Below are 268481 nucleotides of genomic sequence, written 5' to 3'. Positions count from 1 at the left end.
TCCTACACTCCTGCCTCATTCTCTTACCTGATCCTATTATATTCCTACACTCCTACCTCATTCTCTTACTTGACCTTATTTTAGTCCTACACTCCTACCTCATTCTCTTACATGATCATATTATATTCCTGCACTCCTACCTCATTCTCTTACCTGATCATATTATATTCCTAAACTCCTACCTCATTCTCTTACCTGACCTTATTATAGTCCTACACTCCTATCTCATTCTCTTACCTGATCATATTATATTCCTACTCTCCTGCCTCATTCTCTTACCTGACCTTTTTATAGTCCTACACTCCTGCCTCATTCTCTTACCTGACATTATTATAGTCCTGCACTCCTGCCTCATTCTCTTACCTGATCATATTATAGTCCTACACTCCTGCCTTATTCTCTTACCTGATCATATTATTATCCTACACTCCTACCTCTTTCTCTTACCTGATCATATAATAGTCCTACACTCCTGCCTCATTCTCTTACCTGACATATTATAGTCCTTCACTCCTGCCTCATTCTCTTACCTGATCATATTATAGTCCTACACTCCAGCCTCATTCTCTTACCTGATCATATTATATTCCTACTCTCCTCCCTCATTCTCTTACCTGACCTTATTTTATTCCTACACTCCTATCTCATTCTCTTACCTGACCTTATTATAGTCCTACACTCCTGCCTCATTCTCTTACCTGATACTATTATAGTCCTACACTCCTGCCTCATTCTCTTACCTGATCATATTATTATTATCCTACACTCCTACCTCATTCTCTTACCTGACATAATATAATCCTACACTCCTGCCTCATTCTCTTACCTGATCAAATTATAGTACTACACTCCAGCCTCATTCTCTTACCTGATCATATTATAGTCCTACACTCCTGCCTCATTCTCTTACCTGATCCTATTATAGTCCTACACTCCTGCCTCATTCTCTTACCTGATCCTATTATAGTCCTACACTCCTGCCTCTTTCTCTTACCTGACATTATTATAGTCCTACACTCCTACGTCATTCTCTTACCTGACCTTATTATAGTCCTACACTCTTACCTCATTCTCTTACCTGACCTTATTATATTCCTACACTCCTACCTCATTCCCTTACCTGACCTTATTATAGTCCTATACTCCTTCCTCATTCCCTTACCTGATCATTTTATATTCCTACACTCCTGCCTCATTCTCTTACCTGACATTATTATAGTCCTGCACTCCTGCCTCTTTCTCTTACCTGATCATATTATAGTCCTACACTCCTGCCTTATTCTCTTACCTGATCATATTATAATCCTACACTCCTGCCTCATTCTCTTACCTGACATTATTATAGTCCTGCACTCCTGCCTCATTCTCTTACCTGATCATATTATAGTCCTACACTCCTGCCTTATTCTCTTACCTGATCATATTATAATCCTACACTCCCGCCTCATTCTCTTACCTGATCCTATTATATTCCTACACTCCTACCTCCATCTCTTAAATGATCATATTATATTCCTACACTCCTACCCTTTCTCTTACCTGATCATATTATATTCCTACACTCCTACATCATTCTCTTACCTGACCTTATTATAGTCCTACACTCCTGCCTCATTCTCTCACCTGATCATATTATATTCCTACACTCCTGCCTCATTCTCTTACCTGATCCTATTATATTCCTACACTCCTACCTCATTCTCTTACTTGACCTTATTTTAGTCCTACACTCCTACCTCATTCTCTTACATGATCATATTATATTCCTGCACTCCTACCTCATTCTCTTACCTGATCATATTATATTCCTAAACTCCTACCTCATTCTCTTACCTGACCTTATTATAGTCCTACACTCCTATCTCATTCTCTTACCTGATCATATTATATTCCTACTCTCCTGCCTCATTCTCTTACCTGACCTTTTTATAGTCCTACACTCCTGCCTCATTCTCTTACCTGACATTATTATAGTCCTGCACTCCTGCCTCATTCTCTTACCTGATCATATTATAGTCCTACACTCCTGCCTTATTCTCTTACCTGATCATATTATTATCCTACACTCCTACCTCTTTCTCTTACCTGATCATATAATAGTCCTACACTCCTGCCTCATTCTCTTACCTGACATATTATAGTCCTTCACTCCTGCCTCATTCTCTTACCTGATCATATTATAGTCCTACACTCCAGCCTCATTCTCTTACCTGATCATATTATATTCCTACTCTCCTCCCTCATTCTCTTACCTGACCTTATTATATTCCTACACTCCTACCTCATTCTCTTACCTGACCTTATTATAGTCCTACACTCCTGCCTCATTCTCTTACCTGATACTATTATAGTCCTACACTCCTGCCTCATTCTCTTACCTGATCATATTATTATTATCCTACACTCCTACCTCATTCTCTTACCTGACATAATATAATCCTACACTCCTGCCTCATTCTCTTACCTGATCAAATTATAGTACTACACTCCAGCCTCATTCTCTTACCTGATCATATTATAGTCCTACACTCCTGCCTCATTCTCTTACCTGATCCTATTATAGTCCTACACTCCTGCCTCATTCTCTTACCTGATCCTATTATAGTCCTACACTCCTGCCTCTTTCTCTTACCTGACATTATTATAGTCCTACACTCCTACGTCATTCTCTTACCTGACCTTATTATAGTCCTACACTCTTACCTCATTCTCTTACCTGACCTTATTATATTCCTACACTCCTACCTCATTCCCTTACCTGACCTTATTATAGTCCTACACTCTTACCTCTTTCTCTTACCTGACATTATTATAGTCCTACACTCCTACCTCATTCTCTTGCCTGATCCTATTATAGTCCTACACTCCTGCTTCATTCTCTTACCTGATCATATTATTATCCTACACTCCTGCCTCTTTCTCTTACCTGATCATATAATAGTCCTACACTCCTGCCTCATTCTCTTACCTGACATATTATAGTCCTTCACTCCTGCCTCATTCTCTTACCTGATCATATTATATTCCTACTCTCCTACCTCATTCTCTTACCTGACCTTATTATATTCCTACACTCCTACCTCATTCTCTTACCTGACCTTATTATAGTCCTACACTCATGCCTCATTCTCTTACCTGATCCTATTATAGTCCTACACTCCTGCCTCATTCTCTTACCTGATCATATTATTATCCTACACTCCTACCTCATTCTCTTACCTGACATATTATAATCCTACACTCCTGCCTCATTCTCTTACCTGATCAAATTATAGTCCTACACTCCTACCTCATTCTCTTACCTCATCGTATTATAGTCCTACACTCCAGCCTCATTCTCTTACCTGATCGTATTATAGTCCTACACTCCTGCCTCATTCTCTTACCTGATCCTATTATAGTCCTACACTCCTGCCTCATTCTCTTACCTGATCATATTATTATCCTACACTCCTACCTTATTCTCTTACCTGACATATTATAGTCCTACACTCCTGCCTCTTTCTCTTACCTGATCAAATTATAGTACTACACTCCAGCCTCATTCTCTTACCTGATCATATTATAGTCCTACACTCCAGCCTCATTCTCTTACCTGATCATATTATAGTCCTACACTCCTGCCTCTTTCTCTTACCTGACATTATTATAGTCCTACACTGCTGCCTCATTCTCTTAGTATACCTTACTGTAGTCTTACATTCCTGCGTAATTCTCTTAGATTACCTATTAGTATTCTTACATGCTTATATCTTGTGTAGTACCCTATGGGGTCTTTATCTGCTACTGCATAAGGATTGCACTGTCTGACAGCAAAAGTGCTTTGTGTGATTTCATCTGTTTGCTGTACTGGCAAATAAAATGGATATGTTTATTGATCCAGTGGTGAAGGCCATTCCTCCCATACGAGGGGTAAGGCGAGGGGGGGGAGCAGTCCTCCTTAACAACAAGGCAAAAGGTTCTGTAACCCATAGAAACAAGGCAATCACTTTTGTTTTCTTTCCTGTACAATAAAACCATTTGCCTTGTTGCTATTGGTTACAACATACCACCTTGTCTGTTCTTTTCATTGTCTCTTCATTATAGTGTCCATACCCCCAGCCCCAAGATGGCTGCTTTCACCCATCCCCCACTCTAAAGCCCACCACCTCTTATCTATATCCTTCCCTGCCTTATCTCCCCCCCCATCATTCACTCTGTATCTGAAAGTTTAAATAACAAACATCCTCGGCTGATAGCAACTGTATGTTTATTGTTGTAGGGACATTTAATTACATTTTCAGCTGCATCGTATCACATTTTCAAGCAGAACACTTCAATTAAAAACCATTACATCAAGAGATGTCATTTTAATATTTTTTATATTGATATTTTACATGTTTACCAAGATATGCAATTGCTAGTTTATTAAATAGAATTTCATTTTTAATTAACTTGCTATTGTGCGATGAATTAAACACTAGCTATAAATTGACACTTTCCACTTCAAATGTAGCCGCTATCTTTATACACAAATGACAGCGGCAAATGTACTTTACCTCGGTCGTTTGTAACTGTGACATATTTATGTTACCAAATATTAGGCATGGAAGTTGAACTTTGACTTCTGTACAGTTATAATTGAATCTTGTATTGTCATAAACTCTTCCTGTCTATACACAACTAGTGGCTCATACTGGGGGCCCCATTTAACAACAAACCTAAACACTAGTGGCATATTTCGTTTAGTATCACAGGGATACAAATGAATATGCCAGAGGTATTCATCATTACTTATCTCACCGGCGAGGTCCAGCGTCATCCTCCTCGTCGGTGGAGTTCTCCGCTCAGTTGATGGCAGCCTGTCGCTGCCAGCGACGGGCTACTCTGTCATGCGCAACGGTCAGTGGGCCTGATTCAGACCCACTCACGAGCGCACAGCGCTCGCAAGCGGGTCGATGGTCCCCGGCCAGCGACGGGCGCTCCGTCGTTATGGGTCTCGCACCAAAGCGGGCAGCTGTCGATTGTGATTGACAGCTTGCCCTATTTTGGAGGCGGGGGGTGGCTGGCCAAACGGAGGTGTTCCCGAGTGATGTCAGTGGGTGAGCTTCCAGCTCTATTAGAGCCGGAAGCTCACTGGGGCTTGCGGGAACGAGACCCTACCACAAGGGTCTCGTTGCAAGCCCGTTGCAAGCCCCGATGGTCGCGATGGTCGTGACCATCGCGACCATCACCTGGCCGCTCGCGTCCGGCTCTGAATCAGGCCCAGTGTGCGCATGTGCGTGGACTGATTAACCTGGCGGGGATCTGGCAGTGCCTGTAAAGCTTTCCTGGAGTCAGAAAGGCTGCTGCTGGGTCCCCACTGCCGGCAATGGGAACCGCATCTAAAAATGGCGAGAGCCCTGCTTTGACAAACAGTGCTAATCTTAGATTACTGATGTTTGTTAAATACAGAAAGGATGACATAACCCCTGAGGCGAGTGCTAAAGTGGCTATGCATCGTTGTTAAATGGGGCCCTGAGTCGGACAGATCTCTGTGTAAGATCAAATAGGGAGTTTTAGCAAACAGCGCAAAAGCAGATGCAGGTTTATATGTTTTTGTGTATGTGTCTGTCCTATTCTGAATTGGATGGAACTTGGGGCCTGATTCAGACACGATCGCTATATGCGGCCGCTGGCTCCTAAGCGTATGCAAATCCGGCTAAGTGACGGCATGGAAGGCGCACACCCACTATGTCTTGGCGTGCGATCACTTTGTGTATGTAGACGCCCATCAGCCTGTCTTAAGACGCCCACTAGCGCACATCATCTCCAGGAAGTGTTTGCCCCCATCGGTACATTGAGGACCATCGGAAGCGATCGCAGCATTTGTGGTTGCCTCTACCCTCCCGCAAGCACTGCGAGCACTTCAGTGTAAAATACCAACCAAGTGCCGTGTACACTGACGCCTCCATGATAATTATGCAAACCCATAAAACGCAGTTAAGACCCCAGACACGCCTGCGTTCGCAGCACTACTCCCCCGTTCACAAGCCCCTTCCCCTGTTACCACCCACAAACGGCTCATTCTGTCACTCAAAGTTTCTGTGTACTATGAGCGCAGTGACTGGCTTGCGCACGCGCATTGCGACTTATACGCATGCGCAGACGGGTGACTATCGGCCACAGCGAGCGTCTGCAGCTTAGCGACCGGGTCTGAATCAGGCCCTTGGCCAGATTTGTCTTTCTGCGAAATTGCCCGTTTCGGGGCTCGAACTGGATGGCGACAATGTGAGCGGAAACAACTGTGGGAGTGTTGTGGGCGTGTATCTAAATCCCGTACAATTCTGATACGTGCATATGGGGAAGGGGAGCCTGTTTCCCTTGGATCTCTTGCACGTAGGATGGGGCTGGTGCAGACACTAATTATGACCATTGCGACAGTTAAGCTGGTTACACACTGACAGATATATATCGGCCGATCAATTGGGTGCCCATCGGCCAGTGTGTACCAGCGATATGGCTGTGGACGACGTCATTCACAGACATATAACGTCGGCTCTGCTGCCCAGCCGATGGACAGATATATCTGCAGAAACACTTGCAGCAGAGGTCGCGTGGAGGGGCACGGGACACTCCCCTGGCCAGCGGGACCCGCGGGCAGCGACGGATGATGATCGTTCAGTGTGTATGAGCGACCATCATCTGCAGATATATCTGTTCAGTGTGTACCCAGCTTTAGCGTGTAATAAGCGGGCAACGCGCCTTCCCGCTTGCAGACGCACGGGTCCTGGCATTGGCTGAACAGAATCTCACATTAGCTTAAAGTCGTTAATCTGGCTTCAGCGGCTACCCATAAATACAGCCCCTTTGTGCCCTATTCACAATCAGCCCCTTAGATTCTTCATTTCTGGATTAATAATTAGCTACTATTTATGCTGTTTATTCTCTCAAATATTTAGCAAATACTATATCGCATGCTTAGACATAGGTGACTTTGGAAAATATTATAAAACCTATGCATTATATAGGTAATACAATATACAGGTTATTTGCTCTACAGTGTAAATGCTGCTTTAACACAGGGCACTATGGGTCTCATTCAGACCCGGACGCTAAGCCGCGAATGCACGCTATGGCCAATAGTCGCCCGTCTGCGCATGCGCACGCGTCAATATGCACAAGCGCGAGACATTCACCGCGGAATTATGCGCTCGTAGTACACAGACTGGATGCTAATTTGAGTGACAGTGCAGTTTTTTGTGGGTGGTAACAGGGGAAGGTGGTTGTGAACAGGGGAGTGGTGGTGCGAACGCAGACGTGTCTGGGCGTCAAAATGGCGTTTTATGGGTGTGCATAATTAGCATGGAGGCATCATTGTACACGTCACTTGGTTGTATTTCAGCCTGCAATGATCGCAGTGCTTGCAGTGGGGTAGGGTTGACCTCAAGGGCTGCGAGCAGCTCCGATGGTTCTCGATGGTTCTGATTAATCATACACTTCCTGGAGATTACGTGTGTTAAGAAAAAGAAGTGGGCGTCTTTAGACCGGCGTGCGTTCGCTCTGCCCTCGCTCTCTAAGACATAGAGGGCGTCCTTAAGCTTTGCCGTGCGATCGTGGAATTTGCATACCCTGCCCCTGATGGCAACGAAAGTGCACTGCTTAGCGTCCGGGTCTGAATCGCCCCCTATGCTCTAACATCACTTCAAAAATCCTTACAGTCTCCACTTGGAAATATTAACTAAAATATTCAAATGTCCTTAACCATCCCTGAAATGATGACATCACCCAGCAGGAAGTGAAAGTGATGACATCATCCAACACAAATTATAAGGTATTACATCATCCAGCATAAATTACAAATGATGACATCACTGTTCACTCATTCTGGGAATGTCACTTATAAAAGCGTATTAAGCAAATACAAAAGCTGTACAGTGTAATAATGATATTAGGAATAAATGCAATTCGATATAATTTGGTTGAGGAAATACAGGTATCTATTTATTCAGTACATTTAGCAGCAGGGATGATAATTATCTGTTGTGGTGTAAAGTCTTCTTTATCTCCCGTCTTCTAAATGAGGCTGGGGGAGGTCAGAATCCTGCTCTCCCACAAAGTCATTATCTCCTCATTTATTTTCCTTGCTTTTCAAGCTGTTAGTTTAATCATTGCTAGTGTGAGAAGGGGAAGAGACCCTCAGCACTGGTCATTTACACTTGAAATAACCTGAATGGGGGCTGGGGAGAAGAAGAGGAGGGTCTGTGTTATCTGGGGAATTCTAGTGATAAACTGCTGAACCCCAGGCCCTGGAACATTAACATTATTCCTTTATTTTGCCACAGTTGTATTTGTGATTCCTGGGTGCATTAGAATATTAAAAAGTCATATTTTCTTCTAGATAAAGGACTGAAAATCTGGGTAAAGTATGCGGCGTAGGGCCTGGGATAGTCAGATAGAGGAGGCTTTGTGGAAACAGAGAATGGGAGAAAGTGATAAGAAGGGGAATTTGTATGCGAGAGTACAGGATATCACAATATATCTCTGCATTGCAAATGGCAATCTGTGTCAGCATTTGGTTGCATCCTAAATACAAAATGAAATATAAATAAACAGAAATACAAATTACAATAATGCGCTATATACTGTATGACGAAAAAATATTGTTACATCTTATTGTTATATCATATCAATATGTTCTGCAGATATATATATATATATATATATATATATATATATATATAGTACCAATATAAGCCTTTCTATACATTAGTGGGCCCAGGGCAAAGGTAATATCAGTGGAAGTCCAAGGCACATACTTACCTACACTCCTGGAAAGTCTCAGAGACTCATGATGCTCGGGGAGCTCTGCCGTACTCCAGAGAATTGGGTGTGGGGTATATGTTTAGGATGCCGGCGGCCGCAACATCGACCGCCGGCTTCCCGACTCCTCAATCCTGGCTAGGGTTAAATGACAGGTGCCTAAAATGTAGACGCCTGTCATTACCCCTACCCCGGGAGACTGGCACCCGGCATCCCAATCGAAGGGATGCCTGGCGCCGCGAGCGGCAGCCGCGCGGGGCGGAGGGTTAGGTTTAGGGCTCCCGGGGGGGGGCTTAGGGTTAGGTACCCCCCCGGGAGGGTTAGGGTTAGGCTAGGGGAAGGGAGGGGTTAGGGTTAGGCCCCCCCGGGGGGAGGTTAGGGTTAGGCAGCGGGGAAAGGGGGGGTTAGGTTTAGGCACTTAGAAGGGGGATTAGGGTTAGGCACTTGGGGGGAGGTTAGGGTTAGGCACCCCTAAGGGAGGGTTAGGGGGGTAGGTTAGGTTAGTTAGTACTTACCTGGGGACGATCGGGATTTCCAGCGCTGTCGGCCTGTCGCTGCCGGGATCTCTTCCTCTGTCGGCCTGACGCTGCGGGGATTGGAACTGCCGGCCATGCGGCCGGCGGTAATACATACCGATTCCTTGGCGGGGGTCTAGCGACTCTTAAGTGATTTGCGGTATATCACGTAATTGTGGGCCTACTGCGCAATGCCTCAAATTGCCTCTTTGTACAGCAGAGCTATGGGCAGGGGCGCCGAGAGGGGGAGCAGATATGGATCACCCGGGCCCTAGAGTGCAATGGAGGCGTGAGTGTGCCATAGGTAAGTACTGATCAAGAGGCCATAGCCACACCCCCTCCTGTGGCAATGTGCCCCACCCAGGCCTGTCAAAAGTCTCAGCGCCCCTGGTGATCGCAGTTGACTGTGTCACTCTACCAGCACCTTCCACGCAGTGGCGTCACTAGGGAGGTGCGGGCCACAGAGGGTGTCAACCTCCGAGGAGAGGACACCAAAATGCCAGCTCCTCCACAGTGACAGGGAGCTAAGGAGGAGCCAGCAGGGCATGGAGAGTCTCTAGGGGCAGCCTGGCATGGAGAGTCTCTAGGGGCAGCCTGGCATCTCCGGGAGTGCTGTACACAACCTCAGAGTGATGAAACAGGGGGTGTGCCGTGATGCCACGCCCCCTCATAGAAAGGATACACCCCTTTTTTTAGCTGCGCTGGCCTTCGGTGTGTGCAGGGAATTTTACTTGCCACACTCTGGGTGTCACCGACCCCAGTGCCGACACTGCTTTCACCTGGGACTCCCCACTCCGGCACGTCCAGAGAGGCCTGGATAAATAGTTGGCAGGTATGCAGTAACCATCTGCATACAAAACAAACTTGAGTGGCAAATTGCATTATAACCAAATAGTAGAACAAATTTTTTAAGAGAAGACGACGGTAAACAGTTCAAGGATAAATTCCAATGATCCCATTATACCTTCTCGCTTCTGTAGTAGGGGATGTTCGCGATGCAGAGAGTCATTCTATAGTGAAAAACATCCAGGAAAGCCGACATATAGTTAAAACCAGAGTTAGGCAGGCAGGTGCTCACCAGTTGTTGTGGAACTACAAGTCCAAGAAAGCCCAGCTGCAACTTATAGTTCTACAATAACGTTGGAGAATCAAAAAGTCTAGACTTCAAGCTTGCTTCATATTATTTTTACAATGGCATAAACACTTATTTATAGTGACGGTTTTTATTTTATTCCCTTCTGACCAATTAGATTGTAAGATCTTTGACTCAGGTCAGTTATTTTGATTGTTTTATATTTATATATTCTCGTTTTATAAAAGAAAGCCCTTGTGGAAGTATATCATGTCAACAGCCCTTTATGCTACACAAATGTATTTATTGTACGTGCAAAACACATAAAACAAAAACATACTAGGTGCGCTGTAAAGCTCTGTAATATGTTGGCGCTGATGTTTAATCAAAGGTTAAAAATAATATAAATAGATTGCAGTGGCCAGTATGATCATTCCGCAATGGCTCGGTAAGGCGGTGTGTGGCGAAAAATTTTATTTTTGTAAATTGTTTTACATTCTCTTTAACCTTAACCCAGAGGTTCCCAAATGCGGTCCTCAAGGCTCCCCCACAGTTCAGGTTTACAGATATCGATTGGTGAGAACATTAAGTCAGCTGTGTTCAACCATGGATATCTCTAAAACATGAACTGATGGGGAGCCTTGAGCAGAGCTGTAACTAGACTTTTTGGTGCCCTGTGCCAGAAAGAGCATTGGTGCCCCCCTAATTTTTCAAAGGGACGTAATGAACCCAAAAAAGGGCCATGGCTTCATGGGGAAGGGCCAGGGTAGAGAAAGGAGAGGCCAGGAGATGCTGGGGATGAAATAAGAGGAAGCTACAAGCAAGAATGATAATAAACAGAAATTTGAGAGGCCCAAACAGTGCCCCCTGACCTGTGGTGCCCTGTGCGATGGCACCGGCCGCACTACCCTAGCTACGGACCGCGTTTGGCAACCTCTGCCTTAACCTGTCAAGGAACAAGAGCTAAAAATCATACAGGAATGGTTGATGATCTGATGAGCTCTCTCTCAAAGACTGGGGTCTATGTACTAAGCCTTGAAGAGAGATAAAGTGGACAGAGATAAAGTACCAACCAATCAGCTCCTAACTGTCACTTACAGGCTGTGTTTGAAAAATGACAGTTGGTTGGCACTTTATCTCTCTCCAAGGCTTTTAATGCATAGACCCCATATATATCCACAAACTCATTTTATATGCAGAACTTGATGATTGTAAAGAAAGGAACGATATCGAACATTTATGAATTCAGTAAGCTGTTTAATTTATCCTGATTTTACTGCAAAAAATATTTTCTTGTCTCTAACCAGATCCAGGTCATCCAGTAGACAGCCAAGTCTACCGCCTAGGGCCCAGCAGACACTGAGGGGCCCAGGTTACAACAAATTTTTATGTGTCTTTTTTTTTTTTTTACAAATGTAGGTTGGCACAAACCAGTATCTTACAGTTCTTAAGGTCCCATCCAGTCAGCCTGTGTCCACCATCGTGGCATAGTTTTAAACAACACTATGGGCCTGGATGGCCAGCGTAGGGGTGGGGATATGGCACTCACAATGTCTATTGGTGATGGGAACTTTTTTTTATCATGTCCTCATTGCCAGGAGAAGAGCTGACATAACGGTCGATTCAATTAGCTGCAATGGGTGTGAGTTGCCACTACAATGGCACGGAAATGCCAGCAATGGCACCTCAACTCTCCACCCTCATGGCCCGATGTCCTCACGATACGATTTTATGGCCAATTTCCTCATGAACTTTCACGGGAGCTCCCTTGCCCTCGTGATCACGATTTGGAGTTAAAAATGTCCAATCTGACTAAAGATCTATCTTGCAGCCAATGCATTGTATCCCAGATTGGCTAATCTGCCCTACAGCACGGCAGATCAGAAGATGCGATGTACGACGAGCGGGGACACGCATCGGCATCGTGCTCGTGAGTATAAACTCACGATTTGTACTTTTTTTACCCGATTCGTCGTCACGATTCGTCGAAATTGGCCAAATCGTTTAAAATGTCGCTATGTGTGTGGGCACCTTCATCCTGCTGTGGACAAAAATCAGTGAGTCTGGAGCTATCGCATGTGAGGTATATACAGTAGCTGCTACACTTCATCTTGCCGTAAGCCGACACACAGATAATTGAATCCCCCCATAAAGGTATAGTTACATATATATATATATCACAGATGAGGTGTATAAATGAACAACAAATAAGACAGATGTATGTGTCATTTTGTGCATTTGAAGACTCTTCCCCAATCCCAGTCAGATTCCCCAAAGGAGTGGGGGAGGGGGGAGGGGTATATTATACAAAGAGGTAATGAGAAGGGGAGGTGTTAGAAGCCAGATTTAATATGGATAAGGGGATAGGAGGAACATAGTGGGGGGGCTGGAATGACAAAGAGTAATGTATGGGGGATAGAGAGAAGGATAAGGAGAGAAAGAATACATCAGGGTCAGAGTGATAGCCACATAAGCACTGCTCCCTTGTTCAAACTTCCATTAAACATAAATTTATAGAAATAGAACATTGCTTTACTTAACTCCTTCCTGCCCGAGCTACTGCTCTATTGAGCAGGTCACGTGATGTTACCATGGGGTCTATTCATTATGATAATTATCCCTCTTCACAACCCGGGACTCCTTCCCATAGGGAAAAAGCAGGGTTAGACACCATATGAAGATGGTGAATGTTTGCTCCCGCAGTCAACCTTCGAAACTATTGTATTTTCGGAGCTTGATGAATTCTGCCCCCATACTAGTGTGTGGGGACAGCAGGCCTTTCTGGGAGAGAAAGGTAAGCAGGAGATATCTGTGATACTAGTGTATGGGGACAGCGGATCATTCCGGGAGAGAAAGGTAAGTAGGAGATATCTGTGATACTAGTGTATGGGGACAGCGGGCCATTCCGGGAGAGAAAGGTAGGCAGGAGATATCTGTGATACTAGTGTATGGGGGCAGCGGGCCATTCCGGGAGAGAAAGGTAAGCAGGAGATATCTGTGATACTAGTGTATGGGGACAGCAGGCCATTCCGGGAGAGGAAGGTAAGTAGGAGATATCTGTGATACTAGTGTATGGGGGCAGTAGGCCATTCCGGGAGAGAAAGGTAAGCAGGAGATATCTGTGATACTAGTGTATGGGGACAGCAGGCCATTCCGAGAGAGGAAGGTAAGTAGGAGATATCTGTGATACTAGTGTATGGGGACAGCGGGACATTCTGGGAGAGAAAGGTAAGTAGGAGATATCTGTGATACTAGTGTATGGGGGCAGCGGGCCATTCCGGGAGAGAAAGGTAAGCAGGAGATATATGTGATACTAGTGTATTTGGACAGTGGGCCATTCCGGGAGAGAAAGGTAAGCAGGAGATATATGTGATACTAGTGTATGGGGACAGTGGGCCATTCCGGGAGAGAAAGGTAAGCAGGAGATATCTGTGATACTAGTGTATGAGGACAGAGGGCCATTCCGGGAGAGGAAGGTAAGCAGGAGATATATGTGATACTAGTGTATGGGGACAGCGGGCCATTCCGGGAGAGGAAGGTAAGCAGGAGATATATGTGATACTAGTGTGTGGGGACAGCGGGCCATTCCGGGAGAGGAAGGTAAGCAGGAGATATATGTGATACTAGTGTATGGGGACAGCAGGCCATTCCGAGAGAGGAAGATAAGTAGGAGATATCTGTGATACTAGTGTATGGGGACAGCGGGACATTCCGGGAGAGAAAGGTAAGTAGGAGATATCTGTGATACTAGTGTATGGGGACAGCGGGACATTCCGGGAGAGAAAGGTAAGCAGGAGATATCTGTGATACTAGTGTATGGGGACAGCGGGCCATTCCAGGAGAGGAAGGTAAGTAGGAGATATCTGTGATACTTGGTTATGGGGACAGCGGGCCATTCAGGGAGAGGAAGGTAAGCAGGAGATATCTGTGATACTAGTGTATGGGGACAGTGGGCCATTCCGGGAGAGGAAGGTAAGCAGGAGATATCTGTGATACTAGTGTATGGGGACAGCGGGCCATTCCGGGAGAGAAAGGTAAGTAGGAGATATACAGTCAGGTCCATAAATATTGGGACATTGACAGAGTTTTCATATTTTGGCCTCTTTTCACCACCACAATGGCTTTGAAATGAAACAAACAAGATGTGCTTTAACTGCAGACTTTCAGATTAAATTTGAGGGTAATTACATCCAAATCGGGTGAACGGTGTAGGAATTACAACAGTTTCAATATGTGCCTCCCACTTTTTTAGGGACCAAAAGTAATGGGGCTATCAACTCAAAAGCTATTTCATGGACAGGTGTAGGCTATTCCCTCGTTATTTCATTATCAATTAAGCAGGTAAAAGGTCTGGAGTTGATTCTAGATGTGACATTTGCATTTGGAATCAGTTGCTGTCGACTCTCAATATGAGATCCAAAGAGCTGTCACTATCAGTGAAGCAAGCCATCATTAGGCTGAAACATCAAAACAAACCCATCAGAGATATGGCAAAAACATTAGGTGTGGCCAAATCAACGGTTTGGAACATTCTTAAAAAGAAAGAACGCACCGGAGAGCTCAGCAACACCAAAAGACCCGGAAGACCACAGAAAACAACTTTGGTGGGTGACAGAAGAATTATTTCCCTGGTGAAGAAAAACCCCTTCACAACAGTTGGCCAAATCAAGAACACTCTCCAGGAGGTAGGTTTATATGTGTCAAAGTCAACAATCAAGAGAAGACTTCACAAGAGTGAATATAGAGGGTTCACCACAAGATGTAAACCATTGGTGAGCCACAAAAACAGGAAGACCAGATTAGTGTTTGCCAAACAACGTCTAAAAAAGCCATTACAGTTCTGGAATAACATCCTATGGACAGATGAGACAAAGATCAACTTGTACCAGAGTGATGGGAAGAGAAGAGAAGTAAAGGAACTGCTCATGATCCAAAACATACCACCTCCTCAGTGAAGCATGGTGGTGGTAGTGTCATGGCGTGGGCATGTATGGCTGCCAATGAAACTGGTTCCCTTGTATTTATTGATGATGTGACTACTGACAAAAGCAGCAGAATGAATTCTGAAGTGTTTCGGGCAATATTTTATGCTCATATTCAGTCAAATGCTTCAGAACTCATTGGACGGCGCTTCACAGTGCAGATGGAAAATGAGCCGAAGCATACTGCATAAGCAACCAAGGAGCTTTTTAAGGCTAAAAAGTGGAATGTTATGCAATGGCCAAGTCAATCCCCTGACCTGAATCCGATTGAGCATGCATTTCACTTGATGAAGACAAAACTGAAGGGAAAATGCCCCAAGAACAAGCAGGAACTGAAGACATTTGCAGTAGAGGCCTGGCAGAGCATCACCAGGGATGAAACCCAGCGTCTGGTGATGTCTATGCATTCCAGACTTCAGGCTGTAATTGTCTGCAAAGGATTTGCAACAAAGTATTAAAAAGTGAAAGTTAGATTTAGGATTGTTTAGTTTGTCCCATTACTTTTGACCACTTAAAAAGTGGGAGGCACATATAGAAACCGTTGTAATTCCTACACCGTTCACCTGATTTGAATGTAATTACCCTCAAATTAAATCTGAAAGTCTGCAGGTAAAGCACATATTGGCTGTTTCATTTCAAAGCCATTGTGGTGGTGAATAGAGGCCAAAATATGAAAATTCTGTCAATGTCCCAATATTTATGGACCTGACTGTATGTGATACTAGTGTATGGGGACAGCGGGCCATTCCGGGAGAGAAAGGTAAGCAGGAGATATCTGTGATACTAGTTTATGGGGACAGCGGGCCAATCCGGGAGAGGAAGGTAAGCAGGAGATATCTGTGATACTAGTGTATGGGGACAGCGGGCCATTGTAAGCAGGATATATCTCTGATATCCCCTGCTTTACCTCCTTGATTAATGGCCCGGACACTTAATTTCTACAATTGCAGGGGAAAATGTAAATTTTTAAGTGATGATGAATAGACCCCCATATCCCTTGCCATCATGAAGCTTCTAAACTATTCCCCCTTCCCTGCCAAGGAGTTCTTACAGTCTGTTGCTTGATGAACCCTATTCCGCAGCTTCCATCAGCCCTCTGCCTACCAGGCACTCACTGCAGTGCACTGCCCCATTAACGTCTTGCCTGCCGGAGATTATGCAGCTCTGCTTCATTAACCCCTTCCTTCTTTTCCCCACACTCACACTTCATTAGCTTGGTTGTTAAAGCATGGATATTAATTAGCAGATGAGGTGTGGGGGGGGGCGACTCCATCTCTGCGTCTCTAATTAAACGGAGCAGGCGGGCAATTAGGAACTAATTATCCAAAGATAAATTGAGACAATCCTTTTCTCTATCACTCCATCCAGAGCTGGCTCTGTGTCTGACTCCTGTATCACTTCCTCTGCCCGTTTCATTTCCTTCCTCTGCTCTTTCTTCTCTTTTCATTGTTCTTTTTGCTTTCTCACGATTTGACACTTTTGTTCTCTATTTCCTACTGTTACTTTCCTTCTCTCTGTAGGTAATCTTGTTTGTTCTCTGGCCCTGATTCAGAGCCGGACGCTCTGACAGAGCGCTCGCTCTGAATCAGGGCCGTCCCTGCTCCTCTTTGGAGCGGCCCCCTGGCCGCTCGCATAGCTGTGGGTGACCACCCACAGCTATAGCAAGCGGCCAAAATGATGGTCGCGATGGTCAAGACAATCGCGACCATCAGGCTTGTGACGAGACCCTTGCGGTAGGGTCTCGTTGCCGCAAGCTCTGGAGTGCTTTTGGCTCTATTGGAGCCAAAAGCACTCCCACTGACATCACTAGTGATGTCAGTGGGGCCGGCCCCAGACGGTAGGCGTTCCCATGGGAATGCCTCTGTCTGGGCAGCTAGGCCCCCGGCCCACCCACCAAAGGGGGTGTGCTGTCAATCACCATCGTTATTCGGGTCTCGCGCATGTGCACGACGGAGCCGGCTCCCTCGTGCGCATGTGCACTTGGGCAACATCGACCCGCTCGTGAGCGGGTCTGAATCAGGCCCTCTGTCTCCTTCATTTATAAAGGCACCAGCTTATCTAGAAATTTTTTGCCCCCATGAAAAGAGAAGGTTTCTAGAGAGGGAAACCCACACCTGCCTACTCCCCCCGGAATGTCCAAGAGACTCACAATTTTTGGGGAGCTTTCCCGGTCTCCCAAGATAAAATGCCAGCCTCCCAGATTCACCCTGTATCCGAGAGAAGTGGGCGGTCCTGGGGCTCAATGACATGATTCGCAGAGAATCGTGTCATTGTGCCTCTCCTTCCACAACACAATTCTGAATCATTGTACATGTGTTTCAGCCAAAAGATCGTTAGCTGCATACACACGGTACAATCTGTACCACCAACGACTTCAAAGATATCTTTCAGTGAAGTCATCCTGCCACATCTCTGAACAGGCAAAGTTGACAATATCGTGCAAGTTGGCCTGCATGTACGGACGATCATAGATATCGTTATCGTTCATACGGGAACGTGGATTGTTGGTCACTCACTGCATAAAAATTAATGACCCACAGCTATACGAGCGTCCAGGAGGACGCTCCATTTTTATGGAGGGCGGCCCTCATTCAGAGCGTGCGCTCTGCTCAGAGCGTACGGCTCTGAATGAGGGCCATAGTCACCACCAAATAATGCAGTGATGTATATAATACAGATATTATGTATTATAATATGTATGTATATATGATTATAATTAATAAACATATATATATACACACACACACAGTATATAGCAAGTGGATAGGATATATATATATATATAATATATATATATATATATTCAGACAGGCAGACATTTTAAATATAGATAAATCAGCTTACTTACTGACTGTTACACAGACTATTGTGCCGTCTTGTACTGTGTGTGTGCCTGCTGCTTGTTGTCCCGGAGCCGGAGCTGTCAGTGGTGCACTCAGGGCCGGTGCTAGGCTTCTAGGATCCCTAGGCAAAGCTTCACTCAAAAGCCCCTGCTTTCCCCAGCGCATGTGCTATAGTCACGCGCATCCCACAAGCATAAAACAGTTAGTATATGCCACACATCCCTTGTGCATAGCTATGGATGCAGGGGCATATCTATATTGTGTGCAGGGTGTGCGGTGCACACGGACCCCTGGGGGGCCCAAACTGCACACATTTAGGGGGTCATTCAGACCCGCTCGCGAGCAAAGTTCGCTCGCAAGCGGGTCAATGTTGTGAGAATGCGCATGCGCACGATGGAGGGAGCCCCGTTGTGTGCATGCGCGAGTCCCGGCTAGCGACGAGAAATACGTCACTCGGGGTCTCGCACCAAAGGGGGCGTGCTGTCGATGGTGACTGACAGCACACCCCCTTTGGTGGGCGTGCCGGGGGTGTGGCGGCCAGACGGAGGCGTTCCCATTGGATGGTGCCACCGTGACATGGAGAGAGGAAGGGGAGAGATTGTGGGCTGCCCCAGCGGCTGCAGGAGCGCTGGGGAAGCCCACTGTGTGCCGAGAATGGGAGGCATCAACGCCTCCCGGATCGGCACACATAGGGGGCGTTGTTTTCCAGGCAAAGCCATGCCCCCTTTCGAGCGCGCGCTCCAACAGCGCGCAAAGCAATTCAGTCCTGCCTCACCGGATGTCACAGAGGTAAGTGATGCCTCTGGCTACTACCCCACTTTTAATTCAATTCCCCGGAGTCTGTGTTTGAGGCTGTCTCATGCTGCAGCCAAATCACATTTAACAAAATGCTGGATGCGAAAAGACCGCACACTCGAGCGAGGGCGACGCCAGGCGCAGGCAGAGTCATGCAACTTGTTGCAGTTTACTCCATTATTTTTAATTTCTGTTTAACTTTAACATAACTTACTGTTATGCTGTCACCTTTCTTTTAACACGCCCTTTTATACCTCTGATTTCAGCTTCTCATTGGATGTTATATTTCCGCTAATTGTACACCCTGCCAGATGTCACCCTATGGAGTGCGCCCCAGATGGCTGCCTCAGATGGTTCTTTCTTGGGCAGGATGAACAATACGTGAATCTATTCATTTAGTGCGTACCATATTGCAAACATTTCAGTCAGCCGCATATGTCATTGTTTTTTTTGTACGGCTTATCCCACACTTTGTAACTTCTGTAGTGCGCCCAAGATGGCTGCCGCGACTGATACGTGTGTGGGTGGGATGAAAACTACTTGGAACTGATGGTCATGTAAGGGCTCTGCTTCTACCTTTTGTACACTGCAACTTCCCCATTTTGTGTCATCTCTTCTAGGCATTGCTAATATACCGCACCCAAAATGGCTGCCTGACCTGGTACCTTTCGTGGGTGGGTTATGTCACCTGTGGAAGTTATTAACCAAAATGGCTGCACTAACCCTGCATTAAGTTAATTGTCCTCGTTCACTATGTTTATTGGTATTTTTGGTTCGTTTTCTTCTTGCTGTAATACTAAACCTCTGTGCCAGTGGTGGGCTGGGCCGGGGGGCAGGGTGCCATGTGCCCCCCGGGCCGCAGCGTCATGCGGGCCGCAGGCAGTGTTCGGTCAGTGCTACACAAGTGACAAACACACAGCCGCTGGCACCAGCAACTGTGTGTTTGTTTTGATCAGCAGCCAATGAGAGTCTGTCAGACTCTCATTAGCTGCTGCTGCGCCCATTGCGGGATCCGCTCCATCTTCCGGCTCCCGCAGTGGGCAATGGGAGAGGCGTCATATCATCATATGACGTCTCTCCCATAATGCAGAGCAGCACGTTCCGGGAAGGACAGACGGAGGAGCGGAAGGCGACGGCGGGAGCGGGGATTGAGGCAAGTGTTTATTTTTTTTTTACTACGTGTGTCTACTGGGGGGGGGGGAGGCTGGCACTACAAGGGGAGACCACTACTACTATGGGCGCTACAAGGGGAGGGGACAACTACTAGAGGTACTGCATAGGGGGAGGGGACTACTACTAGGGGCACTACATAGGGGGGAGGGGACTACCACTGGGGGCACTGCATCGAGGGACCACAGCTTGGGGCTCTATAAAAAGGGAAATACTGGGGGAACTGCATAAGGGGGAGACTACAACTGGGGCCACTATTTAAGGGGTACTGCATAAGGGTTACCACTATTGGGGGCACTGCATGGGGTATGGACTGCTACTGGGGGCACTATATAAGGAGCACTGCATAGGGGGTACCACTACTGGGGGCACTATATAAGGGGCTTACTACTGGGGGCACAAGGGGCATTGCACAGGGGGGACCACTACTGGGGGCACTGTATAAGGGGCACTGCATAGGGGGGATCACTACTGGAGGCCTGCATAAGCGGGTCCTCTCCTGGGGCACTGCATATGGGCACCACGACGGGGCTGTCCTTAATCTTTATTTTTACTTTACATTAATCCCATATGGACCTGCCTCCTCCCTGGAACACTTGAGGGGGTGGGCGCCGTAGCACGCACGTTCTTCGGGCACCCTGGCTACACACTACTCCTCTGCCAGGGCCGCCTGCATGCATTTGCCCCCCAGGCTAAAAGTTGCCAGCCAGCCCCTGCTCTGTGCTATGTATTGGATGCTTGTAAAGCGACTTGGGGTCTTGCTGGAGAAAAGCGCTATATAAATAAAATGTATTCATTGTGAGCAGACTGCCCAAGTGTCACAGAAAGTAAAGTGACGTGACTATATTAATTAGGTATTTTCCTATAACAGAACTTACTACAGTGGAGATCCACCCACTCTTCCAGGGCTCCGGAGGACTACACGAAAATTCATGAGTCTCCTGCACCCTCAGGGAGAGTAGGCAAGTACCCTGCAGCAATATACATTTACTACTACTGTATACATACGCAGATTGGCCGATTGTTCAGTATAGCGCATGCACCGCACTGAGCTACAATCGCACTGCGATTACGGACCCACATAGGAACCCATTGCAGAATGAGTGACAGGCCGTAAGCGTTTGGGGGTGGTGACAGGGGGTGTGGTAGGAGAAACGCAGGTGTTATCTGTCAGTTTGAACGCCGTTCCAAGGGCGTGCATAAATTAGCCACTGCGATTGCATATGCAGCTTGAGAGCCCTCTGCGTGCAACGAGACTTGCGGATTCTGCGACGGGTCAGAGCTGCCGTAATTGTGCGCGCTGGACCGATGTGCTTCGATGGTACCGATGTGTACGCAGGACTGCGAGGTATTACGGATGTGAGAAAGCGGCAGTGGGCGTCTCTATGCTGGCTGAGCTGTGTCGCCGGCATTAGCATATTTTCGCAGCTGCATTGCGTGCGATTACGCGGCAATGGTCGCAATTGCGATCCATACTGAATCAGGCCCACTGTTAGGTGGATGTAGCTAACTCCACTGGGGGTAAAGGGCCTGATAATGAATCAGATGCAAGTGCAGCCGCTCTTCCAATTGTCAGCGGCATCCTACTTACTACCATATGCTAATGCGACTATCCGCCCGTCTATGCTGATTATCCGTCTGTCTCCATGCGGAAGGCCGTGCCTCCCACTGTCCGGAGCCGCAGCCGTCATTATTAGTATTGTGACTCTGTATTATTAGTTTAGAACACTGCTGTTTCCTGGTCAGAGAAAATGATGGCCCAGCTCACACTGCCCGAAAGGAGATGCAGGTAATTAAACAATAGGAACATCTGCTAGTTCAGTGCCGGAAATATATCAAGTGCTCAATGGGAGGGGTTCATCCAGCTAATCTCTGTGCAGGCACCTAAATAGGGGAGTCAGCTATGGGTGGGCAGAAGAACAGTAAAAGGGTGCGATGCGGGTAAGGTAGTCATGATGTTAGGGTTTAAGGTGGTGGTTACAGCTGCGACATTGGGGAACTAATATTTACTTTTTATGTTACATATTTACATTATTTTCATTGAAAGATAGCAACAGACAGAGGTGTAACGAGGGGTGCACATTCGGGGCAGGCTCTCCATGGAGAAGAGGAGACATGTTGGAGGGGGCGTGCTATAAAAAGAAAAAACAAAAAAGGTGGAAGAGGGGATAGAATAAAAATTTGGAAAAAAAATAATTTAATAATTGAAACCTGACTGTGCAGCGCAGCTGAAAATGGCAATCTGATCCGAGCAGTGCGGCTGACCAATGAGCTGGCAATCTGATCCGAGCAGTGCGGCTGACCAATGAGCTGGTAATCTGATCCGAGCAGTGCGGCTGACCAATGAGCTGGCAATCTGATCCGAGCAGTGCGACTGACCAATGAGCTGGCAATCTGATCCGAGCAGTGCGGCTGACCAATGAGCTGGCAATCTGATCCGAGCAGTGCGGCTGACCAATGAGCTGGCAATCTGATCCGAGCAGTGCGGCTGGCCAATGAGATGACAATCTGATCCGAGCAGTGCGGCTGACCAATGAGCTGACAATCTGATCCTAGCAGTGCGGATGACCAATGAGCTGACAATCTGATCTGTGCAGTGCGGATGACCAATGAGCTGACAATCTGATCTGTGCAGTGTAGCTGACCAATGAGCTGGCAATCTGATCTGTGCAGTGCGGCTGTCCAATGAGCTGGCAATCTGATCTGTGCAGTGCGGCTGACCAATGAGCTGGCAATATGATCTGTGCAGTGCGGCTGACCAATGAACTGGCAATCTGATCCGAGCAGTGCGGCTGACCAATGAGTGGCAATCTGATCTGTGCAGTTCGGCTGACCAATGAGTGGCAATCTGATCTGTGCAGTGCGGATGACCAATGAGCTGACAATCTGATCTGTGCAGTGTGGATGACCAATGAGCTGGCAATCTGAACTGTGCAGTGCGGATGACCAATGAACTGATAATCTGATCTGTGCAGTGCCGCTGACCAATGAGCTGACAATCTGATCTGTGGAGTGCTGCTGACCAATGAGCTGACAATCTGATCTGTGCAGTGCGGCTGACCAATGAGTGGCAATCTGATCTGTGCAGTGTGTCTGACCAATGAGTGGCAATCTGATCTGTGCAGTGCGGCTGACCAATGAGCTGACAATCTGATCTGTGCAGTGTGGATGACCAATGAGCTGACAATCTGATCTGTGCAGTGCGGCTGACGAATGAGCTGACAATCTGATCTGTGCAGTGTGGCTGACCAATGAGCTGACAATCTGATCTGTGCAGTGCGGATGACCAATGAGCTGACAATCTGATCTGTGCAGTGTGGATGACCAATGAGCTGGCAATCTGATCTGTGCAGTGCGGATGACCAATGAACTGATAATCTGATCTGTGCAGTGCCGCTGACCAATGAGCTGACAATCTGATCTGTGGAGTGCTGCTGACCAATGAGCTGACAATCTGATCTGTGCAGTGCGGCTGACCAATGAGTGGCAATCTGATCTGTGCAGTGTGCCTGACCAATGAACTGATAATCTGATCTGTGCAGTGCCGCTGACCAATGAGCTGACAATCTGATCTGTGGAGTGCTGCTGACCAATGAGCTGGCAATCTGATCTGTGCAGTGCAGTTGACGATGAAAACATTTGCCATGGGGGTGTGCCAGGTTCATGGCATGAAAACATGCCAGTGATCATGTAGGGAAGATTGATGATTTGTGGAGCATACTTATTAAAGTGATAATGATGACAATGATTTAGTTTAGTTTGTTCTTTACATACAATTTATGTTGGGGAACATGTGTCTGTGACTGACTTTTTAGTGTCAGAAAATCTATTTGGGCAAATTGATTCCTATTAATTACAATAGAATGTCCCTTAGAGGGAGGGGGTCCCCTTGTTAAGAGCTTCCTGTGGGATACAATTTGGGGACAGCGCTGCTAAACCACCTCTGTTCTGATTCCTATAAAGACGTCCTTCTGGAAGCGTAGACTCAGTGGAAATGACTCTATAGATGATTTGCCCGTACAGGCAGATATTTGTTCAAACTTGGAGAGTGGATTATTTCCGGTCCTAAAACCCCAAACTGAGGCCACTCAGAAGGGAGGTAAAACCTTGATTCTTATTGATTTGAAGTTATTATGTGGGCAATATATTTAATAGGTGCATTCCCAGGGCTGTGTTTTTGTTTGTTTGTTTTTCATTTATTACAAAAGTCTTTGACATGGGAACAGCTATACCAGTGCCTTAGTATTGTTACGTATATTACAGGGCCCAATTGCCAGACACAGTGCAAATACCATATTGCCAACTGCATTATAGACACTCAATGCATAAAGTTGAGCCAATTCCACTGCACAGCGATATCTGATGCCAATCATACAAAGCTGAGCCTTATCTGATGCCAAGCATACAAAGCTGATCCATATCTGAGGCCAAGCATACAAAGCTGTGCCATATCTGTTGCCAAACAAAGTTGTGCCATATCTGATGACAAGCATACAAAGCTGATCCATATCTGATGCCAAGCATACAAAGCTGATCCATATCTGAGGCCAAGCATACAAAGCTGTGCCATATCTGTTGCCAAACAAAGTTGTGCCATATCTGATGACAAGCATACAAAGCTGTGCCATATCTGATGCCAAGCATATAAAGCTCATCCATATCTGATGCCAAGCATACAAAGTTGTGCCATATCTGATGACAAGCATACAAAGCTGTGCCATATCTGATGGCAAGCATACAAAGCTGATCCATATCTGATGCCAAGCATACAAAGCTGTGCCATATCTGATGCCAAGCATACAAAGCTGTGCCATATCTGATGCCAAGCATACAAAGCTGTGCCATATCTGATGCCAAGCATACAAAGCTGAGCCATATCTGATGCCAAGCATACAAAGCTGTGCCATATCTGATGCCAAGCATATAAAGCTCATCCATATCTGATGCCAAGCATACAAAGTTGTGCCATATCTGATGACAAGCATACAAAGCTGTGCCATATCTGATGGCAAGCATACAAAGCTGATCCATATCTGATGCCAAGCATACAAAGCTGTGCCATATCTGATGCCAAGCATACAAAGCTGATCCATATCTGATGCCAAGCATACAAAGCTGAGCCATATCTGATGCCAAGCATACAAAGCTGTGCCATATCTGATGCCAAGCATACAAAGCTGATCCATATCTGATGCCAAGCATACAAAGCTGTGCCATATCTGATGCCAAGCATACAAAGCTGATCCATATCTGATGCCAAGCATACAAAGCTGATCCATATCTGATGCCAAGCATACAAAGCTGGGCCATATATGATGCCAAGCATACAAAGCTGAGCTATATCTGATGCCAAGCATACAAAGCTGAGCTATATCTGATGCCAAGCATACAAAGCTGTGCCATATCTGATGCCAAGCATACAAAGCTGTGCCATATCTGATGCCAAGCATACAAAGCTGTGCCATATCTGATGCCAAGCATACAAAGCTGTGCCATATCTGATGACAAGCATACAAAGCTGATCCATATCTGATGCCAAGCATACAAAGCTGTGCCATATCTGATGCCAAGCATATAAAGCTGTGCCATATCTGATGCCAAGCATACAAAGCTGTGCCATATCTGTGGCAAACATACAAAGCTGAGCCATATCTGATGCCAAGCATACAAACCTGTGCCATATCTGATGCCAAGCATACAAAGCTGAGCTATATCTGATGCCAAGCACACAAAGCTGAGCTATATCTGATGCCAAGCACACAAAGCTGTGCCATGTCTGATGCCAAGCATACAAAGCTGAGCCTTATCTGATGCCAAGCATACAAAGCTGTGCCATATCTGATGGCAAGCATACAAAGCTGATCCATATCTGATGCCAAGCATACAAAGCTGTGCCATATCTGATGCCAAGCATACAAAGCTGTGCCATATCTGATGCCAAGCATACAAAGCTGTGCCATATCTGATGCCAAGCATACAAAACTGTGCCATATCTGATGACAAGCATACAAAGCTGAGCCATATCTGATGCCATGCATACAAAGCTGTGCCATATCTGATGCCAAGCATACAAAGCTGTGCCATATCTGATGCCAAGCATACAAAGCTGTGCCATATCTGATGCCAAGCATACAAAGCTGTGCCATATCTGATGCCAAGCATACAAAACTGTGCCATATCTGATGACAAGCATACAAAGCTGAGCCATATCTGATGCCAAGCATACAAAGCTGTGCCATATCTGATGCCATGCATACAAAGCTGTGCCATATCTGATGCCAAGCATACAAAGCTGTGCCATATCTGATGCCAAGCATACAAAGCTGAGCCATATCTGATGCCAAGCATACAAAGCTGTGCCATATCTGATGCCAAGCATACAAAGCTGTGCCATATCTGATGCCAAGCATACAAAGCTGTGCCATATCTGATGCCAATCATACAAAGCTGATCCATATCTGATGCCAAGCATACAAATCTGTGCCATAAATGATGCCAAGCATACAAAGCTGATCCATATCTGATGCCAAGCATACAAAGCTGTGCCATATCTGATGCCAAACATACAAAGCTGAGCTGTGTCTGATGCCAAGCATAAAAAGCTGAGCCTTTCTGATGCCAAGCATACAAAGCTGTGCCTTATCTGATGGCAAGCATACAAAGTTGTGCCATATCTGATGCCAAGCGTACAAAGCTGAGCTGTGTCTGATGCCAAGCATAAAAAGCTGTGCCATATCTGATGCCAAGCATACAAAGCTGATCCATATCTGATGCCAAGCATACAAAGCTGTGCCATATCTGATGCCAAGCATACAAAGCTGAGCCATATCTGATGCCAAACATACAAAGCTGTGCCATATCTGATGCCAACATACAAAGCTGTGCCATATCTGATGGCAAGCATACAAAGCTGATCCATATCTGATGCCAAGGATACAAAGCTGTGCCATATCTGATGCCAAGCATACAAGCTGATCCATATCTGATGCCAAGCATACAAAGCTGAGCCATATCTGATACCAAGCATACAAAGCTGTGCCATATCTGATACCAAGCATACAAAGCTGTGCCATATCTGATGCCAAGCATACAAAGCTGTGCCATATCTGATGCCAAGCATACAAAGCTGTGCCATATCTGATGGCAAGCATACAAAGCTGATCCATATCTGATGCCAAGCATACAAAGTTGTGCCATATCTGTTGCCAAACATACAAAGTTGTGCCATATCTGATGCAAAGCATTCAAAGCTGTGCCATATCTGATGCCAAGCGTACAAAGCTGAGCTGTGTCTGATGCCAAGCATACAAAGCTGTGCCTTATCTGATACCAAACATACAAAGCTGATCCATATCTGATGCCAAGCATACAAAGCTGTGCCATATCTGATGCCAAGCATACAAAGCTGAGCTGTGTCTGATGCCAAGCATACAAAGCTGAGCCTTTCTGATGCCAAGCATACAAAGCTGTGCCATATCTGATGCCAACATACAAAGTTGTGCCATATCTGATGGCAAGCATACAAAGCTGATCCATATCTGATGCCAAGGATACAAAGCTGTGCCATATCTGATGCCAAGCATACAAAGCTGAGCCATATCTGATGCCAAACATACAAAGCTGTGCCATATCTGATGCCAAGCATACAAGCTGATCCATATCTGATACCAAGCATACAAAGCTGAGCCATATTTGATACCAAGCATACAAAGCTGTGCCATATCTGATGCCAAGCATACAAAGCTGTGCCTTATCTGATGCCAAACATACAAAGCTGTGCCATATCTGATGGCAAGCATACAAAGCTGTGCCATATCTGATGGCAAGCATACAAAGCTGTGCCATATCTGTTGCCAAACATACAAAGTTGTGCCATATCTGCTGACAAGCATAGAAAGCTGTGCCATATCTGATGGCAAGCATACAAAGCTGATCCATATCTGATGCCAAGCATTCAAAGCTGTGCCATATCTGATGCCAAGCGTACAAAGCTGAGCTGTGTCTGATGCCAAGCATAAAAAGCTGTGCCATATCTGATGGCAAGCATACAAAGCTGATCCATATCTGATGCCAAGGATACAAAGCTGTGCCATATCTGATGCCAAGCATACAAATCTGAGCCATATCTGATGCCAAACATACAAAGCTGTGCCATATCTGATGCCAAGCATACAAGCTGATCCATATCTGATGCCAAGCATACAAAGCTGAGCCATATCTGATACCAAGCATACAAAGCTGTGCCATATCTGATACCAAGCATACAAAGCTGTGCCATATCTGATGGCAAGCATACAAAGCTGTGCCTTATCTGATACCAAACATACAAAGCTGATCCATATCTGATGCCAAGCATACAAAGCTGTGCCATATCTGTTGCCAAACATACAAAGCTGTGCCATATCTGTTGACAAGCATACAAAGCTGTGCCATATCTGATGGCAAGCATACAAAGCTGATCCATATCTGATGCCAAGCATACAAAGCTGTGCCATATCTGTTGACAAGCATACAAAGCTGTGCCATATCTGATGGCAAGCATACAAAGCTGATCCATATCTGATGCCAAGCATACAAAGTTGTGCCATATCTGTTGCCAAACATACAAAGTTGTGCCATATCTGATGCAAAGCATTCAAAGCTGTGCCATATCTGATGCCAAGCGTACAAAGCTGAGCTGTGTCTGATGCCAAGCTTAAAAAGCTGATCCTTATCTGATGCCAAGCATACAAAGCTGTGCCATATCTGATGGCAAGCATACAAAGCTGTGCCTTATCTGATACCAAACATACAAAGCTGATCCATATCTGATGCCAAGCATACAAAGCTGTGCCATATCTGATGGCAAGCATGCAAAGCTGATCCATATCTGATGCCAAGCATACAAAGCTGTGCCATATCTGTTGACAAGCATACAAAGCTGTGCCATATCTGATGGCAAGCATACAAAGCTGATCCATATCTGATGCCAAGCATACAAAGTTGTGCCATATCTGTTGCCAAACATACAAAGTTGTGCCATATCTGATGCAAAGCATTCAAAGCTGTGCCATATCTGATGCCAAGCGTACAAAGCTGAGCTGTGTCTGATGCCAAGCTTAAAAAGCTGATCCTTATCTGATGGCAAGCATACAAAGCTGTGCCATATCTGATGGCAAGCATACAAAGCTGTGCCTTATCTGATACCAAACATACAAAGCTGATCCATATCTGATGCCAAGCATACAAAGCTGTGCCATATCTGATGGCAAGCATACAAAGCTGTGCCATATCTGTTGCCAAACATACAAAGTTGTGCCATATCTGTTGACAAGCATACAAAGCTGTGCCATATCTGATGGCAAGCATACAAAGCTGATCCATATCTGATGCCAAGCATACAAAGCTGTGCCATATCTGTTGACAAGCATACAAAGCTGTGCCATATCTGATGGCAAGCATACAAAGCTGATCCATATCTGATGCCAAGCATACAAAGTTGTGCCATATCTGTTGCCAAACATACAAAGTTGTGCCATATCTGATGCAAAGCATTCAAAGCTGTGCCATATCTGATGCCAAGCGTACAAAGCTGAGCTGTGTCTGATGCCAAGCTTAAAAAGCTGATCCTTATCTGATGCCAAGCATACAAAGCTGTGCCATATCTGATGGCAAGCATACAAAGCTGTGCCTTATCTGATACCAAACATACAAAGCTGATCCATATCTGATGCCAAGCATACAAAGCTGTGCCATATCTGTTGCCAAACATACAAAGTTGTGCCATATCTGTTGACAAGCATACAAAGCTGTGCCATATCTGATGGCGAGCATACAAAGCTGATCCATATCTGATGCCAAGCATACAAAGCTGATCCATATCTGATGCCAAGCATACAAAGTTGTGCTATATCTGTTGACAAGCATACAAAGCTGTGCCATATCTGATGGCAAGCATACAAAGCTGATCCATATCTGATGCCAAGCATACAAAGCTGTGCCATATCTGTTGCCAAACATACAAAGTTGTGCCATATCTGTTGACAAGCATACAAAGCTGTGCCATATCTGATGGCAAGCATACAAAGCTGATCCATATCTGATGGCAAGCATACAAAGTTGTGCCATATCTGTTGCCAAACATACAAAGTTGTGCCATATCTGATGCCAAGCGTACAAAGCTGAGCTGTGTCTGATGCCAAGCGTACAAAGCTGAGCCTTATCTGATGCCAAACATACAAAGCTGTGCCATATCTGTTGACAAGCATACAAAGCTGTGCCATATCTGATGGCAAGCATACAAAGCTGTGCCATATCTGTTGCCAAACATACAAAGTTGTGCCATATCTGTTGACAAGCATACAAAGCTGTGCCATATCTGATGGCAAGCATACAAAGCTGATCCATATCTGATGCCAAGCATACAAAGTTGTGCCATATCTGTTGCCAAACATACAAAGTTGTGCCATATCTGATGCCAAGCGTACAAAGCTGAGCTGTGTCTGATGCCAAGCATACAAAGCTGATCCTTATCTGATGCCAAGCATACAAAGCTGTGCCATATCTGTTGACAAGCATACAAAGCTGTGCCATATCTGATGGCAAGCATACAAAGCTGATCCATATCTGATGCCAAGCATACAAAGTTGTGCCATATCTGTTGCCAAACATACAAAGTTGTGCCATATCTGATGCCAAGCGTACAAAGCTGAGCTGTGTCTGATGCCAAGCATACAAAGCTGAGCCTTATCTGATGCCAAACATACAAAGCTGTGCCATATCTGTTGCCAAGCATACAAAGCTGTGCCATATCTGTTGACAAGCATACAAAGCTGTGCCATATCTGATGGCAAGCATACAAAGCTGATCCATATCTGATGCCAAGCATACAAAGTTGTGCCATATCTGTTGCCAAACATACAAAGTTGTGCCATATCTGATGCCAAGCGTACAAAGCTGAGCTGTGTCTGATGCCAAACATACAAAGCTGTGCCATATCTGATGGCAAGCATACAAAGCTGTGCCATATCTGTTGCCAAACATACAAAGTTGTACCATATCTGTTGACAAGCATACAAAGCTGTGCCATATCTGATGCCAAGCGTACAAAGCTGAGCTGTGTCTGATGCCAAGCATACAAAGCTGAGCCTTATCTGATGCCAAACATACAAAGCTGTGCCATATCTGTTGACAAGCATACAAAGCTGTGCCATATCTGATGGCAAGCATACAAAGCTGTGCCATATCTGATACCAAGCATACAAAGTTGTGCCATATCTGTTGCCAAACATACAAAGTTGTGCCATATCTGATGCCAAGCGTACAAAGCTGAGCTGTGTCTGATGCCAAGCTTAAAAAGCTGATCCTTATCTGATGCCAAGCATACAAAGCTGTGCCATATCTGTTGCCAAACATACAAAGTTGTGCCATATCTGATGCCAAGCATACAAAGCTGAGCTGTGTCTGATGCCAAGCTTAAAAAGCTGATCCTTATCTGATGCCAAGCATACAAAGCTGTGCCATATCTGTTGCCAAACATACAAAGTTGTGCCATATCTGATGCCAAGCGTACAAAGCTGAGCTGTGTCTGATGCCAAGCTTAAAAAGCTGATCCTTATCTGATGCCAAGCATACAAAGCTGTGCCATATCTGTTGCCAAACATACAAAGTTGTGCCATATCTGATGCCAAGCGTACAAAGCTGAGCTGTGTCTGATGCCAAGCTTAAAAAGCTGATCCTTATCTGATGCCAAGCATACAAAGCTGTGCCATATCTGTTGCCAAACATACAAAGTTGTGCCATATCTGCTGCCAAGCGTACAAAGCTGAGCTGTGTCTGATGCCAAGCTTAAAAAGCTGATCCTTATCTGATGCCAAGCATACAAAGCTGTGCCATATCTGTTGCCAAACATACAAAGTTGTGCCATATCTGATGCCAAGCGTACAAAGCTGAGCTGTGTCTGATGCCAAGCTTAAAAAGCTGATCCTTATCTGATGCCAAGCATACAAAGCTGTGCCATATCTGTTGCCAAACATACAAAGTTGTGCCATATCTGATGCCAAGCGTACAAAGCTGAGCTGTGTCTGATGCCAAGCTTAAAAAGCTGATCCTTATCTGATGGCAAGCATACAAAGCTGATCCATATCTGATGCCAAGCATACAAAGTTGTGCCATATCTGTTGCCAAACATACAAAGTTGTGCCATATCTGATGCCAAGCGTACAAAGCTGAGCTGTGTCTGATGCCAAGCATACAAAGCTGATCCTTATCTGATGCCAAGCATACAAAGCTGTGCCATATCTGTTGACAAGCATACAAAGCTGTGCCATATCTGATGGCAAGCATACAAAGCTGATCCATATCTGATGCCAAGCATACAAAGTTGTGCCATATCTGTTGCCAAACATACAAAGTTGTGCCATATCTGATGCCAAGCGTACAAAGCTGAGCTGTGTCTGATGCCAAGCATACAAAGCTGAGCCTTATCTGATGCCAAACATACAAAGCTGTGCCATATCTGTTGCCAAGCATACAAAGCTGTGCCATATCTGTTGACAAGCATACAAAGCTGTGCCATATCTGATGGCAAGCATACAAAGCTGATCCATATCTGATGCCAAGCATACAAAGTTGTGCCATATCTGTTGCCAAACATACAAAGTTGTACCATATCTGTTGCCAAGCATACAAAGCTGTGCCATATCTGTTGACAAGCATACAAAGCTGTGCCATATCTGATGGCAAGCATACAAAGCTGATCCATATCTGATGCCAAGCATACAAAGTTGTGCCATATCTGTTGCCAAACATACAAAGTTGTGCCATATCTGATGCCAAGCGTACAAAGCTGAGCTGTGTCTGATGCCAAACATACAAAGCTGTGCCATATCTGATGGCAAGCATACAAAGCTGTGCCATATCTGTTGCCAAACATACAAAGTTGTACCATATCTGTTGACAAGCATACAAAGCTGTGCCATATCTGATGCCAAGCGTACAAAGCTGAGCTGTGTCTGATGCCAAGCATACAAAGCTGAGCCATATCTGTTGACAAGCATACAAAGCTGTGCCATATCTGATGGCAAGCATACAAAGCTGTGCCATATCTGATGCCAAGCATACAAAGTTGTGCCATATCTGTTGCCAAACATACAAAGTTGTGCCATATCTGATGCCAAGCGTACAAAGCTGAGCTGTGTCTGATGCCAAGCTTAAAAAGCTGATCCTTATCTGATGCCAAGCATACAAAGCTGTGCCATATCTGTTGCCAAACATACAAAGTTGTGCCATATCTGATGCCAAGCATACAAAGCTGAGCTGTGTCTGATGCCAAGCTTAAAAAGCTGATCCTTATCTGATGCCAAGCATACAAAGCTGTGCCATATCTGTTGCCAAACATACAAAGTTGTGCCATATCTGATGCCAAGCGTACAAAGCTGAGCTGTGTCTGATGCCAAGCTTAAAACGCTGATCCTTATCTGATGCCAAGCATACAAAGCTGTGCCATATCTGTTGCCAAACATACAAAGTTGTGCCATATCTGATGCCAAGCGTACAAAGCTGAGCTGTGTCTGATGCCAAGCTTAAAAAGCTGATCCTTATCTGATGCCAAGCATACAAAGCTGTGCCATATCTGTTGCCAAACATACAAAGTTGTGCCATATCTGTTGCCAAACATACAAAGTTGTGCCATATCTGATGCCAAGCGTACAAAGCTGAGCTGTGTCTGATGCCAAGCATACAAAGCTGATCCTTATCTGATGCCAAACATACAAAGTTGTGCCATATCTGCTGCCAAGCGTACAAAGCTGAGCTGTGTCTGATGCCAAGCTTAAAAAGCTGATCCTTATCTGATGCCAAGCATACAAAGCTGTGCCATATCTGTTGCCAAACATACAAAGTTGTGCCATATCTGCTGCCAAGCGTACAAAGCTGAGCTGTGTCTGATGCCAAGCTTAAAAAGCTGATCCTTATCTGATGCCAAGCATACAAAGCTGTGCCATATCTGTTGCCAAACATACAAAGTTGTGCCATATCTGATGCCAAGCGTACAAAGCTGAGCTGTGTCTGATGCCAAGCTTAAAAAGCTGATCCTTATCTGATGCCAAGCATACAAAGCTGTGCCATATCTGTTGCCAAACATACAAAGTTGTGCCATATCTGATGCCAAGCGTACAAAGCTGAGCTGTGTCTGATGCCAAGCTTAAAAAGCTGATCCTTATCTGATGGCAAGCATACAAAGCTGATCCATATCTGATGCCAAGCATACAAAGTTGTGCCATATCTGTTGCCAAACATACAAAGTTGTGCCATATCTGATGCCAAGCGTACAAAGCTGAGCTGTGTCTGATGCCAAGCATACAAAGCTGATCCTTATCTGATGCCAAGCATACAAAGCTGTGCCATATCTGTTGACAAGCATACAAAGCTGTGCCATATCTGATGGCAAGCATACAAAGCTGATCCATATCTGATGCCAAGCATACAAAGTTGTGCCATATCTGTTGCCAAACATACAAAGTTGTGCCATATCTGATGCCAAGCGTACAAAGCTGAGCTGTGTCTGATGCCAAGCATACAAAGCTGAGCCTTATCTGATGCCAAACATACAAAGCTGTGCCATATCTGTTGCCAAGCATACAAAGCTGTGCCATATCTGTTGACAAGCATACAAAGCTGTGCCATATCTGATGGCAAGCATACAAAGCTGATCCATATCTGATGCCAAGCATACAAAGTTGTGCCATATCTGTTGCCAAACATACAAAGTTGTACCATATCTGTTGCCAAGCATACAAAGCTGTGCCATATCTGTTGACAAGCATACAAAGCTGTGCCATATCTGATGGCAAGCATACAAAGCTGATCCATATCTGATGCCAAGCATACAAAGTTGTGCCATATCTGTTGCCAAACATACAAAGTTGTGCCATATCTGATGCCAAGCGTACAAAGCTGAGCTGTGTCTGATGCCAAACATACAAAGCTGTGCCATATCTGATGGCAAGCATACAAAGCTGTGCCATATCTGTTGCCAAACATACAAAGTTGTACCATATCTGTTGACAAGCATACAAAGCTGTGCCATATCTGATGCCAAGCGTACAAAGCTGAGCTGTGTCTGATGCCAAGCATACAAAGCTGAGCCATATCTGTTGACAAGCATACAAAGCTGTGCCATATCTGATGGCAAGCATACAAAGCTGTGCCATATCTGATGCCAAGCATACAAAGTTGTGCCATATCTGTTGCCAAACATACAAAGTTGTGCCATATCTGATGCCAAGCGTACAAAGCTGAGCTGTGTCTGATGCCAAGCTTAAAAAGCTGATCCTTATCTGATGCCAAGCATACAAAGCTGTGCCATATCTGTTGCCAAACATACAAAGTTGTGCCATATCTGATGCCAAGCATACAAAGCTGAGCTGTGTCTGATGCCAAGCTTAAAAAGCTGATCCTTATCTGATGCCAAGCATACAAAGCTGTGCCATATCTGTTGCCAAACATACAAAGTTGTGCCATATCTGATGCCAAGCGTACAAAGCTGAGCTGTGTCTGATGCCAAGCTTAAAAAGCTGATCCTTATCTGATGCCAAGCATACAAAGCTGTGCCATATCTGTTGCCAAACATACAAAGTTGTGCCATATCTGATGCCAAGCGTACAAAGCTGAGCTGTGTCTGATGCCAAGCTTAAAAAGCTGATCCTTATCTGATGCCAAGCATACAAAGCTGTGCCATATCTGTTGCCAAACATACAAAGTTGTGCCATATCTGTTGCCAAACATACAAAGTTGTGCCATATCTGATGCCAAGCGTACAAAGCTGAGCTGTGTCTGATGCCAAGCATACAAAGCTGATCCTTATCTGATGCCAAACATACAAAGTTGTGCCATATCTGCTGCCAAGCGTACAAAGCTGAGCTGTGTCTGATGCCAAGCTTAAAAAGCTGATCCTTATCTGATGCCAAGCATACAAAGCTGTGCCATATCTGTTGCCAAACATACAAAGTTGTGCCATATCTGATGCCAAGCGTACAAAGCTGAGCTGTGTCTGATGCCAAGCTTAAAAAGCTGATCCTTATCTGATGCCAAGCATACAAAGCTGTGCCATATCTGTTGCCAAACATACAAAGTTGTGCCATATCTGATGCCAAGCGTACAAAGCTGAGCTGTGTCTGATGCCAAGCTTAAAAAGCTGATCCTTATCTGATGCCAAGTATACAAAGCTGAGCCATATTGGATACCACACTTGCACATGCCTCTCATAAGTACTGACCAATCTCTTGGCAGCCCTGGTGGGACTAATGGTGAATTGTACTTTTCTATTAAAGGGACAGATCCATTAATTTCTACTGCTGTCTTCTCAGAGTGTTGGCAATGGCTATTGTCATTTTATTTTTCGTTCATTTCATTTGACTTAATGTTAAGTATTTTATTTAACTTTACTTTTACTTAACCTTTTATAGATAATGAGATATACATTTTATTAAAAATCAGTTCACTTCTATGAGCACTAGGACTGCTTATAAAGGTTACAGCTACTCTCCCCTTTAGAATGTAAGCTCTCACGAGCAGGGCCCTCTTCCCTTATGTGCTTCTCCTTCCCTCACTCATACAATCATCTACTCCAAACTCTCCATAAGGGCACAAAATACTTAGTTGCTGACGCCCTGCTGCTTATTTTGGGTGTTGCTATTGCAGCAATGTTTATAAACTATGGGCCTGATTCAGAGCTGAACACTCTGACCAGAGCGCTCGCTCTGATTCAGGGCCCTCCTACCTTTTTTTGGAGCGTCCTCATGGACGCTCGCATAGCTGTGGGTTACCACCCACAGCTATAGCGAGCGTCCATGATGATGGTCGCGATGGTCTTGACCATCGCGACCATCGGGCTTGCAACGGAGACCCTGCGGTAGGGTCTCGCTGCCGCAAGCCCTGGAGTGATGTCAGTGGGGCCGGCTTCAGACGGTAGGCGTTCCCATGGGAACGCTTCCATCTGGCAGGCACGGCCCCGGCACGCCCACCAAAGGGGGCGTGCTGTCAATCACCATCGACAGCACGCCCCCTTTGGTGCGAGACCCGGAGCGACAGTTTGGCTGTCGCAGTCCGTGTCTCGCGCATGCGCACGACGGAACTCCCTCCATCGTGCGCATGCGCAGTGGGGCAACATCGACCCGTTTGCGAGCGTCCTTTGCTCGCGAACGGGTCTGAATGACCCCCTATGTTCTTATCGTGTATTGTTTTGTACTGTAAGTTGCTGTTTTCGTGTTTGCTCATTTGTTTATGTACTTTGTGAGGCGCTGCGGAACTCTTGCGCTGCCATATAAATATAGGATAATAATAATAATAATAATACTCTATCATGCAGGCTGTATTCTTAATATTTACTCACTGTATTATATTGGTGGCACCTACTAGAAGGAACTGATATTAAAACATCTCAGCTCTTCCTATAGAGGGACTTGACCAGCGCTGTCAGTAAACACAATAAATAAACAATTAACAAAACAACACTGGGTGTAGCTTTGGCCTTTTCGTTTACTGCTTATTAGTTGCCTATTGTTCCCCACTGACAAATCTAATGTAACTCTAAGCTAAACTAAACCGGCTGGATTTATTCTAATTGTTTTACAGCAGCCCTAAGTGAGACCTTGCTCCAGGGACTAGGAGATGGAAAGTGCGGTCAGGGAGACAGACATGACCTGCTATATAACATGTAACAATGCATACAAGGAATAACTCAGTAAACGAAACACAGACATATCGCAGGCAGGCATGGTGCACAGAATAGAAGACAGGGGAAAGTTAACAAAGCTTGGAGAGAGATAAAGTACCAACCAATCAACTCCTAACTGTCATTTTTGAAACACAGGAGGAGATGTATGAAGCGGCCGGCTGTGTTGGCGTTATTTGTCTGGACACGCTTCACCGCCGGATCACGGTGATACGTATCCAGCTGCCGGGCGCATGTATTTATCCCTATGTTTGTTGAAGAGGGAGAATGTTAAATCACCTGTCTGGCGAAGTCCACTCTCCCTCTTGCAGCTGTACTGACTGACGCTTGGACCATTCAGCACATGCACCGATCATCTACTCCCGGCGGCACCCGAGGCTTTGTTTAAAAAAAAAAATTAAAAATACACGTTGTTTTTTGTATGCACAGTCACAGCCAGGAACAGTGCTGTGTGGTGCGACAACGACTGTTTGGAAATAAATGTGTTGAGAGTTGACCATTTAGGAGCATTAGGAGCAGGGTCTGTCTGGTTGTGCTCCTTGTAGGGCTCATCTGTCTGGGTTTTCCGCGAGTGCCTGTCCAGCACCGTTCGTGTGATATGCAGGCACCGTGGCGAGTCAATCAGGCTCAGTGGCAAACACAGGATTTCTAGAGTGGGGTTTCCAACTGCTTGATACTAGAGTGTTTGTGGCTAGTCCATGAAGAGGGCATAATTAGCACTTATCCAGCTTTAATATGTTACATACAAAGTATATTGTGTTGCATAACCCCAGCATATATAGGACCAGCGATCACAGTAACCCATTAGAAGTGGCAGAAGGTCCATCCTGTCTGAGCAGAATGTTTTTTTCAGAAGTGGGACCATTATTCCTGAGCGTTGGAGCAAGTCCGGGAGTCTGGGGGAGCAGCAGAAGAACTTAGCACTGCCCTGGACTTTTATGTACATATCGGTCTCCTTATGTACTAGATAGTGTATTATTATTATACTGTAATAGTTATTAACCCTATTGATGGTCTATATCAGTGCACCCCTAACAGTGCATGTTTTCCACATCTCCTAGTTGGTGCATAGGTATATTTATTACTGTCTGTCACATTTTAAAAGATCCACAGGTGGTGCTAATCATTTCATTTGTGATACTGAGAAGAACATGCAGCACTAGTAACATTCTATTATATTACTATTTCTATTGTGGTCATGATGTGTGCTGGGGAGGGGGGTTTCCAGGCAGACGGAAACCCCCCCTGCGTTTGCCTATGAGGCTCACCACATCATCAATCAACCTGCATGTGGCACAAAACTATTCAGTTGATGCTAAATCCAAATGGGCTGAAGAACCTCTGACTTCAGCGGCAGGGTGGTGGCAAGGCCAGTGAGCTAGCAGATTTACTATCCACGTGGACATCGATTGGGAATAGTAACCTGTGGAAATCAAAGCGAGTCACCGTGCTCGAAGCATGGTGAGCGAAGCGAGCCCATGAGGGTACACTTTGGGTCCCATGTTCTGAACCTTGCTCCTCCCCCTGCCATCATGGGTCACATGGTTGTGATGTCAGTGGTCCTTCAGTCCACTTCAATTTAGACCTAGCTGAACCTGCTCAGTCGGCAGAAGAAGGTGGAAGAGAACGCGTTCAGGAAAATCGGCCATTGTAGATGACCAGAAGCGCTGGCAAACTTGCGGTCCACCAGGATGATCCCTGGGTCAAGAAAGAAGATGTCAGGTGAACTGGGGAAGGGCCTGAAGGAGTTCTGAGATGAAGACATCAGGTCAACAGGGGAAGAGCCTGAAGCAGTAATGAGAGGCGAGCCGAGTAGTCAGCACTACCCCATTCCAAATTTGAGGAATTTCTTGCAGCTAAAGGTAACTTCTCTATCTCAATTTGGGCATGGAGTGGCTCTGAGTCTCAGTGAAGGCCATAGAGGCATAGGCAATTGGCTTGTTATACTGCATAGACACAGCATCCAAATCGTGCCGAGAGGCACTCGGAGAGATGAGAACTCAGTGAAGGACAGCAAAGTACTGAAGCACAGGTCTAGTGGTTAGCCATGGTAACAGCAGCATTGTGGCTTTCCACCCAATGCCAATTAGTGCCAATGTGCAGGAGCTGGCAGAGTGGAGCAGTTACTACACTGTAATGCATCAGGAATTTGGAGAGGTAGTTGGTTATACCTAGCAAGCGCTGCAGGCTAAGCTTGTCTGTGGGAGTGGGCATCTGTTGGATTGCCAGGGTCTGTCTGGGAGGTCAAAAGGTGACCCATATACGGAACTTCTGAAACTCTGAAGTGGCATTTGCCCCGGAGTAGATTCATGTTGATCTCATGGAATCTTTGCAGGTTTAATGAAGCGCTTGTCGCGTACCTCCATAGTGCGGCCCCAAATCAGGATGTCATCTACAATGATCTCATAGGGGTATCCCTCAAAGAGATCCTCCGTGCACCTCTGGAATACTTCACTGCCAGTGCATACACCAAAGGGCAGGGCCAGCTGGAGGCATGTTTGACCAGTGCGGTCAAACAGGGACGCCACCCATAGAGGGCGCACCCCTCCCAAACATCCCAATTTTCAGTGGGCGTCACGTTTTCGGGCACTGCCCTGCTGTTCCACCCATGGGCCAAAGTGTCCCGCCAGTGGTCAGGAGATTGGGCATCCCCACCACCGCAGCTGTGTGGCGGTGCCGGCCCCGGAGAAGAGGAATGGATGTCATGCGGCATCCATTGAGTGCAGGGAGAGGGCTGGTGGCAACCCAGCTACTGAAGGAGTGGTGGGCTCGCCCCCAGCCTGACTTTAAATGGGAGGCTTGCCATATGGGCACGCCCTCAATTAGTGTCAATTAGGGGGCGTGGTCTATGGTAATTAGGCCTCACTCCCTTTTATTCTAAATAAAGCATACCAGCCCACATGTGTCATGAACGTTGTGAGCATGAAGAGAGAGATGTGAATACTTTTTCAGTGGGCATATCAGCAATCACTTGCTCCACAGTTTTAAAAGGGTGATGGTATCTCATGAGAGCCTTGTTTAGTTGCACAGGGTTGACGTAAATGTGCACAGAGCCGTCCTTATTCACTACAACTACCATGGCCATGAACATTGAGTTCTGTAAATATGTTGTCCTTCATGGCAAGAGGTACATGACCTCTTGGAGAGATATAGGGGTCTATTTACTAAGCAGTGTTAGGAGACAGAGTGAAAAGTGATAAGGTGCCAGCCAATCAGCTCCCAACTGTCATCTCACAGGCTGTGTTTGAAAAAATGACAGTTGGGAGCTGATTGGCTGGCACCTTATCACTTTCTTATCACTTTTCACTCTGTCTCCTAACACTGCTTAGTAAATAGACCCCCATAAAGTGGAGAGAGATAAAGTAGCAACCAATCAGCTCCTAACTATCACTTTACAGAGGGTTGGGTATGAGTTCCCCTAACCCTCCCCTTAACCCCAGGACTTACTGTCGGGATGCCCGCGCCGGGATTCTGAAAGGTGTCGGGATTCCAGCGCCGGCAATCGAAGTGCCCGAATCCCTGCTGTCAGTATTATGACCCCATCCCCTTTACAGGCTGTGTTTGAAAAATGACAGGAGCTGATTGGTTGGTACTTTATCTCTCTCCAAGTTTTGATCCATCTCCCCCCAATATGCCCTTGATTATGACCAGCCCCTATACGTGCGTACTCGCAGTTGCTATTACAATAGCGATCTTTACTGAATCAGGTCCATCGTTTCTGATACTTTTATATAATATCAGCGATACAACATTGCTATTTGAGTCCTAGCTGTGTATAAACTATTGAGGGGCCTAACGTGCCCACACAGGCTCAGATGTGACCCGGCATACCAGCATTCATTTCATTTAGGGACACAGTTATCAACGAGTTTTATCATAAGTCATGAGTTTTAAAACTCGTTGCGTATGATAATGGTCCAGCCAATCTGCTCCTATCATCTGTTTGAAAAATGACAGTTGGAAGCTGATTGGCTGGAGCACCATTTATCATACGCAATGAGTTTTAAAACTCATGACGTATGATAAAACTCGTTGATAAATGGGCATTTTAGAGTCTTCATCAAATTCATAGTGATGTGGACATTAGTATTTGGGTGCAAGGACCCTCCATTACTTAAAGGTATTGATATAACTTATTGGGTGGTATTGATATAATTTATTGGGTGAGACCTGGGTGGTCACAATGGGTGTCAAGCAGAATGGAGAAAGTGGATGTTAGGCCACACAGATGACCTTAAGCAGGTTTGCAGGTTTATTGGTAACAGCAGTATACAGCAGTAATGTAGGAGGTAACAGTGGTAACTGCGGTAACACAGTGATGTCTAATACTCAGGGTAACAGCGGTATTTACCTGAGAGGCGGTAAGTACTGTGCATCTGCATAGTACTCTGACACCCAACACCAGGGGTGGGGAACCTTTTTTCTGTTGAGGGCCATTATGATATATTGAACATTATTTGCGGGCCTGGTACAGGCCACGCCCCCTCTGTGTGACATCACACGGGGCGGGACCACAATCGCCGGTGATTACAGCGATGCCTGGAGCATCCTCAGGATGCTCCAGGGAGCTGTAAGGGCAGCGGTGTAACCGTCTGAAGCATCCTAAGGACGCTCCAGACGGCACTGCTGCATAGATTCTGGCGGCAGTGTGCAATTCTAGGCACCCTACTAGCCAGATGAGGTCAGCAGGAAGAAGCTCCGAGGGCCAAGACATTATGATTCTGGGGGCCTTATACGGCCCCCGGGCAGGAGGTTCCACATCCCTGCCCTACACAGTAGTGTGCATCAGCTCGCGCACGTGCTGGATTGGAGGTCGCACCTTCCGCAGGCTCCAAGTCCTAGTACCCCAAGTACCATATATAACAGAGCACAGTACTCTCCAACAAAAAAGGACCTTCATAGACTGCTAGCAAATAGCAGAAAGCATATGTTAGGTTTATGTGAATATCCAGTTTCTGTTTATTTTGTGTATATAGAATTTGAAACATTCAGTAGCTTTATAGTGATTAATTCATTAGTGGTAAACGGCCTGATTCAGAGGTGGACTTAATACCGATATTTGCGCAGCTTTTAGATTTTTTTATAAACTGCGCATAAGTTGCAATGTGCATGAGCAAAGTTTCATGACCAATGGTGGTCGCAGTGAGGACTTGAAAGCAGAGCGATTGACAGACAGTGTTTGTGGGATGTAATGGGGTGATGGCGTCTGAAATGCAATCATGTCGCTTCCGTTTTGGGGGCGTGTCTTAGCCTGTGTCTGCAAATTCGTACACAGTGGTTAAGGCTCCGGGGCGGCTTACTTCCCATGGACATTCGTAGTGACCATAGGGTTTTTCAGAAGATGGCGACGCTAGTGGACAACTTAATGCAAATCCTGGCAGCTGTGAGAGTAGAATATATTTTCACACAATCGCCGCATATGGGATTACAACCACGGCTGCATTTTGTTATTTTGAGATTGCATTTAATTCATTGTGCGCTTAATGTACACGTAAATCTCATGTCATTTATTACAACCCTTGCTGTCCCATTCCATTTTTCACCTGCAGTCAGTTAAATTAAAATATTCCAGTCTTCTGCATGCTAGCCTGGTTGTGCATTTACTGTGTCTGGGGGAGGAACCCTTGCCTCTCTGCTGGGGCGTGGTCTGACTTGTAAGCTGCTGTAGAACTAAAAAGCCAGAATGTCGATCTATCAAAGCGGTAACTCCAACTTGCACCCACTCCACACCATCCATATCATCACCTTATGTGGGGAATCACAGATGTATCAAGCCTTGGAGGAGATAAAGTGGAGAAGTGGCCCAAAGCAGCCAATCTATAATTTTACAGACTGTTCTGGATAGATGATTACTTAACGTTGATTGATTACTATGGGCAACTTCTCCACTTTATCTCACTCGAAGGTTTGACACATCTCCCCTATTGTTAGATGCAAATTCCACATCATATGCAGGTCGTATTGTTGGTCCAATGCCTCATTAAGTAACTTTATATTGGAGTGCCCATTTTATTATCCACTACCTGTAGCTACATGTGCATGCACACAGTACTGACTCACTTTTTTAGCACACACAATCCTCCAGCGCCACCACCTGGCCATAACTTTTAGTACACCTAACCTTACTGTGCATCTACCTCAAACCAGGCTCATGCTATGAATAAACTCACTCCCTTACAGTCTGTAAAGATGTATTTATTGTGTTAAGCCAAACAGCAGTGCAGCAATGGAGACAGAGTTTAAAGTAATAAGAAACAGACAGAAGTATCTGTACTCACATTGCAGCTTGCAGTATACGATAGAAAGCCCACTGGTGTGTTGGCTTCGACCTGTACTAGTTGCATCCAGTGTTCCGCTCTAAACAGTTGCCACACAGACACTAATGTGCACAGTGACATGCTCCTAATAATTCAAAAACCGTGCCGGATCGGCACAATATAGGTGCTATATCGTGCCTTGTATGGGCACGATATCGTACCTGATATTGTTCTGCACGCTCCCCAGGTCTTCCTGCATGTTCATTTGATCTGGGATGCGATGTACGATCCCATTCAGATGAAGGAGGGGGGAGCCGAAATATTGTGCGGTCTGCGGGGACCGCACGATTGCTGGCGGTGACAGCACGATAGACGGATCGGCAGTCGCCCTACACGGTGCATGGGCACCTAATGCTGGCCATACACCTGCGTGACCGGCATACGTTCCGATTCAGCGTCCGACTCCCTGGAGCTCCCTGGCAGTCCCGGCAGCATGTTCTTTGTATTTCTTAGCACAGGATCTGTCGTATGATCGATCCTGTGTCTCACAGGCTCATTAGGGAAACAGTCATTGAAATGACTTGAATTGCTGCACGATGGATTCGCATGAACAAAATAAACGGCACGATCTGCACACGATACAATGGAACATATGGGCTGCACATCTGATCATAAGATCCGATTATAGGAGCTGCGGGAGCGCACATCGGATCTTGTCTTACTAAAATAATACACGATTTTCACAAGATCCATCTTATGACTCATCGAAAATCGGGCAATCGGCCCGAAATCTTGCAGGTGTGTGGCCAGCATAAGTCATTACATCATTGTGTGAGGGTAAACACACAGACATGTTCACACACCTATTGTGTATAGTGCTGTGCACAGGCGATGCAGGAAGTGGCTGATGCCGTGTACATGAAAGACCTTTAGAAAGCCTCAGCGGCAGAGACAGCCTTGACAGGCGGCTTCAAGAGACCGCTCAGACACAGTGAGTGACAGACCGCACAATCAGAGGAGAGGGAGAGCACAGGGTCCCCAACAACTGATGGAGTTTATGCATTTGTTGAGAAGAGATTGGGAGATGTCAGAATTGTTGGGGGGGGGACACATTAAAGGGGGGGTATGTATTTTGGGGTCCGCAGAGATGCAACGGTGGCATATATACCGTGCTTCCCCGATTTTTGTTAAAAAAAAACACCATAGGGCTTATTTTCGGGGTAGGTCTTATATTAATTATCATTGACTGCAGTGCCCCTTATGCAGGCCCCCTTGTAGAAGTGCCCCTTATGCAGGCCCCCTTGTAGAAGTGCCCCTTATGCAGGGCACCCCCTTGCAGGCCCCCTTGTAGAAGTGCCCCTTATGCAGGGCACCCCCTTGCAGGCCCCCTTGTAGAAGTGCCCCTTATGCAGGCCACCCCCTTGCAGGCCCCCTTGTTGAAGTGCTCCTTATGCAGGCCCCCCCCTTGCAGGCCCCCTTGTAGAAGTGCCCCTTATGCAGCCCCCCCCTTGCAGGCCCCCTTGTAGAAGTGCCCCTTATGCAGGCCATCCCCTTGCAGGCCCCCTTGTAGAAGTGCCCCTTATGCAGCCCCCCCCTTGCAGGCCCCCTTGTAGAAGTGACCCTTATGCAGGCTCCCCCCTTGCAGGCCCCCTTGTAGAAGTGCCCCTTATGCAGGCCCCCCCCTTGCAGGCCCCCCTGTAGCAGTGTCCCTTATTGCAGTGCACTTACCTGACTCGCCGCCGTCCGGGATGTCGCTCTCACTTGCGCGCTGACTGGATCTAACATGATCCAGCAGGCGCGGCCGCACAGGATACTCAGCGCGCTGGTGACATCATGACGTCACCCGCGCACTACATGACTGGGAACGCTGGTCTCTGCAACGTTCCCAGTTCAAAATGAGATTCAGGTAGGTCTTATTTTCGGGGTAGGGATTAATTTGGACCGGGTTACAAAATTAAGGGTAGGGCTTATTTTCGGGGTAGGTCTTATTATCGGGGAAACACGGTATATACAGGAGCGGTCGATGGATGAATGTCGGGGAGAGGGGAGACTAATGACAGATATGGGGGGGGAAGAGAATCAGAGAGAGAGGAAGAGAGGAAGAAAAGAGGAAGAGAATGAACGGAAGAAGAGGCGTTGAGGGGAAGTGACAGCTTAGTAAGTAAAAGAGACAGAGAGGGAGACTGCTCCTAGCCAGGGCGATGCAGAAAAGGAGGTGAGCTAACTATATCTGTACAATGCTGTTTGCTATGAGACAACAGAGAGCTACGCTGCACTGCCCGATACTAGAGCAGCTATCAGTGTGCAGTGTCCTTATCGGTGCATGGAACTGCAGGATCACATACTGTGACTGCAGGGGTCAGGCAGATATCCTGCCATGTATCCCACCCCTATAGTTACTGAGTGCATGTCAGTCAGGCATACATTACAGGCTATGGTCTACATGGAAAGATCCTAGCAGAAGGGACAGTGGGTCACAGTCTCAGGGAGGGGAACACAGGCGGGAACGTATCCTCCATTCTAAGACAGGGCAATGTGATTTCTTTGCGTTTAGAACTTGTTTGCTATTTATTAGTATCAATGGGCCGGAATCAGGGACGGACGCCAAGGACATCGCAGCTGAGAATTTGTACGCAGCTGCTATACGAATATATGCAAATGTCGCAGTCGCCGGGGGATGTATTGAGACTCCCAACTGCGTATTTGGGAAATCCAAGCATCTGCGTAAAATTCTGCAGCATCTGCATACAAAGACGCAGCACCTGTCGCAGATCATTCCATTGTTGCAGCACTGAGTGAGTCTATGGTGCTGCAAAATGGCCGGTGGGAATTGAGAAACTAGAGCCATATTCCTTGCGTACGGGATCGCAGTTGCAGGGTGACATGCCCCAGAAACGGGCGTGAGTTGTGACACGCCTGCGTTCTGTGCTGTCACTCCCCGTTACGTCCTCCAAATGCTTCCTGACTGCCAATCACACTGCGAGTAAAAAGGTCACTGCGAGCAACTACGGTAATGTACCTTGACGCCTGCACATCGCTACTCAGACGCAATCGCTCCATTGCCTGTAAACTGCTTTAAAATAAACAAGCTGGATGGTAAAGAAGGATAATGCAGGGGTTCTCAAACTAGTATGCTCTAGGGCAGGGGCGTTTCTAGAGAGGAGGGGGCCTGTGTGAACCGCACACCCTGCACCCATTATAAATACGCCCCTGCACTGGGGGGTAAGTTTGCTGAAGTGCGAGGTGTTAGACATGGAGATGTTGCTTTGTACTGTAAGTCACTGGTCACATATTGGTTTATGTACTGTGTAAGGCGCTCCGGAACACTTGTGGCGCCATATAAATAAATGATAATAATAATAATGTTGCCCATAGGAACCAATCAGATTGTACTTAACATTTATCTAGCACCTTCTAGCAGATAATAGCAGATAATAGCTAGAATCTGATTGGTTGCTATGGGCAACATCTCCACTTTTCTAAAAACTCTCACTTTAGAAAATGTACCCCCCTGGGACCCTACCTGACAATAAAACATTTTTTTTACAGTACCCCAGCAAGTTACGGCAGAGCAGTGCCCCTGTATATTTAAGTATCACACTTTTTTATGATTTTATATTTATGTATATTTTATGACCATCACACCTATATACAGTATTGTATACCCATCACCCCTATATGCAGCATTATATGCCATACATGCTGACATTTCACTCCCTCCTTCCGGGAGGGAGCTGTCGGGCTTTCTCAGCGGAGGGCGGGTCTCGCCAAAAAGGGGGCGTGGCCCACCGGTGACAAGCATTTTGGGGCGGAGCATGGGGACGTGGCATCATGATTGCGGCGGGCCACGATGTCGCAATTCAGCGCAAATTGCGTCAACGGCCCATCCGCTGCCGGGACTTTTATAGTAAGTGCAGGGGGGTGCGGACGGGTCGCTGGTGCTCGGGAGGCTTGCCTGCCTTCCCGGGAAGTCTGGAGCGGCACCCGATTTTCGGGAGGCTCCCGACCAAATTGGGAGGGTAGGCAAGTATGTTATATGCCCATCATCCCACTTATATTTTTTATGGCAATCACACCTTTCCACATCATCTTCCTTACATATTTTCTTATTTTTTTATGCCCATCACCCACTTACCCACCATTCCACTTATATTATTTGCCCATCACCTACCTCCCAAGTATTTAGAAGACATGAAAGGGACTTTTGCGTGCTCTGAAGGCGTGCCCCCAATAAAGGGGGAGTTGTTTCACTTCCTGATTTCGTCACGCTTGGGGCATGCTAGGTATGACCCAGTCCCTCTCTTGTGAATAGATGCAGGTCGGTCACTGCTGGGTGCACTGCTGGCTGTGGCTTGGGGTGGCAGGCCAGTCCCCACTGGGTGCACTAATTAGGTGGCAAGTCCAGGAACAGTGGGCCTGATTCAGAGCCGGTCGCTATTTGCGCTCGCTCGTCCAGAAAAAGGGGCTGGCTATTTAAATTGACCGTTCGCTCTTTGCGGTCTGTTGACGCCTCTATGTCTGAACGAACGAACAAAACATGCGGTTGTTTTTTTGTAAAAAACGCCCCCTGGCCGCTCGCATCATACGTCATCTCCGCTATTTATTAGATTAATCGAGTACATCGAAAGGCGAATGAACTGCTCGCTATTCTTGTGGTTGCATTTTCCTACCGCAATCATGCGAGCAGTTCTGGCTAAAAGACACCCAACTGACGTGGTCGATGACGCTGCTTTGTTAATTATGCACACCCATAAAACGCCCTTTTTGACCGTTTGGCACGCCTGCGTTTGGATCTCCACTCCCCGTTTTCAAGCACCTTCCCCTGTTACCACCCACAAATGCCTCCCTCTGTCACTCAAATTAGCAGGCATTCGCTATTTTGTGAGCACACGAATTTCAACCGCACTGACTGGTTCGCGCATGCGTACTAAAACCCATACGCATGCGGAGATGTGCGAACATCGCTCGGAGCGAACGAGCGGCCGCTTACGAGCGGCTCTGAATCAGGCCCAGAGTATCTTGTATCAGGTGGAAGGGGTCATGTTGGAGGGTAGGTTGCTGTGGCTGGGGGTGGCAAGTCAGTCTCCACTGGGTGTACTGCTGTCTGTGGCTGGGGGCGCCAGGGCGGGCAGGTTGGTCCCCAATGGGTTCACTGCTGGCTGCTGCTGGGGTCGCCGGCTTGATCCCCACTGAGTGCACCGCTCTCTGTGGCTGGTCGGTCCCCGCTGGGTGCACTGCTGGCTGTGGCTGGGGGTGGCTGGTCGGTCCCCGCTGGGTTTACCACTGGCTGTGGTTGGGGCAGCAGGTCAGTCCCCGCTGGGTTCACCACTGGCTGGGGGTGGCTGGTTGGTTCCCGCTGGGTGCACTGCTGGCTGTGGCTGGGGCAGCAGGTCGGTCCCCGCTGGGTGCACTGCTGGCTGTGGTGCAGTGTCGCAGGCTCTTAACCAGGTAGAAATAGGAAAAGGACAACACAGAGTTAACAGCAGGTACAGGTTGATAGTATTCCCAGTTGCAACCAGGAGCTTTAAGGTTATGCTGGTCATTGTGGTGCGTCAGGTGTATCCAGGGGCGCCGAGAGGGGGGGGAGCGGGTACAGGCTACCGGGGCCCGGGATTCCTGAGGGGCACGGCGGGGGCCCGGGTCCGGTGCCGCTCCCCCTCCCTCACAGCAGCTCAGCACACAGCGTATGCTGAGCTGCAGTGGAGACTGCTCATGGTTGCTGAGCAGCAGCCACAGCAGTCCCTATGCCTGTGGGGTGGAGCGATCACACTGTTCGCGCCCCCCCTGGCTTTGAGCAGGGCTGAGGGGGCCCAGAGCGCCCCCCTCCCCAGCGCGCAGTGGCGCTGCAAATATTTTTTTTCCCGGGAAGGGGGCGTGGCCATGCCTCCCACGATTAGGCCACGCCCCCTATTACCCGGGCCCGCCGCAGCTCTCAGCGGGCCTGTGTGTATCACACTGTATCATACCTCCCAACTGTCCTGCTTCCAGCAGGACAGTCCCATTTTTCTGGGACTGTCCCGCCCGCAGGCCGCAGTGTCCCGTGGTGGGGGGGAAGTTGGGAAAGCACAAACCGCAGCTCTGCATAGGGTGTGCAGGAGGAGAACAGATGCCGTGTGCCCCTTTTTTCTTAAGCCATACCCCCTTTTCGGATGCGCGCACCTTCGTCACGTGACCTGTCCCTCTTTCCCAACTTTAAATGTTGGGAGGTATGCTGTGTGCTGGCTTATGCCATACTTTCCTACTTTTGAAAAATCATGTCAGGGAGAGTGTGAAAGCATTCAATATGTTTGCAGCGTTAAAGTGGGCGTGTCCTGCTACATCTGAGAGGTGCCATAAAACTGACTTACATCAAATGTAAATGAGCCCCAAAGCAGTCAGTACGATCTATTTGTCGATGAAAACACACTAATACCTTACAAAAAATGCATGTAGCCATAGGGATCATTGTGCCTTATAACCAATGCAGGGAAATTATACAAATGATCCCATTCAAATGTATATATCTCTGTTTTTTTTTTTATTGCAACAGCCTCACAATGGGGGTAAGGTGCAATCAGGGAGATTGGTAGACTTTCAGGGAGACAGGGAGATTGCTGCTATTTCAGGGAGTCTCCGTGACAATAAGGGAGAGTTGGCAAGTATGGCTTATGCAAAGTGGTGCCAGTCAGATCTCCAATATAGTATGTGGTGGTGATATAGTGGGACTGAGGGTCTATTCACTGCAGCACAGCTGGAGTTACTCAGGGGCACATTCGTAGTGAACGGAGAAGGTAAGATGCGGCAGGGAGCAGAAGGCACATGTTGGAGGTTGCGTCTCCATGGAGAGTCGCTGGGTCCTAGTGCCTGGCACCTATCTGCCGATAAACAGGCATACCGCTAGTGATTCCTGCATTGCTGCGACCTACACTTTGAGAACCGCCAGGCAGGATAATGAAAACTGTAATGATGTTCCTGGCTATAATATCTTCACAACGCCTGTACGCCGGTGTTTATGTTGCTGTGTCCAATGTAGCTGCTTCAAACCCCTTAAGTGTTTGTTTTGTCAAATTCATATATAGAATATTATAGTAACCCCCGACTTCTGGCAGGTCTGTCTTTAGTCTTTCATTGTACCCAACGCTCCTGTGACTAGGGGGGGGTATTCATGAAAGCTTGGAGAGAGATAAAGTGGATGGATGTGAAATACAAACCAATCAGCTCCTAACTGTCAATTTTCAAACACAGGGGTCTATTTACTAAGCCTTGGATGGAGATAAAGTGAACAGAGATAAAGTACCAGCCAACAAGCTCCTAACTGTCATTTTTCAAAGGCAGCCTGTGACATGGCACTTAGGAGCTGATTGGCTGGTACTTTATCTCTCACAATTTTATCTCTATCCAAGTTTTCATGAATACCCCCTAGTTCTTTTGTCGATGTCCCTTTTTTGAGTTTATTTTATACATTCTATAAAAACACCCATTCACCTTCTGGCTCCTACATACATAATAACGTCACTCTGCCAGACTCAAGGCGGGCTGGTTATCCAGTCAAAACGCCAAGTAAATGTATTATGAACAGTGAGGCCACACACTAGCACTGCCATTTTGGGCTGGTCCAATTATTTAGGGCCACACCGAAAAAATGAATAAGATTGCATGCAGTCCGGCATGTAGGTTCAATTTCAAGCATAGCAGGAAAGCTGGTTTTACCACCATGACTGATCCAATCTGACAGATAGAGTCTGGTAAGTTCACTCATGATACAATGGTTAGCAACAACCCATGATCACTGTGTGCTGCCAGTATTATAGGTGTGTCTTGCTTTACATTGTTCTCTGTGTTTGTGCCCTATGACCTATATACATGTATGTAAATGGCAAACGGGTGATTCTGTGCACACTTACACCATCATTCCCTTTTTACTTCTTGAAATGTAGTTAGGTGCGTGGAATCTTCTTTTACCACTACCCAGCTGAATATTTGTCACTATGGCTCACACGCCCATTATACACTTGAGCCAACCAGCTGTCACTCACCCACACACAACTGTCAGTGTGACGAAGGCCTCCATCTGGCTGAGTGGAGCACGCGATCATCAGATATTGTACACTCCAGTCCCATTAACCCCTTCAGATATTGCATAACTTAGAGAAGTGCAGCATACTTGCCTACTTTTGAACAAGCATTTCAGGGAGAGTGTGAAAACAGCACCTATGAGTGCGGCGGTAAAGTGGGCGTGTACTGCTACATCCGAGAGGCGTGTCATAAAATGTACTTCCATCCAAATGTAAACGAGCCCCAAAGCAGTTAGTAAGATCTATTTGTTGATGAACACACACTGATACCTTTCAGAAAATGCATAAGGTTCATTGGAGCGGCTTCAGAGCCGCTCGCTAGGATGCGATCGCTCATAGCTGGCTGATTTTCGCAAACTGCACATGCGTCTACGTCACAGTGCGCGTGCACGAAGCAGTGCGAGAGATCGGGAAGTGTTTGCTCGCCCAGCATAGACAGCCCAGCAGAGTGAGTGACAGGAGAAGCCATATGTGGGTGGTGAGAGGGGCTGGCCGCTAGAGGCGGGGGAGTGGAGGTGCGAATGCAGGTGTACCTGAGTGTCTCAACGCCGTTTAAGAGGCGTGCATAATTAACAGACAGCGTCATTGTACACGTCACCTGGTTGTGTTTCACACTGAAGTGATCGCAGTGCTTGCGGAAGGGTATGTTCAACCTCAAGCGCTGCGATTGCATCCGATGCTGCTCGATCTACCAGTGGTTTCATGCACTTCCTGGAGATGACGTGCGCAAGTGGGCGTCTTATAACAGGCTGGTGGGCGTCAGCATACTCAAAGTAATCGCACGCCAAGACATAGTGGGCGTGCTTATGCCTTGCTGTGCGATCGCCTGCCTTGCTGGGTGTGTGCCGGATTTGCATACGCTGGGTGCAAAAGAACGCATCTAGCGAGCGGGTCTGAATGAGCTCCATTGTGCCTTATGTAACCCCCGTATAACCTCTAAAGGGGATACTAACTGCAATGTAAGCTATTGTACACTCCCTTACACTACTGCTAAGTATTGTACCTCCTATTATTGTTCCAGAGCCTCCACCCAAGATGAACAGATAGGGGAAGCTATATTCCCTGGAGGCTTGCTTGGGTAAACCTCTTAAACCTTAAGGTGAATTCCACTGTAATTTTAAAGTGTAGGGTGTGGTTGAATAATCTCAATAAAGATGGAGTAGTTCTAATAATATACTGTACCTGTTCTCTATCCTTTGCTAATTCCACCACCTTTGGACACCTTACATTTCTCCCCAGGTAAGTAATACAACCTCACATGCCGTTCAACCTTTCCCTTATCTGAATTAATAGGCAAAGCTGTATACAGTTTCACCTCGCTATATTTAAACACTTACATCCAGGTTACAATGGACAAGTTTAACTGAACAAAGTGCCACTATAACTCATACAAGACATTACTATATATAGACATATATGTATCTGTTAGTACATAGCATACACCCAGGGTCACCGAGGGGAGGGGGGGCAAATTACCTTGGCCTGGGCTTGCTGGAGGGGCCCAGGTCCGGTACCGCTCCCCCCCCCTCTCTTTCATCACAGTAACCCAGCACACGCCATTTTCAGGTGTTCTATGCATGAGCAGTAGCCTCTGGGCACTAGAGTGTGCCCCGAGTCTACTAATGCTCTGGTGGCTGGCCAGCCGCGTCAGTCGGCTGCCAGCCACCAGGGAGAGAGATGGGGGCCCTGCACGAGGAGTGAACACGGGCCCCCTCCTCTCTTAAAACGCCCCAGGCTAGTCCCCAACTGTCGCTGGGCCTGTGGTTTAGGGGACACTGAGAGCGATCTGGCAGTATAAGATCAGTAACATGCGCAGATCTCTGAATCAGACCAGTAGCCCGCACACGCTGCACAGCTTTATTATTGCACTGCGATTTAGATGTCAGGGTGGACACGCCCCTCCCAAATCTACATCTCTCTGCACATGTTACATCTACCCCCCCTGCAGTACAGCATAGTCTTACCAAGGTGCACAGTTACTGGCTCTTTCTGTTTTACTCCCAGCTCACAATCAGCCCCATAACTGTCATTTTTCAAACACAGCCTGTTACATAACAGTTAGGAGCTGATTGCCTGGTACTTTATCTCCGTTCACTTTATCTCTATCCAAGGCTTAGTAAATAGACCCCATAGTCTGTAAGGGAAGCAATCGGGAAGCCGATTGCCTATATACCGGCAGCCGGCTTCCCGACTGTCCTATCCCGGCATGGGTGAAATGCCGGGCGTCTAGATGTAGACGCCCGCATTTCCCCGACGCCGGGAGACCGGCGCCCGGCATCACGATCGTAGTGATGCCGGGCGTCGCGTGCGGACAGCTGCGGGGGGGGGAGGGTTAGGTTTAGGGCTCCCGGGGGGGACTTAGGGTTAGGCACCCCCCCGGAAGGGTTAGGGTTAGGCTAGGGGGAGGGAGGGTTAGGGTTAGGCACCCTCGGGGGGGGACTTAGGGTTAGGCACCCCCCCGAGGGACTTAGGTTTAGGGTAGCGGGGAAGGGGGTATTTAGGGTTAGGCACTTAGAGGGGGGATTAGGGTTAGGCACTTAGGGGGGAAGTTAGGGTTAGGCACCCCTAAGGAGGGTTAGGGGGGTTAGGTTAGTGGATACTTACCTATCCACGATCGGGATTTCCAGCGCTGTCGGGCTTCCGCTGCGTCGCACTCTGCTCCTGTCGGGCTGCCGCTGACGGGAATCGAACCGCCGCCCATGCGGCCGGCGGTATTTCATACCCATTCCATCTGTAACACGGCTGTTATGAGCTGATTGGTTGGTACTGTATCTCCGTCCACTTTATTATAGACCCCATAACTGGAAAATGGCACCGACATACATATAGAAGAATCATACTTACCGACTTTTGTGAAATCCTTTCCGGGAGCAGCCAGAGAGGAGCATCGGGGTACGGGGACAGACTATAGCCGTCGTTAGGCCCTGCCCCCTTTATAGGAAAAACCCACAATTTTCCGTGGGGAAGGGGCGTTGCTAAATGACGCCATTCACGTAATTTAGCCCCACCCCCTTCCTACGGACCCACAAATTTCTCTGAAAATCTCCCCATCCTGCCCTTTTCACTAGGAAGTGGGCGGTATGCGGGAGATCTGCTGCATAACAGTGGGTTTCGTTCTGATTGAAATGAAATAGTTATACCACATAACCAAATGAGTGAGTACAAATTAACACACTTTATTTACAAACAACAAACAAACAACATACAAAGTATACAGTATACTCAACTTTTGTCTATATATTCAGATGACAACACCGGTGATTCTTTATCTTCAACATATGATGTAGTTCATGTTCATCTGGGGAGCCCTCGTTTCACAATGCCCAGGTCTTCCACTTTACATTGCAGGCACCCTACTGCAGTCTCAGGTCCATGCACAAGCCAAAGAGCCTTTGTCTAGGTCTTGATTTATATACCAAGGTCTGGGTATTGGCTTTCCGAATATTAAGCCCATATTAGTTACATACTGGGTATCAAGCACTGATTGGTTACAGCATAGCATGGACCATTCTTATCTCTTGCACATGCTCTGTAAGCACTAAGATATACTCAGACAAAGAAATACAGTTATGAAGTATAATCCTAAAATGTCTGGAATTATACTTTGTTTCAAAGCCCCTTTGTGTAGAATCTGGACATCACTATCAGTAACCCATAATGCTTAGCATCTCTGCACATCTTACAATGTTCATTCTATTGGAACGTGGCTCACTGTCTACTGATAACACCATATAAAGTATGAATGGCTCATTATACATCTCTATTAGTGACATGTACAAGTTGGCCCCTCAATATATGTCTTGTGTGACCCTAAAGGTGATCTGACCAGTTTATGCATAGACTGCATGAATACAATCTCTTTTCAAACCTTAATAGGGCCCAGCGAGGGCATATTTGTTACAATGTATATGCCTATGTACAAATTAATTATTTAACCCACTGGTTACTTCTGCTTACTCTTTTGGGGTGCGGGGGTTACCCAAAAAATCGGGAGCCTCCCATGACTCTTGAGAGAGTAGGCAAGTATGAGAAGAATACAGGTACAGGAAACATGGCATACTGTTTACTGCATAAACACATTGAAATTCAATGTAACAGTCAGTGGCATTACTACGGTTGGTGTCACCCAGTGCTGTGGCTCATGGTGTCACCCCCTATGGACCTCCTCCCATATCAGACCATGCAGAATCCTTAGTAATACTTTCTGTATTGATGTTACTGGTAATTCATGATTACTGTGTATCACTGAATGTAATAGCAACAGTAGTATCATAAACACCTGGCAAACGTAAAATTATAACTTTTCTATTTATATTTCCATGTGGTTAAAGTGAAAATTCAGTAAGAAAACATTAGAATTTGAAGTAAAAATGTTTAAGAACTACATCAAAATGATATTCATCCTAACATTAAGCTTTACCGTTACATGAGATACAGTAATGGATTAAGGGCTTGATTCAGACCCGGTCGCGAGCGCTGAGCGCTCGCAACCAGGTCGATGGTGGCCCTGTCGTGCGCGAGACCCTGCTAGCGACGGGCACTCCATCGCTCTGGGTCTCGCAACAAAGGGGGCGAGCTGTTGATGTTGAGTGACAGTTCGCCCCCTTTGGTGGGCGGACTGGGGGGTGACTGCCCAAATGGAGGCGTTCCCATGAGAACGCCTGTCGTTTGGGGGCGGCCCCACTGACATCACAAGTGCTGTCAGTGGAGAGCTTCCGCCTCTGTTAGAGCCGAAAGCTCTCTGGGGCTTGCGTCCACGAGACCCTACCCCAACTGTCTCGTCGCAAGCCCGATGGTCGCGATGGCCTTGACCATCGCGACCATCATCATGGCCGCTCGCTGTAGCTGTGGGTGGTAACCCACAGCTATGCGAGCGGCCAGAGGGCCGTTCTAAAAAAAAAAAGCCCGGCCCAGATTCAGAGCGAGCGGTCTGTCAGAGCGAGCGGCTCTGAATCAGGCCCTAGGTTTGTATTATCAATAACGGCAAAAAAACATTGTAGAAGTTGTAGACAAATGCATATCTCAAACTTCCCCTCCCCTCTCCTCTCCTACCTCCCCTCCCCTTCCTCCTTCCCCTCCCGTCTCCTCCCTCCCCTCCCCTCTCCTCCCTCCCTCCCCTCCCCTTCCTGCTTCCACTCCCCTCTCCTCACTCCCTCCCCTCTCCTCTCCTCTCCTACCTCCCCTCTCCTCCCATCTCCTCTCCTCCACTCCCTTCTCCTACCTCCCCTCTCCTCTCCTCCACTCCCCTCTCCTACCTCCCCTCTCCTCCCCCTCCCCTCTCCTCCACTCCCCTCTCCTACCTCTCCTCCCCCATCCCCTCTCCTCTCCTCCCTCCCCTTCCCTCTCTTCTCCTCTCCTATCCTCCCCTCCCCTCACCTACTTCCTCTCTCCTCCCGACCTCTCCTCTCCTCCACTCCCCTCTCATATCTCCCCTCTCCTCCCCCCCCTCCCCTCTCCTCTACTCTCCTATCCTCCCCTCCCCTCTCCTCTCCTACCTCCCCTCTCCTCCCCACCTCTCCTCTCCTTCCTCCCCTCACCTCCCCTCTCCCCCCTCCTCTCTCCTCTCCCCTCCTCCCTCCCCTCTCCCCTCCTCCACTCCCCTCTCCTACCTCCCCTCTCCTCCCCTCTCCTCCCCCCCTCTCCACTCCTCTCCTCCCTCCCCTCCCCTCTCCTCTCCTCCCCCCTCTCCTCTACTCTCCTCCCCTCCCCTCTCCTACCTCCTCTCCTACCTCCCCTCCCCTTTCCTCCCCCCCTCTCCTCTCCTCCACTCCCCTCTCCTACCTCCCCTCTCCTCCCTCCCCCCCCCCTCCCCTCTCCTCTCCTCCCCTCTCCTTCCTCCTTCCCCTCCCCTCTCCTCCCTCCCTCCCCTCCCCTCTCCTCCATTCCCCTCTCCTCTCCTACCTCCCCTCTCCTCTCCTCCCCTCTCTTACCTCCCCTCTCCTACCTCCCCTCTCCTCCCCCCTCTCCTCCCTCCCCTTTCCTCCCTTCCCTCCCCTCTCCTACCCCCTCTCCTCCCCCCCTCCCCTCTCCTCTCCTTCCTCCCCTCTCCTCCCCCCCCTCCCCTATCCTCTCCTCCCCCTCCCCTCTCCTCCCTCCCCTCCCCTCTACTCTCATCCATTCCCCTTTCCTCTGCTCTCCTACCTCCCCTCTCCTCTCCTCCCCTCTCCTACCTCCCCTCTCCTCCCCCCTCTTCTCTCCCCCCTCTCCTCTCCTACCTCCCCTCTCCTACCTCCCCTCTCCTCTCCTCTCCTCCCTCCCCTGTCCTCCCCCCCTCCCCTCTCCTATCCTATCTTCCCCCTCCCCTCTCCTCCCTCCCTCCCCTCCCCTCTCCGCTCATCCATTCCCCTCTCCTCTCCTACCTCCCCTCTCCTCCCCTCTCCTCCCCTCTCCTCCCCCCTCTCCTCTCCTACCTACCCCCTCCTACCTCCCCTCTCCTCCCCTCTCCTCTCCTCCCTCCCTCCCAAGGAGCTTGTATACACACAGTGGGCTTATGCCCAGTCACAGAGTTTGTATACACACACAGTGGGCCCAGTAAAGTCACAGAGTCTGAGTTATATGCCCAGTCACGGAGCTTGTATGTAGCCCAGTCACGGAGCACACACAGTGAAGAAGTGACGGAGGTTTATAATATATGTATCACAGAGGGCTAATGCCAGCGGCAAGAAGTTTGAACTACTACTAGTACATTAGTACTACTAACTCGTCCTCTCCTCTCAGCGAAATGGCACCAAGTCCCGGGCGAACATCACCTGGGTCTCGCGAGACTCTGAGTCTCGTGAGAATCCGACGTTCAGCCTCGAGGTGGAATCCAAGTCAGACGGGAACACCCGAACTAGCGTTCGGGTGGACTTGGATTCCACCTGTTCGGAACAGTTCGGAGCGGTTCGTATTCCTCGGAAACCGAACCGCTCATCTCTACTCTTCACATGAGGCCCAGACACTTCCCACAGCGATTTTCATATCATATACAGATATTGTTATTGCTTTCATGGCGACTAACAAAGGCGGCTCCAGATAGGGGAGACACACCAACTGTCCTTCCAAATACTGCCAAGCATCGCCGTCCGGGACTCACTGGCAGTTGTGTGGCTCCCCTATCTGAATTTTGTACTGTGCTGCAGCCTCACCTCTGGAGCCTGCACTGGTGACTAAACTTTCCCACATTTCATTTTATGCACATTTGTAAATGCAATGTAATCTAAAAGGGGTTTTGCAAGACACATTGGGGTAAGGGAGGAACCTGTGATCTTACAATCTAAAATATGCAGATATAGCTTTAAATGTGCATTAATCAACTGACACAGCCTCAGCCTGTAGCTTTCATGCATGTGAATGAGCCCTTGCTTTATCACCTCTTTCTCCTCCTTTCTGTGGTTGGCAATTGTATATGTGCAATGTAGCTGCTCTTTGGAGTTGTGCAGTGTGGTTTGTGGAAGCTGAAAAATGGTCTCTATACAGCAGGATTAGGAATGTTGTCTGTACAATGTGATTGGCAATGCTGTCTGAACAATGTGATTGGCAATGCTGTCTGTGCTATGTGATTGGCAATGCTATCTGTACAATGTGATTGGCAATGCTATTTGTACAATGCGATTGGCAATGCTGTCTGTACAATGTGATTGGCAATGCTGTCTGTACAATGTGTTTGGCAATGCTGTCTGTGCAATGTGATTGGCATTGCTGTCTGTGTTTTGCATTGTTGTTTAAATAACATGGCTGGCAACAGTGAATGCGCAAACTGTCCTGTGCAATGTTCTCTGTGCTTTGTACATTAAAGTATGGACAATGGGCTTCTTTCACTTTGACAGTACAGTATGTACAATGGGTTTGTGTAGTCTGGCTGACAACTGGATCTGTGCAATCAAACATGGAACAATTTCAAAGTGAGTCATGTGACACAGACGGTCTTGGTGACTGAGTATACAGAAATTACAGACTAATGAGGATAGCAACATAATTAACGTTATCAAAACAGGCTACAAATTACAACTTGCTGAGAAATATGGAGGTTTGAGGTACAGTAAGCTGGAACCACAGACTTCAGATGTCACATCCAGTCTGACAGCTGCAGCACAAACCTTTCACTTCTTTCTCTGTAGATAGGCCGTTTCTGCCTGAGAGAGAAGAAGACAGGAAGGAAGAGGAACAAAGGGACGAAGATCAGCACCTGCAGAAAAAAATTGAGGACTAAGGAGAAAACATATGTAGATAAGAGAAGATACAGGACGTGAGTGTGAGTATGAGTGCTACCGGGGAACTAGAAGACCCCCAGCTAGGAGAAACTGACCAGAGAGATGGTGGCTCTCAAACCCAGGTGAGTACTGAAAGCTCTTCTACAAGGTCAGGAGAACATAATTGAGTAGGACTCCAGTCATCTGAGGCTGGTCTCATTTGTGCTGTCTTCTCTGGCCAGGACCGGTTTTCTCGACGATCCTCAGAACCTGAAGAATTAGAGAGTGTTTTTTTGGATAATGCCAGTGCATCTACAGGTGTCGTGTCGGAAAGACCAAGGGCTTGGAGATCTGCCCCTCCGTCTCCGTCCTGTGAAAGGAGAGGTGATATGGTCCCACAAAAATTGTACTTTTTACCTAAAACTCCTTCCTTACCTGCTTTATTATTATTATTATTATTAATCATTATTACTAGCTGGGATCCCTGGCGTTGCCCGGGTTGAAGACTGGACCCTGAAGTACACCTGCAGCCTTTATTTGTTTAAATTGTCCTCGCCTATAGTCCCATTCAGTTGATCCTGAAAAGGACCCCACTGTTTGCTAACATGCATGCAAACAGTGGCATAACTACCATGGGTGCAAGGGGTGCGGCTGCTATGGTGCTCGAGCTGCCTCTGTGGCCCACCACTCCCCCCTGCACCAAGTCATGCGCACAAGGTGGGCCGGTCCACTCAGGACCGTCGAGGGGGGCTCGGGTTCCAGCGATGTTGATTTGGTGCCGGCACACCAGCTGATTACAACTGGCGCATTGGCAGGCAGTCATGAAGAGACAGCACCGCCGGTTGCAAGGCAATCGGAGCTCGTGGACCAGCACTAGATTCAAATTATGCCGATCCTGTCTGTCCATGTCTGCTGCTGCCTGCCGGTGTGCCTGGTGTAGTTAGTTGGTGGCCCGGCCTCAAATACACACCTGCTGGCTGCTGATGGCACACGGGGGAGACGAGAGGCTGCTGGAAGGACACGGGGACGTGAGTTGCTGGGGGTCATAATGTGGAGGGGGCACTACCATTGTGTGGATTAATGTGTTATAATCTGTAAAGGGCAATACTGTGTGGTATAATGTGTAAGAGGCACTACTGCTGCGTGACATAATGTATAAAAGGGGTACTACTGTGTGGCATATTATTATTATTAATATTATTAATAATAATAAATTTATTCCCAATGGTGACAATTCTCCAAGGTGTCTTCCATCCTGGTCAATACAGTGCATTTTGTGGATCTCCTTGCAGGAACACAGATGGATATATGCCATTTGTCAAATGCCATATTGTTGGAACACTGGTGTTTCTGTGAGGAGATGCACAAACCATGCACGATTGTTGCCTACTCTCTGGCAATGTCCGGGAGACTCCTGACTTAGGTAGAGACCACATCACTTCGGAGATAGCAGGCAATTCTTCCAAGACCTGTTGACTACCACGTGGAGGGCCGCCATAAAATGCTAACCATCTAACGCTTTTTAATGTGATTGCCCCAACCACTATCATACACAAAAGTCGAGTCTATCCACCCTCTTTTTTCTGACCTTGGTTCCAGATCCCCAGGAAGCAAGGTAGAAAGAGAGGGCAAGCATGTTGAAGGTTTGAGAGCCAAATAAATGAGGCCACCTTTCAAGAGTACTCTCTATTCTAGCGGTTGGGATTCTAGCACTCAGAATACCGAGCGCTTGCAGGGTTAGGATCAGGCTACAGGAGAATAGGGTTAGGCTGTGGGAAAGTTGGGTTAGGAGTAGGGAAAGATTAGTGGTTAGGGTTAGGCTACTTAATTTCAGAAATCAGGATTCTGACCGCCGGCGTCCCTGTACTCAACCCGTTTCAAACATATAGTTTGCATGTGAATATTATAATGTGATAGCATGCAGACTATGAAATCAAAAGGCACTAATGATATCACTGAGGCATGAGGCACCTTGTGCCTCATGGCTCAGGGATGTCACTTGTTTTATTGGTCCACACCCAAAATTTGCTGCCTCAGTTTAGCAACAGTTACACTTTAGGACAGGGGGTGGCCAAACTCGGTCCTCGAGATCTACCAAAAGTTCACGGTTTCCAGGTCTCCTCACAGAATCGCAAGTGAAAATAATTAGCTCCGCCTGTGGATCTTTCAAAATGTGCCAGTGAGTAATGACTAAACCTGTGCACCTGCTGGGTGACCTGGAATGTGAACTGTTGGGAGATCTCGAGGACTGAGTTTGGCCATACCTGCTTTAGGAGAATAAAAACTGTTCCAAGTATTTTAGATAACAGGTTTAACTCAGCAATACACAGGCTTTATATAAAATCATGTTCTGTCCTCTGATTGCTTCCTCTTTCCAACAAGCCATGGAACTTATCTACAGTCTAATAAGGTTCTGATTTGGAAACCACAGCTAAAGGAATGTTATCACACATTAACAGCAAACAGCAATAAACTAATAGTTCCCATGATGATACAACACTGAACGAGCCATCTGTTACAGAAAGTGCTTGCTATGTATAGCATGTCTATACAGTATATATTAATGCTGAGTATAAACCTTCACCATTGTCCATGGTCCTTTCACTTGTCCCTAGGAAATCAGCTTAGACATCTTCCTCTCATACGTACTAAATATGACAAATCTGAGCTGCTATTTACAGTGCTCCTCAAATACAACTTTGTCATAAAAGTAATTCTGCATATTTACGTAACTGAAATATAATTTTATTTACGGTACATTTATTTTCAAATTCTGTTTCTGATGTTCATTAATGATTTATGAGGGTATATTATTATGTTTGTGATGTAACAGTGCCATCTTGTGGCCCATCTAGCCTATTGCATGATGTGACCATATAAGGGAGAGTCAGCATTGGGTGAGAGCTGTGGATGGTGGGATTTCTGGAGGCCTGTAGATAGAGGAGGGGTAGTGGTAAACCTTCTCGGCGGCTGTGCAATAACATGCTAAAGCTGCAGTAGGCATCTTGTGTAAATACACGCCTCCTGGCGGCTTCTCCGATCTCCTGCTGCGCCTGAAAGACACAGCATCGGATCACCTGCGTGATCAGGTTACTCCGCATGACCGCTGTTCTCACGCAGCATAGTCCGTGAAGCTATGTAGGATGCAGCCACTCGCTTCAGCGCACACAGTAAATGGGGCCGTCACATCCTTGTTTTACGGGATGCTGCCCAATGCCTCCTCCGCTCTGCCCCCAAACGGCTGACTGACAGGCTGCGGCGTCTGGGCACTGGCAGCGAGCGAGCTCACAGAAGTACATCGGCACATGCAGCAGTACAGATCCTGTGCATTATGCAGATCTTCAAACATCGGCCCATAGATAATGGTTATTTTACAGAGACCATTTCATAGAGCTGGAAGTGTTTAACTAAATTGTACACTTGAGAAAGCCAGAGCCTATTGCAACAAATCAAAGGCCTGATTCAGCCCCGCTCGCAAGCGCATTTCGCTCACAAGCGGGTCGATGGTGGCCCAGTGCGCACACGCGCGGCGTGCACAACGCGCGTACGCGACTGAGACCTTCACTCGCTCCGGGACTCGCAGCAAAATGGGGCGGCTGTCGATGTTGATCGACAACTCACCCTGTTTTGTAGGCGGGTAGGGGGGGTGGCTGAACAAAAGGAGGCGTTCTTGCCGTTTGTGGGCGTCCCTACTGACATCACTCGTGACGTCAGTAGTGGACTTCCGGCTCTATTAGAGCTGGAAGTCCATTCGGTATTGCAAGTGCTGAGACCCTTCCTTAGTGCCTCCTCGCAATGCCGATGGTCGCAATAATTTCGACCATCTCCTGTCTGCTCGCACTAGCTGTGGGTGGGCACTCACAGCTTAGCGAGAGGACAGGAAAAAAATAAATAAAATACTCTCCGCCCTGATTCAGAGCGTGCGCTGGCAAATAGCGAGCGGCTCTGAATCAGGCCCCAAGGCCACTTTTCATTTGACTGTACAGTGTGAACTAGTCCTCAAGGAGACATGAAGCCCATCCATAATGTTTCATGCCTCAATGGTGTCACTAGCTTTGAATGAATTGTTAGGCTTACATGAATACTGGTTAATCCCACAATGCGAGGCCTCCACTGCATGTCTGTGAAGAGTGCATTGTAATGAGCTCGCTTTCTTCCCCCAGATCTCTCGGGCTCCGTCCTTTCACTTCACACTGAAGAGTTTCTTGAGCTTCTCTCCACGGCTCAGACCAGGCGCCTGGAAGAGCAGAGGGCGCAGCTGCCTGAGCTGGTTATCCCGCCCAAACGTCACTTTTCAGTGCCTTCTTACCGCCAGTTTTCTCTCCCATCTGATGAAAGAGGAATTGTCACAGAATTACAGCGTCGCAGGGGGGGCTCTTGGGCCAGCCGGAGCCGCAGGAGGAAGCCCCCCACAATAAAGGTTCCAGCCCAGGAGGAACTGTATAGCACCATCTTAGGGCATCAGGTAAGGGCATCCTCATCCCAGGTGTGTCATAGACGACAAAGTAATTTTGCCAAGGCATGGCGACCTATAGTTATGGACCTTATTTATGAAGCGCCTTGCTTGTGCAATGGTGGGTCTCGATGGTCCACCCAACACACATCAAGGTGGACATCTTCTTAGTGCTAGAAGTGCCCCTATGTGCGTGGAGAAATCCAATCTCCTGTCACTTTAGACTCCTTTCTTTCATAAACCTTTTCTTTCCCTCTTCAAAAATTTGTTGGCTTAATTAAACCATGACGGGGAGATCAGAACGGTGCAGAGCACTTGACACTATTGGGCGCAAAGCTTTAATTAGATTGCTGGGCGCGCACCTGGAAATGCGACTCTCTGCTGAAGTCTAATAGGTGTCCTTTCTGAAATCTCAAGTATGTGCACTGAGTGGCCACTCCGTATTGTGTAAGAAACCTTCTCCCTCCACCCAATTCCCTCCCACGACCTATGAAGCCTTCTAATACTTCAGACGTGCCATCATCTGGTTCGGCAAGTGCTTTGACTGACTCATGTACATTGAGGTGCCTGGTGATACCAAGGCTAGTTTTGCTCCAGGCAATGGTTGATCTCCCCATGGTAGCTGCGGCCAAGTCTACATCCACCAAGTGAATCAGGCCCCTTATCTGATATCAGTAATATTGTCTGTGAATCATTATAAATTGTTACATTTGGTAAATGAGTGCATACTTTGGAAATAAACAATACAGTGTAATGTACTTTTGTTGATGCTAACTACTATTCATTTCCAGGCTGAACGAATGGATGACCAGCGCAGTTCACCTCCAATTCCTCAGGCCGCAGCTGATCTATTTGAGATCTTATTCCGTCTCCAGGGAAATCGTCTGGATGAACAAAGAGTGGAATTTCCTACCCCGCTTGGGGGCACCTGTTCTTAGGAAAAGGTGGGGGGGGAAGAGTTTGGTCCACCCTTTTGTAACAATGATAACCATGAGTCCTGCTGTCTCCTACCTATCTACTGTGAAGGTGCCACCACAAATGAAGGACAGAAAGCATTTTCCATTAGTCTACCTATAAGTTTACTCAGAAGAAGATAGTGGACCATACATGAAAGCCGGGAGAGAGGTGGACTTTTTTGTTTTTATTGTTTGCTTTTAGAAGACAAGGTGGGGAGAATATATATATTTTTTTAACGATGAGGGTAAAACAAAAAGTTTATTTTACCATAACTGCTCCCTCTTGGCAAATTGTCGGTGGAGTTGAGATGTTCTTCACTTTAAACTTTCACAGTACATTTGTGAGAAGGTTTCATCTTCTGGAACTCATCTCTTACAGAAGACCTACTGTAGGGTGAAGAGATGAGATAGACTATTTTATTTTATCTCAAAGCAGTTGCCAAAAGACAACATGGCACACACCTGTAAGTGACCTTCATTTTCTTTTTATCACAGCTAAGCCTTCAATAGAGCCGTCCCTCACTTGAAAAAGCATTCCCACCCTTGGCCTGTTGGACAGCTCTGTGCGATATTGGGAGGTGGATTGTCATGATGATGTAGTATATCCCAATATGTGTAGTTTTGATGTCATTGTCTCATTTTTGCATATTTTTAGCAATAAGTGGCCTGGCTTAGGCAGGATACAGCACCCAACGCTGCAACCAGCTGTGTGAATCGCCAACTCTGCCTGTTTGCACGATGCCCAGTTTACAATACATTACTCACCTGGTGAAAATAATGAAAATTGTTTATTAGGAAAGGCTAGTGAACAGAGTGGTAATAAATTCTGCATTCTTACATAAGATAATGATCTTCTGATGCTTATGTACTGGGATTTGACCTATATAAGTTTTGTATTATTGAAACGCTTTTGTGTTCATGGCAGATACTGTATGTGTCCGGAAAACATTGCCCGACCAAGATTTTTCAATTAGTGTCATGAATGTTTAAGTTGAATCAGACTATGGTTAAGAGGGCCTGATTCAGAGATGGACGCAATGACGATTTTTACGCAGATCGAGCGATTGTTTGCCATTGCGCAGGCGTATAAGCAGCACTGCAAATACGGCGGAATTGCATTGCGGGTTTAAGCGAACAGAGGATCTATTCGCAAAGTAAGTGACAGGTTTTCAGCGTTTGGGGGAGGTGACGCGGGGTGGTTAGAATAGTGCAAGCGTGTCTGAGCGTTTAAACGCTGTTTCATAGGCATGCAAAAATCACCACTTGTGGCTCCCTACGCAACATGAGATCCTTCTGCGTGTCAGGAGAGCTGCAGTGTTTGTGGCTGGTCAGACCTGCCGCGAGGGCAGCTCGATGTGCGTCGATGTTACCGATATTTACGCAGGTAAGCGACGCAGATGAGAAGGCAGCAGTGGGCGTCCCTATGCTCAGGTGATATTTGGAACTATTAGCATATTTTTGCAACTGTGTTTCGTACGAAATCGCAGTTGCAATCGCATTAGCGTCCAGCTGTGAATCAGGCCAGTCAGTCAGAGGACAGTGTCTCTTGTGTGTCCAGGTAGCTACAGCATAGATAGATAGAACAACCCATAATATATCTCTATCAGATCATTATACTGGCAGCACATATTAATGACCGCTGGCTGTTGTCGATCTGATGCGGGAAGATTGTGGTAGCGCACACACCTTTATATAGAATAGAGGCCCTGATTCAGAGTCGGACACTCTGACAGAGCGCTCGCTCTGAATCAGGGCCGTCCTTCTTGATTTTTAGAGCGGCCTCCTGGCCGCTTGCATAGCTGTGGGTGACCACCCACAGCTATAGCGAGCGGCCAGGAAGATGGTCGCGGTGGTCAAAACCATCGTGACCATCGGGCTTGCGATGAGACCCTTGTGGTAGGGTCTCATTGCTGCAAGCCCTATAGTGCTTTCGGCTCAAACAGAGCCGAAAGCACTCCCACTGACATCACTTGTGATGTCAGTGGGGCCGGCCCCAGACGGTAGGCGTTCCCATGGGAACGCCTCCGTCTGGGCAGCCACGCCCCCGGCATGCCCACCAAAGGGGGCGTGCTGTCAGTCAACATCGACAGCACGCCCCCTTTGGTACGAGACCCGGAGCGACGGTTTGCCCGTTGCTATCCGGGTCTCGCCCGGCTCCGTCGTGCGCATGTGCACTGGGCCACCATCGACCCGCTTGCGAGCGCTCAGCATAACTTGTCAGTGCTCCACGAATAATTGAACTAATTTCTGCCATTGTAATTTTTTTTTAATTTGAGTTTAGTTATGTTACAGCTCGACCCCTAATATTTTATTCTCTTCTCTTGGGTATCTAAGTAGAATGGGGCTTGGAAGCCCTACACATGATGCAATATTACATAACGGTTATTAATGACACATCGAGATATGAGGAAGAACGTTTCAGCAACGCCTTTATGAAATCATTGCATTGGGTCAGTGTTTCAGGCTGTAAAACGTCTTACTGTGTTTATTCTATCACAGACAGGAGAGCCATTAACAAACTCCCTATGTCATGTCAATTGTTCCAACGCCCCAGAGTTCTGAACACAAGAGAGGTTGTATGTAATCGTCACAAAGAGCTGAAGACTGGTGTCCATTTCCCTGCAGAGGTTTAATAACTATTTTAGTAGTAATTAAGATAAGAGGAAAGTGTTTCAGTATATGTTGTAGGTCCCACACATCCTGGTTTGTGACATGGGTCATTTTATACTTCTCCAAATGGAAGCTCTAAAGATGGGTCTTTAAGTACATACAACTGAGATAGTTATAGAAGGTCACACTGACTGCAGATTGTGTGCTGTCTGCAACCATATAACAGTGAGTAATTATGCATTCTATTTTATTTCATTCCCTACTGTTTTTACTTTCTACTAAATGCCACTAATTAGGATAACTTGGACTATGCTAATAATTTAACAATTCAAAACGATTGCCTCTCAAAAATGATATTTTGCATCTGCTATGAAAATCTAATAAATAAATACAGACATTTTTTACTGTTACATGTCTTGCATTTTGTGCCCATTTACTGTTGTTTTATCCTGTAAACACCCTTTATAGTTTATACTATACTGCATTATACCTGTGATGCATTTATCTCAGAGAGAACAAGGTAAAAAAAATCATTGTTAGTCCGGCTTTGCGTCTATATTTCAGTCAAAGGTTGAGCACGGGGCTTGGTAAGGAATTTGCACAGGCCGAGGGGAGGAATTGGATGAAGTGAGCAGGTTCCTTGCACAGTATAGAGTAGTTTAGTTTTATGGTGTAGTATAGAGTAGTTTAGTTTTATGGTATAGTATAAAGTAGTTTAGTTTTTCTGGTATAGTATAGAGTAGTTTAGTTTTATGGTGTAGTATAGAGTAGTTTAGTTTTATGGTATAGACTGAGTAGTTTAGTTTTCTGGTATAGTATAAAGTAGTTTAGTTATTGTGGTATAGTATAGAGTAGTTTAGTTTTATGGTATAGTATAGAGTAGTTTAGTTATTGTAGTATAGTATAGAGTAGTTTAGTTTTATGGTATAGTATAGAGAAGTTTAGCTTTATGGTAAAGTATAGAGTAGTTTCGTTTTTGTGGTATAGTATAGAGTAGTTTAGTTTTATGGTGTAGAATAGAGTAGTTTAGTTTTATGGTGTAGTATAGAGTAGTTTAGCTTTTGTGGTATAGTATAGAGTAGTTTAGTTTTATGGTGTAGTATAGAGTAGTTTAGTTTTATGGTATAGTATAGAGTAGTTTAGCTTTATGGTAAAGTATAGAGTAGTTTCGTTTTTGTGGTACAGTATAGAGTAGTTTAGTTTTGTGGTATAGTATAGAGTAGTTTAGTTTTATGGTGTAGTATAGAGTAGTTTAGCTTTATAGCATACTATACAGTATTTTAGTTTTATGGTGTAGTATAGAGTATTTTAGTTTTATGGTATAGTATAGAGTAGTTTAGTTTTATGGTGTAGTATAGAGTATTTTAGTTTTATGGTATAGTATAGAGTAGTTTCGTTTTATGGTATAGGGCGAAGATAACTTTTCATCTTGAGGAACGTGAATTATTGTAATGAGATAAAGAGAAAGCTAGGCATATTTTAGGGCAATTTTTGTGGTTATTTTCCATCTGCAAAAGGAATTTAGTTTAGCACCACCTCAGAGCTAGGCCTCATAGTATGCTTTTAATGGAACCCATCTTGCAGCTTCATGTTGCAGAGAAGCGCAATTCTAGGTGCCCGCTGAGCAATGTGACAAAACAATTCCATATATTCTTTTCCGATATACTTTATAAGCGAGCAGCATTTTTAGGACAACAAAATGAAAATGATGAAGTGAAAGGGTGGATCTTAATGAACGTTACAGTTTTGCTGCATGTTTTGTCAACTTTCAACTATCACTCAGAGAGTCCACCTAAAATGGGCAAAGCTGGGGAGTATCAATGCAATTCGCAACAAACCTAGTTACCATGATATAATCCCCAGCCCCCCCTTCCCCCCTCCACGCAGCACAATGCTTCTGTTTGTTGCAGGGTTCATGATAACCCAAATCACGTCGCCATACCCCACACACTTGTTAGTTTGATCCTCTGTCTGGGATGTGTGCATTGGACACCACCATTTTGTAGGCTGAAATTGATCCAATCAAAAAACTCGACAAAGAGGCTGATCACATGCACACCACCTGTTTTATACCCCCAATCGCAGACACACCCACAATTCACACCATTGGTCACCTAACAACCACCTGACCCCTTAAACCCACTTAATCGGCCTAGTAACAAGGCTGTCAAGACAGCCGATCAGCAAAAACCCCAGGATTCTTATTTAAGCTCAAGTTTATGAAACTTTCGCTTTCTATAGCAAGTGACATCAGTAAATTGATAGGCAGCATGGTAAAAATCCTACAAAATGTCCGCCCCTGAGTGTCAGTGTTGTTAATCAATCCTCTCAGCTTTCTAAGTTGGGCAGTCAGGACAAATGTGCTTGGTCACTTGTCATGGTTGGTGCATACACACATCCGGCTAGAGAAAAGCAACCCCCATCCATTACCCCTCCTCTAAAATAACTTTTTTTATGTTTTCCCAATTGGAACACAGAGACAGAACACCCCCAAAGCGAGATTGTCCCAGCTAAGTTAGGATGGTCGGGAGGTTAATGCTTTTATGGCAGTACCAAGTCATAGGAAAATCAGCCCCCATGACCTATTATGGAGTTTTGTTTTATTTTTACTTTTGTCATTTTAATCTGCTCTCTGTAGAGAAGGAGGTAAAAGGAAACTCCCCTCGGAATATTCAGGAGGTTGAAGACGTGACAGTTGGTTAAAATGATGGGCTCTGACCTGGGAAGAGCCTATTGGGAGGATTTGGTAATGTATTTTCCTTCTGCAGGTGTCATCGGTCGTGGTCGTGGGTACCTCATATCTTGAGACGTTATAGACAACTGTTGATTATTTGAATATTCTCCACGTAATCACAGTCTTTATCCTGCCACAGCTATCTAATATCTGTCATGTCCATTGATGGTCACATAACTGGCAATAAGGGGCAATGCCAATCAATAATTCAATGCCTGACAACGCTACGCAGAATAATCGCACAAGGCGTCTGCTGGGAAGATATGTAGATATTGATTGTCTGGGAATCGCTTAGAATTGGGCGCACAGTTGTTTATTTTTGCATGAGAGACGCATTTCTGTACTGATTGGCTGCGTGAGTTCATATATATTTTCTTTGTGTATCTATGACTTGCATCTTCTTACTCCTGGAGAGGCAGAATTGGCGCGGTCAGGTGAGGGGGGGGGGGAGGCAAGCGTTGGCTGAGCACAGGGCCTGATTCAGATTTCCAGTGTTCAGTCGCTTGACCCGTTCATGTGCAGTATGGGTCCTGCATGTTCGCACACAGAGCGGCAGCAGACTGTCAGTGATTAACAGTCTGCTGCCATTTGTGGCTTTAGGGGGCGGCAATGGCCTCTGTTGTCCGAAACAAAGACTTGTTGCCACCGTTGGGGGAAAGGGAAGAGGCTTGGATCTCCATCAGCTTACGTAGATTTCCTAGCCTCTTTCTCTAATCTGTGGTGACCCACAGTGTGCAGGTACGCAGTTACAGCTGAGCACTACTTCCAGGTGCTGGACGGCTGATGCACCAGCTAGCAGCTTCCACTTGTAATTCATTAGCATCACACCTAGAATCATATTGCATCCCTGACATTGGCATTTGGAGAGGAAATACAGGGCCTGATTCACAGCCGCTCGCAAAAAGCGAGCGCTTGCTCTGAATCAGGGCGGCACCTTTTTTTTTAAAACCGGCCTCCCGGCCGCTCGCTAAACTGTGGGTGACCACCCACAGCTTTTGCGAGCGGCCAGCTGTTGGTCGCGATGGTTGCGACCATTGCGACCATCGGGCTTGCGACGAGACCATAGTGGTAGGGTCTAATAGAGCCAGAAGCTCACTACTGACATCACATGTAATGTCAGTAGGGCCACCTTCAAACGGCTGGCGTTCCTTCGGGAACACCTCAGTTTGGACAGCCAGCCCCCCTCCCCGCCTACAAAACGGGGCGAGCTGTCGATCAACATCGACAGCCGCCCCGTTTTGTTGCGAGCCCATTAGCGAGTGATTTCTCGCTCGCTCCGGGGCTCGTGTGCGCACGGCCCGGCCATCGACTCGCTTGCCAGTGGGTCTGAATCAGACCCACAGTACAAATTACAATTTGGTCTTTAAAGGGACAGACGACACATGCCTGCTTTTCATTTCATTTGTTGTTTGCATATGTTTTGCTTTTATATTCAGTTACATTTTTTTATTGAAAATAAATCAATATATTAATAACACTGACAGACACTATTCTCTCATGTATATTCCCTTGTATGGCACTACAGAACCCCTTTGGCTCCTTAGAAATAAAACTTAATAATAATAATAATAATAATAATAATAATAATAATAATAATAATAATAATAATAATGTGTATGACACTTGATTATATAACTATATTTGGCCTGATTCGGAGTTGGCCGCAAGTGTATATGGCTTCAAGTGTATTGTGGCGCAGCCCAGTGTTTCCGCGTCCGCAGTCATCATCATTACTATCCACACTTACACCAGCCGCGTGCTGCGTGCAAAAGTTCCATCAGAAACAGGCGTTTCTGTCATACGTGCACCTCAGAATAGCGTAGAAATCTGGCCACATGCTAATGACACTCCCGTGGAATGGAACTCTTATGAGTGTTCGCAAGGGAGTCGGCCAGTTGACATCCAGAGTCGCCAATTTCATGGACAGTGAGAACCGGCCGCGTACAAACAATCCATGCACAGTCTCTTACTGCTACTATTACCAGGGCCGTTGAGAGTCTTCCTGGGCCTGGGTACTGGCAAGGGGGCAAGGTCTAATGTAAGGAGGCATGGACAAAGGTACAATTAAACCCTGGTAAATGCGGCATCACAAAGCAACGCCGCATGCTCCACAAGGGAGCGCCATTGTGCCCCTCAGCCAGGGGCAAATCAAGGGGGCGAGGGCAGCAGTCTCCTTGTACTGACTGTCAGCGTCTTCAGCAGTCTCCCCGTACTCACTGCAGCCCAGCAAAGAGCAGTGTGTGCTGGGCGCTGCTACCACTGTCAGGAGGGGATGGAGAGTGGCAGACCGAGGCCCCCCACTGAGCCCCTCCAGCAAGCCCGGGTAATCAGACCCTGCCCCCCCTCCCAACGCCCCTGTCTATCACTGCTAAGCAGCCTCTCTACGCAATCTCTGTGCATAGGGTGTAAGGATACACGCTTGTTACACCAAGCTTATTGCTACTGTTTTGGAGCTGCGTGAATCCTGAGAAGCGCATAAATACAATACATCTGCGTTGTCCGCTAAATGTGATAAAATATGACATGTGTACGTGTTGTGTTAGAAACTGAGGAAATGCTATCCGTGAAAAATTGTTAAAACAAGATCCATAACTGCAAACAGCACGTGAAGCGTGCGAGCCACGGGGATATCAGACTAAACAGTGCAGGCGGTGCCTTAGTAATGCCGATCCCGGCATCATAGGCGCAGTGGCAAAACTATGGGAGACAATGGAGGCGCCTGCTGCCGGGCTCCAGGTCTGAAGGGGGCACCTCCTCCATTGTCCACAACATATTCACCCCACTTAGGGCTGTAACTATGTACCCGGAGTGTACCGCCACTGCCGCCCAATACATGGCACCCCTTCCCGGCACCTCAGAAGCCACCATACATTAGTGGAGAGCTCCATGTCAGACCATCAGCTGCCACCTCCGTCTATCTATAGCCTCTCTGCATGCGAATTGCTACATTACACAGTCAGCAGCTGTGACGGGCGGGGGGGCACCAAATTATAACTTGCCTCCAGGCGTCTGGGATTATTTATGCCACTGCATAGGCGCACTGCATGGGGACTGTCTGACATCAATATAATAGATGTATTTGGCTTGGTCTCAGGGCCTGATTCAGAGCGCTCGCTCTGAATCAGGGCCGGTCTTTTTTTTTTTTTTAGAATGGCCTCCTGGCCGCTCGCATAGCTGTGGGTGACCACCCACAGCTATAGCGAGCGGCCATGATGATGGTCGCGATGGTCTTGACCATCGGGCTTGCGACGAAACCCTTGTGGTAGGGTCTCGTTGCCGCAAGCCCCAGAGAGATTTCGGCTCTAACAGAGCCGGAATGTCTCCACTGACATCACCTGTGATGTCAGTGGGACCGGCCCCAAACGGTAGGCGTTCTCATGGGAACACCTCCGTTTGGGCAGCCACCCCCCCGGCCCACCCACCAAAGGGGGCGTGCTGTCACTCAACATAGACAGCACGCCCCCTTTGGTGCGAGACCCTGAGCGACGGATTGCCCGACGCTATCCGGGTCTCGCACATGCGCACGACGGAGCCGGCTCCGACGTGCGCATGCGCTCTGGGCCACCATCGACCCGGTTGCGAGCGCTCAGTGCTTGCGACCAGGTCAGAATCAGACCCTGAGGGTGATGGGTATATGTGTATTAAATACCTTCCAGCATATGTTTGTTAGAGAACAATATAGGCAGAATACCACTGTATTTTTAAAGCAGACAGCACGGAGTGTCTTACTAATGCGGACATATCAATTCCGTCTTTGGACAGTATTAAAAACTGTATAATTGATAATTAAACTGTGACTGTTAATAGCCTGACACTGGCCCTGATTCAGACCCGGACGCAAGTGGCCGTTCGCACGTTCGGCGTACGTGCCGAAAAATGTAAATTCAAGCGCTCGCTCGTAATTTCGTACGCAGCTAATCTTCCGCCCCATAGTCTCCCAACCCCTCCTCTAGCTAACGAGCGAGCCAAATTGCGACCGTACATCTCCAATTTTGCATACAGGGAACGCTCGCACAAGTCCAAACCGGAAGTGGGCCTGTCAGATTTCGATTACCTGCTCGTTCATTCTGCATACCTACTTCAATCGTATCATGCCAATCAAGATATCAATTAGCTTAATTGCTCTTCACATGTTTGCAATTCATTTTTTTTCATTCTCAATAAACTTTACTCTTGTCCGTGTTTGTTTTTTCACGCAGAATACGTACGGTTTAAACAATGGTTTCCTTTATCCAAAATACATGTTTTTGTCATTTTTCCTATTGTTTTCCGTGTTTTGTCTGACGCATATTTTACTTGTTTCATTTTTTTATTTAAATTAGCTAACGCATGTCACTGCATTAAGCCAATCGTAACTCACATTAGATTTTTTAGCCTGTCGAACACATGACTCATACACTAACCAATAGAATGGTTCCTGTTAATTTTCCAAATACATTAGCCAATCAAAATTATTATCTGGTCTTTATTAAAACTGTTTTTTCCAAAATCCACCATTGCCATCATGAGAGCCTCTGCGTTCACCAGGCGGGAGCTTCTTGTACTGACGGAGGTAATGGACCGGCGGATAACCAGCCAGCCTCCCCCCATCAGCAACAGAGAGAAGCGTTCTGCCTATGCGGAGGTTCGCCGCCGCCTGCGCTCCTTCGGCTCACGCTGACAGATCGGCCAGCTGGAGCGCAGGTGGTCGGATCTGCAACGCCACACGCCACGCTTGCTGGCATGTTTTAGACAGCGTATAGCTGAAAGTAAGTCTATTTTTTTTTGCTTTCTTTTTTTTTTTTGCGGCCCTATCTGCGTGTGCATGTTTGCATTCTTGGCCTGTTTGTTTATTTACTACATATCTGCGTGTGCATGTTTTCATTCTTGCCCTGTTTGTTTATTTACTACATATCTGGGTGTGCATGTTTTCATTCTTGCCCTGTTTGTTTATTTACTACATATCTGCGTGTGCATGTTTTCATTCTTGCCCTGTTTATTTTTTTTAGTCCATATCTGCGTGTGCATGTTTTCCGTTTTTTTTTTATATTTGTAAATAATTTTTTAGGATGTTTTCAAGGTAATAAAGTAAACAAAATTTTAATTTTTATCCATCATTTAGGGGCAGAGCGCAGACTACGCCATCATCGGCAGCGACGACGTTGGCCTCGTCCCCTATCCCCAACTCCCAGCCAATCCTCCTCTCCCCAACCTACCCCTAATTCACCCTCCAACCCAGCCTGGCCAGACCCGGACGCCCCTCCCTCTAGGATACTTCCCATCCCTCAAAATTCCCCCTCCCCTCAACCCCCCTCTCTCTTTTCATCACCCTCCCCTCCAACCACCCCTCTCTTTTACACCCCCTCACCACCTTCAGAAATCACCCCTCCTACAACAGACCTGCATTGACCTACCTCCGAGGAGGACGATGGTGGGGCTACAGGTCCAGGCGTCATTGTCAACGGTATGTTTCCCTTTTACCTTTTTTTTTATTTTTATTGCTTTTTGGTGGATGTTAGCCTTTGCCTATGCATTTTTCAAATTTTAGTTATTTTGAATGTTTGTTATATATATCTTTTAAAAATGTCTATGATGTTTTCCCCTTACACATATCACACATGTCCAAACACTCATACTTGTATCTCTTGTTTACGGTACCCACAAATGTAGTTTTTGTGCGTACTTCTCCATTTTTACATTTTTTAGTTTTCTGAGTCATTTTTGGGAATTTACTTGGGCCAAGAATGTTGGCTTTGAATTGTAATGTTTGTCCAAATTGTCACTTTTTGTAAAGTTGAATTTCCTTTTGAAGTTGTTTGTCAAACAAAATTACGTTTTTTTTTTATTAAGCACCTCAATTTTTTAACCAACAGAGGACCAGAGGCAGCTGACGGAGGCAGCAGCGTGTGTGCAGAGGCTGAGGGGCCATGTTATAGGCATGCTGGTGGTCCTCGATCACATGGCGGGGATCCTGCGCCATTAATTTTTTGTTTTGTCTAAAATTTGGACATGTCTGTTAAAAATAAAAAAACAAGTTTGGTTTAAAGTCTCATTCCTTCTCTGTAAATATTATATTGTTTAACCTTACATAAGTCGACTATTGCAGCAAGTTTTTTAAAGTAATGTAACTTACATTGTAGAAAGCTGAATTATGTAAGCTGGCACATTCAACACCTAACAATACCAATAGGTTTGTAGAATTATCTGCTTTTTTTTTTGGGGGGGGGTAAGGTAAATATTAAATGAAACCTGCTTAGGCCGAGATTAGAAAACATACTGATTCACCATAATACCTTTGGGTGTTTGTTTTGAGCCACTAAGCATGGTAAAATACTGCAAAATTGTATTCATTACAGGAATAGCCCTTAAGCAAGTTTTCATTTTTTGAACCAGGTTACACTTGCATGTAATTTAGAAAGGAAATGTTTTTTTAAACATAACAAAAAATGTTTTAATCGAAAATAAGAAACACAAAGTGATTTTTGACAATCAATACACACAGTGAAAACACTCTCCAAAAATCAGCCTACACCCAAAAAAAATAATCAAGAACTGTTTGATGAAGTAGCATGCCAACATGATTCCACAAATGAGTTGCCGCCAAATTTGGTCCAGAAGTTAAATCCAATGTGTCCACATGAAGTAAATTTTTAGGATCAGGTTAGTAGTCATTGTTTTCCCAAAAAATATTATGGAATAAAACACAAAAAGATAAAAAAAATGTAAAATTGTTAATTACATTATTACATGTCTACATTGTGTCATCTAACTTCATTTGGGACAATAATTACGTAAAAAATCGGGCCACCACATCATCGCGTATGGCCCCCCCACATACTGACCTCCAACCAACCTCGGGGGGGCCATCCTCAGGCAAGGCATCCTCTGACTGCATAGGGACACCACTCCTTATGGCGATGTTGTGAAATATCCCACACAGGACCACAATTTTTGAATACATGAGCTCGCCACCAGAGCGGTGGAGGCATCTGAATCGGCCTTTTAAAAGGCCGATACAGCGCTCCACCACTTGCCTGGTGGCTGTAAGTGCGGAATTATACTCACTTTGTGGCCCTGGTGTGGGAGCCAAATAAGGAGTGAGCAGTCAGGGCGTGCAAGGGTAGCCACTGTCTCCTGTGAAAAAGAAGTTACAAAATCAGGATCACTGTGTATCAAGCTTTGCATTGGTATCTAAAAAAGGTCTCCACTTACCCAGAAGCCACGCATCACCAGCTTGTAGGTTGTTTAATTTATGCCAAATCCCTGATTGCCGGATGATGAATGAGTCATGTGCACTCCCGTGTAATTTTGCATTCAGGGACAGGATCTGGAGGGAGGCATCACATACCACCATTACATTCAGTGAGTGATAGTGTTTTCGGTTCCGAAAAATGGCCTCCAGCTGTGCTGGAGGCTGAGGTGGTATGTGAGTACCATCCACAACCCCTATGATGTGTGGGATGCCAGCTATTTGGTAAAAATTGGCCTTCGCCACACTAAGGGAACCCATATCCAAAGGCATTTGAATAAAATGATGGAGGTGCTTGAAAAGGGCCTCCATCACTGCCCTCAGGATCCTTGAAAAGGGGGATTGGGAGATTCCCACAACTATTCCCACCGTGGTTTGAAAGGATCCTGAGGCACAGAAATGTAGCACCACCATAAATTGCGTAAGTGGTGGTATTGCTGTAGGACTGTCAATTTGCCGCTCAAGATCACTCTCTATTAATGAGAGAGTGTCTATGATGATTTGGGGCGGAAGACGGTAGCGCCTTAACACCTCATCATCGGGCATTCCAAAAAGGGTGACACGTGTTCTATATATCTGGGGCCTTGCACGCCTACGATGCCTATGCCTGGGACGAGATTGAGGTTGGTCGGCTTCCGGCAGCATGGCCACAATAATACGACCAACATCAACCTGAAATGGTAAGTAATGTAGTTAAGTTATGTTGCCCCAAAAAATGCCAAAAAAATACTTATCTTTTTGTTAAAATCCAAAGATGCTTACATGCCGGGGTATTGTCATGATTTCAAAAACCTACATTTCAAAATCCAAAAAAAAGTTTAGAATTTTGGGTGGCCATTTTGTAATCTTGTGATTTTAGAAAATTGGCCAAAATAAAGGGTGGGAGCACACATTTCGAACAATAGAAAAACTACATTGAGAGGACTTCCACTATTTGCCCAAAAAAAAGCACCCAAAAATTTGAACGCTAAATGGTTCGCATTTTTACAAGGGGAATGAAGCCTACAAAAGTGCGCTAAATGGTTTGCATTTTTACAAGGGGAATGAAACCTACAAAAGTGCGCTAAATGGTTCGCATTTTTACAAGGGGAATGAAGCCTACAAAAGTGCTCTAAATGGTTTGCATTTTTACAAGGGGAATGAAGCCTACAAAAGTGCGCTAAATGGTTTGCATTTTTACAAGGGGAATGAAGCCTACAAAAGTGCGCTAAATGGTTCGCATTTTTAACATCCCCAAAAACCCTAAAAAAAACCTTAATGAGGCCAAAATATGCGAAGAACAATACATGAACATTTAAAAATCAAGTTAAAATCAAAACTTACCAATACACGATAAATAAGTCACAGAACAAAAACGTCATTGGGGCACAGCCAAAAAAACCCTACAACCAAAAAAAATACATATTATTTTTTGACCCCAAAAAACAATTTTGAAGATCCATAATTTACACAAGGATGACGGGAAAAAACTTACACAAAAAATACACCACAAATAAAATAACCACACCAAAAAATGCGAACGGAAAGTTGTTAAAAAAAAAACGCCTCGAACACACTCCAAAAAACCTCCTTCAAACACTACTCCCTCCAACAATACACTCCGAACCACGCAACCTCCAACAAACAACACCCGCCACCTCGACTCAGGTCGCCAAAAGCCATAAATAGTGTTTTGTTTCCCGCTCAAATTAATACGGATCATAGGAACGCACAATCAATGATGCGGTCGAATAATAAGGACGCATGTATAAATACGTCACGGAAAAAAACAAACGGTCTGGTGTAGTTCAAGTTTTTTCATGAAAAATGGCTACAGACCAGCCAAACAATGGCCAAGAGGCGGCCGGTAAGTATTTCTCTCATTTCTATTCAAGGATTATTTTGAACCAGAATATAGTGAAAGATTGACATCTAAATTTTAATTAATTTAATGTAAATAGGTGTTGAGGATGACATGGAAGAGGCTGCTGGGCCCAATATTCCGGCCAAAGCTGGGAAAAAGAAAAGGCAGCCACAATTCATAAGAAAGGAGATGGAGGTTTTGATTCAGAAGTGTGTGGACATCCTGCCACAGGCAGACAGGAATATGGGTGTAAGCCAGAAGTGGAGAATGTGGGAGGAGATAGCCAGTGCTGTCAATAGGGTGGGTGATTATGTCCGTCTAGCCCGGGATGTCAAACGCCGGTAAGTTAAAAATAAAAAATAAAAATGTGGATACAGGGCCAAATAATGCAGGAATAATGCCAACTTTTTCACCCACAGATGGCAAGACTTCGAATATCGCATGAAGCAAAAACTGGCTGACAGGGCTAGGCATGCAAGGGGGACAGGTGGGGGTCCCACCCCTGTGTCATTGGAGCTGACTGATTTGGAAGAGCTGGCACAGGGGTGTGTGCAGGATGTGGAGGTGTTTGGCGTGTCCAACATGGATACGGACATGCCAGACTTTGCGGCTCCTCATGTTGTCCCAGGTAAATGTTGTGATGTAACCAACTCTGAAATGTTATTGTGACAATATGTAGATTCTAATGTGACTCTTTTCTCTTTTTTCTCACAGAGACACAGGCGGATGAGTCTGCTCCAGAGGGGAGCCTTGGCCGCAGAATTTCTGCTGGCTCTGCAGGGGAGGAACCAGTACATTCGGCTGAGGACCCTGCAGAAGCCAGTCCAGGGCAATCCCCCTCGCAGGCAGTGGCACTCCTCACAGAACTCAATTTTAAATCGGATTACCATATGGAGATTCTGCAGAGGATGGACGCCAGTCTGCTACGGGTGGCTGAGGCCCTGGAGCAAAATGCTGCGGCCAACATGACCATTGGTCTGGCCCTGGCTGAAAATACCAGGGCCAACATCCGAATCGCCAATGCCCTGGAGCAGCTCGTTTGCCAGCACATGGTGGAGCCGACCTCCCTTCCTGCCGGAACATCAGGATCCTCCACCTCTGGCACAACAACAGCCATTCCTCCAAATGTGCCTAGCCCTGTGCCTAGTCCAGAGGCCACAACATCTGCCTCTGGACAGGCCAGCCAGAGGACATCCCGGACCCGGTCTGGCGCCCACCCTACCCCAGCCAAACGGGGAAAAAAACGATTTACAGCATTGGCTACTTTTCCCACACTCCTACTGTGCTTGCCCCATATTCCTTTAGGGCCAAAACTTCCCTCTCCTTTCTTGTGAATTGTTTTTAATGTGTTTGTTTAAGCTTGCCAACACTGGTAATATATTTGTCATAATTATTTCAGTTATTATTGCCTAACACTGCCCAAAAACTGTATTTGCTAAATGCACATGAAATCTTTAAAAATGTGTGTATGAAATTAAAAAATTGACAAATGTTCTCCATTGTATTGTGACATTATTTTAAAAATGGTTTAGAGTTAATCCTGGCCCACAAGCCAAAAACGAAATCCCCCCCCCCCCAAAAAAAAATGGGTTTAAAAAAAATGGTTTCTTTAAGGAACACTTTGAAATTAAAAAAAGGATGCAAATTCTCCAGGCCAAAGCAAAATGGTAAAATACACACAAACATGATGACATTATTGTTACAGTATCACAAAACCCCCCAAAAATTGTAAAGAACATTCCTACAAATGTACACTAATTGATTGTGTAATCCTGAAATTAGCAGCTGAGATTTTCACCTGCGTACGGTTTTGTGCTAACCAAAAAAACTCTTTTCAAAACACATTACAAGCTGGTTTGCAATTCAAAGTTGATTGTTTTTCTGACAAGCCGTGATAAATCGATGAAACATCGAGGAGGCCCGGACCGGAGGACAAGCCCATTGACATTGTGGTCGAGTAATCCACACCCCAAGCTGTGCGAGCAATTTGAACGGAAAGAGGATCAGCCAGTGACGTATGACTTGGTACGAACACATTTGACGTTCGCATCAGATAATTTATGTACGCCCCAAAAACGCCTCGCCACGCCTGCATTTTTCCATCTCCACCCCCGTCAACGCCCAAAAACGGCCTGTTCTGTCAATCACATTTGACATGTCACTTCCTGTTCGCAATTTGACAAACGAGACAAACAAAGCTCGCAATCTGCCGTACGCACATGCGCAGTGTAACACCGGCGCATGCGTGGTTTCACAACATCGGAACGCAACGAGCGTACTGATGCTAACGAACGGCTCTGAATGAGGGCCACTGTTTCATAATATATAGCCGCAATATCGATTATATAATTTAAAGACTGAATTCCAGTTAGGATTATCATTCAAGAAAATTGATAACACAGTGGTGAACCCAGGAAATACATTTCTAAATACTGTATATAGCAGCTTTAAGCTGCTGCATTAAATGGTCAGATCATTGTCCCTGAGATAGAAATAACTAGCTTTCATCTCAGATGTGGAATACTCGCAACATTTGTACCTTTCTTGGACCAACAGATGATATAATGGATATTGGGCCTGATTCAGACCCACTCGCAAGCGGCTGTCCGCTCGCAAGTGGGTCGATGGTGTGCACTGCGCATGCGCACGACGGCGGGAGCTCCGTCGTGCGCATGCGCCAGACGCAACAAGCGAAGGACTTTCCTTCGCTCGTTGTGTCTGATCAAAAGGGGCGTGCTGTCGATGTTGATTGACAGCACGCCCCCTTTGGTGGGCGTGCCGGGGGCGTGCCTCCCAGACGGAGGCGTTCCCAAGGGAACGCCTACCGTCAGAAGCCGGCCCACTGACATCACTAGTGATGTCAGTGGGAGTGATTTTGGCTCTGATAGAGCCAAAATCACTCCGGGCTTTGCGGTTGAGAAACTCAACCGCAGGCTCCGGCTCGCAGTGGCGATGGTCGCGATGGTCAAGACCATCGCGGCCATCAACCTACACGCTCGTATAGGCTGTGGGTGGTGACCCACAGCTATACGAGCGTCCGGGAGGACGCTCCATAATTATGGAGGACGGCCCTCATTCAGAGCGTGCGCTCTGCTCAGAGTGTCCGGCTCTGAATGAGGGCCTTTATGTGTACTAATAAGTAACAGTTGATCAAAACAGTTATTATTAATCTCAGCAAACAGCCAAAATACATTTAGGCTCTCCATTAGGAATAATATATGACTAACATACGGTATATAACTGCTGGACTGAGGAGCTCATTCAAAGCCGCTCGCAAAATTCGAGTGCTCGCTCTGAATGAGGGCGCCCGCATCTAAAAAATGATCCTGCCTCCTGGCCGCTCGCTAGGCCTTAACGAGCGGCCAGGATGATGGTCGCGATGGTCAAGACCATCGCGACCATCGGGGCTTGCACCGAGACCCTTGTGGTAGGGTCTCGTCTGCCGCAAGCCCCAGAGAGCTTTCGGCTCTAATAGTCCACAAACGGCAAGTGTTCGCTTGGGAATGCCTCCGTTTGTGAAATCACCCCCCCCCCCCCGCCACACCTGCAAAACGGGGTGAGCTGTCGATCAACATCGACAGCGGCCCTTTTGTAGTGAGTCCCGGAGCGAGAGAAATTCTCCCTCGCTCTGGGGCTTGCGCACGCGCAGTGCGGCTTCTGCGCATTCGCGCAAAGCAATACATTGACCCGCTTGCGAGCGGGTCTGAATGAGACCCTGAGTCACCATTACCTGAGATATTTAGTTTGCATGAACAACAACACACACAGGGCTTCATTCAGAGGTGGCCGTACGGTCTACGACCGCACGGCCTCCTCGATGTTTGTCCTGTGCGCATGCACACAAGGGAGCCGGCTCCTTCGTGCGCATGCGTGAGACCCGCTACGACCGACAGCGCCGGTCGTAGCGGGTCTCTTTCCAAAGGGGGCGAGCTGTCGATGTTGATTGACAGCTCGCCCCATTTGGAAGGCGGGCGGGGAGGGTGGCAGCCCAAACGGAGGCGTTCCCATGGGAATGCCTGCCGTTTGGGGGAGGCCCCACTTACATCACTAGTGATGTCAGTGGAGAGCTTCCGGCTCTGACAGAGCCAGAAGCTCTCCGGGGCTTACGACAAGTGAGACCCTACCCTAGGGTCTCGTCGTAAGCCTCGATGGTCGCGATGGTCTATGACCATCGCGACCATCACCCTAGCAGTCATTAGAGCTGTGGGTGTAAACCCACAGCCTAACGACCGAAACAGAGGCGGGCGGTCAGGATGCAATGAGGGCCACAATTCCAAACAATATCATATATTCACAAATAAAGACAACACACAAATTTGTTTTTAAACATATTTTATTTTCTGCACAAATTCTTTGTTTTCTTATCACTCTATGGGTCTCATTCAGACCCGGTCGCAAGTACCGATGTGCTTGCAACCGGGTCAATGGGCAGCCCTGCGCACGCGCAGTGGCCGCACTGCACGTGCGCAAGCCCCGGGGCAAGAGAGAATCTCTCTCTCTCCGGAGCTCGCTACAAAAGGGGCTCGCCCCGTTTTGTAGGCGGGCCGGGGGGGTGGTTTCCAAAACGTTTTTGGAAACCTTTTTGTGGGCGGCCGCACTGACATCATCAGTGATGTCAGTGGGGAGCTTCCTGCTCGATCAGAGCAGGAAGCTCCCTGCGGCTTGCGAGTGCCCAGACCCAACCTTAGGGTCTGGTCGCAAGCCCCGATGGTGATCACCATCGTGACCATCACCCTGGTCGGTCGCTAAGCTGTGGGTGGTAACCCACAGCTTAGCTTACGACCAGGAGGCCGCACAAAAAAAACAAGCGCCTGCCCTCATTCAGAGAGAGCGATCGCTTCTTGCCTATATCTTTTCATTATCTATTTATTTTATACTTCGCTTAATGAGGCCCTATTTTACGGCACATTGATAATAATGTCTATTATGATTGTTATTTAACAAGCCCGAACAATTTTAAAGTATATCCAATAAAGTTTAAGTATTTTAGTCATTAGGAGGGATTGATTGCACCCGTATTAAAACTGATTCTTCTTTTTTCTCTTATATATATATATATATATAAGCTTACTATTTTGAATCAGTGGGTAGCACCTGCTGTACATAGCACCTATAGTCTAATAAAATAAAAGTATTGAAATCTATAGTGATAGCTGTAGGATTACCCTTCGTGTACTTTCAGTAACCTAGTGCGGGTTTCTTCACATTCTTTACTAATGCAGGGTGGGCAGATTTTTGTCCCCTCCCTGCTACCAATGCAGTCCCCAGAAGCCGCTGTTATGCACATATGTCGGTCCCGGCGCCTGCCAGATTCATTGCTCAGGCGCCGAAACCCGGACAGCCGCAGCCAGGCCAGCAGCAGCGGTGGCAGCCCCTTTCAGGTAAGAGGGTAGGAACCGCTGCTGCCAGTCTGGGGTTGCAGTCTGGGATAACCATCACTACCAGTGCCGGGCCACCAGCCAGCTGAATAAGCCTCAGCTTACTCAGGCTGGCTGGCTGGCGAGGCCAGGAAACTGCGGCTGTCGAAACAGTCCCTGGCCTTGCCACTATGCCAGCCGCCCCCGCACTGCCTCTTAAATTCCTCTGCCTGTTAATCAGGCAGAGGCATAGGCGGGTCTGCGTGCGATTACGCAGGACCCATTCTGCACACTCCTAGAATGGGTCCTACACAGGCACAGATTCCCAATAATCGTGAATCTGCGTTTAGCTATACACTTGCGTGCAATGCTGAATCAGCCCCAATGTGCGATTAGCAATACATGAATATAACACCATAGTAAAATGTAAAGTGACTAACAGGATACCCATTGCATAAATGAAATAGTTCTGTAGCTTACAAAATGAGGAATATGGTCATACTCCGGTGGTTCCCATATTTTTTGAATCACGGCGCCCTGGAGTATCAGTATTGTTTTTACGGCACCCCTAGGCCAAAAGTTGGTTATTGAGAAATTCTGAAATTTTTTTAGTAAAGTAGTAAAGTGAGGTAAATAGTGCTGACCTGTCATCCTTAGGGTCAGTTATGTGGTGGGGGACAGGTTTGCGCTTCTGTTTGTCCACATATTTACATTACATTGACCATAAATAATTTTATTTGGTACTTGGCCACCAACCTGAGGCACCCCTGCAAGTGTCCCTAGGCACCCCAGGGTGCCTCGGCGCACAGATTTTGAACCACTGTCATACTCTATAATTGCTTTTATCCATTTTTTTCCTTTACAAAAATATTTACATGGACTGAGGGGAAAATACCAAGAGGGGCCTGTAACATGCAATAATGTACAAAAAGTCTGACTAAAAAATAAGAAATAAACATAAATTTGAAAAAAAGTTATATTAATCCTGTGACACTGTTTTAAATTTATATTCTGAATTGCATAAAATATCGTATGAAGCCCACATGGATTACTGATACCTCAGGAGTGACACAGACTTTGTTTTGGTGCAGTATAGACAAATGCAAGCACTATGAGAAAACCTAAACATATATTAATAACATTATAAACAAGAGTGGAGTTAATATCATACAGTTTTAATCTACCGTTAACATAAAAACCAATATCAATAAACTAACACAATAAAACATGTGGTGGTATATTGGCATAAGCACTGTAACTACAATGTATATAATGGACACTGTGTACAAAACTCAAGTATATTGTGCTTGTAAAAAAAAATCATGCATGGTGCATGAACAAATGGCAGCGGATGCAACTATTAGGTGTAGGCAGCCAGTACTGTCCATGGTGGATAACCACAGAATTGTATGGTCCGAGACGATGGGTGATATCCTGGAGGATGGAAAGCTCTGTGAGGATGGTCCGGTGATGTAGTCCGTACCAGTATCCGAATAAGAGCAGGCCAGTGTGAGAGTTCCAGCTACTGATGGTCTGGTGGAATAGTCCGCGCTAGTATCCAAATGGGAGTAGGTCAGTGTGAGAGTTCCTGCTACTGATGGTCCAGTGGAGTAATCCGCACTAGTATCCAAGTGGGAGCAGTTCAGTGTGAGAGTTCCAGCTACTGATGGTCCAGTGGAGTAGTCCGCACTAGTATCCAAGTGGGAGCAGGTCAGTGTGAGAGTTACAGCTACTGATAGCCCAGTGGAGTAGTCCGCACTAGTATCCGAATGGGAGCAGGTCAGTGTGAGAGTTACAGCTACAGATGTCCGGTGGAGTAGTCTGCACTAGTATCCGAGAGGTAGCAGGTCAGTGTGAGAGTTCCAGCTACTGATGGCCCAGTGGAGTTGTCTGCACTAGTATCCAGAGGGGAGCAGGTCAGTGTGAGAGTTCCAGCTACTGATGGTCCGGTGGATTAGTCCGCGCTAGTATCCAAATGGGAGTAGGTCAGTGTGAGAGTTCCAGCTATTGATGGTCCGGTGGCGGAAGTCTGCACTAGTATCCGGATGGGAGCAGGTCAGTGTGAGAGTTACAGCTACTGATGGTATGGTGGAGTAGTCTGCACTAGTATCTGGATGGGAGCAGGTTAGTGTGAGAGTTACAGCTACTGATGGTATGGTGGAGTAGTCTGTACTAGTATCCGGATGGGAGCAGGTCAGGGTGAGAGTTACAGCTACTGATGTCCGGTGCTGTAGTCCGCACTAGTATCTGGATGGGAGCAGGTCAGTGTGAGAGTTACAGCTACTGATGTCCGGTGGAGTAGTCTGCACTAGTATCCGGATGGGAGCAGGTCAGTGTGAGAGTTACAGCTACTGATGTCCGGTGGTGTAGTCTGCACTAGTCTCCGGATGGGAGCAGGTCAGTGTGAGAGTTACAGCAACAGATGTCCAGTGGAGTAGTCCGCACTAGTATCCGAATGGGAGCAGGTCAGTGTGAGAGTTACAGCTACAGATGTCCGGTGGAGTAGTCTGCACTAGTATCCGGATGGGAGCAGGTCAGTGTGAGAGTTACAGCTACTGATGTCCGGTGGTGTAGTCTGCACTAGTCTCCGGATGGGAGCAGGTCAGTGTGAGAGTTACAGCTACAGATGTCCGGAGGTGTAGTCCGCACTAGTATCTGGATGGGAGAAGGTCAGTGTGAGAGTTACAGCTACTGATGTCCGGTGGTGTAGTCCGCACTAGTATCTGGATGGGAGTAGGTCAGTGTGAGAGTTACAGCTACAGACGTCCGGTGGTGTAGTCCGCACTAGTATCCGGATGGGAGCAGGTCAGTGTGAGAGTTACAGCTACTGATGTCCGGTGGTGTAGTCTGCACTAGTATCCGGATGGGATCAGGTCAGTGTGAGAGTTACAGCTACAGATGTCCGGTGGAGTAGTCCGCACTAGTATCCGGATGGGAGCAGGTCAGTGTGAGAGTTACAGCTACTGATGTCCGGTGGTGTAGTCTGTACTAGTATCCGGATGGGAGCAGGTCAGTGTGAGAGTTACAGCTACTGATGTCCGGTGGTGTAGTCCGCACTAGTATCCGGATGGGAGCAGGTCAGTGTGAGAGTTACAGCTACAGATGTCCGGTGGAGTAGTCCGCACTAGTATCCGGATGGGAGCAGGTCAGTGTGAGAGTTACAGCTACTGATGTTAGGTGGAGTAGTCTGCACTAGTATCCGTATGGGAGCAGGTCAGTGTGAGAGTTACAGCTACTGATGTTAGGTGGAGTAGTCTGCACTAGTATCCGTATGGGAGCAGGTCAGTGTGAGAGTTACAGCTACTGATGTTAGGTGGAGTAGTCTGCACTAGTATCCGTATGGGAGCAGGTCAGTGTGAGAGTTACAGCTACTGATGTCCGGTGGTGTAGTCAGCACTAGTCTCCGGATGGGAGCAGGTCAGTGTGAGAGTTACAGCTACAGATGTCCAGTGGAGTAGTCCGCACTAGTATCCGAATGGGAGCAGGTCAGTGTGAGAGTTACAGCTACAGATGTCCGGTGGAGTAGTCTGCACTAGTATCCGAGAGGGAGCAGGTCAGTGTGAGAGTTCCAGCTACTGATGGCCCAGTGGAGTTGTCTGCACTAGTATCCAGAGGGGAGCAGGTCAGTGGGAGAGTTTCAGCTACTGATTGTCCGGTGGATTAGTCCGCGCTAGTATCCAAATGGGAGTAGGTCAGTGTGAGAGTTCCAGCTACTGATGGTCCGGTGGCGTAGTCTGCACTAGTATCCGGATGGGAGCAGGTCAGTGTGAGAGTTACAGCTACTGATGGTATGGTGGAGTAGTCTGCACTAGTATCTGGATGGGAGCAGGTTAGTGTGAGAGTTACAGCTACTGATGGTATGGTGGAGTAGTCTGTACTAGTATCCGGATGGGAGCAGGTCAGTGTGAGAGTTACAGCTACTGATGTCCGGTGGAGTAGTCTGCACTAGTATCCGGATGGGATCAGGTCAGTGTGAGAGTTACAGCTACTGATGTCCGGTGGTGTAGTCCGCACTAGTATCTGGATGGGAGCAGGTCAGTGTGAGAGTTACAGCTACTGATGTCCGTTGGTGGAGTCTGCACTAGTATCCGGATGGGAGCAGGTCAGTGTGAGAGTTACAGCTACTGATGGTCCGCTGGAGTAGTCTGCACTAGTATCCAGATGGGAGCAGATCAGTGTGAGAGTTACAGCTACTGATGTTAGGTGGAGTAGTCTGCACTAGTATCCGTATGGGAGCAGGTCAGTGTGAGAGTTACAGCTACTGATGGTCCGCTGGAGTAGTCTGTACTAGTATCCAGATGGGAGCAGATCAGTGTGAGAGTTACAGCTACTGATGTTAGGTGGAGTAGTCTGCACTAGTATCCGTATGGGAGCAGGTCAGTGTGAGAGTTACAGCTACTGATGTCCGGTGGTGTAGTCCGCACTAGTATCTGGATGGGAGTAGGTCAGTGTGAGAGTTACAGCTACAGATGTCCGGTGGTGTAGTCCGCACTAGTATCCGGATGGGAGCAGGTCAGTGTGAGAGTTACAGCTACAGATGTCCGGTGGAGTAGTCGGCACTAGTATCCGGATGGGAGCAGGTCAGTGTGAGAGTTACAGCTACTGATGTTAGGTGGAGTAGTCTGCACTAGTATCCGTATGGGAGCAGGTCAGTGTGAGAGTTACAGCTACTGATGTTAGGTGGAGTAGTCTGCACTAGTATCCGTATGGGAGCAGGTCAGTGTGAGAGTTACAGCTACAGATGTCTGGTGGTGTAGTCTGCACTAGTATCCGTATGGGAGCAGGTCAGTGTGAGAGTTACAGCTACTGATGTCCGGTGGTGTAGTCTGCACTAGTCTCCAGATGGGAGCAGGTCAGTGTGAGAGTTACAGCTACAGATGTCCGGTGGTGTAGTCAGCACTAGTATCTGGATGGGAGTAGGTCAGTGTGAGAGTTACAGCTACTGTTGTCCGGTGGTGTAGTCCGCACTAGTATCTGGATGGGAGTAGGTCAGTGTGAGAGTTACAGCTACTGATGTCTGGTGGTGTAGTCTGCACTAGTCTCCAGATGGGAGCAGGTCAGTGTGAGAGTTACAGCTACAGATGTCCGGTGGTGTAGTCAGCACTAGTATCTGGATGGGAGTAGGTCAGTGTGAGAGTTCCAGCTACTGATGGTCCGGTGGATTAGTCCGCGCTAGTATCCAAATGGGAGTAGGTCAGTGTGAGAGTTCCAGCTACTGATGGTCTGGTGGCGTAGTCTGCACTAGTATCCGGATGGGAGCAGGTCAGTGTGAGAGTTACAGCTACTGATGGTATGGTGGAGTAGTCTGCACTAGTATCTGGATGGGAGCAGGTTAGTGTGAGAGTTACAGCTACTGATGGTATGGTGGAGTAGTCTGTACTAGTATCCGGATGGGAGCAGGTCAGTGTGAGAGTTACAGCTACTGATGTCCGGTGCTGTAGTCCGCACTAGTATCTGGATGGGAGCAGGTCAGTGTGAGAGTTACAGCTACTGATGTCCGGTGGAGTAGTCTGCACTAGTATCCGGATGGGAGCAGGTCAGTGTGAGAGTTACAGCTACTGATGTCCGGTGGAGTAGTCTGCACTAGTATCCGGATGGGATCAGGTCAGTGTGAGAGTTACAGCTACTGATGTCCGGTGGTGTAGTCCGCACTAGTATCTGGATGGGAGCAGGTCAGTGTGAGAGTTACAGCTACTGATGTCCGGTGGCATAGTCTGTACTAGTATCCGGATGGGAGCAGGTCAGTGTGAGAGTTACAGCTACTGATGTCCGGTGGTGTAGTCTGCACTAGTATCCGGATGGGAGCAGGTCAGTGTAAGAGTTACAGCTACAGATGTCCGGTGGTGGAGTCTGCACTAGTATCCGGAAGGGAGCAGGTCAGTGTGAGAGTTACAGCTACTGATGGTCCGCTGGAGTAGTCTGCACTAGTATCCAGATGGGAGCAGATCAGTGTGAGAGTTACAGCTACTGATGTTAGGTGGAGTAGTCTGCACTAGTATCCGTATGGGAGCAGGTCAGTGTGAGAGTTACAGCTACTGATGGTCCGCTGGAGTAGTCTGTACTAGTATCCAGATGGGAGCAGATCAGTGTGAGAGTTACAGCTACTGATGTTAGGTGGAGTAGTCTGCACTAGTATCCGTATGGGAGCAGGTCAGTGTGAGAGTTACAGCTACTGATGTCCGGTGGTGTAGTCCGCACTAGTATCTGGATGGGAGTAGGTCAGTGTGAGAGTTACAGCTACAGATGTCCGGTGGTGTAGTCCGCACTAGTATCCGGATGGGAGCAGGTCAGTGTGAGAGTTACAGCTACAGATGTCCGGTGGAGTAGTCGGCACTAGTATCCGGATGGGAGCAGGTCAGTGTGAGAGTTACAGCTACTGATGTTAGGTGGAGTAGTCTGCACTAGTATCCGTATGGGAGCAGGTCAGTGTGAGAGTTACAGCTACTGATGTTAGGTGGAGTAGTCTGCACTAGTATCCGTATGGGAGCAGGTCAGTGTGAGAGTTACAGCTACAGATGTCTGGTGGTGTAGTCTGCACTAGTATCCGTATGGGAGCAGGTCAGTGTGAGAGTTACAGCTACTGATGTCCGGTGGTGTAGTCTGCACTAGTCTCCAGATGGGAGCAGGTCAGTGTGAGAGTTACATCTACAGATGTCCGGTGGTCTAGTCAGCACTAGTATCTGGATGGGAGTAGGTCAGTGTGAGAGTTACAGGTACTGATGTCCGGTGGTGTAGTCCGCACTAGTATCTGGATGGGAGTAGGTCAGTGTGAGAGTTACAGCTACAGATGTCCGGTGGTGTAGTCCGCACTAGTATCCGTATGGGAGCATGTCAGTGTGAGAGTTACAGCTACTGATGTCCGGTGGTGTAGTCTGCACTAGTCTCTGGATGGGATCAGGTCAGTGTGAGAGTTACAGCTACAGATGTCCGGTGGTGTAGTCCGCACTAGTATCTGGATGGGAGAAGGTCAGTGTGAGAGTTACAGCTACTGATGTCCGGTGGTGTAGTCCGCACTAGTATCTGGATGGGAGTAGGTCAGTGTGAGAGTTACAGCTACAGATGTCCGGTGGTGTAGTCCGCACTAGTATCCGGATGGGAGCAGGTCAGTGTGAGAGTTACAGCTACTGATGTCCGGTGCTGTAGTCTGCACTAGTATCTGGATGGGATCAGGTCAGTGTGAGAGTTACAGCTACTGATGTCAGGTGGCTTAGTCTGCACTAGCATCCAGAAGGGATCAGGTCAGTGTGAGAGTTACAGCTACTGATGTTAGGTGGAGTAGTCTGCACTAGAATCCGTATGGGAGCAGGTCAGTGTGAGAGTTACAGCTACTGATGTCCGGTGGTGTAGTCTGCACTAGTATCCGGATGGGAGTAGGTCAGTGTGAGAGTTACAGCTACTGATGTCCGGTGGTGTAGTCCGCACTAGTATCCGGATGGGAGCAGGTCAGTGTGAGAGTTACAGCTACTGATGGTCCGGTGGCGTAGTCTGCACTAGTATCCGGATGGGAGCAGGTCAGTGTGAGAGTTACAGCTACTGATGTCCGGTGGTGTAGTCTGCACTAGTATCCGGATGGGAGCAGGTCAGTGTGAGAGTAACAGCTACTGATGTCCGGGGGTGTAGTCTGCACTAGTATCCGGATGGGAGCTGGTCAGTGTGAGAGTTACAGCTACTGATGTCCGGTGGTGTAGTCTGCACTAGTATCCGGATGGGAGCAGGTCAGTTTGAGAGTTACAGCTAATGATGTCCGGTGGCGTAGTCTGCACTAGTATCCGGATGGGATCAGGTCAGTGTGAGAGTTACAGGTACTGATGTCCGGTGGTGTAGTCCGCACTAGTATCTGGATGGGAGTAGGTCAGTGTGAGAGTTACAGCTACAGATGTCCGGTGGTGTAGTCCGCACTAGTATCCGTATGGGAGCATGTCAGTGTGAGAGTTACAGCTACTGATGTCCGGTGGTGTAGTCTGCACTAGTCTCTGGATGGGATCAGGTCAGTGTGAGAGTTACAGCTACAGATGTCCGGTGGTGTAGTCCGCACTAGTATCTGGATGGGAGAAGGTCAGTGTGAGAGTTACAGCTACTGATGTCCGGTGGTGTAGTCCGCACTAGTATCTGGATGGGAGTAGGTCAGTGTGAGAGTTACAGCTACAGATGTCCGGTGGTGTAGTCCGCACTAGTATCCGGATGGGAGCAGGTCAGTGTGAGAGTTACAGCTACTGATGTCCGGTGCTGTAGTCTGCACTAGTATCTGGATGGGATCAGGTCAGTGTGAGAGTTACAGCTACTGATGTCAGGTGGCTTAGTCTGCACTAGCATCCAGAAGGGATCAGGTCAGTGTGAGAGTTACAGCTACTGATGTTAGGTGGAGTAGTCTGCACTAGAATCCGTATGGGAGCAGGTCAGTGTGAGAGTTACAGCTACTGATGTCCGGTGGTGTAGTCTGCACTAGTATCCGGATGGGAGTAGGTCAGTGTGAGAGTTACAGCTACTGATGTCCGGTGGTGTAGTCCGCACTAGTATCCGGATGGGAGCAGGTCAGTGTGAGAGTTACAGCTACTGATGGTCCGGTGGCGTAGTCTGCACTAGTATCCGGATGGGAGCAGGTCAGTGTGAGAGTTACAGCTACTGATGTCCGGTGGTGTAGTCTGCACTAGTATCCGGATGGGAGCAAGTCAGTGTGAGAGTAACAGCTACTGATGTCCGGGGGTGTAGTCTGCACTAGTATCCGGATGGGAGCTGGTCAGTGTGAGAGTTACAGCTACTGATGTCCGGTGGTGTAGTCTGCACTAGTATCCGGATGGGAGCAGGTCAGTTTGAGAGTTACAGCTAATGATGTCCGGTGGCGTAGTCTGCACTAGTATCCGGATGGGATCAGGTCAGTGTGAGAGTTACAGCTACTGATGTCCGGTGGAGTAGTCTGCACTAGTATTCGGATGGGAGCAGGTCAGTGTGAGAGTTACAGCTACTGATGTCCGGTGGCGTAGTCCGCACTAGTATCCGGATGGGATCAGGTCAGTGTGAGAGTTACAGCTACTGATGTCCGGTGGTGTAGTCTGCACTAGTATCAGGATGGGATCAGGTCAGTGTGAGAGTTACAGCTACAGATGTCCGGTGGGGTAGTCCGCACTAGTATCCGGATGGGAGCAGGTCAGTGTGAGAGTTACAGCTACTGATGTCCGGTGGCGTAGTCTGCGCTAGTATCCGGATGGGATCAGGTCAGTGTGAGAGTTACAGCTACTGATGTCAGGTGGCATTGTCTGCGCTACTATCCGGATGGGAGAGGGTCAGTGTGAGAGTTACAGCTACTGATGTCCGGTGGCGTAGTCTGCACTAGTATCCGGATGGGAGCAGGTCAGTGTGAGAGTTACAGCTACTGATGTCCGGTGCTGTAGTCTGCACTAGTATCCGGATGGGAGCAGATCAGTGTGAGAGTTACAGCTACTGATGTTAGGTGGAGTAGTCTGCACTAGAATCCGTATGGGAGCAGGTCAGTGTGAGAGTTACAGCTACTGATGTCCGTTGGTGTTGTCTGCACTAGTATCCGGTTGGGAGCAGGTCAGTGTGAGAGTTACAGCTACTGATGTCAGGTGGCGTAGTCTGCACTAGTATCCGTATGGGAGCAGGTCAGTGTGAGAGTTACAGCTATTGATGGTCCGCTGGAGTAGTCTGTACTAGTATCCAGATGGGAGCAGATCAGTGTGAGAGTTACAGCTACTGATGTTAGGTGGAGTAGTCTGCACTAGTATCCGGATGGGATCAGGTCAGTGTGAGAGTTACAGCTACTGATGTCCGGTGGTGTAGTCTGTACTAGTATCCAGATGGGAGCAGATCAGTGTGAGAGTTACAGCTACTGATGTTAGGTGGAGTAGTCTGCACTAGTATCCGTATGGGAGCAGGTCAGTGTGAGAGTTACAGCTACTGATGGTCCGCTGGAGTAATCTGTACTAGTATCCAGATGGGAGCAGATCAGTGTGAGAGTTACAGCTACTGATGTTAGGTGGAGTAGTCTGCACTAGTATCCGTATGGGAGCAGGTCAGTGTGAGAGTTACAGCTACTGATGTCCGGTGGTGTAGTCCGCACTGGTATCTGGATGGGAGTAGGTCAGTGTGAGAGTTACAGCTACTGATGTCCGGTGGTGTAGTCCGCACTAGTATCCGGAAGGGAGCAGGTCAGTGTGAGATTTACAGCTACAGATGTCCGGTGGAGTAGTCCGCACTAGTATCCGGATGGGAGCAGGTCAGTGTGAGAGATACAGCTACTGATGTCCGGTGGTGTAGTCCGCACTAGTATCCGGATGGGAGCAGGTCAGTGTGAGAGTTACAGCTACTGATGGTCCGGTGGCGTAGTCTGCACTAGTATCCGGATGGGAGCAGGTCAGTGTGAGAGTTACAGCTACTGATGTCCGGTGGCATAGTCTGTACTAGTATCCGGATGGGAGCAGGTCAGTGTGAGAGTTACAGCTACTGATGTCCGGTGGTGTAGTCTGCACTAGTATCCGGATGGGAGCAGATCAGTGTAAGAGTTACAGCTACAGATGTCCGGTGGTGGAGTCTGCACTAGTATCCGGAAGGGAGCAGGTCAGTGTGAGAGTTACAGCTACTGATGGTCCGCTGGAGTAGTCTGCACTAGTATCCAGATGGGAGCAGATCAGTGTGAGAGTTACAGCTACTGATGTTAGGTGGAGTAGTCTGCACTAGTATCCGTATGGGAGCAGGTCAGTGTGAGAGTTACAGCTACTGATGGTCCGCTGGAGTAGTCTGTACTAGTATCCAGATGGGAGCAGATCAGTGTGAGAGTTACAGCTACTGATGTTAGGTGGAGTAGTCTGCACTAGTATCCGTATGGGAGCAGGTCAGTGTGAGAGTTACAGCTACTGATGTCCGGTGGTGTAGTCCGCACTAGTATCTGGATGGGAGTAGGTCAGTGTGAGAGTTACAGCTACAGATGTCCGGTGGTGTAGTCCGCACTAGTATCCGGATGGGAGCAGGTCAGTGTGAGAGTTACAGCTACAGATGTCCGGTGGAGTAGTCGGCACTAGTATCCGGATGGGAGCAGGTCAGTGTGAGAGTTACAGCTACTGATGTTAGGTGGAGTAGTCTGCACTAGTATCCGTATGGGAGCAGGTCAGTGTGAGAGTTACAGCTACTGATGTTAGGTGGAGTAGTCTGCACTAGTATCCGTATGGGAGCAGGTCAGTGTGAGAGTTACAGCTACAGATGTCTGGTGGTGTAGTCTGCACTAGTATCCGTATGGGAGCCGGTCAATGTGAGAGTTACAGCTACTGATGTCCGGTGGTGTAGTCTGCACTAGTCTCCAGATGGGAGCAGGTCAGTGTGAGAGTTACATCTACAGATGTCCGGTGGTCTAGTCAGCACTAGTATCTGGATGGGAGAAGGTCAGTGTGAGAGTTACAGGTACTGATGTCCGGTGGTGTAGTCCGCACTAGTATCTGGATGGGAGTAGGTCAGTGTGAGAGTTACAGCTACAGATGTCCGGTGGTGTAGTCCGCACTAGTATCCGTATGGGAGCATGTCAGTGTGAGAGTTACAGCTACTGATGTCCGGTGGTGTAGTCTGCACTAGTCTCTGGATGGGATCAGGTCAGTGTGAGAGTTACAGCTACAGATGTCCGGTGGTGTAGTCCGCACTAGTATCTGGATGGGAGAAGGTCAGTGTGAGAGTTACAGCTACTGATGTCCGGTGGTGTAGTCCGCACTAGTATCTGAATGGGAGTAGGTCAGTGTGAGAGTTACAGCTACAGATGTCCGGTGGTGTAGTCCGCACTAGTATCCGGATGGGAGCAGGTCAGTGTGAGAGTTACAGCTACTGATGTCCGGTGGTGTAGTCCGCACTAGTATCCGGATGGGATCAGGTCAGTTTGAGAGTTACAGCTACAGATGTCCGGTGGAGTAGTCCACACTAGTATCCGGATGGGAGCAGGTCAGTGTGAGAGTTACAGCTACTGATGTCTGGTGGTGTAGTCTGTACTAGTATCCAGATGGGAGCAGGTCAGTGTGAGAGTTACAGCTACTGATGTCCGGTGGTGTAGTCTGTACTAGTATCCGGATGGGAGCAGGTCAGTGTGAGAGTTACAGCTACTGATGTCCGGTGCTGTAGTCTGCACTAGTATCTGGATGGGATCAGGTCAGTGTGAGAGTTACAGCTACTGATGTCAGGTGGCTTAGTCTGCACTAGCATCCAGAAGGGATCAGGTCAGTGTGAGAGTTACAGCTACTGATGTTAGGTGGAGTAGTCTGCACTAGAATCCGTATGGGAGCAGGTCAGTGTGAGAGTTACAGCTACTGATGTCCGGTGGTGTAGTCTGCACTAGTATCCGGATGGGAGTAGGTCAGTGTGAGAGTTACAGCTACTGATGTCCGGTGGTGTAGTCCGCACTAGTATCCGGATGGGAGCAGGTCAGTGTGAGAGTTACAGCTACTGATGGTCCGGTGGCGTAGTCTGCACTAGTATCCGGATGGGAGCAGGTCAGTGTGAGAGTTACAGCTACTGATGTCCGGTGGTGTAGTCTGCACTAGTATCCGGATGGGAGCAGGTCAGTGTGAGAGTAACAGCTACTGATGTCCGGGGGTGTAGTCTGCACTAGTATCCGGATGGGAGCTGGTCAGTGTGAGAGTTACAGCTACTGATGTCCGGTGGTGTAGTCTGCACTAGTATCTGGATGGGAGCAGGTCAGTTTGAGAGTTACAGCTAATGATGTCCGGTGGCGTAGTCTGCACTGGTATCCGGATGGGATCAGGTCAGTGTGAGAGTTACAGCTACTGATGTCCGGTGGTGTAGTCTGCACTAGTATCCGGATGGGATCAGGTCAGTGTGAGAGTTACAGCTACTGATGTCCGGTGGTGTAGTCTGCACTAGTATCCGGATGGGATCAGGTCAGTGTGAGAGTTACAGCTACAGATGTCCGGTGGGGTAGTCCGCACTAGTTTCCGGATGGGAGCAGGTCAGTGTGAGAGTTACAGCTACTGATGTCCGGTGGCGTAGTCTGCGCTAGTATCCGGATGGGATCAGGTCAGTGTGAGAGTTACAGCTACTGATGTCAGGTGGCGTAGTCTGCGCTACTATCCGGATGGGAGAGGGTCAGTGTGAGAGTTACAGCTACTGATGTCCGGTGGCGTAGTCTGCACTAGTATCCGGATGGGTGCAGGTCAGTGTGAGAGTTACAGCTACTGATGTCCGGTGCTGTAGTCTGCACTAGTATCCGGATGGGAGCAGATCAGTGTGAGAGTTACAGCTACTGATGTTAGGTGGAGTAGTCTGCACTAGAATCCGTATGGGAGCAGGTCAGTGTGAGAGTTACAGCTACTGATGTCCGTTGGTGTTGTCTGCACTAGTATCCGGTTGGGAGCAGGTCAGTGTGAGAGTTACAGCTACTGATGTCAGGTGGCGTAGTCTGCACTAGTATCCGTATGGGAGCAGGTCAGTGTGAGAGTTACAGCTACTGATGGTCCGCTGGAGTAGTCTGTACTAGTATCCAGATGGGAGCAGATCAGTGTGAGAGTTACAGCTACTGATGTTAGGTGGAGTAGTCTGCACTAGTATCCGGATGGGATCAGGTCAGTGTGAGAGTTACAGCTACTGATGTCCGGTGGTGTAGTCTGTACTAGTATCCAGATGGGAGCAGATCAGTGTGAGAGTTACAGCTACTGATGTTAGGTGGAGTAGTCTGCACTAGTATCCGTATGGGAGCAGGTCAGTGTGAGAGTTACAGCTACTGATGGTCCGCTGGAGTAATCTGTACTAGTATCCAGATGGGAGCAGATCAGTGTGAGAGTTACAGCTACTGATGTTAGGTGGAGTAGTCTGCACTAGTATCCGTATGGGAGCAGGTCAGTGTGAGAGTTACAGCTACTGATGTCCGGTGGTGTAGTCCGCACTGGTATCTGGATGGGAGTAGGTCAGTGTGAGAGTTACAGCTACTGATGTCCGGTGGTGAAGTCCGCACTAGTATCCGGAAGGGAGCAGGTCAGTGTGAGAGTTACAGCTACTGATGTCCGGTGGTGTAGTCTGCACTAGTATCCGTATGGGAGCAGGTCAGTGTGAGAGTTACAGCTACTGATGGTCCGCTGGAGTAGTCTGTACTAGTATCCAGATGGGAGCAGATCAGTGTGAGAGTTACAGCTACTGATGTTAGGTGGAGTAGTCTGCACTAGTATCCGTATGGGAGCAGGTCAGTGTGAGAGTTACAGCTACTGATGTCCGGTGGTGTAGTCCGCACTAGTATCTGGATGGGAGTATGTTAGTGTGAGAGTTACAGCTACAGATGTCCGGTGGTGTAGTCCGCACTAGTATCCGGATGGGAGCAGGTCAGTGTGAGAGTTACAGCTACAGATGTCCGGTGGAGTAGTCGGCACTAGTATCCGGATGGGAGCAGGTCAGTGTGAGAGTTACAGCTACTGATGTTAGGTGGAGTAGTCTGCACTAGTATCCGTATGGGAGCAGGTCAGTGTGAGAGTTACAGCTACAGATGTCTGGTGGTGTAGTCTGCACTAGTATCCGTATGGGAGCAGGTCAGTGTGAGAGTTACAGCTACTGATGTCCGGTGGTGTAGTCTGCACTAGTCTCCAGATGGGAGCAGGTCAGTGTGAGAGTTACATCTACAGATGTCCGGTGGTCTAGTCAGCACTAGTATCTGGATGGGAGTAGGTCAGTGTGAGAGTTACAGGTACTGATGTCCGGTGGTGTAGTCCGCACTAGTATCTGGATGGGAGTAGGTCAGTGTGAGAGTTACAGCTACAGATGTCCGGTGGTGTAGTCCGCACTAGTATCCATATGGGAGCATGTCAGTGTGAGAGTTACAGCTACTGATGTCCGGTGGTGTAGTCTGCACTAGTCTCTGGATGGGATCAGGTCAGTGTGAGAGTTACAGCTACAGATGTCCGGTGGTGTAGTCCGCACTAGTATCTGGATGGGAGAAGGTCAGTGTGAGAGTTACATCTACTGATGTCCGGTGGTGTAGTCCGCACTAGTATCTGGATGGGAGTAGGTCAGTGTGAGAGTTACAGCTACAGATGTCCGGTGGTGTAGTCCGCACTAGTATCCGGATGGGAGCAGGTCAGTGTGAGAGTTACAGCTACTGATGTCTGGTGGTGTAGTCCGCACTAGTATCCGGATGGGATCAGGTCAGTGTGAGAGTTACAGCTACAGATGTCCGGTGGAGTAGTCCACACTAGTATCCGGATGGGAGCAGGTCAGTGTGAGAGTTACAGCTACTGATGTCTGGTGGTGTAGTCTGTACTAGTATCCAGATGGGAGCAGGTCAGTGTGAGAGTTACAGCTACTGATGTCCGGTGGTGTAGTCTGTACTAGTATCCGGATGGGAGCAGGTCAGTGTGAGAGTTACAGCTACTGATGTCCGGTGCTGTAGTCTGCACTAGTATCTGGATGGGATCAGGTCAGTGTGAGAGTTACAGCTACTGATGTCAGGTGGCTTAGTCTGCACTAGCATCCAGAAGGGATCAGGTCAGTGTGAGAGTTACAGCTACTGATGTTAGGTGGAGTAGTCTGCACTAGAATCCGTATGGGAGCAGGTCAGTGTGAGAGTTACAGCTACTGATGTCCGGTGGTGTAGTCTGCACTAGTATCCGGATGGGAGTAGGTCAGTGTGAGAGTTACAGCTACTGATGTCCGGTGGTGTAGTCCGCACTAGTATCCGGATGGGAGCAGGTCAGTGTGAGAGTTACAGCTACTGATGGTCCGGTGGCGTAGTCTGCACTAGTATCCGGATGGGAGCAGGTCAGTGTGAGAGTTACAGCTACTGATGTCCGGTGGTGTAGTCTGCACTAGTATCCGGATGGGAGCAGGTCAGTGTGAGAGTAACAGCTACTGATGTTCGGGGGTGTAGTCTGCACTAGTATCCGGATGGGAGCTGGTCAGTGTGAGAGTTACAGCTACTGATGTCCGGTGGTGTAGTCTGCACTAGTATCCGGATGGGAGCAGGTCAGTTTGAGAGTTACAGCTAATGATGTCCGGTGGCGTAGTCTGCACTAGTATCCGGATGGGATCAGGTCAGTGTGAGAGTTACAGCTACTGATGTCCGGTGGAGTAGTCTGCACTAGTATTCGGATGGGAGCAGGTCAGTGTGAGAGTTACAGCTACTGATGTCCGGTGGCGTAGTCCGCACTAGTATCCTGATGGGAGCAGGTCAGTGTGAGAGTTACAGCTACTGATGTCCGGTGGTGTAGTCTGCACTAGTATCCGGATGGGATCAGGTCAGTGTGAGAGTTACAGCTACTGATGTCCGGTGGTGTAGTCTGCACTAGTCTCTGGATGGGATCAGGTCAGTGTGAGAGTTACAGCTACAGATGTCCGGTGGTGTAGTCCGCACTAGTATCTGGATGGGAGAAGGTCAGTGTGAGAGTTACATCTACTGATGTCCGGTGGTGTAGTCCGCACTAGTATCTGGATGGGAGTAGGTCAGTGTGAGAGTTACAGCTACAGATGTCCGGTGGTGTAGTCCGCACTAGTATCCGGATGGGAGCAGGTCAGTGTGAGAGTTACAGCTACTGATGTCTGGTGGTGTAGTCCGCACTAGTATCCGGATGGGATCAGGTCAGTGTGAGAGTTACAGCTACAGATGTCCGGTGGAGTAGTCCACACTAGTATCCGGATGGGAGCAGGTCAGTGTGAGAGTTACAGCTACTGATGTCTGGTGGTGTAGTCTGTACTAGTATCCAGATGGGAGCAGGTCAGTGTGAGAGTTACAGCTACTGATGTCCGGTGGTGTAGTCTGTACTAGTATCCGGATGGGAGCAGGTCAGTGTGATAGTTACAGCTACTGATGTCCGGTGCTGTAGTCTGCACTAGTATCTGGATGGGATCAGGTCAGTGTGAGAGTTACAGCTACTGATGTCAGGTGGCTTAGTCTGCACTAGCATCCAGAAGGGATCAGGTCAGTGTGAGAGTTACAGCTACTGATGTTAGGTGGAGTAGTCTGCACTAGAATCCGTATGGGAGCAGGTCAGTGTGAGAGTTACAGCTACTGATGTCCGGTGGTGTAGTCTGCACTAGTATCCGGATGGGAGTAGGTCAGTGTGAGAGTTACAGCTACTGATGTCCGGTGGTGTAGTCCGCACTAGTATCCGGATGGGAGCAGGTCAGTGTGAGAGTTACAGCTACTGATGGTCCGGTGGCGTAGTCTGCACTAGTATCCGGATGGGAGCAGGTCAGTGTGAGAGTTACAGCTACTGATGTCCGGTGGTGTAGTCTGCACTAGTATCCGGATGGGAGCAGGTCAGTGTGAGAGTAACAGCTACTGATGTCCGGGGGTGTAGTCTGCACTAGTATCCGGATGGGAGCTGGTCAGTGTGAGAGTTACAGCTACTGATGTCCGGTGGTGTAGTCTGCACTAGTATCCGGATGGGAGCAGGTCAGTTTGAGAGTTACAGCTAATGATGTCCGGTGGCGTAGTCTGCACTAGTATCCGGATGGGATCAGGTCAGTGTGAGAGTTACAGCTACTGATGTCCGGTGGAGTAGTCTGCACTAGTATTCGGATGGGAGCAGGTCAGTGTGAGAGTTACAGCTACTGATGTCCGGTGGCGTAGTCCGCACTAGTATCCTGATGGGAGCAGGTCAGTGTGAGAGTTACAGCTACTGATGTCCGGTGGTGTAGTCTGCACTAGTATCCGGATGGGATCAGGTCAGTGTGAGAGTTACAGCTACTGATGTCCGGTGGTGTAGTCTGCACTAGTATCCGGATGGGATCAGGTCAGTGTGAGAGTTACAGCTACAGATGTCCGGTGGGGTAGTCCGCACTAGTATCCGGATGGGAGCAGGTCAGTGTGAGAGTTACAGCTACTGATGTCCGGTGGCGTAGTCTGCGCTAGTATCCGGATGGGATCAGGTCAGTGTGAGAGTTACAGCTACTGATGTCAGGTGGCGTAGTCTGCGCTACTATCCGGATGGGAGAGGGTCAGTGTGAGAGTTACAGCTACTGATGTCCGGTGGCGTAGTCTGCACTAGTATCCGGATGGGAGCAGGTCATTGTGAGAGTTACAGCTACTGATGTCCGGTGCTGTAGTCTGCACTAGTATCCGGATGGGAGCAGATCAGTGTGAGAGTTACAGCTACTGATGTTAGGTGGAGTAGTCTGCACTAGAATCCGTATGGGAGCAGGTCAGTGTGAGAGTTACAGCTACTGATGTCCGTTGGTGTTGTCTGCACTAGTATCCGGTTGGGAGCAGGTCAGTGTGAGAGTTACAGCTACTGATGTCAGGTGGCGTAGTCTGCACTAGTATCCGTATGGGAGCAGGTCAGTGTGAGAGTTACAGCTACTGATGGTCCACTGGAGTAGTCTGTACTAGTATCCAGATGGGAGCAGATCAGTGTGAGAGTTACAGCTACTGATGTTAGGTGGAGTAGTCTGCACTAGTATCCGGATGGGATCAGGTCAGTGTGAGAGTTACAGCTACTGATGTCCGGTGGTGTAGTCTGTACTAGTATCCAGATGGGAGCAGATCAGTGTGAGAGTTACAGCTACTGATGTTAGGTGGAGTAGTCTGCACTAGTATCTGTATGGGAGCAGGTCAGTGTGAGAGTTACAGCTACTGATGGTCCGCTGGAGTAATCTGTACTAGTATCCAGATGGGAGCAGATCAGTGTGAGAGTTACAGCTACTGATGTTAGGTGGAGTAGTCTGCACTAGTATCCGTATGGGAGCAGGTCAGTGTGAGAGTTACAGCTACTGATGTCCGGTGGTGTAGTCCGCACTGGTATCTGGATGGGAGTAGGTCAGTGTGAGAGTTACAGCTACTGATGTCCGGTGGTGTAGTCCGCACTAGTATCCGGAAGGGAGCAGGTCAGTGTGAGATTTACAGCTACAGATGTCCGGTGGAGTAGTCCGCACTAGTATCCGGATGGGAGCAGGTCAGTGTGAGAGATACAGCTACTGATGTCTGGTGGTGTAGTCCGCACTAGTATCCGGATGGGAGCAGGTCAGTGTGAGAGTTACAGCTACTGATGGTCCGGTGGCGTAGTCTGCACTAGTATCCGGATGGGAGCAGGTCAGTGTGAGAGTTACAGCTACTGATGTCCGGTGGTGTAGTCTGCACTAGTATCCGGATGGGAGCAGGTCAGTGTGAGAATTACAGCTACTGATGTCCGGTGGTGTAGTCTGCACTAGTATCCGGATGGGAGCAGGTCAGTGTGAGAGTTACAGCTAATGATGTCCGGTGGTGGAGTCTGCACTAGTATCCGGATGGGAGTAGGTCAGTGTGAGAGTTACAGCTACTGATGTCCGTTGGTGTAGTCTGCACTAGTATCCGGATGGGAGCAGGTCAGTGTGAGAGTTACAGCTAATGATGTTCGGTGGTGGAGTCTGCACTAGTATCCGGATGGGATCAGGTCAGTGTGAGAGTTACAGCTACTGATGTCCGGTGGAGTAGTCTGCACTAGTATCCGGATGGGATCAGGTCAGTGTGAGAGTTACAGCTACAGATGTCCGGTGGTGTAGTCTGCACTAGTATCCGGATGGGAGCAGGTCAGTGTGAGAGTTACAGCTACTGATGTCCGGTGGTGTATTCTGCACTAGTATCCGGATGGGAGCAGGTCAGTGTGAGAGTTACAGCTACTGATGTCCGGTGGCGTAGTCCGCACTAGTATCCTAGATGGGAGCAGGTCAGTGTGAGAGTTACAGCTACTGATGTCCGGTGGTGTAGTCTGCACTAGTATCCGGATGGGATCAGGTCAGTGTGAGAGTTAAAGCTACTGATGTCCGGTGGTGTAGTCTGCACTAGTATCCGGATGGGATCAGGTCAGTGTGAGAGTTACAGCTACAGATGTCCGGTGGAGTAGTCCGCACTAGTATCCGGATGGGAGCAGGTCAGTGTGAGAGTTACAGCTACTGATGTCCGGTGGCGTAGTCTGCACTAGTATCCGGATGGGATCAGGTCAGTGTGAGAGTTACAGCTACTGATATCAGGTGGCGTAGTCTGCGCTACTATCCGGATGGGAGAGGGTCAGTGTGAGAGTTACAGCTACTGATGTCCGGTGGCGTAGTCTGCACTAGTATCCGGATGGGAGCAGGTCATTGTGAGAGTTACAGCTACTGATGTCCGGTGCTGTAGTCTGCACTAGTATCCGGATGGGAGCAGATCAGTGTGAGAGTTACAGCTACTGATGTTAGGTGGAGTAGTCTGCACTAGAATCCGTATGGGAGCAGGTCAGTGTGAGAGTTACAGCTACTGATGTCCGTTGGTGTTGTCTGCACTAGTATCCGGTTGGGAGCAGGTCAGTGTGAGAGTTACAGCTACTGATGTCAGGTGGCGTAGTCTGCACTAGTATCCGTATGGGAGCAGGTCAGTGTGAGAGTTACAGCTACTGATGGTCCACTGGAGTAGTCTGTACTAGTATCCAGATGGGAGCAGATCAGTGTGAGAGTTACAGCTACTGATGTTAGGTGGAGTAGTCTGCACTAGTATCCGGATGGGATCAGGTCAGTGTGAGAGTTACAGCTACTGATGTCCGGTGGTGTAGTCTGTACTAGTATCCAGATGGGAGCAGATCAGTGTGAGAGTTACAGCTACTGATGTTAGGTGGAGTAGTCTGCACTAGTATCCGTATGGGAGCAGGTCAGTGTGAGAGTTACAGCTACTGATGGTCCGCTGGAGTAATCTGTACTAGTATCCAGATGGGAGCAGATCAGTGTGAGAGTTACAGCTACTGATGTTAGGTGGAGTAGTCTGCACTAGTATCCGTATGGGAGCAGGTCAGTGTGAGAGTTACAGCTACTGATGTCCGGTGGTGTAGTCCGCACTGGTATCTGGATGGGAGTAGGTCAGTGTGAGAGTTACAGCTACTGATGTCCGGTGGTGTAGTCCGCACTAGTATCCGGAAGGGAGCAGGTCAGTGTGAGATTTACAGCTACAGATGTCCGGTGGAGTAGTCCGCACTAGTATCCGGATGGGAGCAGGTCAGTGTGAGAGATACAGCTACTGATGTCTGGTGGTGTAGTCCGCACTAGTATCCGGATGGGAGCAGGTCAGTGTGAGAGTTACAGCTACTGATGGTCCGGTGGCGTAGTCTGCACTAGTATCCGGATGGGAGCAGGTCAGTGTGAGAGTTACAGCTACTGATGTCCGGTGGTGTAGTCTGCACTAGTATCCGGATGGGAGCAGGTCAGTGTGAGAATTACAGCTACTGATGTCCGGTGGTGTAGTCTGCACTAGTATCCGGATGGGAGCAGGTCAGTGTGAGAGTTACAGCTAATGATGTCCGGTGGTGGAGTCTGCACTAGTATCCGGATGGGAGTAGGTCAGTGTGAGAGTTACAGCTACTGATGTCCGTTGGTGTAGTCTGCACTAGTATCCGGATGGGAGCAGGTCAGTGTGAGAGTTACAGCTAATGATGTTCGGTGGTGGAGTCTGCACTAGTATCCGGATGGGATCAGGTCAGTGTGAGAGTTACAGCTACTGATGTCCGGTGGAGTAGTCTGCACTAGTATCCGGATGGGATCAGGTCAGTGTGAGAGTTACAGCTACAGATGTCCGGTGGTGTAGTCTGCACTAGTATCCGGATGGGAGCAGGTCAGTGTGAGAGTTACAGCTACTGATGTCCGGTGGTGTATTCTGCACTAGTATCCGGATGGGAGCAGGTCAGTGTGAGAGTTACAGCTACTGATGTCCGGTGGCGTAGTCCGCACTAGTATCCTAGATGGGAGCAGGTCAGTGTGAGAGTTACAGCTACTGATGTCCGGTGGTGTAGTCTGCACTAGTATCCGGATGGGATCAGGTCAGTGTGAGAGTTAAAGCTACTGATGTCCGGTGGTGTAGTCTGCACTAGTATCCGGATGGGATCAGGTCAGTGTGAGAGTTACAGCTACAGATGTCCGGTGGAGTAGTCCGCACTAGTATCCGGATGGGAGCAGGTCAGTGTGAGAGTTACAGCTACTGATGTCCGGTGGCGTAGTCTGCACTAGTATCCGGATGGGATCAGGTCAGTGTGAGAGTTACAGCTACTGATATCAGGTGGCGTAGTCTGCGCTACTATCCGGATGGGAGAGGGTCAGTGTGAGAGTTACAGCTACTGATGTCCGGTGGTGTAGTCTGCACTAGTATCCGGATGGGAGCAGGTCAGTGTGAGAGTTACAGCTACTGATGTCCGGTGGTGTAGTCTGCACTAGTATCCGGATGGGAGCAGGTCAATGTAAGAGTTACAGCTACAGATGTCCGGTGGTGGAGTCTGCACTAGTATCCGGATGGGAGCAGGTCAGTGTGAGAGATACAGCTACTGATGATCCGCAGGAGTAGTCTGTACTAGTATCTGGATGGGAGCAGGTCAGTGTGAGAGTTACAGCTACTGATGTCCGGTGGTGTAGTCTGTACTAGTATCCAGATGGGAGCAGATCAGTGTGAGAGTTACAGCTACTGATGTTAGGTGGAGTAGTCTGCACTAGTATCCGTATGGGAGCAGGTCAGTGTGAGAGTTACAGCTACTGATGGTCCGCTGGAGTAGTCTGTACTAGTATCCAGATGGGAGCAGATCAGTGTGAGAGTTACAGCTACTGATGTCCGGTGGAGTAGTCTGCACTAGTATCAGGATGGGATCAGGTCAGTGTGAGAGTTACAGCTACTGATGTCCGGTGGTGTAGTCTGTACTAGTATCCAGATGGGAGCAGATCAGTGTGAGAGTTACAGCTACTGATGTTAGGTGGAGTAGTCTGCACGAGTATCCGTATGGGAGCAGGTCAGTGTGAGAGTTACAGCTACTGATGGTCCGCTGGAGTAGTCTGTACTAGTATCCAGATGGGAGCAGATCAGTGTGAGAGTTACAGCTACTGATGTTAGGTGGAGTAGTCTGCACTAGTATCTGTATGGGAGCAGGTCAGAGTGAGAGTTACAGCTACTGATGTCCGGTGGTGTAGTCCGCACTAGTATCCGGATGGGAGCAGGTCAGTGTGAGAGTTACAGCTACTGATGTCCGGTGGTGTAGTCCGCACTAGTATCCGGATGGGAGCAGGTCAGTGTGAGAGTTACAGCTACTGATGGACCGGTGGCGTACTGATGTCCGGTGGTGTAGTCTGCACTAGTATCCGGATGGGAGCAGGTCAGTGTGAGAGTTACAGCTACTGATGTCCGGTGGTGGAGTCTGCACTAGTATCCGGATGGGAGCAGGTCAGTGTGAGAGTTACAGCTAATGATGTCCGGTGGTGGAGTCTGCACTAGTATCCGGATGGGATCAGGTCAGTGTGAGAGTTACAGCTACTGATGTCCGGTGGTGGAGTCTGCACTAGTATCCGGATGGGATCAGGTCAGTGTGAGAGTTACAGCTACTGATGTCCGGTGGAGTAGTCTGCACTAGTATCCGGATGGGATCAGGTCAGTGTGAGAGTTACAGCTACAGATGTCCGGTGGTGTAGTCTGCACTAGTATCCGGATGGGAGCAGGTCAGTGTGAGAGTTACAGCTACTGATGTCCGGTGGTGTAGTCTGCACTAGTATCCGGATGGGAGCAGGTCAGTGTGAGAGTTACAGCTACTGATGTCCGGTGGCGTAGTCCGCACTAGTATCCGGATGGGAGCAGGTCAGTGTGAGAGTTACAGCTACTGATGTCCGGTGGTGTAGTCTGCACTAGTATCCGGATGGGATCAGGTCAGTGTGAGAGTTAAAGCTACTGATGTCCGGTGGTGTAGTCTGCACTAGTATCCGGATGGGATCAGGTCAGTGGGAGAGTTACAGCTACAGATGTCCGGTGGAGTAGTCCGCACTAGTATCCGGATGGGAGCAGGTCAGTGTGAGAGTTACAGCTACTGATGTCCGGTGGCGTAGTCTGCACTAGTATCCGGATGGGATCAGGTCAGTGTGAGAGTTACAGCTACTGATGTCAGGTGGCGTAGTCTGCGCTACTATCCGGATGGGAGAGGGTCAGTGTGAGAGTTACAGCTACTGATGTCCGGTGGTGTAGTCTGTAGTAGTATCTGGATGGGAGCAGGTCAGTGTGAGAGTTACAGCTACTGATGTCCGGTGGTGTAGTCTGCACTAGTATCCGGATGGGAGCAGGTCAGTGTAAGAGTTACAGCTACAGATGTGCGGTGGTGGAGTCTGCACTAGTATCCGGATGGGAGCAGGTCAGTGTGAGAGTTACAGCTACTGATGGTCTGCTGGAGTAGTCTGCACTAGTATCTGGATGGGAGCAGGTCAGTGTGAGAGTTACAGCTACTGATGTCCGGTGGTGTAGTCTGTACTAGTATCCAGATGGGAGCAGATCAGTGTGAGAGTTACAGCTACTGATGTTAGGTGGAGTAGTCTGCACTAGTATCCGTATGGGAGCAGGTCAGTGTGAGAGTTACAGCTACTGATGTCCGGTGGTGTAGTCTGCACTAGTATCCGGATGGAAGCAGTTCAGTGTGAGAGTTACAGCTACTGATGTCCGGTGGTGTAGTCCGCACTAGTATCGGGATGGGAGCAGGTCAGTGTGAGAGTTACAGCTACTGATGTCCGGTGGCGTAGTCTGCACTAGTATCCGGATGGGATCAGGTCAGTGTGAGAGTTACAGCTACTGATGTCAGGTGGCGTAGTCTGCGCTACTATCCGGATGGGAGAGGGTCAGTGTGAGAGTTACAGCTACTGATGTCTGGTGGTGTAGTCTGTAGTAGTATCTGGATGGGAGCAGGTCAGTGTGAGAGTTACAGCTACTGATGTCCGGTGGTGTAGTCTGCACTAGTATCCGGATGGGAGCAGGTCAGTGTAAGAGTTACAGCTACAGATGTGCGGTGGTGGAGTCTGCACTAGTATCCGGATGGGAGCAGGTCAGTGTGAGAGTTACAGCTACTGATGGTCTGCTGGAGTAGTCTGCACTAGTATCTGGATGGGAGCAGGTCAGTGTGAGAGTTACAGCTACTGATGTCCGGTGGTGTAGTCTGTACTAGTATCCAGATGGGAGCAGATCAGTGTGAGAGTTACAGCTACTGATGTTAGGTGGAGTAGTCTGCACTAGTATCCGTATGGGAGCAGGTCAGTGTGAGAGTTACAGCTACTGATGTCCGGTGGTGTAGTCTGCACTAGTATCCGGATGGAAGCAGTTCAGTGTGAGAGTTACAGCTACTGATGTCCGGTGGTGTAGTCCGCACTAGTATCCGGATGGGAGCAGGTCAGTGTGAGAGTTACAGCTACAGATGTCCGGTGGAGTAGTCCGCACTAGTATCCGGATGGGAGCAGGTCAGTGTGAGAGTTACAGCTACTGATGTTAGGTGGAGTATTCTGCACTAGTATCCGTATGGGAGCAGGTCAGTGTGAGAGTTACAGCTACTGATGTTAGGTGGAGTAGTCTGCACTAGTATCCGTATGGGAGCAGGTCAGTGTGAGAGTTACAGCTACAGATGTCCGGTGGTGTAGTCCGCACTAGTATCTGGATGGGAGTAGGTCAGTGTGAGAGTTACAGCTACTGATGTCCGGTGGTGTAGTCCGCAATAGTATCCGGATGGGAGCAGGTCAGTGTGAGAGTTACAGCTACAGATGTTAGGTGGAGTAGTCTGTACTAGTATCCGGATGGGATCAGGTCAGTGTGAGAGTTACAGCTACTGATGTCTGGTGGCGTCGTCTGCACTAGTATCCGGATGGGAGCAGGTCAGTGTGAGAGTTACAGCTACAGATGTCCGGTGGTGTAGTCCGCACTAGTATCTGGATGGGAGCAGATCAGTGTGAGAGTTACAGCTACTGATGTCCGGTGGCGTAGTCCACACTAGTATCTGGATGGGAGCAGATCAGTGTGAGAGTTACAGCTACTGATGTCCGGTGGTGTAGTCCGCACTAGTATCTGGATGGGAGCAGGTCAGTGTGAGAGTTACAGCTACTGATGTCCGGTGGCGTAGTCTGCACTAGTATCCGGATGGGAGCTGGTCAGTGTGAGAGTTACAGCTACTGATGGTATGGTGGAGTAGTCTGCACTAGTATCTGGATGGGAGCAGGTTAGTGTGAGAGTTACAGGTACTGATGGTATGGTGGAGTAGTCTGCACTAGTATCCGGATGGGAGCAGGTCAGTGTGAGAGATACAGCTACTGATGTCCAGTGGTGTAGTCTGCACTAGTATCCGGAGGGAGCAGGTCAGTGTGTGAGTTACAGCTACTGATGTTAGGTGGAGTAGTCTGCACTAGAATCCGTATGGGAGCAGGTCAGTGTGAGAGTTACAGCTACTGATGTTAGGTGGTGTAGTCTGCACTAGTATCCGTATGGGAGCAGGTCAGTGTGAGAGTTACAGCTACTGATGTCCGGTGGTGTAGTCTGCACTAGTCTCCGGATGGGAGCAGGTCAGTGTGAGAGTTACAGCTACAGATGTCCGGTGGTGTAGTCCGCACTAGTATCTGGATGGGAGTAGGTCAGTGTGAGAGTTACAGCTACTGATGTCCGGTGGTGTAGTCCGCACTAGTATCTGGATGGGAGTAGGTCAGTGTGAGAGTTACAGCTACAGATGTCCGGTGGTGTAGTCCGCACTAGTATCTGGATGGGAGCAGGTCAGTGTGAGAGTTACAGCTAGTGATGTCCGGTGGTGTAGTCTGCACTAGTATCCGGATGGGATCAGGTCAGTGTGAGAGTTACAGCTACAGATGTCCGGTGGGGTAGGCCACACTAGTATCCGGATGGGAGCAGGTCAGTGTGAGAGTTACAGCTACAGATGTCCGGTGGTGTAGTCTGCACTAGTATCCGGATGGGATCATGTCAGTGTGAGTGTTACAGCTACTGATGTCAGGTGGAGTAGTCTGCACTAGTATCGGGATGGGGCAGGTCAGTGTGAGAGTTACAGCTACTGATGTCCGGTGGTGTAGTCTGCACTAGTATCAGGATGGGATCAGGTCAGTGTGAGAGTTACAGCTACTGATGTCCGGTGGTGTAGTCCGCACTAGTATCCAGATGGGAGCAGGTCAGTGTGAGAGTTACAGCTACTGATGGTCCGGTGGCGTAGTCTGCACTAGTATCCGGATGGGAGCAGGTCAGTGTGAGAGTTACAGCTACTGATGTCCGGTGGTGTAGTCTGCACTAGTATCCGGATGGGAGCAGGTCAGTGTGAGAGTTACAGCTACTGATGTCCGGTGGTGTAGTCTGCACTAGTATCCGGATGGGAGCAGGTCAGTGTGAGAGTTACAGCTACTGATGTCCGGTGGTGGAGTCTGCACTAGTATCCGGATGGGAGCAGGTCAGTGTGAGAGTTACAGCTAATGATGTCCGGTGGTGGAGTCTGCACTAGTATCCGGATGGGATCAGGTCAGTGTGAGAGTTACAGCTACTGATGTCCGGTGGAGTAGTCTGCACTAGTATCCGGATGGGATCAGGTCAGTGTGAGAGTTACAGCTACAGATGTCCGGTGGTGTAGTCTGCACTAGTATCCGGATGGGAGCAGGTCAGTGTGAGAGTTACAGCTACTGATGTCCGGTGGTGTAGTCTGCACTAGTATCCGGATGGGAGCAGGTCAGTGTGAGAGTTACAGCTACTGATGTCCGGTGGCGTAGTACGCACTAGTATCCGGATGGGAGCAGGTCAGTGTGAGAGTTACAGCTACTGATGTCCGGTGGTGTAGTCTGCACTAGTATCCGGATGGGATCAGGTCAGTGTGAGAGTTAAAGCTACTGATGTCCGGTGGTGTAGTCTGCACTAGTATCCGGATGGGATCAGGTCAGTGTGAGAGTTACAGCTACAGATGTCCGGTGGAGTAGTCCGCACTAGTATCCGGATGGGAGCAGGTCAGTGTGAGAGTTACAGCTACTGATTTCCGGTGGCGTAGTCTGCACTAGTATCCGGATGGGATCAGGTCAGTGTGAGAGTTACAGCTACTGATGTCAGGTGGCGTAGTCTGCACTACTATCCGGATGGGAGAGGGTCAGTGTGAGAGTTACAGCTACTGATGTCCGGTGGTGTAGTCTGTAGTAGTATCTGGATGGGAGCAGGTCAGTGTGAGAGTTACAGCTACTGATGTCCGGTGGTGTAGTCTGCACTAGTATCCGGATGGGAGCAGGTCAGTGTAAGAGTTACAGCTACAGATGTGCGGTGGTGGAGTCTGCACTAGTATCCGGATGGGTGCAGGTCAGTGTGAGAGTTACAGCTACTGATGGTCCGCTGGAGTAGTCTGCACTAGTATCTGGATGGGAGCAGGTCAGTGTGAGAGTTACAGCTACTGATGTCCGGTGGTGTAGTCTGTACTAGCATCCAGATGGGAGCAGATCAGTGTGAGAGTTACAGCTACTGATGTTAGGTGGAGTAGTCTGCACTAGTATCCGTATGGGAGCAGGTCAGTGTGAGAGTTACAGCTACTGATGTCCGGTGGTGTAGTCCGCACTAGTATCTGGATGGGAGCAGGTCAGTGTGAGAGTTACAGCTACTGATGTTAGGTGGAGTAGTCTGCACTAGTATCCGGATGGGAGCAGTTCAGTGTGAGAGTTACAGCTACTGATGTCCGGTGGTGTAGTCCGCACTAGTATCCGGATGGGAGCAGGTCAGTGTGAGAGTTACAGCTACAGATGTCCGGTGGAGTAGTCCGCACTAGTATCCGGATGGGAGCAGGTCAGTGTGAGAGTTACAGCTACTGATGTTAGGTGGAGTAGTCTGCACTAGTATCCGTATGGGAGCAGGTCAGTGTGAGAGTTACAGCTACTGATGTTAGGTGAAGTAGTCTGCACTAGTATCCGTATGGGAGCAGGTCAGTGTGAGAGTTACAGCTACAGATGTCCGGTGGTGTAGTCCGCACTAGTATCTGGATGGGAGTAGGTCAGTGTGAGAGTTACAGCTACTGATGTCCGGTGGTGTAGTCCGCAATAGTATCCGGATGGGAGCAGGTCAGTGTGAGAGTTACAGCTACAGATGTTAGGTGGAGTAGTCTGTACTAGTATCCGGATGGGATCAGGTCAGTGTGAGAGTTACAGCTACTGATGTCTGGTGGCGTCGTCTGCACTAGTATCCGGATGGGAGCAGGTCAGTGTGACAGTTACAGCTACAGATGTCCGGTTGTGTAGTCCGCACTAGTATCTGGATGGGAGCAGATCAGTGTGAGAGTTACAGCTACTGATGTCCGGTGGCGTAGTCCACACTAGTATCTGGATGGGAGCAGATCAGTGTGAGAGTTACAGCTACTGATGTCCGGTGGAGTAGTCCGCACTAGTATCTGGATGGGAGCAGGTCAGTGTGAGAGTTACAGCAACTGATGTCCGGTGGCGTAGTCTGCACTAGTATCCGGATGGGAGCTGGTCAGTGTGAGAGTTACAGCTACTGATGGTATGGTGGAGTAGTCTGCACTAGTATCTGGATGGGAGCAGGTTAGTGTGAGAGTTACAGCTACTGATGGTATGGTGGAGTAGTCTGCACTAGTATCCGGATGGGAGCAGGTCAGTGTGAGAGATACAGCTACTGATGTCCGGTGGTGTAGTCTGCACTAGTATCCGGAGGGAGCAGGTCAGTGTGAGAGTTACAGCTACTGATGTTAGGTGGAGTAGTCTGCACTAGAATCCGTATGGGAGCAGGTCAGTGTGAGAGTTACAGCTACTGATGTTAGGTGGTGTAGTCTGCACTAGTATCCGTATGGGAGCAGGTCAGTGTGAGAGTTACAGCTACTGATGTCCGGTGGTGTAGTCTGCACTAGTCTCCGGATGGGAGCAGGTCAGTGTGAGAGTTACAGCTACAGATGTCCGGTGGTGTAGTCCGCACTAGTATCTGGATGGGAGTAGGTCAGTGTGAGAGTTACAGCTACAGATGTCAGGTGGTGTAGTCCGCACTAGTATCTGGATGGGAGCAGGTCAGTGTGAGAGTTACAACTAGTGATGTCCGGTGGTGTAGTCTGCACTAGTATCCGGAAGGGATCAGGTCAGTGTGAGAGTTACAGCTACAGATGTCCGGTGGGGTAGGCCACACTAGTATCCGGATGGGAGCAGGTCAGTGTGAGAGTTACAGCTACAGATGTCCGGTGGTGTAGTCTGCACTAGTATCCGGATGGGATCATGTCAGTGTGAGAGTTACAGCTACTGATGTCAGGTGGAGTAGTCTGCACTAGTATCGGGATGGGGCAGGTCAGTGTGAGAGTTACAGCTACTGATGTCCGGTGGTGTAGTCTGCACTAGTATCAGGATGGGATCAGGTCAGTGTGAGAGTTACAGCTACTGATGTCAGGTGGTGTTGTCTGTACTAGTATCCGGATGGGAGCAGGTCAGTGTGAGAGTTACAGCTACTGATGTCCGGTGGTGTAGTCTGTACTAGTATCCGGATGGGAGCAGGTCAGTGTGAGAGTTACAGCTACTGATGTCCGGTGCTGTAGTCTGCACTAGTATCCGGATGGGAGCAGGTCAGTGTGAGAGTTACAGCTACTGATGTCCGGTGGTGTAGTCTGCACTAGTATCTGGATGGGATCAGGTCAGTGTGAGAGTTACAGCTACTGATGTCAGGTGGCTTAGTCTGCACTAGTATCTGGATGGGATCAGGTCAGTGTGAGAGTTACAGCTTCTGATGTCCGGTGCTGTAGTCTGCACTAGTATCCGGATGGGAGCAGGTCAGTGTGAGAGTTACAGCTACTGATGTTAGGTGGAGTAGTCTGCACTAGAATCCGTATGGGAGCAGGTCAGTGTGAGAGTTACAGCTACTGATGTCCGGTGGTGTAGTCTGCACTAGTATCCGGATGGGAGTATGTCAGTGTGAGAGTTACAGCTACTGATGTCCGGTGGTGTAGTCCGCACTAGTATCCGGATGGGAGCAGGTCAGTGTGAGTTACAGCTACTGATGGTCCGGTGGCGTAGTCTGCACTAGTATCCAGATGGGAGCAGGTCAGTTTGAGAGTTACAGCTACTGATGTCCGGTGGTGTAGTCTGCACTAGTATCCGGATGGGAGCAGGTCAGTGTGAGAGTTACAGCTAATGATGTCCGGTGGTGGAGTCTGCACTAGTATCCGGATGGGATCAGGTCAGTGTGAGAGTTACAGCTACTGATGTCCGGTGGAGTAGTCTGCACTAGTATTCGATTGGGAGCAGGTCAGTGTGAGAGTTACAGCTACTGATGTCCGGTGGCGTAGTCCGCACTAGTATCCGGATGGGAGCAGGTCAGTGTGAGAATTACAGCTACTGATGTCCGGTGGTGTAGTCTGCACTAGTATCCGGATGGGATCAGGTCAGTGTGAGAGTTACAGCTACTGATGTCCGGTGGTGTAGTCTGCACTAGTATCCGGATGGGATCAGGTCAGTGTGAGAGTTACAGCTACAGATGTCCGGTGGAGTAGTCCGCACTAGTATCTGGATGGGAGCAGGTCAGTGTAAGAGTTACAGCTACTGATGTCCGGTGGCGTAGTCTGCACTAGTATCCGGATGGGATCAGGTCAGTGTGAGAGTTACAGCTACTGATGTCAGGTGGCGTAGTCTGCGCTACTATCCGGATGGGAGAGGGTCAGTGTGAGAGTTACAGCTACTGATGTCCGGTGGCGTAGTCTGCACTAGTATCGGGATGGGGCAGGTCAGTGTGAGAGTTACAGCTACTGATGTCCGGTGGTGTAGTCCGCACTAGTATCCGGATGGGAGCAGATCAGTGTGAGAGTTACAGCTACTGATGTTAGGTGGAGTAGTCTGCACTAGAATCCGTATGGGAGCAGGTCAGTGTTAGAGTTACAGCTACTGATGTCAGGTGGTGTAGTCTGCACTAGTATCCGGATGGGAGCAGGTCAGTGTGAGAGTTACAGCTACTGATGTCCGGTGGTGTAGTCTGCACTAGTATCCGGATGGGAGCAGGTCAGTGTGAGAGTTACAGTTACAGATGTCCAGTGGTGTAGTCTGCACTAGTATCCGGATGGGATCAGGTCAGTGTGAGAGTTACAGCTACTGATGTCAGGTGGTGTAGTCTGCACTAGTATCCGGATGGGAGCTGGTCAGTGTGAGAGTTACAGCTACTGATGTCCGGTGGTGTAGTCTGCACTAGTATCCGGATGGGAGCAGATCAGTGTGTGAGTTACAGCTACTGATGTTAGGTGGAGTAGTCTGCACTAGTATCCGGATGGGAGCAGGTCAGTGTGAGAGTTACAGCTACTGATGTCAGGTGGCGTAGTCTGCACTAGTCTCCGGATGGGAGCAGGTCAGTGTGAGAGTTACAGCTACTGATGTCCGGTGGTGTAGTCTGCACTAGTATCCGGATGGGAGCAGGTCAGTGTGAGAGTTACAGCTAATGATGTCCGGTGGTGGAGTCTGCACTAGTATCCGGATGGGAGCAGGTCAGTGTGAGAGTTACAGCTACTGATGTCCGGTGGCGTAGTCTGCACTAGTATCCGGATGGGATCAGGTCAGTGTGAGAGTTACAGCTACTGATGTCCGGTGGTGTAGTCTGCACTAGTCTCCGGATGGGAGCAGGTCAGTGTGAGAGTTACAGCTACTGATGTCCGGTGGTGTAGTCTGCACTAGTATCCGGATGGGAGCAGGTCAGTGTGAGAGTTACAGCTAATGATGTCCGGTGGTGGAGTCTGCACTAGTATCCGGATGGGAGCAGGTCAGTGTGAGAGTTACAGCTACTGATGTCCGGTGGCGTAGTCTGCACTAGTATTCGGATGGGATCAGGTCAGTGTGAGAGTTACAGCTACTGATGTCCGGTGGTGTAGTCCGCACTAGTATCCGGATGGGAGCAGGTCAGTGTGAGAGTTACAGCTACTGATTGTCTGGTGGCGTAGTCTGCACTAGTATCCGTATGGGAGTAGGTCAGTGTGAGAGTTACAGCTACTGATGTCCGTTGGTGTAGTCTGCACTAGTATCCGGATGGGAGCAGGTCAGTGTCAGAGTTACAGCTACTGATGTCCGGTGGTGTAGTCTGCACTAGTATCCGGATGGGAGCAGGTCAGTGTGAGAGTTACAGCTAATGATGTCCGGTGGTGGAGTCTGCACTAGTATCCGGATGGGAGCAGGTCAGTGTGAGAGTTACAGCTACTGATGTCCGGTGGCGTAGTCTGCACTAGTATCCGGATGGGATCAGGTCAGTGTGAGAGTTACAGCTACTGATGTCCGGTGTTGTAGTCCGCACTAGTATCCGGATGGTAGCAGGTCAGTGTGAGAGTTACAGCTACTGATTGTCTGGTGGTGTAGTCTGCACTAGTATCCGGATGGGAGCAGGTCAGTGTGAGAGTTACAGCTACAGATGTCTGGTGGTGGAGTCTGCACTAGTATCCGGATGGGAGCAGATCAGTGTGAGAGTTACAGCTACTGATGTCCGGTGGTGTAGTCTGCACTAGTATCTGGATGGGATCAGGTCAGTGTGAGAGTGACAGCTACTGATGGTCCGGTGGCGTAGTCTGCGCTAGTATCCGGATGGGAGTTGGTCAGTGTGAGCGTTAGAGATTTGGCTGACCCTGGTGCTCACCATGTGATCTGTGTGCGGGAAATGAGTTGGTTGCAGCTGCCCACAAAGAAAATGTGTGTATTATTCTTCATAGACATTTGTTTAATAAAGGGCTTGAATTATTGCCCAACAATTTGTTACTGTATAAGCAATTCAATGTTTATTACAACACTTATCACATAATAAATAAAAAGGTATGATCAGCATATGCTGTAAAAACATTTCATTCATAAAATTCACCCATAAATACAATGTAGAACATTGAAATTAGCTAACACCTATGAGTAAATATGTTGCTATATATTTGTTGTGTCTGGCATCACAGTAATAAGAAATGCTCTCCAATAGCTTTAAAAATCAAATGTAAACAAAGTCAAGGGCCCTGATTCAGAGCCGGAGGCTCTGACCAGAGCTCTCGCTCTGAATCAGGGCCCTCCTCCATTAAAATGGAGAGTCCTCCTGGACGCTCGTATAGCTGTGGGTCACCACCCGCAGCATATACGAGCGTCCAAAAAGATGGTCGCGATGGTGTTGACCATCGCGACCATCGGACTTGCGAAGGAAACCCTGCGGTCGGGTTTCCCAGCCACAAGCCCTGGAGTGATTTTGGCTCTATCAGAGCCAAAATCACTCCCACTGACATCACTAGAGATGTCAGTGGGGCCGGCTTCAGACGGTAGGCGTTCCCATGGGAATGCCTCCGTCTGGCAGGCATGCCCCCGGCACGCCCACCAAAGGGGCTTGCTGTCAGTCACCATCGACAGCACGCCCCCTTTGGTGCGAGACCCCGAGTGACGGATTCCCCGTCGCTCGCCGAGTCTCGCGCATGTGCACGACGGAGCTCCATCCACATAGATGTGGCAGTAGGGCCATCCGGCCTGAGCTGAATGTTTTTATTTCAGATATGGGCACCATTCCAGGGGGTCTGGGAAAGCAGCAGAAGAACCTAGCACTGCCCTGGACATATATGTACACATTGGTCTTCTTATGCACTGAATAGTGTATTATACAGTATTAATAATTAACCCTATTGATGGTCTATAGCATTGCACTCCTAACAGTGCATGTTTTCCATATCTCCTAGTTGGTGCACAGGTGTATTTAATACTGGCTGACATATGTTAAAAGATCAACAGGGGGTGCTAATTATTTCATGTGTGATACTGAGAAGAACATGCAGCACTAGTAAAATTCTATTATAGTACAATTTCTATTGTGGTTATGACCTGGGGAGGGGGGTTTCCAGGCAACCGGAAACCCCCCTGCGTTTGCCTATGAGTTGCAGCCAATGGTCCGGTGGCATAGCTCGCACTAGTATCCGGATGGGAGCAGGCTAATGTGAAAGCTGCGGCCGTTGCAGTAGTAAAGGCATTGTTCTGATGTATACGTAATGTTGATAACGATTTGCAGGTGACCCAAAGGGGTGTAGAAGTGAAACAAACAGTGAGTGGTCACCACAATTAACCCTTTCCCTTGTTTCTATGCAACTAGGGTCAGCAATGTATTTTTTCCTGTTGGGTTTGGATTAATATATGAGTGATTAATTTATTAGTGTTAATAATTAACTATAAAAAAACATTCAAAATCCTAATGAGGTTGATTGATTAATTGATTGATTGGATTGATTCGTGTTAATAATTTAACTATAAAAAAGCAAATCAGAAATGGAAATCATTTTTACAAAACAAGCATCCAGAATTCCAATGAGGTTGATTGACTAATTAGATTGATTGATTAATTGATTAGTGTTAACAATTTAACTATGAAAAAGCAAATCAGAGAAATGGAAACCCTAGTCAAATTAAATAATGAATTGTTAATTATATGATTTCATGATACTATACTGTATCTGCTGAGAAGTTGCAGGAAACATGCCTATATGACTGGATGAGAAGCCAGCAATGGATGGCATTGCATGATACAAAAGAACATAAATGCATAGTAAAGTACAGCAAACTGCCTGTCAAACACAAACAATCTTGGCAAAGTCCATAATGAAAAGTAGTGCATGATGGAATTGTCTGGATTTGTCTGGAATTGAATGGGTTTATGTTGTATATTAAAAAGGACATGCACAGTTTAACAAACCAAGCACTTCAGCGACAGGGACTGCCACTTTTGTGGTTGAAGTGCTTGGTTTATTTCGGCCCCACAAAACAAGCTGCCAATGGGCTTAAGGTGGCCTTCAGGGTTTTTATCATCATCATCACCACACAATATTAGCTCATCCCCACTGTAGTGCACTGTTACAGAAGTCTCTACACTTTGTTGTAATTGACAGCAAAGGTCTTCCTCATGGAATTTGTAGTTCATTTTTATGAACATCAGTTTTTCCACTCATAGAATTTGTAGTTCATTTTTATGAACATCAGTTTTTCTACATTTTTAAGAAGTAGCCTCCTATGCCGATTGCTCACTAGATTCCCTGCTGTGCTAAACAGTATTTCTGAGTACACACTGGATGGTGGGCATCTTAAGTAAAGTAAAGCTAGTGCATACAAGGGGCTCCAAATTCCCTTTTTTTTCCTCTCAGTCTCTAAGGTACTGTGTGGCATTCTAATTTGAACATTGTCATTAAAATAATCCTCCACCATTCTATTGATGCTTTCTGTATCAGATTGAGTCATTGAGGTGTCAGTAATTTTGGGCAATTCTTTTAAGCCTGACCAGATGTCAGAATGATGTTTCACGCTGGCGTGCTGAGTTGACCCATCCTCCTCACCAGTGGGACTCTTAGGAAAGGTAATTTTTCTCCCCAGCAGCAGCATTTGCAGGAGAAACTGAAGCAGGAGACGTTGTCGTGTTCTCTATGTAAGAATTGTTTTGGGGTGCAGATGATGGGGGAGACACCACTGCACACACTGTTGCTTACACTGTAAGCATAACACACTATGAAAATTTTGTGCACTAATGGCTTTGGGTTTTACACAAAAACAACACTGGCAATTGTTTGCACACATTTGGAGGAATAATTCTTTGTGAGAATTGTTTTGAGGTGCAGATTAAGGGTGGGACACCACTGTATACACCCTAGCTTACACTTGAAGACTAAAGGTGAGTACACACCTTACAGATATATCTGTAGATCTACTGAGGTATTCCTGACTTTATATCAAACCAAAGAGACTGGTGATCCTGAGTTTCTCTCGCATGTACATGTATAACATTGAGATCTCCATATGTAAATAATATTTCCCATGGCATGAGATACACTATGTAACAGATATAAGATGATCCTGTTTCCAAGTGTAGACGTGTCGGTCGTATTACTTAACTCCCAACGTTTGTAGAATCAAGACAGAGTATAGAAACCATAGAAAATTCTACTGCACTGGAGTCTAAATATTCTAATCCATTGTTTTTCCTCCCATCAGACACATCAAAAGTATAACAGTGAATAATATTGTTAATGGAGTCCAATAGAGAGGGGTGCTACCAAAGATTAAGCATAGATGCAAATTTATTGAACAGGGAATGGGAAAATGGGAAAAGAATCTTATGACTAGGTGCACACAAACAATGTATTACATATAAAATATAACTTTTAATAGATCATATAAAATGTTTGATAGTAATATGCACATGTGAAGCTAGCGAAATAAAAACAAGACATAGAGAAGAATGTGAAGAAAAGTAAATACAAGTGTTTAAAATGTAATTCCGCTGACATGTAAATGACTTGGCATCCAAAATATGTCTGTGCTTTTCACCTTAATATGATAATAGAAAATGGTGCTGTTCTTAATATCTAGTATGCACTAGTTCTAGACCACAAATAAATTGTGCAGAGATTCCTCCTGTAATTATAACCCAGTAATATTGCAATATTCATTCAGGCTATCAACAATATTTTTATATGTTGATTGTATCCAAAAGCCGATATTTATAGCAACATGCTGTGATGTCAGTTGTAAATATATAACCACAGTTGCAATTAAATGAGTGTGTATATAACTCAGTGATGATTGTATGACACGGCTCCTAAAGTCACTGCCGTCAGGGACCTGACATCCAGCAGAGTCAGTGTATCACTGGAACGAAGTATCGTAATGTAGATACACAGTAACAGGGTCTCAGGGAGATAGTTTCCTATTAACCTATATTGGAAAAGCAGTGTTCGCGTCCAACATACACATGTATACTGTGTCTCCCGTGGATCTACAAACACATGAACTGCATAACACTAGTTTAAGAGCTCCTTGTACGGAGTCACATAATAACAAATAGCACAGTAATAGATATGCACTGGTGCGCTCTGTCAGCGGAACTGCCGCCGATGTGCGTTTCGCTATACGAATAGCTTTATCACAGGCTATTCGTATAGCGAAACGCGCGTCGGCGGCGAACATTACGATACTTCGTTCCAGTGATACACTGACTCTGCTGGATGTCAGGTCCCTGACGACAGTGACTTTAGGAGCCGTGTCATACAATCATCACTGAGTTATATACACACTCATTTAATTGCAACTGTGGTTATATATTTACAACTGATATCACAGCATGTTGCTATAAATATCGGCTTTTGGATACAATCAACATATAAAAATATTGTTGATCGCCTGAATGAATATTGCAATATTACTGGGTTATAATTACAGGAGGAATCTCTGCACAATTTACTTGTGGTCTGAACTACTGCATACTAGATATTAAGAACAGCACCATTTTCTATTATCATATTAAGGTGAAAAGCACAGACATATTTTGGATGCCAAGTCATTTACATGTCAGCGGAATTACATTTTAAACACTTGTATTTACCTTTCTTCACATTCTTCTCTATGTCTTGTTTTTATTTCGCTAGCTTCACATGTGCATATTACTATCAAACATTTTATATGATCTATTAAAAGTTATATTTTATATGTAATACATTGTTTGTGTGCACCTAGTCATAAGATTCTTTTCCCATTTTCCCATTCCCTGTTCAATAATTTTTGCATCAAGACAGAGTAAGCCAGACCCACAATCCCACCAAACTACATGCCAATACTTCTATGCCGTGACCATTACCCAAGAGGTCACAATCCGTTGTTGGCACACCACTCCCCTTATCGCCGCCAGATATCAGGGCTGGTGCCAGGCCTGGCGCACACATGGTTACATGCTGAAATCATAATATTCTTCTTTGTAATTCATCTATCAGTAATCTATTGTATATTTCTCATAAGTTTATTTCCAGTGGCTCCACATTACAGTACTCCCCAATCATGAAGATGTCACTATAGTTGGGTACACACTAGACGATTTTGTTAATGATTTGGCCGATTCCAACGCATTGGAACAACAAATCGTTAAAATCGTCCAGCGTGTATGCACTATATCATGGCATTGTGCACTCCCGTGGGGTTGTCATCCGCATCCTGATCTTTTGTACATACAGTAATATTAGGCAATGTGGCTGATGATCCCATGCACCGGATCCCCCAGTGTGTATGGACCGCCCGATATGTCGGCCCGTAGACAGGGGGTCGTGGGTCGCTTCGCTGGGTACACATAGTTTAGTATGTACCCCGCTTTAGAGTTAGTTCCAGAAAATGCATCAACTCTCACATTTCCATTGTATTTCTAAGAACAATTTGCTGTTGGGAAGGCATATGTAATCATATATAGTCTAGGTCGCCCTTAGCCCACTACAATTCCCAATGAGATCTTACACACTGACCATGATTCTAATCTATTTATTGTCTCTAAATTCTCATTCTTTAATAAATATGGTGAAAAAAAAATAACTCATAAAGGCAAGGGACCAAAAAAAAAAAAATTGTGAGAATTTCATCTTATATGTAACATATGAGAAATTACCATAATATACAGCTGGTCAATAATGAAAAATAGGGACATTGGTAGGGACAATCTGGCATGAACCCTGACATCTTGTGTTTGCCATGGCAGTGGTAAGCTGACTCCTGCTAGCAGTGTGTTGTCCTTCTTAATGCTGCCTGGATGAAAAAGGAAACAAATTCTGCCTAGTGCTATCATGGCTGCTTTCAATCATGGCTATATAAGGCCCAAGCCTTGTCTGGGCTAACTCCTTTGATGGAGTTATGACGTACAGCAGCAGATGTCTGCTTTCCTGAACCGGTGGCTACTATTGTAATTCTGCTGGACTCTGTAGATGGAGTTCAGATGAGCTGAGGTCCATCTTCACTCTTCCTATTTTCAGGTCTAGAAGTGGCTAGCACAAACGACAATCATCTGGTCAAGCACTCTTTATGATAAAATGGTTTTACTCCAGGAAAGTTCTGAGGCCTAGTTTCTCCATAAACAGTCATCTCCCAGTGTGGCTTATCAGTGTTGTTTGCTCTTCCTCTTCTAGACGTTAGGCCTTCCTCTTCTGGATGTTAGACCTTCCTCTTCTGGACATTAGACCTTCCTCTTCTGGATGTTAGACCTCCCTCTTCTAGACGTTAGACCTTCCTCTTCTGGACATTAGACCTTCGTCTTCTGGACTTTAGATCTTCCCCTTCTGGATGTTAGACCTGAAGATAGAAGACAAGGAGCAGGACCACAGTTCTGCAACTGCAAGAGGCCTATAGAGATACACCATGAGTTGCACGATAATAATAGCAGCTGCACTTTTCCATCAGGTATTTTCCATGGATGATAGAAGTCACTTCAGATTTTGTCACCCCTAACTATATGATGACTTCTTTGGTGACATCTAACATCCACTGGATTTATAATAGGTAGTACATTATCCCATAAATAATTTCATATATTTATTCTGTAATATAAAATTTACATCACAAAGACAAAGTGATTTACATAAATGGAGATCTCTCCCCGAATCAGAGACAAGTAATTAGTTCTAAGTGCTTCACATACTGTTTGTACAATTATTACAAGGGCAGTCCCAGTGACTAACATTCCTCTCAGTCGATATTTACAGCCGTAATCACAAACATGGTGTAATACAGGGGTGGGCAACCTATGGCACTCCAGTTGCTGTGGAACTACTCATCCCAGCATGCCCTGCCACAGTTTTGCTGTTAGGATGTGCTAAAACTGTGTCAGGGCATGCTGGGATGTGTAGTTCCATAGCAGCTAGCGTGACACAGGTTGCCTACCCCTGGTGTTACGCATGTCAGCAAAATTAAAAATTGATGCCACAATATATTGATGATCAAATTTATAAGATCTTCTAAGTCTACTTTTTTAAACAACATTGTTTTGTTTAGGGAAAAGTCATTTAGTTCTTGTGCCTGTTAGGAAAAAATGCTAAGTGTATTTGGGAAAACTACAGAACTATTACTTTCGTACTTTCGGGATTTAGTAGAATAGCCTGGTGATGTGTGATGTTTAGGATTGTCCTCAAACCTCTTCATACATTAACCTGTGAGTGTGTCATCGATCGCCAAATGACAGACTTTCCTGATCCTCATTCCCAAGGGAAAAATTGCCCACTCTCGAGTTCTAGATACAATCCAGTGTTAGAAATGACACAGGATTCTTTTTACAGAACAGATATGTTTCTTGTTAGTCATCGTGTGCTAAAACATGGTGCCCATGGACATTCTCCTTCTTCTCTTGGTAGAAACATTTACTCATGCAATTGAAATTATATCATGGTGAAGCAATACCCCAAGGGTTTCGGGACTCGGGGGAGGGTGTAAGAAATGGATGGTGGTGCATGCATGTGTTTTGGGTTAATTGTGTGTCTTCAGGGCTAGCAGGAGAGGGGTAACCATACTGTGATGACGGAGGGGTCAGATAGATATTGTGCCCCAACTGGTCAGTCGGAGTGCAGGATACATCTTTGGTAGGTAGAGGCTCCAAGGCTGGAGTTGAGCAGTAGCTGGATACTGGGTTTTGGCAGTTTGGAGACTTGGGATGATGAGATTCTGGAAGCCAATGGGCATGAGGAGACAATTGCTGTCCTCCCCCCGCATATGAAGCATCAGGCACAGTACATCCTGTGGGGCAAAAATGAACCCTCCACCCTCTATGACCCCACTGGCATCCTGCCACACCTGAAGTGAATGAGCCGCTTCGCGGATAGGGAGGACAGTTTCCTCCATAGTTGACCATAGCAAGATGTGACTGGCAACAGTTGGTCTCTGGTTGGGTTCCTGGAAGATAGGGTGGTGCTGAAACAGGAGGAGCATTGTGATAACAGGAGCTGCTCAGGTCTATGTGGGGCAAAGGCGGAGGCTTCACAGGTTCCTTGGTTCGAGGTCGTGGGGTCTTTTTTAGCTGTGGACCTCCAGGGGGAGGGCCAGTAGCAGTTGTACTGCTCCGGTTGATTAATTGGCTACTCTCTTCCAGAAGACGTTGGATGTCTCTATGGCCACGTTCTCTGGCTGCATGTCGAGGCTGGTGGCCTATATGGTCACAGAGGTCACGATCTGCTTGGTGCTCTAGGAGTAGGCGAACAGCTTCATAACTCCCTTCCCGGGCAGCGAGGAAGAGAGCGGTCTGATCCTGTTTTATAGTTTGTGAGAAATAGAAGCAACGTTAAAAGTTGTTCTGAGTTGTGCTATTGATATTTTTTTCAGTTTTTGAGACTGTACATGATAGTTTCATTTTTAGCTTACAGTATCAATGGCTTTCTTGCTAAGCGGAGAATTTATCAAAGCTTGGAGAGAGAGGGTGGAGAGCTTTAAAGCACCAACCAATCAGCTACTAACTGTCATTTTTCAATCACAGGGATCTATTTACTAAGCCTTGGATTGAGATAAAGTTAACAGAGATACTGGGGTCTCTGTACTAAGCTTTGGGTGGAGATAAAGTGGACGGAAGTACCAATCAATCAGTTCCTGTCATTTTTCAAACAAGCTTGTAACATGACAGATAGGAGCTGGTTGGCTGGTAGTTTATCACTCTCCAATTTATCACTTTCCAGAGATTAGTACATCTCCCCCACAGCCTGTAAAGTGACAGTTAGGAGCTGACTGATTGGTACTTTATCTCTGTCCACGTTATCTCTCTCCATAGCTTAGTACATAGACACCTAAGTATCAGCCAACTAGTTCCATGTCACAGGCTGTTAGAAAAATGACAGTTAGGAGCTGGTTGGTTGGTACTTTATCTCCGTCAACTTTATCTCCATCCAAGGCTTAGTAAATAGACCCCACAGTCTGTAAAATGACAGTTAGGAGCTGACTGGTTGGTACTTTATCAAATGCGTCTCTAACAATGTACATTGACATGTGACATTTTGTGCTCGGGCAGGTCCTACTCATGTCCTACTCATGTTAGGATTTATGATTTTGACCGGACCATAACCCTTGCTACAAAATAAACATGGAACCAGGATAGAAATGAGAAGAACCAAGATAGAAATGAGAAGGAAAGGAACGTTGAAGCCATGAAAGAACAAGAGTGGACAAACACCAGTCTAAGCTTGGCTGTACTGGAATATCGTTCTTACCCTCTTATCCTGAAGGTCCTTGTTCGCCCCGTTACACATAAGGATCCTCATCGCTGGCACATTATTTACAGCCGCAGCCCAATGCAGTGCAGATTTACCTACAGAATGAGCAGGAACAGCAGCGATTGGAGGAGAGGAACAGAGGGCCGTGATAGTACATGGCTACCGCTATCAGAAAGTGGTGAGACACATGAGAGAAGCTGCATGGAGCAGAAGAAACTACCCCCATGCAATAAGAGAAGTCACTCTAGTAATGAGAAGCCTAAATTATTAGAGGCTATAAGGGTAGAAATACAGCAGAACAGACCCCTGTTATCTGTCGCTCCGATGTCAGCTCCACATGACACAAGCTCTTCCACCATATTCTGTACAGGGAGACGGGAGGCCAAGATTAAGGGTGTAGATCCATCGTGCATACGGGCGTCTATGTCTGTCTGACGGCATCGTAAGAGGGTCTTGTGCAAGAAGAAAGGACAAGGGACAGTTGTATAGTTTTGCATTATATAATTCTAGACCTTTGTCTTTTGCTATCCTCATGGAAAAGCTGCCAAGTTATCCTCCGGTACCTAATTCCCTCTCAATGTTATATGCTTCAGAGGATCAACATCTTTGTATTTCTGTGGTTTAGCAATTATATTTATTTTACAGATTTATATAAATAAATAATAATAATAAACCATCCTCCCTGACCTTGATGCATCTCTTTCACTTCAGATATTCAGGTTATATTTGCCGACTCTCCCTGGATGTCAGGGAGACTACTTGACATAGTGGTGATCTCACTGACTCCCCGCAAAGCCTACCCGGGTGGACGCAACACAGTGATAACCTGATCACCTTCCAGAACATACCTTTACCTGTCAATTTAAAGCATCACGGAAATCCCTCCCATCCAATAACTCATCTCTCCTATCCTATTTCTCTAATATGAGCAAGTCACCTGGAAAACCCCCAGAGCATCAGCGGCGATAGCGGTATGTAACGGGGTTCTCCCCAGCCTGTCCTGGACATTGGTATCGGCTCCCGCATCCAACATGCATTTGATGGCATCTGGTCTAGAGAACCGGGCCGCTAGGTGAAGAGCGGTCTCTCCTGTGGAGTCGATCTGGGCATTGAGACTGGCGCCCTGGACAATTAGGTCTGAGATGACACTTGCTGAGCTTTCCACTGCTGGTGGGTCCCCACCGCCTCCTGTAGGCTCCAGACCTCCGCCCGCACAGATGGCCGACATCAGTGGAGTCACTCCATCTACGATGTAAGGAAGACCCCAGTTACCAACTTTTCATTAGATCACCAGAAAAGTAAATCATTATTACCTATTGTGGAAAGCTATGTTACATGACTTAGACAAAAACATATCATTGTGATTAATTTTGCTACAATTGTCTCTTCACGTAAAAACCCCACTTAGCGGCACCTAAGACACAGGCAGCAAAAATCTCATTGGTGATATTCGCGAGATCTGTGAGAGGGCTGCAATAAGTAGAGGTGAAGGGGACAGTATTATAAATAAGTGACTTATAGTAGTATAAATCATATTGAGCTTGATTTAGAGACATAAATCCTTGGACATCCAAATTTGCCGGAGACCTCCCAGGAGAGCAGGTCACCCTCCCTCATCTTGCCCGCTTCCCAAGTGAAATGGGCGGGGTGGGGTGGGTTGTGATGACGCGGTTCGCCACAAATAGCTTCATTCCTTTGCACCTCTATACGTTGCTGCAACTTGTGGCATTGCACGGTGGGGGGGCGGGGCGGGGCCTTGAAGATGCAAATCATGTAGTCACCCATCCCCCGCACTTGCCACTTGCCTTCTCCTCCCAGAGGGGAGGTAAAATAAAAAAAGTAGGCAAGTATCCACAAGTCTGTTTATGCCACATAAAATATGTGAGTTGCGCTGTTCATACACACAACTCACAGCGTATTACATGCTTGCGCCCAAGTACGCTTGGACAGGTAGGACTGGGGCACCTATTTATAATTACAGCAGTGGCATGTAAATGCAACTAAACCACACCCCTTTAAAATACATTGTTTGCCCCTCCCATAGGCCTGGTGCATGTTTCCGAGTTGATGAGAACTTCATCTATACGTTAAACTTACAGGTGAATGTATTTTACCATACCGGCAACTCAAAAAACGCAGGCACTAAACTCACACACCTGGACCTCTCACGTCAATGTCTTTGCCGTCCGGTTCCTCCTGGGGCGGTGTCAGAGCGATGCATTGTGGGAAACGAACCCCAGCATCAATGTGCTGTTGGCTCCACTGCCGATGATCCAGGATGGAAGGGTCAGTATTGAGCTGGAATGATGAAGAGAATGCGGTGAGGTGCGGACTAGGGAGGCAAAGGACTGAGCAAGATAGGAGGCAAGGGAATGATAAAGATGGGGAGATGAGCAGATTACTATCTTACTTTCATCCTTCTAGATTTTGCCTGCACAATTCCTTCCTCGGGGCCTGAATCATCATAACCAGAATCATGTTTCAAGGGTCTAAAAGAGAGGTAGAAATAAGCCATATACTAAAAATAGTCATTAGGGAAAGATCATTAAAGTCTAAAATAAATATTACTATATATATATGAGCAGTGTGAGCAGTGTCTCTGTGAGAGATGTTAATGTTTACACTTGTGGAGTAATACAGCTGTGGCTTAGTGATGAGGTTCAGATAAAAGTAGGAAGCAGATCAGGCGTTGGGTGTACGGCCATTGGGAAATAATGCACAGTCATGTGACCTAATGTGTATATATATATACAATTGTGAGCTTATGCACTATCCTTATATATTCATCCTGGGTGTGCTCTTTCATGGAAGTATCCGCAATTGATACCTCTACAAACAAGTCCACAAAGTGAAGGCACTACTCCTTGTTTCAATAGTCTTACCACAAAACGTTTTTTATTCACCACCCAGTAAACACAACACCATCACTGAAGCATATTATCCATCCATTGAAGAAATGCATGTAAAGCAGTTCATGTAACAGTCAAGATACTTATGATATCAATGTCTGTCGACTTCGGTCCACTTCAGGGCCGTTCTAGACTCAAAAAGGCATATCAACAATCCAGTGTGGTATACAGGTAAGGCGCATCAAACCCCCATTTTAGCAGGACTTTTTAAACCCTACCCTTAATCTAATCTTCATCTCACCTGTGTGTCCCGGCTGGCGTGCGTTCCAGCCGTCTGTGCATGCGCATGTTTGGCTCAGTCTCCACTGACTGCTCCGTGTACTCGCGAGACAACAAACTTCCAGCCCTCCTTGATGACGCACACTTTCATGTGACCATCAAAACATACGGAGAGCTTCTTGTTAGTTCACATTCAATGCGGTGATATGTGAATATAATAGATTGGTGTATGTAGTAATTAATTATGGTTCCTAAAGTGAAGATGGGTCTATATGATTCAAGCATACATTATTTGTATAATTAAGGTAATATAAAGAGATTGGTGATAGGTTTGCACGAATATATCTTTTTAATATTTAATATATGTTTTTTAATATATGTTCATTGATAGCATTAATGTAATGTATAAGGTGAGATATTTTACATTGTAGAGTGATATAATTATAATGTCTAGAGTTTGGACTATAGGTGAGGCATACAACCCCCCATTAGTAAGGATTAGCGATAATAGAACTTAGGGATTGATTAACAGATTTCCCTTACTTAATAATATGAATAAGTGCGGTAGTGCATGGGTTAACAAATTGAGTTGCCATGATAGCGCAGTGACGCCTGCCAGCTCTCCGTATGTTTTGATGGTCACATGAAAGTGTGCGTCATCAAGGAGGGCTGGAAGCTTGTTGTCTCGCGAGTACACGGAGCAGTCAGTGGAGACTGAGCCAAACATGCGCATGCGCAGACGGCTGGAACGCACGCCAGCCGGGACACACAGGTGAGATGAAGATTAGATTAAGGGTAAGGTTTCAAAAGTCCTGCTAAAATGGGGGTTTGATGCGCCTTACCTGTATACCACGCTGGATTGTTGATATGCCTTTTTGAGTCTAGAACGGCCCTGAAGTGGACCGAAGTCGACAGACATTGATATCATAAGTATCTTGACTGTTACATGAACTGCTTTACATGCATTTCTTCAATGGATGGATAATATGCTTCAGTGATGGTGTTATGTTTACTGGGTGGTGAATAAAAAACGTTTTGTGATAAGAATATTGAAACAAGGAGTAGTGCCTTCACTTTGTGGACTTATATATATATATATATATATATATATATATATATATATATAAAATCTATATCCATCCCCCAACAGTGAACTCCTGAGCTAGTTAGTCATGCTGGATTTGGATTTTGGTTTCCCATGTGGCCAAGCTGATTGCTGAAATCTGGAGATTGACAGAAACCCAGCAGCCAGTTTTGGCAGTATAACGGTAGTCCTGATGCAGAATATGCTTCTTGCTGCAGTGTCGACACTCATGGAAAGATTGTGGGATAAACTTTAGTGAGACCAGTACAGGTAATCTTCTTAGCATGGAGGATTAGCAAGAAGATTCTAGAAGAGAGTGCACTATCAAAGCAAAGAAAATCGACACAGTGACATCTTAAGGTGTAGCGCCTCCTAATGTCCCTCCAGTACAGTTTCTCAAGTGATACTTAGCGGGTTGTAATAGTTGCCGATTCCCGGCATTTAAAAGGGAAAACCTTTTACATGCCGCTTCTTAGTAAATAGATCCCTAAGACTGTAACTGTTGTTAAATGCCAACAAGATCTTGGTCTCCAGTGGTTTTACGAAATGGCATAAGGACTAAAACCTTCTGCATGTTCAGATTTAAGGTCACAAAACAAGGAGGGTAGGATAATGGATTTGAACAGCAAATGCTGTCTACTGACATTGCGGGCCTGATTCAGAGTCACACACTATGCCGATGTATACGGAATAACAAGAGATATGGTAAGAACTTACCTTTGTTTTCTCTGTTTCTACGAAGTCCATAGGGTCCACAGGGTGACCTTGGGGTATAGCTGGATCCTGGATCCTCGGGCACCACGGAGTTAAAGCTTTCAGCTGCTCCCAGGATGCACTTGGGTCCAACCTCCCCTATACCCCGCCCCCGAGCCACAGGCACCTCAGTTGGTAAGCAGCCCAGGCCGGAGGAGGAGACGAAACAGAGAGAAGGAAGACTGGAACACACAAGAACCATACTCACAGAAATGGGAGACGGAAAACCGGTGACCAGTCACAGAGCCCATATGAAGCCAGGTGCGTCAGGGCGGGTGCCCTGTGGACCCTATGGACTTCGTAGAAACAGAGATAACAAAGGTAAGTTCTTACCATATCTCTTGTTTTCTACTTCAGGGTCCATAGGGGTCCACAGGGTGACCTTGGGGATGTCCCAAAGCAGTCCAACTAAGGGCGGGGATGCTCCTGTGCTGATAGGAGAACCCAGCGCCCAAAGGATGCATCCTGAGAGGCAAAGATGTCAAACGCATAGAACCTCAAAAAGGTCTGAATGGAAGACCAGGTGGCCGCCTTACACAGCTGAACAGCAGAGGCGCCACGGCTATCAGCCCAAGAAGGGCCCACAGACCGAGTGGAATGAGCCTTAACAGAGGCTGGAACAGGTAAACCCTTCTGCATATAAGCCTCAATAATAACAGAACGAAGCCAACAGGCTAGAGTCTGTTTGTTGGCAATACCTCTTGTGAAAACCAAAGAGGATAAACAAAGAATCCGACTTCCTCACAGAACTAGCCCGGTCCACATCAACCTGGAGTGCACGGACAACGTCTAAGGAAGCCTCCCCAGCCGAAAGATCAGGCGACTGAAAGGCTGGTACAACAATTTCCTGATTAATGTGGAACCTGGAAACCACCTTAGGCAGGAACTCAGGACGAGTGCGAAGCACCGGTCTGTCCTGATGAAAAATCAGAAAAGGCAGACGACAAGAAAGCGCCCCCAAATCTGAAACCCTCCTGGCAGAAGCAATTGCCAAGAGGAAAACAGTTTTAAAAGTTAGCCACTTGAGCTCCACTGACTCCAAGGGCTCAAAAGGCGGACCCTGTAAGGCCCGAAGAACCACCGCCAAATCCCACGGGGCCACAGGTGCACAAAGGGAGGCTGGATTCTCAAAACTCCCTGGAAAAAGGTGTGTACGTCCGGCATAGCAGCGATCCTGCGCTGGAACCACACCGACAGAGCAGACACACGTGCACCTTCAACGAAGAAAGACGTAATCCTAAGTCCAAACCCGACTGAAGGAAAGCCAGAATACGCGAAACCCGGAACACCTGGGGATCATAGTTTCTGGCCTCGCACCACTGAAAGAAAGTGTGCCACACTCTGTGATAGATCCTCGCGGAAGCAGGCTTGCGCGCCCTCAGCATGGTGGTAATAACGGAGCTAGAAAAGCCCCGAGACCTCAGGACGGCTGTCTCAAGAGCCACGCCGTCAAATATAGTCGACCCAGATCCGGGTGAAGACAGGGCCCCTGAGACAACAGGTCCCGCCGTTGAGGTAGGAGGTACGGAGCGTCGATGGACAGGCTCCGCAGATCGGAGTACCACGGCCTTCTGGGCCACGCTGGGGCCACCAGGATCAGTGTGCCTCCGTCCTGTCCGAGGCAGCAGAGATATCGGAGGGAACAAGTAAGCCAGTTGAAACAGCCATTTCACCGACAGCGCGTCTATCAGACTTGCGCCTGCGTCCCTTGTCCTTGACCCGTACACAGGCAGCTTGTGATTGTGACGGGACGCCATCAGGTCCAGCTCTGGCAGCCCCCACTTGTCCACGAGTAGTTGGAATACCTCTGGATGAAGCGACCATTCCCCGGGATGCACGTCGTAATGGCTGAGGAAGTCTGCCTCCCAATTGAGGACTCCTGGGATGAAAACTGCAGAGAGAGCTGGAAGATAGCACTCCGCCCAAGCCAGGACGCGGGACACCTCCGACATCGCAGATCGACTGCGAGTCCCTCCCTGGTGATTGATGTATGCCACCGTGGTGGCGTTGTCTGACTGCACCTGAACGGCCCTTCCGTGAAGAGCGGTGCCGGACAACTGCAGGGCTCTGTATACTGCCCGCAGTTCCAGGATGTTGATGGGAAGAAGCGCTTCCTCCGCCGACCAACGACCCTGAAGTGACAAGGAGCCTGTCACCGCCCCCCAACCCCGAAGACTGGCATCTGTTGTGAGCAGAACCCATTCCGGGATCCAAAAGGGGCGCCCCTCTAGGAGATGAGCCGTCTGCAGCCACCAGGCTAGGGACAGACGCACCTCCGAGGACAACACCAGCATCTGAGAGCGGATCCTGTGTGGCAATCCGTTCCATTCCGAAAGAATCAGCCCCTGCAGGGGCCTGGAATGGAACTGGGCAAACTCCACCATGTCGAATGCCGACACCATGGACCCCAAAACTCTCATCGCTGAGTGCACCGACACTCTGCCACTGCTCAGACAACTGTGAATCCGCAGCTGTAAGGAGGAGACCTTCTCTGGAGTCAGAAAAATCCGTTGCTGACGAGAGTCCAGCAGGGCCCCCAAATGAACCATCCCTGCTGTGATGGGATGAGGGAGGACTACTTCCAGTTGATCAACCAGCCGTGCGCCTGTAGACAAGCGACCGTCAGGTGGAGATGCTGGATCAGTACCTCCGGGGAGCTTGCCAGCAAGAGGAGGTCGTCTAGATACGGTAGCAACCGTATTCCCTGGCTCCGAAGATGAGCCGCCATGACCGCCATCACCTTGGTAAATACCCTTGGTGCCGTGGAGAGACCAAAGGGTAGAGCCCTGAATTGGTAGTGGTTGTGGAGAATAGCAAACCGCAGAAACCGTTGGTGCGATGTTGCTATAGGCACATGGAGGTAGGCGTCCTGGATATCCAGGGAGACCATATAGTCCCCTGGTTCCATCGCCATAATGATGGAACGCAAAGTTTCCATCCTGAATTTGGGAACCCTGAGAAACCTGTTCAGGGACTTCAAATTGAGGATGGGGCGATGAGAGCCATTGGGTTTCTGCACCAGAAACAGCGTAGAGTAATACCCCATCCCACGTTGAGACTGTGGTACGGGTATAATGACCCCCGCCGTCAGCAAGGCCTCTATGGCTTCCTGAACCTGCAAGGCCTTGGTTTTGTGCTGAGAAGGACTTGTGCAAAAAAACTGGCCAGGCGGCCTGTGCCGAAAAGACAGGGCGTACCCCTGGGAGACCACTTCTCGCACCCAGGCATCCGTGGTGGTATTGTGCCAGCACTGGGCGAATTGAAGAAGTCGGCCTCCCACTCTGGGGTCCCCCAGAGGGAGGCCCGTCCCATCACGCAGAAGGCTTATCTTCTTGCTTGGAAGGGCGCCGAGCACTCCAGGCTTGCTTCTTTGGCTTTGAGGCGGTGTTGGGTACGGACTGCCTCGGGAAGGACTGACCCTTTGCCTTGCCCTGAACCCGAAAGGAACGAAAGGCCGAGCTCCGGACCTTAGCAGGTGTAGTAGCTGAAGGGAGGAAGGCTGACTTGGATTTTGCCAGGGTATCTACTATTTTGTCCAGGTCCGGACCAAATAGTAATTCTCCATTAAAAGGTAAGGCCTCCAAGCCTTTCTTTGAATCCGCGTCTGCTCTCCAAGACCGCAACCACAAGGATCTACGAGCAGACACTGCTGCCGCCGAAACCCTAGAGGTCAACAGGCTAGCATCCAACGATGCTTCTCCAATGTAGGAGGCGGCATCTCTCATCTGTCCTAACAACGCCCTCTGGACGTCCGGAGCTTCATCCGTAAACGTGTCCTCCAAGGCGTTGGCCCACCCCTCAATGGCCTTGGCCACCCAGGAGATGGCCATGGACGGCCGGGCTACAGTCCCTGAGAGAGAATAAATAGACTTTAGACAAGTCTCCACCTTCCTATCCGTAGGATCCTTCAGCGAGGATATAGACGGCAATGGCAAAGTAGCACTCCTGATGAGGCGTGTTACATGGGAGTCGACTGCAGGCGGAGTTTCCGATTTCTTACAATGCGCTTCCGGGAATGGATAATTGGACGCCAAGCGTTTTTGTGGCAGGAAACGCTTACTGGGTGTCTGCCAGGCCACCGCCATGTGATCAGTCAACTGATCAGACAAGGGGAACGCTGCAGAAGTAACCTTAGCTTTTTTAAAACTAGGATACCTCGACTTGGGAGCGGGTGCCTCATCCTCAATCAGAAGAATGGCCCGCACCGCCTTAACCAGAGCCCGCACATTGATGGAAGACTTAGTGTCTACCTCCTGGACTGAGGCATCTGAGGCTGAGTCATCCTGCACCTCACCATCATCCGAGGACCCCTCAGAATCCGAAAGATGCGCAGCCTGCGCCATGACTGAGCGTTTAGACACCCTGAAGGGCACGTCACTGCGCAACATCGAATGAAAAGCCGAAGATGCTGCCGCCGAATCTTGGACAGTGTGGGAAAGCGCATCCACCCAGGGTGGAGGAGCTGCCACAGGAGCCTGAAACGGCACCACAGCCTGCTGTGCCACAGGGGTGGACTGAATATACATTGGTAACCCCGCATAGGGACCAACAGGCTGAGACCCCTGGGGAGTCTGCAATAATTATGGGACACCCGGGGAATGGGGGATGGCAGGCAGGGGCAACGTCCTAGTAGGGGCGGCAGTCGGGACCGACAGACGGTCCGCGATGGACACCAGCACCTGGGAAAACATCGCCCATGGTGGCTCCTGCGACATGGGAGGTTTAGACATACCAGGGAGCGCCTGGCACCGTCCGCACAGGCCGTCCTGTGACAAATCCTCCCTATCCACTCCTGCAGAACAGAGCCTGCAGGAGAACAATACCGGAGCCCCGGAGTGCTCAATCTCCTCCTCAGACATGACTTAGGAAGAAAACGTGCGCACTCACCAGTGTGCTGAACAATAGCCCACAATATGGTACTGTGTAGCACACAACTGTATGTGACGGACCTCACAAATACGTGATTTATATAGGCGAGGTCTGTAGAAACACCCTTCCCCCGCACACCTGTAGGGCTTGTAGGAGAAGGAAAGGGATAGGTATAGGCTGACAGTAAGTAGAAAAAAGACACAGACAGGCAGCACTAGCAAAAGTCACATACCATGCAGGAAGATATACTCACTGCACCTTTCCACTACAATCAACCTCCCAGATTCAGTGTCTGGGAGGGCTATAGTGCTGTGTACACTGTCCTTGTCGGGGGAGAGGTACACAGGGGGACCGGTCCGTGTGCTCCCCGAAGATCTGCGCTGCCAGTAAGAAAATGGCCGCTGGAGACCTCAGAGGAGGAGTGGCCGTGTAACTGCAGCTCAGCGACGCCAGACTCCGTGCTGAAAGGCGCGCTGAGCTGAGGGGAGGAGCCGCTAGACAGGGAAGGCTTCCTCCCCTGGCTAGCATATTTAACCCCCGGGTTGCCGGCATCCCGCTTGCTGCATAATTTACCCTGGTGGTCTAGTGGTCTGGCGGGGTATGCCTCCGCTGGAGGGGGGCCCGCCGCCACCGCTAGCGCCCCCGGTCTGTCCCCTAGACCGGGGGCATGGGACTGCATTTACAAGGAACCCGTGCACCGCCGCTAATCAGCGGTGCGCGGCTTACCTTAATCTCCCCCGCGTCTTCCGGCAGCAGTCCCGGGGGAAGCCAGAGTCCGGCTAGTACAGACTCTGGCTTCCCCCGCCGCGATCCCCAGTTCAGTGCTGGCGTCGCGGCGCCAGCAGGGAGAAGGAGCGGCAGCGTGGGCGTCTGTACAGACAGCCCATCGCTGCCGCTCTGGAGAAAAAAACTATAGTAAAAAAAATTAAACTAAGTTAAAACAAAAAGCTTTAGGGGGCTGCTCCTGCAGCCCCCCCCCGCAGGGTGACCCGACTCCGGCCGGGCACCATCTTAAACTGAGGTGCCTGTGGCTCGGGGGCGGGGTATAGGGGAGGTTGGACCCAAGTGCATCCTGGGAGCAGCTGAAAGCTTTAACTCCGTGGTGCCCGAGGATCCAGGATCCAGCTATACCCTGTGGACCCCTATGGACCCTGAAGTAGAAGAGCGATTTTCACTATTACGCATGCGCAATAATCCTCCCAAAAAACTCTATGGCGCAGGCGTTACTACACGTACAAAGGCGCTGCTGCAATTGAAAACCATGGTCCCTGAAATGTCTTGAAAAACGTGTGTTCCTAGGCAGCGACTGGGAGGTGGCCAAAAAGATGTGCTGAGATGGTCCGTTTTACTGGCATGTTATGGCAGTGTCGCAGGCAGGGTGGGATTAAGGGCCATCAGGGCTTGGGGCTGAAAATGTTCAAGGGCCTATACTGAGAAGGAGAACAGCTGTGATCAGTGCCTGCCGTGTGGGTGTGGCTATTGCCACGTGGGTGTGGCTAGTGCCACATGGGTGTGACCAATGCCGTGTGGGTGTGGCCAGTGCCACGTGGGTGTGTACATCCCCTACACTGTCAGAGCCACTATCTCTCTAAATACATATTAAATAGTTCTTATAGGAGGCCATACATAGATGGAGAGTTTCTATGGTGCCAGCGATGGTGGCGTCCTAAGACTCACCATTAATTGTTACAGCACCTACAGACGCTCAAAGTGGTCCTCTCAGCCTTTGCACAGTCATATGTACGTATGTACACCAGGGCCGCAACAATACTCAGCCGCATCTGCCCTAACCTCTGGGTCAGGACCTGTGTTTTATATAATATTCCATAAATTCCCCTTGTTATCCATCTCCAGGACATTTTGTTTGAAGAAATCCTGGCAGGTTTCCCGACTTACTTAAGACGGACCGAATCTTCTCCCACCGGTTCCCTCCTTCTGCTTCCCTCCTGTGCTCTGTGACGGCTGAAGCCGGACGGTAACCACAGGGTCCCGTGCTGACGTTTTCTGCTCAGCTGCACCCCAAAGAAGACCCCAAAGATGATCAGCACGGCTCCCCCAACAGCCACCCACACCGGCCACTGGAACTGTTTCTCTTGCGTTTCGGAGCCTGGGGTGGGAAGAAAAACATTGTGTGAAATATTTGGCAGAGATGGTGGAGAAGATGAAGGATGAAATTGAACGTCTGATAAATATGAAGATTCCACACTGATAAATGATAATATGATAAAGATATGTAGAAAAGAGGATAAAAACCTCTAAACCAACGTTACGGTCAATCATACAATATTTATTTATTCGATGACCCTCTGTTGGTGGTGCACCCAAAGAGTTTGTGTAATACACATTCAAAAACCGTCGCAAAGGGCAACAAAAGACAAAAACGATCTTTTTCAAGAGTGCCCCAAAAAGATAGTTTTTGTCTTTTGTTGCCCTTTGCGACGGTTTTTGAATGAATGTGAACGTACCTGGTTCTGCGTCCTTATGACTCACTGCCAGAAATTTATACGGCAGATCGACCTTTCCCTTATCATTCAGAGCCACCAAGAATCGCGCGGCCACGTCGGAGGTGTGAATGCAGGAGGAGAGGGGGCAGTGGGCACCAAAGATCTCCAGGTACAGGACACAGCTGAGAGAGACAGAAATCAGTCACATCGTATGTAACAGATCAATGGGTCACACAAATCCTGAACACTTTGTAGCCATTGCTATCCCTCCACTAGATAGAGACAGGGCGTAACTTCCGGTTTATTTGTCCATAATGGGCCCATTCTCCTGAACACACAAATTTGGAGTAATTACTAAAACATGATTAATCCCCATTAATGAATGTGAAATAAACTTCTTTTTATTATCCCCAACAAGTGATGGTGACAAGATATAGAATAATAAGGTATCAAATAAAGGTAAAACATATAAAATATCTCAACAGGTATTTTATATGTTTTAGGTTTAATAAATAACTTATTTTATATCGTGTCACTACCATGTCTTTGGTTTCATACTAAAGGATGACAAGTACAGTGGTTTAAGCTCTTTATATCATACAGTATCGCTCTTATGAGATTATGGCCCAGATTTATTAACGAATGAGATTCTAGTTATCACTCATTACTAATCTTAAATGGTGCTCCGACCAATCAGCTCCTAACTGTAGTTTTTCAAACATATGACAGTTAGGAGCTGATTGGTTGGATCACCATTTAAGATTAGTAACGAGTGATAAAGGAATATCACCCGTTGATAAATCTAGCCCTACATCTTTATGTTTGCCTGAACTATATACTGAAGCCGAGCTACACACTACCTAAGAGAAGTAATTTCCTTATTTTCATTTGTATTATTAACTTCAGATAGTATTACATTAGAGTATACTGTGTGTGTTTTTATGGACGGAATGTACAAAGGTTAAAAAATGGGGTAAAACCTCAGCAAAAGTTTGTTTGTATTTTTTCCGCATATCTCATATGTACCAAACTCAGGAATGCGATTCGTTACAGAGTTTGTACCCGGTGGGATGGCGTTATCCAATAGAAGCCTATGGGCTTCTATTCGCGACGCCCACTGAGAGGGATCCAATCACACAGCTGTTACCGGGAGAATTGTCTAGGTACATACCAGCAATATTATTGGCCATTTCTATTTCTGTGAGTGATCACCAGTGACCATTGCACCTACTCTACTCTACTAAAATATCTTCACCCCGAGTCAAGTTGATGAACGATTCTTAGATATTCGTCTTACCCTACGGTCTCTTTCCCACCGCTTTCCTCCCACTTCTTGCTGTTATTGGCTGTTTCATACTTCCACCTCTCCAGCTTATCCGGAGACAGGTCCTGAGGATTGTCCCCCTCGCAGTATCGGAACAACAAGTCTCCATCGTTGTCTCTTGCCAGCCGTATCCCGGTGTGGAGCTGAACGGACAAAAAGCGTAGAAGTGAAATGATATATCCGCGTTGGAGCACTGGAGAACGGTAACTCAGCAGCAGGATCAGCGTCCCCCCGGGGCTCTCGTTTCTAAAGCAGTCTCCTCCGTCCCAGCCGCACCCTGCAGTATCACATCCCTTCTCACAGTGAGAGTTGGCGAAGTGGTCCAGGCAGTACTGATCATAGAGAGGACTATGGAGAGATAGAGAAGACCAAGCGAGAGGAAGTTTAGCTCCAACAGCGGAATAGGATCACAGGATTTACATGGGCACTATTCAACAAATGTCACATCACTTATTGGGGCTGATTCTGAGCTGGGAGACAAAGAAATAAAACAACAAGTATCTTTGCACCTCACACTCACAAACTTTCAAGCCCAAAGAGGTTATGCAGATGACCACTCTGGGGGCGGGGCTGGGCTCATCACGTCATTAGGCTCAGTTGTGGCAAAATGCTGTGAATCGTGGGTCCAGGGGGAGGGGACAGGGCTAAAGTGATGCAAAGCATGTCATATTAGTCCCGCTCCCTCCCTATTGATCCACAATCCCTGGCATTAACTCTCCATCCAGCACACCAGGAATTGGGCAGGATTTGGGAGATCTACCCACTCTTCCGGGGCTCCAGGGTACTACTTGAAAAATCGATATTCTCCCGCACCTTCAGGGAGAGTAGGTAAGCATGGTGCAGAGAGATTTAGATTGGAAAAGGACGTGTCCAAACTGAAATTTACTGGCTTTGTTTTATTTGCTACCAGCTCAGATGCAGCCCCATTATACTGGCCAAGATTGAATAAGTCCTAATGGATTCGTTCAGTGGCGTCCCTCCCCGCTGTGTCACCCGGTGCGGGGCGGGATTCTGTGCGCGTGGCGGAGCCGTGTGCTGCCAAAAAGGGGTGTGGCCTCCTGAACAGGGGTGTGGCCACTCGGGGAGGGGCTCAGTTTCGCGGCCAAACCCCCGTGGTCCCATCACCGTGCTTATTAATGGGGGGCAGGGGGGTGCCGGAGGTGCGGACTGTCCTGTGTGCCAGCTCCCTCACAGTGTCAGGAGCCATGTGCTGCACTTAATGCTACAGTGCAGCACCCGGCTCCTGTCACTGAGGGGGAATCTGCACCTTGGTGTCACCCCTCAGCGCGTGACACCCGGGTGCGACATGCAACCCCCTTGTGATGCTACTGGATTAGTTTGTCATTTTGTACAGTCACATGTTTCCAGTTTACTAATATATGCTAAATTGATAATTTACAACAAAAAACATTTCTGTGTATTTATAGGCAGGGCCGGCCCTAGCCCAAATTTTTAGGTAAGCGAGTAAATTTTTTGGCGCCCCCCCTATGCAGTGCCCCTTTTACAGTGCCCCCGGTGGTGGTCCCCCCTGTGCAGTGCCCCTTGTACCCCAGTAGTACTAATACTCCCCCCCATGCAGTGCCCCAAGTAGTGGTACCCCCTATGCAGTGCCCTTTATATAGTGCCCCCAGTAGTGGTGTCCTCCCCCTTGTAGTGCCCCTAGTAGTAGTCCCCCCTCTTGTAGTGCCCCCAGTAGTATCCCCCCTTGTAGTGCCCCCAGTAGTAGCCCCCCCTGTAGTGCTCCCAGTAGTAGCCCCCCTTGTGGTGCCCCCAGTAGTAATCCCCCCTTGTAGTGCCCCCAGTAGTAATCCACTCCCCCCCACCACCCAGTAGACACGTAATAAAAATAAAAAAAAAACACCTGAAACCCGCTCCTGGTCCCGCCGCCGATATCAGCTCCTCCGTCCGCCGCTTTGCATTATGGGAGTGACGTCACATCATGACGTCACTCCCATTACCCACTGCGGGAGCCGGAAGATGTCCGGCTCTGGCAGTGGGAGCAGCAGCCGATGAGAGTCTGTCTGACTCATCAGCTGCTAAAACAAACACACAGCTGCCGGCTCCGGCGGCTGTGTGTTTGTGCCGTGTAGCGCTGAATGAACTCCGTCCGGTCAGCGCTACACACGCGGTGCAGCTGTGTCACAGAGACACAGTCTGCCCGCGGCCCGCATGGTACGCAGCTGAGGCGCCCTTCACTATGTGGCGCCTTACGCAGCTGCGTACCATGCGTAACGGGAGAACCGGCCCTGTTTATAGGACATGTTAACGCATACAGTATCAGTGTTTGTGTACATGTGCATTACCCTTCTACATGCATGTGCGTTTGTATGCATCAACCTGTTGCTATTAGTGTGTATGTATATATCTGTTCCTCAAATTTTCCCTGTATTAACCTGCACAGTAAGCATGTGTTTTCTTCTCCATGTGTGTGTTTTTGTGTATTGATGTGTTTGTATGGCTGTGTATGTATGTTACTTACTATTGTATTGCTTGAGTGTAATTTTCTATATGCTCAGCACAATGCACACAATATATACAGACATGTAGACCCAGAACATACAGACAGAGAGCCTGCTTCGGAGATGGACGGAATAGTGGTGGTGCACAGAAGCTTGCAATTCTTCAACAGCTGTAGCAACAGAGGTATCTGGTCTATACATTCAGGGCCTGATTCAGAGCCGGACGCTCTGACAAGAGCGCTCGCTCTGAATCAGGGCCGTCCTAGCTAAAATTGGAGCGGTCTCCTGGCCGCTCGCATAGCTGTGGGTGACCACCCACAGCTTATGCGAGCGGCCAAAAAGATGGTCGCGATGGTCAAGACCTTGTGGAAGGGTCTCGTTGTCCGCAAGTCCGGAGTGCTTTTGGCTCTATCAGAGCCAAAAACACTCCCACTGACATCACTTGTGATGTCAGTGGGGCTGGACGCAGACGGTCACTCACCAGACGGTCACTCACCATCGACAGCACGCCCCCTTTGGTGCGAGACCCGGAGCGACGGGTCTCGCGCATGCGCACGACGGATCAGTCTCCGTCGTGCGCATGCGCACTCGGGCAACATCGACCCGCTTGCGAGTGCTCAGCGCTTGCGAGCAGGTCTGAATTAGGCTCTCAGTTCCTTTACAAAAATAAAACACCTAATGGCACCACTGAATGGATTATGGCCCTGATTCACAGCCGGCCGCTCTTTCAGAGCGCTCGCTCTGAATCAGGGCATTTTTTTGAGCCGGCCTCCTGGCTGCTCGCTAAACTGTGGGTGACCACCCACAGCTTTAGTGAGCGCCCAGCTGATGGTCGCGATGGTCGCGACCATTGGGCTTGCGACGAGACCCTTGCGGTAGGGTCTCGTTGCCACAAGCCCCAGGGAGCTTCCTGCTCTATTAGAGCAGGAAGTCCACCTGCTGACATCACGAGTGATGTCATGAGAGATGTCAGTAGGGCCACCCACAAACGGCAGGCGCTCCTGCAGGAACATCGACAGCCCCGGAGAGAACCCCGGAGCGTGAAAATTTCTCTCTTACTCAGGGGTGTTCGTGCAGCACGCGTGCAGTACCCCGCCATCGACCCACTTGCGAGCGCTATGCGCTTGCGAGCGGGTCTGAATCATGCCCTATGTCACTGATGACTCTCCTTCATTTATCTCTGTGATATAAGGCCATTCGCAGCAGCTCAGATGGCAGGAAAAGTGCGGACATCTCCTGACGCTGGATATTACACTGCAGGCCTTTCATCTTCCTCCTGTACCACAAGAAATTGGTTTTGGAACTTACACTATAAAATTGTGGTTGTGTTGGAGAAACAATAGCAAATGCTAGGAAAAAAATAATTATCGTCATTTGTTTATTTAGAGCAGCAGGTGCTTGGAAAATTAATATAAAGATGACCTAACATAAGGGAATATACATTTTGTGTCTCACACCTTCAGGCCCCTATTCAATTTGAAGCGAAAAGCCGGAATCGGCGAAAAAGTTTTGCCTATGACGTCATTTCGCCAAGTGGAAAAGTATCGCCGTATTCAATTTGAAAGACTTTCCCCCTATGCGGAAAGTCAATGCAATGTAATAGGTGGAAAAGTTTGGCCTATGAATAGCAGGCGGAAAAAAGTGGTAAAATGCGGCAAAAAAATTTGAAAAAACACTTAACACCCCCCAAAAAAAATTTCATTTTGGGGGCGAAAAAAAAAAAATGTGGGTGGACAAAGTTAAAAACTAGCGTACTAGACTCCAAGGGGGTCCCCAAGTATGCCCCAGGTGGTTTTTTTTCATTGCAGGTGCTTGTAGTAGGTGGATTTTTCAAGATTTTTTTCACTTAAATTTAGCAACTTTAAAATATGCTGGCCCCCGTTTTCATGTACCCCAAACTTGCTGGGATAAGTTATTTTCTGCAAAAAAACCTCCAGAATACTATTCTTCACCACTTATAGAAAAACGCTATTGAGCCCGTTTAAAAACACCAAATACCTTCAGCAAGCCAAATCAGGGGGGTACCATAGTGAACCCCCATGTCAGAGCATCTTTTCGGGGGCGTCAGGCTGATTTCCCCAAATCTGACAGTACTTTCCGCTTGTTTAAGTTTCGCCGGGACCCTTTTTCGCCTACTTTCAAATTGAATACGGGAAAATGCGGGCACGCGCAGGGCCGGATTACTAATGGGGCTGATGGAGCTACAGCTCCAGGCCCACAATCAGAATAGGCCCACACAGAAGGATCTGTGCTGTGCCTGTGTGCACTGCTGTAGACAGACAGGTTTTTTTTACCCTTCTACAGCAGCCTGCAGTGCTTATCCGAGGCCCCGCCCCCTGGCTGCGCACCCCACCCGCGGCACCTGTGGCTCAAAGTTGAAAGCAACAACATGATTGCGGCCCCCGGAGGGCTTTAGTAGCCCTCAAGCACCACTAACTCGCAGTCAATCGGCAGTGCCGCCTCCGCACCACGCGACGCACTGCGTGTGACGTCACATGCTTGCCGTCCGCCACCACCGCACCAAGAGCCTGAAGCAGCCCAGCCAGCCCCGCCCCCAGCTATATCCACCAGTATGGCCATGGGCAGACCCAGCAGGCACACACAGCAGCTCAGTGTGAAGGTGGTCCGGCAGTCCTGAGGTAAGGTACATGTCAGTCCTGCTGGCCAGGCTGCCTGGCTGCTGCTGTGTATACTGTAGTAGTATACATTGTACACATAATGCAGGGAGAGCAGAATTAGTGTACTCAAAATATTTATAATATATACACACATTTATACTAATTAATATATATATATATATATATGTATATATATAATGTGTGTGTGTGTGTATATATATATACATTTTATATATGCTGTGCAGATATATATATATATCTATATTAGTACATATGTATATATATATTTATATATACATAAAAATACATATCTATATATAATAAAAAAAGTATGTTAATAAAAATATATAGAAATATATACATATATATATATATATATATATATATATATATATATATATATATATATATATGAATATATATAGAGAGCATGTTTGATTTTTGCATGTCTGGGACAACGGCAAATAAAAGTTTAATATTTGAGATAGGAAGGGAGGTGAAAGATTAACATTTTTATCAGGTTGCATACAAACACTGGGCCTGGTTCATTACCGATTGCAATTGCGATTACGCACACAATCGGGCGATTGTTGCATTTTGCGCATGAGTACGCATCACAGGGCGCGAACCGGCCATTGCGAAGGCTACGCAGACCCATCGCAGAGTGATTGACAGGAAGTGCTGTTTGTGGGTGGTGACGGTGGGGTGGTTGGGGAAATGCAGGCATGCCACTGCGTTCGCACGCCGTTTCAGGGTGGTGCATAAATTAGTCACTGCGAAGCCATACTCAGCGTGAGGTCTCAGCGTGCGTGGCTGTTAGCATTACTGAGTAAGGTCAGGACTTGTCCTACTGTGCGTGAGGCCGCGATGGTACCTGATTGTACCGATGGCTTCGCTATTCTGCTAAGTATTACAGATGTGCTTATGGTAAAGTGGGCGTCCTTATGTAGTGCTGAGGATGCATTGCGATCGCAGTGGTTTGGCTTGCTATCGTAGTTGAACTGCATGCGTACGCAATATTGCGATGCGTAGTGAATCAGGTCCATAATAATTACCAAACTAAGGGCCTGATTCAGACCCACTCGCGAGCGGCTGTCCGCTCGCAAGTGGGTCGATGTTATGCACTGAGCATGCGCACAACGGAAGGAGCTCCGTCGTGCGCATGCGCCAGACGCGACGAGCGAAGGAAAGTCCTTCGCTCGTTGTGTCTGATCAAAGGAGGCGTGCTGTCGATGTTGATTGACAGCACGCCCCCTTTGGTGGGCGTGCCGGGGGCGTGCCTCCCTGACGGGGGCGTTCCCACAGGAACGCCTCCCGTCAGAAGCCGGCCCACTGACATCACTAGTGATGTCAGTGGGAGTGATTTTGGCTCTGATAGAGCCAAAATCACTCCGGAGCTTGCGGTAGAAAACCTCAACCGCAGGCTCCGGCTCGCAGTTTCGATGGTCGCGATGGTCACGACCATCGCGGCCATCAAAATGCACGCTCGTATAGGCTGTGGGTGGTGACCCACAGCCTATACGAGCGTCCACGAGGACGCTCCATTTTTATGGAGGCCGGCCCTCATTCAGAGCGTGCGCTCTGCTCAGAGCGTACGGCTCTGAATGAGGGCCTAAAATACTGACACTGGGCCAACAATGGTGCAGCAGGATCCCGATCACACTCTTTGTGGAGACTGCGGTCTGACCCCTATGTACCAAATTCCAAACAGTGTACCTTTTTACAGTTTGGCCCTATACTTATGGAGCCATTTTTGCAGTCACACTTCACATATTTCATATTTATTTAATATTTAATAATGTGCATATTATTTTAGCTTTATTTAATATTTATTTAGTATTATTTATTATGTCTTCATGTTCTGCACCTTTTACTTTGTAAATATTGTATAATTGTAAATATTAATGGTGGATATTGGAAACTAGCAATTCTCAGATATGTTTCTGTTAAAACACTTTCTTAGTAAAATTTGTTGTATTTTATTAATAAACCAGGTGGTATATGGTTCATATAATCAAAGAGGGTAGGGAGATTGAGACAGTTGAATGTAGGTGGGTAGCTATACTTCATGGTGTTAGCCACGCCCCAGACCACACCCCCACACCACTAGTCACACCCCCATATCAGTAATCACACCCCCTGCAGCAGCACGCAATAGGCCCTTTGTAAATTTCAGCTCCAGGCCCATGAGGGCCTTAATCTGGCACTGGGCACGCGCGTGATACTTTTCCGCCTGCAAAACACGCGATGTAGGCGAAAAGTCCGGGAGGCGGAAAGTATCGCGGGTCCGCTCAAATTGTATACGGCTCTTAGTGAATTGAAAGGCTGCACCCACTAATGGACCATGGCACGGTGTATAGGTGACACAGGTACACTATTAGCACAGGCACACTGACTCACTTGCAGGTGCGTGTGACATTACAGTCGAAGCCGTCATACAGACAGGGTCTGTTGTTGCACTGTTTGTCGCACACTCCGTCTCGGAACTTCCTCCTGCACGCCAGGTCAGGGCAGTGTTCCCAGGGTCCCTGGGGAGGAGAGGAGGTGGAGAACCCCACATGCTCTAGACACTGTGGTCCTGTGTAATCAGGGAGACAAGTACAGCTGGGGAGCCCTTCCATACCCAGATTGCACACTCCATCATTATAGCAAGGGAAGGAACTGCAAGATAATACGTGGTCACTGCAGGTGGAGCCAGAATACCCCTAAACAAAGACAAAAATGATAGAGGAGATCACATACAGTATACAAGGTAAGCAGGCACCGACAGTCCATGCAGATAGCATAACTCTAGACCAGTGGTTCCCAAACTCGACCCTCAAGGCTCCCTAACGGTTCATGTTTTAAGGATATCTATGGTTGAGCCAGGGGCCGGCTGGCAACTTTTAGTCTGGGGGGCAAATGCATGCAGGCGGCCCTAGCAGAGGAGTAGCGTGTAGCCAGGGTGCCCGAAGAACGTGAGTGCTACGGCGCCCCCCCCTACAAGTGTTCCAGGGAGGAGGCGGGTCCATATGGGATTAATGTAAAGTAAAAATAAAGGGCAGCCCCCTGTCGTGGTGCCCATATGCAGTGCCCCCCTGTCCCCTAGGAGAGGACCCCCTTATGCAGGCCTCCAGTAGTGCCCCCAGTAGTGATCCCCCTATTGCAGTGCCCCTTATACAGTGCCCCCAGTAGTGGTCCCCCCTATGCAGTGCCCCTTATACAGTGCCCCCAGTAGTGGTCCCCCCTGTGCAGTGCCCCTTGTACCCCCAGTAGTAAGCCACTTAAACAGTGCCCCCAATAGTGGTACCCCCTATGCGGTGCCCCTTATATAGTGCCCCCAGTAGCAGTCCACCCCCCATGCAGTTCCTCCAATAGTGATAACCCTTATGCAGTGTCCCTTAAATAGTGGCCCCAGTTGTAGTCTTCCCCTTATGCAGTACCAGCAGTATTGCCCTTTATATAGAGCCCCCAGAAGTGGTCCCTCGATGCAGTGCCCCCAGTGGTAGTCCTCTCCCCCCTATGTAGTGCCCCTAGTAGTAGTCCCCTCCCCCCTATGCAGTGCCCCTAGTAGTAGTCCCCTCCCCTTGTAGTGCCCCTAGTAGTAGTCCCCCCCTTGTAGTGCCCCCAGTAGTAGTAGTCCCCCTCCTTGTAGTGCCTCCAGTAGTAGTAGTCCCCCCCTTGTAGTGCCCCCAGTAGTAGTAGTCCCCAGTAGTAGTAGTCCCCCCCTTGTAGTGCCCCCAGTAGTAGTAGTCCCCCCTTGTAGTGCCCCCAGTAGTAGTAGTCCCCCCCTTGTAGTGCCCCCAGTAGTAGTAGTCCCCCCTTGTAGTGCCCCTAGTAGTAGTCCCCCCCTTGTAGTGCCCCCAGTAGTAGTAGTCCCCCTCCTTGTAGTGCCTCCAGTAGTAGTAGTCCCCCCCTTGTAGTGCCCCCAGTAGTAGTAGTCCCCAGTAGTAGTAGTCTCCCCCTTGTAGTGCCCCCAGTAGTAGTAGTCCCCCCCCTTGTAGTGCCCCCAGTAGTAGTAGTCCCCCCCTTGTAGTGCCCCCAGTAGTAGTAGTCCCCCCCTTGTAGTGCCCCCCTTGTAGTAGTCCCCAGTAGTAGTATTCCCCCCTTGTAGTGCCCCCAGTAGTAGTATTCCCCCCTTGTAGTGCCCCCAGTAGTAGTAGTCCCCCCTTGCAGTGCCCCCAGTAGTGGTCTCCCCCTTGTTGTGCCAGCCCCCCCCCCAGTAGACACACGTAATAAAAAAAATACTTACCTGAATCCCCGCTCCCGCCGCCGCCATCTGCTCCTCCGTCTGACCTCCCGGGCCGGGCCGCTCTGCATTATGGGAGAAACGTCATGCCGCCTCTCCCATTACCCACTGCGGGAACCGGAAGATGGATCGGCTCCTGCAGTGGGTGCAGCAGCAGCTAATGAGAGTCTGTCAGACTCTCATTGGCTGCTGATCAAAACAAACACAGCTGCCGGAGCCGGCGACTGTGTGTTAGTCAGTGTAGCGCTGACCGAACTCCGTCCGGTCAGCGCTACACACGCGGTGCAGCCTGTGTCACAGAGACACAGTCTGCCCGCGGCCCGCATGGCGCCTTTGGCCCGGGGGGCACATGGCACCCTGCCCCCCGGCCCAGCCCGCCACTGGCTTGAGCACAGATGGTTAAATCAAAAGACTGAGGTAATTAATAAGTCACCTGTGCCTTGGCATGGCTATCCTTAAAACCTGGACCATTGGGAGGTATAATAAATAGCACTCATTGGGATTAGTAGGAGAGCGTGCTGCCAGCAGACTATATATACTGTAGTATATGTTTATTATAGGTGTTCTGCAGATGGAGCAGTTTATTGCTGTGAATGGTGCATTAGGAGACATTCATGGCACTCATTGCAAGTCATCCCTCTCCAGCTTTATATTGGAGACCTGTGTACCTGGGGCTTTCCAGCTGTTGTGGAGGTACATGATCCATCTGCATGATAGGATTTGTACTTTCCACAATAATTGTAGTGCCACCGTTATCTGCTATTATGTATATATAGGAACAAGAAGCAGGCAAACTTCTTGCCTCTAAGTGCAGAGCCCCTTGTCAAATGAAAAATAATTCATCAGCATAATGTAATTACTCTAAGATGAACTGCAGCAATAACGGGTAATGGCAGTAATTTTCCTACTGATGACTAATTAGAGATAATTACCTGTGGACAGCTGCAGGTGAATCCATGTGGGGTGTTCCCAGCAACTGCACAGAGTCCTCCATGAGCGCACGGATTATTATCACACAAATTAATTGTCTGCTCACATCTCTGACCTGCGGAGACAGCGATAAAAGACTCAGATCCTGATTCAGCAAAGAACGCACATCCTAATATGCACGCACAAAATCGGTCGATGTTTGTGCTCTGCGCATGCATATGTATCACAGTGCCCGTGCGCGAACTAGCAATTGCGATGGGAACTGCGAATGCTGAGGCTACGCAGACCCAGAGCACAGTGATTGACAGGAAGTGCCGTTTGTGGGTGGTGGACGCGCGAACGCAGGCGTGTCAGTGTGTTGCAACGCCGTTGCAGGGGCGTGCATAAATTAGCCACTGTGTGGCCATAAGCAGCCATAGCACTGATAGCATGCGTGCCTGGTAGCAATTTCTGAGTACGGTCAGGGCGTGTGCAAGCGTGCATATGGGTCCGATGTTACCGATGGTTTCGCTATGTTCCCCTAGTATACGGATGTGTGTAAGGGGAAGTGGGCGTCCTTATGTCTGACTGCGATCGCAATGTGAATGCAAACATTTAAATAGCACCGCTGATATTACCAACTGCGCTGCGTGCCTGTAAGCAGAATAGCACTCCGTAGTGAATCAGGCCCTCAGATACAAAACTGCACAAACACAGACTAGTGAGAGTCAGTGCAATATAATAGATGGAGAAATAAAAACATATCCCATCAGTTGTTACTTTCATGTCATCATTGCAGCCCCAAAGATATAGGGCCTCATTCAGAGGCGGTCGTAGGATGCAAGCGGTCGCTCAGAAACAGGGCGGCCGCTTGCATCCTGAACGGCCGCCTCCATGTCGGTCGTTAGGCTGTGGGTTAACACCCACAGCTCTAATGACCGCTAAGGGAGATGGTCGCGATGGTCAAGTGCGGCCGCTGCGTGTGCGCAGGTCAAACCATTGAGTCGGTTACGAGCGCATCGTGACCGACTCTGAATGAAGTCCTTAGTCCAAAATGTTGAAAGCTACTTCTGCCCATTAAACTGATACTGATGGTCTGCTGGCTACTACGTATAATACCGGATCACAAGTATGTTAGGTCGACTCGCATGTCCTCCAACGTCACCCCCTCCACCTGATCTGAAACACTGTGCTCCACTCTTGCCAATTATTTAGCTATTGTAGATCTTTATGCTGACTTCAGGACAGTAGAGTTTCCATGTGCTGCCATGTTGCATGACTGCAGTGGCTTCTTATTTTTGTATCATACATGCATACATTGCCGTGAATGCAGACTAACACTATATACAGTACATGACATAGAAATGGGCTTAGCATATACTATCCCTTTAAACTGGGGAAACTCAAGAATTAAGGCCCCCATACATCTGCCATCCGTTTCACTGATACCCCAATCAGATCGGAAACGCGATCCACCGGCCGGCCATCGATTAACACCGATTCATCGGGGAAATGGTGAAATCCAACACCCTATCGGGGAATTTGGCCCAATACATTGTGGATGTATGGGGGCCTTCACACGGGTTCTGTGGGTGATTAATACTAGGTGAAATGCAGGTGAAGTGAGCCAGCCACAGAACCTGTGTAATTCATGAGTGTCCCGGTATAAAGGGATACCATGGTAAGCCTACCAGAAAGCAATGGTCAAACAGTTAGAGAAAGAGGCTGGGAAGCTGTACCGGTGTAATGCTGGTGACATAGGCACTGGTAGCTGTTGTCGAGCTGCACACAGGTGAGGGTCCCTCGTGGGTCACAGGGGTTGAACAGACACTCATTCACGTCACCTTCACAGCGGTCTCCCACATACCCTCGGGGACAAAGGCATGTGTAGTGCCCCACCTCATCCTTGCACGTACCCCCATGAAAACAGCGGGGTTCAGTAGTTGCACACTCATCAATGTTGATTTCACACTGGGCTCCTGATACAGAGAAATGGGAATAAACCTCAGCCTGCAGAGCTGACACTTCTTTTCTTAGTAACCCTAGTGTCCTTTGTTTTCAAAATGTAAAGAAGAATATTTTACTTTGCTGCAATGCTCCAGTTTCTAATACAGTCTCTATACGTTCCATATCTATAACCCCAAATTATACATCAAACATTGTCTTGTCATTAACCTGAACTCACAGCCTTAATACAAACTTACTATTACTTCTTACCTTCTTACAACATAACTGTGACCTCCTTTTTACTATATAACTGTAACCTCCTACCTTCTTACTAACTGTGACCTCCTAGCTTCTTACTACAAACTTACTATTACTAATTAAATGTGTCCTTCTTATTATCTAACTATGACGTCCTACCTTCTTACTATCTAGCTATGACCTCCTACCTTCTTACTATCTAAGAGTGACCTCCTACCTTCTTACTATCTAAGTGTGACCTCCTACCTTCTTACTATCTAACTATGACCTCCTACCTTCTTACTAAGTGTCACCTCCTCCCTACTTACTATCTAAGTGTGACCTCCTACCTTCTTACTATCTAACTATGACCTCCTACCTTCTTACTACCTAACTGCAACCTTCTCACTACCGATGACCTCCTTCCATCTGTGACCTCCTAACTTCTTACTACACAAGTGTGACCTCCTACGTTCTTACTACCTGTGACCTACTACCTTCTAATTACCTTACTAATGACATACTACTTTCTTACTTTCTAAATGTGACCTCCTACCTTCTTATTACCTTTTGTAACCTTCTACATTCTTACTACCATAACCTTCTACCTTCTTACTACCTAACTGTAACCTCCTACCATCTTTCTACTTACGCTCTCCTAACTTCTTACCCTCTAACTATGACATCCTACATTCTTACTATCTATGACCTCCTCCTTTTTACTATGACCTCCTACCTTCTTACTACATACGACTTCCTACCTTCTTGCTACCTATGACCTCCTTAAAATGATCTCCTATCTTCCTACTACCCAACTGTGACCTCCTTCCTTGTCACACCTATGACCTCCTACCTTCTTACTACCTAACTGTGCCCTCTTATTTTCTTCCTATATGTATCCTCGAATATTCTTCCAACCTGTGTCATCTTATCTTCTTCCTACCTGTCATGTTATATTCTTCTGACTTGTTTCATATTATCTTCTTCCTATCTGTGCCCTCTTATCTCTTTCCTACCTGTGCCCTCTTATCTTCTTCCTACCTGTGCCCTCTTATTATCTTACAATACTCACCTTGCGTTCCTGAAGGACATACACAATGATAGCTCCCACCTTGTGGCACACAGACCCCATTGTGGTAACAAGGCTGGGATAGACATGGGTCTTTCTCTGCACAGGTCATTCCGTGGTAACCATGGGGACACTATAAAAAAAGGAATATAATTAAATCTGACAGATTTATGCATAAAGGTGTTTTCACAGGTAGGGTTATCCTTTTCGTGGGCAGGGTTATCCTTTTCACGGGCAGGATTATCCTTTTCCTGGGCAAGGTTATCCTTTTCATGGGCAGGGTTATCCTTTTCATGGGCAGGGTTATCCTTTTCATGGGCAGCATTATCCTTTTCATGGGCAGCATTATCCTTTTCATGGGCAAGGTTATCCTTTTCATGGGCAGGATTATCCTTTTCATGGGCAGGGTTATCCTTTTCATGGGCAAGGTTATCCTTTTCATGGGCAGGGTTATCCTTTTCATGGGCAGGGTTATCCTTTTCACAGGCAGGATTATCCTTTTCACGGGCAGGGTTATCCTTTTCATGGGCAAGGTTATCCTTTTCATGGGCAGGGTTATCCTTTTCATGGGCAGGGTTATCCTTTTCACGGGCAGGGTTATCCTTTTCACAGGCAGGATTATCCTTTTCACGGGCAGGATTATCCTTTACACTGGCAGGCTTATCCTTTACACAGGCAGGATTATCCTATTCACAAGCAGGATTAGCCTTTTATAAGAGTTGTAAAATCACCCCAAATAAATAAAATAGTTTTGGGTGTAATTTGATTAAATTAAATGAAAAACAAATGGTGTTTACTTATCCTCGATACAATGTCTGTCATGGGTCACACAGTTCCAAGCTCTACTCCATAGTGCAGATAGAAAGGAGGGAGGACAGGACAGAGTGGGGGGGGGGGGGGGGGGGGCTGGATGGTGCAGAACAGCGGGCAGACCTAGATGGACCGGCATATGCTGGTCAGTAATAATTACATGACTTACTGCCTACATTAATACAATGCTCCAGCTCCACCACATCTAAAGTAGTAAAACAAGTGAACTAGTTAAATTGATTTTTAGATTGCAGAATTACATCCATTGGTGTGCACAATATCTCTGAATTCCATTCTAGAGCATCTCTTAATTGAAGTCTAAGGGGTATATTTACTAAGCAGCTGGTTTGAAATCCTGGTGGTTTTCTTCAGTTTACAGGCAGGATTGCAGTCCGTAGATTTACTAAGATTAAACCCGGTGAAGAAAAATACTTTAGATTTACTATGCCGGGTTTAGAACCAGCTGCAAGCCAAAAACAATTAGGTGGTTGTAAAAGGAGAGGTAGTTCAAACAGCGTGCTAGCAAGGAGAGAAATGACATTAGAATGTGGGACAGCACAGTTTGTGTAATGGTTAGCATTACTGCCTCACTGAGGTCTTGGGTTCGATTCCCACCACAGCCCTAATTGTTTGGAGCTTGTATATTTCTCCCGTGCTTGCGTGGGTTTTCTCTGGGTGCTCTGATTTCCTTTCACAATCCAAAAATATACCGGTAGGTTAATTGGCTCTCGATTAAATCACCATAAAAATGCTGAATTGTAAACTTATTGGTTTGGTGCTTCAATCTGTCATTGATGTACAGCAAAACAACCGCATAACCACAAATGTACCCCTAAGTCTGGGGGGCATCCACTAGACGATTTTAGCAGGCGATTGAACGATAACGATATCGTTATCGTTCAATCGTTTAAAAATCGTTTGCAAATCGTGCAGTAATTGTTTCTAACGATGTACGATGTGCGCTCTCGCTGGTCTTTTGATCGTCTCCTCCATCGACTGAACATGCAGGTCAATTTCACTTGATTGCTTACAAATCGTTTACACATCGTTTACACATCGTTCACGCTGACCGATCAAACGATGAACCACTATCTGCCCACTATAGCTGAAAGCTGTCAATCACAGATTAAAACAACATAGTTTATCGTTAGATCGTTTGCAAATCTTTTGCAAATTGTTCAGAGTGGAAGATCAAATTTCAAGGGAAACTTCAAGGGAAAATCGTTAAGAGGTTGGACAGGGATAAAATCGTCTAGTGGATGCCCTCCATAATATCGTTGATGGAAACCACCCGTGTTTCCAAATATTGTTGATGTGTGATTCACTCTTCTATCATATCAAAGCTACATGTTTTTTTACCTGACACGAGGGCGACCCAGAAACTTCCCGGCAGCGGCCACCATTATTACATGGGTTTGGTTGGCAAGGATCAATCTTCTCCTGGCAGAGAGCACCGCTGTAACCAGGGAGACAACGGCACACATAAGATGTACCGGAATCCACACAGTTTCCGTGTCCATTACACAGTGTGTCTGGGTCTATCCCTGTGAGTGGGGAACCAATGAAGCAGAACACTAGTTAGCAACTATCACAAAATCAATAGTGCTTTTTGTTTTATCATAAGTTATTTCATGGGACCAGAAAAAGACTTTCAAAGACTGGAAATGGACAATGCAAGGAGGAGAAGAATATGCAGAGGGGAAATGTCCCGTGGTCGGGGAAAGCTGGACATTGTATACGGTACCTCTGGAAGCTGTGGCCTTGCAGGTCAGAAGAGGGGTCTCACAGTGACTCCCAACCCATCCGAGAGCACACAGGCACCGGTACCTGGTCTCCGTCTGAGAGCATGAGCCTCCATTTTGGCACGGTCTACGAGCACAGAAGTCTATGATGTTCTGTGAGGACAGTAAAAAAGCAGCAAGATATCGTATTGTGTGAGAGCATTCAGATGCTTCCTAATCTCATACATTACAGGCCGTGGTGGTTTATACAAATAAGAAGATGGACCACGATAACAATTCAGATTAGCGATGAGCCTAGAGATGACCCTTGTTACTTAAGTACAACTGCGGGAACTTTGATCATTTAAGAGAAAATTATAATCTTTATTTGCTGGGTCTTCTAACGAACATCTGTGAGGGACATTTGCTGTATATCCTAATGACGGTGGGGTAATAACTTAACGGACAATTTAGTGAACATAGGTAAGGGACTTGCTCTATGTTCTATGGGGCTTTTGGTGAGGAACTTGTGGTGATGCTGTGCGTGATAATAAAAGTTGGTGTGAAACTTGTATTATACTGATTTGGTGGCGAGGACTTTCTCTGTGATGTAATGATGAAATTATTTTAGAATAAGATACCTGGAACATATAATGAATGCATGACCTGATAACCTTAACCCGGTGCATCATCTCATCAGCTAGGACAGATCTGTGCAATTCTCTGTACCCTCAGCACAGGCTTCCTCACCTCACAGTGGTTCCCTGTGTACACCTCAGTGCAGGAGCAGACGTAGCCCCCCGGGGCCTCCTGGCAGGCTCCCCCGTTCTTGCAGGGATCAGACGTGCAGTAGGTCAGCTGTTCCTGACAATGGTTACCCGTGAATCTATCTGGGCACAGACAGGAGAAGGAGGCGATACCGTCCAGACAGGAGCCCCCATTAAGGCAGGAGCTGAGGGGAAATGCAAAACAGGGATGGATGGGTCATCTACAGTGTTTTATTTATTAATAGCTATTTATATAGCACACGCATATTCCGCAGCGCATAACAGAGAATATTTCAGTCATTCACATCAGTCCCTGCCCGAGTGGAGCTTACAATCTATATTCCATACCAAATGTACACATACACTAGGGTTAATTTATGTTTTTGGAGTGTGGGGAGAAACTGGAGCACCCACTCCAACAGGGAGAACATACAAACTCCACACATATAGGGCCTTGGTGGAAAATAAACCCAGGACCTTAGTGCTAATCGTTGTGCCATTGTGCTGCGCCATCCATACCACATACATATGCAACCAACTATTTCTATTCTGGAGGAACAACTGGAAGCTGTTCCTTGCATGCCCTATTTTGATTAACTATATTGATGTATAAGGAACTATTTATTTCTCTCTTCCTAAATCCTAAGTAAGCATAAAATACCTATAGAAATAAGTTAGGGGTCTATTTACTAAGCTGAGTTAGGAGATAAAGTGAACGGTGATAAGGTACCAGCCAACCAGCTCCTAGCTGCCATGTCACAGGCTGTGTTTGAAAAATGGCAGGTAGGAGCTGATTGGCTGGCACCTTATCACCGTTCGCTTTATCTCCTAACACAGCATAGTGTAGTTTGGTGGGTCAGCTCTTGCTGTCCCGTCACCCTCTATGTCCTTCTTCTGTGCAGGCCTGAGCCGTCTTACCTGTTGGTACAGTCTTGAGTGTTGACCTCGCACTTTGTACCCTCATAGCCTCTGGCACAATCACACGTGTAAGAGTAGGCTTGGTCCCTGCAGGAACCCCCGTTTTGGCAGGGTGAGCTGGCACACCTATCCACTCTCTCCTGACACATCTGCCCCATGTACCCAGGGGGACATGTGCACACCAACGAGTCATTTAGACTGATGCATATTTCACCTTTCTGGCAACTGTCTAATGGGAAGAAAAGGGGAACAGATGAGGGAATCATCAAAAGGACCAACAAGGAGATAAGAGAGAATATGGAACTGAGCAGATGATTACTAAAACTAGAGGACGCTAAAGGAAAAGTGTACTGTGGGGTGTTAGAGAATATTATCTCTCATAAACAGGCAATTCAGACACAAACTATATTGTATACACTGTGTTATGGAAAGCTGGCTAAATACATTGATATTAAATATATAAATACCCACGAACGTAGGTAGCCAAATTGGACAGATCTGGTTTGTCATGTGCAATTGTATAAGTCAGGTTTGCTGGTTCCAAGAGACCAGATCCTCTAGTATCCCATTAGCCAATGACTGCACATATAGGGGGTGATTCAATTAGTTTTTTTAGGCGCGCTAATTAATGGGCGTCAAACAATACAATTGTTTTGGGCGCCCATTAATTATAACGCTTGTCGCGCCCAATCAGACTGGGTTTAGCCACATAAAACGACTAAGTCCTGGTTGGCGCGCCCAAACCACGGACTTATGGTGCGTACACACTGGGCGATAAAGTGGACGACTGAACGATAACGATATCGTTATCGTTCAGTCGTCCACTTTATCGTCCATTTTTAACCTCAAAAAGATGAACGATGACGACGACGCGCGTTCCCGCGGGTCGTTCGGCATTATCGTTCATCGGGCTGACATGCAGGCCAACCTGACGACCTCGTCAGGTTGCTGCCTGTCAGGGAATGGGGTAGAGAGCCCGGCACTGAACGATATCGTTAATGATATCGTTCAGTGGGTGTGCTCAATGTCATGAACGACATTGAGCACAGCCTGCCGGGGACAACACTACATGATATCGCCCAGGGAGCATATCGTGTAGTGTGTACCCACCTTTACCGTACATTTCTGCTCACCACCTCAGGAGGGTGCGAGCAGGCATCAGTGCTCCTGGCGCTATTCGCACACGAACGGAGCAACATTGCTCCGTCGGGCACCCATTAGTCACAGCTGTGGGCGCTAACAATTTAAATGCCCCACATGCAGCCTAATTCTGAGTTGTGAACATACGCGTGAATTCAAGCTCTATGCAACTCAGTTGTTTCTATGCCGCCAAGAGATGGACGTCTCTAGACGGTAACAGGGAAGAGACAATGCGAATGTACGTGAGAGATCCGCTTCGTGGGTGTGATGTGAGCGTACAGCCAGCGGGGTGCATTGTGGGTGACAAATTCAGATGGATCCCCTGCACCTAGCATGGCGTAGGCGTAAGTGCCGATGATAATGATGGGGGCTGCTCAGAATGGGGCAGAGCGTATAGTCGCATTAACATCGTGTTTGCAGCCGTCAATGACTGAACCCTGGCCCTGATTCAGAGCCGGACGCTCTGACAGAGCGCTCGCTCTGAATCAGGGCCGGCCTTTTTTTTTTTTAGAATGGCCTCCTGGCTGCTCGCATAGCTGTGGGTGACCACCCACAGCTATAGCGAGCGGCCAGGAAGATGGTCGCGATGGTCAAGACCATCGCGACCATCGGGCTTGCGACGAGACCCTTGTGGTAGGGTCTCATTGCCGCAAACCCCAGAGAGATTTCGGCTCTAACAGAGCCGGAATCTCTCCACTGACATCACTTGTGATGTCAGTGGGGCCGGCCCCATTTGGGCAGCCACCCCCCCCAGCCCGCCCACCAAAGGGGGCGTGCTGTCACTCAACATCAACAGCACGCCCCCTTTGGTACGAGACCCGGAGCGACGGTTTGCCCGTCGCTATCCAGGTCTCACGCATGCGCACGACGGAGCCGGCTCCGTCGTGCGCATGCGCTCTGGGCCACCATCGACCTGGTTGCGAGCGCTCAGCGCTTGCGACCGGGTCTGAATCAGGCCCCCTGTGCGGATATAGGTTCTCTAAACTGTTGTTGGAGGTGGTCTACAGCCAGGACTCTTTCAGGCCAATCTGGTCTAAATTGCCATGTGTGTGGCCACCTCCAGCGTGCTCCTGCCTGCAGTATATTGCTATGAATCCAGTGGTTACATAATGAGTGTAAAATGCATACATCACCTGGTGCGCATTGATGTAATTTTGCCCCACACTGATGCCCCGTATAACCTGGGGTGCACTGGCAGCTGTATGATCCAGGGCTATTAATGCAACTGCCCCCGTTCTCACAGGGATCTTCTGTACATTCATCTACATCAGCTTCACAGTATGGACCTTAAATGAGGAAGAGAACAGGCGTTTGGGGTTTGAACAGACGATTCACCAGGAATTAATGGCACACGGTGTGGCTGGCTGAATGAGGCAGGAAGGAGTATGGGGGGCCAACACACTGACCGACCTAATGCTTCATACACACGTAACGATTTTGTTAGTGAACGATTTTCGTTAACAATTTTCATTCAGTTTTTCCCTTGAAAAAGTGAACGATTTTTTGTACTGTAATGAACGATTTTTTGAACGATTATTTCAACGATGAACGAAAAATGTTCCTTCCCTTAATGAAAATCGTTAGGTTGGACAGTCTGAAATGGAAGATGAACTACAAACTAGAAACGGGAGCGCACTTGAACGATTATCGTTCATCGTTGTAAGTCAGAAAGTGAACGATTTTTTGAACGACTGAACGATAACGACTTCGTTATAGTTAAATTGTTCAAAATATCGTTATGTGATATTTAAGTCATCAGTTGGTCTTCCCCCTCAGCACAGGCAGCCAACTGTATAGTTATACACGGGGAAGCTCTAAGCCACAGCCATCAGATATAAGCGTTCTATTAAGTTAGATGGAACCTCAAGGTTTTATCATTCTATCTGGTGGTCATTGTCTAAAAGTGGAACAGTCCTTTATCACTCAAAATAGCATTAGTATATTACAGAACAATGTAGAGTACTGTAATACCCCTTTTACACCTAAATTCCGGGTCTGACCAGGAGTTGGAACAGGGTTCCAATCCGGATCAGACCCGGAATGTGGCTGGCGCCGACCCAGGACATTCCCGAGTCGGCGCCCTTCACACCGGAGTCGGGTCTGCATAGACCCGGCTTTTCCGGCATTGAAGTGGACGCTTGGCGATGACGTCATCTCCAAGCGCCACTGAAGCCGGACCAATCGGTCTGCATGCGGCGCGCTCCAGGTCATCGTGACCCGGAGCACGCCGTTCAGACTGCAGGGTTTCACGGGTTACTCCCGTGTTAAACCCTGCAAGTTACCTGGGTTGGATTGCTGGGTCACTTGACCCGGCGATCCAACCCTCTCCCCTTTTACACCAAGGAGCTACCCGGGTTAACCCCGCAATAACCCGGGTTTTAGCTCCGGTGTAAAAGGGGTATTACGAAGTCCGCAGTTACATCTGCCTAAATATAGGAAGGTTACTTCTCCCATGAAGGGATCTCTATGCTACTGAAGGTGTTCCATTATTATAACCTACCTTCCCATGCCACAGGGCAGAGGCAGGTGAGGGTAAGATTGGGCTGCTGATGACAGACTCCACCGTTCTGGCAGCTGTCTAGGGAACAGAGTAGGATGGGAGTTTCACAGTGTAATCCTAGTAAAGGGGGGAAAAAAAACAATATCAGCCTTATAGCATAGGCAGGGTGACCATATGTCCGGCAAGCCAAAACGGGACCCCTGATATTTTTTAGTGCACCAACATTTGTCTGCTAAACCAGATAAACTAAAAATAACTTAAGACAGAGATTCCTCAAACTCTGTCATTAAAGTCCACGTTTTAAGGATGTCCATGCTTGAGCACAGGTGCTTAATTAGTACCTCAGTCAATTTGATCTAACCATCTGGACCCAAGCATGGATATCTTTAAAACCTGGACTGTAATGGCGGATTTGGGAACATCTAACTTTAGACATTATTTAAAACTAAATTATTTTAATATTACAAACTACTGAAAATGAAAAGTTAGTTATAAAGCAAGTTGGTAATTATCATTACTAATATTAAGGGTCAGGTTTCTAATAAAATAATCATTTTCAATAATTAGTTGATTGTAAAACAGTAAATGAATAGGAGCTCAAATAAAACACGCAAATAAAATAAAACAATATTTCAAATCATAAATTAGCAGGAATAAAGTGCAAACATTTAGATTTCAAAGTGTCCATGTGACATATACTGTATATGTAAAGCATCAATAGGTTGTATGCACCTTTATACAGTACGATTCTTTGCCTATATATACCACATTGATTTAATATTTGAATGTTATTGAATTTCATTTCTGGCAATTTATTGGTTTTATACATTTCTGTTATTGTATTTATGTATATGTTTTATTTAAGCTCCCACTGGAAAACTGCTATTTTAAAATGATTCTATGCCTTACTATTAGTATTTACTAATACTATAGTAAATAATAGAGAAATGCAAATGTCATCAACGGAATCAGTATGAATTACCGCCGGACCCCTGTCCGGCGGTTGGAATCCCGACGCCAGGAGGCCGGCAGAGCAGGAAATCCTGATCGTCGAAGGTAAGTACTTACTAACCAATTTCTAACCCACTAACGCTAACCCTCCTTTAGGGTGCCTAACCCTAACCTTCCCCCCCAGTGCCTAACCCTAATCCCCCCTCTAAGTGCCTAAACCTAACACCCCCTTCGCCACCGCCTAAACCTAAGTCCCCCGGGGGGGTGCCTAACCCTAAGTCCTCCCCGGGGGTACCTAACCCTAACCCTCCCTCCCCGTAGCCTAAACCTAACCTCCTGGGGGGGTGCCTACCCCTAAGCCCCCCCGGGAGCCCTAAACCTAACCTCCCCTGCGGCTGTTCGCAGCGGCGCCCGGCATCACTTCGATCGGGATGCCGGGCACCTGTCTTCCGGCGTCGGTAAAATGACCGGCGTCTAGATGTAGACGCCGGCCATTTAACCCTCGCCGGGATATGACAGTCGGGAAGCCAGCTGTCGGTATAAGGTCCGCCGGCTTCACGACTGCATACCGTTGCATGGTAGGGTGGAATTTAAATAGGAAAAAAATAACTTTTCATATACAGTCACATTCTGCATGCACAGCCGTTCATTGCTGGGGAGGGATCCTATGGATCCTTCTCCCTTTGATTTTTACAATGGCTAATGCCATCTAAAAGGTTCTGGTAAATTCCGAAATACAACAGCTCCAATAGAAACCTATGGGGGCTGCTTTAGCGATCGAAAATGGGAGACTGCAGCAGATCTCACCGACATCAGCTGCGGTCTCCCGTACATACACTTGAGGGATACTTAATATTTGCGCTCTCTTCTGTTGCTCTGTTTACTAAACTGACCGTGTGCAGGTCAGGTGTAGTCACCTGTGTAACCGCTAGTACAGCTGCAGTTATAACCGTCCTGGTGAGGCTGGCACTGTCCTCCGTTCTCACACCGATTATATACACACTGATGGATGGGAGCATCACAAGCTGGGCCTGACCAGCCAGCATCACAGGAACACTGAGAACTGCAAAGGAAGAGACATTGGACACACTGTATGTATTTCTCACATAGTACAATTTATGAAAAAAATTTAATTGATGATCAATCTTTAATCCACTTGTGCTTTCTTTTACAGTGATACAGGAAAATACTTATTTGTTATCAGGGTCTTACTACTATGCATTGGGCCTAGAGTTCCCTTGGACACAGGTTCCTTTATATGTCTAATTTATCCCCTGGATGTCCCACCCCACACCAGTGTCGAAACTGGATTATTGGCTGAGACAAGATCAGTTTAAAATTGAATCGCAGCAACACCATCTTGCGACTGGCCGCAAGACGCCATTTTGCAAAATGGCCGCCTAAGCGCCATTTTAGAAAAACTCACACTTTAGTACATGTGGCGATAATACTATTAGCATCATGCAAATGCATCTGTGACCATCGCCATAAGTTACGGCGATTCACCAAAAGCCCATTTCATGACTTTACGTATTATAAAGGATATATTTCAGAAATGGCTTTACAGTATGTCAAAATTGGATTGCATTAACTAGAACAGAGCAAATGGCCACGTGATAACGAGCCTGTGTAGATAAGCTTTCTGGATAACGTCTGCTCTCACTCCAGGTGGCCCGGCTCGAATACACACCTTACATTAGCAAGCTTCCTGCAATTAAATAACTTCAAAGCCTAGAGTGTTATCTTAGGTTTGGGTCTTGTAGCTAGGTTAATTTGCATCCACACAAGAGTCTGGGAGAATAAAGAGCCTGGGAAAGGTGGGGGCTGCTGAGAGAGGGGGCATGTGGAACTATCAGGCTCAGCATTTCACACTGCTAGATGTTCACTTAGTAAGTGAGATTTAAGTGCACCATTTCTCACACACACATTAATATGCACAATTGCGCTGGTAACTAATCACATATTAGCAAATGCATAAGATCCTGTATGAAAACACTGTTTTATTAGCTTCATGCACACGCATCTGTCCCAAGTTAACTAGCTTCTTTACATCACACCCCGCATACTCACACATTACATATTCACACATAAGGTTTAATAAGCTTTAAAGTATAAGATTTAAGTTGGTTCAGTTAGTATAAATGCTGGGAAATAAAGATATTTGATAACTAAGGTTTTATACATGCTAAGAAAGCCGTGTTTGGTTTCGTATTGATGCGTACTCTTTCAACAGAATTCCGGTATTATCGGTGTGGAGATCGCATCATGCATTCTCAACTTATGGACCGCAGAGACTTCAAGCAACAAAATGTATATTATATGAATAACTGTTAGGATGATTGCATGGGGCGGGAGGGCAGAGACCCCCAGTTGTTGGAGGCTGGGTTGAGTCTATTTGAACCAGCCTGTTAAACACTCGATATGCCGACCACCGGCTTCCCGACTGTCTAATCCCTGCAGGGTATTAATGACAGGCATCGATATCCTGACGCCTGTCATTATACCAACGCCGGGAACCCGATGCCTGGCATACCGAACGAAGGTAAGCTGGGCGGCGGGCGCAGACAGCCATGGGGGCGGGGAGGGTTAGGTTAGGGGTTCCCGGGGGGGACTTAGTGTTAGGCACCCCCCCAGGAGGGTTAGGGTTAGGCTAGGGGAAGGGAGGGGTTAGGGTTAGGCACCACCAGGGGAGGGTTAGGGTTAGGCACCCCCCCTGGGAGACATAGGTTTAGGCTGCGGGGACGGGGGGGTTAGGTTTAGGCACTTAGGGGGGGTTAGGGTTAGGCACTAGGGGGGGAGGTTAGGGTTAGGCACCCCTAAGGGAGGGTCAGAGTTACGGGCAAGGTATGGTTGGTTATACTTACCTAGTCGGGATTTGAACCGCCGGCCATAGGACTGGCTGTCATTCATACTGATTCCCACTCCAAAAATATACTGGTAGGGTAATTGGCTCCTAACAAAAATTACCCCATGTGTGTATGTTTGTGTACATGTGGTAGAGAATAAAGATTGTAAGCTCCACTGGGGCAGGGACTGATGTAAATGGACAAATATTATCTGTAAAGCGCTGCGGAATATGTGTGCGCTATATAAATAACTGGTAATAAATAAGTTCCGATAGATTGTAGACAAATACAAAACCACAAATGTTAAAGGTACATATCGGACAAAAATGCATAGGGGTACAGAACCCAACCTGTTGTGCTGTGCCTGGCAGGTGCCATGTACACAAGTGATGTTGGTACAGCTGCTCTTCTGGAGGGCGCAGGTCGGTAGTTCTGTCCCTGGTGGACAATCACACAGGAAGCCGCCATCTGTGTTGTGGCAGACCCCTCCATTGTAACAAGGATCATAACTGCACTCATCAATGTCTGCTTCACAGAGAGGGCCTGAGAGAGTGAGAGAGAGAGAGAGAGAGAGAGAGAGAGAGAGAGAGAGAGAGAGAGAGCACAAGACTAGATGTGAGACCAGTAACACAATACCTGAGAGGAATAAGAAAAAATCCAGAGAGAAATTGCATTAGTTGGGGGACACTTTGCTTTCATATAAGTGCCTGAATCCATGTTCCCTCACCGTTTGCAAAAAATTGTTGTCATTCCACACACATGGGTCAGTGGTTAATGAAATTCATCTGGATAGAGATAAATATATGGCCAGTTCCATACCTTTAACCATTCATACATCACACTGGTGCAGTGATTGGGACTTTCCATTAATATAACGTTTGTATCAACTACAACCAGTGCGTTTTGTGTGGGGGTACTTACTGGCACCTTTTACTTTTTTTTGGTGTAGTATTATTTAATTGTTATAACCAGTTACTGAGACAGGAAGACATCAGTGAAATCATTATTACCAAATTATTAAAATAACCATCTATCCAATTGTCCAGCATATGGAAGTTACTATATAATTCTTGTACCAACGTGTCATTTTAGGTGAGTGCCATCACCCGTTGCAGCCATTTGCAGACATGCTGTGAATATCAGACAATGCTTAGCAGCATCTGTAGTCATAGTAACACACTATGGAGGACAGTGATGGTCAGACAATGCTTAGCAGCATCTGTAGTCATAGTAACACACTGTGGAGGGCAGTGATGGTCAGACAAGGCTTAGCGGCATCTGTAGTCATAGTAACACACTATGGAGGACAGTGATGGTCAGACTAGGCTTAGCGGCATCTGTAGTCATGGTAACACATTGTGGAGGGCAGTGATGGTCAGACAATGCTTAGCAGCATCTGTAATCATAGTAACACACTATGGAGGACAGTGATGGTCAGACAAGGCTTAGCGGCATCTGTAGTCATGGTAACACATTGTGGAGGGCAGTGATGGTCAGACTAGGCTTAGCGGCATCTGTAGTCATTGTAACACACTGTGGAGGGCAGTGATGGTCAGACTAGGCTTAGCGGCATCTGTAGTCATGGTAACACATTGTGGAGGGCAGTGATGGTCAGACTAGGCTTAGCGGCATCTGTAGTCATTGTAACACACTGTGGAGGGCAGTGATGGTCAGACTAGGCTTAGCGGCATCTGTAGTCATGGTAACACATTGTGGAGGGCAGTGATGGTCAGACTAGGCTTAGCGGCATCTGTAGTCATGGTAACACATTGTGGAGGGCAGTGATGGTCAGACTAGGCTTAGCGGCATCTGTAGTCATTGTAACACACTGTGGAGGGCAGTGATGGTCAGACTAGGCTTAGCGGCATCTGTAGTCATGGTAACACATTGTGGAGGGCAGTGATGGTCAGACTAGGCTTAGCGGCATCTGTAGTCATTGTAACACACTGTGGAGGGCAGTGATGGTCAGACTAGGCTTAGCGGCATCTGTAGTCATGGTAACACATTGTGGAGGGCAGTGATGGTCAGACTAGGCTTAGCGGCATCTGTAGTCATGGTAACACACTGTGGAGGACAGTGATGGTCAGACTAGGCTTAGCGGCATCTGTAGTCATGGTAACACATTGTGGAGGGCAGTGATGGTCAGACTAGGCTTAGCGGCATCTGTAGTCATTGTAACACACTGTGGAGGGCAGTGATGGTCAGACTAGGCTTAGCGGCATCTGTAGTCATTGTAACACACTGTGGAGGGCAGTGATGGTCAGACAAGGCTTAGCGGCATCTGTAGTCATGGTAACACACTGTGGAGGACAGTGATGGTCAGACTAGGCTTAGCGGCATCTGTAGTCATGGTAACACATTGTGGAGGGCAGTGATGGTCAGACAAGGCTTAGCGGCATCTGTAGTCATGGTAACACATTGTGGAGGGCAGTGATGGTCAGACAAGGCTTAGCGGCATCTGTAGTCATGGTAACACACTGTGGAGGGCAGGGATGGTCAGACAAGGCTTAGCGGCATCTGTAGTCATGGTAACACATTGTGGAGGGCAGTGATGGTCAGACTAGGCTTAGCGGCATCTGTATTCATGGTAACACATTGTGGAGGGCAGCGATGGTCAGACAAGGCTTAGCGGCATCTGTAGTCATGGTAACACATTGTGGAGGGCAGTGATGGTCAGACAATACTTAGCAGCATCTGTAGTCATGGTAACACACTGTGGAGGGCAGTGATGGTCAGACAAGGATTAGCGGCATCTGTAGTCATGGTAACACACTGTGGAGGACAGTGATAGTCAGACTAGGCTTAGCGGCATCTGTAGTCATGGTAACACATTGTGGAGGGCAGTGATGGTCAGACAAGGCTTAGTGGCATCTGTAGTCATGGTAACACATTGTGGAGAGCAGTGATGGTCAGACAATGCTTAGCGGCATCTGTAGTCATGGTAACACATTGTGGAGGGCAGTGATGGTCAGACAAGGCTTAGCGGCATCTGTAGTCATGGTAACACACTGTGGAGGGCAAGCATGGTCAGACAAGGCTTAGCGGCATCTGTAGTCATTGTAACACATTGTGGAGGACAGTGATGGTCAGACTAGGCTTAGCGGCATCTGTAGTCATGGTAACACATTGTGGAGGGCAGTGATGGTCAGACAATGCTTAGCGGCATCTGTAGTCATGGTAACACATTGTGGAGGGCAGTGATGGTCAGACAATGCTTAGCGGCATCTGTAGTCATGGTAACACACTGTGGAGGACAGTGATGGTCAGACTAGGCTTAGCGGCATCTGTAGTCATGGTAACACACTGTGGAGGGCAGTGATGGTCAGACAAGGCTTAGCGGCATCTGTAGTCATGGTAACACATTGTGAAGGGCAGTGATGGTCAGACAATGCTTAGCGGCATCTGTAGTCATGGTAACACACTGGGGAGGGCAGTGATGGTCAGACAATGCTTAGCGGCATCTGTAGTTATGGTAACACACTGGGGAGGGCAGTGATGGCTTCAGGTGTTACTAAGAAGTATCAGATACTCACTCCATGGCAGTGGTACCAAAATCAATGTCTTTGTCTTTAACTACCAATTTCAGGCAGAAATCCTCTCTCACCTATATACATTTACCTGATAGAACAAAGCTTACTGGTGTCCCAGGACAGGTCATTTATCAAGAGTACAATGCACGCTATGAACTGCATATATTTAAATGGTCTACGTTACCTGAGAACCCAGGATCACAACGACATTCGAAGGCATTCACAAGATCGGTACACTGTCCTCGTACACATGGGTTACTGTCACATTCATTCACATATGTATCACAAGTGGGACCTGTGAAAAGACAATAACAGAACTCGATAATATGAAGCATAAAACAGTGGAAAAACGTGGAGTATCAATCGGTGTAATATTTGAGATTACTCATCTAAATTCTACATTTCTAAATTGCCTTTAGAAGTAAAATTCAGGACCTATCGCACCAGGGATTGGTTTGCCTCCTTCTGGATCAACACATTTCAGAATTTTTGAAGGTTGTTATTGACGGGCACGTGTTCTTTTTTAACCTTGTCATATAACTATGGCTACAGAATGATGAAAGCATGGAGAGCAGGTGGAAGGAACCAGAACTAGCGGCAGAGAAGAGTGCTGCACTAACCTGTGGTTCCTGGCTCACATAAACATTGGAAGCCATTTTGTACGTCCTGGCATCGGGCACCATTCTGACATGGCTGACTCTGACATTCATCAATATCTTGCTCACACCATGGACCAGTGAATCCATCGAAACATCCACATGTGAAGAAGCCTGAATGGTCAACACAGTGGCCATAATGGCAGGGAGAGCTAGAGCACTCGTCCACGTCTATTTCACAACGTGCGCCCTGAAAACCTGAGGAACAGGAAGAGGAAATTACAGGACGGTGTTATAGAGTAGGGTTGAGTATATACAGTAGGGGGTAAGTTCAAGAATTCGGGATCAAGGGAAATGCTTTGAGCAGGAAAATATAGGAAAAATATAAGACAGACTCAGTGAAGAAGATATAAAGTCATAAATAAATGCCCTGTCTCAATCTGAGACTATTAACAAGGATAATTATAGATAGACCTCATGATAGACCATGTGTAAACTTTGGGGGAAATGAAACAAACTTTCTAAAGAGTGGAGAAGTGTACAAATTGCCTGTAGCAACCAATCAGCTTCTACCTATCATTTTTTAGAATGTACTTGATAAATGCTGACTAGATGCTGATTGGTTGCTATGGGCAACTAACGTCTCCACTTGTCCTCTCCTCCACTCTTTAGAGGGTCTAACACATCTCCTCGTTTCTCTTGCTCTCTGAAGACCTCTCAAGAAGACAGTCGCTTGTCACCTATCCAAAGGGCAACTACAAATGTTCCTGGTTTTAGCGGTGTTGCCCTAATCCTCATTAGCCTGAAAGACGTGAAGTTTCATAGGAATATGGGAGTGGACCTGGAAGTGGATGCAGAGACAGATATGTCTATATTTTGGTTGTGTCAGTATGTGGGGAGAAGAACCTTAGCTTGAGGGTGCTGGTCCCATAACCTGTTAGCAGAGTAGCGGTAGTGAAGCTGTGCAGTGGAATAGTCCCACTAGATACCAGACAGTACCCTGGGCCGTAGTGTATAAGGTGCTATATACTGTATGTAACGCAATTGTTTGGTGCTGGCAGAGGTTAGTCCACACCTGGTACAGCTTAACCAGGTGTTAGGTTTCTGAAACCAGGTAGAACAACAAGTAACACAAGACACAGGGATGTAACATGTGTACATATATTAGTATAAATGCAGCCTGGAGCATTAGGGTATCGCTGGGTGTTATAGTGCAACGGGCGTTAGAATGGTAAATACACCGGTGGATAGTAGCACTATGCCCCTCTAATGTAGCAGTGGTGATATAGTGTACTTGCAGTACTCTGTGGGGTTTGTTGGGATGGTATATCTGCAGGAGTCTCAGAGATGCCTCCATTGGCTATGAACGCCATGGAAGAAAGGCACGCGAACAAGGCGCGCATGTATAGTAGCACGTGTCGGAGGTCAGGCCTCCTGCTGAGCTTCCACAGGTCCTAGAGACCGCCGGCTGAGTAACCTGGTTGCACTGTTATCCTTACAACTCACCAAAATAATTTATACGTTATAGCAGGACTTTGTTTTTACTTTGCTTTATGGTCAGATGATTTACCTGATTTGAGTGTGAATGTTTCTCACCTGGAGGACACGAGCAGTTGAAGTCATTTAGCAGATCTGTACAGTTTCCTCCATTTAGACAGGGAGAGCTTAAGCACTCATTTACCTCCTGCTCACAGAGCTCTCCCTCGTATCCTGAAGACGGGAAGATAAGATAGATAGATTGTAAGCTTGCGAGCAGGGCCCTCTTACCCTTATAAATGTCTTTTATGTATGTATGTCTTTTACAACCCAGTATAATGTTAATTCAAATTGTGAAACGCGACGGTATTTGTTGCGCTATATAAGAAACTGTTAATAAATAAATAAAATAAATAAGACAGAATATTAATTTCATACTATGGCGGAGATGAACCAAACCTTCTAAAGTGGTGGAGATGTTTATACTAGCAACCAATAAGCTTCTAGCTGCCATTTTATAGTATGGACTTGATAAATGAAAAGTAGAAGCTGACTAGTTGCTGTGGTCAACTTCTCCAGCTTGTCCACTTTAGAAGGTTTGATACAACTCCCCCTTAAATATGGTTCATATAGATGGACACCTTCTCACCGTGGGTGCACATACACCGGAAACTAGCCAGGAGGTCGAGGCAAACAGCTCCATTGAAGCAGGGATTGGACTGGCACTCGTTCTGTTCTAGCTCACAGCGGGTACCCGTGTAACCAAGGGGGCAGCTGCACAGGAAAGAGCCCTTGGTGTTTACACACTCTCCGCCATGCTCACAGGGAGACGGGCCTGGGGCGAGGAAGACATAAGGTAGAGATATGAATGTGCACATGACAACATATGGATGCGGCGGTGGGAAAGAGAATGGAGGAAGATGGCAGAGGCTACAGGGAGGAATGGAGGATGCTGGTCTGAGGAAATGTATGAGGCTCGAAGTATAAAGAGGAGAATATATATAATAGTTGTTGTTCATGCTTCTCACCCAGCAGACATTCATCCAGGTCTTCATAGCAAGTGGGTCCAGTGTAGCCAGGCTGGCAGCGGCAGAAGACCCTGTGAGACGAGGGGTGAGTGTCACATGTGGCATCTGGGTGACACTGATTTTTTAGGCAACCATCCTCCATATGGCATAAAAGACCTATAGGTGGAGAAGAAATTGGCAGTGTCTGGTGTGGACGTAATTATGTATTATAGACAAACACTTTATTCTACCCTTGGAGAAATGTGGACATCCTTAACTGGAGACTCTTTCACTGTCTCACAGCTTCTCAGGGCAAGAAGTCAGGTGCTGGTATCAGGGTTGGTCAAGTTTGGCATTTTTTTAAGAAAAGTACTTACAGTGGCCAGTATGCTTATTTCACTTCTCTGGCGTCTGGTCCAGAAGTGGACTCGCTATGCTGCTACTGTACAGTAGCTATGTGTCCTTCTTCACTTAGGACACAGAATCTAATGATGACCCCAGTATACTTTACATCAGGGTCCCCACCACAGAAAACCCACAGGTCGCAGCCCCCAGAGAAGCATTGTTAGACCACTGCTGCCTATCCAGAGGATGGTTAGAGATGGTAACTCAGCAAAGATGAGCGAAACCGAATTCAGATCACAGCCAGACAAACATAGAATGGACCAGGCCACGCCACAATAAGCCAGCGGAGAATCACAGAACAAAGTTGAAACATCTAATGACCCACGAGGACAGGCAGAGTTAATTGTTTTCCCTTCATCTTCAGCTGATCCTACTGGCACCACCTAATATGAGGATACCGGGTTATGTTTTGCTCTTTTGCTGTGCCAGTTGTCTGGTTTGCTCAGAGACAGCCTTTTATGCCAACCTGGTACACCTGAGATTCCTAAGTAGGTATAACATTACCTAGGCAATACGTGGGTAAAGTAAAACATTTTATTCCTTTAGCACAACTCACAGAATTATAACACTTTTTAAATGAACAATTGCCAGTAGGTTCATCGTATCTCATACCTAACAAATAACCCCACAGAATATTAGTTTAGATACACCGCTATGTATGTTCTAGCTCCTGAGCCTTCACTCCTCTACAAGGAGCCCAATGTCTTAGACATACTCCCTCATGGCTAAGACATAAGAGCATGTGGATTGTGAAGTCGTCTTCTCAGTTCAGCCACGATAAGTAGTGAAAGTACTCACCCTAAGATAAAGATAATGCAAGGCGTTATTAGCCTGATGGTGGATAAGCGCACTGGTTGTGAGAGAAATCCAGCATATTGGTTAACTGGGGATGAATTGTTAATCTGCAAGGATTGCTATTGTGTTTATAGTTGCATGAAATAGGAAACTGGTGGGAGGGTGTAAGGTTATATTTGGAAATTTTCTGGGAGGGTTCTTCCTCTCACCCACCAATGTTTGTTGGTGATTATAGTTTTTATTAATCTACCTTATTTGAGCCATAGTGGGGCAGTAAAGCATCACCCCCAGTGGCTACAGGTGGTGCAGGAAGGGAGCACTGACCCAGGGAGTGTGGCCAAGGAGCTATAACCCATGGAGGGAGGGACGTTGATGGGAGCTGGGCACCTTCTGATGGGCCCAGTCTGTGACAGGGATTAGGAGGTATTTTCTCCACAACTCGCCAGGGGGTATAAGGTCGTGTGTGTTGGTTGTAGCGGAGTGGGCAATTGCTTTCTTGGGCACCCTCTGATTTACATATTCAATGATAAAATTGTACCCTTTCTATTCACCAATCACATCTCATTGCTGTTATTTGATGATGTTAGAGTGTACCTACAGGTAATAGGGGTCTATGTACTAAGCCTTGGAGAGAGATAAAGTGGATTTAGATAAAGTACAAACTAATCAGCTCATAACTGTAATTTTTCAAACACAGCCTGTAAAGTGACAGTTAGGAGCTGATTGGTTGGTACTTTGTCTCCGTTCACTTTATCTCTCTACAAGGCTTAGTACATACAGTAGACAATGCTGAGAGGAAACCATCAAGCGCTCTACGGCTCAAAGCTACGAGACAATTAATACCAAGGAACTGTGGGCCGGATTCAGACCCGCTCGCTAGGAAGCGTTCGCACAGAGCCAGCCGATTGTTTGCATTCTGTGCATGCGTACGCATCGCAGTGCCCGTGCGCAAACCAGTCCGAGCGTTCGGGAAGCATTCGCTCCCTGCGCACAGACTGCCCAGATGGGTAAGTGACAGGAGAGGCCGTTTGTGGGTGGTGACAGGGGCTGGTCTGACAAAACGGGGGAGTGGAGGTGCGACCGCAGGCGTGCCTGAGCGTCTTAACGCCGTTTCAGAGCCGTGCATAATTAAGAGACAGCGTCATGGTACAGGTCACTTAGGGGTCTAGTTACTAAGCAGTGTTAGGAGACAGAGTGAAAAGTGATAAGAAAGTGATAAGGTGCCAGCCAATCAGCTCCCAACTGTCATTTTTCAAACACAGCCTGTGAGATGACAGTTGGGAGCTGATTGGCTGGCACCTTATCACTTTTCACTCTGTCTCCTAACACTGCTTAGTAACTAGACCCCGTGCTTGTATTTCACACTGAAGCACTCGCAGTGCTCGTGGTAGGGTATGGTCAGCCACAAGCGTTATGTTCGCTTCCGATGGTACCGATGGTTGCATACACATCCTGCAGATGACGTGCGCAAGTGGGCGTCTTAAGATAGGCTTGTCGGCGTCTGCATACACAGAGCGATCACACGCCAAGACTTAGTGGGCGAGCTGATGCCTTGCCGTGCGATCGCTTGCCTTGCTGAACTTTGTATACGCATCTAGCGTGCGAACGCATCTAGCAAGCGGGTCTGAATTGAGCCCTGAATCCCCGTCCTATCCTCCTCATTGCTGGACAAAAGGAAACCTAATTCTTTCTGATTGGTGGACACGGCTATATATGAGGAGTAGGAGGAGTTACAGGTCATGTGTTGCCTCCATTTATGATACAGCAGGTAAACCCTGCATATTATTATAACACGCTTATACAAAAAGGCTTGGTAAAGTTGGAAGGTACAGTATGCCATATACACCTTGTGGACATTTATATACCCTGTTACACATCCAGAGAGCCTTGCTGGCCATATATACAGGGACTCACCAATCCTGCCCGGGGGGCACTCGCAGGTATAAGTCCCGACCTGGTCCACGCAGGTAGCTCCATCTCCACAGGTGGCCGTGGCACAATCATCAATGTTGTGCTCACAGTTGTTGCCGTCATATCCATTAACGCAGACACACTTGTATTCGCCAGGCATGTTCTGACACGTGCCCCCATTCTTACAGATGCCAGGAGCCTGGCATTCATCAATGTCTCGCGAACAATACCCTCCTAACAGAGAGGAAGAGACAATCGGTAGCAGCAGATATTCCGACACAAGAAAGAGAAATGTAATCTTTAAATAAACATCCTCATTGAGTTTTTTATCAGCTGAAAGTGTTATTTCTGAATAAAAGCTTCTCCTAAATACTGACAAGACTGAGCTGGATTCTGAGATGCATGAGTTGCAAAGGCAATTCCGGGCGCCTGCTACGAATGGAATGCGAATGGAATCCTGATGTGACTATACGACCGTATTCTGAGCCGTACGCATCATGGCAAATGCACCGTCCCACTGCTCCATTCACAAGAGCAACCAACAGCACGTACCCTATACTCTGTGCAGGAGATCTGTCTGAACTTACCACCCACTAAGCATACACATGAGAATAGAACGCATCTTTTGCAACAGGCGCACAAGGGCCCTGATTCAGAGCCAGACGCTATTTGCGCTCGCTCGTTCAGAAAAAAGGGGGTGGCTATTCAAATGAACCGTTCGCTCTTTGCGGTCTGTTCACGCCTCTAGGTCTGAACGAGCGAACAAAACTTGCGGTCGTTTTTTGGGAAACTACGCCCCCTGGCCGCACGCATCCTACGTCATGTCCGCTATTTATTAGATTAATCGAGTACATCGACCAGCGTATGAACTGCTCGCTATTCTTGTGGTTGGTTTTTCCTACCACTATATTGTGAGCAGTTCTGACTATAAAATAACCCAGTGACGTGGTCAATGACGCTGCTGTATTAATTATGCACACCCATAAAACGCCCGTTTTGACCTTTAAACACGCCTGCGTTCTGATCTCCACTCCCCGTTTTCAAGCACCTTCCCCTGTTACCACCCACATACGCCTCCTCCTGTCACTCAAAATAGCAGGCATTCACTATTTAGCGAACAAACGATTTTCGGCCGCACTGACTGGTTCGCGCATGCGTATTACGATCCGTACGCATGCGCAGTTGTGCAAACATCGGTCGGAACGAACGAGCGGCCGCTTACGAGCGGCTCTGAATCTGGCCCAAAATGTTTTTTTTTCACGCATGCCTTCGTATTGTTGCTACCCAGAAACGCCCATTTAGAGCACATGGAGAAGCAGCTGAGATCTGTGCACTCTGAATTGCACGCGCATAGGGATGGACATCGGAAGCCCACCATCATATGATGGCAGTACTTCCACCATGGAATCTTTCAATGCGATGGTAACTAACCATCGCGTCAAAATAATTTCAATGGCAAAAACTATTAATATGAATAGTTAAGGGGTGGGATTGGGGGTGGGGCTTATGGGCAGGGCTCGGAGCCAAAGAAAAAAAACAGCTGAGGCCAACCAGGCAGAGCTGAGGAGAGAGAAACATTGTCACTTCCCCTGCTGCTGCTATGTCACAGCTGACACTGGGAGTCTGGATGTGTGTGCGTTTGTGAGTGACTGCTGCTGCAGGACCAGGGCTGAACACTGATTGGCTCTCACTGTCTCAGAGTGCCAATCAGAACTAGCAGAGAGGGGAGGGACTGAGGGTCACGTCTGAGGCAGTGAGAGACCGCCTCCAACGATCCCAGCAGCATGAGCCATGCAGATCATCACACAGCAGCCAGGGGAGGCATAGCTTTTAGTATTTAAAGAAAACAAGCCACATCGGAACACCATTGAATGATAACCATTCAATGACAGCAAACATCGGAATGTTGCCATCGAATGGTGAAAACACTAACATCGCAGCAAGAAAACATCAATGGTTGGCAAACATCGACCATCGATGTCCATCCCTATGCGTGCATTGGCTTTGATATGTTTGCAGCCCATGATGGATACGCAGTTTTTTATATCGCATTATGGGCCTGATTCAGAGCCGCTCGTAAGTGGCCACTCGTTCGCTCCGAGCGATGTTTGCCCAACGGATCCCAACGGATCGTTATACGCATGCGCAAACCAGTCAGTGCGGCCGAAATTCAGGTGCTCGCAAAATAGCGAATGCCTGATAATTTGAGTGACAGAATGAGGCGTTTGTGGGTGGTAACAGGGGAAGGTGCTTGAAAACGGGGAGTGGAGATCTGAACGCAGGCGTGCTTAAAGGTCAAAACGGGCGTTTTATGGGTCATTAACCACGTCACTGGGTTATTTTATAGCCAGAACTGCTCGCAAAATTGTGGTAGCAAAAACCAACCACAAGAATAGCGAGCAGTTCATACCCTGTTCGATGTACTCGATTAATCTAATAAATAGCGGACATGACGTAGGATGCGAGCGGCCAGGGGGCGTAGTTTCCCAAAAAACGACCGCAAGTTTTGTTCGCTCGTTCAGACCTAGAGGCGTGAACAGACCGCAAACAGCGAACGGTTCATTAGAATAGCCACCCCTATTTTCTGGACGAGCGAGCGCAAATAGCGACCGGCTCTGAATCAGGCCCTAAAACTTTAGTGGCAATGGAATTATCTACGGGGAAGTTCACATTACATTTCAATGTATTCTACTGCCTTACCAAATAGGAAATTAATTACATTATTATGCAAACGGTTTTAAGACGTCTTTCACACCCAACCCATGTTCCTGGTTCTATGTGTTGTGTATCTGTAAAGCTGGCAGCTTATGATATCACCCTCTGTGTGGTACAAGACCCAGTGACACTGGAAATAATGGGACTTTCAGGACTTATGTCATAAATACTGAGCCACTGGTGCTGCGGGAGGAGTCCTCGCCACACCATGTTGGGTGCTTGGCTAAACTTCTTTGACAGCCTCGAGCCCCTGTACTTTTTACCAGCCCCTTCGGCGTCATTAATGGAATGAACTAACGTCTTGGCCAAAGTGCTGAACTCCCAAATCTTGGTCCAATTGACCACCTCCATGTGTGCACTTGAATTGGGCAATGATCTCATGGTTCAGCTCTTGGACAGGTACTGTATTACTGTGTCTGCGGCTATCTTAAGGAAGGTAAAGAATGATAGGAGACAGTATGAAATTGATAGACACATGTTTGGATGAAGGGGAGACTGATTGTTCTATCTATACCTTCCCACCCAGGGGGGCAGTTACAGCTATATTTTTTCAGTCCATCCACGCAGGTGCCCCCATTCTGACATTTGTGGTTGATGCAGTCATCGATGTTCTCCTCACACTGAGAACCTGTGTAACCTAAAGAGTAAAACAGACCATTCATTAATCATCCTACGCCCTCCTGGGTGCAGGACGCTATCACAAATGGGCCAAAACCTTCCCACTAACAGCCATATTATTAAAGTTGAAACAGAGACCAGTCAAGGTCATGCACTCACCTGGTGGGCACGCACACTGGTACAAGGCGACATCTGTCTGATGGCACGTCCCTGCGTTCAGGCAGCTGTTAAAGGAGCAGACCCCTCTCACCATTTCGCAATGGATGCCATCGTACTTAGCTGGGCATAAACAGTGGAAGGACCCTACGAGGTTCCTACAAAGCCCTCCGTTCCTGCAGGTGCCAGCTTCTTGGCATTCATCTACATCCTTCTCACAAGCCTCCCCATCGAAGCCACGCTGACACTGGCATTCAAACCCAGGTGCCTTGTTGACACATTTGCCATTGTTCATGCAGCGGTTGGTTGTACAGTGATCCACGTACTCACAGTTCTTACCTAGGTGACATTATAGAGATCATTCATTATGCTATTTGTAAATCGGTTTTGTTGGGTTTCTGGAATCCACAATCTCTTCTAGTAAGACAACCTGTGTTATTAACAGTTCCAGCGATCATTTAAATTGTTGCCCTTCTACGCTCATTCATGTTGTGCTGACTTTTACGTTGTGAAAAAGTTATTTATAATAAATTCTCATTTAGATAATTATTTTAGGAGGAGGAATGGTATGTCTCCTTAGTATCATCTTGCTTTCTATACCGTTTTCATTACATTATGGGGAGATGTACATTATAGAATATGTATAATATGCATTATTTGTAGGGATGTGCAGGCTCAGATTAGTTTGGATTTTCGCCAAATTCTGTTTTTTTTTTCCCCACCAAAAATTGGGTCTGACAAATAGGTAAAAACGACATCTTTCATGGACAAACATCATCTTTCATGGACTTTTGTCCAGGAATGATGATGTTTGTCCATGAAAGATGACGCTTTGCCTCTTTCTGAGACCCGATTTTTGGGCGGGAAAATCCGAACTAATCAGAGCCTGCACATCCCTAGTTATTTATTTTCTGTGCTCCATAATACAAACGAAATTATCCTACCCAGATAAAAGAGAACAACTATAAAACTGGCAAAAACTAATTGTTTAAGGCATTTAAGAAGATGAAAGGTGAAATTTTTACAGCCTAAGGTATATATTTACTAAGCAACAGCGGCTGGCTTTTCAGTGGGTTTGACCCTCAAATTTAAAACAGCCACCGATTTGTTCTGCAATATCTTGCATGAACGACGCAGTATTTACGTGTTTGCAAAGTGCTTCCGCGGCTCCCTGGCATTTACGCTGGGTGTACTGTTTACACTGGTGCATGGAACGGACAAATGGGATCATTGCACTCTGCTAATGTCAGTGATGTCTCCAATGTATACACCAATGGCGGAGTAAGTCACCGTGACCACCAATGGGTGGATGGGTGGGTGGGTTAGTGTGACAAGCAGTGCCCGGATTAAGGCCCATATGGGCCTGGGGCTTAAACTGATTAAGGGCCTGTATTCAGAAGCAGAGGAGGTGTGACCAGTGCTATGTGGGTGTGGCCAGTGCCATGTAGGTGTGACCAGTGCTATGTGGGTGTGACCAGTACTATGTGGGTGCAGCCTGTGCTATGTGGGCGTGCACAACCCCACTGTCTCCCTAACTACGTAAAAGTAGATAAAATCCATAATTTTGTGAGGAAAATATAAATACAAAGTTGATATGTATGATTTATGGCCGGCCATATGGGCTGGCCACCATTATGCTGTCATGGTGGCGGGATTATTTTATGTGGAGACCTGGGGCTGTAGTATCATCATGATCCTTTACCACCACTCTTCACCTCAGAAGTAGTTGCGGCCAGCAGGTTGCGAGAGATTTTCTCACTTTCCCGGGAGTTGGGAGACTCTCCCCTGAATTAAGGTCGCTCCCAAAAGTCCCATGAGAGGGGGCACATTATATATTAAACATTTTATAATTGACCACATATCTGGGATACCACCCCCTTCATGTAGGGAAAGTCATAAAGAAGAGTTAGCTATAAGCCATACTGCTTATCAGGGGCCCCAACAGGGTTAGGATACCGACACCTGTTGGTAGGTATACTAACCCTCCCTGGTGCCTTAAACTAACCTCCCCGCTACTAAACCTTACCTCTCCCCCGCAACCTAAACCTATCCCTCCCCCCTTAGTGCCTAACCCTAACCCTCTCCCTAACCCCGCTACTTACCTTTGGGATTCTGACATGTGTCGGTGTTCTAAGCACCGGCATCCCATGTGACAGGATAGTGACTGTATCCCCTTATCAGATACATACATTCTATAATTCAATGACTAAAAAATGAGTACGTATAATCACAAGCTCCACTAGAGCGCTCATGTAATACAGGGGTCATTGTGCTGTATTTTGTAGACAAACAAGCAAAGGGGTAGATCCATAAATTGTATGTTGGAGACTATAAAGGAAAAAAGAAGAACAGAGAGGCTGATGCTAGTCTGTCAGATAGGACACTATTGTGATCTTACTGGAATACAAAACAATAGCCTTATATATTCGGTGATAAGAATAATGTGACTCACTGTCTTATAATTTACAGGAAAACCGGGTGCGACCTGAGCTCCATTCTCCTGACAGACACTATGGGGATCAATGTAGGGAGCAGCGTTTGGTCACAATGTGGGATTTGCAGAGATTTTAGCTGCTGAACTTACAGCGACCTTTTGTGAAGAGAAATCCCAGCCTGGTTTTATATTTTACAAAATAAAAAAATAGCGCTTTAAGGCCCTCATTCAGAGCCACTCGCTATTTGCGGTCGTTCGTTCTAAAACAAGGGGTGGCTATTCTAATGAACCGTTCGCTGTTTGCGGTCTGTTCACGCCTCTAGGTCTGAACGAGCGAACAAAACTTGCGTTCGTTTTTTGGAAAAATACGCCCCCTGGCCGCTCGCATCCTACGTCATGTCCGCTATTTATTAGATTAATCGAGTACATCGACCAGGGTATGAACTGCTCGCTATTCTTGTGGTTGGTTTTTGCTACCACAATTTTGCGAGCAGTTCTGGCTATAAAAGAACCCAGTGACGTGGTCAATGACGCTGCTGTTTTAAATATGCACACCCATAAAACGCCCGTTTTGACCTTTAAGCACGCCTGCGATCGGATCTCCACTCCCCGTTTTCAAGCACCTTCCCCTGTTACCACCCACATACGCCTCTTTCTGTCACTCAAATTATCAGGCATTCGCTACTTTGCGAGCACATGAATTTCGGCCGCACTGAGTGGTTCGCGCATGCGTATAACGATCCGTACGCATGCGCAGTTGGGCAAACATCGCTCGGAGCGAACGAGCAGCCACTTGCGTCCGGCTCTGAATCAGGGCCTAAATCCGGTTGCAAAAAGTTGCCGATAGTAAGCAATCTTGTTGCAAATGGCTGTTTATTGCATTTCCCCGTAGGATGCTTCTGCTATGAGCGTACAACTCAGCCATGGCCGATACCAGGTGTACGGATGGCCAGCTACGACTGGCATATTTATCATATAGTGGGCGGGATGTACTAAAAGGAAAATTAGCCAAAAATCCCAAAACGTCAGTTTTCCTAATTTTGCTGCATTTTCCATATGTACCAAGCTCCGAAATACGATACATCCTGGAGCTTCGACCCAGTGGGAAACGCCATCTATCAGCATCTAAAGACATACAAAGTGGGCGTCTCATTCCCTGCACAGTCAGAGGCTCGTACGCCAGGGGAAGGGCTGATACTAGCATTAACATACAGCCGCAAATGCACCTGCGGCAGAAGATGCTAAAGCAGTCGCAGCCCTAAAATCCCATACAGACATATACCAATATGCTCACCTGTCCACCCAGGCCCACATGTGCAACGGTACTCTGAGGATGATAAGCGCGAACATGAACCTCCATTTTGGCACATGAATGATGAACAGGGCGGCCCAACCAACTGGCAGTGGTCACCTAGGAAGCCCTCCTGGCAACTACATGAAAGGAGACACAAAGTCTATGACGCATAATTATAACAACACGCACAGTATAAGTTGTACAATATCAAACAGCAAGCTCATAGCAAACATGAGATAGAACTTTATATCACAAATATAGTAGATTCCAAAACGTCACTCCATGTACAAATAATATATATATATATATATATATATAAAGTCAATATAAATGGCGGCACTCACGGGTCTTGCAAAGAAGAATCACGCTGACATCTGTGTTACTCTTGTTCGACGTTTCAGTCAAGAAAGACTTATCAAGAACGTGTTCTTGATAAAAGCCTCTCTTGACTGAAATGTCGAACAAGAGTGACACAGATGTCAGCCTGATTCTTCTTTGCAAGATCCGGGAGTGCCGCCATTTACATTGACTTTACATGCACTGCTCCATCAGGAGCATTGTGGAAGGCACCAGGGCTATTTAATTTTGCTTGATTGTGGAGTGCCAGCTTTTTGTTTCATATATATATATATATATATATATATATATATTATAAAACATAATATATATGTATATTCCTCTCACTTAAGGTCTGGCACTCACTCCAGCAAAATGCCTAGGTGCCTCTCCTATAATTTAAGTACATATATCACGAAGGTCTCTTATACCATCAATAAACAGCAGGCCGAGCCAGTATAAATTGTCAACGTTTCATCCAAATCCATCCAGTAGAAGGCCTAGAACAGGCTCCCCAGGTCAAAGTTCTGTCCAGCGTCCATGGGTCAAAGTTCTGCCCACCGTCCTCGAGTCAAAGTTCTGCCCAGTGTCCACGGGTCAAAGTTCTGCCCAGCGTAAACCAACGGGATGTCCGCCCAGGACCTCAACCACCTAGTATATATTCTGAGATCCAATGTTACCATCTCTGTGAAGTTTTCATCCAAGTCCATCCAGTGGAAGGCTCAGAAAAGGCTCCCCGGGTCAAAGTTCTGCCCAGCGTACACCAACGGGAGGTCCGACCGGGACCCTAACAGCCCTAAAACCTGGCCAGGATACAACTGGACCACCTTGCGTTGGTTTCATTCCAATCGGTGCAGGGGTGTCTGAATGTATAACCGGACAGACAGACAAACCAACAGACCAATGAATTTTAATATTATACATATATATATATATATATATATATATATACACATAGGACATTGGTGCATTGTCATGAAGAAAGACACCCATCAGGAAAGAAATGATGCAATATGAGGTGAGGAACATCATTCAGCACCATTGATTAATGATTAGTAGCCACCTAGCCTTCTAAGTGAATAATATGTGTACTTAAATAATGACTGCAAAATGCAAAAGTGCAACTTTATCAGACAACCAAAAACCCTACACTGTTGGAACAACAGAACCACTTTGGTTGGTGACACATGGACAATCGTCCTCTAGTCGATAACTTGGCAAAGGATGATTCAACTGAGCAGGTCACCTTCCACCACTAGCCAATTATCCATTGACTTTGCTCCTCACAGCACTGGCCTGGCATACATGCATTGCCAGTGTGAGGAGCAGCTTATGTCCTGCAATCTTACTCTGTGGAGTTCAGGTATAAACATTTTTTGATGAAACAGGCTGAGCGCGCAATAGGCTGATGCCTTCAGTCACATGATCTACAGTTGCTTGTTTTCTAGACATCAAGTTAATACACGGATAAGACACTTCTGCCCATCGTTGTTCCATGCTGACATACCCCTAGACACCATGGCTTATTAAATATGAGCAAACTGAGCTATGCAAGCCATGGAATCTCCTGGCAAACATGTCCAAACCACCACTCCTCTTCCACAGTCACTGATGTCTCCTCTTGAAGGGGTCCATTCATCATGTTACTTATCGGGGGCCGGGCAGCAGTAGCCTCTCTTTCACTGCCTGATGTGTCGGTAGTGGGCAGAGCGTAGAGGGCAGTCGCTAACCTGGGCCTACGCCGGGCCCCTCCAACTGCCCAGGTAAGTAGTACTTCCCCCCCCAACCTCGGCACCCCTGGCTTCCAGAAAAGGTAACACAGTTCTAGGGACCTAATTCAATGATCCACTTAATATAAGTTTGTCAGTAGTCTGATTTAAAGGACAATAAGCATTGCGAGAGGAATATTGCGTGCACTATGTAACTAAGACTATGCTAAAGAACACAGATGATCAGCAACGTGGGACTTATGGGTCACCTGCAATGGTGGGTTCCATTCTGCAGCACCAGACACGTTCCCCCGTTGACGCAGGGATCCTGGAAGTTTACACACTGCAAAGCTGCGGGAAGACAGGAGACAATCATCATTAGTTGGGGAAGAGATATTGTGATTTTATCCAAGTTAGAGTCCATCAATTATCTCTACATTCACACTATCCCAAACACTCATGAAATATTCTGGATTACTACCTTTTATCTTAATGAATTACTTTATGCTAGAATACAGAGTACAATTTCAGAGCCTCCTGTACTTTTTAGAAGAGTAGGTAATGGTGACATACAACGCATCGCATTTTGGACCTCTTATCGGGTGCAGAACCTGCGCTAATAACGCCAGTATGCACTTAGAATTGCAATTAAAATCACAAAGGACAGCTCTTCCGAAAATAGCTGGAGCATTCTGGAGCTTAGTACATATGGGGAATGAGGATGCATTTTGCTTTTAGTACATCTCGCCCCTAACCTCGTATATCCCAATCACAATTAATTTAACAGATATTTCCGTGATATTCTGCACCTGTGCGTTGGTTACATAATGTCATTCATGGAGACACATATGTTACATGACAAGTTCAGCCCCCCCAGCGCTCTCTTGCTCCCTGTCATTGTCTGCCTCTACGTCCGGATACCGACGTGTTGCCAGTAGCAGTTATAATTGTGTTTGTTTCCTCTTTGTAGCAGCCAACTTTGGGCAGTTTTTTTCATTAGAAAAACTACAAAGAGAACGTTCTATTCACTCATCTGCTACCCAGGGTCACACTCTACCTACTGTACACTCGCGGGACCATACTGTGATTATAACACTGAGGTGATGTTACTGTATGTATAAAGTTTAAACCTCTGTATAATACCTCTATAAACAGTTGAGTTCTGAGGTAAATCTTCATTAGGGAAATAGGCTTATTATCTATATAATACATCTACAAGGTCTGTCCCGAGTCATACATGTACAGTAGGAGCAGATCTGGCTCAGGATAGAGTCACATATCTGTGTGTGTGTGTGCTTCAGGAACATTCTGGGGCTGATTCGGAATCGGACGCACTGTCGATGTTGGATGCAGTTAAGTGTTCTACGCACACTTGCCTACACTCCCGGAAGTTGTGGGAGACTCCCGATTTTTCGGCTAGTCCCCTGCACCTGCGAAAGAGTGCGCAGATCTCCCGCATACCGTCTACTTCCTAGTGAACTGGGCAGGATGGGGAGATTTTACGGGGAATTTGCGGGTCCATCGGGAGAGGGCTGAACTTCATGATGTGAATCGCCTATTTTAGCGCCGCCCCTCACGGACCTGGAAATTGTGGGTTTCCCCATGAAGGGGCGGGGCCTAATGACGTCCCCCTGAAGCTGACAGCAGCATCTCCTCCCCAGTCCTTGCACATATTGGACGCACGGTTGTACACCAGGGAAGGGCTAGTAAAGGTATGCGCATAACGTGGCAGACGTGCGACCGGCAAAAACCGCAAATGTGGCCGCCATTGAATGTGACTCAGACTCAGGCCCTGTATGTGCCTCTAACCTGCTGGTGACACTGCTGCATGCTCTGCTGCAGAACCTGAAGGTGCGTATCCACTAGCAGACTGTGAATTACGACATTGTAATCGTGCAGTCGTTTCACAGTCTGTACTGTACGATCAGTCGTTCAGTGCAGGCACCCTCCCTCATCCCTGAACATGGCCAATCTGTCGTTATCGGCAGATTGTATGGGCGATGATAGATGTCAAAAACGACCAGTGGGAGCGCGCATCGCTGGCCGTTTTCAGCATTAAATCGCCCCATTTGTACCCGATTAACAAACGATTGAACGATAACGATGTCGCCTTGAGACGTGCAGAGACATTAGCTAGGAATATGCTGCTTAGGACAGGAGTAAATGTGGTTTATCGGGAAGAAAGTTTGTAAATGTGAATGTTGCAAATATTTGTACATTACTAACCGAACTGTTAGAAAAAGAGAAGTGTATTACAGTGAATGAATTAGTGAGGTTAAAAAGATTTCTACAGTGTAAACTGAAGTGTTAGAAACAGGGAAGTGTTTCGGTGAATAAAAATTCTGAGGACAAAAAAGAGATTTGTTCTTCAGAAGCCAAATTGTTTGAAAAAGAGAAGTGTTACAGGGACATTAACCAAAAGTGTGTACAAAAATATGCTGTGGTGTGGGATGAGAGAGTTATGTAATGACTGGATACTGCAGGAGATAGAACGGCTGCTACTGAGGCAATGACAGAGTGGTGCATAGACTTGGAGCATTGCAACCTCTACCACCATGAATAATTTGCTACTGATGATCTGTCTAACACTGAGGGGTCTATTTACTAAGCAGTGTTAGGAGACAGAGTGAAAAGTGATAAGGTGCCAGCCAATCAGCTCCCAACTGTCATTTTTCAAACACCGCCTGAGAGATGGCAGTTAGGAGCTGATTGGCTGGTACCTTATCACTTTTCACTCGTCTCCTAACACTGCTTAGTAAATAGACCCCTGAATATTCTTGTCTAGAACCATAACACACAGGCAGATGCTACAGTGACTGTGCCCACAAACGATGGCTGGTGGTGGGACATAAGGACCCCTGTGAATCACCCCCATGCACTGAACTACCCTACAATACCGCTGACAGAAGATACCTGATATCATAAAGTCACCCACTTAGGGCAATTGTTGAATCTGAAGGGAGAATTCTCTCAACATGGCAGCATTTCAGTCAGCTCCATTCTCTTCCTGTTATGTTTGAGGGATCTTGCACTCGCCCTAGTGTGTGGCCCCTGAGCAGTGAATGGAGCTGCCCACCCATTTCAGTCACAGATATGAGACCCTTACTGTTATGACAGGGGAGACTCCTTGTTCTCATGAAGTTAGTGGCAGAATATTAGGAGGTAACTTTCCTGTCATACTACTTACGTATACTCCACAGTCTTTTACTATAAAAATTATAAGAAAAATTTTATTGTATTCTAATCATTTTTATAGTCAAAACTCTGGAGTAAAAAGTGTATGACAGGTGAGGCACTGCCTCCCCCGTCTACCTTTGCCACACATCCCTGATCAAAACACACCAAATATCAGCACTATATACTGCTGCACCTTTGTATAATGCCCACATGAACCCTCGGGTTCATATATGTATCAGTAAATCTGGCACTGATACTAGCCAGTGCCTCCCCAACCATTTACCTCACTGCACATCACTGAGGTAACTGTATATATAGTCAGGGGCGTATTAAGAGAGGAGGAGGCCGTGTGCATTCCCTGTCCGGGGCCCCTCCTCTCTCGGGCGCCCGGCAGAAGACTGATGCTTTTGACCGCCGACTGCAGCATCAGTAGACACATGTGCAGGTCGCCGGGGAAATGGCGCAGCCACCATTTTCCCGGCGATTTGCTCACTGTGCAAAACACTGGAAAAATGGCCACGGCTGCCATTTTCCGGCATTTTGTGCAGGGCTGAGACACCCGACGAGGGACCTCGGAGAGGTAAGTATTAGATAATATGGGTGCTGGGTGTGCAGTGCGGGCTTACACTGGCCCCAGGGGCCCATGTCCACCGCACACCCTGCACCCATTATAGATACTCCCCTGTATATTCTGTATAACTAGAGTCACCATCCAAGGTGAGCCTTTGTATCTCTGTGGTAAGTTTGAAGCCATGTACAGTGGTTATAAAACACCTTTACATCCTTATTTATTTTGCATTGTTTGGGGATCTAATACAAGGAATCAACAAAAATAATGTCAGACCCTTTTCCAGCTTTAATGTCACCACAAAATCAACAAAATTCAAGGGAAGAACAAATAGTTTTCAGAAAAAGAAGTGAAAATACAAAATCTATAATACCCTGGTTGCATAAGCGTAGACGGGGTACATTCATTATGTCAACGATAAAAATGTTGACATATACTGTATGTCGACTACACTATGTTGACATGTACTGTGCGTCGACAGAGTACGTCGTTGCGTTCATTATGTCGACAAGTAACATGTCAACACCTAACTTTGCCATTTTCACTATATCGACATGTCATATATGTCGACATTTTCTCCATGGTTAGTATTAGGTTAAAACAAATTATATATATATATATATTTATATATATATATATATACATACAGTGCCTTGCAAAAGTATTCACCCCCTTGGCTTTTTACCTTTTTTGTTACATTACAACCTGTAATTAATTTATTTTTTTTATCTGAATTTTATGTGATGGATCTGCACAAAATAGTCTAATTTGGTGAAGTGAAATGAGAAAAATATTTATAAAAAAGAATCTTACTAAATAAAATTCTAGAAATTGGCATGTGCATATGTAATCACCCCCTTTACTATGAAGCCCCTTAAAAGTTCTGGTGCAACCAATTCCTTCAGAAGTCACATAATTAGTGAAATGAAGTCCACCTGTGTGACATCTGTGTCACATGATCTGTCAGTATAAACACACCTTTTCTGATAGGCCCCAGAGGCTGCAACACCACTAATACCCCTTTTCCACCTAAATTCCGGGTCTGACCCGGAGTTGGAACAAAGGTCCTATCCGGATCAGACCCGGAATTTTGCCGGCGTGGACTCGGGATATTCCCGAGTCAGCGCCGCTCACACCGCAGTCGGGTCTGCATAGACCCGGCTTTTGTGGAGTGAAAGTGGTCGCTTGGAGATGACGTCATCTCCAAGCGCCACTGAAGCCGGACCAATCGGCCGGCTAGCAGCGCACTCCAGGTCATCGTGACCCGGAGTGCGCTGTTCTCACAGCACAGCAGGCTACGCCCGTGTTAAACCCTGCTAGTTAGCCGGGTTGGATTGCCGGGTCACTCGACCCGGCGATCCAACTCTCTCCCCTTTTACACCAGGGCGCTGCCCGGGTTAACCCTTCAAAAACCCGGGTTTTAGATCCGATGTAAAAGGGGTATAAGTAAGAGGCATCACACCAAGAAGACCAAGGAGCTCTCCAAACAAGTCAGGGACAAAGTTGTTGAGAAGTACAATTCTGGGTTTGGTTATAAAAAAATATCCAAATCTTTAATGATCCCCCAGAGCACCATCAAATCCATCATCATCAAATGGAAAGAACATGGTACCACAACAAACCTGCCAAGAGAGAGCCGCCCACAAAAACTCAGACCGGGCAAGGAGGGCATTAATCAGAGGCAGCACAGAGACCAAAGGTAACCCTGAAGGAGCTGCAGAGTTCCACAGCAGAGACTGGTGTATCTGTGCATGTGACCACAATAAGCCGTACACTCCATAGAGCTGGGATTTATGGAAGAGTGGCCAGAAAAAAGCCATCACTTAGTGATAAAAATAAGAAGACACGATTTGAGTTTGCCAAAAGGCATGTGAGCGACTCCCCAAATGTATGGAGGAAGGTGCTCTGGTCAGATGAGACTAAAATTTAACTTTTCCGCCACCAAGGAAAACGCTATGTCTGGCGCAAACCCAACACATCCCATCAGCCCAAGAACACCATCCCCACAGTGAAACATGGTGGTGGCAGCTTCATGCTGTGGGGATGTTTTTCAGCAGCAGGGACTGGGAAACTGATTCGAGTCGAGGGAAAGATGGATGGTGCTAAATACAGGGATATTCTGGAGCAAAACCTGTTTCAGTCTGCCTGTGATTTGAGACTGGGACGGAGGTTCACCTTCCAGCAGGACAATACCCGAAACATACTGCTAAAGCAACACTCCAGTGGTTTAAGGGAACATTTAAATGTGTTGGAATGGCCTAGTCACAGCCCAGATCTCAATCCAATTGAGAATCTGTGGTCAGACTTGGAAGATTGCTGTTCACAAGCGGAAAGCATCCAACATGAAGGAGCTGGAGCAGTTTTGCCTTGAGGAATGGGCCAAAATCCCAGGGGAAAGATGTGATAAGTTCATAGAGACTTATCCAAAGTGACTTGCAGCTGTAATTGCAGCAAAAGGTGGCTCGACAAAGTACTGACTGTAGGGGGGGGTGAATAGTTCTGCACGCTGAAGTTTTCTGTTATGTTGTCCTAAATGTTGTTTGATTCACAATATAAGAAAAAACACAACTTCACATTTGTAGGCATGTTCTGTGACTGAAATGATGCACACCTTCACACAATCCATTTTAACATGAAAAATGCAAAGGGGGTGAATACTTTTTCAAGGCACTGTATATATATATACTGTATTTATATATATATATATATATATATAAATAAAAAACATTATGGTGTCAACACATAAAATGTCGACATTATTAACATGTCAACATTTTTTGTCTTCAACTTTTCCATTTTTGAATGTTGACTATTGATTGTCAACCTAAAGTTCATGTCGACTTTCTGAATGTCGACTTTAATGCCACTCCAATTAAATATGGCTACAGGAGACCTGATTCAGGCAGGAATTTACATAATGGGGATAATGCAAAGTTGACTATAAATCAACAATCTGATCTTGCGCACACTCGATAGCCCAACATGAAGAACTACAGGCGTTGCTGAGTGGTACTCACCTAAATCTCATCTCCACTTGCAGCTGAAGAGGCAACACTGGGCGTTAATGGGGCATCCACACGTGACGTTCAGAGTTATGTGTCCCCATGAATGTTTGTTTTAGGATGGGTCTCTTGCACACGGGAGAGGGATGATTGTGCACTAATAATGACAACGGCTAAGCGCACGGGTGGGTGTGGTTTGATCGCACAGATGCGCGCAACCCGGGCGAATATCCGCATCTTTCTCTGTGCATGCAATGCAGGCGTAATTACTGCCGGCCTGCATTCAACTCTGCACCGGACCATGCATGTATAATATCAACATTGTAATCATTGCGGAACAGTGAAATCAATGTGCTGATAATATTATACAGAGGAATAAAATGAATGAATACGGTATGTAGTGATAAGAAAATCAGGGCTCTGGCACTGGAGTTAGTTGGTGTAGAGGAAACGGGCTGCGGGAGCAGAGGGGAAGGCTCGGAGCTGAGAAGTGGTTTCAGGAGTTCGGAGCAAGATAAGGGATCCTTTCATCAAATGCCAACTGATTTCCCACTGCGTTTTCAGCAATGACTGAGGAAAGGTTCCAATATCTGTACTTTTTGCTCTACATACCATTAGGAGCAACCCTGTTATAAATGGAGATGTGTGTAACTGTAAACCCCCATGTTTTGGTTTTGCACAAACCACCCTCAAAGGTTTTGATTTTGCCAAGTGTTTTGGTTCAGATTTGGTTTTGGTTTTGGATTGCTTAAGAAATTGTTAAAAACAGGTAAAATCATGTAATTGGACCTGTTTTTGTTCCTATAGTATTATTAACATCAATAACATTCATTTCCAGTCAGTTCCAGTCAATTTGACGAGCCCACAGCTCCTGAAATCACAATCCAAAACACATGAGATCTGTTTTTTAAATCCTAGTTCCGAATCGCGAGGAGACCTGAGTCAGGACTGGGTTTTACTCGTTACCCCAAAGTGATTCCGAACTGGGACTCGTTTCAACTCGGAACCTCTAGGTTTGGGTGTTTTTGGTTTTGTCACAAACCGAACCACTCATTTCTAGTTATAAAGGGCTCTATTTACTACAATCCGCATTGGTAATGCAGATTGTAGTGTGATATTACCTTGCGAATTCAAGCAATATCACAGGGATTTACTACAAATCCCTTGCAGGGACAAAGCTTGCGAAAAAGCTCTGTCCCTGCGAATCCCCTCCGCACCCTTATCACGGTATTTTCGCAAAACAATACTGTGACAAGCGCCCTGCGCATGCGCCGACCGGCCGCCGCTGCTACCCCCCGCCGCTAATCCCCGCCTCCCGTGATCGCGGACCCCCCCCTCCCCCGCCCACGACCCCCCCTCTCCCTTAATTACACTTACCTGCATGATCCGGGCTCCGGTGATGTCCTCCGGTCAGCTGACATCCCATACTGCACTAAGACCCTGTCAGGTGACGACCGGGCCGCAGTGCAGCATGGGAGACCAGCTGACCGGAGGGAGAACATCACCGAAGCCCCGAACTCCGGTCCCTGGCGTCAGGTAAGTTATTTTTTTCCACTTTTTTTTACAGTGTATGAGCGTGGGGTCTGTTTAGCAGTGATCAGCGTGTGGTCTGTTTAGACCACACAGCTGATCACTGGGGCCGGCTCCGGGCTCTGCTCTCCCCGTCAGAGCGGAGCGAGTCCGGTAACTGGGGGAGACCCTGGATAACGCCACCTCCAGGTGGCGTTATTATCACAGGGCTTTCCCTGGTATTTTTTCACAATTTATTTTTAGTAACTTTGGTCAGATCACATTTCCCATTACAATTATCTACTCCAATTGCTCTTTAGTAACTGTAGGTGATACTAAAATAATGTGAAAAGGGTGTGAAAACACAATTTTTCACTTTATTTTAGTAAAAATAATGTTAATAAATAGAGCCCAAAATATGATACCCTCATCATTAGTGTGCTCAGCTTAAATAGGTCATATAATATTCCCGCAGACAACCAGCTGAGAATACAAGATAGACCAATGAAATAATTGATACAACATGAAGTTTGGTCCATAAAGATGGTTAATGGTAGAGAAATAGTATTTTTGTTAAATTATTATTAGTAGTAGTAGTATTATGTATTTTATTAATTATTATTATTATTATTATTATGTATTTTATTATTATATTATAATGTATTTTTTATTATTATTATTATTATTATTATTATTATTATTATTATTATTATTATTATTATTTTGTATTATTATTATTCTATATTTATTTATTTATTTTTTTAAGTATTGGGAAGCAAAACAAAATAACTAATTGCTTGAAAGGGAATCTTTCCCAGAAGGTTTTCCTTGTTGTGTGTCCCCACTCCAGGGGGTATATTTACTAAAGTGCGGGTTTATAGAAGTGGAGATGTTGCAAATTGCAACCAATCAGATTCTTCTTATTTATCAAGGCACTTTCTAGAAGATAATAGCTAGAATCTGATTGGTTGCTATAGGCAACAACTCCACTTCTTAAAACCTGCTCTTTAGTTAAATATACCTCCAGGTAATGCTGTAAGAGGAGGTGGAAGACCGTGGAGGTATAATCATAATCACCCCGTCAGAGGAGGTGGAAGAGATAGCTACAGTACTTGCACAGATAAAGGAAGACTTCCCAAAAGAGCACGTCTTTTTTTTTTCACCAAATATTAGGGAATGGGAGAACTTTGTGGCTATTACAAGGGTGCCCAGCTGCAGCAGATGGAATCTCTGATTGATGGAACAGATGACACAATGATGTCCCAGAGAACCTGAGAAGATGCATGATGACTACATACTGGGCACATGGAGCAGCTGCACTATGAGGACTAAAAGGGTCCCAGATAAGAAGCCTAAGATGTTGTTCCTTGCAACAGGGCTCTCATCAGTGGGCTATCGGAGGTATGGCAGGAAGGGACCCTGACTGTCTAGGGGGGCCCACCATGATCATCAGATAACTTTATTTTTATAATTACATTAAAAGTGCTGCACCCTGTCCCGAGGAATAGGAGAAGGCTTACCGCTGCAGATTCTGGGGGTAAAGGGTCCACCCTGTTTCTCTGACGCCTTTCTATACATTACAGACTCATAGTAGGGATGGACATCGTGAACTGATGGTTAGCAACCATCGATGTTTCCGACTTGATGTAAGTACTTTTCCATTGAATACCTGGAATTCGATGGGTGCTAGCCATCGGATGTAGCTTTCCGATGCCCACCCGATGGCTGTGTGTGTGTGTGTGAGGGGGGGGCAGCGGGTGGGACAGCGGGATAGTCCCAGAAAAACAGGACTGTTCTGCTGAATGCGGGACAATTGGGAGGTATGCATTTGTCATGCACTGGCTGTCACCCTCTCCCTGTCGTCACCCTCTCCTGTCACCCATTGGTCAATCTCTCCCTGTCATCCACTTCTGTCACCCTCTCTCTGTCATCCACTGCTTTCACCCTCTCCTGGCGTCACCCTCTACCTGTCACCCAGTGCTGTCACCCTCTACCTGTCAGCAAGTGCTGTCACACTTCCTGTTGTCACCCTCTCCCTGTAACCCAGTGCTGTCACCCACTCCCTGTTGTCACCCTCTCCCTGTCACCCATTGCTGTTATTCTCTCCCTGTCATCACCCTCTCCCTGTCACCCACTGGCTGTCTCCCTCTCCCTGTCACCCACTGGCTGTCTCCCTCTCCCTGTCACCCACTGGATGTCTCCCTCTCCCTGTCACCCACTGGCTGTCTCCCTGTCACCCACTGGCTGTCTCCCTCTCCCTGTCACCCACTGGCTGTCTCCCTCTCCCTGTCACCCACTGGATGTCTCCCTTTCCCTGTCACCCACTGGCTGTCTCCCTGTCACCCACTGGCTGTCTCCCTCTCCCTGTCACCCACTGGCTGTCTCCCTCTCCCTGTCACCCACTGGCTGTCTCCCTCTCCCTGTCACCCACTGGCTGTCTCCCTCTCCCTGTCACCCACTGGCTGTCTCCCTCTCCCTGTCACCCACTGATTTTCTCCCTCTCCCTGTCACCCACTGGCTGTCTCCCTCTCCCTGTCACCCACTGGCTGTCTCCCTCTCCCTGTCACCCACTGGCTGTCTCCCTCTCCCTGTCACCCACTGGCTGTCTCCCTCTCCCTGTCACCCACTGGCTGTCTCCCTCTCCATGAATACTTATCTTAGGGTATAATTGTAGCCTAGCACCCATGGTGGTCATGCTGTATAGAGGCCCTATAACACTTCATTCATTCGGGGGCCTATGTATGTGGGTTTTTTCATGCAAATCCTGTGTTTTATTTTCACGTGGGGGCTAATGTGTTTTTTTTTTTTTTTTTTCATGTAAAGCCTATGTGTTTATTATTTTCATGTTGTGGCCTATGTGTGTGTGTTTTTTATTTATCATGTGGGGCCATTGTATTTTATTAATTATATAAGGATTCTGTATGGTCTGATGCAGGAGAAGGTCCATGTGGGGTGACACCATGAGTTACTGCACTCGGTTACACCAACCCTAGTGACGCCACCAGGTCTGCCAGCAAAAATTGTGGGGCCCGGTACTATTAAAGGGGAGCATAGGGCAGGGAAGGCTGAACCTTATTGGGGGGGGGGAGGCTGGAGTAGGGGAGAGGCACAGGGCAGGGAAGGATGTCTTTACTTGGGGGGCGGACACGCAGTGAAAGGTCCTCCTAATGCAGCTAGCCTATGTACTTACCAGACTTCAGCTGGTCCTGAGAGAGCGGGGGCCCGGGTGGCAGCGCCGCAGCAGTTCAAATATGCACCGGCACGGCAGCCAGCTAGAAAGCGCCAGTGGCACCCTCCGCGAGGCCACTCACAACTCGCGGACCGGCAGCCAATCAGAAGCAGCCACTCCTGATTGGCTGCCAGTCTGCGATCTGTGATGCGCTCGCGGCTGGTGCCATTTTTGAAGTGCTGCACTAGTGCACGCGCTGTGTTTCCCTGGGTATCGGTGCATATCTGGCTCTGCACCGTTGCCACCCGGCCAGGCCCCCGCTCTCTCCGGGCCCGGGACTACAGGCCCGGCAGTCCCCCCCTGATGGCGGCCCAGGACGCCACTGAGTATAGTATTACATTATAACCGTGTGTATATAAAGCTGGTCTTTTGATCTACAGATTCCCTTTTGTCATTGTTACATTATTACATGTACTCCCGATATTTCACACACCGAAATATGGGGGCTTATTTCAACAGAGGACGCCAAAATCTATATCCACTTACCAAATAAATTAGACTCGGGTCGGCCCTGCTAGCTCTGGCAAGCGGGACCCCCCTCCTAAACGATGCTATCTACCCAGTGATATTCGGGAAGATGGTTCAAGCGCACTAGAGAGCAAAGGCTCTGGCACAGCGTCAGAGGCTTTGCTGTCACTGCGCAGCGCCATCTTCCCGAAGATGTTACTGAGAAGATGGCGCCCCAGAGGAGGAGGGACCTGCTTGCTGGAGCGAGGTACGTATACTCTGGGTGCAGGGTGTGTAGGGCCTCTCTGGATCCAGGGGCCTGTGCACACCGCACACCCATTCACCCATCACAAATATGCCTATATCGTATAAACCTTTTTAGAGGATTCCAATATACAGTATAGAGAATGACTAAGCCAACTCTGTGACACGGGGAAATGTATTACACCTTCTAAAGAGGACAAGTGTAGAAGTTGCTCATAGCAACCAATCAGCTTCTATCTATCATTTTATAGAATGCACTTGATCAATTATAGCTAGAAGCTGATTGGTTGCAAATTCTCCGCTCTTTATAAGGTTTATTACATTTCCCCCTAACACACCACAGTGCCAACAGGGGTGTCTTAAGAGAGGAGGGGGCCAGTGTGCATTCCCTGTCCGGGGCCCCCTCCTCTGTCCCAGGCGGCCGGCAGCTGACTAACACGGCTGGCCGGCCACTGCACTATCAGTAGACTCTGGGCAGTACAGTGTGCCCAGAGTCTACTGTGCATGTGCAGATCGCTGGGGGAAATGGCGCGGCCTCTATTTTCTCTGCGATTTACTCACTGTGCATGCGCAAAATGCCAGCAAAATGCCAGCGGTGGCCGTTTTCCAGTGTTTTGGGCAGCGCTGAGACACCCGACTCAGGGGCCTGTGCACACCGCACACCCTGCACCCATTACAGATACGCCCCTGCTATTTTGGATTTCTTGTTTCATGTGTTGCAGGACATTTTTTTTCAATTTTCATGGGCATACAATCAGGCTCCACTGGTGGTCATTACTGATGTGCACCAACAATACAAAATGGAGAAGAAAAGTGACAATCATTGGGGTCCCTCTCTTTTCCTTTTTTTTTAGGGGGGGACTCTATAAGTAAAACGTAAAATCATACTTGCCAACATTGGCAAATTTGAACCCAGGAGGCGAGACCCCCTCTCGCCTCCTGGGTTCAAATTTGCCTATGTTGGCAAATTTGGTGGGTGGGACGGAGGTAGAGCATCACTATACACATCATCGCGGGGCTGACTTTATTTGGGGTGGAATGGAGGTGGGCAAGCAAATCACTTCACAATGCCCCGCCCCCGTGATGGTTTGTCGTCATTAGTGTATTTTCCACGTTGGGAAGGGGGCCGCGATGATGTGATTTATAGCGAATCACGTCATCATCACCCTTATCCCTTCCACTTCACGGTTGGACAGCGGGATGCAGGGGATTTGCCCACTTTGCCGGGCAACTCTCCCCCAAATTCAGGAGTTTCACGATACTTCGCGGAGAGTGGGCAAGTATGCATTAAATGTGTTATATGGATAGAGAGTGAATGAGAATACAGGTTATACACTACTGTATATAGAGCACTTAAGAATCCCAAATGGATTATCATGTGCAGTCTAGAAAAAGTCTAGAGTTGTGTGTTTGTATGTCAGTGTGCACACCTTGACACAATAAAATTAGGTGAGTGCTGGGCTTATATAATAGGACCCAGTACTCAGAGCGGTCTCTCTCTGCGCACACCCTGGATTAGAGACAGTTGAACCAGCTGTGTTTAAATCACTTTGAAAATTCTAAAATTATCCCAAATTTCTTGAATTTTAGAACCGTTAAAATAATTTAAGAATGTCAGACAGGTCCGGGGATGTTCAAGCTAGTTCAGCAGTACTCAAACTAATTTACTTGCGTGTGAAATGGTTTAAATACCTTCAAGTTAATTTGTTTTTTTGTTTTTTTCAATATGTTTTTTTTTTCATTTCCTTAGTGCAAGGTGTGTAACTTGGCCGTTAATGGTGAACCTCAAATTTTGAGGAGCGCTTGCAGTTCAATTAAAAAAAAAAAAAAAAAAACTTTATATTAATGAAACTATTATTTAAATAGTGTTTTAGAAGAAGATAACATTGTTTAACGTGAATTGTGAATATAAACCAAAGTTCAGACTGGGGGTCTACTGTTGACTGTGCCACCAACATGGTTGAGGCCTTGAAACCCATAAAATTAAACTGCCTTTCAAACTAGTTTAAAGTTTTAGAACATCTATATCCAGGATTACACCCCCCTCCTCTTCCTCTTACTACAACCAAAACAGAAAAGCCTGCACTCCATGTATACAATCAAGGGCGAATCATACAAGGAACACACACTAGGAAGCCGACACTAAACAACGAATCAGCAAACAGTGTGCTAACCAATGTACAAAAACACTGTAGTAAATTACTAGGAGAACAGACAAGGAAATTTTTTTTTTGGGAACGGAATACTAGACAAGCATAATAAGGGAACCTATAAAGAGAAGACTAAACTAAACAAAGAGGACACATAAAACAGAAAAAAGCAGCTAAGAAAAGAGATTATATATAGGAAAGGCACCAGGAGAAGATAATATCAACATAGATTGAAAATCTGCACAGAATTATATATACCATACAAACACTGAGAGTAGAAAAGGAACATTAGTGCACTGGAAACTATCATAGGCAATTGGTCAATTGCTGTCGTATTATATCATCTCTGCTGAGCTAAATTATATAATAGTTGTACTGTACTTGTCTTTATAAGACTTTATAGGTGTTGTCTAAGTGGCAAATATTAGAGTAATATATAATGGCTTGCAAAAGAATTCAACCGCCTATAAAGTCAACAGATACAGTATGTCTATTACAAATGACACTAAAGGGGTCTATCCATTAGCAGATCTTTCTGAAAGACAAAAGATTTATTTTTTAGAAAAAAATTCCTGGGGCTGCTGTGACAGATATCTGTCACGTACATGACAGATTTTTGCAAACGACGAACGATATTGCATGACATCATTCTGGGAGTGGATTTTTTTTAATGTTTCTATTCACTTTCATTAAAAAAATCGTTCATCGTTCATCGTTTACCGCAACAGATATTTCTAATATCCGTCAGCGATAAACGATAATTGACCAACATGTTGGAGAGACAAAAGACCCAATTTGTCGGCCACAGGAGTGCGCATTTTTATCGTTCAGAGCCTATCCATTAGCAGATAAATTGCACGACTGAACGATAAATCGTTCATCGTTCAAATTTATCTGCTAATGGATAGGCCCCTTTACACAGATTGTTCCAGACAGTATGTACATTGCTAACCAGTAGGCTCTTAAAGTAACATTTCAAACTCATAATTCATTATTGGTTTGCAGGGTTTTTTTAAATTAAAAAAAAAAAAGTAAAATGCTGCTTGCTAAGAGAGAATAGAGATGTGCTGGTCCAGTTCTAGGAGAACCGACGACAACCGAATCCGAGTTCGGAATAATTTTGGGGTACCGAGTCGAGCCAAGTCCTGGTTCGGAACTTCCTGCGGTTTGGAAATCGGATTTATAAAAATGGGGTCACGTACCATAGATAGACAGTAAAAAGGTTGACAATGTCTAGATAGACACCAGATGTTAGACAGTCAATAGGTCGACTGGGACAAAAGGCCGACAGGGACAAAAGGTCAGCATGTAAGAAGGTTGACATGTACAAATGGTTGAGAGGGTCAAAAGGTCGACACGAAGATTGTCGCCACAAAAAAAATGGTTGACGCGTGATTTTTTTTTATTATTAGGATTAGGCACTTACCGGAGGGTTAAGGTTAGGCACTTACCCCGACGGTTAGGGTTAGGCACCTGGAGGGAGGGTTAGGCAATAGAAGGGATGGTTAAGGTCAGGCACCTACTCCGACAGTTAGGGTTAGGCACCAGGAGGGAGGGTTAGGGTGAAGATAAGGGGAAAAAAAAGTGTTGACAATTTTTGTGTCAACCATTTGTACTCGTCAACCATTAGTGTGTCGATCTTTTGTTCCTGTCGACCTTTTGTCCTAGTCAACCTATTGACCGTCTAATATCTGGTGTCTATCTAGACACTGTCAATCTTTTTACTGTCTATCTCTTAATCCACACCCTAAAAAACAGACTCAGGTTTGGATTGCATGTTAATAGGTCAAAATTACCTATTAGCTGTTTTTTTTTTACATTTTTATTTATTTTATTTTTTTAAAAAGAACACGGAGGGCATTTTATATGATGGGAGTGGCATAAACCTCTAGTCTGTCACTCTAAACACTCTGGGATACAAAGCATATTAAGGGGGAGGGGTTCTGTTTTAACGGGGGCCAATGACGGGCTAGTTTGAGTTAAGGGGGGTGGAGTTGGGCCAGGTTTATGGATAGTTTAGCTGTTGGGACTCTCTCTTTCTCTCTGGAATTTGACGGTGAAGTACTGTCAAGCATTGTGCTTTTGTTTGTAATCTGTATTGTAAAAGGTCAAAATGATCTATTAGCTGTTTTTAAAAAAATATATATATATTTATTTTATTTAAAAAAAATACATAGCCAAAATGAAAACATGTGAGGGTGGTTTTGCAAAACCAAAACACGAAGATAAATCTGGATCCAAAACCAAAACACTGGGGTTGGTGCACATCTCAATGCAAAAGTATTCAATGACCGTGATGTGGAATCTCCAACTTTACACAGATGAAAGATAATGCCCTAACAATTGGCTTTCAATTAGCTTCTACTTGTGACTCAATAAAAAAAGGTCAGCTTTTATAGTTAAAACACCCCCTAATTCATATAACATTGGCCACACCGTGACTCTGAAGGAAAGCTGTGAGAATGTAGTTCAAAGAGCCTTCTAAGAAACTTAAAGATAAGTAATAGACATGCACAACATAGGAAAAGGCTACAGCATAACATTCTATGGGATGCAGTCACGATGCCGGCGGACAGGATCCCGGGCGTCAGTATACTGACGCCGGAATCCCGATGCCCGTCAGAATGCCGTCATCAGCATCTCAAATGGTTCAAGATACTGACATCGGCATCCTGTCCGCCGGCATCCTGAAGGTAAGTAGGCGGGTTAGGTTTAGGGTGTGGGAAGGGGGGGTTAGGGTTAGGCACCACCGGGGGGGAGGTTAGGGTTAGGCACCACTGCAGGAGAGTTAGGGTTAGAGGATAGAGGGGGAGGGTAAGTGTACTTACCAGCCCCTGTCGGGATATTGCAGATAGGGAAACCGCTGTCGTTCTTATGACCGCCGGTATCCCGCCCACAGGCCATTCATACCGACTCCTATTAAATAGCTTGGACACCCCAGCAAGCACTGTTGGACAACGTGTGAGAGAAGCCAGTTATCACTATGAAGGAGCTACAGCTATCAGTGGCTGAGACTGGTGTGAAGGCCACAAATATAAAGAGCTCTGCATCATAGGTTGGGACTTTCTGGCAGCCCCTCGCAGACTGTCATTTATAGACGTCTATTAAATGAATATCATATTAGAATTGCAGTTAGAAGGTGCCGGTAAGGTGAGGGTTAGGGGTAGGGTTAGGTTTCTTACCTGGAGGAGGCGGGATTGTAACCTGATTGGGATGCCGGCGTCGGGATTCTTCCCACAGGAATCCCAAGCACCGACATCCCGTACCCATCCCCATTTTGACCCTATCAACCATTTCAACCTGTCTATATATTAAATGTTTAAATTATGTCCATGTCTCAATTATGTACTTGTCGACCATTTGACTGTCTACATGTTGAATTTCTAAATATAGTCCATGTTGATATATTGGTGTCTACGTTCTGACTGTCAAAAAAATGCCCCCAAACGTATCGGGAAGAAATATTTTACATACCACTATATAGCTATAAATCCATAGACGGACTCATCTTGGCAGATTTTTGTAGACACATTTTTTAGACAAAGTAAATGAATAGACAACTACCACAATGCATTAATACACACATATATATATATACATACCAGGGTGCAAACTATGGAAGTGGTAAGAACATACTGTATTTTCCCTAGCGAGCAGGGCCCTCTTACCTCTTTTTCTGTCTGTTATTATCCTATCTTGTTTTATTACTGTTTGTTCCCAATTGTAAAGCCCAACGTTGTATGCTGGCTCTATATAAGTATCTGTTAATAAATAAACTTCATCTCACAGCAAAGGTGACATAGGGGTCTATGTGCTAAGCCTTGGAGAGAGTGATAAAGTGAAGAGTGATAAAGTACCAACCAATCACCTCCTGTCATTTTGCAAAACACAGCCTGTAACGTGACAGGAGCTGATTGGTTGGTACTTTATCTCTCTCCAAGGCTTATTACATAGGGCATTGCTGAACGCAGATTGCTGATTATCGGGAATCTGCAACTGCGAGTGTGACGATTGACAGGCAGAAGCATTTAAGGAGCGGTGTGGGGGCGGCTGGCATTCCCGGAAATGGGGCGTGTTAGTTTGTTTCCAGGAGTGGCCAGCCCAGAGACTGTATGGACGTACCCAGTCTTCTGGGCTCGCAAGCCGGCCAGCCTGAGAAAGCTAAAGCTTACTCAGCTGGCCGGCCGCCCGGCGCCATACACCTTCGTGACCATCGACCACCATTGGTCGCGATAGTGATCCCAGCCTGCGACCTCCGGCGCAGTGCTGGGATCGCAAATGCAGCATGGGGTGCCATACACCTCCTGCTACATTTGCATTATTGCAAGGATCGCAATTGCAAAGCTGCCTGCGTGCAGGGCCGTTTCTAGGGGCAGGGGACCCGTGCAATCGCACGGGGCGTGCTGCCTCCTACCCCTGCTGCAGAAACAGCCTGTTAACTGCCGGGCACCCTCTGAGATTCAGTTACCAGCGGGCGCCCGGCAGAGCAGCCGGAGACGGAGATGGAGACGGAGGCTCCTGCTTCCGGCTTTCGGCTCCCACAATGTGCACTATGGGAAGACGTCATGACGTCTTTCCCATAGTGCAGAGAGAGGAGCAGCCGAGCGGAGCGGACGCCAGAGCGGGGCTGAAGGTAAGTATTACTGTTTTTTTTTTTTTGTGTGCAGGCAGCCTGGACAATACTTGGGGGGAGGCACTACCACTGGGGGCACCCGGGCACTACTACTGGGGGCACTTCTGCTGGGGGAGCCACCACTACTGGGGGCACCTGGGCACAGCTACTAGGGACATTACTCTGAGGGCACTTCTACTGGGGGAGACACCACTACTGGGGGGCACCCGGGCACTACTACTAGGGTAATTACAAGGGGGCACTTCTACTGGGGAGACACTACTACTGGGGGCAACCGGGCACTACTACTAGGGACATTATAATGGGGGCACTTCTACTAGTGGAGGCACTACCACTGGGGGCAACCGGGCACTACTACTGGGGACATTACTCTGGGGGCACTTCTGCTGGGGGAGACACCACTACTGGGGGCACCCGGGTACTAATACTGGGGACATTACTCGGGGGGCACTTCTACTGGGGTTATTGCTTAGGAGGCACCACTACTGGGTGCATTACTCAGGGGCCAGGGGCACTTCTACTGGGAGCACTACTACTTGGGGCTTTTCTACTTGTGGCACTACTACAAAGGGAGCATTACTATTGGGGGCACTAATTCAGGGGCATTAATACTGGGGAATTTATAAAGGGGACACTACTACAGGGGGCATTAATATTGGGGGCAATGCAACTGGGGAAACTACTACTGGGGCACTACAACAGGGACCATTACTATTGGGGGCATTACTGATGTGGGCATGACTACAGGGGACATGACTACAGGGGGCACTACTAATGGGGGCTCTGCATTACACTACCACTGTGCATACATCATATATCTATAGCCTGCGTGCATATATCATATATCTATAGCCTGCGTGCATATATCATATATCTATAGCCTGTGTGCATACATCATATATCTATAGCCTGCCTGCACGCATCATATATCTATAGCCTGCGTGCATATATCATATATCTATAGCCTGCCTGCATGCATCATATATCTATAGCCTGCCTGCATACATCATATATCTATAGCCTGCGTGCATACATCATATATCTATAGCCTGCGTGCATACATTATATATCTATAGCCTGCCTGCATACATCATATATCTATAGCCTGCGTGCATACATCATATATCTATAGCCTGCCTGCAAACATCATATATCTATAGCCTGCCTGCATACATCATATATCTATAGCCTGCGTGTAGCTTTGCAATTGCCATCCTTGCTGAATCAGGCCCATAGACCTCTAACATTGTGCAGTTATCTGTAAGTAAATGTAATAGCTCCTTTGTATGGACATGCTTGAGAGACACCTCTGAGTGACACAAGATGAATGGAACCAGTCCTGTAGCGTGACTGGGACAGTACAGTAATCTGGGACTGGAGCATTTAAATGTTCACGCTGGAGACCTGGCCAAAAACGTTTAACTAATGGCCTGACTTTGGGAACAAGGCCGTAACTAGGGGTGTGTGACCGGTGCCGCAGCACAGAGCATAGGGCTCTGTAGGTGACACCGTCGCTGCCCCACGGCCCTTGTTTCTGACTAACAGAGTGCCTTAAATGGCACCCTCCAGCCAGGATCGCTGCTGCCATTTCCATGTCGGCCCTTTGACCCTGTCAACCTTCCGTACGGTCTAACTTTTGTCATTGCAACCTTTTTCCATGTCGACCTATTGGCATCGAACAAATTAGTGTCAGCCTTTTTATTGTTGACCTTTTGTATTACACCCATAAGGTTTATAACTGCGGCAGATTGAAAACAGAGGTGTTGCTATCGTCACAAGACAACATAAAATAGATGTAACTGCGCTGCTATAGTCTATTTAAATTAGAAGATTCAACCAGTAAGGTAGTAAAACATCAATTTTATGTAGTGTTAAAAGAGTTCTTCAATGCGTTGCTGACGTGCAAAAGAGGCCTTTCCCCAGAATGGTGGAGAAAACTCCATAAGAACCTCGGCTGGGTGAGAAACCTCATCTGAAACACAACCAAGTCTTTGGGTGCAAATTAGGGGTGTGCACCGGCCACTTTTCGTGTTTTGTGTTTTGGTTTTGGATCTGGATCTTTCTTCGTGTTTTGGATCTGGATTGGTTTTGCCAAAACCACCCTTCCGTGTTTTGGGTTCTGGGTTTTGTGTTTTGGATCTGTATTTTTTTGAAAAAAAGCATAAAAACAGCTAAAATCACAGAATTTGTAGGTTTTTCTGCCCCTATGCTATTATTAACCTCAATAACCTTAATTTCCACTCATTTCCAGTCTATTCTGAACACCTCACACCTCACAATAGTGTTTTTATGTCCAAAAGGTTGCACCGAGGTAGCTGGATGACTATGCTAAGCGACACGAGTGGGCGGCACAAACACGTGACCCATCTAGGCGTGATACTGCAGTGGCAGACAGGATGGCAGTTTGAAAAACTAGGCCCCAAACTGTACATAGTGCAAAGAAAAAAAAGAGGTGCAAGATGGAATTGTCCTTGGGCCCTCCCACCCACCCTTATGTTGTATAAACAGGACATGCACACTTTAACAAACCAATCATTTCAGCGCCAGGGTCTGCCACACAACTGTAGCTGAAATGATTGGTTCGTTTGGGCCCCCACAAAACAAGCTGGCAATTAATGTGTCCCTGCACAAACTGGCTCTACGGAGGCAAGATGTCATCCTCATCCTCCTCATCCACCGAGTCCTCACCCTCTTCAGTGTGTACATCCTCATCCTCACAAAGTATTAACTCGTCCCCACTTGAATCCACCACCACAGGTCCCTCTGTACGTTCTGGAGGCTGGTCTCCTTGGAAGAGCTGATAATTCATTTTGATGAACATCATCTTCTCCACATTCTGTGGAAGCAACCTCCTACGCCTTTCGCTGACAAGGTTCCCGGCTGCACTAAACACTCTTTCGGAGTACACACTGGAGGGGGGGCAACTCAGGTAAAATAGAGCCAGTTTGTACAGTGGCCTCCAAATTGCCTCTTTTTCCTGCCAGTACAGGTATGGACTGTCTGACATGCCTACTTGGATGCTGTCACCGATGTAATCCTCCACCATTCTGTCAATGGTGACAGTGTCATATGCAGTGACAGTAGACATGTCAGAAATTGTTGCCAGGTCCTTCAGTCCGGACCAGATGTCCAAACTTGGTCCTGCCTGCCCTGCATCACCGCCAGCGGGTTGCTTAGGATACCTAAGTTTTTTCCTGGCAGCCCCAGTTGCGGGAGAAAATGAAGAAGGAGCTGTTGACATGTCACGTTCCGCTTCAGCTGACAGTGTGTTCACCAGCAGGTCTTTGCACCTCTGCAGGCTTGTGTCGGCCGGAAAGAGAGACACCACATAGGCTTTAAACCTAGGATCGAGCACGGTGGCCAAAATGTAGTGGTCTGATTTCAACAGATTGACCACCCTGGAATCCTGGCAAAGCGAATGAAGGGCTTCATCCACAAGTCCCACATGCCAAGCGGAATCGCTCCGTCTTAGCTCCTCCTTCACTTTCTCCAGCTGCTTCTGCAAAAGCCTGATGAGGGGAATGACCTGACTCAAGCTGGCAGTGTCTGAACTGACTTCACGTGTGGCAAGTTCGAAGGGCTGGAGAACCTTGCACAACACGGAAATCATTCTCCACTGCGCTTGAGTCAGGTGCATACCCCCTCCTTTGCCTATGTCATAGGTGGATGTATAGGCTTGAATGGCCTTTTGCTGCTCCTCCATCCTCTGAAGCATATAGAGGGTTGAGTTCCACCGCGTCACTACCTCTTGCTTCAGGTGATGGCGGGGCAGGTTCAAGAGTCTTCGGCATGCAGTCGCTGAATGGCGAAAGTGGCCTGAAATTTTTCGGGCCACCCAAAGCGTCTCCTGCACGCCCCTGTCGCTTTTCAGAAAATTCTGCACCACCAAGTTTATTGTGTGAGCAAAACATGGGACGTGCTGGAATTTGCCCAGATGTAATGCCCGCACAATATTGGTGGCGTTGTCAGATATCACAAATCCCCAGGAGAGTCTAAGTGGGGTAAGCCACTGGGCGATGATTTCCCTCAGTTTCTCTAAGAGGTTGTCGGCGGTGTGCCTCTTACTGAAACCGGTGATACACAGCATAGCCTGCCTTGGAACGAGCTGGCGTTTCTGAGATGCTGCGACTGGTGACGCTGCTGCTGTTGCTGCGTAAGGTGATACATCTACCCAGTGGGCTGTCACAGTCATATAGTGCTTAGTCTGTCCACATGTCCGTGGTTAAGTGGACATTGGGTACAACGGCATTTTTCAAAGCACTGAGGACACTTTTTCTGACGTTTCTGTACAGTCTCGGTGTCGCCTGCCTAGTGAAGTGGAATCTAGACGGGATTTGGAACCGGGGACACACTACCTCCAGCAATTGTCTAAATCCCACTGCACTAATGGCGGATACCGGACGCACGTCTAACACCAACATAGCAGTCAAGGCCTCAGTTATATGTTTTGCTTCAGGATGACTGCTGTCGTACTTCATCCTCCTCGCTAAGGACTGTTGGAGGGTCAATTGTTTAGTAAAAGTAGTGGTGTTCCTACTTCCTCTCTGGGATGATGAACGACTCCCAGCAGCAGCAACAGCAGCAGCGGCAGCAGGAGGCGTAGCAATGCAGGATCCTCCGGAGGAATCCGGGATAGGAGAGTCAGTCATGCCAGTGACATGGCCTGCAGGACTACTTCCGATCCTGACTAAGGAGGAAATTGACGAGGAGGGAGTTGACGGTGTGGTTTGCAGGCGCTTGGATACAACAGGACAACGGGATTTAGGTGTCCCTGGACTGCTTACGGTCTTAGCCAAAGTTTCTGAACTTGACAGTAACTTATTATGAACGCGCTGCAGGTGCCGTATAAGGGAGGATGTTCCTAGGTGGTTAACGTCCCTACCCCTACTTATTCCACCTTTACATAAGGTACATATGGCAAGACAGTTGTTGTCCGGATTTGGATAGAAATATTGCCAGACCAAAGAGGTGGAATGTTTGGTCGTCTGCCCAGGCATGACCGTGATGGGCTTTTTCATCCCACGGACAACAACTGTCTCCCCCGGAGCCTGATTTAAACAAACCACATCACCATCAGAATCCTCCTCGCCAACTTCCTCCTCAGCGCCAGCTACACCAGTATCCTCATCCTGTTGTACTTCAACAGTGACATCTTCAATTTGCATATCAGCAAGTGGACTGTGGGTGCTCCTTTCAGCACTTGCAGGGGGCGTGCAAATGGTGGAAAGAGCCACCTCTTCCCGTCCAGTGCTGGGAAGGTCAGGCATCGCAACCACCACCACACTTGGACTCTCCTTGGGGATTTGTGATATCTTCTTAGAAAGCACAGTTCTTCGCTGTGCTTTTGCCAGCTTAACTCTTTTGATTTTTTTAATTGGGAGGAGGGCTTCCATTGTCATGTGAAGCTGAACCACTAGTCATGAACATACTAGGGATCGACCTTAGCCGTTCCTTGCCACTCCGTGTCGTAAATGGCATATTGGCAAGTTTACGTTTCTCTTCAGCTGATTTAAATGTTTTTTTCAAGGTCATTTTCCTGAACTTTGTCAGTTGGGATTGTATGTGCCCTCTATTATGACATTGGGCATCGGCCTTGGCAGACGACGTTGATGGCATGTTATCGTCTATGTCATGACTAGTGGCAGCAGCTTCAGCACTAGGAGGAAGTGGTTCTTGATCTTTCTCTATTTTATTTTTATCGGAGAAAGTTTGGTCCTCCATTTATGTTATATCGATTTGATATATACGTGCGGCTAAACACAGAAAATATTTCTTAATTTTTGCTGGAGAGTAGTGCACTTTGTGGGTTACACCAGCCTTTAAGAAATGAGCCAGCCGGCTCTTTACTTATGGGACACAGGCGCACGCTTGGCGCTGCTCCTTTGTTGATGCACGTGCGGCTACTGCGCACACAATTCACAAACACAGAAAATATATATTTTTTTGGTTTGGACTGGAGTGTACTTTGGGGGTTACAGCACCCTTTAACGGTCAAGCCAGCCGGACCTTTACTTATGACACAGGCGCACGCTTGGCACTACTTTGTTGATGCACGTGCGGCTACTGCGCACACAATTCACAAACACAGAAAATAATTTTTTTGGGGTTTGGACTGGAGTGTACTTTGGGGGTTACAGCACCCTTTAACGGTCAAGCCAGCCGGCCCTTTACTTATGACACAGGCGCACGCTTGGCACTACTTTGTTGATGCACGTGCGGCTACTGCGCACACAATTCACAAACACAGAAAATATTTTTTTTTTTGGTTTGGACTGGAGTGTACTTTGGGGGTTACAGCACCCTTTAACGGTCAAGCCAGCCGGCCCTTTACTTATGACACAGGCGCACGCTTGGCACTACTTTGTTGATGCACGTGCGGCTACTGCACAAACAATTCACAAACACAGAAAATATATTTTTTTTTGGTTTGGACTGGAGTGTACTTTGGGGGTTACAGCACCCTTTAACGGTCAAGCCAGCCGGCCCTTTACTTATGACACAGGCGCACGCTTGGCACTACTTTGTTGATGCACGTGCGGCTACTGCGCACACAATTCACAAACACAGAAAATATTTTTTTTTTTGGTTTGGACTGGAGTGTACTTTGGGGGTTACAGCACCCTTTAACGGTCAAGCCAGCCGGCCCTTTACTTATGACACAGGCGCACGCTTGGCACTACTTTGTTGATGCACGTGCGGCTACTGCGCACACAATTCACAAACACAGAAAATATTTTTTTTTTTGGTTTGGACTGGAGTGTACTTTGGGGATTACAGCACCCTTTAACGGTCAAGCCAGCCGGCCCTTTACTTATGACACAGGCGCACGCTTGGCACTACTTTGTTGATGCACGTGCGGCTACTGCGCACACAATTCACAAACACAGAAAATATATTATTTTTTTAGCACTTGGGGGGAGCACCCCTGATGGACAGAGCACCCCCTGGACAACACTACAGCACCCCTTTAGGACTGGGACACTGCACAGGACTTTGGAGTGGACACAGCCCCTATGGAGAACTGACTGCACAACACAGTCCAGCCAGCCCCTATGGACTTTGAAGTAGTGGACACAGCCCCTATTAACAACAGCAGCACAGCACAACACAGCCAGCCCCTATGGACTTTGAAGTAGTGGACAACAGCAGCACTACACTACACTACACAGCCCAGCCAGCCCTAACTCCCACCCTCCCTCTTCACTGTCCACAGCCGAGTGAGAAAATGGCGCCGACACGGGTACCTTATATAGGATCCAAAACCCGAGAGACTCGGAAGGCGGGATGATGACGTTTTGCCTCGATTTCAGATCCGAGTCAGGCGGGAAAAGTCGAGCCTGACTCGGATCGGACTCGGATCGGGAGCTCGGGGGGGTTCGGATTTCAGAAATCCGAACCCGCTCACCCCTAGTGCAAATCATTTGTTTATCATTCTGAAGACAAACCATTCATCAAACATTCATTGCTGTGATTCTTGTCTGATATATTGTAGGGAGAGTTCTTAAGGGTACAGAGCACTTGACCCAAGAATTTGTGCAACGCTGCTACCGCCAACATGGGACTCCAGAGAGGTAAGTATTAAAAATATGTGTGCAGGGTGTGCTGTGTGGGCCCCTCCTGGACCCAGGGACCCGTGAACCCATTATAGATACGTCCCTGAAGTCAGGGGAAGGCAACCTGTGGCACATCCCAGCATGCCCTGCAGAAGGTTGCTGTTAGTGAATGCTGACACCGTGGCAGGGCATGCTGGGAGGCGCAGATACACAGCAGCCGGAGTGCCACTGGTTGCCTACCCTTAGTGTAAGGATTGTGAAGGCATACAGCTATAGGCCATAGGGATATGTATAGCATGTGCAAGCAATGTCACGCATGTTTGATATGAGGTGACGTACACAGGACACGGGATGAGAGGAATGTGGGGGGTGGAGACCCCTCTATCTTCCTGTTGTTTTCCTGTCTCATGTGGGAACTAAATAAACAGAAATACAGTATTTCTGCAACAAGTCAAAGCACCTGGGTTTTCTGGACGATATAGCATTTTACAAATAACCCCTTTTCTATACTTGTGTCCAGCTCAGCATCAGGATCACATACCACAGTAATTATTATCAGCTTTCAGGACCCGTTATCCTCCATTACTATAAGAGAAAATGTGGCGGATTTATTACCAACAAGAATAAAAATTACACTTTTAATTTAAAGCAATTGCATGAAAGAGTCTCCCGGCCGAGCTCTTCCCGTATTACCACAGGGTGCTGTTACCACACTTACATTGTCCTTTATAGTGTACTATCCCCATAATAAGTTCTCAGGAGCCCAGTGCAGCACCTCTGCCCTACTGACTTGTCTCTCACAGTCTCACTACTGCACCTTCTGTGCGATTGCTTCCGCCTGTCACTTCTCAGATGTGATTTACTGTATACTCCGATCAGATACTATAGTCTGCAGGGCCTGACTGCTGCGCACCTGCATCCTGCATGGCCACCTCTCCTGCCATTATCTTACCCATCATCCAGCCGCAGCATGACACAACTATAACAGACACAGGAAGGTCAGTATTTTCTCTGGTGGAAACCCCAGTCAGCGGGTAGCTACAGTACTCTATCTACCTGTCTGTTATCACTGCATGCATGTGTCATTCTGCGGAGAGATACTGAGAATGGAATACAGAGGTGGTACTGTGCCATTGTCCGTGCATAGAGTACCCTATAGATGTCATATAAGGCCCGAAGCTGACAACACATGCAGCATAAGTGAAGGGCAGGGCTACATGCCAACAATTTCACATTTTCATACACTGGGGAAGATTTAGAGAGTTTGGAGAGAGATAAAGTACCAGCCAATCAGCTCCTAATTGTAATTTTTCCAAGCACATCCTGTAACATGACAGTTAGGAGTTGATTGGTTGGTACTTACTATCTCTCTCCACTTTCTCTCTCTCCAAGCTTTGATCAATCTCCCCAGCTCATTTTAGCTTTTTATTAATGCAACAAGATGTACAGGTACACGTCATAAGGAAAAAAGGCGGCTGTTACGGCACCGTATCAGGGCAAAACATTGGCCCCTCCCTCGGTGCGACGTGATGTACAGATCATACAGTATACAGCAGGCGTGATACTGTGCAGTCGTCTATAGATGCAGAACAAGAGTGTATATTGGGGATTGCATGAAGATAAGTGGTAATTATTATCTGCACATGCAAAATAGGACAAGATGATTCACATGGAAATGCAACATGCATAATAGTATATAAAAAGGGACAAATAATAAAAAACAGAGACTATACAATCAATACGTGAACACTGTAAATCTGACGTGCTCAGTTCTTTTTCCCAATAAACTCCCATTCTGCTATTTCTGTGCTGACCTATCACCCTGTACATTTGCACCCTGCCCTCTCTCTGCTATTCCTGTACTAGCCATGCACCATTCTTTTACTACCCATTCTTCGCTGATGCCCCTCCAGTTTTCCGCACAATGACCCACACTCCGCATTGTACCGCTGTTTCATTATACTATTTCTGCACTGTCAACACTTCCATAGTTCTGTCACTACACCATAGCTCTTACCCACCAGACGCCTGCCTTACCTTGGCACAGGGACAGAGAGCAGAGGGATAAGAATGTCCAAAGGGTGCCCATCACAGCCTGTTCATTAATCCAGGGCAAGGAGGCTCTCACCAATTTCTGGGCATCTCTGTGTGCCTCCCACCCCCATCCTACAATAAGAATGAGTGAGGTCAGACTCAGGAAAGTGCTCACCCCCCCATCCTATATCGTTATAGGACAAACTGCACCCTGCTCACTTCCTGACTACAGACAATAGGGAGAGCCTGAGAACCGACCAGGCAGGAGGGGGGTGGAGTGTTAGGGGAAATATTAGTGTCTAAGATATCTAAAATCTGAGAGGGAAATGTATGAGATTATTAGCTCTTAATGTGCATTATACAAATACTCCGTATAACAGCGCCCTACTGCGCCTCCAACAGCGGCAAATTAATATCCCTTCGTCTATGGGTCTACGTCACTTTTTACAACTTCTCTTATATTGTCATAGAGATAGTTAATATAAAATTCCAATTCCCCAATTGCTCATTAATCAGACGATGGTCTGAAGAAGAATCTTAGAGCATCCTTGTCCACCAATCAGGACTTCTGATTACCTACCGTACCTCTATTTTTTAAGAGAACTCCGTTCTCTTAAAAAATAGAGGTACGGTAGGTAATCAGAAGTCCTGATTGGTGGACAAGGATGCTCTAAGATTCTTCTTGGAATGTAATAGAATGCGAATTTGCAAGCGGCGTTCTCTTTTTCCTTCCAGGCTCGCAATCCACTTGATAAAATAAAAAACAAAAACCCACAAACTAAAGCTAGGTACACATCATAAGATTATCTGTCCAATCTGGCTGGTTGAAACAAAAACCTTGTAATGTATGGGAGCAAATGACAATCGACCATTTACTCCCAAACGCCGGAAAACAGACAAAAAGGTTGTCAGTCCAATTGGTTAAATCAAATGGATTTAACCTATGACCATTTTTGTCTGTTCTCCAGGGTTTTGAGACAATTGGTCGATTGTCATTTGCTCTGATACATTAACAGATTTTCGTTCCAACCAGCCAGATTGGACCGTTGATCTTATAGTTTGTGCCTATCTTTAAGCTTAAGGAGTCTTGCGGTGGACTGACAGGTTCTAAGCCTTTCAATCAAACCAAATAGAGTGACTTCATTCTAATTGGTCAGAGTATGGAAAAGCCGCTCTGATTGGTTACAAGTAGGGGTGTGCACCGGCCACTTTTCGTGTTTTGTGTTTTGGTTTTGGATCTGGATCTTTCTTCGTGTTTTGGATCTGGATTGGTTTTGCCAAAACCACCCTTCCGTGTTTTGGGTTCTGGGTTTTGTGTTTTGGATCTTTATTTTTTTGAAAAAAAGCATAAAAACAGCTAAAATCACAGAATTTGTAGGTTTTTCTGCTCCTATGCTATTATTAACCTCAATAACCTTAATTTCCACTCATTTCCAGTCTATTCTGAATACCTCACACCTCACAATAGTGTTTTTATGTCCAAAAGGTTGCACCGAGGTAGCTGGATGACTATGCTAAGCGACACGAGTGGGCGGCACAAACACGTGACCCATCTAGGCGTGAAACTGCAGTGGCAGACAGGATGGCATTGAAAAACTAGGCCCCAAACTGTACATAATGCAAAGAAAAAAAAGAGGCGCAAGATGGAATTGTCCTTGGGCCCTCCCACCCACCCTTATGTTGTATAAACAGGACATGCACACTTTAACAAACCAATCATTTCAGCGCCAGGGTCTGCCACACAACTGTGGCTGAAATGATTGGTTCGTTTGGGCCCCCACAAAACAAGCTGGCAATTAATCTGTCCCTGCACAAACTGGCTCTACGGAGGCAAGAAGTCGTCCTCATCCTCCTCATCCACAGATTCCTCACCCTCTTCAGTGTTATGTACATCCTCATCCTCACAGAGTATTAATTCGTCCCTGCTGGAACCACAGGTCCCTCTGTACGTTCTGGAGGCTGGTCTCCCTGGAAGAGTTGATCATTCATTTTATGAACATCATCTTCTCCACATTTTGTGGAAGCAACCTCCTACGCCTTTCGCTAACAAGGTTCCCGGCTGCACTAAACACTCTTTCGGAGTACACACTGGAGGGGGGGCAACTCAGGTAAAATAGAGCCAGTTTGTACAGGGACCTCCAAATTGCTTCTTTTTCCTGCCAGTACAGGTACGGACTGTCTGACATGCCTACTTGGATGCTGTCACCGATGTAATCCTTTAACAGACAGACGCACGCTTGTCGCTGCTGCTTTGAGGATTCAAGTGCGGCTACAGCCCACACAATTCACAAAGACAGAAAAAAAAAAATAATATTTTTATTGTTTGTGGAGCACACTTTGAGGGTTACACCACCCTCTAACAGACAGACGCACGCTTGTCGCTGCTGCTTTGAGGATGCAAGTGCGGCTACAGCCCACACATTTCACAAAGACAGAAAAAAGAAGAAGAATATTTTTATTCTTTGTGTAGCACACTTTGAGGGTGTCACCACCCTTTAACAGACAGACGCACGCTTGTCGCTGCTGCTTTAAGGATGCAGGTGCGGCTACAGCCCACACATTTCACAAAGACCGAAAAAAAAAGAACAATATTTTAATTGTTTGTGTAGCACACTTTGAGGGTGTCACCACCCTTTAACAGACAGACGCACGCTTGTCGCTGCTGCTTTAAGGATGCAGGTGCGGCTACAGCCCACACAATTCACAAAGACAGAAAAAGAAGAATATTTTTATTGTTTGTGTAGCACACTTTGAGGGTGTCACCACCCTTTAACAGACAGACGCACGCTTGTCGCTGCTGCTTTGAGGATGCAAGTGCGGCTACATCGCACACAAGTCACAAACACATAAAAAAAATAGTTTTTTATTTTTTGGAGCACTTTGAGAGTTACACCACCCTTTAACAGACAGACGCACGCTTGTCGCTGCTGCTTTAAGGATGCAGGTGCGGCTACAGCCCACACATTTCACAAAGACCGAAAAAAAGAACAATATTTTAATTGTTTGTGTAGAACACTTTGAGGGTGTCACCACCCTTTAACAGACAGACGCACGCTTGTCGCTGCTGCTTTAAGGATGCAGGTGCGGCTACAGCCCACACAATTCACATAGACAGATAAAAGAAGAAGAATATTTTTATTGTTTGTGTAGCACACTTTGAGGGTGTCACCACCCTTTAACAGACAGACGCACGCTTGTCGCTGCTGCTTTAAGGATGCAGGTGCGGCTACAGCCCACACATTTCACAAAGACCGAAAAAAAAAGAACAATATTTTAATTGTTTGTGTAGCACACTTTGAGGGTGTCACCACCCTTTAACAGACAGACGCACGCTTGTCGCAGCTGCTTTAAGGATGCAGGTGCGGCTACAGCCCACACAATTCACAAAGACAGAAAAAAGAACAATATTTTAATTGTTTGTGTAGCACACTTTGAGGGTGTCACCACCCTTTAACAGACAGACGCACGCTTGTCGCTGCTGCTTTAAGGATGCAGGTGCGGCTACAGCCCACACAATTCACAAAGACAGAAAAAAGAAGAATATTTTTATTGTTTGTGTAGCACACTTTGAGGGTGTCACCACCCTTTAACAGACAGACGCACGCTTGTCGCTGCTGCTTTGAGGATGCAAGTGCGGCTACATCGCACACAAGTCACAAACACATTAAAAAAATAGTTTTTTATTTTTTGGAGCACTTTGAGAGTTACAACACCCTTTAACAGACAGACGCACGCTTGTCGCTGCTGCTTTGAGGATGCAAGTGCGGCTACAGCCCACACAATTCACAAAGACAGAAAAAAAAAGAACAATATTTTAATTGTTTGTGTAGCACACTTTGAGGGTGTCACCACCCTTTAACAGACAGACGCACGCTTGTCGCTGCTGCTTTAAGGATGCAGGTGCGGCTACAGCCCACACATTTCACAAAGACAGAAAAAAAAAGAACAATATTTTAATTGTTTGTGTAGCACACTTTGAGGGTGTCACCACCCTTTAACAGACAGACGCACGCTTGTCGCTGCTGCTTTGAGGATGCAGGTGGAATCTAGACGGGATTTGGAACCGAGGACACACTACCTCCATCAATTGTCTAAATCCCACTGCACTAATGTCGGATACCGGACGCACGTCTAACACCAACATAGCAGTCAAGGCCTCAGTTATACGTTTTGCTTCAGGATGACTGCTGTCGTACTTCATCCTCATCGCTAGGGACTGTTGGAGGGTCAATTGTTTAGTAAAAGTAGTGATGTTCCTACTTCCTCTCTGGGATGATGAACAACTCCCAGCAGCAGCAACAGCACTAGTAGGAAGTGGTTCTTGATCTTTCCCTATTTTATTTTTATCAGAGAAGTTTGGTCCTCCATTTATGTTATATTGATATATATACGTGCGGCTAAAGCGCACACAAACACAGAAAATATTTTTTTATTTTTGCTGGAGAGTAGTGCACTTTGTGGGTTACACCACCCTTTAAGAAATGAGCCAGCCGGCTCTTTACTTATGGGACACAGGCGCACGCTTGGCGCTGCTCCTTTGTTGATGCACGTGCAGCCACAGTGCACACAAGTCACAAACACAGAAAATATATATTTTTTTGGTTTGGAGTGTACTTTGGGGGTTACAGAACCCTTTAACGGTCAAGCCAGCCGGCCCTTTACTTATGACACAGGCGCATGCTTGGCACTACTTTGTTGATGCACGTGCGGCTACTGCGCACACAATTCACAAACACAGAAAATAATTTTTTTTTTGGTTTGGACTGGAGTGTACTTTCGGGGGTTACAGCACCCTTAATGGTCAAGCCAGCCGGCCCTTTACTTATGACACAGGCGCACGCTTGGCACTACTTTGTTGATGCACGTGCGGCTACTGCGCACACAATTCACAAACACAGAAAATAATTTTTTTTTTGGTTTGGACTGGAGTGTACTTTCGGGGGTTACAGCACCCTTAACGGTCAAGCCAGCCGGCCCTTTACTTATGACACAGGCGCACGCTTGGCACTACTTTGTTGATGCACGTGCGGCTACTGCGCACACAATTCACAAACACAGAAAATATTTTTTTTTTTGGTTTGGACTGGAGTGTACTTTCGGGGGTTACAGCACCCTTAACGGTCAAGCCAGCCGGCCCTTTACTTATGACACAGGCGCACGCTTGGCACTACTTTGTTGATGCACGTGCGGCTACTGCGCACACAATTCACAAACACAGAAAATAATTTTTTTTTTGGTTTGGACTGGAGTGTACTTTCGGGGGTTACAGCACCCTTAACGGTCAAGCCAGCCGGCCCTTTACTTATGACACAGGCGCACGCTTGGCACTACTTTGTTGATGCACGTGCGGCTACTGCGCACACAATTCACAAACACAGAAAATAATTTTTTTTGGGTTTGGACTGGAGTGTACTTTCGGGGGTTACAGCACCCTTTAACGGTCAAGCCAGCCGGCCCTTTACTTATGACACAGGCGCACGCTTGGCACTACTTTGTTGATGCACGTGCGGCTACTGCGCACACAATTCACAAACACAGAAAATATATTATTTTTTTAGCACTTGGGGGGAGAACCCCTGATGGACAGAGCACCCCCTGGACAACACTACAGCACCTCTTTAGGACTGGGACACTGCACAGGACTTTGGAGTGGACACAGCCCCTATGCAGAACTGACTGCACAACACAGTCCAGCCAGCCCCTATGGACTTTGAAGTAGTGGACACAGCCCCTATTAACAACAGCAGCACAGCACAACACAGCCAGCCCCTATGGACTTTGAAGTAGTGGACAACAGCAGCACTACACTACACTACACTACACAGCCCTAACTCCCACCCTCCCTCTTCACTGTCCACAGCCGAGTGAGAAAATGGCGCCGACGTGGGTACCTTATATAGGATCCAAAACCCGCGAGACTCGGAAGGCGGGATGATGACGTTTTGCCTCGATTTCAGATCCGAGTCAGGCGGGAAAAGTCGAGCCTGATTCGGATCGGACTCGGATCGGGGGGGCTCGGGGGGGTTCGGATTTCAGAAATCCGAACCCGCTCACCCCTAGTTACAAGCAGCTAAACTTACATGGGTAATAATTGCCATGTGCAGTAATGCGCCTTACACTGTAATGCCCTTTATAAATACATTATGCCACACGCAGTAATGCCCTGTATAACACATTATGCCACACGCAGTAATGGCCTTTATAACACATTATGCCACATGCAGTAATGCCCTGTATAACACATTATGCCACATGCAGTAATGCCCTTTATAAACACATTATGCCACATGCAGTAATTCCCTTTATAATACAGTATCCCCAATTCAAATTACGCCACACATTAGTCCCTTATTCATGTTATGACACACAGTGGTGTCCCTTTTACACAATGCCCAAATTAGTGCCCCTACACAAGGCCCACAGTACTGAGTTGTAGTGCCCCTAATGCAATGCCCACAGTAGTAGTGCCCCCTATAGTAGTGCCCACATTAGTAGTGCACCAGTAATAATGCTCCCTATAGTAGTGCCCACAGTAGGAATGCCCCCTATAGTAGTGCCCAAAGTTGGAATGCCCCCATTAGTGCCCCCTATAGTAGTGCCCCCAGTAGGAATACCACCTTACAGACATTTCCCCAGTAGTAATGTCCCCTTATAGACATGCCCCAGTAGTAATGCCCACAGTAGAAATGCCCCCTTATAGACATGCTCCCAGTAGTAATGCCCCCCTATAGACATGCCCCCAGTAGTAATGCCCCTTATAGACATGCCCCCAGTAGTAATGCCCCCTTATAGACATGCCCCCAGTAGTAATGCCCCTTTATAGACATGCTCCCAGTAGTAATGCCCCCTATAGACATGCCCCCAGTAGTAATGCCCCCTGTAGTAATGCCCCTTATAGACATGCCCCCAGTAGTAATGCCCCCTTATAGACATGCCCCCTTATAGACATGCCCCCAGTAGTAATGCCCCCTTATAGACATGCCCACAATAGTAATGCCCCCATGCCTCCCTTCTGAAAAATAAAAAATACAAACACAATACTTACCTTAGGCCACGCTCCTGCGTCCGCTGCCGTCCGGTCTGACCACGGCTCCACCACGGATCTATGGGAGAGACGTCATGACACCCCTCCCATAGTGCTCTCTGCTGGAGCCCTCCCATAGTGCTCTCTGCTGGAGCCGGAGCTCTGGAGTGAGCTTCGGCTGCCTTTGCAGGGAGGGTGCCGGGTGCCCGCTGATAACAAATATCACCGGGTGCCCGGCAACGCGGGGGGGACCGGCGCTGTTTTTTTTTTTATTATGGGATTTTTATTTTTTTTACCTTCTGGGGACTCAGTGGCGCCCTCTAGGGGCCGGCGCTCCGGGCGACTGCCCTGTTAGCCCACCCCTAGAACCGCCACTGTCTGGAAACTCAGTTTGTACAAATCGGCAGGCTATTTCACTTCGACACCTGCCTTCTATTTTTGTAGTATGTGAACTCTCATTTGTGAGTCACGCATTATCTTCTAAAGTCCCCCCCTCCCAGAAAACAAAAAATCTTGACATCATAATGTAATAATTTCAGCAGATTTGTCCTGCCTCCTCACAGGTGCACGTCCAGTGGAAGCCTGGGCATGTTTCTCAAAGGCTCCCACTTCAAGGGACAGATTCTAGCCGGCTGCCGGAGAGGAGGACCGCCTGAAGAAACGGACTGGAGCTGCGAAACGTGTAGCAAAATGTTAGTGACACTTTTTGCTGTGAATTTGATGTTATGCTTCATCTTTTACATTTTATGGCATGTATGTTTTTTTATTATCTAATACTGTGATATTTTTATTTTATTGGTTAATATTTCTTTTAGAACGGTTTAGATGTAATGTATTATCTGAAATAGCGAGAAAAGCGTATATTGCAATATTTGCACACTTCAGGATCTGTAATGTGCTGCAATGATCTTCCCAACTCTCCTAGTGATATCTCCAGGCCCTACCACTGAAGAGCATTCCCAAACTTCACAGAGGGAACAGTTACCTGACTAAAGCCCCATTGCACCCACATTAGATCACAAGACTTAACACATTTTCAAAGTATCTTCTAGATTCCATTTTGCAAATGCTTTGCAGCCAGGGAGATTACTGATAGCCCTTTTCCATCCTCCCTCCAAGTCCCTCTTTGTGGAACGGTTCGGAGATTGCTGACCCATCTAGACATTTTAAAATTACGTTTAAAGCATCACATGTAAATAATTTCAATGGCACGGGATATCATGTGTTGAATGTGAATTTAAAGTTTGCTCCATCTGTACATTATCTCCTATCACAGCCACCGACTTCCTCAAAGTAACTTCTCTGATAAATGACCTCATGTCCAGGAACAATGTTCAAGAGACGAAACTAAGCAGCATGGATGTAGTTCCGTACCTTTCCCCATCCTCACAGGGGCCCTGTGTGGATGGTCAATGGCTTTGCCACGGTCTTGTACCAATCAACACACGGATTCCTCTATAAGCTCGTATTTGATTTGCTTGGAATGCTCCTTCATCTTCATTAAACACCTTTTATTTCCCCATCAGACAGTCTCTACCATGCTGTAGGACCTCAGAGAGAGGACATTCCATACTTACCCACTGTCTCTGGGAGAGATCAAAAAAATATATGGAGGCTCTCACAGGCGACCAGGAAACCTCCCGGTGGACTCTTGCTGCCAACCACTTCCCTTGTGAAGTAGGAGGCCTTTGATGAATCATCAGGGTCCCGCCCCCCTCACTGTACAATGCTGGGCATTGCGGCTTTGAATTACGGGGAGAGGGGCATCTCCCATCTGTCTGAGCCGATCCCCTAACATTTCCCACCAGGCTGCCCCCTACCCCCTTTCAACAGTATTTCCAATTGCAGAAATCTGTGGAAAGATTCAGAATATCTTTTTTGATGTGACACTGTACTTTGTGTTTACATCCAAAAGAATCCTACTTCGATTTATAATGCTGTACAATGTTATATATTCTGATATAATTTACTATATTGTAGGCATGAAGTCTAAAATTATGTAGAAAACCCTTTTGTTATTCACCATTCCATGTAAAGGAAAATGGATATTCTTTTCTCATGTATAGTGGCAGAGCCCATAAAGTGGCCGCACCCAGGCCGCAGGTATCTTTTATCATATAAAATACACCAGGCATATCTGAAAGCAGTTGGGTTTATTTACCAAATGGCGGCTTCGAAAAACCGCCAATTTAATCTAAATAATTTAAAACAGCAATACTATTAAGTAGAGATGTATGGGTCAGACACCCGAATTTAGGGGTTCGGAGTAGAACCATCTCAAGATTCAGATTCACTTTTGTGAACCGGTTCGGAACTCGGATTTAAAAACAAAACTTAGGTTTTGGATCCAGACATTTTAGCAGTTTTTATTGATTTTTAATAATGTTTTTATTAATTTTTATCCAAATTCATAACCAAAACACTTGAGGGTGGTTTTACAAAACCAAAACACAAAAGCTGAACCCCTTCATTTGTCAAGTAAAATTAAATATTATCTATTGGGTCCAAGCTCCTAGCTGGGCCCCTGTGCCTGCATGTGATTATCGGTCAATTTCGGCAATACTTAAGTTCTTATTGTCACAATATGCTGCTATAAGAAATTATTATTGACACCAATTGTTTAATATACTGGTTCCTATGCCCCTAACAAACACAATAGGAAAGGGAGTTAAAGAAAGAGTGTGACGTCTAACAGGGCCATAACTAGGTGTGTGCGAGCTGAGCGGCTGCACAGAGCACAGCGTTCTGTGGGACGCACCACCGTTTACCCACGGCTCCTGTATCTGACTAGCCTGGAACCGGCACCCTGCAGCCAGAATCTCTGCAGCAGTGCCGCCCTAGGCCTCTTTAAGACACCTCAGATGGTCACACCGCTGCTCCTAAGGGATGGACATCGATGGTGGCATTCCGATGTTGGCCACCATCGAATTGTATTTATTCAATGGTGTTGTGATGGTTAACCTTTTCTTTGTTTAATATGGAGAGCTGTGCTGTCCCTGACTGGAGCGCTCAGCATTGTTAAAAGAGCTATAAAAATAGATAGAACGGTGCATAAATTTAAGCCTTTAAAGAATAAAAAAAAACATTTAATAAGCACGCTGTGCAATCTTAATAATTTACAAAAAGACATACATACGAATCAGTCATAAGAATGGTAATTACACCTATTAGACATGTACAGCCGTAGCCAAAAGTTTTGAGAATGACACAAGTATTGGTTTTCACAAAGTTTGATGCTTCAGTGTTTTTAGACCTTTTTGTCAGATGTTACTATGGTATACTGACGTAACATTACAAGCACTTTATAAGTGTCAAAGGCTTTTATTGACATTGACATTAAGTTTATGCAGAGAGTAAATATTTGCAGTGTTGACCCTTCTTTTTCAAGACCTCTGCAATTCGCCCTGGCATGCTGTCACTCACCTTCTGGGTCACATACTGACTGATGGTCGCCCATTCCTGCCTAATCAATGCTTGGGGTTTGTCAGAATTTGTGGGTTTTTGTTTGTCTATCCGCCTCTTGAGGATTGACCACAAGTTCTCAATGCCAACAGTAAAGCATCCTGAGACCATTTATGTGTGGGGTTGCTTCTCAGCCAAGGGAGTGGGATCACTCACAATTTTGCCTAAGACCACATGCGCAAAGCCACTGGGGATGCGGCGGAGGGATCCCTCTTCACATCCCCGGAACTCTTTCCCAAAAGAAGGGGCGGTGATCCCAGAACAAGCTCCGTTTGTTCTTGTTCTCGAAAGCAAACGTTTTCGGAGTTTGCAGGAATATCAGGTGGTCCATTTGGGACCCCTAATGATGAATAGCCGGTGACTAAAATATGCGGAAGCTAGTGGGTTTTAGCATCGGTTAACTTGTCAGATGAACTATTCCAGGCCTCGCCCCATCTCGTCTCGCCCCCAGTTCCACCTAGTCTCATCCCCGCCCAGTGGCGCTATAGGGCTATTACGCATGCACAAGCACGGTCTTTTGCGCATATCAAACGAATACTTTTTTTCACTGAATACTTTTAATGCAATGGTTACTTACCATCGCATCGAAAGTTTTGATGGTGGAAGCCTAACCATCATTTGATGGTGGGCTTCCGATGTCCATCCCTACTGCTCCTACAGCCCAAAGATCCTGAGGATGCTCTAAGCAGTGCTGTAATTATCGATGTTTCTAGCCCAGCCCCCTCTGAGTGACATCATATGGAGGGGGTGTGGCCTGCACCGGGCGCCGTGAGCCTTAGTTACAAGCTCAGAATTGATACAAGCATCTTTCTAGAATAATTATCACTGACTGAGAACGGATAGTACTAGTGCTAGTGAGAGTACTGCCATTGCCATCTTCCTCTTCAATGTTATTAAGGATTCTTATACTGCATGTTACTGCTACATGTTGTCGTTATTGTTGGTCTATAGTACTGAATGTCAATGTTACTGTGCTAGTTTTAATTTAATCCTTAATTGCCTATACTTGTTATTATTTACATGCCATGGTTACACTGATCTCAACCGCAGAGACAAAGGATCTCATTCAGACCTGGTCGCAAGCGATGAGCGCTCGCAACCGAGTCGATGTTAAGGCCCTGCGCATGCACAGCGGCCGCACTGTGCGTGCGCAAGCCCCAGAGCGAGAAAGAAATTCTCTCACTCCGGAGCTCACTACAAAAGGGGCGGCTGTAGATGTTGATCGACAGCTCGCCAGGTTTTGTAGGCGGGGCGGGGGGTGGCTACACAAACAGAGTCCGGGATCCAAAAGGGGCGCCCCCCGACCAGATGAGCTGTCTGAAGCCACCAAGCCAAAGACTGCCGAACCTCCGGGGACAACACCAGCATCTGAGAGTGGGTCCGGTGAGGTAACCCGTTCCATTCTGATAGAATCAGCCCCTGCAAGGGCAGGGAATGGAACTGGGCAAATTCCACCATGTCGAATGCCGACACCATGAACCCCAGAACTTTCATCGCCAAATGGATCGACAGGTGGCAACTGCTGAGCCAACTGTGTATCCGCAGCTGTGGGGAGGAGACCTTTTCCGGAGTCAGGATTATCCTTTGCTGACGAGAATCCAACAGGGCTCCCAAAAGAACCATCCGCTGTGATGGAATCAGGGAGGACTTTCTCCAATTTATCAACCACCCATGCGCTTGCAGACAAGCGATTGCCAGGTGGAGATGTTGAAGCAGAACCTCCGGAGAGCTTGCCAGCAAAAGGAGGTCGTCTAGATACAGCAGCAGCCGTACATTCTGGCTCCGAAGATGTGCGGCCATGATCGCCATCAATTTGGTGAATACCCTCGATGCCGTGGAGAGGCCAAAGGGTAGCACCCGAAACTGATAGTGATGCTGTAGGATAGCGAACCTCAGATACCGGTGGAGCGAAGGTGCTATCGGAACATGGTGGTAGGCGTCCTGGATATCCAGGGAGACCATGTAATCCCCAGGTTCCATCGCCAGAATGATGGAACGTAACGTTTCCATCCTGAATTTGGGAACTCTGAGGAATTTGTTCAGAGACTTCAAATTGAGGATAGGGCGATGAGAACCATTGGGTTTCTGCACCAGAAACAGAGTAGAGTAGTACCCCGTCCCTCGTTGTGATTGAGGAACGGGAACAATGACCCCTGCTTTCAGCAAGGACTATATAGCTTCCTGAATCTGCAAAGCTTTGGTTTTGTCCTGAGAAGGACTAGTGCAGAAAAACTGGTGGGGCGGTCTGTGCCGAAAAGACAGGGCGTACCCCTGGGAGACCACTTCTCGAACCCAGGCATCCGTGGTGGTATTGTGCCAGCATTGGGCAAATTGAAGAAGTTGGCCTCCCACTCTGGGGTCCCCCAGAGGGAGGCCCGTCCCATCAGGCAGAAGGTTTATCTTGCGGCATGGAAGAAGGGCGCCTGGCACACCGCCAGGCCTGCTTCTTGGGCTTATAGGCGGTCTTGGTCGCCTACTGCCTCGGGAAGGACTGACCTTTGGCCTTACTCTGAACCCAAAATGACCGAAAAGCGGAGCTCCTCACCTTAGCAGGTGCTGAAGCCGAAGGGAGGAAGGCTGACTTGGATTTAGCCAGAGTATCCATTATTTTGTCCAAGTCTGGATCAAATAGCAACTCCCCATTAAAAGGTAAGGCCTCCAGGTCCTTTTTAGAGTCTGCATCAGCTCTCCAGGACCGCAGCCACAAGGACCGTCGAGCAGACACAGCTGCAGCCGAAACCCTAGAGGTCAGCAGGCTAGCATCTAACGACACTTCCCCAATATAGGAAGCCGCATCTCTCATCTGTCCTATTAATGTTCTCTGGATATCCGGAGCATCATCTGGAAAAGTATCCTCTAAAGCGTTGGCCCAGCTCTCAACGGCTTTAGCCACCCAAGAGATGGCCATTGACGGACGGGCCACCGCCCCGGAGAGAGAGTAGATAAACTTTAAACAAGTCTCCACTTTTCTGTCCGTGGGATCCTTCAGAGAAGAGATAGACGGCAATGGCAAAGTAGCGCTTTTCATTAAGCGGGTGACATGGGAATCCACCGCCGGTGGAGTTTCCCATTTCATGCAATGAGCCTCAGGAAAAGGATAGTTGGATGCCAACCATTTCTGTGGTTGGAATCTCTTACTGGGCGACTGCCAGGCCCCCGCCATATGATCTGTCAATTGGTCAGACAGGGGAAAAACATTCAAAGTTACCTTAGCCTTTTTAAAATTAGGATACTTCGACCTAGGAGCCAGTGCATCCTCCTCTATGTGAAGGATGGCCCACACCGCCCTAACCAATGCCGGCACATTAATGGGGGACTTAGTCTCCACCTCCTGGGCCATGGCATCCGAGTCAGAGTCCTCATGAATCTCTCCGTCATCTGAAGACACATCAGAGTCTGACAACTGCGCCGTCAGTGAACCCACGACCTGACGTTTGGACGCCTTTTGTGGCATGTCACTTTGTAACATCGACTGAAAAGCCGAAGATGAGGCCACCAGACTCTGTACAGAGCTGCAGAGAACATCCACCCAGGGTGGAGGAGCCGCCTGAGGATACCCCTGAAAGAGCACCATGGACTGCTGCGTCACTGAGGGAGACTGTACGTACACAGGCAACCCCGAATAAGGACCCACAGTCTGAGACCCGGGGGGAGACTGCAACAAATGCGGAACACCCGGGGAATGGGGGATGGTAGGCAGGGGCAACGCCCTAGTAGGGACTGCAGTCGGGACCACTAAATAGTCCGCTATTGACGACAGCACCTGCGAAAACATCGCCAAAAGGAGGATCCTGCGTCGTAGGGGATTTAGAGGGGCCAGGCACTAGCTGGCACCGCCCGCACAGCTCATCCTGTGATAAATCCTCCCTATCAACCCCTGCCGAACAGCGTCGGCAGGAAAACAACACAGGAGCCACGGAGTGCTCAGTCTCCTCATCAGACATGATACCGTAAATACTCAACGAAAACGAATCACCGGAAGAATTGTGGTGTTAACACCCGCGCACTCACAAGTATGCAACACAACAGCCCACAATATGGTACTGTGTAGCACACAACTGTATGTGACTGATCTCACAAATACTTGTTTTATATAAGTGAGGTCCACAGAAAAACGCCCCTCCCCCACACACCTGCCGGGCCGTAAGGATATGGAAAGGGATAGGTATAAGCTGACAGTAAGTAGAAATAAGTCACAGACAGGCAACAGTAGCAAAAGTCACATACAATGCAGAGAAGATATACTTACTGCACCTTTCGCTACAATCAACCGCCCAGATTCAATGTCTGGGAGGGCTATAACGCTGTGTACACTGGGGAGAGGTACACAGGGGGACCGGACCACTTGAACCACCTGGGAGATCTGCGATGCTTTGCCAAAAGAAGATGGTCGCCGGAGACCTCAGAGGGGGAGTGGGCGCAAGATAAGAGCAGCACAGCGACACCAGCACACATGAGCAAAGGCACGCTGAGCTGAGGGGAGGAGCCACTAGACAGGGAATACTGCCTCCCCTGGCTATCAATTAACCCCAGGGTTGCCGGTTCCCGTTGCCAGCCTGACACCCTGGTGGTCTAGAGGTCACGCGGGGTATGCCTCCACAAAGGGGGAGCCCGCCGCCGCTGCTAGCACCTCGGGTCTGTCCCCAGAGACCGGAGGCATCCGACTGCATTTAGTACCCGCGGGCCACAGCACGCGGCGACCCGCGGCTTACCTTATCCCTGGTGCTTCCGGGAGCAATCGAAGGGAGTCCCCAGAGCCTGGCTAGTACAGACTCTGGGGTCCCGTCGCGATCCCCAGATCTGTACTGGCATAGACGTCCTAATGGACAGTCTGATGCTGCCACTCTGAAGAGTGTAAAACAAGAAAAAATAAAAAACTTTTCTTCTTTAAAGATAGGCTTAGGGGCTGCTCCTGCAGCCCCACTGCGACAGGGTGACCCGACTCCAGCATGGCACCAACTAAAACTGAGGTGCCTGTGGCTCGGGGGTGGGGTATAGAGGAGGATGGACCCAAGTGCATCCTGGGAGCAGCAAAAACTTTAACTGCGTGGTGCCCGTGGATCCAGCATTACCCCCCAAAGGTCAACCCTGTGGACCCCCTATGGACCCTGAAGTAGAAAACTGAAGTTTAGTTTAATGTGTAACAAGCTAGTTTGTCTTAAGGATGGTATCGTGTCTGGGAACTCACAAATTGGTCACAGATTGCTAAGTGACCTTCCAGCAGCTCCTACCCGAAACTACATTCTGCCCAGTAGCTGGAGGATATACTGTACTGACTGTGGGCCTGATTCAGACCTGCTTGTAAGGGCCAGCCGCTCGCAGGCAATGTTAGGCTTTTTTTTTTTTGTCTCCTGCCGCTCGCAAAGCTGTGGGAGCCCACCCATAGCTTGTGCGAGCGGCAAGGAGCGTCGCAATAATTGTGACCATCGGCCTTGAGACGAGACCCTGTGGTAGGGTCTCGGCAGCCGCAAGGCCGAGTGGACTTCCTGCTCTAATTGAGCAGGAAGTCCAACACTGACATCAGTTGTGATGTCAGGTCCTCCCTCAAACGCCAGGCGTTCCTAAGAGAACGCCTGCGTTTGGCCAACCACCCCCCCTACACGCCTACAAAACGGGGTGAGCTGTCACTCACCATCGACAGCCGCCCCGTCTTTTAGCGGGCCCCGTAGCGATTGAACTTCAGTCGCTCGGCGGGGCTTACGCATGCGCAGATCTCAAACGTCGACCCGCTTGCGAGCGCTGTGCGCTAGCGAACGGCTCTGAATCAGGCCCTGAGTGCCAGCATGGGGAGGTTTATGAGTACATGCACAAAGCACAGATTACCCATGGGAGGCAGTCATTTTGTGCTACCAGCCAATATTCCTGAGAACGTAGTCTAATAAAAGCAGTGTGTTATACATATTGGCAATGCTGCAGTGATCTCACCGATTCCTAGGCTGTACTATACCAAATATTGGTCCATGCAACGATGTGGCTGCCTCCACTGCACAAGTAGAAGGAAAACATGAAGAACCCAAGTACGTGAATGCTGCATTTATTTCAGTACAAAAGAAAAAACAGAGGTATCGTAATTATTCAGAACACGAGTCCCTCACGCGTTGCTCAAGATCCTGTACGATGTCGGCGAGTCGAGCGTGGTCCCGGTAGAAGAGGAGATAGAGCTGTCTACCTTGAGCTAGAGAACTTGTGTGAATGGAAAGTTTCTTCCGTTCCAAATCCCGTAAACAGTCCAGACACCACTGGTTAAACTGGGAGACGCAAGAGGAGAGCATTTCAAAAGCAAGTGTGAGGTTCTAGAGGGAAAATAGGAGAGATTATTTAAGGAAAAGCACAAGAAAAAAAAAAAAAGTCTCCTCTTTAAAGACATGTATATCTGATTAACAGGTCTGACTTCTGGATTCTTTTAATATACAAGTTTATTGTGTCGGGTTTTTTGTACTCTGTAAATGTAATGCTCTTTGAGTCCTCCTTTGCGTATGTGTGGAGGACAGTGCAAGCACAGCGAAGCTTCTTTTGTGATTTCAGCCCTGACTCCAGCATATACGCAGAGACGCGGGGATGGCCGTCGAAGGCATAACCATCGTAGGAAACCATCGATTGTCACCAACTATGCATGCGCTGGATGCAGCCTCTGACTGCTATCGGACTCTTGCAGCCGATGTTCACCATTGGTGAACAGACATCGATGGTAAAACTATTTACCATTGGCTGCTAACCATGGACGGTCGATAGCCATCCCTAGAGTGGAGGCCCCTGTAGCAGATAACTAGCACGTACGTTATTGCAAAACTCATTATGTTTATCATTCTGTATTTGCAGCTATATCCCCGAAACACCCGTTTTCAGTGGTTAACCACAAATATTAAGTTCCCCCTGATGTATGAAGGATCTAAAGATGTCGTTAGCCGCTACACATCGCATAATTAGCCGGGAGAGGGATCCTCCGGAACCCTCCTCCGGCAATGGCGGCTGTGCATGTACAGTCAGCGGAACTGAAAATGCGCGGCACCCCTACGGGCACATCGCAGGGATAGTGATCATGGGCGGTACTGGCACGTTCAAATCGCATTGCATGTGCGATCATGAAAAATGGGGACCTTAGTGCGCTGATCCGTCCATTCTACTATCTTCATGCTGAGGCGCAGTGCATCCATTAGAAGCAACTTGCCTCCATGTGTCTTCATGCAGATCTATTTAGCTGAAACGTCCCAATTGATTACAGTAGGTCTATGATTAATAAAAACAAGAGTAGGACATTTTCCTGTAGCCTTATTGCAGTTCAGTACCATCTATTTGGCCACTCCTGCCCTTCCTTCTTCTACAGGGACTGAAGTATAATTTCTCTAATGTGCATTAGTATTACAGAGCCTATTCCATCGCTACAAAAATAGGAGGACTAAAAAATAAAAAGCAGGAGAAAAAAAAACAAAAAAACCCCAGTAACCAATACCAACATGCTTTCACCTGACACGGTTATGTAATGACTGGAAAATCTCATTGCTTGTTGTAGCCCCTGTATCATTGTACAAGCCAGTAGGAAATGGGGTCCGTCTGAGTAACCTCTCACTGGTTGGGTTCCTGTTTGTTTTAATAACAAGTTTCTTTTGACAGAGTGACATCTGCTGGTCATTGCAAATGATAAACCACAGATATTAATTGGAAAAATCAAATCCCAATGTTGTTACTATAGGGGCCTATTCATCAAACAATAAATGGCCTGGTAACCATATGGAAACGCTAGTTTCCGCATATTTAAGTTACCAGGCCATTCATCATGATGGGTCAGATAGGACCCCTCTGGTATTCAGCAAAGTTTTCGAGTTTGCTGCCGAGAACAAGCACCATCTTCAGACGGCGGTTATTCTCAGATCCCGCTCCTTCCTATGGGAAGGAGTTCCGTAGATGCGAAGAGGGATCCGAGCGGATCCCTCCACCGCCTCCTCACCAGCGGCTTTGCGTATGCGTAACCCAAGGTCACGCATACATAGCCGGGAGTCCATAGGGACAGGGAGCAGGTAAGTAACGCAGCTACAGAAGGAGCTGCGAAACTAACCACGGGGACAACTGCTTTTCAGAGCAGTTGTCCCTTCACCAGAGCAATGATTAATCGCTCTGGTGTCACTTTTCCCCCGCTGCGAGTTGGATACTTAAGTATCCCTCGCAGCGAGATCTAAACTTCATAATCGGAGGCCATATGGCCTTCAATGATGAATCAGGGTTGCCTACCCTCCCGATTCGGGCGGGAGCCTCCCGATAAACGGGTGCAGCTCCCGCCCCCCCGGAAAGGCAGGCAAGCCTCCTGCATGCCGCCGATCCCCTGTCTCCCCCCCGTCAGTACCTGATAAACCCCCTTCAGCGGGGGGCCGCTGACGTGATTCGCGTAATTTTCTCCCCGCCCCCTGCTTCACAATGCCTGTATTTCGGCATTGTGTAGCAGGGGCGGGGCCAAAATGACGCGAACGCGTGGCCCCGCCCCCTGTCACACCCGGAAACGGCCTTCAGTCCGCCCGGCCACGCCCCCTTTTGCCGGCCACGCCCCCTGTTCTGCCGATCTGGCTGCTCCCTCCCGGAAGGAGCAGCCAGATAGTCGGCAAGTATGTGATGAATAGGCCCCATAATCTAGTATGTATATTTCACCCTGTGAATTTTTATTTTTTATACATGTAGTTTGCATTTATTTTTGCATTCAATCACAGAGGATGTATTATACATATATCTCTCCTGGTAGTTTTCTCCTGAAACAGTTTTCATTGTGCAAATTCACAGGGTGGAAAAAGATCACAGATAATATGTTTTTGTGTCCCTCCCCTTCATGCCAATTATCATCAAAGCTACGTGGAACGTCCCCTTAAGAATATTGGGGTTTGATTTTCAAATTAATATCTGATTTTTCTATTGAAGAATGGTTTGTACATTAAATATATGGGGCCAAATTTAATATGGTTCGAGTTTTAGTAAAAATCCAGATTGCACCTTCTCGCATTTTTTGAAGGTGCGAGTTGGTGCCAGGACTCGCAAATGTAATAGCCTGCAAACTTTTGAGCTCGAGGCTACTACACTATGCGAATCTGTGCGAGTATTTCCCTATGTAAACTCACACCTTTTAATGCAACTAGCAGGGGACAAAACGAGTAGGAGCCCCCTGTAATTTCCATAACCAGCACCGGACTCTTTCTAGCAGATGGGTAATGCCACAGCCTAGGGCCAGATTAAAGGGAGGTGACAGGGACGGTCGTCCTAGGGCCCCCACACAAAAGGGGCCTCCACACCCACCAGGGGTTAAAGTGGGCCGGAACGGGAGACGGAACCAGTTCCGCCTCCTCCAGCCCACCTAACCCCAGTGCCGCAGGGAGGCTCCATTAACCGGGCGCCCGCTGAGATTTTGTTACCAGCGGGCATCCAGCTCCCTCCCCGCAGCGCCAGCTGGAAGTTGGAGCTCACACCTGAGCTCCGGCTTCCAGCTCCCGCAGTGCACTATGGGAGAGACGTCATGACGTCTCTCCCATAGTTCCGAGGAGTGGCCAGCCGTACGGACGCGTGAGCGGAGCTTAAGGTAAGTATTGTGGGTTTTTTTTCTTATAAGTGGCTTCACTACAGTGTGCATTACTACAGGGGGCACTGCTACTGAGGGCACTGCTACTGGAGGCATTACTACTCTACTGGAGGCACTACTACAGGGGGCATTTTTATTGGAGGCACAACCACAGGGGGGACTACTACTGGGGGCATGACTACTGTGGGCACTACTAATGGGGGCATTGCATAAGGTGCACTACTACTGTGGGCATTATGTGTATTAGGGGCACTACTACTGTAGGCATTGTGTATAAGGGGCACTACTGTGGGCATTGTGTAAAAGGGGCACTACTGTGGGCATTGTGTAAAAGGGGCACTACTGTGTGTCATAACATGAAAAAGGGACACTACTATGTGGTGTAATGTGAATCAGGGCACTACGGCCCCCATTTAGTAACGAGTTTTATCACCAAAAGGAGTGATAAATGTCACTGTGTATGATAATGTTGCTCCAGCCAATCAGCTCCCAACTGTCATTTTTCTAACAGTTGACAGTTGGGAGCTGATTGACTGGAGCACCATTTATCATACACAGTGACATTTATCACTCCTTTTGGTGTGGATAAGATTGCGCAACTGGTGAGTAATATTTAATGTGGGTGCCTATATGTGTTTTATTTTCCTGGGGGTGTATATTGAGTTTTTTTTGTGTGTGCGCCTGTGTTTTTTTGTTCATGTGGAGCCCACGGGCCCCATTTCACAATGAGACATAACCCCTTTAGCACTCACTAAAGGGGTTATGTCCTCCTTTAAGTATTTAACAAACAGCACTGAGCTTAGCTTATCGCTTTTTGTCAATTTACCGCTTACGAGAGATGCGGTCCCCATTGCGCATATCCCCTTTTCATCCATATTTAATAGGGGCCCCCACAGACCTTAATCCAGCCCTGCCAAAGCCAGGGAAACCCTTTCATTACCCCTGACCGCTAGTCAGCCCCGGTCGGGGATATGGACCCATAATGAAGTCCCCCTCTCCAGGGCACCCCAGGCCTAGACTGATAGCCCGGGGCTATCCCTGGCACACCTGGCCGGTGGGTGCCGGGTTGATAGTGTAGTGTGGTGTAAAAATTAGATGTGATAATATTGCCTGTTGCTGTGGAACTACAGGTCACAGCAAGCCTCCCCCACATGCTGGTATTTGGAGAACCACAAGTACCAGCATGCGGTCATTACAGGACCGATGGTACCTGTAGTTCCACAGCAAAAGAAATACTAAAAAACCACAGAACACACACACCATGACAGTAAAAGTTTATTAAAACATACACACACACACACACACACACAATAACCTAGTATCCCCGAATCCATCATGTCCCCTTGTCCAGTAGGAATCCATAGGCTACCTGTAATAAATAATCCACACTCACCTCTCCTATGCGTTGATCATGTCCTCTTCGGTACATGTAAGCATCCAGGGGGTTAAATTAAAACCCTGAAAATCCTGAAACCATGCCGGACAGGAGGAAGGTTATGTTTACACATAGCCTTCCTCGTTTTTTTTATTTTTTTAACCCCCTGGATGACAATGAAGGGGCATGATCACAACTCCGGGGTCTGCTCCTTACCCCGGTCCAGCCCTCAACAATCACACTTTTACTGCAGTGAGCATCGCCGATGCCCTGCTACAATACAGTACTTATGATGGATGGACAGAGAGGCAAATGAATCAAGGGGTATTAACCTTTTTTTCCTGCATTTACACCAAATAAAGGTTTTTTGCCGCCTCTCCAAAATGTATGTAAAAGGCAGCCTAAGGAGGAAACGGATTTCTCCAGTGGCACCTTCAGTATCAGTGAAGTGTTATGGGCCCTTACTGAGCCTTTAGTTGCTTAAATGTCCAACCACCTCTACTATCTGCTGTCGCCATACTACCCTGCTACTGTACTATCTGCTGTCTCCATACTACCCTGCTACTGTACTATCTGCTGTCGCCATACTACCCTGCTACTGTACTATCTGCTGTCGCCATACTACCCTGCTACTGTACTATCTGCTGTCGCCATACTACTCTGCTACTGTACTATCTGCTGTCGCCATACTACCCTGCTACTGTACTATCTGCTGTCGCCATACTACTCTGCTACTGTACTATCTGCTGTCTCCATACTACCCTGCTACTGTACTATCTGCTGTCTCCATACTACCCTGCTACTGTACTATCTGCTGTCTCCATACTACCCTGCTACTGTACTATCTGCTGTCACCATACTACTCTGCTACTGTACTATCTGCTGTCTCCATACTACCCTGCTACTGTACTATCTGCTGTCACCATACTACCCTGCTACTGTACTATCTGCTGTCTCCATACTACCCTGCTACTGTATTATCTGCTGTCACCATACTACTCTGCTACTGTACTATCTGCTGTCTCCATACTACCCTGCTACTGTACTATCTGCTGTCTCCATACTACCCTGCTACTGTACTATCTGCTGTCTCCATACTACTCTGCTACTGTACTATCTGCTGTCACCATACTACTCTGCTACTGTACTATCTGCTGTCTCCATACTACTCTGCTACTGTACTATCTGCTGTCTCCATACTACTCTGCTACTGTACTATCTGCTGTCGCCATACTACCCTGCTACTGTACTATCTGCTGTCGCCATACTACCCTGCTACTGTACTATCTGCTGTCGCCATACTACTCTGCTACTGTACTATCTGCTGTCTCCATACTACCCTGCTACTGTACTATCTGCTGTCTCCATACTACCCTGCTACTGTACTATCTGCTGTCTCCATACTACCCTGCTACTGTACTATCTGCTGTCTCCATACTACCCTGCTACTGTACTATCTGCTGTCACCATACTACTCTGCTACTGTACTATCTGCTGTCTCCATACTACCCTGCTACTGTACTATCTGCTGTCTCCATACTACCCTGCTACTGTACTATCTGCTGTCTCCATACTACCCTGCTACTGTACTATCTGCTGTCACCATACTACCCTGCTACTGTACTATCTGCTGTCTCCATACTACCCTGCTACTGTACTATCTGCTGTCTCCATACTACCCTGCTACTGTACTATCTGCTGTCTCCATACTACCCTGCTACTGTACTATCTGCTGTCTCCATACTACCCTGCTACTGTACTATCTGCTGTCTCCATACTACTCTGCTACTGTACTATCTGCTGTCACCATACTACTCTGCTACTGTACTATCTGCTGTCTCCATACTACCCTGCTACTGTACTATCTGCTGTCTCCATACTACCCTGCTACTGTACTATCTGCTGTCGCCATACTACCCTGCTACTGTACTATCTGCTGTCGCCATACTACCCTGCTACTGTACTATCTGCTGTCGCCATACTACTCTGCTACTGTACTATCTGCTGTCTCCATACTACCCTGCTACTGTACTATCTGCTGTCTCCATACTACCCTGCTACTGTACTATCTGCTGTCTCCATACTACCCTGCTACTGTACTATCTGCTGTCACCATACTACTCTGCTACTGTACTATCTGCTGTCTCCATACTACCCTGCTACTGTACTATCTGCTGTCTCCATACTACCCTGCTACTGTACTATCTGCTGTCACCATACTACCCTGCTACTGTATTATCTGCTGTCACCATACTACTCTGCTACTGTACTATCTGCTGTCTCCATACTACCCTGCTACTGTACTATCTGCTGTCTCCATACTACCCTGCTACTGTACTATCTGCTGTCTCCATACTACTCTGCTACTGTACTATCTGCTGTCACCATACTACTCTGCTACTGTACTATCTGCTGTCTCCATACTACTCTGCTACTGTACTATCTGCTGTCACCATACTACTCTGCTACTGTACTATCTGCTGTCTCCATACTACCCTGCTACTGTACTATCTGCTGTCGCCATACTACCCTGCTACTGTACTATCTGCTGTCTCCATACTACTCTGCTACTGTACTATCTGCTGTCGCCATACTACCCTGCTACTGTACTATCTGCTGTCACCATACTACTCTGCTACTGTACTATCTGCTGTCACCATACTGCTTTGCTACTACTATCACCTCACTACACTACACTACTACTATCACTACACTACACTACACTACACTACTATCACTACACTACACTACTACTATCACTACACTACACTACTACTATCACTACACTACTATCACCTCACTACACTACACTACACTACTACTATCACTACACTACACTACTATCACCTCACTACACTACACTACTACTATCACCTCACTACACTACACTACTACTATCACTACACTACTACTACTACTACTATCACCTCACTACACTACACTACTACTATCACTACACTACACTACTACTATCACTACACTACACTACTATCACTACACTACACTACACTACTACTATCACTACACTACTACTATCACTACACTACACTACTACTATCACCTCACTACACTACACTACTACTATCACTACACTACACTACTACTATCACTACACTACACTACTACTATCACTACACTACTACTATCACTACACTACACTACTACTATCACTACACTACACTACACTACTACTATCACCTCACTACACTACACTACTACTATCACTACACTACACTACACTACTACTATCACTACACTACTACTATCACTACACTACACTACACTACTACTATCACTACACTACACTACTACTATCACTACACTACACTACTACTATCACCTCACTACACTACACTACTACTATCACTACACCGCTACTACTACTATCACCTCACTACACTACACTACACTACTACTATCACTACACTACACTACTACTATCACTACACTACACTACTACTATCACTACACTACTACTACTACTATCACCTCACTACACTACACTACTACTATCACTACACTACACTACTACTATCACCTCACTACACTACACTACTACTATCACTACACTACACTACACTACTACTCTCACTACACTACACTACTACTATCACTACACTACACTACTACTATCACTACACTACACTACTACTATCACTACACTACTATCACCTCACTACACTACACTACTATCACCTCACTACACTACACTACACTACTACTATCACCTCACTACACTACACTACACTACTACTACTACTATCACCTCACTACACTACTACTATCACTACACTACACTACTACTATCACTACACTACACTACACTACTACTATCACTACACTACACTACTACTATCACTACACTACACTACTACTATCACCTCACTACACTACTACTATCACTACACTACACTACTACTATCACTACACTACACTACTACTATCACTACACTACACTACTACTATCACTACACTACACTACTACTATCTATACACTACACTACTACTATCACTACACTACACTACTACTATCACCACACTACACTACACTACTACTATCACCACACTACACTACACTACTACTATCACTACACTACTACTATCACTACTACTATCACTACACTACTACTATCACTACACTACACTACACTACTACTATCACTACACTACTACTATCACTACACTACACTACTACTATCACTACACTACACTACTACTATCACTACACTACTACTATCACCTCACTACACTACACTACTACTATCACTACACCGCTACTACTACTATCACCTCACTACACTACACTACACTACTACTATCACTACACTACACTACTACTATCACTACACTACACTACTACTATCACTACACTACTACTACTACTATCACCTCACTACACTACACTACTACTATCACTACACTACACTACACTACTACTATCACCTCACTACACTACACTACTACTATCACTACACTACTACTACTATCACCTCACTACACTACACTACTACTATCACTACACTACACTACTACTATCACTACACTACACTACTACTATCACTACACTACACTACACTACTACTATCACTACACTACACTACTACTATCACTACACTACTATCACCTCACTACACTACACTACTATCACCTCACTACACTACACTACTACTATCACCTCACTACACTACACTACACTACTACTATCACTACACTACTACTACTATCACCTCACTACACTACACTACTACTATCACTACACTACTACTATCACTACACTACACTACTACTATCACTACACTACTACTACTATCACCTCACTACACTACACTACTACTATCACTACACTACTACTATCACTACACTACTACTATCACTACACTACACTACTATCACTACACTACACTACTACTATCACTACACTACACTACACTACTACTATCACCTCACTACACTACACTACTACTATCACTACACTACACTACTACTATCACTACACTACACTACACTACTACTATCACTACACTACACTACACTACTACTATACTACACTACACTACTACTATCACTACACTACACTACTACTATCACATCACCTCACTACACTACACTACTACTATCACTACACTACACTACTACTATCACTACACTACTACTATCACTACACTACACTACACTACTACTATCACTACACTACTACTATCACTACACTACACTACACTACTACTATCACCTCACTACACTACACTACTACTATCACTACACCGCTACTACTACTATCACCTCACTACACTACACTACTACTATCACTACACTACTACTATCACTACACTACTACTACTACTACTATCACCTCACTACACTACACTACTACTATCACTACACTACACTACTACTATCACTACACTACACTACTACTATCACTACACTACTACTATCACTACACTACACTACTATCACTACACTACACTACACTACTACTATCACCTCACTACACTACACTACTACTATCACTACACCGCTACTACTACTATCACCTCACTACACTACACTACACTACACTACTACTATCACTACACTACACTACTACTATCACTACACTACACTACACTACTACTACTACTACTACCTGTCACTCCAATACTCTGCTAAAACCTTTCAAATGTTGGGAGGTATGTACAGTAAAATGTCCCTGAGGTCTAGTACTGACTGGGTCTCGCAGCTGCAGGTTCCTTGTCCCTCGGCACAGAGAACTGTGAAGCTCTTCACAATCACTTTCCAGACTCGTGGTTTGCGGGAGTGAACTGTGGCAAACGCCGCTCAGCGTCATCAGTTCCTGCACAAGTGATGCAACCTGGCGCTGTAAGGCTTCATACTTGGGGAACAACTCTTTTTGTCTGGATGGGTTCTCCAGCATCATGGAGAGCCTAGGAGAGTGAAATGACAACGTTAATGTGGAGGGAAACAAAAGAACAATGGAAATAAATAAATGGGGCAATTAGACAATCCAGGTCATTCATTAAGCAGCAAAACACCACAATGTATCCAAATCATTTGCACAAAAGCATCAATGCATCAGTTCAAAGTAACTGCATAGCGTTAAGGTGGGTACACACCTGACAGATATATCTGCAGATGATGGTCGTTCATACACACTGAACGACCATCATCTGCATGCTGCAGCAGGTCTGGCCGGACTGGGGGCGGGCAGGGGCGTGGCCTAATCATGGCCACGCCCCCTTAATAAAATGATGGTCATTCAGTGTGTATGAATGACCATCATCTGCAGATATATCTATCAGGTGTGTACCCACCTTTAGTGTCCTTACTGAAGGCATACATGATGCAGCGTCCCAGATTTCCTACATGGTGGGCAGGTTATATTGAGGGCGCCTTGCGAAAACCAGAAGGGAACAACCACTTTAACAGAAGAAATCAAAGACCAGTAATGGCGTAAAGGTGAGCGTGGTCAAGTGCAGACCCAGATTTTCTTTTTAACAACTCAAGACTCGATAAAAAAAGCTAAAAATATTTAAGGATGTCAACATGGACCCAGCTCCTTGGTAGTAGCTGCCCCCCCATTACTCCCCTCTGCCATCTCCTCCGGGCCCTGCTGTGTGCCATCCAACACTTCAAGGCATATGAAGTCCCAGAATGCCATGTGTGCCAGTCATCCTTCTAGAGCTTCAAAATGGATTTCTACTCACGAGGCAATGGAAGTTCCATGTTACCTTCCCCTCTGAGCAGGATGTGTAGAGCGTTGCTCTGTGGAGTGTCCCGGTGGTGGTCAAACAGGGAGGAGATAAGAAAGAGCTCTTCATAATTTGAATAGAAGGCCTCCAAGCTCCTCGCTGTGCCCCTAGTTGTCAGTATTGAGGTACTGGCTAATAAAAGCTCTGTCCATTTGTGTAATAAACCTCACTGGTGGCGTATATAATATCTTGGTAACAAAGTGTAATAAGCTCAATATTAAGCAGCCACTGCTAACACAACACTACCATGTCCTCAGATTCCTTTAGATCTGCCTGACCAACATAACCAGAATCTGCTGAATGCAAGACAAAGTAACAGAAGGGGAATACTTCCGAGCTTTCTAATGTCGGCCACAAAGGAACAAAGAGCAGCCTAAGTGAACAGAAACAGTCAGTAGTAGAACAATCAGCAGCCAGCCTCACACCTCTCAACGTACAGACCATGGAGCGTAGACCGGGCAGCCCGGAGCCAGAGGAGAATGCTCCATAGCAGGATAGGAAGTTCAAAAGGAAAATAACCCACACAATGCGAGGTGGGAAAGAATGTAAGCGTCTCGTAGCTTCATACAGGGATCCCGATTCCCAAACAGCGATCAGTAAACAAAAGGAAACTACAAAACACACAGAATCGCAAAACTAAATCAATGCAAATACCCCACATACAGTATTTAAGCTTGAGATATCGGGATCTATCTATTGCTTATAAAACACAATAATTAAAAACAATTATTAATAATGAAGTGTACCTGCCACCTACACTGTGAAGCCAGCAATTTTATGAGCAAAGCTAATACTCCTGAGAATTATCCATGATATACGTAACAGGAATAGCCCCAAAACTAGGCTACATTTTTATCCCTTTGTGGTTACACTTCCTACTTTTCAGTAGAACAGGCTTGAGCACATTTTAAAAATGAGAGGGGGGGGGGTAGGGAGTGGGTACTAGATGCCCTGGATCATTGGAGGGGCTCGGCGGGAGCCCGGGCCAGCTGCTGAGGGGAACAAACAAATAAATGACCACCCCTTGCAGCACCTCGATTTTTCCCCAGAGGGGGCATGATCACGCCTCGCAGATTTGACCACGCCCCCTCAGTACTCAGGCTCCCTGGATGTCTCAACTGCCCAGTTACATTTTCAGTAGAAAAGATGATGACCACCCCAAACCTTGCATCCTAAGACCCTTTTCCCCAGTTGTTGAACCTTTTTTTCCCTTTTACATGTTCTGTATTATCTTATGTTTTTCCGTAAGTACTGTATAACTGTGTAGTTTTATATATTAATGTTTCGTAATATCAAAAACGAAGGGTTACGAAGTAGTGTGGTAACAGTATGTATGACATAATAAGTGACAGTCACAACTAAATGAGGGTCTCACCTGACTGCTGTGTGATCTTTGCTGTCCACTCGTAGGGGCGTCAGCCACTGAGGAGAACCCCGCAGGTCTCTTGTCCCAAGTCTCTTTCCAAGCTCACCTGATCTGTTCGCCATCTCCACTTTCAGGGCTCGAAGATCCCTTTCGGTTTGGCAATGTTCTCGCATCTCAGCCTGTAAGCCCAGCTCCACCAGCTGTAGGCGCGACAGCTGGTAGAGAATGGCCTCTGCCACTGGTGCTTGGTTTTGGTCCACCTGTGCCAGCCTCTGCTTCTCTGTGTTCACCCATTCCTGAAGCCCGGGCAGGCACATCCCGATGGAGGCTTCGCACACCAGTGCAGGAAGTCTCTGGTTTTGCAGGGCCTCTACTTCTGCCTCCAATGACTGAACCTCCCTCTCCAGCATCGGCACACGCAGAGGATCCCAAACCTAGAAATGGGCAAAGATCAAAATGGCTCTGGTCTGGATGTGAAAGGCCAAAATTAGGCCGGATTGCAAGAGAAAAAATAAGTAAAAGGACAAAAGTGAGTCACAGAGTTAAAGTTACATATGAGCTGAGCGAGTACTATCGTGCGTGAATTCACAGTGCACATCCTCAGAACTCTGTGTGCACTCATATGCCACCATGCCGATTACTTAAAGTCTGTGTAATGAATTTAAAAAAAAAAAAAAAACCCAACAATAAAAACTGAATAACTGCCGATTGATAAATAAACCCAACCTCCGGTGACAGTGGCACGTGACTGGGAAGTACAACTGTCATACAGTAACGCAGGTGTTCTTAGGTGAGCTCAGGGAGGACAGAAACCTCCTGTGAAGCCAACTTCAAACAAATGGGAAAAAAGTAAGATATAGTTGTGTCGTCCTACACCTTCGCCCTAATCAAATAGCCTTGTTTGGTACGTCAGGGACTCTGCAACTTAGGTGCGACGAGCATCTTACGTCTTACTCGCACCAGTAAAGTGACAAAATGACATTACAAGTGTACATTGATCACTGGGGCTGGCAGTAATTATGTGACTTAGTTACACTCATAAGTACGGGTGTTGTGTAAAAGATCAACAGTGTATAGATAGACAGGCAATAGGTCTACAGTAGGGGTGGGCAATGGGATGTAGTTATGAGACCGTCGGGCGCATGGCCGCCGGTGTCAAACCCGACACTGTAATCATAGGCAAACGCAGGGGGGGTTTCCGTGTGCCTGGAAACCCCCTCCCCACCCCACACCATGACAACAATAGAAATAGTAATATAATAGAATTTTACTAGTGCTGCATGTTCTTCTCAGTATCACAAATGAAATAATTAGCACCACCTGTGGATCTTTTAACATGTATCAGTCAGTAATAAATAACCTGTGCACCAACTAGGAGATCTGGAAAACATTTACTGTTAGGGATGTGCTGCTATAGAGCCCAATATGTACATATATGTCCAGGGCAGTGCTAGATTATTCTGCTGCTCCCCCAGACTCCCGACTTGCTCTAATACTCTGGAATGGTGCCTACATCTAAAATAAAAACATTCAGCTCAGGCAGGATGGCTTACTGCCGCATGTAATGGCTTACTGTGATTGCTGGTCCTCTATATGCTGGAATTATGACACACAATTCCCTTTGTATGATGCATATTAAAGCTGGTTAAGTGCACATGCTACCCTCTTCATGGACTGGCCACACTCACTCTAAAATCAAGCATTTGGAAACCCCCCTCTAGAAATCCTGCGTTTGCCACTGGTAATCCCGTCAAGGGATTTAACACAGGCATCAAAATCCGCCGCCTATGTTAATCCCCACGCCGGAACGCCGGACTGATCGTCCTGTCCCAGGGGTGAGTATACAGAGCCGAGGATGGGGGGGGGTTACGTTTAGGGACCCCCGGGAGGACTTAGGGTTAGGCACCCCCCGGGGAAGGTTAGGTTTAGGCTAGGGGAAGGGGGGTGTTAGGTTTAGGCACTAGGGGGGAGGTTAGGGTTAGGCACCCCGAAGAGAGGGTTAGGAGAGGGTTAGGGTGAAGATGGGTAGGGATAGTATACTTACCTGCGCTGTCTGGATTTTCACCCCTCGGGCTGCCTGCGTCGGGATTTGAGCCGCTGGACGTCATTCATACTGATTCCGTGGGCAATAAACGGGACCCCAGATGTTGTAAAACTACACATCCCAGCATGCCCTGCCACAGTTTTTCTGTTTGGCTATGCTAAAAATGTTGCAATGCATGCTGGGATTTGTAGTTCAACAACAAGCTGGAGGCTTATTGCCCACCCCTGGTCTACAGGGTCAAAAGGATCAAATGGTCGATAAGGACTAAGTTTGACAGGGTCAAAAGGTCAACACTTTTTTCTTGTTATTTTAACCCTGATCCTTACCCTTACCCTCCCCCTAGTGCCCATTCCTTAACCGTCCTCTCCCACAGCCTAACCCTCCTCCTAGTGCCTAACCCTAGAAATCATGAAAAACCCCATATCAACCTTTTCTGTGTCGACCCATGTCGACATTTTAACTGTTAACAATTTGACCCTGTTGACCTATTGCCTGTCGACCATCTGGTGTCAACCTACTGACTGTCTATGTGGACACTGTGGATCTTCCATCCGGATACCCATATGTCCATCTGTCTAAAAAAAATGTTCCAATACGAGCGGTTGCACCCATCCCCCCGGCCACATTTCATGATGCTTAATATGCAACTTCACACAAGTAATACTAAGGGGTCTATTTACTAAGCAGTGTTAGGAGACAGTGTGAAAAGTGATAAGAAAGTGATAAGGTACCAGCCAATCAGCTCCCAACTGTCATTTTTCAAACACAGCCTGTGAGATGACAGTTGGGAGCTGATTGGCTGGCACCTTATCACTTTCTTATCACTTTTCACTCTGTCTCCTAACACTGCTTAGTAAATAGACCTCTAATTCCTTTGTGACAAAAGTAGCGTCCCTGGTGCATGGTGAGCATCTTCGTATGTGGCTACGATGTGACTAAGATGCAATATTTAGGAATAGGTATATTTCTCTACCCCTGGTGGAGCATCTAAGTCATGCCAAGAGTCAACACTATATTGCAAAAAGACACTAGGCGGTCAATCCAATTAGGTGTGAGGTTGCATCACGAAACTTGCATACATCGCGTAAATTTGCGCACCCGAGAAATGCGAGATCCAACTAGAAATGCCCGTTTGCGGTACTCGCGGTGAGGTTGTGAGAGTTTTCCACAAAAAAAAAGCGAACTGAGAGAAATGCATGAAAAAGTGGGGAAGCCACCCTGGACCACGCCAAAAAACCGACAACCGAGACAGTGGACCATATAGAAGGTTGTTAGAGGCCATAGGGAAAGTACTGGAGGTTCTTAGGTGGTGTCAGATAACTGTGCTTTTTATTAATGATAGAAAAATGATAGCAAGCGTTTCTCAGCAAAATAAAGTCTTTACAGACATTTGGGGTACAGAAAAAGGTTTGTCTAGTAAATGTTTTTATACAAGTTTTTAAATAGTTGAAATAAACCTCTCGTCAAAACCCCCTCTCCCAGCTCTTCCACATCATTTAGCCCAGTATTGAGCTTTTTAGAGAAACTCTCCTGACATGTCTTTATTGGCCAAATTATGCTATATAAACCCCTCCAAGTGTGTGATTTGTATTGGGAAGTGTGTACCAGAGGTTTTGTATTAGGAGTCTGTTTCAGATGTGGAAGCAATGCCGAAATTTACGCAGATTGAGCGATTGTTAGCCATTACGCATACGTGTAAGATGCACTGCGCATGCTCAGCGAGTGAATTGCGATTACGCTAACACAGGATTCACTTGGCAAAGTGAGTGACAGGTAGTCAGTGTTTGGGGGAGGTAACAAAGGTGGCTAGAGAAACGCAGGCGGACCGTTTAAACACTATTTTGTTGGCGTGCATAAATTAGCCACTGTGTCCGTGCTGGCAGCAGGAGATCCCTCTGTGTCTGTGACAGCTTAAGCGTACTCAGGAGGCTGATGGCCGCCTCATGGCCCCTGAAGAAAATCTACACGTTTGAAAAGGTCGTTAGGCTTGCTGTATATTTGCACAGTTCTAATAGATGTGAAGCTACAATACGAGTGTTGATCCTTCCTTCCTAATTCATGGGACAGATAAAGACTTATTTAAATATATATATAATAAACACTACTGTATCACCTGGTCTCCTGCATTCCTGTCCAACCAGGCTAATGCCTCCTTATTTCCATTCAGGGTACTGAGGGCAAGGCTCAGCTGAACTCTCTGGGATGCCCATGCAGTTCGCACCCTCTCACTTTCTTTCTCCACTTCTTGATGAAATTTCTTTCCTTGATCCAGATCTTCCTCTTTAACAGTGAAGACTCCTTTGGCACTCTCTTCTACCTGCTTCCAGCATGCGTCTTCAAGCCTTATGTACCCCTCCAAGTCGAGCGAAGAAAGGAATAAGCCAGGAGCAGAGCGGTTGGAATGATAGTCCCCAAGCTCGGTTACCATCTCCTGAAGTCTCAACAAAGCAGAATTGCATCTGGAGTTCACGGTGGACAGTTCTTGCTTGGTGCGATTTAGGCTTTTTTCCAATTCCTTCTCCAGCTTCTCTAACGAAAGACGATTGCAGAGTAAGGTCAGCCCCAAGGACTCTATCTTGTTGCGGGACTGCAGTCGATGTGTCCTCAGGGTCTGCAAACTCTGAAGCTCTGCTTCCAGTTCCTCCCTTGTATCTGTCATTTCCCATTCACCTTCTCCATCACTTCCCCCTTTGCAGAGGTTCTCCAGTTCATCTGCTTCTAGAAGCGGCTGGCCAGAGTTGAGGAGGGCATTGTAGGCCTCCAGCTGCTCACCGCTTAGAGAATTGTTCTGGTCCACCGCACCACAGAGCCATCCGAGGAACAGCTCTGTTTCTTCATTACCTTCACAAAGCCAATCGAAATCCTCACCCTTAAGATCATGTGCACCTGGGTAACCAATAAGACGAAGCATATCCACAAAATCCGACCCTTGTACACGGGGCGGATCCAGGAGAAAGCAGGTGGATCTCTGGCGAGAAAGACCTGCTCCGTGGGGTGGAATCTAGAAAGATAAAGAGGAGAAGCATTTGCAATAGAGTGTCCACATTTGGGATCACAGGTGAAATAAATGTTGATACGTAAAATAGAATACTCACTAGATGGTTTGACATTATATTCCTCCAAATTCGGTTTTAAGAAGAGTCCTGAATGAAGACAAATTACACACTATGTATTAGTAGGCTTGTCCAGCAAATCACAAAAATTCAACACTATTACTGTTCGTGTATATTGCTTAGTATGGTAACACGTGTACTATATTACCTGATTGGACAGCATGACAAATATTTACATAGGAGACATGAGCATTCTGGGATCTGAGTTTTGAAGAAGATTTATCCTAAACGCTGGACAATACAAGAAAACAAGGAGCAGAAAGTTGGTCCAAAGTTCACTCTGGGTATCAGAAGTGAATTCTGAAAATACTGTACTTTTTAGTGACTGTGACCATGTCTCCCTTACATGCTAAGGGAATAATTTTAATTGACAATGACTGGAGCCATGCAGGGATGGCTCTCAGTGGGTTAACAAGAGATGGCCATCATTAGGGTGTCCATTGATGGTTACCATCGATGGGTCCATAAGTGATTACCATTGATGGCACAAAAACCATCTATGGTGAACCATCAATGGTTTGCACCTCATGATGAACTCCACTGCTGGGGGCACGGCAGGACAATCAAAAATGGGGGCAGGACTAAGCTCCATCTCATCAAAAACAACAAAAAAGTAACCATCGGCACCCAATTGTCCATCGATGGCAAAGAACCACTGGCTCTCTGCTATAGATGGCAAAGCCATCGGCTATCGACAGTTAACCATCGATGGTCATCCCTAGGGTTAACCATTGATTTCCACTATCGATGATACCATCTGTGATGAACATCAATGCATGAAACCATAAACTATCCATCGTGACAAATAAAAGAGAACTGTACGTTGAGACTGGTTATAAGAGAGGGATCTGTCACTGTGTTGCTGGTTTGACCAAGAAGCACCAGTAGGAGATGGCAGTAAGGGCAAATTACTGAAGCTAGAAAAACCCAACACATACTGGGTAGAGTTAGATAATTCTGCGCCAATATATAACGTATGCCATGTAGTGGGATAATGCCAGGGGGTTGCCCAAAGACCATCTTGAGAGTGGAGCATTACCTAGGAGAAGCGTTGTCAGATTGCAGAGACACAGGATGCCCAGATACAGTAGCATGAGCAATGAGCATCTCCAGGCTCAGTGCCGGGGACAGGCCTTAGCCTCAATTATTCAGCAACACTCATGAAAATAAGAGTTATGTAGCTGGAAGGAACATTATGGGGGGGGGGTATTAAATTTGAAGCGAAAAGTCCGTGCTGGACCTTTCGCTCCACAGTGGAGGTTTTCCGGGGATAAAGTATCGGGCGCGTGCCCGCTTCATCCCCGTATTCAATCAGGAATGCGAAAACAGGAGCCGGCGGAAAGGTAAGTTTCACCAAAAAAACTTACATTTTCTGGAATTGTCCCTGGGACCCCGCTAAAGATGTCCAGACATGGGGGATCACTATGGGTACCCCGTTTTGGCTGCTGAAGGGAAGTCAGGTTTTTAAATAGCCGCGGCAGGTGCTTTTTTGCGCCTGTGAAGAAGTGATAAAAAATAGCACTTCGATTTTTTTATTTTTTTTTAAATTAGTTATTCCTATCAAATTTGGGGTACATGAAAATGGGAGTAAGCATATTTTTAAGTCCCTAAAGTCAATAAAAAAAAATTAAGCATAAACGCACATGCCGCTACTCTGCGCAATGAAGAAGACACCTGCCGCATACTTGGGGACCCCTCTGAATTTAATTTGGCTATTTTAGAAGTGTGTTCCCTATATTTTTTGTTTAACCCCAAAATGAAAGTACATTATTTTTGGGGGGTGTCCCGATTTTTTTTTTTTACTTTTATTGACACAATTTTTTTTAAATGACATTTCCAGGGGTGCAGGTTATTTTTTTTAAAGCCTGCACCCCTAAACCCCAATTCTGCACTTTTTTTCGCCACCTATTTCAGTGGTGAAAAGTTATCCCCGTTTTTTTCAAGACTTTTCGAAGCTGCGATAGGTGAAAATGATGTCATCGGCGATAAATTATTGCTGATTCCGACATTTCGCTCCAAATTGAATATGGCCCTATGTGTCAGAGGTGCAGAGAGAGGACAGCTACTATGACTAAAGTGACACCCAACCGGACCCATCGTGAGACCTGTAAGGACCTTGGAAAGCCACGTGCCCTCTAGCAGAAGCAGGTCTCCACCATGGCTAGACGTGGAAGAACCCGGCTTCAGACATGGACCAATAATAGCATTCATGAGAATCCTGACCACCACAGCAGCTCAACCAAGGCAGATAAATTGCATATTCTCCAGGTATGGAGCATTGAGGGGAGCACCACAGCATGCAGGACTCAGCCAACAGGGACCATGGAGTGTGCACATTTACATATTCTAAGATGCGTTTATATAAAAACAGCACAGAGCGGTTTATATGAAAATATATAGCATTGAGCTGTTTTTATATAAAAGATTGATTTTTGCTGTTTATGAAGACTGGACAATAGCCACTGAGTGGTGATAGTACTAAATGCTACGCTGAATAAGGCTATACGTGACAACTCAGCGCACAGTCTGCTTTTGTTCTTACTGTATAGACTTGTTTAGGAATTTGTACTTACGCAGACGGCTAATGCCATACACAGACTAATCGGAGGGCATGGCCTAGCGAGCCTGGAGTCAGATGGGCTCGCAAAGAGCGTTGATCTACATATGTAGCAGAGCCTCCAACATGACCCATTCCATTAGGTACAAAATGCTCTGCTCCTGGACTTCCCTCTTAATTGATGATTGCAGCCACCTGTGATGAAACACCTGTCTCATCAATTAACTAGTTCAACACAGGTGGCTGCAATCATACATTAGGTGGTAAGTCCAGGAGCAGAGCATTTTGTACCTAATGGAACGGGTCATGTTGGAGGGTAGGATGTAGGTGTGAAATCACCAATTGGAAGAAGCTGCTAGGGAACTTAGGGGTTTAATTACGAAGCCTTGGATGGAGGTAAAGTGAACGGAGATAAAAGTACCAGCCAATCAGCTCCTGTCATGTCACAGGCTGTGTTTGAAAAATGAAAGTTAGGAGCTGGTTGGTTGGTACTTTATTTCCATCCACTTTATCTCCATCTAATGCCCGTATTCAATTTGATGCGAAATGTCGGATGACATCATTTTCGCCTATTCTTAAATATCCCCGTAATTCAATTACATTGACTTTTCGCCTGTGCGAAAAGTCAATGTAAAAAAACGGGGATAATTTTTCGCCTACCTTTAGCAGGCGAAAAAAAGTGCAAAATTGGGGTTTAGGTGTGCAGGCTTTAAAAAAATAGCTTGCACCCTTGGGAATGCCCCCTTAAAACGAAATGTGGAAAAAAAAAAAAATCTGGACACCCCCCAAAAAAATGTAAGAGTTTGGGGAGAAAAAAAAAATTGGGGAACAGTGTTTAATAATAGCAAAATAGGTTCAGAGGTATTCTGTAAGTATGCGTCAGGTGTTTTCTAGAATAGGCTATTAGCGGCAGGTGCATTTTTGCATAATTTAAAAAAAATTTGTTTAGGCACTTAATAATATGCTAGTACCCATTTTCATGTACCCCAAATTTGATTGGAACACTTTTAAAAAACGAAAAAAAAAAAGCTAAGTGCTCTTCTGCATCACTTCTTGAATGTCAGGAAAAAAACACCTCCCGCAGGTACCCATAGTGATCCCCCAGGTCTGTACATCTTTAGGGGGTCCTACAATTATTTCCTGAAAATTCCCGTATTTTTTCGCCGATCAAAGTTTCACCAGTTCCCGATTTTGCCTACTTTGGAATTGAATACGGGGAATAGCGGGCACGTACACAATACTTTTCCACCTGGAAAACAGGCAAAGTCTTGACTTTTCGCCTCAAATTGAATACGGGCCTAAAGGTGCATACACACATAACGATTTTTTGAACGATTATCGTTAAACGATATAGTTTATCGTTCAAAAAAAATCATTCACTTTCTGAGTCAAACGATGAACGACTATCATTCATGCGCGTTCACGTTTGTAGTTTAGTCAGACTTGTCAACTCAACGATTTTCAGTAAGGGAATATGCAAAAATCGTTTGTAGTTCAAAAAAATCGTTCATTACATTTAGTAAATGAACAATTTTAGAAAACTATTTTCGTTAATTTTTTCAAGGGAAAAAATCGTTTACTAAAATCGTTCATTTACTAAATCGTTGTGTGTGTATGCAGCTTTAAGCTGCATACACAAACAACGATTTTGTTACCAATGATTTTATGAACGATTTTCTGTCAGATTATCTGTCAGATTTTTTAAAGTGTAATGAACGATTTTTGCATATTCCCTTAATGAAAATCGTTGAGTTGACAAGTCTGACTGAACTACAAACGACAAACTACAAACGTGAACGCGCATGAACGATAATCGTTCATCGTTTGACTCAGAAAGTGAACGTTTTTTTCAAACGATTATCGTTAAACGATATCGTTTAACGACAATCGTTCAAAAAATCGTTGTGTGTGTATGCACCTTTATGGTGCATACACATGGTCAGATTTTTCCTTCAGATCTGAACGATAACGATTTAAAAATCGTTCAGTCGTTCATATCTGAAGGAAAATCTGACATATCTGACATGCCTGAACGATGCGCGTTCCCGTTTGTCAGATAACGATATCTGACATCTGATGTGTTTGCAGTCAGACTTGGACGATTCTATTCATTTTAATGCAGTCAAAAATCGTTCAATCGTTCAGAACTTTGGTAAAATCGTTCAATCGTTCATCTGACAAATCTGACCGTGTGTATGCTCCATTAGACTTAGGGGTCTATTTACTAAGCAGTGTTAGGAGACAGAGTGAAATGTGATAAAGTAGCAGCCAATCAGCTCCCAACTGTAATTTTTAAAACACAGCCTGTGAGATGACAGTTAGGAGCTGATTGGCTGGCACCTTATCACTTTTCACTCTGTCTCCTAACACTGCTTAGTAAATAGACCCCTTTTTCATTTTAGCTAATTGTTGTTCTGTAGTAGCCGCAGGTAACAATTTAACACCACAGGCTACAGATAGCTCTGGGTCCATTTCACCGCTCTAAATAAAGGCACCATGAGTCTTGTAAAACTTATTGGAGCAAGCATCTGGAATCTGCACTAACCCCATGAACTCTGCTCATTTGCTTATATTATATATTCAACATGATGTTATCACTGTTTCGGAATAAATTTGCCCATACAAATTGTAACAAAAGCATAAAATAAAGCCACAATACTACAGAGATTCATTGGTACATACTGTATAACATACTTAGCTACCTGTTTCATAAGAATCCTTTGGTTTGTTTTTTTGCTTGACCTCTTTTCTGGCTGTGCTGGAATAATTACCTTCCACCTGTGAGGATATTTAGGCTCAATTTGCACCTGTTTGCTCCTGACCACTAAAAGGAACCCACACTCAGTTATTACTTCCAGTAGGTTCAATGTGAATTGAGAGGCCGTACCCTCAAAAATGTTGGTTCAGCCCACAAAATGGCCACCTCCACAATGTATATGCAACAAAGGCACTTTACCCTCTCACTACATATATCAATAAAACCTGTATTCCTAGGCTTACCATATCATCCCTTTAAACTGAGACACTCGTGGATTACACAGGTTCTGTGGCTGATTAAAACCAGGTGAAATCTAGGCTTGAAGTCAGCCAGCCACAGAACCTGTGTAATTCCTGGGTTTAAAGTAGGGGTGTGCATCGGCCACTTTTCGTGTTTTGTGTTTTGGTTTTGGATCTGGATCTTTCTTCGTGTTTTGGATCTGGATTGGTTTTGCCAAAACCACCCTTCCGTGTTTTGGGTTCTGGGTTTTGTGTTTTGGATCTGTATTTTTTTTTAAAAAAGCATAAAAACAGCTAAAATCACAGAATTTGTAGGTTTTTCTGCTCCTATGCTATTATTAACCTCAATAACCTTAATTTCCACTCATTTCCAGTCTATTCTGAACACCTCACACCTCACAATAGTGTTTTTATGTCCAAAAGGTTGCACCGAGGTAGCTGGATGACTATGCTAAGCGACACGAGTGGGCGGCACAAACACGTGACCCATCTAGGCGTGAAACTGCAGTGGCAGACAGGATGGCAGTTTGAAAAACTAGGCCCCAAACTGTACATAATGCAAAGAAAAAAAAGAGGTGCAAGATGGAATTGTCCTTGGGTCCTCCCACCCACCCTTATGTTGTATAAACAGGACATGCACACTTTAACAAACCAATCATTTCAGCGCCAGGGTCTGCCACACAACTGTGGCTGAAATGATTGGTTCGTTTGGGCCCCCACAAAACAAGCTGGCAATTAATCTGTCCCTGCACAAACTGGCTCTACGGAGGCAAGATGTCATCCTCATCCTCCTCATCCACCGATTCCTCACCCTCTTCAGTGTGTACATCCTCATCCTCACAGAGTATTAATTCATCCCCGCTGGAACCACAGGTCCCTCTGTACGTTCTGGAGGCTGGTCTCCCTGGAAGAGTTGATAATTCATTTTATGAACATCATCTTCTCCACATTTTGTGGAAGCAACCTCCTACGCCTTTCGCTGACAAGGTTCCCGGCTGCACTAAACACTCTTTCGGAGTACACACTGGAGGGGGGGCAACTCAGGTAAAATAGAGCCAGTTTGTACAGGGACCTCCAAATTGCCTCTTTTTCCTGCCAGTACAGGTATGGACTGTCTGACATGCCTACTTGGATGCTGTCACCGATGTAATCCTTTAACAGACAGACGCACGCTTGTCGCTGCTGCTTTGAGGATGCAAGTGCGGCTACATCGCACACAAGTCACAAACACATTAAAAAAATAGTTTTTTATTCTTTGGAGCACTTTGAGAGTTACACCACCCTTTAACAGACAGACGCACGCTTGTCGCTGCTGCTTTGAGGATGCAAGTGCGGCTACAGCCCACACAATTCACAAAGACAGAAAAAAAAGAACAATATTTTTATTGTTTGTGTAGCACACTTTGAGGGTGTCACCACCCTTTAACAGACAGATGCACGCTTGTCGCTGCTGCTTTAAGGATGCAGGTGCGGCTACAGCCCACACATTTCACAAAGACCGAAAAAAAAAGAACAATATTTTTATTGTTTGTGTAGCACACTTTGAGGGTGTCACCACCCTTTAACAGACAGACGCATGCTTGTCGCTGCTGCTTTGAGGACAGTATCATATGCAGTGACAGTAGACTTGTCAGAAATTGTTGGCACGTCCTTCAGTCCAGACCAGATGTCCAAACCAGCCCTTGACTTATGACACAGGCGCACGCTTGGCGCTGCTACTATGTTGATGCACGTGCGGCTACATCGCACACAAGTCACAAACACATTAAAAAAATAGTTTTTTATTTTTTGGAGCACTTTGAGGGTTACACCACCCTTTAACAGACAGACGCACGCTTGTCGCTGCTGCTTTGAGGATGCAAGTGCGGCTACAGCCCACACAATTCACAAAGACAGAAAAAAAAAGAACAATATTTTTATTGTTTGTGTAGCACACTTTGAGGGTGTCACCACCCTTTAACAGACAGACGCACGCTTGTCGCTGCTGCTTTGAGGATGCAAGTGCGGCTACATCGCACACAAGTCACAAACACATTAAAAAAATAGTTTTTTATTTTTTGGAGCACTTTGAGAGTTACACCACCCTTTAACAGACAGACGCACGCTTGTCGCTGCTGCTTTGAGGATGCAAGTGCGGCTACAGCCCACACAATTCACAAAGACAGAAAAAAAAAGAACAATATTTTAATTGTTTGTGTAGCACACTTTGAGGGTGTCACCACCCTTTAACAGACAGACGCACGCTTGTCGCTGCTGCTTTGAGGACAGTATCATATGCAGTGACAGTAGACTTGTCAGAAATTGTTGGCACGTCCTTCAGTCCGGACCAGATGTCCAAACCAGCCCTTGACTTATGACACAGGAGCACGCTTGGCGCTGCTACTATGTTGATGCACGTGCGGCTACATCGCACACAAGTCACAAACACATTAAAAAAATAGTTTTTTATTTTTTGGAGCACTTTGAGGGTTACACCACCCTTTAACAGACAGACGCACGCTTGTCGCTGCTGCTTTGAGGATGCAAGTGCGGCTACAGCCCACACATTTCACAAAGACAGAAAAAAAAAGAACAATATTTTAATTGTTTGTGTAGCACACTTTGAGGGTGTCACCACCCTTTAACAGACAGACGCACGCTTGTCGCTGCTGCTTTAAGGATGCAGGTGCGGCTACAGCCCACACATTTCACAAAGACAGAAAAAAAAGAACAATATTTTAATTGTTTGTGTAGCACACTTTGAGGGTGTCACCACCCTTTAACAGACAGACGCACGCTTGTCGCTGCTGCTTTAAGGATGCAGGTGCGGCTACAGCCCACACAATTCACAAAGACAGAAAGGAGGATGCAGGTGGAATCTAGACGGGATTTGGAACTGGGGACACACTACCTCCATCAATTGTCTAAATCCCACTGCACTAATGGCGGATACCGGACGCACGTCTAACACCAACATAGCAGTCAAGGCCTCAGTTATACGTTTTGCTTCAGGATGACTGCTGTCGTACTTCATCCTCATCGCTAGGGACTGTTGGAGGGTCAATTGTTTAGTAAAAGTAGTGATGTTCCTACTTCCTCTCTGGGATGATGAACAACTCCCAGCAGCAGCAATAGCACTAGGAGGAAGTGGTTCTTGATCTTTCCGTATTTTATTTTTATCAGAGAAAGTTTGGTCCTCCATTTATGTTATATTGATATATACTAAAGCGCACACAAACACAGCAAATATTTTTTTATTTTTGCTGGAGAGTAGTGCACTTTGTGGGTTACACCACCCTTTAAGAAATGAGCCAGCCGGCTCTTTACTTATGGGACACAGGCGCACGCTTGGCGCTGCTCCTTTGTTGATGCACGTGCAGCCACAGTGCACACAAGTCACAAACACAGAAAATATATATTTTTTTGGTTTGGAGTGTACTTTGGGGGTTACAGCACCCTTTAACGGTCAAGCCAGCCGGCCCTTTACTTATGACACAGGCGCACGCTTGGCACTACTTTGTTGATGCACGTGCGGCTACTGCGCACACAATTCACAAACACAGAAAATAATTTTTTTTTTGGTTTGGACTGGAGTGTACTTTGGGGGTTACAGCACCCTTTGACGGTCAAGCCAGCCGGCCCTTTACTTATGACACAGGCGCACGCTTGGCACTACTTTGTTGATGCACGTGCGGCTACTGCGCACACAATTCACAAACACAGAAAATAATTTTTTTTTTTGTTTGGACTGGAGTGTACTTTGGGGGTTACAGCACCCTTTAATGGTCAAGCCAGCCGGCCCTTTACTTATGACACAGGCGCACGCTTGGCACTACTTTGTTGATGCACGTGCGGCTACTGCGCACACAATTCACTAACACAGAAAATATTTTTTTTTTTGTTTTGGACTGGAGTGTACTTTGAGGGTTACAGCACCCTTTAACAGTCAAGCCAGCCGGCCCTTTACTTATGACACAGGCGCACGCTTGGCACTACTTTGTTGATGCACGTGCGGCTACTGCGCACACAATTCACAAACACAGAAAATATATATTTTTTTGGTTTGGACTGGAGTGTACTTTGGGGGTTACAGCACCCTTTAACGGTCAAGCCAGCCGGCCCTTTACTTATGACACAGGCGCACGCTTGGCACTACTTTGTTGATGCACGTGCGGCTACTGCGCACACAATTCACAAACACAGAAAAGATATATTTTTTTGGTTTGGACTGGAGTGTACTTTGGGGGTTACAGCACCCTTTAATGGTCAAGCCAGCCTGCCCTTTACTTATGACACAGGCGCACGCTTGGCACTACTTTATTGATGCACGTGCGGCTACTGCGCACACAATTCACAAACACAGAAATATATATTTTTTTGGTTTGGACTGGAGTGTACTTTGGGGCTTTACAGCACCCTTTAACGGTCAAGCCAGCCGGCCCTTTACTTATGACACAGGCGCACGCTTGGCACTACTTTGTTGATGCACGTGCGGCTACTGCGCACACAATTCACAAACACAGAAAAGATATATTTTTTTGGTTTGGACTGGAGTGTACTTTGGGGGTTACAGCACCCTTTAACGGTCAAGCCAGCCAGCCCTTTACTTATGACACAGGCGCACGCTTGGCACTACTTTGTTGATGCACGTGCGGCTACTGCGCACACAATTCACAAACACAGAAAATAATTTTTTTTTTGGTTTGGACTGGAGTGTACTTTGGGGGTTACAGCACCCTTTAATGGTCAAGCCAGCCGGCCCTTTACTTATGACACAGGCGCACGCTTGGCACTACTTTGTTGATGCACGTGCGGCTACTGCGCACACAATTCACTAACACAGAAAATATTTTTTTTTTTGTTTTGGACTGGAGTGTACTTTGAGGGTTACAGCACCCTTTAACAGTCAAGCCAGCCGGCCCTTTACTTATGACACAGGCGCACGCTTGGCACTACTTTGTTGATGCACGTGCGGCTACTGCGCACACAATTCACAAACACAGAAAATATATATTTTTTTGGTTTGGACTGGAGTGTACTTTGGGGGTTACAGCACCCTTTAACGGTCAAGCCAGCCGGCCCTTTACTTATGACACAGGCGCACGCTTGGCACTACTTTGTTGATGCACGTGCGGCTACTGCGCACACAATTCACAAACACAGAAAAGATATATTTTTTTGGTTTGGACTGGAGTGTACTTTGGGGGTTACAGCACCCTTTAATGGTCAAGCCAGCCTGCCCTTTACTTATGACACAGGCGCACGCTTGGCACTACTTTGTTGATGCACGTGCGGCTACTGCGCACACAATTCACAAACACAGAAATATATTTTTTTTTGGTTTGGACTGGAGTGTACTTTGGGGCTTTACAGCACCCTTTAACGGTCAAGCCAGCCGGCCCTTTACTTATGACACAGGCGCACGCTTGGCACTACTTTGTTGATGCACGTGCGGCTACTGCGCACACAATTCACAAACACAGAAAAGATATATTTTTTTGGTTTGGACTGGAGTGTACTTTGGGGGTTACAGCACCCTTTAACGGTCAAGCCAGCCAGCCCTTTACTTATGACACAGGCGCACGCTTGGCACTACTTTGTTGATGCACGTGCGGCTACTGCGCACACAATTCACAAACACAGAAAATAATTTTTTTTTGGTTTGGACTGGAGTGTACTTTGGGGGTTACAGCACCCTTTAATGGTCAAGCCAGCCGGCCCTTTACTTATGACACAGGCGCACGCTTGGCACTACTTTGTTGATGCACGTGCGGCTACTGCGCACACAATTCACAAACACAGAAAATAATTTTTTTTTGGTTTGGACTGGAGTGTACTTTGGGGGTTACAGCACCCTTTAACGGTCAAGCCAGCCGGCCCTTTACTTATGACACAGGCGCACGCTTGGCACTACTTTGTTGATGCACGTGCGGCTACTGCGCACACAATTCACAAACACAGAAAAGATATATTTTTTTGGTTTGGACTGGAGTGTACTTTGGGGGTTACAGCACCCTTTAACTGTCAAGCCAGCCGGCCCTTTACTTATGACACAGGCGCACGCTTGGCACTACTTTGTTGATGCACGTGCGGCTACTGCGCACACAATTCACAAACACAGAAAATAAGTTTTTTTTGGTTTGGACTGGAGTGTACTTTGGGGGTTACATCACCCTTTAACGGTCAAGCCAGCCGGCCCTTTACTTATGACACAGGCGCACGCTTGGCACTACTTTGTTGATGCACGTGCAGCTACTGCGCACACAATTCACAAACACAGAAAATATATTATTTTTTTAGCACTTGGGGGGAGCACCCCTGATGGACAGAGCACCCCCTGGACAACACTACAGCACCCCTTTAGGACTGGGACACTGCACAGGACTTTGGAGTGGACACAGCCCCTATGGAGAACTGACTGCACAACACAGTCCAGCCAGCCCCTATGGACTTTGAAGTAGTGGACACAGCCCCTATTAACAACAGCAGCACAGCACAACACAGCCAGCCCCTATGGACTTTGATGTAGTGGACAACAGCAGCACAGCGCAGCACAGCACAGCACAACACTACTCTGCACTACACTACACTACACTACACAGCCCAGCCAGCCCTAACTCCCACCCTTCCTCTTCACTGTCCACAGCCGAGTGAGAAAATGGCGCCGATGCGGGTACCTTATATAGGATCCAAAACCCGCGAGACTCGGAAGACGGGATGATGACGTTTTGCCTCGATTTCAGATCCGAGTCAGGTGGGAAAAGTCGAGCCTGACTCGGATCTGCCTCGGATCGAGGGGGCTCGGGGGGGTTCGGATTTCAGAAATCCGAACCCGCTCACCCCTAGTTTAAAGGGATACTATTGAAAGCCTACAGTATGTGTTTTAGACGTATTGAAGTCCTCTTGCAAACCATATGTATTCTGAAAGCAGACATCCTATGTAATTCACAACTAGCATCCATATTACAGTAGTTCTTACTGTGTAAATAACCTGCATTTGTGGATACATAGGTGGGTATTCAATTTGGAGCGAAAAGTCCGTACTGGACTTTTCGTTCCATATCGGATTTTTCCGGGGATAAAGTATTGGGCGCGAGCCCGCATTATCCCCGTATTCAATTAGGAATCTGCAAAAATGGTAGCCGGCGGAAAGGTAAGTTTCGCAAAAAAAACTGGAATTTTCGGGAATTGTCCCTGGGACCCCCCTAAAGATGTCCAGATATGGGGGATCACTATGGCTACCGCCGTTTTGGCTGCTGAAGGGAAGTCGGGTTTTTAAATAGCCGCGGCAGGTGCTTTTTTGTACCTGTGAAGAAGGGGTGAAGAATAGCACTTAGGTATTAGAGCAGGTGTGGGGAACCTTTTTCTGCCGAGGGCCAATTTGATCTATATAACATTATTTGCGGTCCGGATGCAGGCCACACCCCCACCATGTGATGTCACATAGGGGTGGGGCCACAATCGCCGGTGTTTAAAGCAATGCCTGGAGCATCCTGAGGATGCTCCGGGGAGCTGTAAGGGCAGCGGTGTGACCATCTGAAGCGTCCTAAGGACACCCCAGGCAGCACTGCTGCATAGATTCTGGCTGCAGGGTGCCATTCTAGGCACCCTGCTTTCCAGATGAGGCTAGCCGAAAAAAGCTCAGAGGGCCAGACCAAACTATTCCGAGGGCCTTATACAGCCCCAGGGCCTGAGGTTCCCCATCCCTGCTCTAGAGAGTGGTGGGCCCAGGTGCAAGAATATGTTTTGGGCCCCCCCATGCAGTGCCCCCAGTAGTGGTCCACCTAAGCAGTGCCCCATATACAGTGCCCTCAGTAGTGGTCCCCCTATGCAGTGCCCCTTATACAGTGCCCCCAGAAGTGTTCTCCGTATGCAGTGCCCCCAGTAGTAGTCCCCCTATGCATTGCCCCCAGTAGTAGTCCCCCTATGCATTGCCCCCAGTAGTAGTCCCCCCTATGCAGTTCCCCCAGTAGTAGTCCCCCCCAATGCAGTGCCCCCACTAGTAATCCCCCTATACAGTGCCCCAGTAGCAGCCACCCCCTCTTTACAGTGCCCCCAGTAGCGCCCCCCCATACAGTGCCCCTAGTAGCGGCCAACCCTCTATACAGTGTCCCCAGTAGTGCACCCTCATGCAGTGCCAGTGTCAGTGCCCGTGCCCCTTACACACACACACAAAAAAACACACAACTTACCTGAATCCCCTCTCCTGCCGCGACCGCCGCTGTCCGCTCCTCCCGGCCTACTCTGCACTATGGGAGAGACGTCATGACGTCTCTCCCATCACCCGCTATGGGGGGGAGCTGGAAGGCGTAGCACATGAGTGAGCTCCAGCCGGCTCCTTCCGTGGATTCAGCAGCCAATGAGAGTTTGCCGTTGGCGGCGGTGGTGTGTTTGTTACTGTGTAGTGCGGTCCGCTCTCACTGCGGTCTGCACTACACTTAAATACTGTGTGGCCCGGGGGACACTGGCGGTGAGTGCGGCGGCTATGGGCCCCTGCACCACAGCTGGCCCTGGAGCAAGCCACCGGCTGCACCGCCGCTAGTTCCGCCACTGCTCTCAGCCAATCAACGCTACCCTATTAATTTCAGTGGCAGTGATCTGTCATTTCGGGTCAGGCACTGTACAGAGTGTGCAGTGTGTGTCCGCAGAGTCTGGTGCTCGTTTTTTATTTTACCAAGACCATTGGATGCCTACGTGAACTGGAGAGGAGGCAGGGGCAGAACTATGGGAGTAAATGGAGGCGCCTGCCGTCGGGCTCCAGCTCTGAAGGGGCACCTCCTCCATTGTCCACAACATATTCATCCCACTTAGGGCTGTAACTATGTACCCGGAGTGTACTGTCACAGCCGCCCAATACATGGGACCTCTTCCCGGCACCTGGCACCTAAGAAGCCACCATACATTAGTGGAGAGCTCCATGTCAGACCATCAGCTGCTGCCTTTGTCTATCTATAGCCTGTCTGCATGCGAATTGCTACATTACAGTGTCAGCTGCTGTGACAGGGGGCACTAAATTATAACTTGCCTCCAGGCGTCTGCGATGAACTTACGCCACTGAGAGGAGGCCAGTATGAAATTGGTGTTTGTTTTTTTATTTTTATATAAATAAAGGATTACCACCTTCAGAGTCTGTGTAGTGTAGTTATTTTAATATTTTCTTTACAGATGGACTACAGGTGCCAGCAGACTGTTAATTTCCAGGCATGCTGGCACTTGTAGTCCCACAAGTGCCGGCATGCTGGGACTGGCTTTCTGGTACTTGTAGTTCACCTGTAACAAACAATATTATTATCTATTATTTAACCATTAACCCCACATCCACTGCCACCAGGGATTGGGGAATAGCCCAGGACTGGTACCTCCTCCGGAAGGGGGACCACTTTTTAATTTTGGGGGCCCCACTATCTGAGGAATACCAGCCCTGAGCTAACCAGTTTGGGGCTGGTTAATGTTATGGCAGGGGGACCCCACGCTGTGTCTCCCTGCTATGGCAATATCCCCCGGCTGGCTCAGGGCTGGTTATTAGAAGATAGGGGAAATCCCACATCATTTTTCGCCATATTTTCCAATACCAGACCAGGTTCAGAGGTCCAGGGCTGGTTACTGGTTTTGGGAGGGGTCCCACACAATTTTTATCATTGCTATCAGCAGCATCTAAACTAGGGGGAAGTGTGTTGGTAATACATTATATTTTCTACTAGGCTTTTAATGTTACGCTATTAGTTCTTGATTAATGAAAACATTCTATAGGGTCATAGACATATAGTTTATTAAACTACCATCCTGTCTGCCACCGCTGTGCCATTATGTTTCCTCGATGTGCTATAGTCTTTTTTAAACTGCCATGTGTTTGTGCCGCTGCTCTATCGCTTAGTTTAAGGGGCCTATCCATTAGCAGATAAATTTGAACTATGAATGATATATCGTTCAGTCGTTCAATTTATCTGTCGTGGATAGGCCCTGAACGATGACAGATGCGCACTCCCGCGGCCGACAGATTGTGTCTTTCATCTCTCCAACATGTTGGTCAATTATCGCTTATCGCTGACAGATATTAGAAATATCTGCCAGTTTATAAGCGGTAAATGACGAACGACGAACAATATTTTTTATGAAAATTAATAGAAACATTAAAATAAAATCCACTCCTTGAATGACGTCATGCCATATCGTTCGTCGTTTGCAAAAATCTGTCATGTACATGACAGATATCTGTCACCAAAGCCCCAGGAATTTTCAAGGGATAAATCTTTTGTCTTTCATCATTGGAGAAAGATCTGCTACTGGATAGGCCCCTTTAGCCAGCCAGATCGCTGCAGCCTTTGGCCAATATGGGTGAAAACAATATTGTGAGCTGTGATGTGGTCAAAATTGACTGGAAATGACTGTTATTGATGGTAATAATAATGTGGGAACAAAAACAGGTAAAATTACATGATTTTAACTGTTGTTATACATTTTTTAAAGAAATCCAAAAACAAAACATCTGAGGGTGGTTTTGCCAAAACAAAAACGTGACTGTGATTAAGACCCAAAATCAAAACATGGGGGTCTCTGTACAATTCTAACAATTATATATATATGGCCATGTAGATTCGTACAATCAGTGTTTTGCTCTGTGTAGGCGATGCGGAAGCCATTATGGACAACTTGTGTTTAACTCTGCTTGAAGACCATTGTATCATGTTGCCGAGATATTTGGCAAAGCACTAGGGAGCTGGAAGCAGTGTGCAGCCTACCATGGAAGGATCAGGTGGGACTAGCTATTGGACAGGTGTGCAGCGAGCCTTCTTACCATGTAATTGTGTCCCCTTCATACCTGAATAGCTGCAAGCAATTTCAGAGTCTGTGCACCCCTCTCTCCCAAAGGTCCTAACTCCCCAAAGTTCCTTCTGGAGCCATCTCCCGGTAATGTTTTAGGAAATATGGCACATGTGCAGAAGAGTGCAGAGACTTTGACAGATTGCTGTGCCTGCGCCATCTTTCCAATATATAGCCGGAAAGATGGAGGGAGGACCTTTGGGGGCCACTAAACAGACTCTGAAAAAAGCTGATGGTGGATCTCTCTTGGATCCAGGGTGTGCGGCAGCCAGCATAATATTATCTGCGGGTTCCAGTAATGCTACAAAGAAAGAAAAAAATCCCTGGGCAAATGTATAACTAGATAATGGGGATGATCGCAGATGTCTATGCTGCAGACGCTTTAATCTTTGCCAGTTGTTTGAACTGTTGTAAAAAATGTTGTTAGCTAATTCAAATCATTTTGGATTTAGAGGTCAGGTCACCCCGGGTGTGGATTAAGAGATAGACAGTAAAAAGGTTGGCCTTGTCTAGATAGACACCAGATGTTAGACAGTCAATAGGTCGACAGGGATACACACTAAAGGTCGACATGTAAGAAAGTCGACGGGTACAAATGGTCGACAGGGTCAAAAAGTCGACACAAAAATGGCCGACATTATTTTTTCTAGCCCTAATCTTTACCCTAACCTTAACGCTTCCCTTGGTACCTAACCTTAACCATCGGGGTATGTGCCTGACCCTAACCAACCCTTCTAGTGCCTAACCATAAACCTCCTATAAGTGCCTAACCCCAATCCTCCCTCCTAGTGCCTAACCGTGAGAATAAGTGCTTAACCCTAGCCCTCAGGTAAGTGCCTAACCCTAAAAAAAAAGTGTAGACAATTTTTGTGTCGACATTCTGACTATGTTGACCTTTTGTCCTTATTCGACCTATTGACTGTCTAACATCTGGTGTCTATCTAGATATTTTCAAACTTTTTAATGCTATCTATGGATCAGAACATGGTCACCCCTATCCCCCTTACCATCCCGGAGTAGGGGGTGAGAGAACATCCTCTTCTGGGCTCTGGACTCTCCATGTGCCGCTCCCGAGACTCCCCCAATGCATTATGGGTGGGATATAATTATTGCTGCAACCGCTGCTTCTATGTCCAAATACCCCAGCTGAATTGGGGCACTGAAGATCTCTGATGGAGGGGGTCTGCTTTGCCGCCCCCAGCTAGTGGCGCCCCTAGTGTCTAGTGGAAAATCCAGAACTGTTTATACCTATGCTTAATTAATCTCTGAGATCAGATTACTGGATCTACTTGGCCATAGGAAAGCTAGTATTGTGTTTGCTTCATCCACTGAGTCCAAAGCCTCTTGAGGTGCCTACACACTAGACGACTCGCAAACGATGCAATGTCGTCAACGATTTACCTTCAACTCGCCGGCAACTCCGATGCCAGTACTCCCATGCAGCCGTGACTGGGTTGTGCATGACTCGGAGTAACTTGTACAAGTTGTGTGTGCAGTTGAGACGCATGTCCTGTTTGCAAAACATTACAATATTTTTTATAATTTGTAGTTCTTATATCTAGTTCTGGAAGCATAAAGAAATCAGAACAGTATATTTATTTATTCATTGATGTCTCTGGGGTCTAGGCACTGCTCCTCTACTGCGGGTCTCTCTCTCTCTCTCCGCCTGCACAGGACTCCAAGCGGACAGCGTTATATGTCACATGTAAGAGGCAGAGTAGCAGCACACACTATAGTGCAGTGCACCTGGCTGGACTGATGTGATCTCCCCTGTGACTGTGGACGATTGGCTGCATTCGAGGTTATTGAAAGCAAAAAAACCACAGCTCTGAATTCACTGCTGATGGGCAGCCTGGAGCTGTACCTAGCACCAACCACCCCATTACTAATCCAGCTCTGCAGTGGGCCTATTTTGATATATGATATTGGGTCTGGTCTGAAGAACTAACCAGATTGTGGAAGTTGCTATCAGTATTTTATCGATTTATATCTTTAAGTACAAGTTATCTCTAGCATGCTTACCCAGTAAGGGCATCTATCCCTATTGCTGTATAGGTGCACAGCGAAAATGAATCAATGTTTCTAGCTTTGCAGCCCATTTACTGCACAGTCCCCAAATCACCATCACCTTACAAAGTGCAACAATCAGTGATGCTATTAAAAGCAGAGGAATATTGGGGGCCAAAAAACTATAATTTATTTTTTATGCATATCGTGGCTATTAGAAATTATTTTGTGCCCATTTATCAAGAGTCTCTAGCCGACACAGTGGCTTCGATAACAGGCTGACCTGGCAAAGGATAAAGAGTAAAGTAAAACTTACACTATCACTTTACAGCCAGGTTACCTACCGTGTATGAACACCCACCGGAATGAATGTTATATCACGTGTGTAATTACAGGTTGCTTGGGAAGATTCTGCGCTAGAAATAAACCCTAAAAAAGCTTGTAGGCTACATTGGCCAATACTAGCTAAAGAACATCTGTTTTGCACAAATTTGGCTTTATAAATAGGCCCCAATTTTCTATAACATCAGCATAAAGTGAGAAGTATACTGTGCACTAGATAAAAATGATATAATAGAGAATCGCTCAACCACAGAAGGCAATGGAATTAATTTACTGAAACACGTACAGACATATTTATATTTAGTGATCACAGAGTTACAGGTCATAGAACTGAGGAATGCTGTCTCCACTTATGATAGTGTCCGTCTTTCCGTCTTTTGTGACAGTCACTAGATAGATCACGCCGCCGCTGGAGCCATCCCTGCCCATTGCCAGGGACAGCGCTGTAAAGAAAGGACTTAGTGTAAATACAGAAACAATTATGTTTTCCTGTCCAGGAGACCTGTCACCTGCACACAGAAGAAGCTTCCATTCTATGGGCTCAACCAGTGTCATCAATGAAACTGCCTGACTAATATTCATGAGGTCTGACTAATATTAATGAGATCTGACTAATATTCATGAAG

At 46.9% G+C, this 268481-nt stretch overlaps 4 protein-coding genes across 9 annotated transcripts in view; 1 reads left to right on the top strand and 3 right to left on the bottom strand.

The window, feature by feature from the left end:
- Positions 1-45037: 45037 nt before the first annotated feature.
- GPSM3 (G protein signaling modulator 3) lies at positions 45038-67805 on the top strand. Of its 2 annotated transcripts, none has more exons than XM_088446560.1 (5): positions 45038-45119; positions 60282-60496; positions 60596-60737; positions 64517-64818; positions 65598-67805. In XM_088446560.1, the coding sequence occupies exons 2-5, from the start codon at positions 60422-60424 to the stop codon at positions 65742-65744; spliced, it is 666 nt and encodes a 221-aa protein (XP_088302686.1). In that variant the 5' UTR covers positions 45038-45119; positions 60282-60421; the 3' UTR covers positions 65745-67805. The 2 variants fall into 2 exon arrangements, with proteins under 2 accessions (XP_088302686.1, XP_088302685.1); XM_088446559.1 differs by lacking the exon at positions 45038-45119 and adding an exon at positions 46292-46343.
- A 57743-nt stretch (positions 67806-125548) lies between these two features.
- On the bottom strand, positions 125549-214521 carry LOC148506590 (uncharacterized). Its single transcript, XM_088446663.1, has 32 exons — positions 214470-214521; positions 186170-186251; positions 183856-183992; positions 180131-180466; positions 179868-179990; positions 176642-176872; positions 173549-173704; positions 173170-173355; positions 172641-172754; positions 171069-171302; positions 170633-170743; positions 167269-167461; positions 164990-165135; positions 163122-163238; positions 161755-161907; positions 159482-159710; positions 158547-158748; positions 157820-157970; positions 157435-157619; positions 155269-155398; positions 153752-153991; positions 152036-152148; positions 149276-149580; positions 141772-142146; positions 140496-140656; positions 139927-140137; positions 130607-130685; positions 130353-130494; positions 129134-129441; positions 128501-128648; positions 128194-128291; positions 125549-127244 (listed from the first exon to the last, which is right to left on the bottom strand). Exons 1-32 carry the CDS (start codon positions 214519-214521, stop codon positions 126387-126389), a joined length of 6306 nt encoding a protein of 2101 aa, XP_088302789.1. The 3' UTR covers positions 125549-126386.
- A 16449-nt stretch (positions 214522-230970) lies between these two features.
- LOC148506589 (HAUS augmin-like complex subunit 3) lies at positions 230971-254731 on the bottom strand. Of its 5 annotated transcripts, none has more exons than XM_088446555.1 (6): positions 254710-254731; positions 249135-249182; positions 248153-249040; positions 244005-244429; positions 241588-241804; positions 230971-231245 (listed from the first exon to the last, which is right to left on the bottom strand). In XM_088446555.1, exons 2-6 carry the CDS (start codon positions 249147-249149, stop codon positions 231024-231026), a joined length of 1767 nt encoding a protein of 588 aa, XP_088302681.1. In that variant the 5' UTR covers positions 249150-249182; positions 254710-254731; the 3' UTR covers positions 230971-231023. The 5 variants fall into 5 exon arrangements, with proteins under 5 accessions (XP_088302681.1, XP_088302680.1, XP_088302679.1 ...); XM_088446554.1 differs by lacking the exon at positions 254710-254731 and adding an exon at positions 254404-254604; XM_088446553.1 differs by lacking the exon at positions 254710-254731 and adding an exon at positions 254412-254603.
- Positions 254732-268124: 13393 nt separating this feature from the next.
- Positions 268125-268481, bottom strand: part of PSMB9 (proteasome 20S subunit beta 9) — a 9447-nt gene continuing 9090 nt past the window's right edge. The window contains exon 6 of the mRNA XM_088446552.1: positions 268125-268298. Within this exon, the coding sequence (XP_088302678.1) occupies positions 268171-268298 (128 nt within the window). The 3' untranslated portion in view covers positions 268125-268170. The remainder of the gene's footprint in view (positions 268299-268481) is intronic.

This window comes from Taudactylus pleione, unplaced genomic scaffold (genome assembly GCF_031769625.1).
Source record: "Taudactylus pleione unplaced genomic scaffold, aTauple2 ptg000400l, whole genome shotgun sequence".
In the NCBI taxonomy this organism is placed as follows: domain Eukaryota; kingdom Metazoa; phylum Chordata; class Amphibia; order Anura; family Myobatrachidae; genus Taudactylus; species Taudactylus pleione.
Note: the sequence above shows the minus strand (reverse complement) of the source record. Positions and strands in the feature narration are given on the sequence as shown.

Excerpts from the sequence above, each read along its gene's own strand:
- LOC148506590 (XM_088446663.1), bottom strand. The coding sequence starts at position 214,521 with ATGGGCACCCTTTGGACATTCTTATCCCTCTGCTCTCTGTCCCTGTGC. Across the intron at positions 140,138-140,495 it reads TCATAAGGACGCAGAACCAG|GCTCCGAAACGCAAGAGAAA; the intron begins GTACGTTCACAT and ends TTCCCACCCCAG. Across the intron at positions 128,649-129,133 it reads ATGCTCTGGGGGTTTTCCAG|ACCCTCTTACGATGCCGTCA; the intron begins GTGACTTGCTCA and ends TTCTTGCACAAG.
- LOC148506589 (XM_088446555.1), bottom strand. Across the intron at positions 244,430-248,152 it reads ACAGGAATGCAGGAGACCAG|GTTTGGGATCCTCTGCGTGT; the intron begins GTGATACAGTAG and ends GCCCATTTCTAG. Across the intron at positions 231,246-241,587 it reads ACCTGCAGCTGCGAGACCCA|AACCTCACACTTGCTTTTGA; the intron begins GTCAGTACTAGA and ends TTTTCCCTCTAG.
- GPSM3 (XM_088446560.1), top strand. The coding sequence starts at position 60,422 with ATGAGTGCTACCGGGGAACTAGAAGACCCCCAGCTAGGAGAAACTGAC. Across the intron at positions 60,738-64,516 it reads TCCGTCCTGTGAAAGGAGAG|ATCTCTCGGGCTCCGTCCTT; the intron begins GTGATATGGTCC and ends TTCTTCCCCCAG. Across the intron at positions 64,819-65,597 it reads GCACCATCTTAGGGCATCAG|GCTGAACGAATGGATGACCA; the intron begins GTAAGGGCATCC and ends ATTCATTTCCAG.